The 288,154-nt window shown below is 39.5% G+C and overlaps 2 protein-coding genes across 6 annotated transcripts; both read left to right on the plus strand.

Moving 5' to 3' along the window:
* The first annotated feature begins 32,287 nt into the window (after positions 1-32,287).
* LOC131664003 (trypsin iota-like) lies at positions 32,288-35,963 on the plus strand. Its single transcript, XM_058934816.1, has 4 exons — positions 32,288-32,538; positions 35,233-35,404; positions 35,467-35,574; positions 35,655-35,963. The coding sequence occupies exons 1-4, from the start codon at positions 32,288-32,290 to the stop codon at positions 35,961-35,963; spliced, it is 840 nt and encodes a 279-aa protein (XP_058790799.1).
* Positions 35,964-93,693: 57,730 nt separating this feature from the next.
* On the plus strand, positions 93,694-222,537 carry LOC131663837 (discoidin domain-containing receptor 2-like). Of its 5 annotated transcripts, XM_058934532.1 has the most exons (11): positions 94,185-94,200; positions 111,566-111,647; positions 167,286-167,327; positions 188,874-189,002; positions 203,397-203,502; positions 207,327-207,561; positions 213,693-214,148; positions 216,640-216,847; positions 217,127-217,687; positions 218,115-218,209; positions 218,394-222,537. In XM_058934532.1, exons 4-11 carry the CDS (start codon positions 188,936-188,938, stop codon positions 218,562-218,564), a joined length of 1,899 nt encoding a protein of 632 aa, XP_058790515.1. In that variant the 5' UTR covers positions 94,185-94,200; positions 111,566-111,647; positions 167,286-167,327; positions 188,874-188,935; the 3' UTR covers positions 218,565-222,537. The 5 variants fall into 5 exon arrangements, with proteins under 5 accessions (XP_058790513.1, XP_058790514.1, XP_058790515.1 ...); XM_058934530.1 differs by lacking the exons at positions 94,185-94,200; positions 111,566-111,647 and adding an exon at positions 93,694-94,010; XM_058934533.1 differs by lacking the exons at positions 94,185-94,200; positions 111,566-111,647; positions 167,286-167,327 and adding exons at positions 172,273-172,573; positions 180,500-180,569.
* The last annotated feature ends 65,617 nt before the right edge of the window (positions 222,538-288,154 follow it).

The raw sequence follows: 288,154 nt of genomic DNA on the forward strand, positions 1-288,154 counted from the left end.
AGCTAATTAAGAAAAATCTAATATCCATACAATCCTGTTATATAGAGTATACAGGGAATTAGTCACGAACAAGTTTTAATGTAAAACTAAAGTATCGGAAAACTATAGCTGGGATTGAATAATATCAAATGAATTATGCGCCTCATAAATCAGGAAGCTATCCCTGTATTAAGATAATACTGTCTTCCATATACAGCTGTATCTTTGTATTGGGAACCGAAGATAGAATATATACAAGTCGAAGGATCGAAATGGCTGAATTGCAAATTGCAAATCCGGCTATGTATTCATCGCTCCGGAATGCCATTCAGTAAGCGCGAGCGTGCGCATGGCCCAACGCTTGAGACTCGATGCGCAAGCGGCCAGTCTAATAAGCAGCGCGGCTCGAGGTAAATAAGCCAAGGATATCGATTTCATGTCGATGAATATTGCCCAGCTAACTTGTACTCCATTCACGGATGACTTACTTTATTATGAAGAAAGTTCGAGCTGAACATAAAGATGTAGATTGATTGTCGTGAATAGCAGCAGAGACAAACGATATTTTCGAATGAATAAATTATCTAAGCAGCGCCATCGTAATATCGTTGATGGTAACGGCATCGACAACAAAATAGAAAATCAATAAGAAAAAAATTTTTTTTTTCACGCGATGCTTTCCTCGCATAATCATTACACATAAAATATCACATGATTGTCATAGTAGAGCTTAATTACAAGTTCTACTGTTTGTGGAGTTGGAATCATGCAAAATCGATGATACATAAATAATCAGTTATCTCAATCAACGTTACGGTTAAGAAATTCTATTAACGCGTGCCGCGAAGATCTACCTCGATTTCTTAACATTTGAAATGCTATTTTTTGAAAATGTGCAGTAAGTTGCGATCCACAAAAAGTGCAAAAATCAATAGCTTAGGCAGATATCGCACACGTAAATAGCCAATTCCAATTTAGCCTTGGAAAGAGAGTACAAATTCGCAGGGCTACGTTTGCGAGCGGCGTGCTATTTATCTTTCTCCGGGTGTAGCAGCAGTAGCAGCAGCAGGGGCCCAACGCTCGCTCGCTTACACGGGCTATCGGCGTTCGCGCGTTCGCGCGTTCGCGTAATAAATTATCATTTTACCTGGGCTGGCGCGTATCAAAGTATCGCGCGTCTGTACGAGCGTGAAATATGTTATGCATTTACGTTTCCAGAGTAAGGGTCGCACGCGCGAGCGATCCCTTTGATTAACGGGCGCGTCCAATCAATAGTCAATAGTTTGCGTTTTGACGTTTGCGTGCTGTTCGCACGATTCTAGAAAGAGCTTATAGGGCGCGCTTGGGACGCTTTGCGAACCTTGATGAAGCGTCGGACAGCCAAAGGCCTACTTTTGTAACTGATGATCGTGCAAACGTATTCGTTGCCGAAAAGTACTCGACGTCGTTTATGGAGAATTCCGGCGATTCTTCATTGCAAAAAAACAAAGCGAATTCATCGTTCAGCCGATAAACATTATTTTTAAATTCATTTTACAAACGCACCATCATTCGAGATATCGCAAATAACCTGGATTCGATTACAAGTATCCATCATACAAGTGGACTACGAAAATGTATTACTTTATTGAAATATTGAAGATATATACTCACGCGATACATTATTCTACATGAAATACGTTTTAGATATTATATAAAAAAGAATTATTCTCGTCATTTCAAAATTCCAAAGTGATGAACGACACGCGACAATGACAATGATGCAATAATGCAGATTTACGTGTAGCAGCTGCATACAAATAGAAGGTGCAGAAAAAAAAAGAAAGAATAAATGCTCGCAGCCAATTAAACACAAAAGTATTAAGCTTCCACAGGGAGTAGCTCTCGTGGCGGCAGAAGCTTTTGAAACATTAAACAAGAAGTTTTTGTGGCAGCTTGACATTTAGAGTCGAGTTTGTCTTGTTGTTTTTATATCTCTAATAGCTCCGTCGGTATACTACTCGGCCACATTGGCATTATCAAAGGTAAATTTAATATCGTTCTAGCCGGGAAAAGAAGGTGCAAGTGAGATAGAGGATCAAGTTGACGTCCAAGAAAGAAGTTACGCGGGGAAAACTAGGCGTATCTGCCGCGCTCGCGCGAAACCCTGGGGATTTATGTCGAGCAAAAGAAAACGACGGACTGGTTCGTTTTTCTTATTCGCTTTCTTTCGTTTCCTCGCAACTCCGCATATTGCACGGCGCGTACGTTGTACACTCCACTTTAATACCGAAACTGCAGACTACACTGACAGTCTACCAAAACGACTCTTGAGATTTTTATTGCGGGGTTATTCTTGTGTCGTGGCCCATCCTTTTTCAAATCAATTGCAAACTGATATGACTATAATATTGATTGGGCATTAGTTAATCGCGGTTACATGGATTGTTTATGCACGTACAGCCAACGCTGCTTATATTGGAAACGTTTCAGTTTTCACGTATCTCGTGTGTTAATAGATTATACATAAACCACCGTGAAAGTTCACGGCCAACTTGATTAATGTAACACTTGTAAGTTGCCTCATGGTTATATAATCCTAATAATAATCCTACTGTGGTGACAGCCTTTCTTGCTATCACTCATGTCTTTCTCTTCTGTCAACATTGACAGCGAAAAAGAGCGTGACTTTGTAAGATTATTGATAAAAGTTTCGTCAAAGTTAAATGGATACTTATTCGTAGAAAATCGTATGGAGCGCTGATGTCTTGCAAACTTGTTATCGTGGTATCAAGGGTGCGGCACGTTTTACATCTAGATATCGGACAGACAGTCAACAAACTTACGATTAGATTTCGCTGGTCGTATAGAAAGAAAAATATAATAGAAGATTATCTATCTCAACGTTCCATTATTCTTTTATCGATGTAGAGCTCCCTTTCTCACAAAGCTCGCGAAATTTAGACGGCATTAAATTTGCGGACGATTCGTGAGAAGATGGCTATGCCCTTTGTGCAGGAACAAACTAACTTTTCATTCAATAAGGGAAACAAATTAAAAGGCATAGAGTCTTGTTGGCAAATGCAGAACCTCGATAAATTGCAAAGAATAAGACATTCCTTTCATAACTCGCAGCTAGCTCTCCATATTAAAAAGCCCGGGCTTTAGAGAAGAGAAGGAAAGGGCAAAAGAAAAATGTCTACCATTCGCAAAAGCGCGCGCGAGAGACGTTGCGCAGAAACTCGCGCAGGTGACGCAATAAACAGTCAGCCAGCCGCGCTAGCTGAACTTTGCTTCGCTCTCACTGAAACGAATCTTCCAGCAAACTCATATCTTAGCTTGCATATAATCCAGAGATCGCGAAAGAAAAAGAATTCAATGTTTCAGGTGTGGTGTGGAGAAACCTATTTTCTTAGTTTCCGGCTTTTATCCGTGTATGCACAGCACGCACATATTCAGCAGCCCTTTTGCTATATATATATGAGCAAGTCTTACTCTTCCTATCCAAGCAAGGTTCTCAGCCTCCCCCTTAAAGTCCAGCAACGCCGCCACCCAACCGATGCAAAGTCCCATGAAATATTTCCTCCACCCAAACCCGAATTCAACCAGGGAAAGTGTACACTACTGCTCACAAAGCTTTTGATTTTACTTACTGATTATTGTTTATTTTTTATCGATAAAAATATACTTTCAATTAAATAGTTCTAAATGAAAATGAGAAATTAGATTATGTTTTGGAAATTTTAAATAACAGAACAATATAAAACCTTTTGACTCAGCTTATTCTTGTTTGGTTTGTAGAGTTTGCAATATTTTTTCACTTAAATATTACTAATTAGAAATAAGGTATTCAAGCTTGGCTTAATTTTAATAAAATTGCAATTGCATTTCATGAAAATATCGTGGATTTAATCTATCTACATAAAAAGTCTGGAGGGAGAAGCAAGACTGATGATAAAAGTAAGAAAATCCAAGCTTACAGAAATTGAATCTAAATTGACTAAAAAATCAGTCCATGCAGAGAGAGAAGACAATTGTAATGGAATGAATAGAAATCAAGGACCAGTGAAAGAGAGACAAAAATAGAAAGCACGTCGTTGGGAGGAGAGTGGAGAAAAAGGAAAGTAAAGAGGAGAGAACGGGAGGAGGGTAGTGTCGGCTCGATTGTTGAGCTTACCCGGTTGCACGCTGTTTTCAATTCCACGACGTTCATTCCACTTTCGGACGATTCTTTCGATTCTCAAATGGGTATTACGCGTTAAATTTAAATGTGGAAATAAATTAAAGAGGACATCCGTTCCTTTTTTAACCTTTAACTTTGTTCGTTTAAAAAAATATTGGAAAATTGATTTTCATTGGTTTAAATCGAGTGATTAGTTGATTTGCACGTGGCATAACTAATATATTTAAAATCAGATAAATGGTTATTTTAAAAGTAGATGTTCTCTACTAGAAAATATACTGTAATTTGGTACTATTCTGTTACGTTTTGTTTAATAAGATTTTATGAAAAATAACATTTTAACACAAGTATCCAAAAGAAAGGATAAGAAATCAACATTAAACTATTGGTTATTTAACATTATTAATAAATAAATAATTAATAATAATGCTATACTAGGAAAACATTGACCTCATATATTTGACTTATTGTTCCATTAACTTTAGACATGCCTCTCTTAGTTACTGCATGGATGTCTTTGCTCATGCTTCCAACGGGCTTATAATATGAGGATTAGCATGCGCAATGAAGTCACAATGTATGCTAGAAACTTCTAATGAGAAACCTTATTTCGCTGGAGGATTAGTGAAAATCGGTTAACTCGTAAATATTGCATGAAAATGTAGGTTAGTAGAAAGATATTATGGTTGTGTAAAAATAGACTGATATGAAACTCATTTTTCAAAATAAAACTTTTAATCGTTATCGACTATTACAAAATATTCTATTTAGTTATAGCATCACAACTCTATCGGAGAATTTCATATATGCATATCTGCTCTCTACAGTTATTTGTTTTAAATACTTGAACAGCTATCTAATTCCGCTTTTCTATTTTGTATCTATTTCGTTCAATATGCGGATACAATCTAAATGTAGAATAAACAAGGAATGGAAATAAGTCTCAAGCGATGGGCAACGCAGGGCCAATGTTTTGCTCCCGGTTACAGCCCGTACCACCATTACCCTTGAATAAACGAGATGGGCTTTGGACAGGAATGTCCTGAGTCGAAGACACCTCAGAGGGTACCGCGTGCACTCCTAGCTAGGCCAGTACAACGTCATAGCCCTTATTGCAGCTCCGCTGACCCTCGAAGTTACACACGCAAATAGACACGATTGATGTTTCATAAGAACGTGGGGCCGGAAGCGTGCAGCGAACAGCGATGAACAACTCGATGCTAACAAGCGAAACGCACATAATAAGCGGAAAAAACGGGAGTAGGAGAGAGAGAGAGATCCGTGCGTCGCGTTCATCCCCCGAGGAACTGCATTTCCTGCTCGTACAGAAGGAGTGGATGGAGAAGCGGCCTCACCCCTTGGAACCTGCCTCGGGTCTGATCCATGCACACCCTCGAGATAGGCTCATGTGGGCTAACGGCTGTCCGCGCGCGGTCAATGATGCGCCTTTCCTTTTATTTTTTTCAACCGTCGCGCTAGCGTCGCCCGAGACGGTACACGTGTTGGATTTACCCCAGAACTATCGGCAATAAATCAAACCGTCGCGGGGCGCACGGTCTCTCTTTTTACGACGTGTGTGTGTGTGTGTGTGTATGTGTGCACGTCGTCACAGACACGACACGTGTCGGGTTTTCACCAGACTTGTCTAGAACCCTCTCACCATCGTCAACAGTTTTGTTTTATTTTTCGTTCCTGGGGCGCTGGCCACGAACATATATCTAATAAAATGTTTTAAGGCCCATCTCTAAATACCTCTAAATAAAAAGAAAAAACTTGTAATCATAAAAGCCATCTACAACTTAAAGTATTTTACAAATAAATGATATAGTCTTGCCTCAACTAAAAGACGTTCAGTGTTCATAAGACTTCAGCAAAGTTCATAAGATGTCGCTACTTGCTTGATAAAAACTAATCCAAGACTGTGGCCTCATACCTATACAAATCCTAGCATTAATGAACTCTGCCATAGCAGAGTTGAGAATTTTATTCTAATTTACGTATTTCTGATGGCAAATGAAGAGATTTTAATTTTATATAAGAAATTTTATCCAATTTTATCTAAACAAAAAGCTATTTTTTCTCCCTATACTATGTTAATAGTAGTTTCATAGAGTTGAACATAATCCTCATAACTTAATAGTTCTTTGAAAAAGAAAAACTGCTGCATTTATAGTATTAGAGTAATAGCATTACTATGAAATGAACTCGTTTATAATGACCGAACGCTTCAGAAAATTCGAATCCCCTCTATGAAGATTAATATCTGTCCCATAATAATTGGCGATGAGTATGGCCTTTAAATTGTTTACTTCTTGTTTGTCTATTTCAAAATAATAATGAGGATTTCGGTAAGAAAAAAAATCGTCCTTTGAAATATAACAGTAACATTATCCAAAATTATAAGAATGTCATATATATATTAGATTCCATTAAGAGGATTAAGCGTTATAACATATAACAACTATACTGTTTTACGGATATTTTCTCCTCGCACCTGCGTTTGACATGTTTCCGCTATGTTTAACCAGCAATTAATGTTGATCGAGTAAATAATAACTTGGCTTTATAAATCATTTGCGCGATGTACGAAAAGTATATTCTCGATTAATCTCAGCTCCGCGCAAATTTTATGTTGGCTGTAAGTTTTGCTCCGAAACTTCATGCACAGGAAAAAAATATCCGATCTTACCATTTGTAACGGAAAAAGAAAAGCTATGAGAAATTGAATTGAGTTTCTTAGTTATTAAATAAAAATGTAATGATTGAGTATGGTAAACAAAAAATAATTAAAGTAGAACAATACGTGCACTGAAAATTTCTAGTTAATTTACTTCTTAGACTGAGATCCAAGATTAATAATATTTAACAATATCTTTATGGTCTTGAAGTCTCCTGATAATAAGTCTATATCAAATTAATAATGGCAAAATACAATATCTCGAATTAAGATCCCAATATATTTAGTATAATCCTAATAGCTCTGAAGTTATTTGGAAAACTACTGCGTCAGTGGTATCAGAGTAATAACATTAGCATAAGAATGATTTGTCTGCAACGACCAAACGCTTCGATAAATTCAAATGCACGCTATAGAGATTAATGTCTGCCTAACAATAACAACTCGCGATGTATTTAACAGCAAAGCACTCGAGAGAAAGGAACGATAAACATCGAGTGGACGAGCGCTTACCATTTAGAAGTAGACGAACCTGTGAGTAATCAACCGTCAAATGGAAGCCACGGTATTTCGTTATTGTTATTACCGTTTCACTGCGTTTCATACGCATGTATGTATGAATGTGTGTGTGTGTGTGTGCGCGTGCGTGTGTGTGTGTGTGTGAGAGAGAGAGAGAAAGAAGCGTGATATTCAATCATGAAACTTGTTTAAAAAACGCAAAAATCTAGTGCGCTCGGTTAGTTTCAAAATCATTAAGCGTTCGTGCTCGTGCGCGTCGATAATGGCTCTCGATAGGATACTATAAAGTGAACGAGAAAGAAAAGATAACAATGACTATTTTTTCTCACTCTCGTTGACGCTGAATACCACAACTCTTTGGATTCCATGGGGAATTGATAAAAACGAGTGGATGAATAAGAAATGTGAGATCAGAATAACCCCATCGTTTATATAATCTGCTGGTTCCTATTAACATTTGTACTATGTATTATATTTTGCAGTATTTTACTGGTCGTATGTTTTCGCTTGTTGTTTAGTGTAGCAAACAAACCAATTAAATAGATTGCTATCGTTAAAACTTATGTTTGACAATGAACTCGGATAAACAAAAACAAATTTTTAGTTTCATACATGTTGCACGAATGAAATAATAAAGTTACATAAAAATTCCATTGATACTAACTCTTTCTAAAAGTCTAATTTATTGAGTGATGATCAGCATTATACTTTTATCATCTATAGATTTCATTATCTGTTGCGATAAACTCTTCAACGCATGGCAAGTGTCACTTTATCCACTAGTTTTTACCATATGGTGTGACGATAGCCACTAAGCTACCAAGTTTCTCTGACTGAGCGTACGATGGCGCCACGGGTATATACTTTATCGAATTGAAACTCGTGTACTTTGGCGTTGTGGCCCTATACTTTAAAAGCTTTTACCAATAAAAATCATACTATACTATGAATATAAAAATGTATAATAGAAACTTAGTATAATATTGCGTATGTTTCATTGTACAAAGTTTATAAATAATTTCAAATTCTTACGCTAAATCAGTCCATCATATCAACAATGAAGCCAAGTACATGCTATAACGTCTACCTCCAACTGACCAATCACTATCAATAGAAGCTTTATTTTACATCATTCTAATTTTTAATAAAGAAGGAAGGAGAAGAAAGAAAAAAATATTGTTCAGAAAACATATTATATATTTTTCAATACTCCGTGCGCAAAGTGCGTCTTTCCCGCAAGCTCGACAGAAAACGTGCGTTGAAAATCACACTTTCTACACGTTGTATAAAAAAATACGGTACGCCACACGAGACAAGAATCTACTTTCCCGCACTTGTATCGTAATGTACTATTTTTGTATTTTGAAAAAGCCGTGTTAAGAAATCATTGTACAACGTTCATGTAGTATACGTTTAAAGAACACTTAATAAAAATGGTAAAACTAACATCACTTGTAATAATTCTAAACTGATTTACTTGTAATAAGAGTTATTGCAACATTTGACTAGCGTTAAAAAATATCAATTTCAAGGATTTGTGTCACTAATCAAATGTATATTTCTTATTTTTTCATAATAAATTCAAGTTACAATTACTTTTTCACGTTCTATTCCGTAAAGTTGAATGTCACCCCGTTCTGGAGACTCGCAAGTTGAATATTCAGAACTCTATCGGGGCTGAGGAGAGGCAAGAGCCGATAGTACAGCCATAGTTTGCGGTGAAATATGCCGGAGTAAGTAACGTAGCTTCTTTCTTTTTTTCTTTTTCTTTTTTCCAGAGCCGCTGTAACAGTGGCTTCTGCTATCCATTTATCAAAGACTAGACGATACTTATTCTCTCACTGCAAACTCATTCAATCCTGTGAAATGGCGGCACACCGTGTCTGGATAATAGATCTTAGTATCGCTAAAGCTTCGAGTTCGTTAGTAATTGGAAGTGGACGAAGTCCGCGTGTGTATCATTTAGAGTGGAGCCGCGTCTGTTCGCTTTTTCTGTGTTAATTATTTTGAAATAAAACCTGATTAGCTCAAGAAATTACTTTGCTTTCAAATGCATGGAGCGCCGCAAGAGGCCGGTTGCACAAATTGCTATTATTTTTAAATTACTTCTGAAAGACTGTGAATGCTCTAGAATACCTCTGACATATTTTTTTCTTCATCCTACAATAAGGAAAATTTGTAATGATAAATAAAATTATAAACAGCGCTGGCAACTGCATTACAAAAAAACTAAAGGAACAAGTTCTGTAAAAATAGTGTAGTTCCGATTTACAACATAATGTGGATGACAAATCTTTAAAAACAAGATATTATTAGAAAATTGCTATGAAAAGAATAACTATTCCACCAGTGGTAAGACAAAAATATGGTTTTGTTTTTGCAAACATAAGTATTTTGATCTCGTTTGTCATCAAATTTATTAACGAAAAATCTTGAAATAAAATTTTAATAGTAGTTAAGTTTTCTTGTCATTTGACTTATTTTTCATATTATTATTTATTGACTGATTTATTTTTCAAATTATTTTGGTTAAAAAAACTATTCTGATTTCTATAATAATTGTTTTAAAATCTACTATAAGCAAAAAAATAAAGAACAAACACAGATATTTTTTTCATTAGGATTATTTTTCTAGAGTCCAATTGAAAGTGATTTTCTTAAAGTTCGATGTTTATTAACTTCCGATTAAAAATTTCGGTACTTCAGTATTTTAAATATCCTACGATCGAAACAGCTGCAGTTGAAAAACTACGGTTATAAAGACTGACAGTTGAAAAGCAGAGCGATAACGAAGCGTCGAAAATGAAGGCTATAGAAATCGTTCGCTAATTAACGCTGGATAAAAGTGCACGTAACAAAAGCATCTGAGAGTAACAGCAGCGGCGGTAGCAGCAGCAGCGATGGGCAGTATATAGCGAACGAGAGAAAGAGGATCAGATAACGATTTGTAGAATAGCGGATTTTCAAGACACAGGATTTTGCTCGTGTAAGCCCTCGCTCGGATATTATCGCCAACAGTAATTATTTCTCTTACGAGAGTGGCTCCGAGGTTGCCGAAGCGCGCGCGAAGCTGATCGAATCAATTCGTGGAAAACAATTGTCGGATTACATCTGTTGCGAGTGCACTCCTACAATGCACTGATCAACTGTCTATAATTCTCGACTCCTTTTCACGTGTTACTGCTTTTTCTCGTGTGACGATGGAATTGTATCAATCAAATTTGGAATGTTCATTCAGTGAAATCAAACATAATGAAGTTACATTATGTTAACGTTTTTTATAAAAAAATGTGTAAAATTATTTCAATAAATTACAAATTAGTACATGAAATATAGATGATGATTTGTAAATTAGCTTTAGACAATTGCTATGCTGAAACACTGCATACATAGCTCGAGAATTGATAAATATTTTATAGTGTTATGCTAACTAGGCGCTATATATGTCAAGTTTAATTTTCATTTGAAACCATCAACTCTATACACGAAACTGTAAAGTGGAAGCATGCAAATTCACGTTATTACACGATGCTGCATATAAATTCGACAAGTGCAAACGTGGATTTGGAAACAATTTAATTGCTAGTGACATTAAAATGTTGTTGGAGTGGGTTGTGAAATTCGTGTGAAACGAAGAAGACAACCATTTTAAAATAGTTAGAAGTTTGTTTCAATTTTTAAGTTGTAAAATACGTCAGCTTTTTTCATAAATAAATTATCCTTCAAACTTTTTGAAGCTATGTCGGCGTTTTTTGAACGTTACCATAATGCAAACGACGAAATACTTTAGAGAGAATGTAATTTTGAATAAAAAATTCTTTGAAAATCAAAGTTTATAAAAGCATATATAGTTTAAAAATTTCGAATATCTTATTATGCGCTTCAGAACGAAGCAAATCTTGTCATTTTGTCCATCCTTTGCACTCTGTGGTTCCCTCATTAACGGATCTGCATGTCTCGGCCCCAATTATCTCGTCTCTGTCTCTCATGCATTCCTCTCTCTGTCTCTCTCTCTCTCTCTCTCACTCGCTTTCTCGCTCCCCGTTATTCTGTTTTCCCTTCGAAATTCCCTGCTAGGTGCCTAATATAATATAACAGAGTTCATTTCGTGCCAATTTGCATGTACCACGGGCTAATTCGACAGAATTGAATTTGTCGTCGCCTTTCCGGCCGCACGTGGTGTGTAGGTGCCGCAGAAACGCCACCTCTCTTACTCGTTCTCACTCCAGACGTCAGACTCACGGTATAACTTTTCAATCGTGAGATATAGGAATAACTAACAAATTACTATCTCTTACTATCCTTGTAGTCTTTGACGATTTGTCCAACTTTTACAATTATTTGTTGTATCGAATCATAGGTCACATTAGCGAGCCAAAATGATCGTTCCGATATTCAACTATCTTAACAGATCCTTTTTTATTTCTTTAACGTTTCAACGTTTTATTAAAGCTGATGGAAAACTTACCAGTTCAAGTAAAAAGGAAGCGAACTCTCTTGAAACCATTTCTTTTCATTTATTATTTTAATAATATTTCGAATATTTTATTGAGAAATCTTATAACTAGAGTAAATAAAGATTACTTCTGGTAAATCTTACGAATCAAGTAGATCTATGAATAGGATTCGAAAACAATAATGTTATGAGTTCCATATAAGTTTATATAGAAATCATTTTTTCTAGGCTTATAATTTTTAAATATATTACTATAACATGACATTGATGGAACATTTAATGACGAACGTAAATTTAACGTTTTAGAATACATACAGAGAGTAGTGCAGCCTTCAATATTTGTTTAATATGGCCTTCAAATCTGATTACTCATTTGTATAATAATTGGAGTTTATTTTTTAATTAACTGTATACCGTGATCCAATAAATTATTTTGTAATCACAAATAAAGAACACAGTTGGAATTGAAATAGAATTAAAATCTAAATGGCTTAAATAGCGTCTCTTAAGATAAAAACATTGACAAAAGTACGATTTGCGTTCACCGTTCTGCAAAAAATAATAATCGGTAAATCTTCCAGACGAAAATTCAATTTCCTGCAAGGACGTAATATACAGGGGAAAGCATAAAAAAGCTTAAGGTTTCTTAATTAAGTGAAAATAACAGCTGGCCGCAGTTTATCTTGAGCAGCACGACGTTGTTGTATACACTCTCGCGCGACTCGCTCGCTGCCGCCTGAGTAAACTCGCTTATATACAACTCTTGGGTAGAAGGGGTAGCACATAGCTTATATAAGCGGGCACCACTTTCAAAGTCGTGGTTGGAATCGAGAAGCGATTAAAGAGCTGGAAAAGAGCCGTCGGCACCTGCGGAACTTACCAAGCTGACGCGCGTTCTCTTGCGATATACACCGGAGGCGCGCGCCAGTGCAAATGGCTCCTTGCGAGCAAGCCTAGGCGGAATACAATAATTACTTTACCTCAGATTTACGAGCTACGGCAAATTGAAATTTCTCTGTGACGCTCTTGCGCTCCTTATTCGTTAATCACTTGTTCTCGCTATCACCCTCGCTCCTCAGACTATTGTTTTTCTATTTTTTATTTTTTAATTATCCCTCTTGCCATTTCTTTTTCCTTTACGTGCGTTCGAAATTTGACGGCCTGACTCATTGATTCGATTAGTCGCCAAAAAACTAGCGATGACTTTTTCAATGTTAACTTTATAGTTAACTTTATAGTTTTAATGTTAACTTTCTAGTGCAGAGAAATTTTATTTAAACGGTACTGTAAATTGTGACACTCTGAAAGTTCTTTAAATGTTAGAATTTATTTTTAATGTGTGTATCTTTGATTTTGTTTAAATATATAAATGAAATATTGAAAATACGCTTTCGAATTTTACAGACGATACTGCTTAAATTTCTTGAAAACTTTTTACCAACAGATGACATTTAAATAATAGAAATTAAAATACAAAAATAAGTAAACGGTATTTATAGTTCTAATATTACCTTGAAACAGCTCAATCATATTAATTTAAAGTCCTGTAACGTGGGTTAGAGAAATAAAAGAACGTTGCACCTTCACCAGAAATTGACAGAAACCCATGAAACTCATTTTGGTAGGAATTAATTACCGTACCCGCATCAGCTAGCTAACTCTTTAAAACGACTTCTTGTTAAGAGAGATTTATGATTTTTTAAACTGAATTGGTATTATCAGTTTCAATATAAAAAATCGTGAATTCTTTTAGTTAAAAAGTTATATTAGTTAAGATTTAAGCAATTATTCGCGCTTTTCCAGAAAGATCATCAATTATACGTTGAATAAAAATACGTGTATTATCTTGCATTAAAAATTTATGAATTTTAATCACGTCAATATTGTATTGAATTTTCCATCGTCTTTGTTTTGCTGTTCAAAACAGATTAAGCCGATATTATCTGTATCTGCAAGCCAGAAGCAGCAGAGAATGGACGCGAGATAAAAGGTGCAACAACAGCCTCCTCGAAATTAATTTTCTGCATATTGCATAAATGTGTGTTTGCACGACGCTGGGGCGCTTGCGCCTGGACAAAAAATAAAAGACAAAAAAAGGAAAGCTTCCACGTGCGTCAAATGAAAGGGCCGGATGTTGCGAGAGCAAAGAGGAACCAGGAATTTCAAGAGATGAAATGAGTGGCCAGTGTCAACACTCGCTCACTTTGTGAACCGGCGATATTAACGTCCTCCCTTTTCGCCGCCATGTCCTTCGCTAGCTCGAGCTTTCTCTGTTTCGTTCGTTCGCTCGCTGTCTTTCTCTCTTTCTCTCTCTCCCTTTCCCCCAATCCTCTGTTTTATGCTTTATATTTTTCCAGTCAGATGGAATTTTATTTGGCACTTTTACACCGGTTTTTTTTTACGTATGCGGGTCCTTGTTCATGAGCGATAAAATTTTGATTTGATTTTCATGTGTATAAGACAGCAATACTGGTATAAGCGTCAGAAAGTAGACTAACAGACTTACTCTTGAATTATTTATGTTTTTCTTTGAAATATTTCGCGTTTTTTATTAATATAACTTACACGAATTTATATTATTTAGTCAATTGGGTTTAATTTTAGATCCACGCATCCAAACTTTTCAACATATTTTAAGCGATGCAATCTTTGGTTGATTCACAGTTATTCGCTTTCGCTATAAATTATACAACTGGATTTCTTGAATGAGCAATGTTCACTTGCGAAAAAAGTAAAGAGATTGTTCAAAAACCCGCATTCGTCCGAGCGATTCGGCCAAAAGTGTAATCCATATAGTTTTATACTTCTATCATGCTAATCTGTGCAGGGTAACTAAAAATTCTGAAGCATGTATATACTATGCAATACAATACCGTTCCACATCTGTTCGACCAAGTGTCCATCGGATTATTCGAAGAGAAGTCTACTATCTCTACAGCTGCGGCAGTAGCAGCAGATTTCCGTACATAATTTATCACTTTCCTGCACGAGCTCCACTCGTCATCATCACTGAACGGCACGCACGGCTAATCTCGACTTATTAATATCGTATCAAGCGGGCGATAGACGAAATCCGAACCCTTCTTGGGTGCTGCGCGAGCATTGATTACGTTGGATTTGAAATTCAATTTTGAATCGTCAGCGATGAAATCAATAGTCTGGATTATATGACGCTTTGAAAAAATCCACGGGTGGTACTTTTTAAAAAGCCCCTTTGTTATGTCAGAGCTGTGCAACTAGAGGTCCGTATTTGAATTATTCGATGTCATTTTATGGGCTTTTGTAATCATTAATCTTACGCCTGTCTTAGCTTTCATGTAGATCTATCTTCATATCAATTGCTGTAACAAATACGATTCTTACGACAACACGGTGTAAATATTTTGATAATTCGTGACACTACTAATTACGACAATGCAGAACACAGTTAGCAAGATCAGTAAGTGCGAGTAACGAGTAGCAGTCGATCACTATACCGCAAGAAGCACAGTTGTGAAGCAACGACGCTAATTTAGAAATACAGTTGATTGCGTGGGAAAACGAGCCAACGTCAAATAGCTCATCATTGGCATGTCTCTAATAAAGAATCTTTCTCGGCACGCGCGGAGATTGAATCGGGCTGCATATACGTATAGACGCCCACGCGCTCAATACAAATTCAAACATATCCCCTGGCGCGAAGGCCGCCGGCTTTAATCTCGTCTCTATTTAAGCAGTACGTGTAAATTCGTCGTGCTTTGCTCGCTATACGTGCGCGTGCATTTCGCTTTAAAGAGAGGGAGAGATATAGAGAAACAGTCCGCAATACTATGAGCGCGCGTGATTAATTGACTTTATGCCGGGCCTAGAAATCGCCCTCAACGACATCTGCGCTACGTCCAAATAAATCCTTCGATCTCATGCGTGCGACTTTACCTTCGTTATGCAAGAGCGCCACGATATTGTTCTGGCTGAGGAGGGAATATTTTGCGGACTTTTATGCAAATATTTCGTGATTTCAGGACACGTCATAATTCATTATGTTACGTAATGTTTAATGGAAGTTTACTTTAATATTTGTACTAATCCGATTAATAGCAAAGTGCGCGGATTACCTTATGCTTTGCGAGGAATTGAACCACTATTGCTTTCAATAAATAAGAAAGATACAAACAATTAAATAATTAACATTATTTATACTTAAACTTTCATTTAATTTAGCAAGAATTTTAAATAAATTGATATTTTCAGACAGTAACTTGTTAAAAAAATCTTGAATAAAGAATCATCTTTGAAATGGAGTTGACTAAAAATATATTAATTATCGTCATAACCGCAAATTGCATTATTAATTTCATAATTAAAGTAATCAACTCATTATTTGAATAGCTAAATTGATTTTTGTGCAATGAAAAAATGGTCTTTCATAATTGCATAATTAAGTTGGACATATACTATTTTCCACGTACGTTCTTATATCTGGCCGAACAAATTGTCGCATTAATTGATAGCATATCAATTTTTGTTTATACTTTAGTTAATAAAAAGTTCGTGTTTAAGCGCAAACAAGCATCTTTTCATCTGCTCTTATCTAGCTACGTATCTATCTTTCTCAAGAGGAAATCCGCGAGCGCTCGACGTGTCAAGCCTCCGTGACAGGCTAAGACGCCATCTGACATGCAATTAATTGGCTGATGAATCGTTTGACTTGCCTGCTAGATTTTGAACTACATAGAAGCTCTTTGTTATTTGCCGTAGGTCAATTAAAATATGTCATCTCTATTGTTTATCAATCGATTGCTCCAATACGTTCTTCATACATTTTGTCTAGGTACGAAAGAGAAAAGGTAAATTTTTCTATGAGATGCTTGGATTCTTATCTTGCTAATTGATTATCAAACTATTTTATCGAGCTACTATACCGTTATAAAATGTAAAATAACGCTGGAAATTAATTGGCCCCTCTCTCTCTCTCTCTCTCTCTCTTTCTCTCTCTCTTTCTCTCTCTCTCTCTCTTTCGATGCATATCGGCTTTTGTCGACGACGAGCACCAAAAGCATTCAGCAAACAAGCGCGGATGTAAATTTAAATGAACTACGCGTACCCCGAAAAAATACGAGATGCTATATTGTTTGAAAACGTTAACGAAGTTGAGAGCACGAAGCAACGTCGTTTACCGAAAAATAAATCGCTACTTTACGACTCGCTTGCGCACATAGCACACTACATTTGCCTGGAATTAGATACTCGTTTAGAAAAAAAGAGTAGCGATTTTCCTACACGCTGCAGAAAGAGACTGAGAGAGGGGTCAGGGAAATGAAAGGGTCGGAAAAACGTGTCCTATCTCGAGGAGCGCGCGAATGCAAAGGCTGCTCGCAAACAGATGTAAAGAAAGCTCGCGGTTGCGAAAAGCTGTGTGCTGCTATCTACGCTCGTCAGCTACGCCCGTCGCCATAATCAATTTCGTCCACGATCCCTCTCCTATCGCGAATCTCTCGCTCATTTTTCCTTCTTCTTTCAGCGTCACATACTTTTGTGCGAGCTACGCGCGCTTCACGCGTAATACAAATATAGCTGGCACGACGCGAGGGAGCGCGCGCTTTTTTCTTTTCTTTTCTTTTTTCATTGTGCTTTTCTTATCTTCTAATTAGATCCTGCATTTACTTGTTTTCAAGAGAAAAATATTTCAATTGCGAGCTTTCGAAAAGGGGGCTCTTGCATTTTTTTAAAAAATACTGTTGCGAGAATTATTTAAGTTTGCTCGAAATAATATTTACCAACAGTTTGGTAAATAACTTACAATAATAACAGTTTTTTTATTACAATATTAATCTCAATGACTTTACAACTCGTACATCTATATTTCAAGTTATTGATGACAATTTGAGAGTTCGCAAAGAGTAAGTTAGAAAGTAGATTTTTATTTCAGATTGGATTAAAAATGCTCAATCTATATTCATTTTCAAGGAAATGATTTCATGATATTCTAAACTCAACCTTGAATAAATCATAAGTACTGTTATATTGTTCGCAAACATCATTGTCGCAAAACGAGGCATGCCGAATAAACATACATCCACACACATGTGAAAACTTTCGAAATTAGTCAGAGCACAACGTACCGACAAATTGTTTCGTATCTGAAGTAAATAGAGCATCGAGACCGTCAAAACAGTGCTCGACAGAAGCCGAAAGCATATGTATACATATAAAGCACCGCCTTGCTCGCGAGAAATTACATATCGCCCGCGGGGAAAAACCAAATATATACATAATAGGGAGAGATGGCTAGCCTGGCGTTCGCTGTGTGCATATATAGTACAACTGCGGGGGAGGAACGTGAGCTCGCGTCGGGTTGATTAATAGGGGATACATCTGTTAACGCTCGAGCCGATAGACTGAATGCCGAGAAGAGATGTGTGGCCAGCGGCAGGCAGTTAGCATTAATCAGCCGAGCAGTCCGCGACAATGACCGACAATTTCTGCGGGCCGGCGCGCGATTGCGAATCAATAACGCCCGATTGAATCGTAATCGGGCTGCTGATTTAAACGCCGAGCGAGTTATGCAGCTAGCTCCTCGCCGACGTTATTATCATTCTCCGAGAAAATGGAAATCCGCGAGGAGTGTATTTACTCACCGGCCAAGCATAGTCATGTTTAACGAACCTTACGTGCAAAGATTATGGCTTTAGTCTTTTCGTATCTCTGATTTGCGCGAAAGTCGAGAGACATATGTTCTTCTTATTGGAGGGACATAGTAGTAATTGATTAACTCATGAATACAGTCTGGTTCGTTTGGAAATTTTATCGAATTGATTTTGCTCATAAAATGATTGACACTAAGTCTGATCAATTAGTGCGATGAGCTTCAAGCGTAATAGTCGCTATTGCAAACGAAGATTAAAGTCCAGTGTGTAACAAAATTTATCTACTTATTTATATAATGCATTATACGTATTCCGTACTTTTGTAATTAAACGAACACTGTTTGTAATCTGTTATTTATGGACTACACGTATAAGTATTGATTTAGTAAGAGAGCTAGTTATGGAAATTAGAAGAATGGAAGAAAATGGATAATAAAATTGCTCGACAATATGCTCAAACAACATCACATACAAATAAAATCTATAATACTGATCGTTGCTACGTCATAGAATTATGAGATAGTCCGGAGGAAGTAGAAAAATTCGTGGCACTTCTGAACATCTCGATATTGATCGCCTTGCGGCCGGGGATACGACACATTGGCCCAATTTTTCCGAAATGGAGTCTTTCGATTCCGCTGACCGGAAACTCGTTTGGCACGCTGACGGAATAAAGTCGCCTCCCGGGACGTAAACACGCGCGCGCGCAGCATGGCCATTAAATTGATCATAAATTTCCGATTTTATTTGAACGTCCGAAACTTTTCAAGTCTGTGCAAACACACGCGCGTGCGCGCGCGCACACACACACACACACATACACAGTTCGTTTGCTCTCCGTTTCAGTGGCTTCAAAATAGACACGTGACCAGACCAGTAAGTAGCACAAAGAGCTGATTTGCGCGCACACACGCATGGGAGAAGGGTAATGCATTGTGTCCCGCGGCGCGATGGATGAGATCAATGTCAAGAAGCATTAAAACGTGTCCTATGCATGTGCGCAGCCTAATCCCTCGTTGATTCTTTCTTTTCTTTTGTTCTGACTTTCTTTCCGTGACACCAGCGACAACGAGATGCTACACTCGCTTATTTTACTTTGCATGATTGATTCCCGCTATGTTTAATTAATGGATGTGTCATTTGCATGTCTTTGTCAGGCTATGTTTAATCTAATTTAGATTGTATCCATTCAGTATCGTTCCTGACTTTCTGTAGCGGACTTTTAAATAACCTTTATTAATGTTTTTGTTCAAGTTAGAAGATAAGATTTTATTAGCGATTAAAGTTTCGAGTAATTATTATCGAGTACACTCCAGTTATTGTTTTCGCAAATTGGACCTAAATGAAGACACGTTGGCTTTGGATACATGTTATTTACAACCCGTGAATAAACCCCTACACTAATTTAACGTATCGACGACTTGGCGCTCAAGTAAATATTTTGAAGAGCTAAAATTTAGAACATAATTAACAGAAACGATTTCTATGCACTTGCAGCTACATAAATGCATACGTATACATACGATACTAACATTCAGGTAAAAGCCCTGCGAAACGGTGCGTAACTAATGCCATTATAATTCACACATACATAATCCCGCAGCAATTTTCTAGGTGAATACATTAACAATGTAACACGTTCATCAGTTTTGTCTCTTGAATAAATTAAAACCGAAATGCTATTTTTATATGAGATCAACCTAATTTTCATAACTATTTTATAAAAAATTATTTTCTATATAAAATAATTTTGTATTAAATAATCTGGCCTTGGATTTTTTAAAATACTTAACAATTAGGTTACTGTCAGAGTATTTACGTACTGCATTGCAACTCGTCACAATGAAATACAGATATAATAAAAAAAAATTTTAATGGAAACCTATAAGGAGAACACTAGACCTATAGAAAAACTAGTTGAAAGTACGTCATGAAAATATTCTTAATGAAAAATTAACATATACATATATTTCAATTTCATCTCACAAGCCCTTGGAGGACTTGAAAGAATAATTTGTTGAAAAATATTAAACCATTCAAATGGTAGACTGAAACAAAATTTTATACAATATTTTCTGATGATGGAAATTTACTTGAGATTTTATTAATAAAGTTCCAAATATCAAAAGGGTTGAAAGATTCACAATTTTAATTTTTTTTTTTTGGTGACGAAAGAATTCGATCTAAACTTTCTATAACCTCACTTTAACAAGAGTTATGTCAATTAAAGAAAAACTCGATTTTTGAGTATTATGGTTGTAAAGCTTTATAAGCAATTAAAACGACCCAAGAGCTTAAATTAAAAGATACGTGGTTTTTTTGAATGTTCTACGAGGAATATTTTGCTAAATTTTCATGAAATTTACTGTGGAAACACTGATGGTCTCCTTGTTATTTGCTTTGACAAAGGTTCAAAGTCAGAACTCATTTGCAAGAAATGCCCGACTCGAGCTGCGCTCGGCCATTTCTTTTTCATTAATCGTCCGAGGGCGAGCTCTCTTTTCCGCCTTGCCGACAGAACACACTGTGTACCTGACTCGGCAAGGAGAGCGTCTTAAGAGGGTCATTATAACTGGCCTCGCGTAATAAATTCAGCGCTCAGGGCTACTGCATGCGCAGCTACATACATTCTCGTGCGCGCAGCACAAGCCTCAGGCCTATGCACACAACAGCAATGTAAGCTTGCCAGCGCAAGCTATGATTGTGAAAGGGTCTTTAGAGCGTAGTCGTAAGCACGTTTGCTCGTAAAGTCGTCGTTGTCGTCGCACAATGGGGCGCAACGGCATTGTGCCCACACCTGCGCGCCCATCGCCACCGCCAACCGAGAGGGAGGCCGTAATACGTCAGGAGCTTTAGTCACGCGGAGCGCGCGCGACGACGACGTCGCGCGTTTATATCAGTCCTCGAGAAATTACACCAATTATCCTCGCGCGCGCGCGCGCGCGCACACACACAAAGCCACGAGCCCACGCTTTTGATAGCCGAGCGCCCTCTCTCCGCCTCAACGAGATGCTGAGCTAGTAGATGTCACTTCTGTGATGAGCCAGAGACGACTTTTTAATTGTTTTGGGCTTTCTAGCTTAGCTCTGTGCAAATAAATTAGCGAGAAGAAGAATGACTTCGCTTTATTGCCAGATTAAACTTAGATTTAGGGAGTAGACTATATTTTATTTTATTGTTTGTTTTTTACTGCTTGAAAATAAAAATAAGGGAAACAGGTTGAACACTATTGTTTATTGATGATTTATATCGACATTGATTACACACAAATCGACTTATTTACAGCTCTTTTAAGGACGACGCGAAACTTTTTAGATTAAAAATGTTATCGTGCTAGTAAGTTTCGTCCTTGTGATAAGTCACGGAATTGAAATAGCGAGAAAGCTCTGAAGGTAAAAGAAGGGAGGACGCAGGAAGTGGATATAAAACTGGGTCACGAATCGTCTCTCGAGAGAGTAACTACGAGTATTGAACTGGGCGCAGCCGAATGGATGAATTTTTAACGAATTCTAGCTTTTATTCGAAAGTGCAGGAAAGCTTGCAAAGTACGAGTGGCCTCTTCGAGGCAAATTTTTAACTTTTAAGTGGTCAAACAAATATATTGATGGTTGCGCGATTCGATCGCTCTGACACAGCGTTAGTGATCATTGTGTTCGTACACGTACACCTTAAAATACATATTCACTTTTCAAAGTTTTCCTTGAGAAATTTTAGATTTTATAAATATCTTACGTAGGATTTGCGGGATTACGTCAAACAAACTGGATAGACTCCGTCACCGGAAGTTAGCCACAAGAAAGTATTTTACTTTGCAAGTTGTCAAAGTAATACTTTGATTTTGTCCGCACATTTAATCTGCTTAAAAGATTTATACTTACTTTGGAGTGCAGTGTGTACGCTCTATACAGGTTGGGTCAAAGTATACTTGCGAGTTCTCTTTGATCAACGACGCATGTTCACGAGCAAAATTTATACCCTGCTAATTACCGGCTCCCTATGATCTTTATGAAAGATATCTGCTTTACGTCTATCCAGTATCCTATCTTATTTTGCTGAAATTCCGAAGAATGTATCAAAACAAACTTTTTGAATTTGTTGAATATTGTGTTTTTAAACTTTTGTAATAACAAAGTATGTTATAATAACATCTAATATTTCAAGAATAAATGTCACATAAATAAAACTAAGTACGGAAATTCGTATTGTTGAAGTAGAATAAAATAATCTATATAATTTTGCACTCAGATGCTGAATTTTAAACTGAAAAAGACAAACATTGGAACCGTAATCTTTCTTGGCTTATCTTCAATTACTACAAGCTAAAAACACGAGTCAGGCACACTGTTTTCGTTGGATGAGAACAATTTTTTTTCTTCCACGTAGCTGCTACGCGCGTCCCTCGGGGAATGCAACCCGCGCACCAGTACTTCCTCTGTTTACGCTACTGTCTTGCCGCGCTCGTGTCAAGCCGCAGACGTCAGGCGTTGACAACCCGTCAAAGACCATCTACCAAACGCCGCTCTCACGTTCGAGGAAATTGAACGTCTGTGGGCATAAAAAAATAACTTTACGTATAACTATTTTATCGAGAAAGGGTCTTTGAGGTATCGGGTGAAAAGCATACTTTTTTAAATGATGGATTTCAATTCGTGAAAAAAATATTGCGATCTAAAAATATAATAAGAACTTTCTTATTTGTTAGTAAGATAAAAGGTATAATTTTAAGTTTACTTATCAATAATTTATCTACCACAAAAAATGTAAACATTAGTAATAGTGTATTGCCGTCTTCTTAGGCATACGAAAATTTCTTCACAAGTATGTTTCGATAATGAATTCTTTATTCCAACATAGAACCAGATATTCAGATGGATGGCAATCACTCCAGGATATATTTAAGTCATAATAAGTACGCACATGTGTAAGAAGGATCGGTTATTTCATATTAACTTACACTTTTTTATCTTATTTTCACACTTCCTTTCTCGGTTTTTTTCTTTTCTGTCTGAGAATACATAAAGCTTTTTTAGAATGTCAACGATGAAATTCAATACTTTTGACACGCCATGAAAACTCGGGAAATTGAAGAAGCGAAGGAAAAATACGAACGGGAATTTTATACTGTCCCTCTTTTATTTTAAGCTAGAATAGAATAAAAAAGATCATGTTATACTTTAACCTACAGCTTTTTTGTATTATGAAGTTTTTTCATGTAGTGACAAAATTTCCATCCATTTAAAAAGTTAGAAAATTACGACAGTTATAACAAACTTTTCTGTTTATGTAATAGAAATTAATGAGGAAATCTGTAACAATGTAATTTTTCGAATTAAATCATATTTATCGAGAGAAAATTCATTCTTCGTTTTATAACAGGTTTTAATGGAAAAAATAGATAGATAGATTAATAGATTACAAGAGGATCTCATTTGCTAAAAATCGACATCATTTATGAATGCAGCCTCTCGTAACATTATAACGATCCCTTAGGCGTCGTTAAGGTATTCATTTCTTTTATGGTGCATTTTTATAGCATTTTAAAGGCTTTTATAATGCTGCGACGATCAATCCTTTTAGAATGATAGGATTTTTTGTATTAATAAAAAAAAATATTTATTATACACAGAGTTTTTATATTTAAAAATAAGAAAATGTACGATACTTGTACATTAATTGCTTATGGTTTCGTAAAATTCATTTGCGACTTCTCATTAATATCAATTACTGTGAAACAAAATTCCTAATCGATGTCAATTCGTACGTTAATTAATTAAAATACTAGGCAACCAAACTCCTGATGAAGTACGCGTATCCCTCAAATTGACCGCTAATTTAAAATTCCTGAAACATTCAATCAATACTTTCTCCGATAATTATAGACGTCGGTTCACAAAAAAGAGGCAATAAGTCTCGTATAGCGGAAATACCTGATATCGCGAGCTTACTTCTAAAAAAGAATAATTAACATGCAAAAAACTACATGTCCCTATCAATGTGAAAGAGATTTGTTGACAAGCAATGTTGGGGCTATTGGTTAAACGGCAAGTTCATATCGATGCAGCATAATTCTTACGCGTAGTTCACTTTCTCATTGTCCTGCGCTTCGCCCTCTTGCGCGCAAGTATGGTCAAAAGGGAGCCAACTACGAGATCGAGCCAGACCTCACAATCAATATAGTATTCGATACTCATCTAAACCGATTTTTTTACCTCGTCTCCGAGCAACACTTAAACTCGCCTCATCGATCCTTCTAAAAACTTACTTTGCTCGATATACAAACTTTCATCATTTGTCTAGTTTTATTGTACAATATACAATGTACCGATCATTATAAATAGGCACATAGGTTACACAAGTTCTAATATATTATACACTAATTTAAAAAAATTTCGTTGTGTACAAGCACTAAATCATTATCGCAATAAACTATAGAATACGAAATTAGTCTGTCAATTAAAATGTCAAATTTATATTACGAACCAAACCTAGTATTACATAACAAGATACAATTTGATCTCACGCACTACATATCAAAATAATGAAAATATTAGAATTGATTATTCAATCTATCCAATATACCTACATGTTATGAATATGCTTTATTCAATTATTTTGATAAAGCCATCAAAATTCAGCGCGCATATTTTGAAAATGTAATTAATAAACAGAAATGGCGCAGGATTTCTGCCGCTGGCGTGATAACGTCTATCTGTCATTACCAAATCCCTTGCGGTTTGATACAAGTCAAGCTCCCTAATGCATAAATTCAATTATGAAACGTATGCAAGTATTCGTTAAATAGGTCACTTGCGCTGATGTTTTGTAATTAAGAAAATAATTAAAATGCATTTGATAGTGTATGGTTTTTATTTAATTGAACTTTATAGGTATGTAAGAGCGGATGAACTCTGAGCTTATTATAATAAGTGTCAAAATCTAAATGATGGATTGAAAGGTGCAAATAACGAATTGTTTATTTAATTGCGAGTGATGATCGTCATATGTAGAGTCAAAGTCATGAAAACAAGCAAGTTAATTTTAAATTAAAACAAACTCAAGATCTTTATTTAAATAGTCGTTATCACTAGACTGATTCCTACTAATGATCCCGATCGACCAGTCGCGAGGGCTACAAGCGCCACTTGACAGCCCTTACCCGATTTTAAACATTGATTGAGCAATCAATGAAGATGAACGTGCTACCGTTCAAACTCACACGTTACGAGTGTAATAAACATTCAAACTTTATAGTTTAATCATTTCTAACTTATATTATTTAACTATTAACGTAATGGCATTAGGAAAAAGCTCGTATTTGGATTAAATTCATTGCGAATGCTAATATAATTGCAATATAAGTACTTAAGATACTTACGTGGTGAGCTTTCGATTGCGGCCTATTCACGTATTAAATGATAAACCGAACACATTGAAAAATCCATATAAAAGACCTAAAACACTGCATGCAATCACACAAAACGCCGAAGGTATACCTTAATAAAAACTTTAGTTCGGTACTTATCTGGGGAAGCAGCTTACATGTTCTGGTCTGTTGGTAACAAAAACGTTTATCTAGAGCTTTAGAACTCATCCAAGTAATACCAATCAGTACTTGGCCGAAGTTGAGCGTTATATTGTGCGTTGGCATATTCATGAAGGAACCTTCACTATAAATGTTATGAAAATTGAATAGCTGTCATTAGGTCTCCTTGTCATAAACAAACAAGTCAAAATGGTTCATCATCCTGACTTAGGGCGAACGAATATATGCTTTGAAGAAAGAAGTGCCGTAAAAAAGTACGTTACATAAACACAGTCCACTTTCCAGCATAACTTTCTTCGACCCCTACTCTTATTCGTACAAGCAAAGACATTTTTTATTTTTTTCGTCCTGCTCTATTCCTCACGTGGTATACGTGTAGCCTCTACTATTTTATTTGCCGTCACGCACGCGCATTAACGCGCGATTTCCATAAATTTTCGGAAATACGGGGGTTCGGGGCAAAGTCTCAGGGTGTGCGAGCAAATGAATCGTTTGTTGCGCGAGAGATAGCGAGGAGACCCCGGCTCTTAACGATCCGTCTTCTCTCTTTCTCTGCGTGCCCGCTTGGTTGCTCGGCAAATGATAGTTGCAGAAATTGCACTAGCCGCCGTAGGCCTCTCTCCCTTAGCCCCGCCACCGAACGCTCAAGAGGGCCTTCCTCGTAAATCACCTGGGAAAATTGCAATTGAGACACGATTTTATCACTGGCTGATAAATAAATTGCTCAGATTTTATTAATGAGATTGGTCACCATGGTTTTGCAAACATTTTCATCGTTGAAATTTGGTTGATCAACTTACCTTTATATTATCTTTTCTTATTGCAAATGGTCAACTTCGTTTTTTCTTGCGATTCTTTTTAATATGCAACAAGAGGAATCGCAATGTGAACGGAAACTATTTTAGTTCTCCAAACTGAATGTCGCAGCTTTGCCTCTTGTTTTTAGATCTTGGGCTGAACAATATAGCCCTTGTCTTTTACGAGAAGGCCTATTTAAAAAAAAAAAAATTTATTTATGAAATAAAGTTTTGTAATTATGATCTTTTTGTATCTGATAGCAAGCATAACTTTAGAAAAATAATAATTTTATTATTATATTTAGGGAATGATCCAATGTTAAATCAATGCATGATTTGGCTGTTAGGTATTTAGGATATAATCCTTTAATGATTGCAAAATCTATCAGGTCCGATAGTTTATTTAGGCGGAGGACCAGTAGGTAAGTTCGCCTGTTGATGTTGGTATTAAGTTTTCTGTTTTCATTACTGCATATAAAATTGCTCCTTTTAGATTTGGTGTTAAAAACTTTGTTTCCTACCATGGATTTTTACTTCTCTCTCTCTCTCTCTCTCTCTTTTTCTCTCTCTCTCTTTCTCTCTCTCTCTCTCTCTTAATCTTTCTCTATTTTACTCTCTTTGTCTCTCTTTACATCTCAGTCTCTCTCCCGCTCTCTTTTACTGTGGCTTTTTCTCTCTCCCTTCCTCTCCTTTTCCTATATCTGCGAGGAAGCGATTTCTCACACTATCAAAATATTTTTTGTTTTGTTCCTTTTTTATTGTGCGTCTTGGAGGGCAGTTTAAAGTCGACAATATAATTTGACCGTTATTATCTATAATCGCAGTATTTGTTGTTTGTAGGTATTCATATTTGTATGCTTCAATTTTGTGATATTTAATATTGTTTTTAATTAATGTAACTGATCCTTAGTATGTCTTACCGTCAGGATAGTTTGTATTGACAGTATGTATTGTGAAATTTTTAAAAAGTTTTTATATGTGAAATATGTTTCAAATATTAACATGATATCTATATTATTTTCTGTGAGAAAAGCTTTTAATTCTATGCTTCTTTGCGCTAAACTGTTAGCGTTCCAAATTGTTATTTTTATTTTCTGTGCTCATTTAATCTTGTTTATGAGTATAGTAAGCAGATTCAGCCTCGCATCCATTCTGTTCATCGGTTAAGTTATCATGTTTACTAATTAGCTCTTGTTGTTATTGGTTATTATTGATTGAGGTATCTGAATTTGTTTTGATTCTTCTATTGTTGCGTTGAGATTTTCGCTTGCAGCCTACGCATATGAGACGTTTGATCTAGCGATGTTTCTTGTATTTATTATTTGTTTTAGACTTAATGCTGGGAATAATTTTTGCAGAGAGATAGTCAGCGTACATTGTGGAATTTCTCTTTTTTGTACAGAGGTTGAAAACTTCTAACTAATTGTTGCATTCATTTATCAATTTAATAAATTTTTTTGTTATATTCTATTATTTTTATTTTAACGAAAAATATTGGTAACGGTTATTTAAAAATTTTATGTTTGATATTTGTTATTCTTATTATTTCGTTGTTGAACGTTTTAATTGCGTTTTTGAATTCATCGAGATTCACCAATAGATACATATTTTTTTAAAACCGCTTTATAAGGTTTTTTTTCCTTTTGTTGGAAAGTATCAAAATCAGTATTTATTTTTGCTAATACTATTATAGTTGGGGTAAAAGGTTCCGATATTTATTTGAATTTCTATTTCGTTATTTTTCATTTTTAGTATGTATTCATTTTTTGCAACTTGATTGAGTAAAAACGGGCTGATATTCAAAACACCATTGACAAAAATCAGTTGTGATTCCGCGGCGGCTTTAATTATTACAGATGTTAGAAGGAAATGTGCTTAATTTATTTTTGTTATAGCTGTTATCGCTATTTTTTTTTCTTTTAAAACTTAAAACTACTCTGCCTTATCATTATTTCCATGCCAGTAGTCTCTGATGTGCGTTTGTTTTCGCATTATTATTTTGTTTTCTTCTGGATTATATCTCAGCCTTTTATTTTAAACGGTTTTCCATACTGTTGATTCGTTATTTTTTTCTTCAAAATTTTTTAGATAGCTGTTAACTACACTGCTACAGTCATATTAGCTGAGTTTAATATAAATGTTTAACTATGTATAATTTTGTTTACTTTTGATTAACGCTAATGATATTTTTACTTATTGAAATCACTGTTTAACGATACTGGAATTTCGGAGAACGATTTACGCACGTCTGACCAGGCCGAGCGTAAAGAGTGAAGTGATATATGAAAATGACGAAAGATTTCTGTATCTTACTTCAAAATTTCATACAACTTATTTAATATCATAAAGAAGATTGAATATAATAGGCAATATAATCGGCAGTAAGTGCACATCATTGTGAAAAGCTCAATATTCGTAAATACCCTCGATAAGCCGCAAACGATGCTTGCTTCGGCGGGAAAAGAAGTAAATCGCCCATCCGAGCTGGAAGAGAAAGGAAAGAGTGACGGGAGCGCTTGTGTAAACAGCAATGCTATCGCATTATTCAATAAAAGCGAAGCTCTAATAATCCATCGCTCGATGGATTCCTATTCTTCAAACATTTCGCACTGTGGAGGGAAATCCTTCTCGCCGCGAGCGAAGTTATATAGAATCGTGAAATCCCTCATCGCATACAAATGCACTCGGTTTATCGCCTCATCCTTGTTCTATCTGGACGAACAGCCGCTAGTGCGCGTTCGTTCGTTCTCTCGCTTCATATTCATAAACGTCCGATGGCGACCGATACTTGACCTCATTGGGAAAAGTTGTTCAAACATGCGAGCTCTTTCAGCTTTTTCAAATTTTTTACTTCAAACACAGTTCAGTAGAAACGATTTATTAACCTGTCTCATACTCTATTCGATAAAGGTTTATATCGTCACTTTTATTGAACGCAAAGATTATTTTTCGAAATTAATAGAACTATTAAAATAGATTGAATAAGTCATTGTATTTTTTAAACGCTTTATAGATTTCATGCATTTATAGTACAGTTACGTTCGAAAAGGAAATTTAATTTTTAACTATAATCGATTTGAAGCCTCTTTTTCTTCTACCTCTCCTGCAGCCAACCAATTTTTCTTTGGAGGTTAGTACACCACTTTGTGTAGGCTGCTCTTTCCTCGCTTCTTCACTGTCTCCTTCTCGATTTTTTAACCGTACCCTTAGTATTCCATCATTGCCTTCAGCTTTCGGCCCTTGGCGATTGGCATCGACATCTCTCCGACGATCGAACGACAAAGCGAACCTCATTTCTCTCTCATCGGACTGGACTTTGCGACTCCAACAAGTGTTTGAAACTTCCGCGGGAAGAAGATGAACGTTCGCTGCATTCATCTACGGCTTGGCTAAGACAAATACTGACAAGGGCTTGCTATACGCTTGAGTTCGCTGAAAGAAGATGAGCTGGTCATTACTTTTCAAGCTTTATTTCTTTTCGCTAAGGAAGCCAGAGATACGCTAACTAGAAAGAGAAAAGTTCGAATTTGAATTTCATACTACGGTTCTTTTGTTCAAATTCGTTATAACTTTAGATTTTGTAATCAGACTCATTTATCAATGGTTTATTAAAAAGTTGTACATAATTTAATTGAGTTATCGATATTAGAACTGAATTCTCGTTTAGAACGTCAATAAATTTACTCACGAACTTATCAAATTACACTTATCCAATAACAGATATAAACAATGTAAATAAAATTACTTAATTAAAATGTAGATAATGGATTCACCAAAATATATGTATACGTGCTTCGTGTCTCAAGCAATAAGAAAACTGTATTAATTTATTCAATAACAATCAAGTAGTCGTACACATACAAGCGAATTTAGCTCCAGCAAATAATCCAAATTCAATCGATAATAACTAGTAATCTGATTCACTGCTAACGTCAATAGAGGGTAAACCTTAGTATAGTCGAATAACCTTTACAGAATATAATTCATGAAAAAATATAAGAAAAATAAAACTCTATAAAATTACCAGCAATAAAGTGTACGATCGAAATCATTTTTAACAGTGATCAGAGTAGTATGCATTAAAATAATGCCATATTTAGGTAAACCACAAATATTTAAATACTATTGATATTTTTGAAAGTTAATTGAAGTTGCGCTCGATCGATGGAGATAATATGGAAAGAAAACAACTTTTAACATTTTCTTAACAGAATGATAAAAAAACAGTAGAAAAAAACTAGAACACGACAATACAAATCAATAAAAGAACTTATAAAATCACAACCCTCAAGTGATGTGGTCAGAACAAATTCACATAGTTGACTGATTAACGAATCTTTTAACGTCAAAAGTTGTTTTCTTTCAATATTATCAAAACAAATATCTTCGCTTCATCGCACGTTTATTCAGTCAATGATACCATTACACATCTATAATCGCACGTCATACAGTCGTTATTTAGTGTCTGCAAGTTCCAAATCGTTATAGAGTTAGCCACGAAACACAGAGTAACTCATGTCTAATTGGTACACATAAGTACGGCACGTGCGACTTCCCTTACATTTGTGCAACATGACTTTCGTGATTGGTGCATGTACGTATATATACTGTTCAAAAAACTACACAATATAATAAACGGTCTTCTGCATACGCACATGACGGAATAGAAGTAGCTGTGTTCAAAATACACTAGTCGTCGTTCAAATTCCAATTGCATTTGGTCTCTAAAGAGAGGTATCAAAATGGTAGGTGGTAGATGGTGAGGGGGAGAGGGAGAGTCGATTGCGATGCAGTCGCGGTAGACCAGCCGAGAACAGATGCGCTGCACGATCTCCAGTCCGACGTATTGCGTTTGCTAATCCCCCGACATGCCTGACAGTATAATACACCGCTTTGCAAACACACTCGCGCACTGTTCTCTCCTTCTCTCTCTCTCTCTCACCCTACTATATGTGCAACGCTGTTTTACCACTCTACCCCTCCCCCCTTCACGATTAAATTCCAACTCTTTTGCCTCTATTGTGAAATACTGCGTACGCGGATACGTCGGTAAGTATAATTTTCCGTTATGCGCCTCGACCATTTGTTTTGCTTTTCTTGCTTACGTCTGATTATTGAAAAAGCTCATTTTATGTTATTACAAAACTGGTTATAAGACTGTGTTTTCATCATGCCGAAGGCTATATATAGATCGACTTATATTATAGATATATTCTGAATTCAGTATGATAACCATCTACGCTATTCTATATACTTACATCATAATTTTACTATTCAAGAATATTTTGAAAAAGACATCACTACGTTGCCAGAAGTTAATAGAAGTTATTATTTTCAACTATCATCTTGATTTGTCGTAGTTCGGGCGATCACCTGATCAGTTTATTGATTCCGTCACCTTCTCTACCTTAATCTTTGTCGTAACTCTCCGAAAGCACGCTTGTGAACTGTACTGTCGGTAGATACATAATTGCTGAGAGAGAGAGAGAGAGGGAGAGAGAGAGAGAGAGATGAACGGGTGGACCCGTATGACCCTTGCCAGCACCCTCGTGGCCAGTCGAAGCTCGTGTTTGACTTCCCAATCATCGGCCCCCGAGGCCCTTCACTATCCGTTTATGCGTAACCAGGGAAATATCAGGGGAATATCGAAATTCTACGGCGTAATCAATTCCAATCGCATCGAGTGTCTTTTGGCGATGCACGCGCACGATGCGTATGTGGAAGAGGCTTTTGGATTGACGTTGAGGAGAATTTTTGATGGAGTAGCTGTCATTGCACGGTAATCGTAGGGCAGTAAATAACACGTGATATTTGTAAGTATCTTGCATGAAGCGATTGGCAAGAGATTATTGACAATTGTATCGGCAGGAATTAGAGGTATCAAAAAATAATACTCTTATTTCTACTCATATTTCAGAATATAATTATTATAATATTATTAAATATTATTATTATTATTAATTATTAATTATTATTATTTCAGAATGTGCAAAGATAATAGAAAAATAAGTATTCTTTCAGAAAAACAATATTATAATAATTATTTTTCATAGAAATTTCATTTTCAATCTTCCTACTTATTTATTACATTTCTTGCAGGGCATATTTCATGATATGAATCGAAAAAAAATAGATATTTTTATTATTAAATTATTACTTTGTGTTTCGCGAATACGTTAAAACATAGAAAAGCTTAACAGACATTGAAAGAGAAAATATATTTCTTATATATCATTTAGACTTTTTTTAGATAGTACTCATTATAAAATCTATAATGTGTATATATATTTTATTTCATATTGTTTTTTACTTAACTATTTATTTCTAGATTTTACTGAACTTATATTATCTTATAAGTACTATTTCCTAAATTTTTTACCAAATATGTATATTTAAGTAAAATTTTCATTGCTCAAATTTCCGTTTACTTATTCACTTTACGGTTATCATTGATCATTCTTAGTCCTAGACGAGTAAGATTTCTGCGGAGAGTAAAAGATTACTCTAATTATGATAATAAACTTAATTTATACATTAATCTTTAAATAAATTAAAATTATAAATGTACGATCTTTTGAAAGATTGCAATATTCACCCATAGTAATTATGATAGTCTTATCAAATTTTTGGAAATTCGTTCAAATATAAGCGTACAGTATGCTTAGCATGGAAACTTGCACTTAAAAGAAATAATCAATATTTGAAAACATTGGTACAAGAGTTCAAGATTATGCCTTCTTATATAGCGATAAAATGAAATGTCTTGATGATAAATCAGTCTACAAATACATCTGTTTCTGAGATGATACTATATAAAGCACACAAGTTCTTATATTTATTGAAATAAAAATTGCTTTGGTATTTCTCATAACCATGACTATATCTTGCATTCAAATTGGCAAGTTTCAAAATCCTTAAAAGATTCATACAATAAAGTACATAAATTGCTATCTACTTTATTCAACATTTCAATTTCTTGTAGATTCAGTTTCATATGGAAATTTTGTATCAATAGAAGAAATACCTTACATAGTAAGTACCTTATAAATCAACTATTATCTTTTTTATAAAACGCCTTGCCCGCTCTTATTATTTTTTTTATTTATTACATTATTGGAATCTTTTACATGATAATTTTAAGATTATACTGGTATATATGCATAAACAAGTCACGATGTTTTAAAGACTACATACATAGATTTTCATTGACGAATAAAAATAAAATTGACACCGATTTTTTCACAATAATCGATTAACTTTTACTCCTTTCGAGATGTATAAGAAAAGTTGTTCAAATGATTAATTAAACCTATAATTGATAAAATGTACTATGTAATTATACTATTATACGATCCTGAACCTTACATAATCATCAGTAGTGTCTCATTCTTATATTGGTATGAGTAATATATTTATTATTCTGTATTTCTTTATTACCTTGTTGAAAACATCCGTGAAAATTTTTCAATTTTAACGGGTTCAATATTCTTATAATTAGTTTCCGTTGTCCGCTAACCGCTAAATTTCCAGTATAAAACAGATAAAAATATATTTTACTTCATTTGATTCTATTTATTTCTCTTTCTTTCAATCAAATTTTAAAACAAATATTAATTTTAATATCACATATTGTTCTAAAATAATTTATTTATACTGATAATTTCAAAATATAACGTCATATTTTCTTAAAAAGATTTATTAATGGTATACTTCCATTTTTGCAGATTATTTTCTATTTTGATTATTCATAAAGCGAATTTACTGCTGAAATATAAGTCATATACTTCTAGATTTATGATGTAATTATTTCAAAGTATACGGAAATTCAAAATTTCGCGCTCTTTTTTCTAATGAACCAATCACATCGCAGCATGTGCAACGATTCTTTTTTTTTTAACAGGATTATATACAACACCATATCGGTAATGACTAGTAACGTTTACACGTATTGCAATCTACTTCCACTCATATACTAACTAAAATTAACATATGTACGTGGTGTCTTCAATCATTGCCTGGAGAACTAACTAAGAGATCCTTCTTTTAACCAATATATTTTATATAGTATTGCATTCTACACGTATAAATAATATAATGAACAATGCTAATGTTCTTTTAGGTCTCGTTGTCGTTTTACGAAGAACATGCCTGTGGCGGAGCTATTATTTCAGAATTTTACGTAATCACTGCAGCCCATTGTATAGAGTAAGATTCTTTTATAAGTCTTAATTATATGTTAAGTATATAAAATAACAAATGAACTAATTTTTCATAATAATTTTATTAATGAATTTAGTCATATTTCTACCTGCGCTATCAACAATTTTGTAATAAATGAATATTTCATTTTATTCATCAACTTGACGAAATGTACGATTAAACTTTTCTTAATAATTAAAATCTTGATATTGTAATTTATCAATACTACTCAAATAAATAGATGTCATATGACTAATTTTAATATATTTTACAGTGATTATTATAAGAGAAGTTGGGATAAAATAATTGCGGGAAAGAGTGTATCAATTGGAAGGGGCGGATCACAATTCGATATCGAAAAAATCTACATACCAGAGCAGCATGAAGACGGAGAATGGGATAATATCCATAAAGAATATACAGACTATGACATAGCCTTAATTAAAGTGAATATAGTTTGATAATAATATGATGTTATATCGTATACATTCATTTTTATTATTTACAGCTGAGATATCCAATTAAATTCGATAAATATCAAAGACCAATTAAAATTAGCTCGAAGTCTCCCAAAGGTGGTGATAATGTAACAATATGCGGATATGGCAGCATGGGAGTAAGTTGATAATAATGATTTCATGATATTTAATATTCAAAGTAAAATAGTTAATAATACTATTTAATTTATTAAATTAGGTTATCAGAGGTAATTCGCCAGGTTTGAGAAAAAGTGAAGTAACAGTGATAGATCGTAAAGAGTGCAAACCGTACTCAAAACCAGTATATGTCTCAAACAGTCTATTTTGTGCCGGTAATGGCACCACTGACGCATGCGCAGGAGATTCTGGTAGTCCAGTAGTTATCAATAGAGAATTGGTTGGTATTGTATCATCTGGTCCAGACTGCGATTATTATCCGATTCACAATCGTTCGCCTGGGCTGTATGCCAGAGTTGACTTAGTCTATGACTGGATAATGAAAATTACTGGAATCAAATATTTATAAATATAATGTTCTCTGCATAAATCAAAACTAATATATATACAGATATCTAGTGTAGTTTTGCAGCATCCATAATGAATGTAGCTCTTGCAGTAACAGTAACTTAATAATGTAACATAATAAATAATTTATAATAATATTTGTACAGAACCAATACGTTTAAAGTAAGAAAGTTGCATCAATGTAATGAATTTATATAGACATTTACTTGAACAAGAAGGCTGGTAATTGTTTTTCGATCTATTGGCACTGTAGAAATTCTTGTTAAAATACTCCGCAATATTCTTCCACTGTTTGAACTACCTGAGAACAGTACTCAGGAAGCTTTGATTAAATTATAAGTCTTTTCAAAGTTAATAGATGTGTGGTTTGATAGTTTATCAATGAAAATATTTTCGGAGTTTGTTATGAGAAACTAATCTGTAATCTGTATCTACATTAGTTTTGATAACTCACTACAATTAGAATAGCATTGAAACAATCAATGGTATGAATGAATTCTTACAGTAATTTTCAGAATTTGCATTTTTACTTAAATTATTCTTTCATTTTTAATACGGGTTATCCAAAGAGCACTGCCATCTGATGGCTAAAACATTGAAAGAGTATTATTGACTTTTTACTTCAATTTTTTTAGTTCGAAGCAAATGACTATTATAATTTTTAACACTTCATCTGGTGTAATCCATATATGCTACCTGTTTTCAGTTGTTTTTAAAAATTCAAGCTCGAAAAGTAATAATAAAGAAACTATAGATAATAGGTATCATATAATGCTAATTTCTAAGGTCACCAGTATTATTATTATGTTTTCGTTATCATTTCTATCCGTCATTACTCATTTCTATTAAAACCTTTAGTATCGATTTTTTATAGTTGACTTGCTTTTTCACAAGCACTCGCACAGTCCTAACCCTCCCTCGTCTTTTTCCAACTTCCGTGCTAGACGCGCGCGTGCCCTCGGCGTTTCTAAATCGAACGATGCGTATTGTGCGATGGCGATGCTCCCAAAGCACAGATCAGAATATCGTGGGCACAAAAGAGCACGGGAACAATGACACGAGCCAAGCTAAACTCAAACGAGGGTCGGAGACTTTGCTGTCTTTTTTTATCACATTGTCTTTCAGTTTCATTATCAACATCTTTTTAGAAATATTCAGACTCCAAACAATTGTTGTTCTGGATAAATCTCAGCTTTTCCTTCGCTTTCAAATGTATTTCAGTTTGCTTAATTAGTACTTTTGTATAAGTTTGTAAAGATATAGTTCTGTAAACGTCTATGACAGAATTCATTTTTTTATCCAATACAGTTTAAAACTAATACATTACATTGAAATTGTGACATTGAAGGAGAATTTTCTTTGATTATAAAATATTTAATTATTTTTACCCTGAATATAAAGACAAATGCCCGTATTTACAATTAAGTAAGTAAACAAACTATGTAATCTGTCACAACAAAAGAGATCTACTTTCACTATACACTTAAGAGTTCCAGCATTGCCTTGGGGAAAAACTCTACCATAACAGAAAAAAGATCGTAAGCAATAGAAACAAGTGGTTCCAGGTATACGGGAATTGCCGACATACACAGACACAAGATCTTTATTTCATTTATAGAACAGACCAATCGCACATGGATTCTATTCCATGTCTTATTTTCCATCTTACTATGCGATTTCGTTGAATATTGAATGACTTTGGCACGAAGCCCGTGTGGTTTTCTTTAATGAATTATTGAGACCCTTCGCGCTCAGCTTCCATTTTCGGGGGCTAGTAGACCGCGCACCGGGCATTCTTTCTTCACAGACGTTAAAGATTCAATGCCCAACGTTGGGCGCGTAAAGAGCAAACGTGTGTTGGAGCTATTACTATGCCAAGGCATTCCAAAGGAGAAAATAAATGATAAATTAGTTCCTTGTATAAAATTCTTGAAGATGTTTGCCCTCCGCGTGTTTTCTTTAATATTGCAATATCAATTTCTTTCGGATTCATCAGCTAGAAACTTGACTATCACTTTTACTGTTTGAGTGTAACATTTCTGTATTCGTAACAGTGCAATACATTGAATGTTGAATGAACTGTTTGTACTTTCTTTTTATTTCTTTTTCATAATTACACGTCTTGGTATAGTCATCAATTCTTATAATCATAAAGAGTCGACGGTATTTCACACTAATAACAAAAACAGTTAGCTTCATCAATTCTCTAGTACGGAGCTATCGACATCCGAAGTCGGATCTTACAGCTGTAATTATTGGTTGATCAAGAAAGTTGATAGCACGCCTATAAGATAATGGGTTTCTTTTCTTCTCCACTTCATTTCCATCTTTAGAATCATTAAACATTCATAAAATTGATAATGATCGGCATTGATCATTCGAAAATTCAAAGAAAATAAAAAAATGTTAATGTACTTCAGCTAACGGCAAGTCGCTTCAATAAATTAGTTTGAAACAGCAATCAATTGATTTAATCAATTTGTAGAGTTACGAAAGTTTGGATCATAAGATCGCTAGCGAGAGAAGAAAAGATAGCTGATTGTAAAAAAATTGTTAATCGAAATTCCATCGGGCACTCTCTGCCTCTCTGGTTACAGGCATATGGATGTATTCGTGTGGCAGCGGATATTGCGGGTGGGGCGTGCATGCAGGTGTATAGGAGAGAGAATTTGTGTTTGTGTGTGTGCGCGCGCGTGTCTCACTTAACAAACAAGGATCGGGGGATTAATAGCCAGTAGACTCGATCGTCCGTACGGTCCGTGTCATCATCCCCCATGTGTGCGCACGTGAAAACGGCCAATCGGCCGAATCGGAGATAGAGGTGCCCCTCGTCCGATAGAGGAAGCACACTCAAAGGTACGCGAGGATATGAGAGTGCAGGCGCTTGGAATGCACCTTCATTTCAATGCTGTATATTCGCTGCGATGTTGCTTAAAAACGTGCTTGCAGTGAACTTTTTAGTATCTATTGAGTATTGAGATTTTAGGTTTTAGGAAGAAAATTCTCAATAAATTTATCTACATAAAAGAATCGTACTTTCCATACTCGTTATTAGTTTGTCATTATTATTAACAGATTTAGACGCTTGTAAAGAGGTTAACACGAGAGAACGATTTATTTCAGCACTTAAGTTAAGGTTTAACGTTTGCAATGAAAAACATTAAAAATTAATAAATCATTTTTTTCATGATAAACTTTGTAAATGCAATTATTTAGAAAACGACTAAACACGCGCGGCACATCAAAGTCACGTTGATACTCGCAGAAAGCCGAAAAGTGACAGGCTACAGCGAGAGACAAAGTGAAGGGCTAGCGAGAGAGTTGGGGCCAACAACGAGAGAGAAGCATCCGGAAATTACATTTCGCCGTGGTGTAGTAATAACGTGGTTGAGTCTAACGCGAACGAGATGACATCGCTGATCAGCAACCCCTTTGCGCATACAGACGAGGGCTTGCATTTGCGACGAGTAGCGCACACACGCACATACAGCCGAGGCATAGCGGGCATAAAGATTTATTTGTAAACTCGCGAGAGAGCGGATTCTCCGCGTTTATATGACGCTAATAAGGCGCATCGCTAATTCGTGCGCATGATACCGCCTGTGCAAAGTAAATAAAACTGGCCATTTGGTCGCGCTAGCGCATGCGATATTACTGGGTAAATACGCGCAAGGATATTTATATACTGCAGATCAAATATTCCACTGTTTACACTGAATTCGGCTTTGCTGTTTATGTGGCTGCTCGCCTATAACCAACTCTTTGATTAAAAAAGTGAACGACACGCCGGCATGGTTTTTTGTTATCGAGAATTACTTTTTTCGCTTATTTCAATAGGTGATGCAAAACATCGATGAAAAAAATATGACGAAGAGACATTTTCAATTTTCGATTCAACTTCAGTTCCATCAGCTGATGAAAAAGAAAGATTGAATATCGTGTTTGATTTTGAGTCTAGGTTCCGATATATCAATCAGACCTTTTATCGAGCGAAAGCATTAAAAAGAAGTATGTTGCTGATTGCGTGAATGGGAATATTTGATCACGATCGAAAGTTTTTTGGCTATTCAAATACATCTGAAGAATATCGACTCCCGAGTGCAGCCGTATAGTATCTTATCTTTAAATTACTTTTTTTGGCCTCGAACCCAATACGGTATGTGTAGGAAAATGAAAAGAAATATATTTTGAGGGGTGAAAAACTGTGAGCTCGAGAAATTTTGGGGAGAAGGGCGAACGAGTCATGTATACAAAAAAGGACTGCTGCTGGTCTAAGCTTTTCAAAGGCATATTCATGCCGAGCACGAACGCAAAACATCTTTCGCAAGGGTTGCTCTATAACTTTTATCTTTCATGCAAATAAGACATAAGCCTTGAGCAGTAAAAATTGATTTTTATACTGAGCTGCGTAATCAATAATATAACACGAACATCTCTTTCCATATAATTTTCCAATTGAAACTCTTTCAGCAAACGATCAACAAGTATATTCAATCGATCTTTATGAATTCACTTTCTGCAAAAAGCTTTCCACGTAAAAGCAATGACTAAAACTTGAAAATTTCGGAAAACACTTATGAACTCAGTTTAATTTTTCAAGTCAAAGCCGACGGTGGGAGCATCGTACGCACAAGTGGCTAAAAAGAAGGGACTTCGCGAACGAGCGATCTTCGCATCCTCTCTCGCGACGACGTCGGTAGATTGCGGCGGCGAGCCAAGTGGCGAAGATAAAGCGCGCTGGGGAAAGTTTAAGGAGCATCCGCGCGCCGCGCCGGGACTACCGCAGATCGTTAGACTTTGCCCTCTTCTCGACCCCCACGCGCGTACCATGGAAATTAAATTTTCATCTTGCTAATGCCATACTCGCCCGTCTCTCTCCTCGTTTCTCTTCTTCCATCGGTCTTCTCTTACTGTAGTATCTCCCTTATTTTTCGTTTGCGGCTCTGATCTCGTGTCTTTCGCTCATTTGTCAGTATTATTTGTCACAGTCGATATTCTTCCTGATGCTAACTTGATGTATCTTGGAATTAAAAATAAATTTAGACGTACAAAGTGAAGTGAAGAAAGTGAAACATTATTGTAATTCTCTTTTGTTTTTATTAGCATACTCTAGTACATAGAATATTCATCATGAATGGCCCTTCGATGAATTATTACAAAACTCTGTCGCTTGAATTTTAATTTTCACAGAAAAGAAAGAGAGAGATAGAGAGAACCGCGTTCAAATGAAAAAATCGCGTTTTGTTCAAATTTACTTCCGGTGGAAGTTTGCGATGCCATTAGTAGATTGTATTGTAACTGTACGAGTATGCTCCAAGCTCATTCCGATAAATTCAAAAGTTCTAGTGACCTTATTCAAGTGCTCCGTCAATTACGCGGAAAAACTCTCCGGAGAGTACACTCGAATTCCTTTTTACTTTTTGCTTGCCGATGGAAAAAATTTGTGTTCTACCGCCAATGGCTACTTTCAATACTACACGCAAATAGAATTAGCTCTCTCATTGTGTGAAACTTTTAATTTTATTACTACGCTTTTACAAATGTACAATTGTTATTCAAAAGCATTATTAAAGTAATAGTTTCCGCTCAAGTTGATCATTTTTACGTGAATAACGTAGATGTGAAATAAATGAATCTCTGAGTTTAGGTGCCTACGTGACTACATAAAAAAAAGCGATTTTCGCAATCTCATCCAGTCTGAAAAGCTGTCTAATTTTCCCCACCGAGGAGAAAAGAAACTATGAGAGCGAAAAGTATAGGTGGGTGCAAGTGAGAGCAGGAGGCACATTGAAAGCCCAAGAAGCTTTCCGGTACATTTCTTAAGTCCGTATCAGGATGAGTAATTTTTTTAGCCTCCAAGTCCGATGGTTCTAGCTTTCTTTCTCTCTCTCTCTAGCCTTCTGAAAAATGAAAAAAAAACGTGCGTAGATCCGACGTCTTGACGATTTTTCACGAGATGAATAAGTACTATCCGCGCGCGCTTTTGCTATCGGACGCTCAATTTCCGCTTGTGCCAGCGCACACATCCTTCGTAGTGCAAAAATCGCCCTTAAATCTGTATATGTGTATGTAAGAGAGAGAGAGAGAGAGAGAGAGAGAGAGTGTATACGTGACATGAAAGAGCATGGATCGATTATAAAAGGGCCGACCGAGGGGTTGGGGGAAGGAGAGAGAGTAGACATAAATCACTGTCAAATCCAAACGCTGCAATCGAGTGGCACATCGCGGGCTTGGCCACACGATGTTAATTTCTTATGCGCAACGCTGTGAAATGTTACTACTCTCTCGTCTGTGAGAAATGTCAGCTCCACGAATACTCGCGCCTTTTATTTTTTCTTAAGGAAAGAAAATTGATTAAGATTGATGATTTTTGAATAAATTTAAAGAGAGTGGGGTGACTTTGAGTAGCGACAGTTTCAAGATGGGGGATGAATATTAGAATTTAACCCTTTTTGATTTCGATCAGTTTCAGAGTGCTATGAGAAGAAAAAGCGGACGTGGTTCGCTCGTTATTGATCATGAATCTGATGGCTGACCACTTAAAGACTTTTCTACTGAATCCTGCTACCCTACGCAAGAAACTTTTCGTCTTTCGTTCGTGTAATATTCAAGTGACTATAAACTTACTCCAAGCTTACTTCACAAATTTCATCCAGATATTTTTCAGCTAAAACTTGATTGACTTTGTCGTCTCTTTAAAAAAGAATGACTAATGTTACGTAAATGTTAATGGAGCGCTTCAAGAACGCTAATTAACAGGAGTACTTTTTTTTAAAAGTTCTCCGAAGTTTCGACGAAATAAGTAATTTCACGGCCTGTTCACTTTAAGAAGCCTGTAATCAAATTGGATTTAATTAAATTTTCATTAACAACCGCTGATTTTATTAGCGAATTTAAAGTTTTAGAAATTACCCGAACCCTTTCTCGCGTGCGAGAGAGACTCGTTGCCCAACTTCGCACCTCTCACCCTCGGCTACTTCTAATGTCTTCTTCCTCTTTCAATTCTGTCCCCTCGAACAAAGACAAATATTCAACTTTGAACATGAAAAGTTTTTCGTTGCTGCACCATTATCCTTATTTCTGATGAGCAATGCAAACTTCATCATATATCAATCATTGCAATTATGAATTTTTTAACATACAGCAAATATCAAAATCGAAAAAGTGAAAATATTAACGTAATATTTACAAGAAAGCTTATTCAATACCATAACATTGCATTAGTATCTTATCACGGTATATTTATTAACGTTTCTTTTCTTACTTGGTCTAAAAAAAATTCCCAACTACTTACATAGTAACAGATGATACTGCGAAAGCATAGTTAGTATTAGAAAACTGCACGTACATCTAAAATTATGTAGACTTAACATCGTATACTTCTGTGAACATAAGATAAAATCGCAACCCCTATAGTATTCGCTCACCCTTAATTATGTAAATGCAAATCACAATAAGCTTTCTACATGATCATACAATGTAACTATGCTATTAGTATTAAAATCATTACTAGAAATAATAGTTAACATAATACTCGAAAAAAGAATTCAGGACTAAGGTCTTTCATTTTCATTTTTTACGAAGATGCATTTTCGCTTACAACTAAAATCGCCACCCTTGAAAATTCGCATGTCTGAAGCCATTCGGAGAATGAGCCCTCCGAATATATCCCTCTACTTCCGTTCACAAGTTCCCTCCCTTCATAGCTACGCGGCAATCGGAACAAAGCTAAGTGCAGCACCCTCGCACGTTGCGCGCGTTGATGAGAAATTCTTTGGGCGGGTGCGAACGACTACGACGACGACGAAGCAAGTCAATCAGAGAGAGAGAGAGAGAGAGAGAGAGAGAGAGAGAGAGAGAGAGAGAGAGAGAGAGAGAGAGAGAGAGAGAGAGAGAGAGAGAGAGAGAAAGAGCGTTTATACGGTGTAATTTCTTTCGGGCTTATATAGGAGAAAAGAAAAAAGATCGAGGAGTCACTGGGGGCCACTTACTACCGCGTTGGACGGCGTTTTGTCGTTTTACGTGCAGCCTCACCATGACGCTTATCGGACTTTGCCGTACATACGCGCAAGCTTGAGAGATGGATGAGGGCTATTTATACGAACCAAGGCAAGGAAGGCAAAAAAAAGGGGAACTTAAACTGCGCGTGTCTGTGTTTAATCAGGCGACCCTTCGGCTTTGTAGTAAACGCGAAAAAAATGTATTTTTTGACTAGAAGAGTTGGAAATCAATATCGTACTACTGAATAACTCATTGTTTTTCGCAAGGATTTAACATGCTTATTACAAAGAGGTATTGCGTACTTATAAAGAGGTATTGAGTATTACATACTGCGCTGTACATAACTGCATCTGTTAGCGCAATGAAAAGAGAATTACTAGACGTTTTCATAGTTAGAAAGAATTTTTTTTTTCGAAATCAGGTTGTTAGGTACTCTAACGCAAAATTCGTTTTTTTCTCTAATTAATAATTAGAAAGTACGTCAAATTGGAATGAGCAAGTAAACCACATCATCTCATAATTTCGCGTAGACGCTATACGAGAAAAAAGCCCTCATTGCTACATAGCGCTGAATTTATAATTAGTCGGAAAAACGAAATTAAGTCTATCATAACCCCGCGAGTCGCAGGAAAGTTAAAAAAGTACAATAACCTCATCTGACGCATGTACAACCTCGTTTACTCTCTGTGAAGTACTCCACTAATTTACTTTTCAACGTCTCTTCACTTCTCGCTCCTTCATAAAATTTCACCCTGACGCTCGGCGCATCTCTAATCCCGTATGTAGCAATGGTATCTCATTTAGACTGTTGGGACGCGAACGCACGCTAAAGTTTTTATATTTTTTATCGTCAAATATACCTTATGTGTCAGAAAGCGCTTGGAAAAGTTCCAAGTTGAACGCGACGTGAGCAACATCACATAAAACGACGCGTATTAATCGCTCCCTTTGCGAGTTTAGTGCAGTTTCTTTCTTTTCTTTCTTTGCTTTTTATACATTTGTTTCGCGTAATTTTGTGCCTACCAGTGCCGTTTTATCTTTTTTTTTCTTGCCTTTCGTTGCGCGAGTCGTGAACTTGAAATGGGTCTTTTGTGCCCGATGTGTCCTTTCTTTCACTTTTACGCGGCGTGGAATGTTGTGTCTTTGAAAAGGAGGGTGGAAATTCCATTGGTAGATGTTTGAGGGATGTGCGAGGGCTGAGTGGGATAATGTAAATGTGAGCAAAGCCAACGCTTTTACGATTCAAAGGCTCGGCATATATACACATTTTAACATATCAAAAGTCGACGGCGTAATACCTCTTATTTCATGGCTGGTCAAGTCCAAACGGCAAGAAAGATTTTTATCTGATACAAATCTTTCATTACTCAAACACTATAAGTTTGTGATTTCATAACAATGTTGAAATAAATAAAAATATAAGCAATTTTCATAATCGCATTGTGATACTTTTGAAATCTACCAGAAATATCAAATTAAAAATTGGTCGCAAAACCTATTAAAAGAAATCAATCAAACAAGTATCCTTCTCCTTGACTATCGGATTGATCGCCGTGAACAGGATTAAAGCGCGCGCGAGCATCCATGAGCGTAAAGAATCGATTTCCACATTGCGTCGCAGGCGCGATCAAAAGGCAATTCCTTGAGTGCCTCAACTCTCGGCGCGACATCAATCGCTCGCGCAAAGCTCTGACACTCTGCTTCTCTCCTTGTGGTATATATACAGCAGTTAAACTCCCGAAGGTGATAAGCTCAAGCGATTACGTCATTGGACAGCCGAAAAAAGTAGAAGAAGAAGCGTTTCTCCTTTGTCGCGAGATCAAAGTCGATGACCAGGCCAAAGACTAGATTCAATTTGCCGCCACGCGACTGCGCTATCTCGCGTCTGATAAATCGTCGGGGTAACGAAAAATAGAAAAAAATCTCAGTCGTATCACTGTCTCGTCTATTTCTCTCTCTCTCTCTCTATCTCTCCTTTTCCCTACTCTCTCTAGTTGAGCTAACAGCGTGTTTGCAGTTACCAATAAAAGAAAAAGAAATCTCATGTCCCTCACCCGCAACGTCTGCTTCGCATGACAGACCGCCCGAAACAATTTTTCCGTGTAATCGTTCGGAAAACACTCGCGCGCCCTAACCACACTAGCGTTTGTTCGCGTTCGCTCGTTTTAGCCGTTCGCGTTTGGGGGTGTGAATAAAAAACGTTTCGACGATTTGAATTTCGGGGAGTGAGGTACTTTACGGGACCCAGGCAGATTCTTCCAAATAAGCTTTATAGCTGTGTGCTTTTCCGCGAAGATTTGCAGCCTAACTTTTTTTATCCAAGAAGCAGCAAACGCATCGTTAAAAACGGTTAGAAATATTTATTGAAGATATATCCCACGGCCATCTCTTAATTCAGACGTACGTATTTCACTCTATATCATTCACTATTTCGTCTATTGCCATTTTTACCGCGATCATCTCAAATACGACGATATCAAAGTGAATGTATTAAATCTAAATGAGAATATAATTAACAAGATTTTGGGCGCTGCTGTTAGAGATTTTATACTGAAAAAATAAATTTTCGGAGTTGTCGTAGAAATAGAAAAGTTATAACAAAACATAATACAGAAGTTTTTCTTAATTAGAATGAAACTTTTGGGAATTTATTTCAGAAATACAAAATTAAAGCTTCATATAATTTTAATTTTTTTCACGACTAACAAAAAAAAGGAAACACATTATCTTAAATCAACAAAAATATCTGTGATTAATGTTCAGTATAACTTATGCAGAGAATCCTATTTAATTCAGACTGTTCAACTTTCACAATATAATCTAGGCAATTAATTTCGTCGAACAATCGAGGGAAAAAAATCCAGTGCCCCATTTCACAGTTACTCAACTAGTGTCTTTAACGACCGCAATAAAATAAGTCGAGTTCACGTACAAAGAGCTAAGATTTTCGGGGGCTTATGAACTCCCAAAGTGGAAAATTGGAATGTTACTCCCTCTTTCACTTTGCGCTAAAAGCGATCGTTAAAGATTCGACGAAAGGAGAAGTGAAAAAAAAAATCCGCCCCCATCATATTTACGCTATAACTTTTGAGTCTCATTCTTAGCTGAGAATTGGCATGCGTTATGCACTATGCCACCGTTAAACGGATCTTACTTCACCTGTTCACCATCTACTTACATCTCTTCATATAAACTAGCTTTACCCTTTCGATTTTATTTTCCTTTATCGGCTCTTTTAGTTTTGCAATTATTATTTGTACCGTTTGATCTTAAAATTCACTTTTTCTTTTTTTTACAAACATTATTTCCACGTTATGCTAACGGAAATACATATATTAATTATTTCTCTGACCTGATTGGCTCTGACCGGATTAAATACATAGTATATTATCTTTTTCCCTGATTGGCAATCTGTCCGCAATAAATTCAAGTAAATTATCAAATGTGAAATATAATCGCGATATATAAAATTGCAATCTATTTTACTCCGACTATCATGAAAATATATTTCAATTAATCAAATTTCATTGTTTAATCGTGAGGAACAATGTATCATTAAAATTTTGCTCGCATGCATCTTTGTAACACGTTATCAGTATAGAATCCGACTGGCTTCCGTCCATCACGCGGCATCGCGCAAATCCAGCGATGACATAAACCTCGTCGGATGCAGAGGTGGATTTTGATTACGACATTGTGCGTCACACAGCCAGAAGGGGTCTCCCATCGCAACACTGTTTTCGGGGAATGGGCCAAGCTGCGATTTTACGAGCGTTCAACGCCGCTCGAAGGGTGGTGGTAGGTCGACAGAAGTCTCTCAGACCAACGACAAATCTTGAGACGAGTGCGAAGGAGAAGTGAAGACAACGGCAAAAGCATCGGCCGCGAGGTTTTAATGAAAGGCTGCTGTTGATACGCGCAGGCGGCGCATCTAATTAATTCGAGGCTTTAATTAATATCTCGTTCATTCTGTGCAGTTATGACATTGTTGATGATGATGTTGTCTCGAGGAGAGACATTTGCCAACGGCAGACAAGTACCGTCTTTTCTTGTTATGTTTTGTGCATTCAGAGATGCTGCTGCTACGCCAAATGCTTCTACCGAGGTTGTATTGTTTGATGGCACTGAGATTTCTCTCTGCTTTGAAATTCATAACTATTTATGAGGCTTACTATTATCTTGGAAGTTTGTGATCGTTCATTTCGCGCGGTACGCAAATGTTAACTTACTTTTCAGTTTTTAATAGTAACAATATTGGTTCATAAAATCATTTCCTCTATAAGAATCTATTACTATCTCAACAATACTTTTATTTTAACATTGTTAAGACATAGTTCTGAACCAAGTGAGATGATCTATTGATAAATTAATCTATTGATGCTCTTTAAAATTGAAACGAAGAGTTATTGTATAGACCATCTTGGGTTACTTTTCTTCTGAGTTTGGTCTTGAGAAGAGCACGTAATTAGTGAATTCTGTCGATAGAAGTCGAGTACTCTTGACTTCTTAGTTATACCCCTTTAAATATCGGTCTTGTTAAATACATCTCTACAAATAACATTGGAACAAGAACAATTGATTGTCATATTATACATTACAAATGCCTGAAATAAAATACAAAAATTTACATTGACGAAAAACGCAATCAAATTATTTTAAAATCTTATAACTTGCATAACTTACTTAAAACTATCGATCGAATGATATCTGGGTGATAGATGATCATATAAACTTTCTATTTTGCTTATATAAACATCATAAAGTTATGTTTAAAAATGAAAAAAAAATTAATAATGTTAGGAGGAGCCCAAAATCGTCATTTTCTGTATATGCTGCCCCATCGCTTCATAGCTACTTCATGCTTACGCGTATTTGACTCACTACACCGCGGCTAGTGATCACATCTCATTACTAATCAATTAAACTTTATGATGAAGACAAAGTGAAGATGAGGTTTGCTCTTATAATTAAAAAAATAAGTACTAATTGACAAATAACAACCTTAACGAAAGTTCTTTTAAAAAGTACACAAGCAATTCAGATTTAATTCGGTTTCATATTTCAGAGCAACTACAATTTATAAAAGATAAAGTATCTACAAAATATCTATAAAAAATATCTACTACTACTTAAAAAAATATCAAAGTGATATTTGGAGATCCAACATAAATAGATAGAAATACTAATATGAACTCAGATTGATAGGAACAAAAATAATCTATTATGACCTCATCACAAATCATCGCTTCAAGATCGACAAATACGTTGATTCACTTCCATCAAAAAGTGTTTTTCCTCGACTGCATTGTAACCCTAGTATAATGAAATTTCCAAAGTCATTCGTCAGAATAAACGTTCAAGTCCGGGTGGAGAAAAAACAAGATAAATGAAAATAACCGAGCATTAAGCGCCAGATCATGATCATACACGTCAAATCGAGAAACTAAGTAGACAAAAGCGTCAGCTGAAAATACAAAATAGCCTTGCGCGCACGAACGCCGGACCTTTGTAGCTGCAACGATGGCAACGCCGATCAGAAAATCCGATACCCTACCTGTTTGGAGAAAGGCGAAGGCGGACACCGATGGCTAATCGCGCAACAGCGGAGCGCTTTCTTCTTCTTCAAAGGTATACCTGCGCACAAGTAGGAATTAAGCGACGGCAATATGTCTTTAAAGCGTGCATGGATATCTCGGCTCAGCATCATCGCAACACCTGCTACCTGCTAGAAACCCTATTCCACTTATCTCGAGTCCTTTTCACCTTTGACGTAACTTGCGTATATGTATTATGTATCTTCGGTATAAGTACGGAAACTTATACACGACCTCAACGAAGCGCGAGAACGAAGTTTCGTAGGAAGAAATGGAGCGATTCTTGAATTGACAGGAGATGTATTTTCCCTTCGGTTTGGGATAAGTGCGTTCTGAATATTTTTTCTTTGGTTTGTAATGAATAGGTTCTTCTATATATCTTTCGAAGAAAAATAGATTGTACATAAGTGTTTCATCGATATGCATTTTTATTTTGTTATAGAGAGATTAGATTTATTATTGGGATAGTATGATTATAATTAGCTTTGAAAATTTCATTCTGCTTAGAATATTGAAATTAATGATTATAATAGAAAAACTAGATTTAATTTAAACTTAGGTATGTAATGTTCGTCTGTTTTTTATATATGGTGTGAGTAGATTTTCTCACATTAGAACGATCTGAAGGGTGCATTTTTTTAAACCGACAGATGTTTCTTCACCCGATGACTATTCGAAATTCTTGCTTTGATGATTGTCTAGTCCTCAAGAATATTTATTGAATTACATAGTGTTAAGTATTACTATGCATTTTTCTGACGTGAGATGCTTTAATCAATGTTTTTGAAAAGTCCAACTGTCACAAATAAGCTGCATTATTATTGTGATAAATTTAGGTTTTAAAAATACATTTTATCTTTGTTCAATTGTAAAAAAGTCTCCTATACTTTTCTTTTACTGTATCTTACTTTACTTTTCAATTTTAACTATATACATAAACAGTCATATTACTTGAAAAGGGCTTTTTAAAAGTCTCTAAGAAGACGAAATGTCAGACAATCACCTAGATGCTTTGATTTAGAAAAAAGGGCATATGTATAACATCGCCAACAAACAATGTCAGTTGACAAGTCTTGGCAGTTCTCTTTCTGTACACTGCAAGACGTTAATCCGAGTACGTTAAAAGAATGTCGAAAGAATGGAAAGAATGCGGAAAACAAAATAAGCCGGAAAGACCCTTTTGACGTGTCGAAACGAGCCTATGCCGTTCAAAATTCGTTTTACAAATAAATGCCTACCTCTGACGTTTCAGACTGCGGAGTTGAAGTCGAGACCTTTTCAGAATTGAGCCAGCGCACTTCTCTGTGTAGAAACATTAAATCGTAAGATGTTTTAAAAGATTGGCATTGTTTTGACGTTGAATATGTTTAAAATATAATATAGCCAAAGTATTTGTTGATAACTGTTACTGTTTAAAACTGTAAAAATTAAACTCTTGTCATAAATAATTTTCTTATCAAGAAATTATTGTTAAAAAATATTCTAAGCAGAATGAAATTTTCAAAGCTAATTATAATCATACTATCCCAATAATAAATCTAATCTCTCTATAACAAAATAAAAATGCATCTTTGTAATTAATAAAACAAACCATGAAGACGCGTTCATTTTTTCGACCGCTGAGGGAATCCATGGTTTCAAACGAACAAAGTGTAATGATCCGAGTAGTAACTACACAAAAAAGAAGATCGTCGACGTGTTATTTCCTGCTATTGATAAAATAATAACCTCGTTATTAAGGTAAAGGCTCTCTCGGGTGGGTGGAGGGCGAGAACAACGTTGCGTGTTGGTGGGGACGGGTGGCTTATACGAGACGGCGGCGGCCCAAGCGATGTCGATAATGTAATGCGTGTCGGCATGCGAGCTCGCAATCGTCTGCATATATCCTTAACACGCACCAGCTTTTTCTCATACACCTCTATAACGATTGTCTCTTTTTCTTCGTTTTTCTCTGCTAAGATATTGCCGACAAAGATAGAAATAAGAAACTACAATTCTCATCGATATGCCTCATTAATATTAAAATTTATGTTAATTACTAAATACCAATTTAAAAACAAACCTCTTTAATATGAAATATTTTACTGTTTTATTCGTAATACTCGCTATCAAATGAACTGACAGCTGTAAAGGTATCTATTACGATAATCAATGTAACTTGACATTTTTGTTCTATGTATACCAACAAGTCTGGACATCATTCAATAATTTATTATCATTACTCTATATTTCCCTTCTGTGCTGTTCACGTATAAACGTTTTTTCTTTTGTTCCTCTTTTCCTTCAACTCTAGCTACACGCAATTTATTTGTATAGGCTGTATTATTAATCCCGACATCGCTGCGCGGAATGGAAAAATTACGTTCCCCAGTGGTGCGATAAACGCAACGCTGTTATACGATAGCGACGATGTCGTGTAGATTTCCAAGTCATTATACGTAGGCATGACGTTTACTTGGTTTTTTTCGTGTTGACGTTAATACCAGAACGTATACTTTTTATTTTGTATAAGCATTTCTTTTTCCTTTAAAGGTACTTCATGTGATTGAAAATATGATGAAGTTTTTTTTGTGAGCGTAACGTGGTTACGTTCATCAATCATCGTCAACATGAAATATTCAAATTATTTACATATTAGTACTGCTAGTATGATAGGAAAACAAATGCACACGCTATAAAATGATTAATTTCTGTATTATCTGGATCCATTAACAAATATTTTTAATTACTATTATATTAATATAGACAAAGCGTCTTTTTAAAATGATCGATTGTGTAGCGGTTGTCAAACAACCAAGGTCATATTGTATATGAATAAACATACGAAGTAGCTGCGTATATACAACATGAGAAGTTGAAAAATCTTTAATGCTTATAAAAAATGAAATTTTAAGTTTGTAAAATTATCAATGGTAATTTATTTCGATTCTCCTACAATGTCGACAATACATTGAAAGTAAACAGTTCAAAGAACTATACAACTTCTAACGAAGTCAGTATCGAAAAAGCACTCCGACAAATTATCAATAACGGCTTTTTGAAAGGAAGCAACGGAGAACACTTTTCATTAAGAAGAGAAAAAGTGCGAAAAAGAAAGAAGAGGAGACGGCGGGCTTCATATCGCTGCGTCAGCGGCTTTTAAAAGCCGATGATGGATAACGCGCAGGCAAGAGAAGACGAAACCTCTGCGTGCACGCATCATATTGATCTTGAACGCACGTGCAATGTGCGTGTCGACGCGACCAACCCTTCTCTCTCTTCTCTCCTCCTTCCTGCTGCTATTTTTTTTTGCTTCCTTATTTTTTTGCAACGCCTCCCTTTCTCTCAGCGGGATTTCTATTAAATCACCATTTAGCGGCTGGCTTATGATGATGTATACGTGCAATATTCGTTTTTAAGGTGAGCGTTAAAATTAATTAGGGTCGTGTTGCCTTATATATGCCGCAAATGGAAAATAATTAAATAGGAATATTTTTAGAAGATTAAATGATTTCATTTGAAATTGATATTTAAAATTTTATATTTTGAATATTTATCTAAAGAATCTCTTGTAACTATCGTTAAAGGGATACCCAAACAATATTTTTCATGGATAGAATTATTTTTGATAAGATTTAAAGTGAAATTTGAACAGTATTGAGTTAACGTTTATCTTTAGTATTTTTAAAGCATATAATTATAAGAATACCGTTAATTTTTGCAAGAACGAGTTGAGGACATATTTAAAACGGAAAATTCAACGTTTCGATTAAATTTGAAGAAAAATAATTTACAATTTTAAATATCTTTTGCATATAAATTTATTATTTATTGAAGTATTTTTATATTCGTTTGTGCAAATGTAAATTAAAAAAAGTTTTATTTATTCGAATTTGTAAAGTCTCATCATAAATGATGTATAGACATAAGTTATGATATACTAAATCTGTAAAAAAACTGCTACACTAAATAAAATATATTTTAATGAATAGTTCAGGCGCTTCTTTTACTTATAGATATAATTAGATGTATGGTTACGAAGACATATTGTTCCAAGAGAGCACCATCAAATTTATGCATGGCGTATTAAAAAAAATATGAAGAAGCGTATCCACCTATCATTAAGTCGCTCTAACAAATATCCCACCGATCGGAACATCATCTCTTATTGTCGAGGTTGCGCACATCGGTCAAGCACCCACGCTAACATGCACACACGATCGCTCGTAAAACAAAGCCAAAGCATCGTTCGATTGGATCTCATTGTTCCGGTGAAAAAGCGGAAGGAACTTTTTTCTAGAGGCGCCGCTGACTCTCCACGTATGTTCGTGCGCACAGATCGACTCGATAGTGCGTGTCTGGGATAACGATCTGGCGATAGAGCTTGAATAGAATTTACCACGTAATTGGCAGTTCCTCGCTGCTTCTTTTTTTCATCTATCACCCCGATTCGTCCTTTTACATCCGTCCGGGAGCTGGCCAAGATTTTTATCACCTAACAACGGTGGCATATCCTCTAACCGGATAGAATTTAATTGTTCAGTTTAGTTGGTAACAAAGGTAAAATGTACCAAAATGAAAAACCACAGCTTTACCGTTTATAGAAGTGTTATCTTTCCAGTTAATCTTCCTTTGGCGTCTGCTATAAAATCGAACGAGGCCATGTACTCTCATCGATAAACAACGAGATCCAATACGTGGAATCACTTGTTAATCCTCTTCTTTGCTCAATGGTAAAATAAACAGACCAATCAGTCGACATCTTTGAAAGCCAGTGCAAGCTCAGTCATCACCTCTCCTTCGTTCGATTGGTCACGCATGCGCCAGTAAAGAACAGTGTGTGTGCCGGGCGTGAATTCCGTGAAATGTACGGAGTTCTACGCGATATCTATATAATAACTCGACGAAGTATTGCTCCAGACGATAGTGGAATGGCGGAATTCCGCGAGCGCGATCAGATATGAAAGAAACACGAAGTATAGAAGAGAGAAAAATGGTAGATATGAAAGCGAGAAAAGTTCCCCCAAGATATCCGTTAATTAGGTATCGACTGGATGGCGGAAACTTGTAGACACTTATATCGATACGAGCGCAAAAGTCGGCTAGTGGGAAGACGCTGAAAAATCGGAAATGAAATTTTCTTCAGAGAAGAGTGAGGTCGAGACATCGCGGTGCTAAAGACCAATGAAAACCTTTCCCCTCCTCCAAAAAGATAAGTTTGACGCAGAAAAACTGTTCGTGCTGCAGTTTCAGATTTTACTCACCCGATCTATGGCAAAAGTTTCGTCGTAATTAGATGGGAATTGATAGATTAACAAGGTATCGCGCTCCTTTGGAAAGAAAAAGTTTACTTTTCTGCTTATGGAAGAAAAAAGTTTTCAATAATTTGTCTTGGTGACAAACAAATGAAGATTTATTTTTTAATATTCCAGAAATATACGTGCGAAAAACCACAATTTTTTATCTGAAAATTATCCACGTTGCTCTGAGTTCTGTCACTAAGTGAGCGCATTTAAATTTGCAGTTAAATGAAATATCTTTTGGTAAAGAATAATGTTTTGGTAAATTGCACATATATTTTGTGAATACGTCAATCGTGACTTCGATTTTTGTGACCCTGCAGAGTATGTTTACATTTTTAAAAATAAAGAAAAAAATAACTCGAAATAATCCAATCCAATAAATGCAACTTGCTTTATTATGCTTTGTTATTCTTGTTGCAAGGACTACGTTTATTTTAAACGCTATAAAATTAAACTAGATATTGTAGAAATAATATTAAAACTATGAATAACTCATAATAAATCATTCGAGCTTACAATAATTATTAGTGTATTAGAATTGTATATATTTTATGAAAATTAGTAACTCTTATGCAAATCTAATACCAAATCCAAAAAAAAATCAAGTAGAATTTAAGCCGTTAATAAGAAGCAAGGACTTGTATATATTTCATAAAGATCGAATATCTGAATTAATTAAACTTCTAACAAATTGCTTTCAGTATACAGCATTTCACTCATTTCCATTTTAAGACTTACAAAAGAAATTTATTGTACACTTGCAACAAAGAAGCACAAAGCTTCCAACATTGCATACGCGTACCTGGAGAGGAGTAGCCATGCTAATTTTTGCCTTGCTGAGCTTCGTCGTTTCCCTACTTCCTCGAGATTTGTGATTTGCTTGTTTTTATGCTGCTTTTCACCGAGCTCCTGCTGCCTAATTACTGATTTCTTTGCTCAAGCCACGTACGAGCAACGAGTGGAATTAAAATAGGGCTTTGCTGCAGAAAAAAAGTAGCCTCAGCTTTTTTCAGACTTACTTTTTCAGATCAAATAAAATCGTATTTATTACTTCGGCATTTCTCAAAAGAATTATTGCATAAGTTGCGTGCATAGAAAGAAATATTTTTCTCATTTCTTCAAGGAAGCATTTGTTATTTATATCCTTGTAAAAATATTTAAAAAAATATCTGCACATGAAAATATTATAAAACTCTTCATTAGAGTGAAAAAGACAAAGACGTTTCAAAGACATTATGTATTTTCAATTATAGAAGTCAGAAGCAGATGTAAAGAATTCAAAAAATGAAAACGACATTATTAGACATCTTAACTCGACAACTGATCTAAAATCAAGTTTGGTTCGTTATCTCGCATGCATCAAGGGAATCTCGCTAGAAGTACATTTAGCAAGTCCATAAAATTATCGGACACTTCGATGTCCACTTAGCAAGGTGCGATGGTTGGTATATAGCATCAAAGGGTTTATAATTGGAGGTCAGGTTTGCGGGGATCTATATTTAAGGAGAAAGAGGAGTAGACGACGCGGCGCGAGGAAAGTAGTATAGTACGGCGAGTAGTGCGTGTGGTTTTCGGGAGAATGTACGTTTAAAGGGACCGGTGTGTGCGTGTGCGTGTGTGTGTAGGGAGCTGTATAGCAGGCCTCTTAAACGTCACGAAACCCGCGAATTATTGCACCATTCCGGTCACTTATGGGGCTGCCTTCGTCTCCGGTACGCACTCCTTATTATCGAATCTCCGTGTACCTTCTTCTCTCGTTCTCTCCCTTGATCTATTTTCCCACTCGCTTTTGCTGCCCCTCTTATTTTGTAAAGAATGTGCGGCCAACGTATGTTCGTGCATAATGGTTCTTTTCTACTGCCGGCTCTATTTTGTGTATTATTACTTCAGTGAAATTGCATATGACATTGAGTTGAATTTGCGAAGAATATTTATCGTTACGGTATAATATTAATTATAGATGATTAGAAGATAAATTTTTAATCAGTAAGTAATCGGTCACTAGGTTGTCATAAAAAATATACGTCTCTAGCTTGTTTTGCCGTCCATAAACAAACTGATATGGATTATTTAATTGATCAACGTACCAAAATGCATTCATGTCAATCGTGATAAAAGATCCCTACCAATATTCTCCAGCTCGCTGGCCGTTCTTCTCGTTCGCGCGTAGAGCTCAGTTGATCTTTTAAAACAATGAAAACAATTTTACAAGCCCAAGAACAAGCGACACGTTCATAACGACCTGCACGTAGGCGCAGGTATGGGCCTTTAGCAGCAGGTATCGACCTCTGCTCTTAAGGGGGCAGAAAGAGAGGAACAAGGCGATATAAGAAACGAGCCCCCTCGTCGTCGCTCGACATTGTCGCGGGAGCGCTGGCGCTGCACACAAGTCCCACGTGGACGCGCGCGCACGCGCTATTATTACCCGTCCAATTATCGGCAAGTCTCTTGTTCGCCTTTCGTCGTCGATCGCTGAAACCGATAGTCCGCGAGAAAAATTCCGTGGCGAAAGAAAAGAATGAACAAAAACAGCTGGAAAGTCGATCGCGAAAAATCACGCGAACAAAAGGATGCACGCGCGTGCAGCCTCGGTGAATCGATGGCTACTCCAAAAACCAGGCTAAGGGGGGACTTACAGGGCTCGGCTACTTTGCTGCTTACGTTCAAGTGCACGCCCGGAGACTGCTCGGAGAAGAATGGATCAGTCGAGTCGATAGACGCATACGTGCACATATCGTTCTTTTTTGCCCTCCGTATTCCATTTCTTCTCTCGAAAGCTCAGCGATATTGGTCATATGGAAATGCGTACGAGGATTTGGATTTCATTGTGTGAATCGAAATATCGTATCCCACGATTTGTCAAAATGAAAGAACAACTAAACCGTTAAAAACTATTTTTTTTCATTTTGGCGTGAGTCAATAAATTGAAAAATCTCTGTACACAGTGCTACGCGAAGTAAACCGAGTTCCGCGCTCAACGTTTACATTTCTCACATTTTTTTGTCATTGTCGCACCACAGGGATCTTTTAAAAAATCATTGATCACACATACCGTCGTTACCTTCAAATTGTCCAGCACCACCAACCGTACACGGATAAAAAGTACACACGAAGCCCCAGCGACATAAATTATGAATGCAACGTCAATATCGAGCCAGACGAATCTTGTGAAAATAAAAAGGTGTCCCTCCGCAGTCGCGCGCTCCGAAATCAGCCCTCGAAAAATCAGTATACAGTATGTTAAATCGCCAGTAGCTTCCCTCTGTAGTGGACGCGTGCGCGTGAAAATCAGAAATAATCTCACTTTCGAAAATCCACCAGTGCCTCGCCGTCTCTCCCGACGTCAAATGAAAATAAAACAGAGCGCGCATCAACAGGGTGGCCAGCATTTCCATGTCAAATTGCCGTGGTGCCGGCAGCAGTGGCGAATATGCATGACGAAACTACCGCCTGTGTGAATGAATGTATACGCACGTGATATATATATATATATATACATACATACACGAAAGGCGCATGCATAAAGGAGAAAGGGCGAAAATCGCACAGTCACCTCGCTGCGCACTCTGCGCCAAAGCAATACTAAGAACGTTTTTTTCTGCCGGGGGGGGGGGGGAGATACAAGTTAGAGGGAAGGGAGAATTTGTATACGTGCGTGTAGGGTGTAAGAAGTAAACACAGCTTGCACTGCTGACAGCTCTTTTCTGACGAGCTCTTCCTCTCTCTCTCTCTCTCTCTCTGTGACTTGCTTTTGCTGGAGACTGCGTGAGAAGGGATAGAATTTCCTATTTATAAGAGGAGAGGTGATTTGTAAAAAACATACAAAATATATACGAAGGTGATATACAATGAGTTTTTGATAGATTGTGGACTGCGCTGTTGACTTTTCCATGGATACCTTTACAAATAATAACAAAACTGAGCCTGTAGATGACTCGTTGTAAAGGTATGGCGGAAAAATATTTCAAAGCAAATATAAAAATAAAATATGAAAATGCATAAAAGAATCTGGATGAACAAATATTTCAAACTCTAAACTAGTATGTCAATTTCCAGCATTGCAAAAGAAGGCATGCAGCTAGACTGTGAAACGAATAAGAAAAAGAAAGTTGAGCGAAGAGAAAAATGCAGAGTGTGGTGGACAAAAAAAGCCTAATGATGTAAAAGAGAAAGAAGAGGGCAAGAACACTACGAGAGGATTAGGTACGCCGCCGCTATGCGGACTTGACAACCTAATGCCAATCAAAATCCGAAACGGCCATTTAGAGACCCGTTCACACGGGCTACTCTTATTCTCGCAGCTGCAACATTTTCAAACGACGTATCCGAAATGAAAAGCGTTTCCGATGTATATTCTTTGCGCTGCTGCTACGAATACCTTCCGCGTGGTGCTTTACATTTTTCTCTCCTCAATCCTTGCTCGCGGCGTCTATGGGCGGCTTAGGTGACTTTTCTCAGCTGCTGCGAATGCGAAGAATGGATGTAAATATTTACAGGATCGAGAAAGAGTTTCAGTCTGGTCACTGGGTTATTGTATACACGCTCTCCTGCATCTGCAGCTTTGAATAACAGTTTCGGAAGGCTGCTTTTTCGAAGAAAAAGTCGATACGTTAAAGTCTATTTTTTATAAACTACTCAATATTTAATAATTCTAATGAAATACTAAAGTTCTTGTTTTTTCGATTGTTTTAAAATGATATTGATTCAAAAATAGACTGTTCATTTGAGATACCCAAGGGTTATTCGACTTCAGCTGCATAAAAAAAACACCGAACGAGTCATTAATTTGCTTTGAATCTTATCTGAAACGTCTAGCTCAGAAGGTGCACGTTTTATTAACACATTTGTTATTATAAAGCCTATCAAATATCTAATTATCTCTTATCCCAACAAACATTGCGTGCTCACAGCCGCATGGAAGTAGCATTATATCGGCCTGAAAGAAATAAAAAATCAACGTCGTAAAAAGTTGGCGTCTTTGTGTGAGCGTGCAGTCGAGTAGGTAGGCGACATATGAAAAGCAACGTAGCAGCAGCAGCGTGATCGTACACGCGCGTTTTCAAACAAGGCGCATTGTTTGTGCGTTCACTCGCACGCGGCCAGATAATGCGTGGCTTATCGTCATCGCGAGCCACGGAAACGTCGCCTGTACGCGGTTCGATATATCCAGAAGCTGCTGCTGCTGCTATGTGTTACTCCGATAAAAAACCTGCACACACACAAAAAATGTCCTCGTTTGTTTTTCTTTTTTACCTGTGAGATTTATAGATACCGATAAGCCACCTGAGGTTTGTTCAGCGGCTTCAGTTTCCAGCAGATGTGGTTCGAAGTACATATCTGTAACACGTATACTCGTGAAATCGATGATAAAAGATAATTTACGTAAAATATGCATTTAATGAAATTTACCAAGCTCTACAATTGAAGATATCCACTTTGTTTTATTGTTCAAGCATTCAAGTATACACAATGTATTTGAGCAAAGCTCTCGTGTCATCTGAGCTTAGTAACGGACTTACACCCGTTGGTTGCACCTGCGTAAAAGCACTTTACATCAGAAATGCACTCCAAGCAAAATTGAGTTGCCTAAATTTGCAATTTATATCCGCAGTTTTGCCTACATCATACCTTAAAGTTGATAGCTTTCGGTCTTGGAAGCAAAACTAACATACATTGTAACGATTTAGGCCAACCTATCATTTAGTCTAACGTTATTTTCAAATAGTTCCTATAACTTTTTTTGAAAATTCAAAAATAAACCTTTCACATGTGTAGTCTATCTAAGATTAGCGGATTAGAGCAATTCTAACGTTATACTTACAACTCACATAAACTCTGACCAGAGCGCGTATTATCTGTATACGCTTGACAGACTGTCTGCGCTTTACCAAAGAAAAGCTATATATGTATATGTGCATATAAGTGTATAGAAAATATATAGCTAAGAAGAGAAAGTCGATCTCCCAACGGAGTAAAGCCGCAAGCTTACTGATGTAAGCTTCTCTGAACGCCTCTCTCTCTCTCTCTCTCTCTCTCTCTCTCTCTCGTCTACTGCATGTTGCTGCTAGAAGCTCTTATATTTCTTTGCACATAGACGCAATTCATGGATGCATCGTATCAGTAAATATGTATGGAATATTTTCATGTCAACTGCTACAAATCTAATAAAATATATCGTATTAAAATGTAGTTAATGCAATGGTATTGTTACATGAATAATGTGTCAAAAATCCTGTGGTTCAATGAGCAAACATCTAAATTCATCGATGTTATCGTTATCATATAGATTATTTTTTGTTGTTATTTATCATCAAAGTTATTAAGCTTTGGTGCATTATTAAGTGAAACTTTAGCTATAATAAAAAAACTGAAACTATCTTTGGTTGTTCAGATAAAATATACTTTGTGAATAAAAGTACTGGACTTGATGTAAACTGTCATTTAGAACTACGACCGACTGCTATGTCGGCTAGTCGTGGACTGGCTTCGGTCGCTCATCCTTCGGGACTACTTGAAAGCAAAAAGGAAGCAATAAAATTCGGGACTCGCGGAATAAATCCTAAGTCCAGCTCTATCTCCTGGGCACAGATGCTAAGACTGTTTGTGGGCATGTCGTTCGGTACTCCAACATTTTTTTATCGTACGCTGCAGTGATTGCTTCTATTTTTCTTAGTCAATAAAATAGTACGAAGGCAATCAGTCGTTATTTGAGCAGGGCGGACAAAGTTTGAAACCCATTTAGCAGCTGCAATTTTCATAAGAGACTGCACATAGAACGAGATATATGGGGGACTAGACTGAAAGTCAAGTTATAGACTGAAAGAGTTGCGGTGCGGTGCTGCAGTAAGTTGGAGCGGAGAGAAAACGATGATTGATTGATTTTTCCTTCGATAGAGCCTTGGCTGCGTACGAGCTAGAGCCAGCGTATACGCTTGGATTGATGGAAATGGAATCAAATTTACGCGGTTCAACCCACCCATGCTACAACGCTTGTTCAGAGAGAACGATAGAATTTTTCAGAAGGTATACAGCGGCGAAAAGATATTCATACAGATCTATATAGGCTATGGCTACTTGAGAATTTCATATCGGAAAGTTTTAGGACCGATACTAAAGTCTTATATTTTTTTTCAATCCCCTTTGTTTTATTTTCATGCTATGTTGCAAACAATAAAATACTAAACGAACATTTGTAGTAAGGGCCATTGATCGATAATATTTACTCGATGACAACACACACATACTCTTATCACCAAAATTCAAGAATAGCATAAAAAGGAAAGCGTCATCTATAAAATTCAAGCTCGATCGAGGCTTTATTCATTGTCTTCTATCGATTTTATCGCGCGCGCGCACACTGTCGACATGAATCATACTCGTACAAACAGACACACGCGAGCCCTGCGCTCACAGAAAAAACGCAAACGAACTTTGTTTTTCTCTTTCTTCGTCTCTTCGCCTTACTGGAACTTCGCGATAAGGCAATTCAAATATTGACAACACGTCTTTTGCTCTCTTTCCCCCTCGAAGCATTTACTGCATATTTAGAGCAAACGAAACTCTGGCCAGATGAAAAGTCTAACAGAACATACAGGATATATATTTGTGCTCTTTTTCACAAGTTGTATGTATGGAGAGATGATTGCTCACATGTCCCCACATGAGCGAGAGAGGAAATGCTATGCGATAAAGATTTCCTTTTGAATAGTATTGGTTTTATTTGATTGACAAACTAAATAGTTAACAAAGTTTCACGAAATGTGTTTGAGGCAAGAAGCTACTTACTCGTCACAGTGCCTAACTATTAAATATGTTAGCTAATAGCAATTACTCAAGGACCAGCGTGATAGCGCACAATCCACTTGTTTATCAATCGCCACTTTTAATATTTACAACCAAGGGAGGCACTTAACTCGCCTGAATCGAGAATATTATGATTACAGATCTACATAAATTATGTTTATATAAAACTTTTAATGAAATTTCAGCAGCCTAAAAATGACGTTCAGAAATCGAGAATCCATTGCTAACATCGCTCCAACTATTTGGTACGTAATAGATGTTTTGAAGAAGTCTTCACTAAAGTACATCACACATAATTGAAACAGGCATTAAAGAAATTTGTTAGACTATAAATAGTAATTTAAAAAATCAATTTTGTTAGATTACTCAAGCTTACGTTCTTTTGAAAATTATATTATTGATTATTTACTCTGTAATAATCTTGAAAAGAAGATTAAAAATGGAATATCTCTGATCCAAATTGACGGCGTTGTTCACTTACCTCCCGGACATATACTCACTGGTTTATGATATATAATCACTTGCCTTCCAACATCTCTTTCCCGCTTCTCGACTTATTATCGATCTACCTAAGTTGATACTATATTAAAAAACGGACTAACTAGTCTCTGAATTGCTCGAAAGTCTTCACTTTGATATTTAATTTTATCAATTCCGTTATGCAATTCTTTCCAATTATAAAAATTAGTTACGTGTATTTAATATTTTTTCTACATCTCATACTTCAATTCACTCATAAAAAGAAAGCGACAGAAAGCAATAAACAGGTATTTCATATACTATATTTATGTAAAATAGCATCCTTCAAATAGCATACATTTTAGTAATAAAGTATGTAATTATCATATTGGTACAAACACGCATCATGTCGATGTCTTTTAGAATTACTGAAAACTTTTATCTAGGTCTCGAAGAAAGAATGTAAAAAGAACTCTATAGACGCTTGCTCAATTTATAATAATGCTAACAGCAAGTCTCAAGCGGAGTGTAGCGTGTATCTTAATTTGACGACATAAAGCCAACAACTTCATATAAAGCATCGTGTGAGTTAGGCAGGTTATACGAGATTTTCTGTGTGCAGGGGGACTCGTCAATATTTTATACATCGAACGCTAAAGCCTCGTCGCTAGTACACCTGAGCTCTGAAGCTCGCGAGAGAGAACTGCAATATTCATCGGCTAGTGCAACGTTGGCACACGCAACGTTTCATTCGTGAGCACTGCTACGTCTGTACAATGCATTTCTCTATTATTTAATCGTTGCAAAGGCTAAATTAATTCTAGCGGCATTGTGTTTGCTTTCAAATGTATGTTCATTTTCGAAGCTTTTAAATTATGTTTCTCTTCCTCTTTTGTCGATCAATTATTATTTATATCTAGATTGTACTTTTATTTCTAACGATTCTATTTTCCATCAATAACGTTAGACAATTTTATTCTGCATGATGCAAATGCAATTTTATTTGGCAACGTTTGTTTTCTTGTCGTGACATCCAAATTACGTTGATCGAGCGGGGATATTAATAATACTATTGAGACTCGTCAAATTGATTCGATTACTGTACTGTGTTTAACTGTCCGTTAATCAAATAATTTTTATTACGAATTATCTATCATTCATATAAAATGAAAATAAAGTTTTAGTTTACTTGTTTTAATAATTTCCTCAAAATATCAGTATGCGAAAGAGATACAAATAAACTAGTAATTAGGTGTTGTAGAAAATAGTCTGCAATATGATCATCAACTGTTGATTTTATTAAAAATAAAACGCTCAACTTCTTTTTTAGATATATTACTTTAGATTCATTAGACATATACGTTCTCAAACATTTAAAGGTCTTACACCTGAATGAAGAAATTATTGACTTGTATGTTATGTATTAATTAACCTGAGTTTGAAAATTTTCATTTTGTAATTATTAATGCTGAAATAATATCTCGAAAGGACCCATGGGAAAAAGGTAATGTTAATTAATTCCAAACCAGTCATTCAAATCTTCAACTGTTCAAGCTGCTCGAAAGAACAGTAATTTATGTATATAAGTTCTTATTATTTTTTCAAGTAAGCATGCATAAATTACTTGTATTATTGAATTGCCAACGCTTACTAATTAGTTTACCTTTGGTTTTCTAAATTCAAAAAATTACCTGATATATGCCAACCTTTCAAAATGCATTTATTTCATTCTATTCACACGTTACATACTATTCATACATGAGAATCACTGAACGTGAGTAATATGGACGTGGCTTAAAAATGCCGATACAAGCAGAGAGCAAGAATAAGAAAGTAATAGTATATCGTGAAAAACTCGGCAATCTCATAATCCGCTGTTAATCTTCTTATTAAAAAAGAAAAAAAAACGATAAGTCGAGTGAAAGTTTTGCGAAGGAAAGCCATAAAGCAATAAAGCGTATGTTCGGAAAACACCTGTCAACCCTTTTCAACGCTCATCCCCGTTGTCGTAAGGTTGGTACTTGTCATCGCTTTTGCTGTCCGCAATCTCGTTACTGCTCGCCGCCGCCCTACGGCTCTTCTTATCTTAATTGACTCGCTGGGCTCGCGTTCGCTCGCTCGCTCGGACGCTTGCTGCACAAGGCTTGAATTTGGCAGTCCAAGCACGGAGCGTCGACTTTTTGCTCAATTGCTGCAATGCAAGAGCGCGAGCGAGAATGTAAATTTTCTCGGAGCCAACGGTATATAGAGAGCGTCATATTCGCGCGATGCCTTGCGTGCCTATTTTGCATTAGGCGCCCCCGGAGAGGCAAATTTTCGATAAAAGCTCGCAGCTGTCTGAATACCGATGCGGGCTTCTCGTTTTTTTTTTTTTTTTTTTTTTATATATATACCGTTGTAGATATGTACTAGCTGTGGTATGCACCGTTTATAGGTATTCAATTTTATTCGCTTCGAGGTTTTTGTAGTGCTGAGCTGAATTAGCCTATATATCGGATTTCACGCGAAAAAAAATGTTTCCCCTTTAATAGCCCGTTAGACGATGTTTGCGTTATATAAAATTTCTCTTTTATAGATGGACATATATATCTCGTTACAATTAATTGATAATCATTCTGATGTTAAATTCATCAATTGATCAAGTACTTTGCGAACTCGAAAATCAATATGTTTATTGAATACATAGCTACTGCCCCCTCTTTTTATTTAGTTTGAAGCGGAATGACTTATAAAAAGTTCTGAAACATTGATTTTCATTCATATAATTATTCAGAACCATTTGCATAAAAATCCTCAACAATCGCCCAAAGCACTCTCGAAGACAAGAAGCCGCATTACGATGGTAGGATAAAAAAAGTAAAGAGCTCCGACGATGATAATAATACTCATCAAAATATGAAAAAATACTTGAAGGATATATTCCGAGTACAGGAGACGAGAGATACTCTCAAAGCTTGCCTCACAGCTCAGGCTAATGGAGCTTCACGCAGCGACGCGGACGGTGCAAGAGATGCGAGATAAGGGCCGGTCTCCAAGGTTTACGTTCATTTTCACAGCCTGCCTCGCCTGCGGGACGGACACGTCGCAAAAATTACGCGTTGTCGTCGCTTGTGCGTTCAGCCGATAAGATCGCTTTTGGTATCTGTGTGTGTGTGCGTGTATAATTCCCGGGAGCGAATGATTGATAGAACGTTTTAGAGAGCCACGTGATGCTGTAATTATTCCTCGAGTTTTGAGGCTTAATGGAAATTGTTAATGTTGAGGGCGTGTGTACGAGGGATGAAAGGCTAATGAGGCTTGGGGAATTACGCGAAGAAAACAAAGTGAATTAATGCCTTTGAAATATTACTTTAATGATGCTCTGTGGTTGGAATGAAGTTTCGTTCGTAATAATTATTCTAGAATAAATATTGTATCATCATATGTTTACTATAACTTATAATAAGTATTTTTATAAATATGAGCTAATAATAAATCGTATTTACATTTTGGTCAACATGATTGTAAATATGTACAACCATTTGAGTTCTGTATATCTACGACAACATATAAAATGTGTATATCTTTTAAATATAAGCAACATCTTTTTTGAAAACTAAAATATTGTTTCAAGTTAATTTTGTTTTCAATTAATTCAGAAGAATCTTTTAGTTTCGTTGAAAAATTATAGGCAGAGTCATCAGTTGGTGACATTTATATGTAACTAATTTATATCGTAAGGTTTATAAGCTGCCTGTTTGAGCATTAGCGTAATACTTATTTTTGCAGTTATGGCTGATTCTATAAGGCTAAGAGTACCCCATTCGATACTGAGAATGTCATGTAAACTGGTAAACCGACAAAGATATTTTTTTGCATTTCATATAATTTAAATTTATAGTAGGATACTTGAAATTGCATTTTACAATTTCCTTTTTAAATGTCTACATGAAAATATTATTCTGTATTTGTTGGTGAATAAACACGTTGAAAATGTCAAAAATCTACAAATAAATATAGCGAATCTAATAATAATTCAATTTGGCGATGTGTGACTTAAAAATTATGAGATTGGTATTGCCATGCGCTTTTGATGTTTGTCTGGCATATAAAAAGAAAACTTGCATTTCGGACCGAACACCTAACGAGGATGCGTGCATTATCACGCTGACGTGCTGAAGAGGCCCAGCCATTTAAGCAGCTCTCTTATACGCGCAAATAAGAGACAGGAGGCAAAGTGCACTCAAGTCCCAAGTAGTGTGATGTCTCTTCTCTTTTTTTTCGCCAGCGAACCGATGCTGCTCTCGAAAATGCGTTTACCATTAAATAAACAAGCCCGACGTGTACGTGACGAGATCGACCTGTAGACAAGTACTGCAACGTTGTCTTTTTTCTGTCACGGTTATGTTCGTTTAGTTGAGTGTCATCAACATTAATATAAGAAATGATAGAAGTAATTATTGATTTTGCTAATTCAATGGAAAAAAATAACAAAGCTTATTCTTTATGTTGATAATGATAGATAAATGTTTGGATTTACTTAGGATAAAAGAAATTTATCTCAATAAGATAAATATTGAGTCAGTGCAAAAAGATATTTGCATAATTCATAATTTTTTCAGAACCTCAGTTAAAATCATGTCTCATTTTGAAACGGATGCGTTAATTTACGTAAATTGTGCATCGCATGCTCCGTTTTTTTTCAGTTTAAGTAGTACCTAGCGGTTCGAAACAAGCTTCATTAACCGCATTCAAATCCACTTTTTACGAAATATCATCCAATACAACCGACATAACGCCAAGTGGCAAAAACATACAACGTGAGTATAAAAGCTACAACCAGCGGCCAACTAACAAACCGCTCTCTTCTTTTTTTTTGAGTGAAATCCATATAGCCTCAAATGTAAAAGCTCTTTTTTCAACCTGTGAGTAAAAGGCAAAGAGAGCAAGGCTCGCCTCCTAATTACGACATTTGCCACTGGTTTCATTCTACTTAGCTCTGCGGCGCGCAGTCTCACATAATAAACCATCTCCGAGGTGTACTGTGCACTACTTTACTCCCTTTCATCCTTACGCTGCAGTAGCAATTTCTTCCTGCCTTTCTTCCCTAATAACACTCGCACACATATACATATTCACTGACTCACACATATACATACACGGCCGAGAGCTTGCAGCCTCTCATTTGCATTCATTATTCTTTATGCGTCTTTCTCGGCAACCTCTCAAGCATTTCCTCCTCTTTAATCCTCTGTCTTTTTCTAATTCTCTTCCATTCTTGCTGCATCTCGCTAAAAATCTTTGCTATATAATTTCTGTTTGAGGTCATGGAAGTTGTCTTGTATATTTTCTCATTTAAACTTCTGTTAACCTTGTTAACTGCTAAACTTTCGTTGTAAATTTTTGTCATACGGTAAACATTTCATTCCAACATTATTATACTATAGGATATCAAGGAGAACAACACAATTGAAATGAAGGTAAATGACAAAGCATATGATCAACACACATATCTCGAATCGGGTCATTTACATAGAAATTCCTTACTTATATGCTCTGCATCCTTTTAAAAATGTGACCGGATGATGTAAAGTATTTAATGCGCGCGCAATCTGTTGATGTTTTTTTGTTAATATTCATGTGTTTAAAATTTTAAATGAAGAGAGGTTGTGTTTAGTACTACACAGGTAAAAGTATACGAAGAGCTTGAAAAGAGATTCAAAGCTAATACAGCTTGGTAAAAAACACTATCCTATTAAAAAAGATAAAATACAAAAAACAGGAGAAATTAGGATTTATATGATTAGTGCTAGTAACTTTCTTAGTGTGCCTCGTAAGTTATCATTAATTTGAGATTATTGTAAAAAAATGTTTACAAAGAATTTTACAACTAAAAAACTCATAATTATTTTAATAATTAATTTGTACATAACAATGACAATAGAATATTTAAATAAAGATATTCTATTAAGATATTCTATTAGCAAAAACCCTTTTCATCTCTTCTTTATATTTATATACATACCTTCTGCGTCTTAACCTATTAAAACTTTAAAAATGTTTTTCGACCCTTAGTAAATTGTTATTGTTATTATGGCTTCAAGAACTACGTTCACGTGGAACGTTGCAGAGGTACACTAAATACACGTACGCATTAGTTTTAGCGCCCTATAGTTATGAGTATATAGACCTACTTCCCTCACCATTTTTTAATAATGGTGTAGGAGAAAATGTTACACGCATATTAACTAGACCTAAAGTTTAAAGTGGAATCCGAACCACCGGAATCCTGGTAACAATCATATGAAAATTTCATTTCTGAAAATCTTCACAAAGAAATTTAAAGCATATATTTTTTTAATAATACTTTCATTAAAAGAAACGGTATAATAATTAAATCAAAATAAATATTTATTTTTAAATAATTAAATAAATCAACTGAAGTTGTAAATAATACACTACGGTCAACGCGGATGAATCGGGCTAACTTTAGTAAACTTTAGAAAATTCATAAGCCTTTAACTAAAGAGTACCTAGGCATAGCATTACATATCTACGAATTTGACTAAAAGGAATTTTGAGATTTTCCGTGTAGCTCTAGGTCAATGCCTATAAAATAATATCCTAAATAAAAGTATCGATTTTTGTTTATTATTGAAATACTTTTTCTACGTGCAGATATTAATGTACTTCAGAAATCGGTACAATTGACATAATTCGTGATCTCAATGATCTGCTTTATCAAACCAAACATTAAACCGCCAAGGCAGCAAATTCCCGGCATATATACATATGGAGAGATAGAGACAACAAAGACAAGTGCAGGTGCGAGTTCCAAACTAGTCCAATCGTCCTAGGAAACTAACTTATATAGGAAGGCGCGCGCGGGCGTGCCCAGTTGTACATATGTTCTTGTGTCGCCGCATTGACCCTCCTCGCGCTCACTGCCTATCTCTTCAAAAGGCAAACGGACCTGGACTTTGATGCGGTTGCAACGTGCTTTTCACGAGAGCTAGTGCTGCGAAAACATCCGGCAATCGTCTTCGAGTCGTCACCGTCGTTCGCGCAGTATTTGCTCACGTAATTCTGGCCTTTGAATGTTAGGTACCCTTTGTTCTACACGTGTATGTGTACGTGTATGTGGAAACGCTTGTCTTTGTTCAACTGAATTTTAGAGTATGTATTTAATCATCGATTGAGAGAATTTCTTTTTAGTCTGCTGTGATTGGCCAATACGCGTTTCATAATTTTACAAAAGTGTTAAAAAAATTATTCTTTTGGTCAACAAACCGTTTCATAAATTCAATTTCACCGAATAAATACGAGAAAACTTGGTAGAATGGACTGACTACACGTTACTTGTGTGTAACTTCATGCATTTTGACGACTATTAGAATATTCAAGGAGAAATCGCTAACAAAAGTTTTTGAGGCTTACCTGTAAATTCAAAAATTCAATCTTTATTCCCCAACTGTTATTTGCCCGTCGCTTTTACCACGTCCCATTCACCCCAGCAGCAGCAGCGGCGGCGGCACAAAGCGCATAAATAGGAATCAACAGAAAAGGGAGGCAAACATAACGACGCAACGGTGGATGCGAGCGCGCCAGTATAGAAAAGTTAAATAAGAAAGTACAAGAAAACGGTACGTTTGCTGACGAGAAGAAAAAGAATTCAATTCTTCGTGTGTATAATATAAATGCTTGTGTTTAATATGTTTAAGGAATGATGAGATTTACTGTTTTTAATACCCTAATTGTCCGACAACGTTGAACTCTATCAATTTCATCTTTTATTTCTAATTACATCTTACAGAATTTTGAAATTACTGTCATTGAAAATATTAGTGTGAACAATTTTCCGATGCATTCACAATTCTGACGGTCAGATACAAAGTGGCTAATAATCCGTCAAAAAATCAACAGGCTTTCTGGCACTCACACTCATTTTGACGTTTAAATCCGATAATTTTTCTCTGACTACAAAGGAAAGAGAGAAGATCCTCGTCACATGCTTTATTCAAAGGCAAATTCTAAAAATCTCAGGCTTTCCCCACAGAAAAGGGAGAGCATAGTCACCGTTCGTTGAACGCCTCTCAACGCATTGTGATCGTAAGAACGCAGGAAAATGAGCTTAAAAATGAGAATAACGAAGGATAGCATAATGGAAAGAATACACGAAGAGATTTACTTTGTTAGTCTGCGTATCATAATAAAGTAATAGACTTATTATTTTTGTCACAGCTGTTCATATTTTACTAATCGAGTGAACGTTAGATTATTAAATGTTGTTGTAAAAGCGATCCGCTGATGGCTTAACATTATTTATAATTTAAAACGTCGGAATCGGCTCCTGTAAATTGGAAGCCCACGAAGTTACCCTAAACAGGTGTTATTTTTTCCATAACTACAGGTCTGAATAAGAGCAAATTAATTCAAATATATGCAAGAACTTTAATGAAAAAAAATCTAAAGTTTAAACTAAAGAAGTTCAATGACTTATCAAAATTGGTGTTTGACGTACGGTAAATATTTACCCTTCCAAAAGTGACCGTAAAGTTCAATGACAATTGATTCCATTGAAATAAGTTGGCTGAATAAGTCATTAAGAGCGACTCGCTCCATATACCGAGCTAAGCAATAAATTGCAATCCAAATAACATTAAACTCTCGAAAACTACGGACACAACAAAAGTACGATCAGCACAAAAGAGACGCGCGCGCGTGCCGTGCCGTGGTAGGGACAATAGAGTTCGGGATCTCTGGGTATTTGAGTGAAAAGTGAAAAGCGCTAACTGCAGCTTGCCGATGTCTCCCACGCGCGCGCGCGAGTCTTAAATCCCCGGGAAAACTTTTCGGTGCACGCTGCGACGACAACGGGTGTGAATGCATCGCGTGTACAACATACGTCCGATAAACGCATGCAGCACATAAAGGGCGCGAACGGAAAAGGCAAGCGGATATTTGACCGTTTCTCATGAGTATAATGGGAAACCCCGTATGGACCTTGCGGGTCAATATACTGCTGCAATGCGGAAAGTCAAAATTAGATGCCATACAAACTTCCCTACAGCTGTGCGTGAGACAAAAACGTCACGATTAAATACTCGACCGGAAAGACTAATGTTGTAGGAATGATCGGTAGATTTTAAATTATTCTAATTGAGACGGAAACTATTTCATTTGTATCCTGTGCGTGCGCAATGTACATTATTTTACGAATCACAAAAATTATTCGGTTTTACGAGCTTATCCCAAGTTTTTCAATATACATTGAAATAAATTAGACACTCGGCTTGTTCGCTTCATTTGCATAAATTGCTTTAACTGTTAAAGTTTTTACACGAGATGTAACGTTTTCCAATTCAATTTTCCTATGTTAACTATTAACGTTAACTGGCAAATAAAAATATATGAGAAATTCTCTTCAACTTTCCTTTTACCTATATTCACATATCGCAAAAATTGCATTAATCATCCGTAGCTTAAAAGCAATATCCAAGCGTACAGTGGCGCGAAGCAAAGAAATATTCAATAAGTCAAAGTATAACAATGGCAAGATGAATAATAGCTAAAACCCTTGAAATTCCTCAAATGCAATCTATATCTATCTTGAGCTGACACACACGTGTGTGCAGCAGCAAGACTTTAACAATGTTGTATAGTAGGGTAACGCAAATCCTCAAATGCATAGTCGGTCACTCATAACTTGTGCGCGTGGGGGTCACTGCCACCGCAAATGTAATAGACCTGAAATTGAAGAGGGATGAATAAAGGAAGGGGGCGGTAATCAAAAATTTCACGGAGAATAATATCCTTCATCATTCGACCAGTCGACGACGAAAAAAAAAACAACCGTGTAAGATGCATTACGCAACGAAGTTTGTGGGGATGGGCGAGAAATTGCACGTGCGCGAGGAATATAGAAATTTTGGGTGTTACGGGGAGAAGCGCCCACCGCACCCCCCGCCTAGATATATATACGCGTTGGCACAATGGCAATTGTGCGAAGGCTGCAGCCATGGTGGTAACATAATGGCACCGGCATTATAAATGAGAAAACGTCTGCAACTAATTTGGACCAAGGCGTGTAACGAGCTATAACTCTCGCTTCGAGATCTCTGGTCTTAGTCGTTTCTCTCTCTCTCTCTCTCTCTCTCTCGCTCTACATAATAGATCTACTATTGTCGAACGTATTGGTGCACCTATATACACGTGCAAGCATAACGAATAGTGCTGATTTAGGCTGTTTGATATTAAACAGGAGGAATGGTCTTTTCTTGTATAAACGTTTTATTATATTATAGAAAGAAAATGAAATGTTTCTCCCGTTTTTATCCACTGTTCTAACAATATAAATAAATAACGTTAGCAAAAATAAAAAAGTTATAAGGGCTTAGAAAAGTGATAAATTTATCTGGTCATTAAGGATTTGTAATTAAGTAAGCCACAAATTCAGTCTCTGTGACACGCTCGATTCGCAAGTCGTATAGTAGTAAAGAAAGGAGACGAAAAAAGAAATAACCGTGGAAGCTGAGCGAAAAAAGATCGAGCAGAAGCAGAGAGACGGAGTCCAGCTTCCGCGACTTCTAAGAGTTGGAGTGGCCAACGCCGCCGCCACGTTAGTATCATCCTCGTTTAAGAAGCGAAAACAAGAGCCGGCTCGTCTTCTCGTTTTTCCCTTACGGAGGGCCCGCGCTCGCACTACGTCCACCCTCCTTTTCTCCTTGCCTCTTCGTTCTTTTTTTTCAAACACACGACTTTGCTATTTCTTCTTTCGCATTTTTTCTCGTACTTGCTGTACGTCCGAGCCAAGAATCAGTGCGCGATCTAGTACTCTGCTACGACAGAAGTGCCGGACTTACGCTTCTGTAGATGAAGAAAAACAGCCGCAGATAAGACGTCGGACGATAGTAAGGAAGGAGTTGATACACGTATTGTATTTTTGCTGTGGTATGTATTTGAGCTTAAACCTTTGCTTTTGTTTTCATACTTTAATTTTTATTTCTTTTTTATAAATTTTTTCTTTATTGTAAAGAACTATATACGAGTACAGCTCGGAATATACTTTACACTTGTCACTCACATTATCTAGTTTTCATGGAAAATTCTCTAAAGGACAAGGAGATCAAATGTAAACGTATTCATTCAGATTTCCATCAGTCAGATTTATACACTTTCCACTATAGGAGTTATTTTATATAAATATTCTATAAATAGAATTAATGCATGATCCCAACAATAAATACAGCTACAATGATAAGAAAACTACCAAACTGTATGATAATTGAACATTTTTGTAAAATACAAGATTACATAACATTCTAATAAACACTGTAAATTAAAGCTCAAGTAAAAAGATCCCGTTGACCAATAAATCGCAATTCCAAACATTTACCCAATAGACTCGCACCAAGACAGCGTACGTTCGAACTGCAGTGACACAAATCCAATGAAGACGCTGCAGCTGTAAAGCCCGGAAAGCCTCTTCGTGGTTGCCGAAGAGAAAAGCAAGTAAGAGAACGAAAAAGAAGCTGCAGCACGCCATGGTATTTTTTCCCGTCAACGGCTAACAAGATCCGCCCCATACAAAGATTTTTGGTGTTATAACCACCACCTACTGCGTATGAGGCTCTCTTCGTAAGTATTAAGTATAGCCACTGATCAAATAACCTGCAGAGGGAGAACGAAAAAAAAACAACTCTTTGTAGGAGTGTCAGCAGCTTACTTCTTTGCATGCTGGCTGAAATAATATTTTTCTTTTGTTTTTCGCGCATGCGAGGGTGCTGAGTTATACGTGGCCTATTTACGGAAAAGCGCAGCTGCGGTACCTCGGTGTTTTTCCTTCGAAGGGCTGTATGGATGGATTTTTCGGACTATACGACTTCCGCAAGCCTCTGTACTTACTATGCAGATTGCAGAATAAAGATATTCGACGATTTATTCTGTATCGGGAAAGAATGCGGTTCTACTGCATTCTATAGAGCAGCCCGGTACGAGAAATTCAAAATTCAATCAGCTCAAGAAAATACAATTTTAAAATGTATTTTGGTTTGGAAATTATTTTTTCGGGGAAAGATATACAATGCAGTATTAAAAGCTTAGTGTATTTTTTCAGTAAATATTTGTCTTCTATTGTATAGAAAAATATCATTCAGTTTCTGTCGCAAACAGAATAAAATTGAGCTTATGTAATGAGCACATCAAAATCTGTTAAAATCCCTTATAAAGAGAAGTATACTATATTTTCCCATTCTTTTATGAAAATTGTGTATCCGCAGATAGACCGAAAGCTATTCGAGAAGCTCAATACCAAACAAAAGCTAAGAAGAAGAAATGAGCCCTAGATATTTAAGAGTCAGCCGTATAGTCGGTCGTGTTAACGCCAGTCTTGGCTCAGCTCTTTATCCTGCAGGGACTACCATCAGCACCATCATCCCCGCAGCCTCGCATATTTTTCCTTAGTGTGGCGAGCCTCAAAGGGAAAAGCCGCTATACATATACCAAGATCTCACTCGACAGAGAGTGAGAGAGAGAAAGAGAGAGAGAGAGTAGGACAGAGAACGTCTCGCAACAGTTTTTGGATTCACGCCAGACACGTATTCGGGATTCTTTTGGGGGATGTGTGCTTCCGATGGAGAGAAGGACAAAGTATGTGAAGTGTTGGAGAAGCTAGTGAAATAAACGAGTGGTTTGAATACGTGAAAGTGAAATCAAGTGTGCATATACCTGTTGTTTTAGTTTTTAATTTTGAAAAGATATGCACGTATTTTTAATTGATTATTTCGATATTTTCTGATCACTTTTCTAAGATGTATATCATGTTAATTAATGAAAAACTCATACATAATCTAAAAAAATTATTATATTGTGAAGACATTTCTTTAATAAAATTGATATTTGACACATCTTCTATTAGTCTTCAAGGAATCAGAGAGTTGCTCTAAAAAATCTAATAACAATTATTTTTATAATGTCAACTTTCACCACTAGAGCATTATGAAATAAGCAAAAAAAAAAACAACCTTCTTTTCGGACGTATATATCGCTTCAAGAATGTTCAAATGGTATTCTTTACGTTCATGACTACTGAACTATCTATTTTGCACAAGTGCAATGATAAAGAATGTGTGTGCGTGTATGTTGAAAATATAGATGTGTCAACTTGACGCGGTTTTTGATTTATTATAAAATATAATAAGCATATCTGTATTCCTCTTAAATGAGTACTTTTTAACATACAAGGCATTGTTTCTCATATTGTAACAAAGCCTGGTAGATATCTGGTTTAAATAACGTAGTAGGTACCATTTTAATTGTCTTCAGTAATATTTTGTAATAAATATATACTATTTTTTAAAATAGACAGTGGTTTTAAAAAGTTGTCTTCTTCTTACTTTACAACTCCAGAATAACATTTTTATGACTTTCTCGTCATGATAGCTAATTAGCTATTTTTCCGGAATTATAGAAGTCACAGCGAAAACCTCTCGTAAATTCATCTAATGAGAAGAGGTCAGCGCGATGACAGAAGCAGACGCACAGTCAGATAGCCACAACCGTTGGAGGAAACAGAGAAAAAGCCGAATAACAGGGATGAAACGTGCGTGGAGGAGGAGGGTAAAAAGCCAAGGATGGAATATAAGCAGGTTCAGTGTGGACGAGCCAACGCTGGGGAAAAGAAACGGAAGTTCAGTCTGGTAAGCCGGCGGAACGCGCAGACAGGACTATATAGTGGGTAGGAGCAAGATAGTGCTGCTGCCGCTGGTCGCTTTTGACAACGTGAAAAAGGACTCATGCGTTGCACGAAAAAAAATCCATTTCCTAATCGTTTGTCACTCTCTCGCTCTCTCTCTCTCTCTCCCCCTGTGTCTCCCCCACTCTACGTCGAGGTGACCATTTGAAAACTACGTTTTTTCCAGCGCCAAAAAGATGGATCATTTTTTTTGCAGCTTGTCCGTAAAACGCATTCGAGTATAGCAAAGTACTTGACCAAAATAATTCAGAATCCACTGTTTTGTTAGAATTTCGTAAGTTTTAATATTATGCTTCTCTCGCTAGTGCAGTCAAAGAAAGGTAATTGGCGTTACAACTAAACATAATAACTCACAGCTTGAGCCTTGGCAAAAGTCTCGGATATTTTTTCCACTTTACTGCAAGACCCTTTATCAAACCATAATTTCTCCAATACTTTCCAGCCGGAGCATAAAGCAGCGTAAAATAGCACCAGTATAAGCCTACAACCTCCTCTGCCGAGGGCTCGAACTATGAGCAGCCGGCAGAACTTTGGAAAGTCGAGAAACTCCTGAGAGAAGACGAAGAAAGCAGGACAAACTGCTTCAGCAAAAACTCAACCTCTCGCTATCTCTCCTCTTTCCTCCCTCGAGCGGATATATACTTAACGCATCGCACCTCTCACTCCTCTTTTCATCCAATCACGCTGCTGTTACTGCTGAAGACAATGGCGTTGCAAACAATTCTGAAGCTACGCTGTTTACTGCCTCGCGCGGTGCGGAATTGTTCAGCCGTAAAAAAGAGGAATCATCCCTAGTAATTAACGCTCGCGCCATATTTTCGTTGTCGCCGTTCCTCTGCGAACATTGATAGTTGACTATGGCGTCATGTTCAGGCGTGGTGCGAGTATCGAAGACGGCGAGACGAACTATACCCTCTTGAGAGTTCGAGCATGGCTGAAAGGGAGAGGTGTGAAAAGGATTTATTCGTTTCAAGCTTTTGTGAGGCAGCTTAGTAACTGCATTGTGAAATTTTATAATGGTAAATCTACCGTGACACAACACTTCATGCCGCAACCGAGAATAAATAAGTAGAATATAGCAAACTAATTGAGGTTATCAGAACAATGAATTGGAGTTTTGTCAACTCAGTAATGCAAAAATTATATGGATTTTGTGTAAACAATGGTATACCATAATTTAGCTTCGTGATCTCTTCATCTAAATTAGCTATTAACGTATTTCGCACTAAAGTAAATAAAATAATAGCTTTTCATTATTTTCGACATAAGACCATTTCTGACCACCACAAAATTCTATAAAGCTTTCAATACATACGGTAAGTCCCAGGCGTCTGATAGATTTAATAAAAAATTATAGTCATATTTAATCATGAAATATTATGTTTAATATATATTATCTTCAGTTGATTTCCAATCATTAAAATATATTTGAATAACTTAACCTAGTGCATAGATAGCAGCACAGAATATACCTTAATCTTTAAAATAATACAATATTGTGTAAAAATGATTACTGTACTTAACATAAGAAAGCTAGTGCTGAAGTTAGTTCGAAGAAGTAGTCGTCAAAAGAAAATGTTGAAATAAAAGAAAAATAAATAAATAAATAAATCTCGAGTGAACGAACTAATGAGCTTGTAAAAGTAGTTTCACAAAAGCCTTCAAGTGGTAACTGTTTTAAAAGCTTGTACGTGAAGTAGAATAGTAATTTCAAAACCTGAATATCCAGAGACAGAATGATACATAGTATCGATCCCTTTACGAAAATAGAACTCGAATAGCAGAAAGAGAAAGAGCGATGTATGTACAAAATGCGCCCGTAGCATATTTATCAGTTTTAAGCTTGCCATCAAATCAGGACACGAAATATTCGGAAAATCACATTACGGCAAAGAGCTGCGCACAGGCTACTGGCCATATAGCTGGTCCAAGTCGCGCGAATTCCTCTGTCCGCGGCTTCGGAAAGAGGAATCTTTCTACGGGCGCGCGTTACGTGCATTACATGCGTGACAGAGAAAGAGCCATCATGCACAGCGCAAAATTGAGCATCGCTTGAGAAAAGGTCTTTCGGTCGCAAATGCACGCGCACTTATGAAATACGTTGAGATCTTTGAATTCCCGTGACGGTTTTGAGTTAGGCGAGCGAGAGTCGCGCGTCGTGCATTAAATTTGGCGTTGCTGGTATTTGTGTAGGAACCCGCAGGAAGATTGTGCTGCTGTTGCTGGTCGTTTCTCAAATATATAAATGGTCATGGACGAAGGTTTGCTCGCTTTAGCGCTTTTTGGCATCGGTGTTGTTTCGTTTATTTTACCTCCGGTTACATGCTTGTCATAATTAAAATGAAATTCCAGAGAAGCACGCTGAAGATCGATGAAATTCTTTCGGTCTGGCACGCACGTTTTGTTAAAAAAAAAATCTTTCCTGGTGGAAATTCCAGGCATTTCATAATAATTAACTTGAACAATTTTTCCGACAGCTATTTATTGGAGTTTTATCGGCATACGTGCTAGCGCGAGGGCAAAATACGTCAAGCACGTAATAGCAGCCGATTAAATCGTTAATCGTTATTTTTCCAGCGCGCGAGCGTGTAAAACAATTGAACAGTGCTTAAGCGGAGAGGCGCGCACAATAACGCATCAAACTGCAGGTTGTAAAATGGCCATTCCGCTGTCAAACCTCCATGGACGCACACATGCACGCGTAAGGGTACGCAAGTGGCATGCGGGATCCGTCAGGGCGCATTCAAATATACCGAGAGCTGGTATTATTTATGGGCGCGCGGATTCAAGCCCGCCGAGAAAAATGAGCGGCGTGCCGCGTTTGCGCCCGTGGAAGACGAGAAAAAGCCCGAGAGAAAGATATGCGTGCGTGTGTGCGAGAGAGCGACGAAGAGAGAGGAGTTTAGAAAAAAAAAAATTCACGCTTGGCATGCGAGCGCGACTGTGCCGCGTATATACGACGAGTGCGCGCGAGTTATGTCTATCTTGTATGTAAATGTATTGGCCCGGTGGCTGTGAAAGAAAAGTTTGAGTGGATAAATTCGGCGCAAAGGAAATTGTAACAACTGTACGCTGCAAGAATATATATAAAAAGATATATAGGACCTGTTCAATATGTAATTCATCTTATTGAAGGTGATTTGGAGCTTTGTTTACTTGCTTGCTTCTTGAACTTGAGTAGAACGGATGGCAAAATTATCACTCGTGTCGATTTACCGCTCTCGCTTTCACAATGATGATTTGGATATTTGGAACATTCTACCGAATAAGCTTCACGCCAATTAGCTGTGCCGAACTGCACGACATCTAATAGCTGAAAGGCGAAAGGCCAAAAGGAAAAATGTTGAAGGTACTTTATGAGCAAAGAGCAAGCAAGCTTGCGTTTAAAATAATAATTGACTATCCCGGCGCGCATAAAAATAAGCCTAATTACGAGGAGGCGAAAACGCAAATGGAAGATTGCGAAGGGAGAATATTGAATCAGCGAGCGAAGGAAGAAGCATATGCGAGCGCACGAGAGGGCAGTCTTGAAAAGAGAGAAAAACAGACAATGCACGCGCACAGAGACGCGGGGAGCGAAAGCCTTGGCAGCGTTGCTGCGGCGCTTAGCGAACCTGCAAATAAATATGGTCACGCAGAGCGAGAGGGGCCGATTTCGCTGAGAAGGTCGAGCGGCTCGCGCGCGCGCGCCTTTTGGCATATCCGCTCACCTTTTTGTTTTCTCGCAGCGGGCCCGCCGCCTCGTGTCTGTTTATCCCCGGCTTTTCTTCTTTTTTTTTTCGTGCGTATCCTTTGTTTCATTCGCACGTGCGTATATTCGCTCGCGCATCGCTGCGATTAATTTCAGTGTTTGATGATTTTTGCAGGCTCATTATTTAGCGACTACGCGATGATATTTCATTCCGACACTGCGCCACTGCTGCAGCTTTCGGAGAATCTCATACGGCACGGCGATATAAAGTCGCTTTCATGGCGAATATTTCTGATCAAATTTTTTAACGCGATTTCCGTCGGGATATTATGGAAAAATGTAAAGATAAAAGTGAAACTGCACACCCGCATATTTGCTAAGCTGTTCCGTAAAATTCTCGTGAGAAAGGTGACGCTTATAGCGGCGTTTAATTCATCGAGATAAAAGTCTCCTCTTTTACATTTTTCGCATTACTTGCAAAAATGACTATCGATTTAAATTGCTAGTTTACCTACCACTATTACTAATTTTTACTAAATTTTCTTTCATAACCATACACGATTCATACATGCGATTGAACTCTCATGCGCGCTCAAAAATGCATACGCAATATGCAAGAAGTGCATAATATCTCGAGACAAGAGCCTATAAAAAAAGTTAGACAGCGAATACAGCAATTTTCAAAACAATTTTTCCCTGCTAAAATCTACACAGGGCATACAGAAGTGCGAAGCCCGAGGCTCGCGCGCGCATAGCACACGAGAGCAAATTTCGCAAGTGTTTTCCGGTGTTTGCACGGTTTGCGCGCTCCAGCCAGCGTTTCATTTCGAGAGCTTGCTGTGCGGCGCATACAGACGCGAGTCAAGCGGTTCTCTTGCGGTCTGCATAAGTCTGTGCAGAGATGCGTACGCGCCGACACGATGAATGCTAAAGTGTCGTTTGAATTTATTAGACTCTTCTGGACTGATTAGTCTGCCACGTAAGCCTTTATTTTTTATACACGAAAGAAGATTATTCCATTTTGCGATTTTTCCTTCTGCGAAGAGAACACTATTATATGAATATATAAATAATTTTTCTATTTTGTTTATTTATATATTTAGAGCAGCAGCTTTTCTAATTGTTGTACTTGAACACATTGCATCTATTTAGAAGAATTATTTTCATGTATTACTTCATTTGAAGTAATAAATTTTAAAACAGTTGCTTTTAATTCTTTCTCAAGTTTTGGTAAATTTATATTATGTGTACGTGCACATGTGGCGTTTCTATTTTATTTTTGTTATTATAGGATTTATAGTGGAAAATTTTTTTAAAAGAAGAGACAAATACGGTTTTTTTTATATGTATGATTATTTTACTTTATATTCAAGTATTCAGTGTGTACGACTATTCGTGTAATAGAATTATAGCTTTACATTTGTATTTGTATACTGCAGATTACGTAAATAAAAATGTATATAAAAATAATAAAAATTTTTTTGGTTTATGTGAATTACGTGCTCGTGTTCTTTAAAAATATACCAATGCAATGTAATCAGCTTACTAATTATCAAGTTCCTACAGCTGAATGTTTTTCTTTAAAAAATTTGAGAAAAATAAGTTATATCAAAAGATCGGATGTTTTCTATTCATGCAATTATTACATTTAAAGAGCCAGAAATCAAATTCTGACAAAGTAATCATTTCAAATAATAGCTTTGATTGGAATTCTTTTATTTTTATTATTCATATATAGTAGAATGAATTAATAATTTTCATGCATTCACGTGCCAAGCCTTCCATATAATAATTCCAATGAATATAATATTTGATACATAAATGGAGAAAATGCACGCTTTTCTTCTCCATCGGAACGAAAAAGTTTTGATGAAGCATTGTTAAAATAGTACCCTTCAACCATTTTTTTTTGCCTGTTCGCTCGCGCATATAGGTGCAATAACAGAGAAGGCACATCTGCAAGTGTGGTCGAACGAATGAATCTCCATCCATTGGGCTGTCAGGCCGAGGAAATTTCAATAAGCCAATTCGGATAATGGATTGGCACGCGCGCTCTCTCGCAGAGAGCTACACATGTACACACGCGCGCGTCGCGCAGTGTGTAGAGTAGTTGGGGATCGACGAGCGCCACTTATTCGCGAGAATCCTTCGCCACTCTATATGGGGTATACCCATTGTGCGCCTGAGAGTCATTGTCGATCCCAATGAGAGAGATGGAGACAGATCGCTCGGTTCAACGAAAGAGATGGACGAGAATGCGTTGCGAAGTAGAGAATACGGGCTACTGCTGCTGCCGTCTTACTGGAAGAGTTAGCGCTTTGAATTTGTTTACGCGAACTTGAACTTGCAAACTTTACAGCTCCGGCGAGAGTTTGTTGTCAGATAATCTTTTATATACCAACGTTTTTCTAGAAAGGTGAACATGTTTTTTGCTGGTGTTCAGTCTGGTCAAAGCTGAACAAACCTTTGATGAACTAAAAAAGTGCCTGCATGTAGCGTTCACGCACTAAGCTAGGGGTTCTTTTGAATGGGATACTGACCCTATAATATTCTGCTGGTTTTACCCGAAAAGTATGTTCCAGTTTCTGGCTCAATTTGGAATTTGATTGATTGCTTAAGATACCAACGAGTGACGTTGTTTTTATAACAATTTATCATTTCATCAATAGAAAAAGCGAAGGTGATAAATTTTTTATATTGACATTGTGATTCGTTACGATAAGCAGAAATAATTTGAGGGATTCACGGCAATTTGATGGATCACTAAAAAAATAATAAAAAAATTCATACATTAATTTTTTTTACTTCCCGTTCTAACATTTACATCTTTTTTACAGTTTATTTCCGTGTATTTGAAAATCATAGTATTCATATTGTTAATGTAATCGTAATAACTTTCCATTGAAATGGCAAACAATGCCGTCACGGAAATGAGGCAAAAGGCAAGTTCTCCACAATGATGTGTGGAGCGAGGTATATATTATCTTTCTTTGGCATTCGAGGCAAAAATGGCGTTTAAAGCCTGTATCAAAATGAAAAAGGAGAAAACGCGAGCACGCAAACAGAAACAGAGAGAGAGAGACACTTTTTTACACAACAGAATAGTGGATTTGCTCTCTGTCGGCGACATTTTCAAAGGCAAAAAAATCACGCTTGCGGGGTAATTAAAAAGCCTATCGGTGCGCGATGAGGTCCCCATTCAGCGTCGCGGCAAATTAGCTTGTGAGCGTTCACTCTCTTACTTTTCTTTCTCGTACGGAAATGGAGAATGATTATATTTGCAAATTACGAGTGTCACTTGGACTCTTTGAAGAAGTCGCGCGCGCCTTCCGGATGAGAAAGCGAGCGTCGTCGTCGTCGCCGTTGGTATACTTCCTCCGAAAATCTAATTAGACCCTGTCAACGAGCCGCCGACGTGATAATGATTCATGGGCCAATGATAAATGTCGAGTTAAGTATAGAGCTCCCGCTTGCGAGGGCAATTTACTTGTGATTAAAGTGCAAGATGTTTTTCTGTTAAATTAACGTTTTGCGCGCCCTTCCTCTAATCGTCAGACTACTTCCTTAGAGTAGTTTGTAGTCTTCAATATTAGGAGGTTTCGAAATACTTTTTGTTTGGATACACACGATAAAATATAACTACTTCACCACACTTATGATCAAATTTCGAAAAAAGACAGATATTATCGTGCTTAAAGTGGGTGACTTTGCAGCTCCGGAAAAAATGTATTCACTTATCAAATAGCGTGAACCTGCATGTTTTTTCAATACTGCAAAAGAAATCCAATAAATGAATGAATGAAGAAATAAAGGAAAGGAAACTGTAAGTAAGAGTGTCGGACAAAGCCAAGCTACGAGTATAACGTAAATTAAAAGAAGACGCCGGAAACCAATCGACCAACTGTTTTTTCACCATGTGCTAGCTTCGCGCGACCAACTGTTGACAACAGTCACACTGTGCATGTGTCCAGCGTCAAATGCTAATCGTTTTCATTTTATCTCATTGACGTAATCTACCATCATCGCTGCGCGTCCCATTTATTGTGCAAGTTGCAGCTTTTCTCCACCATCGAGTGTCCTAGAAAATAAAAAAGTTCAATGTCTATGACATTATATGCATTCTTACTTCTTGTTGTACAGGAGTATATAGTGTACAATAAATACAACTACAAGTCACAGGTACATTTGATTTATTAAAAGATACAACATACATAAAGATACAATTAATTTTAGTACCAAGTCTTTCAAAACGATGCTATCATGTATCAAATTTTCAATAAAGCATATTAAATCATATTACTATGAAACGGTGTCGATGAAAAGTAATAATAAAATATCACATTTTCAATCATATTTCTTAGAACCGCAGAGCTTTATCTTAAGTGCATATTGAAATATTTTACTGGCATGCTCAGATAATAACCATGAATTACCATCTAGACGTAAAGTGCAAACATGACCCATAAAGCCCTGTGACATTATATAGAAAAAAATATTTACGATAGTCTGCATGCAAAACACCCTTAAACCCAAATAGCATATTGATTCCCCACACAGCTCGACGACGTCGTGTCGTCGCGTCGCACACACACGTATGTATATATGTACACACACACACGCACACACACACACACGCGCGGGTATCTACTGCGATCGAGCAGCACTTAAAATTGAAAATTGCCGTTTCATAGAAACATATATATAAGCCGTGGTCATTGTCCGGTCTTGATCCTTGAAAAACGTCATCCTGCGCGAAGATTCGTTTTCCGATATCCGGTAAACGTCGTAGACAGCGTGCATACATGCATAAAAAATAAATTACATGTCTCTTGGATGAAATTTTTCAAGGAAAAATCGCATAGAGCTTGCCACCGTGGCGACGGCGGCACCCCGTACCAGGAGACTCGATTATACTTTTGCCAAGACGCTGCTCCGTGTCTTCTTCCCTTATTTACCGTGGCTAACTTTCCTCGTGTATGCGCGCGTGTGTGTGTGCTTCACAGCGAATTTGGCCTGTATACATGCAGCCTTTTCGTTGCCTATGCAAATTGCTGACGCGCCGGTCGTCGCCTGGCACCGACTTCGTCTTTGGTCTTTTCTCTCTAGTCTATACCGGCGCGACCGAGCTTTGTCGAGAAATGGTCGCAACGTTGTTACGTTTCTAGAGATTGACTTTTAATGTTACAACGTTTTAGAAATATATTTCACAGTAGAAAAGCAAAATATAACTTGAATATTTACAAGTATTTGATAAACCGAAGGTGCGAGAGAAAAAAAAATGCAGTATTTAAACTAAAAATTAAGGCGACTATATGAGAAATTCTTTAAAGAGACTTTTATATATGACATTAAGATTTTGAACATGTCTTTCGTTTAGACATCTTTTGGTAGAAATTATATGTAGCATTTTTAAGAATGGCTCTTTGTCTAAAATTGACATATATATTTTCAAAATCGCAATGAAAGTGCTTTTATTTTTCTTATTTCCGAAATTATTGTTGCATCGTTTATTTATACACGAGTAGTATAAATAAACTAGTTGTATAAATAACTAGATAGTTCTCAAATTACTACTTTAAAGTAATTTCCAATGTATGTATGACACGTTATACTTCGTGAAACCTGCGAGCGAAAAAAAGAACTCATACAAGAGCGAGTAACGAAATGATACTACAATCAATTTAGAGATTCCGTTGATAACCTCGTGCCGTATTGTCCAGTATAACGACAAAATTAACATACGGATGCATCAAGCGAGTTACATATCTGCTGGTAGCGTGATCGTCGAAGTTCCTCATATATCCCGATGCGCATCAGTGTCCGTATACTTTTGCAGCTCATTCGATCCAATTTCTCTCACTCTCGCGCGCTCGCGACGCGTAGTAAGAGAGATTCAAGCTTTGCTCTTAAGAAACCGTGAATTTACGAGCTAGCCGTAAAGAACCGCGACGTTATGCGGTGACTTTGAACGCGACGCGCGTGTGCCGCCGGTTTTATTTCCGTGTGCGAAAAGCATTGCCGCATTTGTGATCGTAGACTCGCGGTTTTTCGCGAGAGAATCGTTATACGTTTTTTCCCCCGGGGTGCGGACATGCTTGATCGTAAAAGACTGTTTTCGCTACCCCCTCGCTACGAGCTGGCGAAAGAGCTCGTACGAAAAAGAAAAACATTCGACAGTATGCGTAATTATATTTAAAATAGTTGTTCTTAATTTTTTATTCTGGTATTTGGTTGGTATAACAACTTTCTGTTGCTAATTTTTCCACTTTTAGGCTTTGGATTGTTCACAATAGATGGAGTATTCTTTCTAGACCAAAAATTATAATTTTCAATTATCTTATACATTATTATATTATATATAATGTGTATTGTTACTGACACTTGCTTTTCTTATCGATGGGTTGTACTTGTTTCATGATGAAAAGTATAATTCAGTTTTACTCATCAAATTATTACTAATAACGCTTAAATTGCAATACGAAATACAAGATTGGCTCATTGATCTATTTGCAATGGTACATTTCGTTTTAATGAAGCTAATAGATTCGAAATTTTTTACCTTACTTTTCTGTGTTCAGTTAAAAGCCAACTCAACATTATTTAATATCTATGTAATCGATTTGGCTGGTTGCAGTAAAGATTTGATAAAAAAATACAAAAGAATCCTTTCTCTTAAACAAAATAAAATCAGATCCTTTTCTCACGTCAGTCCTAGCATTCCACAACGTTCTCTCGCAACATCGCAATTCCTCGACAAAATCTCAACCTCAGCGAGCAGTCGATGATTACGATCTCAGGCGCGGTGGTGAACCCGTGATTATCCTCTCGCACGTCAAGAGCTATAGGCAGGTATCGCGATGTCAAGTTGTGCTCTATACTCGCGCTTCCACTGCACGCGCTGATAATCACGGCAGCGGTCAGGCGAGGAGTCATAACTTGCACGGGGGGGTTCCCCGACGTTGCTGCCGATACTTCCGGGGCTTCTCTCGCGCTCTGAAACTCCCTTGGGGCCTGTGCTACTCTCTCTCCCTCTCTCTCTGAGTTCATCAATAATCTGTGCGCTGTGCACCGACTAGCTAGCTGCTACCTGCCAAAGGTGCAACGTAAGCTCATTGAATGCATGTTTATCTGCGTGTGCGTGAGCTGCTGGCTTGTTGGGAACAATTAACTGATGATTCTTATTTTGTTCATTATTTTTAATATTAGAGGCGATGATCACGTTGTTTCAGCTGTACGATGACTATCAGAATTTTTCTTCTTCGTAAAAGCCCGAGGATATTTTCAATTAGTATATCACCGACGTGAGTAACCTCGAAATAGATTTCTCAATGTTTTCGTATTTGCTTCTTGTTTGTAATAAATATTTTTATACGTAAAAGTTTTACAATTAAAAAAAAGAACTATTCGCTTAAATATCTAAAAATTAGTTCTCAACAGTAATTTGGTATTTTTCACTGTTCCATCGCTCAGTCGAATTATTTAAGACACCATCGCGGTAAATTGAATTTCATCCGCGGGAAAAGGATACAAACCGACAAACATTGCCGATACCAGCAGCAATAAAAGAAAGAAAAATGGAAATTCCGTACAAATTGTTTAATTTTACATGTCATGCATACGTAAGAGAGATCGTATGAAACCGATCAAGTAGTTCGCGAAAGGCTACGCAGCTTGTTAGCGCTAGCAGCAACTAGTCGAGACGCACACGCAGATCGTGATTTCCAATTAAATAAATGATAATTCGGCTCTCTTGGTTTTCGATTTTTCGCTGGCAAGTTGCACGGTATACTAATTGTATGCGATCGGTCGTGCGAAAATCGGTTGCTTTATTTAACGTTTTTTCATTTATACGGAGTGCAAGCAGCGGAGAGTCTTTAGGCCTAGACCATTTAATGAAGCTGTCCGGCTTGGCGAGAGCGAGCAGAACGCGCGCAACGACCGCTCTTGCATTATTAGAGTAGCAACGGCGGCAGCGGCGGCGTTCCTCGCGCGCGCGCGACAGTGCAATTACAATAAAGTGGCCCGGCGCCCAGAAGCCCATGCTGCTGTTTACCTGCACTAGTTAAACATTCCCTCGCTTTCTCTGAGTCTCCAGGACTTGTACACTACCAGTTGACTTTGTTATTGCCTATTAAGTATTCTTGCTCGCTCGTCGGAAGGCTTTTGTTTTTTGTTCTCTTTCGCTGCGGCGAGTGATAGCCTTATTAACAAATCGTTATGACTTTGCTCCGAGACTGCCAACGAGAAAGAAGTTCGCTTGCCGTTAGTAAATCGGTTGCAGTATTTTAGTTGGCGACAACGAAACGACGCGCTTTCGAGTTGGAAATCCAAACAGGAAGGAGGCTGGAACGACGGGTAGTAGTACCATAATACACACGCGCGCACAAGCCGAGGGAATGCGTTACGCATGCATTCATTAGTGTTCCTAAGTGATTTCCTTATCTCTGACAATTAATTTGAAAGTTTATTCGTCGCCCTCGTGTGCAAATAAATTATATTATTATTGCATTCGGGTTTTACTTGATTGCGAAAACGCATTAGCGCTTTAGTGCATGTCAATGAGCAGTCCACCTTGTCAATATTTTTTTCGGATCAATGGAAATACTCTGAAAGGTAAATGTCATACCGTATACCAGAAGGTCGTTAGTCGTCCTGATTTTTAGTATTTTGATATTTTAGTGAGATATTTGTCGGAAAGAAAAGTTGAAAATAGAATTAAGCTAATTCACAAAAACTATTTCATTCCGCAAGTTTGCGCTCACGACGTTCACTGAATTCTCTGCTTTGATAATGCAAGTAAGTAGATGTCACAAGCAAACCCAAGATTTCTACTTTCAATTAACAGTATATCTCCCCCGCAGAACCGCACGCGCATGTATAAATCATGCCACCGCAAAAATTTAAATTTCGCGGAGGACGTATAAGCCTGCTTAGACGATGAGCACGAGAGAGTTCAAATCCGTAGAGATGTGTTTTTCTTTGCCCACGCGCGCGTATATCCCTGACGATTCTCTCTTTTGCCTCAATCTCTCGTCACACGAGACAACGAATTTATATTTACGAGGCTAAAGGCTCGGATCCTTAAGGCTTTTGAACAATCTGCAAAAGCCGCACGTATAGTTGAATGCGTTCTACTCTCTCGCAGAGGGCTCTGCGGTTTAAATTAAATCCAGCTAATGTAACCGAGGGGATAAATTAGATCTCCGACTCTGCTAGCTGCTGCTGCGTGCGTTCACTCTCTCGTGGCTCTCGTGCAAGATGAGCTTTCTTCTCCCTCTGTCTCTCTCTCTCTCTGTCTCTCTCTCTCTCTCTCTCTCTCTCTCTCTCTCTCTCTCTACATACGCACACGCAAGAAGATACATACACCTAACTTCCTTAATCGCTCGCTAATTTCTAAACGATGCAGCAGGCACACGCTGTCGTGTATGGCTTGCATGAAGGTATGAGCACTTGCCTTTTAACATAAACGAATTCGATGATTTGATTATCTTCAGCGAGACTTTGCGCCATAAACAGTGACGCGTGCAAGATGAGATCTAGTAGCATATTTTCTATTATCTGTTTTCGAATGCTTTGGTACATGAAAGGTTTGAAAAAAGTATTGCTGATTCTTAATAATTAATTTAAACTAAGATTATTGTTTATAAATGTTAATAATCGTTTCTAAATGTTTTTGATTAATCGCTAATTATATTCACCCTTTACTATTCGAGTTCCTCATTTAACGTTCAGATTAAAATATCTCCAGCTTAAATTCAATGAATGGTAATGACCCAAAGAGAATAGCTTATTTAAGCCGATGAAAGCTCTCGTTTCCATCCAGGCTTACGAAATAGATTATGCGTTTGATTTGGAATGCGGCTTGTAGTAGCCGTTGAGCCGATCCGTTTAGTGTATGGGCCTCAATCCACATATACGACTAAAACGCTATACCTCTTTATATCGAAAAATATTCATTTTATAATTTGGCAAATATTCTCACTTTATTCAAAATATAAATGACTGCAGAATCAAATCTTTTTGCATATAATCCATTGAGTTTTATATTTATAATTATTATAGAAAATAGAAGTATCAAAGCGATCTGTTTAAGCGAATTAGAGTTTGTCTTCCTCAGATGTATCCAAATTGTTTGTTAATAGGAAATTTTTGCCCGACTATAATTATCCTAGTTTTAAAAGTATCAACAAGTACACTTTTAAGACTCTGCACCATCTTTTACTATTAAACTCTAGAAATTAAGCTATTAAAACAAAAACTCTATCATTTCCATGGCTAAAAATGATTTTTCTATACAATATATTTATTATTTTTTAATTAAAGCGTGACAATAGTTTTACATGGCTGCACATAAATAAGCAAAAAAACCATACATTAACTTTTAAAAATTAACATATTGAGTATCTTTAATATATTTATTTTGTAATAATAATAATAATATTATACTAATATTGTACTAAAAATACATTTTTATTAATGGAAAAGATATTGTGACCCTTCATGTGTTGAAGCATCATACTCGATTGAAATAATAAATACTCCAGATATTATCAATGTATTTAAAACCTACCAACACAATCTGTTCCTTCGATTTGTCATCGTCAAAAATGTACACATTTTCATAAGCATATATAAAAAGTACACATATGCTTTACGTAATGAAGATAGCGATACAGTTAATTCGTACGTGATTACCATTTAGGATACTGAGAAGTCTCTCTCATGAGAGAAAAAGTGAGTTACTCTGGGCGGTGTAGAGGATATAGAGAGAGAGAGAGAAAGATCAAGTAAAAAAATGAGCGAGGAAAAATGTGAACGCGAGGCTCAACTTTGATCATTAAGGATTCTCTTTGAACGGTGAATTCCAGCGCGGAAATCGTGGAGCGCCGATTAAATGAAGTTACCGGTGCAGTCAAAGAAATGTTAAAGATAGTCGAGAGCGAGCAGTAGAAAAAAAAAACTTCTAAAGAAGATGAAGGGAAACAATGGTTCTTCCTGCTTTTCACGTATCTTCTTTTTGTTCGGCTTCTATGTGGATCTTGAGCGAGAATAGATACGCGATCGTCCTTGATATTAAAACACACTCGGTAATACACAAAAGAGAATACTCTAGTTGTTAGATTATACGAGTCGAACGTCCCGACGATCCATTTAGGGATTACATTAAGTATTCTCTTTTGATAGAGATACAATACTCGAAAGCTAATAATGCCTTATTTTTTTTCAGATGTACTTAATAGTTTGCTTCGTTATAAAAAAATCTTGCAGGAAAATCTTAAGATCCTATTGCAAAGAAATTATTGATGTTTCTTTTTCATCTATCTGGTATAATTACAATATAAAACGAAATATAACCTAGAATACTTCTATTCAAATATCTCAAGTGATACATTTAGGTCATCGAACCACGAATCATGCGACAAATTATTATTTGATTATTCCATCGATTATCTGGAAATGGTGAATAACGCAGAGAAATAAAAACTAAGCATTCTGCAATTTTTCACTAGAAAAAGCCGATCATCGTGTCTTTCTTTAAATTGAACGCTCACTACGTTTGCAACAGTTGCAATTCTTCCACATTAAAAGAAAATAGTGCAGAGACCGAGCATCACTATTTATCTCTCTCTTTCTCTCTCTCTCTCTCTCTCTCTCTCTCTTCCCGCGCACGAGCAGCAGCAACAAACGCATCTGACACTGTCGGTGCAGACAAGCCGTAAATTGGATTTAGTAATTTTTTACACTGCTGTTAGAAGAAAAGCTTTGGAGTCGAAAAAAGTCGATGCCGCACATAGCGGCTAACGGAGAAAAACAAGGATAAAGCAAAGAGGCAGGGTTGTTTCGTTGCAGCCGTACTCGTTGGTGATAATTAACTGTTCTCTTTGGTTATATACTGGTGCCTTAAAGCAACAGAGGAGGGAGGCCAAGTATGCGATGTATAGTCAAGTGAAAGAGAGGGCTGAAATCAATAAAATCCCTTAGCCGACGGACGACCGCATTCATCGCCGCCCGTGAGAAAGAGAGAGAGAGAGAGAGAGAGAAAGAGAGAACCCGACCCCTACAACATATTTTGCAAAGCGAGTTTTCTAACCCACCCTCCATTTGTATATAGCATCTCTTGCCTCGTCTCTCATCTTTTTTTGTATATATAGATGCGCGTCTTTTCGCTGCCACCGCGCATCTACTCTCTGTGAAATCGCGCAACGTGGTGTCGTTACCTGATTTTACTTTTATCATTTTCTCCTCTTTGTCGCTTCATCTAATCTTTACTCTTTTCTGCAATCTTCACTTCTGCCGCGTTGAGTTCACGATTGCATTCTAGACAATACAAATCTAGAATTTCACTTGTTGCAGAGTGAGTTTGTTACGCGAAAAAAACGCTTGATTGTTGGATTTGTATTGTCCACATTCCACATAATTTTAGTGTTCAAATTTTATATAATATGGATTTTAAATGAATGTAGATCTTTGAAAATTAGTACTAAAAGAAATATCTCTAATTATAAGCTTTTAGGTATACAGTTTTTATCTCTTAAAATATTTAATAATCGATGATATTAGAAGGAACTTATTCCAGTAGATTATTTTGAAATAAATTCTTTTACTACAGCTGCTGAGCATAACTATAACAGTCAAACAAAAATTTCTTCAAATAATTAACAATCAGTTACAAAATTTTGACAATTGCTCCATTCCATAATTGCATTTTTAAAAGATAAAAATGAGCTTCCGTGTAAAGTTTTACATCTTAAAAGTCCATCTACTGTGCATTGTTATAAATAAAATTTAATATTTGTATTAATCTAGTAATAAATGATATCTCCAAAGCTGTCCAATAGGCTGCGACACTTTACAACATCTTTGATTACGAACAGATTGCGTAGTAACACGTTGATCAAGATATTTGAAGGGTAGTAAATACAGTGCTTAATCCTTGATCCACGCAAAACGGTGCCGGCCGCTAGATGCCGCTTGAGCATCTGCGCGCGCGAGAGCGAGCAAGCCCTTGCGGCGCGCGCCGCCGACTATAATGTCAGACCGGACGTCCACCGTTTCATTCGTTCTGCTTCAGTCAGTGCCGCGGCGCCGCGCGAGACGAGCAGCGTGCAACGAGTTTTTATTATCACTGCCGTTCCGAATTATCATCATCCATTCGAGGAAGTGCTTTTTTCTGCAGAGATTGAGTGCACGACACTCTTCAGTGTTCTTATTGGGTTATTGCAAAACGATTCGGAGTGCCGATGAGCTTGCGATTGTCGTTCAGTGTGTTATTTCTGTGCGTCCACTGAAGGAGAAATAAAAAACAAAGTTCTTGTATAGATAGAGTTGATCGCGTAAAGAGCTGGCATACATCCAATAGCCGAGGGCCTTTATCGTTTGAGCGCACGCGAGAAGAGTTGGGGCCCCCATGATATCTTATCTATAGTGCAGCTCACCGCGTTATTGTTGCCCGCTGTCGAGTAATCATTGCCGTCTGCTAGCCAAGGTGAGGAAAGGAACTCTAAAAAAATCTTTACTTTTTTGCGCGAGCATGTCCGTCATGCACTTCGAGCTCGCCTGACTGCTAGATTTATGTGATTTACTATGCGACACAACTTTTATGACTATTGATTGTGCGAGTGTCGGTCGGTCGTATACAAGTCTTACGCTATTATGTCTACACAATACTTGCAGAAGTAAGTTAAGCTCGACTGTGAATTATTTAATTGCAACCACTTGCGAAAATCTTAACTCTGCTTATTTATTGGCTTACAAGTTTTTTTTACAAAACAATGGTCTCTATTTGTTTCCGCGCTTCATACTCTACAATTTGCAAAAACAATAGGCTCAAAGTAATTGTTCTGCTTCTCAAGATAAAATAGTTGAATTATATACTAGTAAAACAGACAAAGTTAGTCCGGTGTAATTTCGAAAGTCACGTTTACCAACACATGCAAAACAGACAGGGTGCGCGCGCCCAGCACGAAAAGTAATAAGTCAAAAAACTTCTCTCCTACGAGAAAATGCAAATGCAGTCGTTTTTCATTCGCATTACGAGCTAGGCCCCGTTCCTCCCCCCCCCCCCCCCCCCCCGTGATGAAATTCGCAGTCGTAACATTACGGCTATGCTAGCTACTCCCGAGAACGGCATTTCTTCGCTTTTTTCCTTTCACGTGTAAATCACTCGTTCATCTCAATTTACGAGGCAAAGTTAGGAGAAAAATTATTCGCGACTGCTATGTGTAAAAGTTTACCGGCCTAAAACAACAATAGTTTTCGTTCTGTCTTACAAATGAGATTCATCGTGTAGTCCATGATAAATCAAAAGTTCGCTCGGTTGCTCGCGCGAGTACATGTGCAATATAAAGATCCAAAAGCTGGTTGGCGTTTCCGCTCGAGTTCCCCTGGTTTCATACGCGTCTTTCAATCGATCGCGCTCGTCTGCGTTGTAGGGGAGAACTGCTCTATACGCGTGTTATGTTGGAAGTGCCAGCATAGCACCAGGGGCCCCAGGTGAAAATCCTCCCTTTCTTTTTTGCGCTCGCTGGCGAGGGACGACGGACGTACGCGTGTTAGCTGCGCGCAAGAGACGATTAATCCCGTAAGTCCTTGCCCCAAGCACGTTCGTAACTGTATTGTTAAGAGACACGTGGAAAATTTTCGGACTATCATCATGATTATTAATATTATTCCTTTCATTCTGTCCTTTTCTTTTTCGCGAGAGAGAGTGAGAAAGTTTTCACGATTTTCCGTATGCGCGTGAGATCTCTGAATTTGAGTTACATTTGCATTACAACGGACATTTTTAGCGCATGAATATATTAGCTGTATATTTCGTGCAATTCTCTCGAGTTTAGCCATCAAACTTTCGTAGCAAGTGTAATTCACCGAGGCGAAAATTGTGAACTCTTTTAAAATCGAAGTTATAGTAGAGACAGAGAGCGAGAGAAACACGAGCAGATGTGATCTTTTCATCGTGCCAGATCTATTAATCCCATAAATCCTGTCTATAGAAACACCTTTCCTTTCTCGTGCTGACTCCATGATACACCAACGTCTTCGCGCTCTGTTAACTTCGCGCGCACGACGGCTTCACTGGGATTAGCCCTGCAGCAGCAGACTCTCGCTCTCATTTTTTTTCTCTCACTCGCGTGTGTATGTAACTTTTAAAGAATCCGGGGCAGAGCGAAGAACAAAAATTGTTCTTTCTAGTCGACGAGTTTCACGAAACTCCAGTTAAATAGAAGATTACCGAAGATTAGCAGGTGTCACGCGACATGGAAAAATTCATGAAAAGAGCACCCTGAGTCTTATTTAAGCGCATTAAGCACACTTGAACATCTTATTTTCACAAATTTGACGATCACTAGCGCTTCGCCGGTGAGGAAAAATCAAGACTGTCAACGAAAAAATTATTCCACGTAGCAAACGTTTGTTTTCTGGTCACTCTTTGCACGCTTTACTTTTCTGCTAAATATAAAAAGCGTAAACACAATTTGAAAATGAAACTTACAAGAGGTTGAGAAAAGCGTGCACGCGATCAACTTTCTTTTTTGACGTCCGAAAATTTATAATCAATTAGAAAAAAAAGCTCGGACCATTGACAAGAATTTGACACCATAAACCCGTTGAGAAACGTGGAATTTTTCGGATAAAAAAAAAGAGAAGAGAAGGAAGCAAACGGGTAAGGTGCTTTGCCAGAGGGCTTCTCGCGGGCGTACACTTAAATTCAATGAGGCCGAAAATACGAAAATCCCCAGGATGCTCTCTCTCTTTCTCTCTCTCTCTCCCTCTCTCGCTCCCACTCTCTTTTGCGCGCGCGAGTTGCGCTATCTTCTCTCATGCAGTGGTACTAGTCCAAGAAAGCCCGCAAGCAGCTCGAACAAGAAAACTAAGGCGTTATACGCGCGCGAGCTTGCGAATTAGAGAGAGGGGCCGAAATTCCTCTCTCTCTTTCTCTCTCTCTCTCACGGTGGAAATGATCCGCGGCTGTGCGCGCGCCTCTTTGCTCGCTCGATTAAACGGAGGCTCCATCTCGAAGACTCGCTAATTTTCCTCTCACTCTTCCCCTCGTCTCTATAAGCTGTATAATGCTGATGCTGCTGTGCCGTACAGCACCCGACCACCTACGTATTATTAACGCCAACCAACGTATATACGCTAAGGGAAAACTCGTCACCCCTGCGCGTCATTAGTCATGGCCCCATGTTGAATGCTGCTGCCACAGCGGGTGGAGTATGTGAGCGCGCGCGCGTGTATGTGCTTCTTTCTCTCTCTCTCTTTTTTAAGGAAAAAAGTGGTTATTCATGGTTTCTACCGAGCAACTCGGGTGTGAGATTTGATAAGTTCAATTATCGATTTTCTTGTTAATGTTATCCGTGTCGGTATAATGGAGAAATAGAAACAATAATGAAGAAATACTTTCGAGGTTTTAAAATAAAATTTGTAAAACGGACGTATATAAATTTTTTATCATCGATTGTGTTTGTGTTTGCTGTATCCATCTATATTTACTATATAATTCATTAGTTACACGGCCGTTAGCTTCAATAGGTAAAAAATATTATTCTTGATAAAAGTAGATCAATACCAGATATCTATACCTTCTGAAAATTCTAATATCAAATTGAATATGTAACCTACATATATGATATTTGTGATTCCGTTAATCTTGCACATTATAATGCCAAAAAGTAAAATGATGTAAAATCAATAAATTAGCGCTTCAAAAATTTTTAACAATGAAATAGAGTTTATTACTCGAATTATGTTTATGATAAACAAGCTTATTTTTCTTTGAATTGAATATTAAAATTAATGCATTATTAATTGTGCATCCAGTAAACAACACAGTATATAAAATTTATTAAACTAGACGCGCCTGCAAAAAGCGACAAATACACAATTAAAATAAAAAAAAACCCGAAAAACTTAATTGAAAATCGTTGTTGGAACTAGTTTCCCTACCATAATAGCAACTCATTTTGTTGCTAGTAGCATTGCAAGCCATTGGTCGAGAGAGAAGCAAACGTAGTGCAGTGCTCGAATTTTCAAATCTCCGTAAATCCGCCGTCGAGTGATTGACTCAATTCGCGTGTCGGCTGTGTGTACACGCAGAAAGGAAATCAATTAAGCGTGATAGTACAGCAACAGCTGCTGCTGTTGCGTTGCTCGCTCTTTTTCCCACACGGCTATAGCTATCTGCATAGATTTTTTTTTTTTGGCGCTGGATATTTCGTGCGATTGATGAAAATCGTTCGTGGGATGAGGTTTTGAAAGAGCCGCCAGAAAATTTGTCAATTTTTTGCGCCACTGCAGCGGCTGTGTGATTGATTCGGAGCTGATTCATTTTGTAATGATTTTCAAATTGGCTGTCTGCATTTTATGCCGCAGCGGCATTGTTGTGTATTTGCTTCTTCCAACCTCATTGTCTCATCGGTGAAATTTCATATTTCCGCAAATTGGTTCACTATCTGCCAGCATAACAATTTCGCATAGAGAGGTAAGCGAATGAAATTCACTTAATAAATTGTACGACATATACGCGCGCGTATGTACATTCTGTCGATATAACAATAGAAGTATCGAAAATTCACAATTTAACCATCTATTAAAATCGTTCTTTTACCGTAATTACGCCATTTGACAGAGACATCACTTTTCGACATCGCTTGTATCTTTCTATTTCTTTTCCTTTTATTCCGAACGCTAATCACCGTCACATTTATAATTGAATGCCATGCATCGACGATTTGACATGCCGCCACGGAAATTATTTCAATTCTGCTTCTGTCACATTATTCAAACTCTGTGTTATCGCGCGTTCTTCGACGAGCGAATAAAAGAGAAAGAAAAAAGTCAATCTCTTCAGCCCAGCACGAAATTAATTTGCGAAATTCACTCCGTGCTGTTTTCGCGGCGGAGTAGGGGTTGTTCACTCATTATAACTAAATTACGTTTTCTCCAAGATGAAGACATCATCATCAAGAAACATTACCATCTGGAAAATGAAAGTCATTATTCGTGGACAGGAAAAGAATTAAGAGATGTAGTTAAGGTATATAAATCAAAGCACGCACGAGAATATAATAATGAATCTCAAGTCTCGAATTATACTGCAATCACATTGAATAAACACGATCGTTACGAAGCACAAACGCACGATTGTGTTCTACTTACACGTGAATATCAAAAATCCATTAAGCTTTATAATATTTCAAGACGGTGTACTCCACTTTTGCGTCATACAATTACTATTTCAAAAAAAGAAAAGCTCATCTCTGTGTATGAAAATCGTCTCGATAATACTGTCAGCACTACGCGACCACAAAGATTCTCTCTCTCTCTCTCTCTCGTATGCAACAAGGCGAACGTTGTTTCGTCGTCGCAATCATTCATAAATTAGAACCACGGAAAGAGGAGTATAAAGACGTCTTCGGGCGCGATAAAGACGAAACATTAAGCCTTGATCTTTATGAGTCTGTCTGAGAGACAGAGAGGGAGAAAGAGAGGCTCGTTAGTACAACCCGCGAGATATGAATTATAAAGCGACGCGGGACATCGGCAAAATTAAGAATATCCAGTGCGCATACATTAAAGCCCCCCCCCCCTTTTCTCTCTCTCTCTCTCGCTCACTCTTTCTCTCTCGGTGAAAAGGCCAATGTTTGCTGTCTCTTGTGTTTGCCTTTTGAAATTCATTGGACGATTGGCTATTTTTATTTTTGGTTTAATTAGCCGCGTGCGATTGAAGGCGCGGCTGTATGTTCACTAATAAATAATACCTTTAATAAGCTCTATTCTCAGAAGTAAACTATAAACGTGCATATTACGTTTTTCACCAAGACGTGGTTACTTGTTTTTCTTCTTGTATATAATATATCACTAAAACTACGTTCTCGCATGGTACTCGCCAGATTTTTAGCATACTATTTATTATCGTTACGTACAGGCAGCTTTCGTCATAAAACAATCGTATAGTAGTAAACGACGTAATAGCTAATTGTAAACAAACTGTAGTATGCATTATTATGACCTTTTTGGTGTAGTCATCTTTATATGCTGTTAAAACATCAATAAAACGAATTCGAATGATGAGTTTTACAGCTAAATTTTCGAGATTTAAGCACGTACTTATACAAAATGAAAGGCTGTGGGTGCATCGCAATTTAAAATTTAAATATTTTCTTCGATCTTCGGTAAATCAATAATAAAGCGAACGTCGCGCGTCTATCTTAATTTGACTTTCATATTGAGTTGAAAAACGAACGGCGCTCCAACAATGAAACTTCATCATCGCTGCATTCGTTGTTCTATGCGAGAGGTGATGTATACAGCTTAATTATGAGCCCAGCCATCACATGCAACGAGATAAAGAAAAAGAAATTGCACCAGCCAGCTAATCGCCGAGTCGCACAAGAGGCGCCTTGTGTTATTGCCTGCAGCACGATAGCTTGGACGTTGTTTTTTAATCCTTCTGAGCATTCAATTTGTCTTTCGTGATAAACTGTACTTAATGCTACACTCTTAATTAGATAAACAGATATAGTCAAATCAATCGATATAAGATTTTCGCAGCACACATAGGGTAGAGGTCGCTTTGTTCATGAAACGATAACATTTTTACATTTTTTCCGGCATAATGCTAAAGTCTGCTCGCTCCGTCTCTCATTGAATTTAATGTGTCCCGCAACGAAGTGTAAAGTAGTATATGATAATAAGCGAGCGGTAGCGCACTTAATAAGGTCGAAAAAAAAGAAGCGTAAGCAGGACAATGAATTCATACGGCACTCGTCTTTTCTCTCCGGTGAGCGCGCGCGGCTCGTTGAAATAATCGAAATGCTAATTATTCATTTGCATAATTAACACATGCATGCCAGAAGTACCAGCAGCTCATCCCGTAGAAAGGCAGCGGCGGCACTATCTCGGCTGGATCTTGCTTTTCGCTCAAGCTGAGGATACCGACGATTAACAAACGATAAGAATTCAAAGTAAATTGAACTTTCGCCTGGGCATGATTGCGAAAGGACAAGTTTAATTAGCAGTTTGGCGAATGTTTACGCTGCGGCGGTGACGCGTCGCTTAATTAAATCCATCGCTGCACGTGCGTGCAGCCGCCTGCCGCTGAAAAGTCAATTATAAATGTGTATTTTTCCGTGCTACGAGTGGCGCTTGCTTCTGTTGTTTGAAAATCCATTTGAATATCATTGCGTCAGAAGCAACAAAAATAATTGATTTGCATAATAAAATTGCACCCGACACATTGTCCTCTGCTATTTTTCAACGCTCGCACTTGCCAATGGCGCAAATATCAAATGCAAACAGAGTTGGCGTGAAAATAATGACGCATCTGGCGGCGCAAACGAGAATGTTGAATGAGCGAGAGTCGACGGTAAAAGTACTGTTAATGCTCACGCTTACTCTTTCGCACGAATTCAATCGCGAATGAGACGTAATGAAGATATTAAGCTTAATAAATATCTCGCTAAATTTAAAAGCCCGCGTGAGCGTGTAAAAAGAGAGAAAGGGAAGACGACATTTCTTTCGAATAAAATGACAGCTGGAAGGCTTTTAGCTTGAGGCTGAGAAAAAAAACCAACACGACGGGAGTTTTAATCACATTAAAACCGTGACATTAATCCACAGATGCGCGTCAGAAAATCCATAATCAGCAAGACCCAAACGGCTTTGCGCCTCGATCGACGTACGCGTGCTGCAGACTAAAATCAATTTGACTCGCAATCGTTGTTTGCCCTGCTTATACGAAAAATTCTTTGTTCACGAGCCAAACTTGGCTCAGTGATTATTAAAATACTCGCCGAAAGTTTCTTCGGTTTTATTAAAACCTCGCGCGGCTTTTCTTGATAAACGCGCGCGAAGAAAAAGAAGCACGAGGCGGAAAACAACGGCTCTTTTGAAACAAACACGCGCCTCTCTGCGATCCGACCGAAAAGTTCAGCGATGCATCGCGCACTACAATTCTTACCGAGCTAGCTTTCTTCCTAGTTCTTTCCTCTCTTTCTTTCCTGCTCTTTTCCTTCTTTACAGACTCTGTGCCTTGTTTAACGAGTGAAATTGCTTTCAATCTTTTCTAATTCTATCGGGGCTCGTATAGACAGGCTTAAATTTAAATGGATGATGACAGCGTGAAATCAAGATGATTGGACCGTTTTAAAATGTCGAGCTTAGCTTCATTCGGTTGCATTTGATTTGGTACCTTTGATTTGGTACATTGAATTAAACAAAGTTCAGTGAAGATATAGAACGCCTAAGGATTCTTGAAAGCTCAGGTGTTCATTTTGACTTACAACACAGAGCCCAAAGGTATGCACTGGTATTTGCAATCACAGGCGTCTCTAATAACTTCCAAGTCGCGCAATCCATCTCCCAGTGTATACTACCAAAAAGTTTTTCAATGAACGTCGAAGCAGTACTCGCCCGGAGCAGCGCAGTGAGCATGAAGAATTATAGGATTGGCGTTAATTGCCCGTTATACTTCGGCTGGGCGGAAGTGACGCAGTGCACTACAGTGATTTACGAAGTCGATTTGGCTTGGGCTTTTATTTAACGCACGCCGCCACCGCCACCGCGTTAATGGTCGCAACACGCCTCAAAGGGCTCCACAGTTTTTGGATGGGTATAGAAGTTACGGGCGCGTTTTTCTCGAGTATCGTTTTGAAAAAGCCGTCGGAGGGCAGTGCAAGAGTTGCATCGAGCACGGTAATTGGGTTGGCCTTCATTTGGGAAAGGTGAAGAACCGTAGCGTACGTCGCTCTTAACGATGATTACGATTACGACATCATCTCGCGAGAAAAGAGATAAACGTTAGGACAACGAGATCACAGTGTGGCGGCCTTTATTCGCATCGCACTTGTAATACCTGTTAGATGCGCCTTTAGCTTTAGCTGTAAATCACTTGTGTAAACGCGCGAGCTTTCTTTTTTCTCATCTGTTAAGCGAGTAAGTAGTCTTTTGTGCGCGCAGAATGGCTATAAAAACAGGAGTGTAGTCCACTCGGAAAAATGAAAAAAGCGTATTTTTCTAGATGATACTAAAAGAGAATCTCATAAGCCGCGAGTGCTTTCTATAAAAAATAATTACTTTTCCAACTACCTCAAAGCGGAGTTATATACTTGATTGAAAAGTACGATCTTAAGTTTCTTTTTAATCGAGAGGTGGAGTTTTTACGTGTTGAACGGCTTATCGGACGACGTTTAACTTTTATTGATATTTTATCTCGTTTATTACCAGAGAGACATTTCGTCGACAGGTTTATGTCTTGTTTTGACTAATCTTTTCAGCGAAACTTTTAATGCACACGACATCACGAGGTTGTAAAATCTTCAGACAGATATTGCATAGCTTTATTATTTCTTTTTTAATTCTATAATAAAAGTTTTATCTCAGCATAGCACATTTAAACATTCTCAAATGAACATTGGCTGTTAAATCTCGAAGAAATTTATCCGCGCTGGAATAGAATTAACACGTAATTTCCAGGCACTACTGTTTTTTATTCTAAAGTAAATTGACAGACAGATATGTAACAAAATTTTATTAGAATAAAAAACAGTTTCAATCTCACATTATAAAAATCCCACAGAAAAGCCTATCTAGCTCGTATCAAATGGGAAGAAAAAAATTAGCACAACATGATCCCCTATGGTAAAACCGTATCGTTCATTTTCTTTTTTTACCAAGACAATAAGCGTTTTCTGTTGGCCAGCCTTGTGAGAAGGAGAGGGGGGAGAGTGAACTTAAACCCAGGTAAGCTCGGCTACAGACCTCCTCTGCTGTCTCGCGGTTCGAAGCTAACCCGACGACTCGCCTCTCCCTTGCGGCGTTTGGTCAGCAGGGGGAGAAAACCACAAGCATTCCTCCTCCCTCTGTGTCCCTCTCTATTTCTCTCTGGTTCTCCAAGGACTTCCCTCTTATTTATAGCCAAACGATGACGTGTCACTCCGCAATGACGTCGTATATGCATCTCCGTTATTGATGATCGCAGCATAAAGTCTTTAGTGTATGGGGTTAATTGATCGTCCCTTCAAGTTTTCACGGAGAAATGTTGGATGTTCGATTGATGAAGGTGCAATATGTGCGATTGTGGTTAAGAGTTTATTAAAGGCTTTTCATACGTTCGTTTATCATTTGAGAATCCATTTATCATTGTCCGAAGATTGAAAAGTCAAAATTGATAGATTTTTCAGGCGAAGTCTAATCTTCAAAAATATAGAACACCGTGACGTAGCCGACATTTTCTGGAAAAGTGCGCACGTTCGCATATAAAAATGACTGGACACCAAAGGAACAGTTCCAGAATATCGAACGAGCTTCTCGCAAACTATCAAAATTTATGCGACTACATTAAGGAATCGCCTATCTCATCGATTTTCGCTACTTGAAGCCCCTCATTTCTAAAAAATCAATCGAGCGATCACTACTGCTTGCGAATCGCTTGCACTTATACTTTCGAAGATAACGGCTTTTAGTATAGTTCAGTCTTGAGTAGGGTATACGCCTTTCGTTGTACATCATCGTTAATACGTGGCTCGGCTATCGAATAATAAATTTCTTCCGTTGACAATTAGCACACATATACATATTTCTCTTTCCGTAGCCTGATGGATACGTCAGAGCATTATTCGCGAGCTCATACTGATTTCCCATATATTTTCCAAGGTGGAAAAATGCCGCACGTAGCATTCATAACTCAGACGAGAGCGTTCCTGACAGTGTTCCTCGTGAAATGGGGCCAAATCGATAAGTTATTCCGTGGGACACAGCCGGCACATCACTTGTATGTGATTATCGAATTAGTTTCTAGGGATGACAAGGAAGAGCAAATAAGTTACTCGCTGCAGATATATATCTAACATGTATAAAACTCTGAAGCACAAAAGGCACATGGCGCGCATTTTCATGAATAGACTTGCGCGTGGACAGACCTATATCCGATGCAATATAATGATAATAAACTCTTTACGTCCGCGCGGGTATCATCGCCGCTGCCGATGTGATTTCATTCCACGCAAGAGCGAAACTACAACTCGGCGTTTTATGCCTGCATTTGATGGATCCGGATTGCGCGCAACGTTTATAGCTGTATGGATCCGACTCTCTCTCTCTCTCTCTCTCTTTCACTCGTCAGTATCGGCATGGGTAAAGTTTATGTTCAATAGCAGAATTATTAGAGCGTAAAAACTGAAAATCTCACGCTCCCCGGCCTCTTGTCGAAAAGCTTTCGTGAAAGAACAAGAAGAAATTGCAACGAAAGTTTTCGAAGGCAGATTGAAAGGACCGAACTCGAACAAATACAACGTTAACTTTACAACCTTGGGCTTTTATCTAATTCTGTGCGATGCAAGAAAGGCGTATATATAGTACAGAATCGATAGCGAACGTATGGGGCGGGGGGCGGGGGGGGTAGAGCGCTTTAACCGATCGTAAATCGCGTACGCGGCTTATATGTGTACCTGGGTTGCGTGTAATAGCCGGCAAGCGCGTTCGCGCACCCGCAACCGGTGGCTTGCTTGCGGGAGCCCTTTTTTGTTCCACCTCTTTTATTCCACCTCGCTCTCCTGCAGATGTGTGCCATAAAGGAAGAAAACAGAAGAACGTGATTTTGAATGTGAATTAGACGCGCGCGCACTCTCAAGTGGGGACGAATTAAACAATAAACTGGGCTGTGAATGCGCGCACGCGTCGCTGGCTTTTTTATGGCGATTTAGAATATAAAAGGTTTTTTTTATTACTTGAGTGATCGATGAATGCGTTCATTTCATTTTCAGCGTTATAGTTTTCTTTTATTATTTGCGAGATTCTACAGTCGCGAAAATATCGGCACATAACTCGAATTTGAAATGAAAATGTGAGGCTTTCGAACAACTGAAAAAGATAAAAAAAAAGGAAATTCCAATACAAGTGTGATTTCATGGCTCGATATTGAATTACTTCAAATCCCCCACACCTTCATGCTTTCGAATGCCATAAAGTCTTTATTTTAAGCGCGTATAGAACGTGCAACGCGCCCCTTCCTGCAGATTTCTACGAAATCTCGAAGCTGCGAGAATGCAAACTCATGCAGGAAAGGGATTTTGGAAGAGAGAGGATATCGAACGTGCTGCACCTGAAATTCGCGACGGCATCGATTGTGTATTTTTCGTTCGTTCCTTTTTCAGCAGCAGGAAATTGGAGGCAGGCAGCTCTCTCTCTCTCTCTCTGTCTCTCTCTCTCTCTCTCTCTCTCTCTCTCTTTCTCTTTGCAAAATGATATTATGCTAAGTAGAATCTAGATACGCGCTATTTGAATATATCCCTTTGTCTAGCTAGCGAGACAATCGCTTTGATTTTACAGCCGCGCGGACTACGACTTTCGAATGCCAAATGCTGAAGGTATAAAAATATTAAAGAATTAAAACTTTCCAAAGAGTTAGTTTCTCTGTTATAAAGATTTGCATGCATTGAGAATGAAAGACACCATTGCAAAAGACGATTTTACCAAGTCAAACCAGGCCATCAACTTGAATTAAAACATTGAAGAGAAAAACTGAGAGACAGTGGCTAATTCTCGACGGCTACGGGGTTAAAAGAAGTCGTAAAGTGCGTTCGACGGTCATACAAATTCATACGAAAAGGAAAATCAAAGCGACATGCATTATTCATAGTCGAGTGACTAAAAAAAAAAGGACTCGAGGTGAAATTTTGGGCTTATGGAATCAGTAAGCGAACATTTACATCAATTAGCCTGACAATAAACGAAGCCATTTTCCAGCAGACGACGAATTTCATACACGTCGCGGAGCAATTCAATTCGCTCTGACCATGCGACGACAATTGCCTTTTTCTCTCTTTCTCTATTTTCCCTTTTCTCTTTCTCTTCTTCCATGCGTGCAGCATCTCTTTTACCCTTTTACAATTAAAATCCCGTATTATTCGCTCTGTGTACTAGATCATGAAATTTGAAAAGCAGCCTTTTGCTTTTCTAGATTGTTACATTCCTGTTGCTTGTTGTTCAAAGTTGAACTGCGATCGCCCGTTTCAATATTTTAGAATGTATATGCTACTGGGCTATTTATTATTTAGCTGTACGGAGAAATGCGAAAGTTACTTTCACAAAGATTCGCATTATCTGTTATTTTTAATGAAACTTCAACATTCGTAATGAGTTTGGTGTATTCCATCTGTATGAATAAGAGCTAACCTTCGTACGTTTCGGTCATTGTCAGTGCAGTAATTTTCAGCACTTTTTAAAAAACAAATCAACGTGTGTAAGCTTTCAAAGGAAACTTTACAATTTCGAACGCTTTCACGCATCCCATTAGTAAGAGTCACAGAACCAAAAAGATGCACTTGCACACACATACGCGAAAAATTATTTAGCGCACTAATAGCAAAGTTCATTTTCTAAAAAACAAAAAGCAGTGAGCGGCAAAGGCTCGCGCATGTTCTTGTCGTCGCAGGGTATAAAAGGCATGAAACATTCAAAGCCCGAGCGGTAATGGGAAAATCCTCTTGTGGTCGCGTGGCTGGAGACTTTCGCCCGTGTGTGTGTGCTCTAAACCGAAGCGCGCGGCACGCCGCCTGACTCGTCTTCGCCCGAATCACCATGCTGCGTCGCGCGCTACAGAGACCCGCCCTTTTACATACATGCGGCTGTCCTTTGTAATATACAAGCGCGTGGCTGAAACGGCTCGCATACAAAAACGCAAGACGCACGTCGATGTGAGGGACAGTATCTTCGAGTGGTGGGATGAAAACGACAAAAAATGTTTGTCTTCTACGCATAGAGGGACTCTGGGGTACATTTGATGTAGTTTGCTCGATGGATTTTGCGATATGGCAAGATGTTACAGCTTTTATTGCTTTTGCGGGGGGATAGTCAATCATGTTTTTGGCATTATCGTGAATGTTATACGACAATCGTAATTTATTTAGGCTATTAACCCATTTTATAAAGTTTCCGAGGCCGATTCGACAAATCTCTCTGAAGCAGAAACGAGAAAAGCGTTGAAGCATCAAACAATCAAGGTACTTGGCAATTTAAAAGTTGCTAACGTTGCTGCACGAGTTTTCCTACTGAACGACTTAATGAATTGACTCGGAAAATTGCGTCGTTTATTACTTGAGCAGGCCACTTGGACGCTACGAAATTAAGTTTCTGACAACGAGGAGCTTATAGCTAAAGAAAAAAGCTATAGATGAAAAGAACAAGTATAGTCGTCTAGTAGGCTGCAATCACGCGTACAAAAGTCTATTGCAGGCGAGCAAATAACAGACACCAACTTGTACGTACATATAGCTTCACCCTCGGTACAATTTTTTTTGCCTCGGGAGTAGCGTTCGATGGTGGAAGAAGGAAAGACTCGACTCATTGCGTATTCCATTTCGCTAGGGCATTCTCTTTCTCTTTTTTACACGCTGCATTGTCCCAGGCTAGGCCTAATTATCCAGAGGCCGCCTTGCTAATTGAACGTGCACACACTTGGACTCGTTGTGGCATTCTTTTCCTTTCTCCTTCTCTTCCTTTTCTGTGCTGACGTTGAAGCTCGTAATTTGCATTGCCGAGTTTATTTTAGCAAAGAACATCGAGCGCTTTTAAATATAATTCACGGATTCCCAACGACGGCTACTCCTCTATGAATATTCCAGTGGTTGCACAAGGATAAACCGTTTTACCGCGATTTCATCTGCACGAGATATGTGATTTTTCATCTCGGTTTGACAAACGTATAAATATTGGTTATTCTCAAAAGTTAGCTTCTTGCGATTCTTTTTCTTACTTTTTTGGCCATGAAAAGCGGATTTCGTTGTGATTTGCTGTGGATGCACACATATTCAGCTTTTATCATTTGTCTGACAAAGAAGCTTTCCTTTTTTTACTTTGGTCAAAAGTAATAATTTGTACTTTATATTGCACCGTAAATCCCCGAGCCGTAATATCCACTAAAATTATTATTTAGTACGGGAACTCGATTGCGAATGAATAATTCAGCATGCATCGAGTATATAAGCTTATTAAATTGTAATTTTCAATTTATCGTATGCCTAAAGTGTACCATACGCCTATATGAATTTGCTACTCACCTGAAAATACATTAATCAATACGTGACTAATATCATCGAGTTTACAAAACCAATATCATTCTCACGATACGTTAACAGTTCGCTTACTTTAGTTAGAATTAATTTCAATACAAGTTTTATAAATTTGTTCAACAAAAAGCGAAAAAATACTATGTAAGAAAGAAAGAAATCGAGGGATTAGTATAAAATAAAACGGCACGTTCGTTTGCGCAGGCACGAGTAATTTTTTTTTTTTTTATTTATTTTTTTTATTTTCTCAAGCCGAAATAAAGCAGCCCCGCGTAATAAAAAGAAATCCTAGCCGCCGACAAAGTACAATTACAATTTTACCTACAACACAAAAAACACCTCTCCCTCAAATGTATCCACCCTCGCACACCAATGCTATTCGCTGTGTCTCTATTATTTTTTAAGCAACTCCCTAGCTTCCCTACTTTTTTTTTCTCTTCCAACTGACGCATACAAAGGATTTTATACTTGCTCCTAACGAAAGGAAAGAAGAAAAATGCCAAGGAATCCACTTAAAGGCGCCATCCTCGAAGAGAAGACGACAGAGGGGAAAAGTGGAAGTGGGGAGTGGATTATCCGCGCTCTATTCAAGGATTTACGTGACGTTTGGCCTCGATTCGCTTATACTGCTGCTGCTAATACGTTCGGAACTTGAAAATACCAACAAGGTAGATTGACGTGCTTCAGTGCTCTTCTTGCGTATGGTTAAGAGATATGTTATTTCCCTGAATTATACCTAATCATTTAGTTTTTATCTGAACATTTAGGCTTTATATGTTTTTCCTTTGATTAATGAAATAATGTTATATGTGGTATTGCAAAATTCGTTAATTTACAAATGCATGTAAGTGGTTAGACGAAATATTCAATAAAATGATATTATGGTGCATCATGTTTAACTTTGCTTAATTTATATATTTAAATAACGGTATTATATATAGACATTGCGTTAATAATTCTTTGAACGAATCCATATCCAAATCAATAACAATAGCGCCTCATGATATTAGATAAGATAATCTTCGAAGTCGTTGAATGTTAAATTAACACAGCGGATTTCCTTATGAATGGAAATGAATTTCACTTATTTACGAGCGACGACATATCTCGCAAACAAATTTTATACTCTCGAACAAAATAAATATTCTCGATGCGCGCACAGGTTGACAGTAGCCGGCTAATCGCAATAAATCTGGAATAGTAAACAGCAATAAATTCAAATTCGAGATCCCTCCTTAAATTACGTGCGGCGACGTCTGCCTCAGTCGCGCGTGTCGGTTCCCCTTTTGTATAAGGAGAAGGAAAAAAGGGCTGCTGGCCTTAAGGTCCCTGGTGACCTTAGTTGCTATATACCTTGAATCCGGGTAGCAGCAGCGCCGCCGATGAATTATTCCGTTCGCCGAGACGTTTTCATTTGCGTGCTTTCCTTCCTTTGAGTTGGTGCCGCGTGTCGAGTGACGCGCGCGCGCATAGCCCCTGTTTTTCTACCACCTTGTGCAACGGCACTCTCTCGCTCGCGCTTTCTTCGTTTCCTTTTTTCCCTTGTCACGCGCTCTGTACGTTTTGCTTGCCGCGCCTGCCAGTCTTCTTATTTCTTTTATTCAACGTGTTATACACTCTGGCATGCGCGACAGATTTTAACGAAACGGAGGCTCTTGTTTGATATTGTTTATCTTTGTAACCATGCAGTTGATTTACGCGTTCGCATTTATTTGTCAATTCTGGTATTGAACATACAACGTTGTAAATATTGATAAATTATATTTACAAATTCACTCGTATTTATTTCAACACTTATTGAACAAACTCATAGATCTCAGTTGTATTAATTGAACGTCCAACCTCTATCAGTACTTGAAGCAATGTTGTACCGTATCAAATTCAGTCAGAGTAGAGCCAAATGACGAATTACTAAATCATCTTATAACAAAAACAAACAAATAAATAAATTCAATAATTGCAACGAGAATTCGTCACTTAACCACTGAACTAAATAAATCCAAACTATCGCGGCCTGTCAATCCCCGTCGGCGCACACAGGCGGTTAAACGCTTCACTCACAGGCGTACGAGCAACAGCAGCAGCGGCAGTGACAAGCACGACGCGACGCATCATGCGTTAATATCTGTAAGTCGCCCTTTGTTCAGTGTAAGATGTTATCAAGCACGATTGAAGTCGACGACTAGCGGGAAATTCAATTACGGAAAAAAAAGGAAGGGGGAAGGGCGTCGTCGAAAAAGCGATTATCTAATCTACTCTATATGCTGCATTGGCTCGTCGAGAGGCAAAAGGGGTTTCTTCTCTCTCTCTCTCTCTCTCTCTCTCTCTTTGTGCACGACGATGCGTAACGCGATACGCGCTTTCGGAGCTGTCGTCTCTATTGTAACTTCCTATTGTGTGTATGTCTATCCGTAGGCGCGTCTATGGTTTTTATGTCCATGACACATTTCCATTAGCTTGACAGTAGTGTAAGAACAGTAGCTTTTCACTTTATACCAAAATTCCACATGTGCATTTGAAAATTCAAAGAATTCATTTCTTTGAAAAATGTTGATTGACTTTCACAGCGTTGCATAAAAATTTTTCAAGCCATTCGTAGCCGCGTGCTGGAGACTTCTTTTTTCCCCTTCATTGGGATTAAACGCGGATCGAGCTTTATTAATTCCATTACGATCATCTGCAAGAAGGTTGAAGGAGAGCAGCACTTTTAAAAGGGGGACCCCCCTCTCACTATCACTCTCTTTCTCCATGCAGAGATTCGGTAAAAAGACAAGTGAAAGAGCTGCGCTACAGTAGATGCTGTGTCGCAGTAAAATCAGAAATGAAACGAGGGAGGAGTTGTAAAACGACAGTCAAATTATTAATGGCTGACTTCGATTATATATTTTTCCTTTATTCCGGCGATTCATCGTCGTAAAAAAATAGCGAATAAATGTGATAGTTGTAATCAACATTGTTTTCTCATTTGTTTCAGGTGAGTTTTCACTTTCGATCCACTCATGCTGTCAACATTCAAAATCGAGAGTGAGTATACAAAGTGTATGGTTAATGACAAGGTAACTCCTTAATAATAGAAACTCATCTATTCGTAAACGAATCACAAGCGATAAATAGTAAACAGAGTGTGTGTGCACAAGCGGTAGCTATTCATTACCGATACGTATAGCAATTAATTGAAAATCCGAGACTATTGATCTCGCTATTGATCGCAGTGCACACACAAGCGAAACGAGCAAATAATTAACTAGTAGCTCTAACTACATGATTGGATATAATTAATCACGAAAGGCCGCGAGTTGCGAGCTAAAACAAACAGACACGCGGGCATAATTGAATCTTTCATGAAGCTAATCTTAACGATAATCGACGCAGTATAACTGATATTATTCGTATAGATAGCCACTTAGCGCCTTGCCAGTCTTTAATCCTGTTACAAGCGAGAGCGTCGCAGCGAGAGAAGAGAAAGCCGTGAACTAATCGGTAGTAATTGCACTTCGTAAGTCTACCACTCAGCTAGCTAAGTCGCGATGTGCTCGCTTTCGCTCGCTCGTCGCAATCGTACGACGCCTGCTATTCGTGCCCAATATACCGGGAGAGAAAAATTCGTACAGGATGTGCATCGAATTGGCGCTGATCCTCGGCATAGCGAATGACAAAACGCACTGACAAGTCGATCCGTAATCTTGACAGTATACAAAGGTACGCGTAAACCACGATGCACGTATCGCATACATAGCCGAAGCAGCTCACGTACGAGCGAATTAGCCACGGGCTAATAAAGCCACGACGCCAGAAAGCGAGAGCAATCTGGACGTCGATGTATCGAGGGGCGGAGAGAGTAGAGTTTGCTCGCCTGGAGGACATAAATAAAGGACAGGGCGAGAGAGGGATTTTCTTCGGGAGCAAGAGAGAGAGAGAGAGAGAGAGAGAGAGAGCACTACTACTGAGATACTACTTGCGCGTTGTGCGCAAAGGGTCGTAATTCTTGCGTGCAAGCAACACGAAGGGAGCGCCGAATAATAAGTCCGAATGCAAGGAGAGCGGAGTCAGTCACCCCGACACTGAGAGCTTCACTTCGATCGCCCTCGAGATATTTTCCGCCGAGACTTTTGGTCGTTCTCGTTACGAGCTGGGGGTTACACTCCGCTGGCGTTACTGCCACTATAGGGCGGTCTACCAATTTTTTTTAAGCTAGTGGGCTAGTGAGAATGGCTGTCCTGGTGAGATGTTCAAGTTGAAGGGCTGACGTTTTTTGCTGATGAAATTGAACAAGAATGCGGTGTAACTTTTGAATGCATTGCTGTTGGCAAAAATGGAAGAATACTTGAAGCTCACGAAGGCGTCACATCACCTCTGAAAGACACATCAAGAATGCGACTAACAAAACTAATCCATTTTTCTAGGCAACGACAGACACATCTTAATACGTTTCTCTGGAGAAAGAAAGAAAAAATGACGCTTCCAAACGTATCAAATCCAACTACACTTGACTAAACAGTCTTATATGGCGGCGGGTCGCGTGCTCGCGCTTCGTCCGTCGACCATTTTTCCTCCTGTTGTATCGTGCCGAATGAAAAAAGAAACATTTCTCGTAAAGAGTTAGTGACTCGTGATCCCTAATCGCTTCTCTCTCCTTCTGACCTCTACTGTTGTGCTGCTGCTGCTGCTGCTGCTGCTGCTGCCAACACATACGCTCGCTCTGGCACAATAGCTGTTTTTCGACGACGACGACGACGACGCTCATGGGGATTGCGTGCAGCAGGACTAGCGGCTGGTTATCGATCTCTTGTACTGTATTCCGGGGGGTTATACCTTTTTTTGCCTTTTGTGGCGCGCGCGCGAACGAAAGAGAGTGAGAGAGAGAGAGAGAGAGCGAGAGAGATACTGTAGCAGATCTGTCGCGCGCGAAAGCTAAGGCTTATTGTCAGCTACTCACTGTCGCCTAGATGAATGGCCAGCCTGACTGACTTCTTATTACTCGATTGAGAGCCATGTAGCCAACCACCCCATGCACTTTCTTGTAATTCTATTGTATTTGTCAAGACGTTGAAATAAAAATTAAGATTTGGAGTGTCCTCGAGTCATAGAAATGAAAAGAATATCTTTCTGGTCCATTGATAAATGGATAATATCCGTCGAATATATTATGCAACGCTTAGATTTCAGCATACAATTAGGAATGTTCATGGTCCATTGCATCATCGACATTGCTAACTGTATAATTGACAATTTTTAGTATGCAAATCGTCATAAAAGGCGAATAAAAAAATGCCTGCGAAGGGGCGCAATAAATAAAGCAACGGCCTAACGAGAGGACAGCGTCACAAATTACAGCAAAAGGCGGTCTTGGAGAAAAACGCGCCTAGCTCGCGCAGTTTGCTTCTTATTTTCCCCTCCCCCTCCGAGCCGGCGATGGCGCGTGTAAGTAAAATTTTATTACCGTCTCTACGGTTGAGTTCAAATGGAAACGAACTGTCTATCCAGCTGTATAAATCAAGGAAAGCGCGCGCGCGCGCGCGCCCGAGATTATTGTGCCGCACGGCTCTATCGATCGCTCATAAAATATTTTTTCCTCCCCTTCGAGCATCTTTTACGAGTGAAGAGAGCCTAAAGAAGAAAAAGTAGGAGAAGAAGAAGAAAAAATAAAGGAGTGCTTACCTTTTTGGATTACTAACAATCGAAAGCCAACGACTGTCGTTGGCGTGCGCGGACGATCCGTCATCGTCTGTCGATAGATTATCATGACTTACCGTTTCGCTTCCTAAGCGCGAGGTTATAAGAAAATTGTACGTGCGAGATTCATGAAGGGGGTTGCCAATCGATATCGTATGCTTTATGCACACGCTGTGATCACGGCGAATATTATATATCTGGCACAAGTTTTATGCATCGGAAAACGTTATGTAAAATTGATATTTTTTTTTTTTTCACATTTTCTGAATCGTAAAGCTGGCCTCCTTGCGTGCGCATGGCGCCGTGAAAAGTATTTTCCAAATCAGCGACAAGAGTTTACGAAGAAGAATAAGCGATCTCCGATTTGGTGCTGCCAAGAATTGAGGGCTGCTGGTGGCTCCGATCGTGTGCGAGTAAGCGTAAATGCATTACACCGAACTTCTTCTCGATCGAGCGCGCACGCGCTCTTTCATACTCCAACGCCTCGATTTATCTTTTGCTTTTGTGCTACTGTTACTATAGTCTGCTTCATCTCAAGAGACAGCCAATGGACACAAAGGACTCTTGACACCTGTTCAACGCATTTTTCTTTCTTTTTTTTTCAATGGCTAATTCACTTAGCTCTCCTTTCTCTTTGGTCTTTACGCTTCATTAATCCGCTTTTATATCCAGTACATTCCGTTTGGATTACTATAGCCGTTTCTTTGTCTCTTCTATGTTGGTGCAGCATATTATTACAGGTTTTTTTACGTAAATAATTGTTACCTCGTGTAAAAAATCACCTGGGACAACTCGCAATGGCACTGAAGGTAAAAGAATGACACAAGTGTATTAGCGTAACGCTGAAAGGATACTCGTGAAAAAAAAGAAACAAGCATGCGATCCTGTGGAGTTGCTCGTAGGGTTGGTCGTCAAACCCAATTTAATCCCTATTTCTTACAAAGTGTAAATTTAGCTTATAGTTGCACGCCTGCCGACAGCGCGCAAAAAGCTAAAACGATTACAAAAGGCCCCGAGGCGTCACAGTCATTCAGAATTTTCGTATCCGATTAGCACGCACGGTGGGGTTATATATATGAATTATCGCATTATCATAATCCGCTGAAAAAATCGAATACTCGCTCAGCAAGGGGTTACGCACAATTGAAAAGAGATGCGGCTGGACGTGCTAACTGTTTCGAGAAAAAAAGGAAGCTCGCCCGTGGCGCAGCCCGAGCCAGCTATACAGCTAATAAGCCCCCGGATAACGCCGCGTTGTCGCGCTTATATATAGATATATATACTGAACAGGGTCCCATTCAGAAGTTAATTTCATGTTTTTCTTGCTTTTCACTTCCTCTCTTTGTCGATGCAAGACTACGCATGAGCTGCAGGGATTCTGCAAAGTATACTTATACGCTGCGTGATTTATTATTCGGTGAATATTCAAGAGGCATTAACGTTATGCTTATAAATTTATGCTCGCGAATCAACCACGACTCGCCAATCTATATCTGCTCAAGTATCTGAAATATATGCCATTTTTAATGCTGTTGAAATTAAGAACATGCTATGACAGTATATTTGAGTGTAACAATTTTCTATACTTTATACTATATTTCATTTACATTTTTACATTGAATCAAATTTTCGTTAAAACTATATCTATACTCAATGAATCTCAGCGATATGGCAACGTATTCAATTTCAGAACATAGTACCAAATTACAATAACTTAAACTATTGTAGCTTCTAAGAAATCATTGACTATATTAGTTATCTCACTTGAGATATTACATGCCATCTATATTCACAATTGATAACATTTTATTTCTGTTCGTTTATAATAGTGATTCGAAATCGAAATCAAAACCAAAATACGGAATGAGCATCTGTTTGAGCTTTATGGGAATGACCATATATTGATTGCAAAAATATCTAAATATCTCTCACCATTCCAATTGCAACTTGAGTAAACTGAAAAAGTGACGATATAACTACTTTTTTTATATAAATGCAAAAACAACAGAAAAAATGAAAAATCTAGGACCACGCCAATCGGTCGAAAAGTCAGTCTGAATAATACCACGGTGGAAGGCCTGAAACCCCAGCCATCCAGTCTAAATATAACAAAGCCAACGGTCCGATAAGCAGGGTGAGAGAGAGAGAGAGAGTAGAAAGAGAGCGGCATAGCCAAACGAAATCTAGTCCAGCTTGTATAAGGGCGTATGGCTGCGCCAAGTCATTCTCTCGGTTTGAACAATACACGACCTCCTCGAACTATGGGCAGAGGGGCTGGCTCGTTTTCGACCGGCCGAGCTATGGGTAGAGGGGCCGGCTGTTTTTCAACTGCGCACTACACTCAGCTGGCCCGCTGCCGCACACGCGTTATACACGCTCGCTGAGCGGGCTTATTAATTCACAGCGTGCGATCCATTCGCAACGCTCGTCCGGGCTTTGTTTTTCTTTTTTTTGGGTGGTCGAGGCGACGAAAGCTGCATCTCGAGGAACAAGATGTTCTCAGAAAATGCAGTGTCGACAGGAGGATGACCAGTCTCGAGTGAGTGCTCAGGTGCGGCTGGGAACATTTTCTTTCTCAGACCGAAGACAATTGTGCGACAGTCGTCTTCGGCCTACTTCTTCATTATTTTTTCAATCGCGTGCCTGATAACTATAATTCATAAGCGGCCTCTTCGTAGCAAGCGTGCTTGTTGCGCTTGGCTGTACGTATTCTTATTTCGTTTCCTCGTTCGCATATAATGTACGTTACCAGTTACACGAGTGAACTATGATAGGTCGGCACAGCGAGGCCTGGAACAAAATTAATATAAATCGAAAGCTAAATGGAAATTCCAGATAAAGATGAAGCGTATATTCCCCAAACGATCATCCAAACTTGAACGAATACAATAAATTCGTGGATAATCAGCACCACGTAGCGAAGCTGGGAAAAATCTTTAATAACTCTATACCGCGTGCTCGCTCGTAAACATTAGGAAGACGGTCAGGAGCGCGTGGCTGGCTACCTCGGCAGCGGTAGCTCCTGATTTAGAAGCGGTCACTATAACTTTACGCATGTGTGTGTTATACGATCGAGATTAGCGAACTGATTCACACAGATAAAGGACGATGTATGCCGATAGCCTCAGCTGACTCTCGTATTTTTTTCTCTCTCTCTCTCTTTCGAGAGGGTGCGATCGAGCGGATAAGGCGTTTAACAGGAGTCAAGTGGGATGAAGAATATTTATTGGCGGATTCCGGGGCTTTCGCGATGATAGGAATGACCGCCTGATCCTGGCAAACTTTGTAATTTTTATCTTCACAATCGGGAACACGTTTCTTAATGATTCTGTTTTTCACCATCGATAGCTATCATCGTGTAAATTTATCGAAAAATATGCCTTTTAATACACAAAATAATCAATATCGAAAGCGAGAATATGGCAACGTATTTTTTTTTTTTTTTTTTCGACGAGTGGCAATGAACAAATAGCTAAGCGGCACGAAATCGCAAATATTATTCGAAAACCAACTGAACTCGCGCGCGAAAATTGCGATCGAATGGAAATCGCGGTCATCAATGGTTAGCGAAAAAAGCTCTTTTATTACAATCATCGTCTCTCCAACGTACATATCCAGAGACTGAATTTACGAGGGCCAAAAATGCACGCTGCCAGCTTTTCCAAAGTCGCGCGAGCGCCCCGATTGAAAAACGCCAATTGCGATTTCACGCTGATGACGTTGGGGGGTCGAGAGGTAGCTAGCAACGCGGCATACATTCTCCTAACGATGCATCTGTTCCGGCCTATCGGTCACGCACTGATCGACTTGACGTTACAAGCACGGCAGGGGCTTTTTAGGTGTCAGCCGCTCTTCGTGCGGCAGCTACGTGTGCGGGATTTTTCGTCAGATGCTGCCAAGGAAATTAGCTGCATTGTTGACTTGTGTGAGCTCACGAGGAAATTTTTATAAATGAGTTTGTCTTTTGTCGGAATTTGGAGTTTTATAAAACGGGCTTGCCTATCGTCGGTGGATTTTTCATGTGAACAAATATTTTCTTATTCTTTGGTTTCTTTGATTTTAACCGGCGCTTTTCAAAGTTTGCGGTAAATTTTACGACTTGTAGAAACTGAATAAGAAAATGAAATTAACGAAAGCATAGGAAAAAACAATTCACATACGTTAACTAACAAAGGTTTAGCCAAACAACTAAACAGTTTCAATTCATTTGTTCATTTGAAAATGACTATTCAATTATTATGGTCGTAAAAAGCACACATAGTTTAAATTGCTCATCATTTACATAATAGAGCTGAATTTAGATAATAGATCTCGTTTTTTACTCTGCAGTTGAATTAAATGACTCTATACCATTTCTGCAATAAGACGTTTAATTTCACAGTAAAATATCAGATGTTTATAATGTAATGATTTTTAATTAAATTATATTATACATAACCAATAAAATCAAGAAGAAAACTTTCAAATTTTATTGAAGCAACAAATATATTCTTTGAAATGTACCATTGTCTATGGATATCCAGTGCCCTTGCAATTCTTGATAAATCAATAGGCCGACTTCACTCGTGACACATTAATAATAAACTGATTAAAAGAGGAGTAAAAAATACGTCACAACCCTGTCCTGGCATTGAACATAAATAACTCAAAGAAAACCGGTGCATCGATTTTCCTCTGATATGAGAAAAACGATGAAAAGAATAAAAAAAGTCAGGCCCACTCCTCAGCTCCTCGCCAGTAGTAGCAGAAGCGCCACGCCATACACCTGGCGAGAAAGGAAAGAGTTGAATTGACGTGTATCGATCGCGCTGTAAAGTCGTTCATTTATTAAAGCGACGGTGGCGCGGTGGCGGACGGACGGACGGGGTTCTGCTGCTGCCTGGTGAATGCATATGCATGGGAGTTGTGCGGAGTGTATAGCTCGGCTGGCTTTTCCCTTGGCGAATTCGCGCTCGCGCGTGCCTTCGCACAGCTGCGGGTTCAGCGAAATAAATATTCCATGGGCGGAAGGTAGCTAGTGTATGTGTGTGTGCTATATGCCCGACGTTTTCTCGCTTTAATAACAATCTCCGCCGCTCGCTCGCGAGAACTCCTATGAATTAAGTAGCAGGGTGCTTGAACCTTTGATTAGCTTTGCAGGCACCACCAGTGCAATATTCTCTCTCACCTTAAATATAACTGAGCTTTCACTATTTTTAGACTTATTGGCTATTTGATTGTCTTGCCTGTTTCCGTTTCTCGACTAACTTTCCGCGTTCACTCTGTGATTGACAAATTATGCTTATGGCAATTTTCCGTGAACAGATTATCAATTATATTCATTTAGAATTTATAAGAGGATAGGGTATTGGTATGCCACTGAAAATGTAGATGGCTTGGATGTAATTTTTAAAATCGTAATTCAAATTTTTCTTATTCATTCTACATGTTATGATATATTTTTATTTTCAGACGTACAAATATAACATAAATTTGACATGACACAATACATACCATTAAAGGCTAAACTACGAATACTTCTTTAAAAATACCATGAAAAACAGTTATTTGCAGTCTGAAAATACTCACATAACATTTCACAAACTTAGCCTGCAGCGAGCTAATCCCGAAAAACTATCCAGCCAGCGCAAACATTGCATTCACAAGAGTCAATTCTCTCTCTTTCTCTCTCTCTCTCTCTCTCTCTCTCTCTCTCTCTCTCTCTCTCTCTCTCTCTCTCTCTCTCTCGGAAACCTTGGAACAGGTCGCTAGAATCAACATCCGCTTGCTGTAGCTCTGCGAGCTGTGCGTCTAGTGAAAAAAGTAAAAAAAACTCGTAATAATCTCATGAGTTAACAGCATTATCTCGAAATACGGCGACGACTATAGAAAAGTAATTGCAGCGACTGTTTGCGCCTCAAGTTTCTAATGAAAAAAAAAGATATCGATTGTAAATTCCTTTGCAGTTTCACAACGGCGAGCAATAAAGACGGCGAATGCAGTTCATGATTTACGCAAGGTGCGTATATAACCGTAATACAAAACACAATACGCGTACTTGATTTATCGCGGCATATCAAAACATTTACTCTAAAATCGCGTAATTGGGAAAAGATCAAAAAGAAAATCTCATTGCAACTCTTTTCTGCCTAACCATGTCTCTAGATGTATACGAATCACTTTCTTCCGAAGATGCACGCGTTGGCGAATGTATGTTGAGCGTAAGTCTATGATGGGCACACTCATGTACCAATTGATCAAGAATGCATTTATTTTTCAAGTGACGTATTCAAATATTTATGGAAGTAACGTCAGACACTGCGCAAGGAAAAATCTGTTATAAAACAATTATATTTCTAAAAGAGGCTTGTGAGAAAAGTAGATAATTGAGTCTGTTTGATGTCTGCCAAGTCGAAAGAAGAAGAAAAATGAGATCTCTATGTTGTTAACAAATGGCCTGACTTTACTTGTTCATCATCAGTTATATCAATTGAAAGCTTCACTAATTCTAATTTCTCAGATCAATTGTATCGCTTCATTAATTAACATCACATAAAAGCGGACGCACAACAGATGTCAATCAATATTTTGAAAATGTAAGTAACGAAAATACATACGACGAGATGAGCAAGGCAGCAGCACGACTGGCACGCGTCAAAATCTGACTCTCTCTCCTCTTGTCAGTCAGCTCTCGGTTTAGTATGTGCACTGCCACGTCATGATGTTTGACCTTAAACAGAGGGTCAACTCCCCCAATTAAAGGGCAAATATACACACATACACACTCACATATACATAGTGCATCACGCGCACATTCGCTCGAATCACTCGTATGTGGCTTGTCGTTAACGCAGTCAAGTGAGGAAAACAAAGCTCTTTCGCTGTACACGCGCTTCATTGCTCCCTCCCACATTATTACCTTCGATCTGCAAAAATAAGAATGTTTTTGCTTATTGCGCCGTTTTGCTGGCTATTTGTGCGCCAAATGCGGAGTGATTGCGTTTTTTTCTGAGCGGATCATACAAATTGCAAGGGGTCAGTTATTTTTTCCGCTATTTTAGCGGAAAATCTTTTTTGGTCATGCTAGAGGTAATTGCTCGTTTGTTGAGGGAAACAGTGATTAATCTCGTGGCGTATGTGAATTTTTTTCGTTTCGCCTTTGCGAGTTTACAAATTTTTTACGTTACGTGGACTCGACACATTTCAGACATAAACCAGTATTTATTCACTTGTTAAAATTTATAAATGCAAAGCAGATATAGATTTTATTTTCATAAAATTCTTTAATTACTAGTTGAATATGAATAAACACTCACAAGCATACAATTGATTTGGATGTATATATTTCATATGAGGGATTTTAAATAAGAATTCGTTTATAAATCTACAAATTAATATGTCCATATTGAAAAATAACCATCCGTACATAGAACTTCACTCTATGATTCATTAAAAATAAATATGGCATGCACTTGCGAGCAAACAGAACAAAAAAACTACTCTAAAATATACAATAGAGAGTTGAGCAAACAGATCTAGTTTAGCGTTAATTTCGAGTATCTGTGCTGGGACAACAAAATATGAGTCGCTTGAAAAGGGCACATAGAGTGCATGTATGCGTGGATAGTGGTGGTTTACCGAGGCAGTTATTAACAACGCTTAAATGTATAATGGCCCATTAATTCGTAGCTTTCTCTCATTTGCTCAGCTGCCATAGATTATGCATGCGTTCTATTTCAAAACTACTACAGCATATTTTTGTACGTTCGAACATATTTCTTATTTCATTGATTATAAATCTCAGGTTGGATTGAGTCAAGTGAAGCGGTACGCGAGGGTTCGTTTGGCTTAACAATTTAATTAACGCAAAAATTTTATTAACTTCTTATCGGTTTTTCCATTCATTAATTAGCTTCGTATATTCATCGGAAATCTATAACCGAAATATGTAAATAGCAGGAAAATTCACGATGAATAAATTTTTGTCGTCTATAAGAAAAATTGAATTTCATCCCGGCTGCAGAAAATAGTCGACCGTATCATCAACGTGAAGTAAAAAAAGCTTAAAAAGCAGAGCAGAAAAATGTAGAAATGGTATAGCTGTTTAGCGGAAAAGCGTGCTGGGAATCGAGAATTTGTCCAATGATGGAACGACGCTTCGGTAGTTAATTTAAAAAACAGTCTCCCTCGAATGGAAACTCGTCCCTCAGAAAATAAATAAAGGAAGGAAAAATGCCAGCATCCGTTTAGCTGGAAGATAATTTTTAGATAAATTCTAATCTAAAGATCTGATCGCTCCACGTGCCTTTGATCTCGCGATGCATATAATTTTCAGGTAAACAAGGAACTGGAAGACACTACCGCTACACGCCTGCATATATTGTATCTAAAACGATCAGTGCAGCAACTGGCCCCCCATAGCCAAAAACCACCGATTTTCCAACTGACGTAGCAAACCAGCAGCGGCTCCCTCTCTTGCCACATCTTTATAATTAGAGGCTGGATACTTTCTTCCCTTTTGGAGTTTGCGCTGCCAAGTCACGTAGAGCAGGCCGCTATAACGTTGTAACTCGGTTTTCCAGCGAGCATATTGTATATACCACCACGCGACCAAACTCGATTTACGCCCTCCCCTCCCGCTAACATAATGTGCGAGCATACCTAATTCCCCTACCGTTACTTCTCTCTCTTTCTCTCTCTCTCGTGGATAATGCTTCTATTTTCGAGCCCACCCACCACATTGCCTGTTTGCATTCTCTCTCGCGGCTGAGTTTGATAAATTTCGCTGGATAATAAAGCAGCCAGTACGCGGACGCGTGCACGGTATTTTGGCTGAAGGATTGTTCGTGGGATTCTGGCTGTCACGCGTACGTATGCGGCATTTGCAATAAACTCATACGAGAGCACTGCCTTCTACGTGTATACTATAAACTTAAAAAAATTAAAGTTATTTTGTCACAATGCAAGCGACTTTGTATCATTTGTACGTATTTCGATTCTTCTGATTAAGCAACACTATTTATTGCACGACTACCGGCTCTTACCTTTAACCGAGTTGACGGCGTTCTTCGGACCAGTCAATTTCATTTGTTTACTTGGTTAATAGATGTATAATTGAGCTTACAGTCATACTAGTTATATCGGAGCAATAATATTTCGGTGATTCATTTCACACGTTTAGCTTATCGAGAAAAAGGGAAATGATTTAATTATTTAAGTGATTGTTTTTCTCTGGTTTATATGTTCGAATCGAAACTTTCACTTTCCTCAGCTGCAATATTCTATCGAGTCTACAGATAATAAATATTGACCATATAGCAAAATGGCGATAATACGCATAAAATTACAAGCAAGCACAAAATTTGAAAGTCATCGAGAAATCAAGCCTAACGAAAAATAAAACAGTGAAATGCGAGCTCGAAACAACAGTATATAAGAAACACAGCCGAAACTGACAATATAATTCGTCGCGCGCGAGCGACGTGTGAAAAATTAATGCAATACACAATTTACACTGACACGAAATATATGTAGGAGTAGCAGAGGAAAGGAGGTGGCAGAGCGGTATACGCTAAGGAGATAAATCTTGAGGGCGATCCTCTTTGTCTGGCGGCTTCCGAATCGCTGCTACGCGTTCCGTCTTTCTCACGCGGAGCTGCAAGCATTGCCAAGAATAGCGAAGCTTAAACGCGCTTCTCACATGCACTGGAGGGAGAGACACAGCAAACGTTTATAAGTGGCGATGTTTTACGAGGCGCAGACCAAGCGAATAATTATAGCGAGTATAGGGGTCCAAGTGCGCGCGTGCGCGTCTTTCGCGAGTTGTCTGTGTTTATAAAAGACCAAACGAGAGAGAGGCCGATGATACTTTCCGCCCCGTTTATTGATTCGGATGTTTCACTTTTGCCAGAATTTCTTTTCGCGCCATGAGAAAGCAAGTGAGGCGTTGAGATATTGCCGCGATATTCGTAGCGATTTTAGGAATTGATTGCTCATACTTTTATCACCGAACTACTCGGAATAGGCTTTATCGGATTTTCCGTTCTGAGACTTCACAACAGTAATAAAATAATTAAATAACTTTGAGAAAAGAAATCATAGAGTAGCTAATGTGTGTGTGGCTGGCGCCTGAAGTTTGATATTTACGAGGGAATAAGCTGTTAAATGTTTAGGAATAGGGCGCGTTTAAATTGCCTTCGAAACGTCAACGTGTATTCGATTTTACATTGAAGCCCGCCCGAGGCGTCGTCGTCGTCGGTAAATCAGTCTAAATGCTCCAGCAGCAACAGCAACAGTAGCGGCAACCGTCCCTTGCTCTTTTCACAACAAAGACCAAACGCTGAATCGTAGAAAATGTCGTTCAACCGTCTCTCTCTCTCTCTCTCTCTCTCTCTCTCTCTCGTCCCAACTGCACACGAGCGCCTTTTCATCGCTCCGTTCTCCCCGAGGGCGTTTTAAAAAAAAGAAAAAGTTTTTTCGGTGACACAAAAATCCAGCGATAATTTGTCGCAACTCGAAACCCATGATTTATATTGATATTTGCTTGGTGGACAATACGCGATGCCGGCTGTTGCGATCGAGGGGCGTAAATCGGAGACTTTCTTTTTATGTGGGGTAGCGCACGGTATCTACAGAAATTTCTGAAAAAAGAACGAAGGGAAGCGAAGAAACAAAGTTGTAATAAAATTTAGATAATCGATATTAGCCACAGTATATTACACGGTTTATTAGATTAAATGCTGAACCTTTCTGGAAATATTTTGCGAGAATCGTATTTTTCGCCTTGAACACTGTGAGATCAAAAGGGAAAAAAATACTCTCCCGAAAAAATGAGAATGGAGGGAAGTGACGTTACCAGATATATTTCTGTGCTACGAAAGAATTCTAAATATTCAGAGTGGCGAAAATCAAATATAAAATAGTCGTCTCTTTTTCTGAACTCAAAGTGAAATTCACAGCGGCGCGTGGTAGCTGCCGAATTCTAAAACAAGTCGCGAGAAAGAAAGAAATAGTAGAGAAAATAGATATAGGTATAGGATAATAAGAGAAGAAGAAAGGAAAAAAAGTGATAGAGGCCGAGTGGGAAGCTCAAAGATCGAAAGGGCCTCAGCTTTAAGGCTTGGCGCTGCTGCTATTCAGGCGGCAGTACCGCGCGCATCGATATTATATCGAGGAGGGCTTTTGGGTTTGCGCTCGAGGCAACCGAGGGAGTCTAGTGATATTTAAATGCGAAGGGGAATATAGCAGCACCCGGACGCGGAGAATCCTCGTATATAACGTGCCCGGGCCAATCGCGCAGCATCTATACTCGCACGTACTTGGATCTCCTCCTGTACTCTCTGGGTGTCTCGTTTCAAGTGGATACACTTGTATCTGCCAAGAGGATTTTCCTTTAAGCTTTGCACTAAATTTTTTCTTCTTTCTAATCCACTGAAATATATTTGAAAATAACTTCTTCTTTTTTCTCCTTAAACGTATCGGATTGCGATGCCTTTAGTTGAATTTCGCGAGTACAAATTCAAAGTATGGAGTTTATGATAGAAACTTGACGTAACAGTCCGAAGGAGCTGACCTAATTCGGTGGGCCGCAGATAATAACACTCCCCAAAAACTAACCCAAGATATCCAATCTAAACTGCTGATACGATATAGGAGGAGGAAACGATATACCAAGTCTGTGCGCCTTCGTCCCTTAATGTCGACCGGATAACTTTCCGAGTTAGATGCAGCAGCGGCAGTAATAGTAGAGTAGCTCTGAGAGTAGCGTATACTGGATCGGTTTCCGATATCGTCCCAGAAATCGAATGTACATCTCCTGTCGCGTGGCGAAAGTAGGCGGGAATTAGTTTGCTTCGCACGCTACATTATTTGCATGGCAAGCTGTTGTCGAAAATTGACTATCGTAGCAATTCAATCGAGCTTGTAAGCTTTGGCTATAAAAACGATTGGTAAACTCTGTTGCCTAATTCTGTTGTATTGAAAAAAATGATTGCCTCGATGTATCAGAAAATGCCGTACATAAAAAAATCCACTTTCAGCATCTCTTTTTATCATAATCTGTCAATACTCAATAATCCAAAATATTACTTCGCAAAATAGCATTGAAATTCAACAAATAACTGCGAAAAAAGCATCTAATTCAAATTAAACTAAATAACGGCTTATTTAGTTAATGGTGTCGGTACACAATTACCTGTTGTGTGGCAATAAACCGTGAAAACAATGGAGCATCGCAATAATGTTAGGCAGTGGATACACATTACCATAATTATGTCACAACCGGAAACAAAACATATTCTTGGAGAAGCTATCGCAATTAAAAAGAAAATTGCTGCATGTCACGGTTATTTCATTCTTGAATATACCGAGTTTCTCATCATAACTCATCTTATCTCTTTAACTGTCTGTAATGAACAAGCCCGTGTGAATGAAAAGATCTATATGCGAACGTAAAAAGTACAGCTGATGTACGTTCACGCGATTTTCAGTTATCTAATCGGAAACTTTTATTATTTAGCTCTCAACAAAAACAATATACGAAGGTGAGAGCATATCCACCAGGCCGGCACTAAGTAGAACAAAAGTCAGATGTCTGTCGTGCGTTAGAGTCGATTCTAGCAAAGTTTTCCGATTAGCAATACGTGTGGCGGAACTGCTGCTGCTGTGTTCCTCGTGCGGCGACGAGCGCACGTATCGTCTTCGACAACGACGGGCTGCTTGCCGATTCCTTCGTTGTATCTCCTTCCTCCTGCCTTTTTCTTCCTCTTCCAACCGACAATGACAATCCTCCTCCCTTTGTACACGTAATAATATCCGCGCGGTTATTAGCTTCACTCTCTTTTTCTCTCTTCTTCTTCTTCTTCTTCTTCTTCTACAACGTCCTGTGATTAATGCTCGGGTGCTCTTCGGGAAAATTGCTTCTCTCTCGCAAGCGCGATTCTTCCTTATTTTCTCATTTTCCACCGACTTCGCGTGTGCTCCGTTCGCCTTAGCTCTCAATTACCGTCTGTTTATCAACTTTTTTTTTATATATCTCGCAACCAAAGCTATTAAAATGTTACTCGTTGAAATTATCCAGTTGACGGTTTCGTATCTTATTAAATTCTTTTACCCAACTTATTTAGTAATATTGTCTTTCAAATAATTACCTATGGGATATTTCATTTCATTTCTAACCGAGTGTAATCGAGCAGACCGTGTTGTAAGTGAAACTGTTAGATAAGAATATCATCTTGATACGTGCAAATGATGAAACGCTAGTCGATGACGCTTTCTCAAGACTAAATAATTTGATGAATAGATCTTTCCAGGTATATGTTTCAACTACTCATATGACATTTGAAATTTATTACTCATTATTCTATAAAAATATATTTTTATATCATTTGGAATCGCAATTTTACTTATTAAAAACATCATAATGACAACGCTCCAAGGGATGACGAAAGAAGTGTCAATTTGAAAAGCCGAAAGCAATGTCACTTCACCCCAGCTGGCTCGTCCGTTCGTCGTCGGATGTATATGTAGTATGTACCTGCTACTGCTGAGACCTTTGCCGGCGCGGGATGAATGCGCATCACGTGCTCCGTCGGCGACGTGCGTAAGACGGTTGATGAAACTTCGGGGAGTTTCGACGCGCCAAGCCAGTTGCTTCTCTCTTATACTCGACAGCAGAAGCAGCAGGAAAAGTTCGTTCGCGAACATCCGGTCAGCGAGTTATACGCCGATGAGAGAAGTCGTAATTAGCGCTCTGAAAAGCGTAACGCCTATGAAGCCATTTATACGTTCGGTGTCATTTCATTTCATCTATCTGTTTATTTTTTTGCGTGTAAAATTGTGGACAGTTTTTAAAGCCTGCGAGTGACATTTGGAAAAATCCACTGTCACGATATTAACGAAAGCTTTTTTGTGTATACTTGGGAAATATATAGATTGAAGGCACAAAAGGGAAAAAAGCAGAAAAGAGAGGTGCATGCTCTCGAAGAGCTATTCATCCAGTCTCGCTCGCACGTCTCTCGTTCGATTGTTAGCGGTTCGAGTATAGATTTTTTTCTCTTTGCCTGCCTTGTTTCGCCGACGAGAAGAGAGAGAGAGCTTGCATCGCATGCTGTGTGTCGTGTTGCTGGCCACGAAAAGTTGCCTATTTTTCGCTCGCTGTTTGCTTTACATTCAACAGCAACGACGACCCGAGACTCGATGAAAGTTTCGCGAATAAACCTGTTAGACTAGTATTGCGCGCTACAATGTTCATGGTTATTGTTTGAAGTGGCCTTGTCCGCGCACACGTGTTTGTCAAATTCGTATGTTCCGTCGTTTTTTTATTACGAATTTGTGAAATAATTTTTATGATATCTATTATTAAATTACGCATTTTATTATTTTTTGATCATTGAGTGATATCCATAAAACAATATAGTTAATTTATTATTGCTCATGAAAAAAGAACAAAATTAACTTTTTTAAAAGAAAAGTTACTTAAAGACGTTACCAATAAATTGCATAACATTTTATCAGTCCGATATGCTCATACTCTTATATAATGAAAACGATTTTCAAAGTCTGTACAATTCGTAGAATGCGTTCTTCTCCGCCAGTAAGTGATGATACGAGTAAAGCATAGCTTCTCTATATTTCATTTAAAAAACAGATGATGTAGAAATTTTTGAAAAATATCGACGAAGAATTCCCTTTCCAAAACGTAATGCGTGGTTTTATTGCTTAGTTTTATTACTAGTAAATTCAAAGAACGAAGTTGATAAAAAAATGAAAAATATAGATGAAAGAATGGAAGATAACGGCAAGTGCGACAATTGCTGCGGGCGGAAGTATTTTTATAGTGTGCACGGGAGAAATAAGCTCGCAGCATGTCGCAAAAGTATCGAGCTTCGCGTGATAAGCGCTTACAAAGATAAATCGCCAGATAAATATTCAGGTGTGTAAGGTTTTTTTCCTCTTGAACCGTATATACAGTTATGTAGTATACGTTGCACGTACGTACGGTGGCAAAAGTATTTCGGCGAAGTTATAAATCATTCTCTCTCTCTCTCTTTCGCGTGCAAGCGTACAGCGTATGAACTGCTATTTTTCCAGTCGCTGATTTTCCAGGCGCCGCAGAATTCCTGTTCGCGGTGCCCCACACGCGCGCGCGCGCACGCATATACATATATACGCACGAGAAAGCTAAGTTTTGTAAACTCGCGCGCAAGCACAATGGAAACCTTCCGCGAAGGGTGTAGAACAGTGAGACGTGCTCCAATACGGAAATACGTATTCTGTGGATTGATGAATAGAATACGTTTCGTTCTGGTATTTTCGTTCGCGTTTCCAAATTTTTTATTAATTTGTCTTTAGGGAAAGTTTGAGTTTCCGAACGATTTTGTCAATACATAAATATTTATTTATATCACTATTGGTTTATTACATTAATTAGAATTATCTTTTATATTTCTTTTTATCAATAACTTTTGACAAAGCTAATATACTTGAACGCTTTATTTCGTATATGCAACAAAGACATATATATAACAGTACGCCGTACTGAACTTGAAATACACACGGCTAAAAAAATCTGCAATTTTTCAATCATTCAAAAACTAGTCCACATTTAAAAAAACCATTCATTCCAAAGTTACACATATCTAGTGATACAAAATCTCAAAATCTCTCCACACGTACATACACACGGTCGCGTACTCACAAAGCGCATCTCGCGTAAACTTTCTCATGTGGAAAGTCAAGAGGGGAGGAACACGCACACGCACATGTGCATAAAAGCGAAGTTCAACAATCGCACGAGCTCAGGAGAGAAGCACTGCTGCGCGATATAAAAGTCAAGGAGAGTGCAGGGGGCGTCTGCCGCCGTCATGTGGAAAAGCGCGCCGCCGAAGAGAGAGATAGGAAGTAGGAAGGGAAAGGTATGAATGAATGGTTACGTGACCGTAATACTGCATCCGAATGGCGTAATACGAGGTGCGTGCTGCATATATACTTTCAGTGCGGGAAAAAATTTTTTTTTCTTTACCTCTGCTTTTCACGCTGTTTTGCTCCGTTAATGAATTATTATTCAATGGAATTGTATACATTGAATGGTAATTTTGAATACATTTGATGTGGTGGAAATTCAACAAAACAATGTATTCACGTAGCTGAGTACAATCTGACCTGCTATCCTTTCGACGCTGACGTCTTTTACGAGAATTTGAATTTGAAATCCACCATTGTTCTCTTTCGACGACTCTAACGAGCAATCTATGGTTACGGTGATGTTTATAAATCGTAAAACGATTTTTTTTTTCGTTTATCCGATACGCCGCAGAATTCGGAAAGTATCGCGTGATACAAAGTCGTTGGTGCGTGTCACGCGCGTTGCTATTCACATTTTTTTGCGCGCGTTTTCAACCTGTGGCACGCGGCCGCGGCTGTATGTGGCTCTCTTATTTCTCACCCTGCCGCTGTTTTATCGTCGCACACGCTTTTCTCGCTTTCGACTTTTCATGCGTACATGAGTTTGAGCGAAAATACGGTTGAGCTCTGGTGTTATTGAGAAAGTTGAAAGCGCGCTGCCAGGTGTAAATTGTAACGAGGAGTTTCTGTGCCTCGGCGACAGTTTATTCGGGTCCTTGGTTTTTGTGTATTCGCGTGTAGAAATTGGAATAAAAGCAGAAGCATTGAAATCATTAACAACGTATCTGATTGTGTAAATGAAAATATTAAACGTCACGTAGGTCGATCGTAGTAACATTGTTAAACAGGGTCATTGAAAGATTCCTAAGTTTACTTAATAAATGATTATTGTTTAATATTAAGTTATAAAAACTTTGATAAAAAACTATCAATTCGGTTTGAAAAATTGACACGTGAACTATCAAATGTATTCTTCAAATGAAAACTAAGTGGTTTTTAGTTTTGTTTTACTACTTGTAATCTTGATTAAGAATGATTGACTAAAAGGGAATTGATACTTGAACAATGAAAACCTCTAGGGCATTTCAGACAAATAAAAAGTATGAACTAACGCAAATATCACAAAACATCGTTCTTCTTTGGGCTTGGATCATTGACAGACACAAGTCATCATCAATTAAATAAGTCATGGTCATACACAGAGTAACTATTTATGTGTCCCCGTAGCCACATGAAGTAAACGATCTGAAGTAAACGATCGACCGCCAAAAACTCTGTTTAAACGATCGTCGAGTAGCGGAAGCCGAGATCATAATAGTCCCTATCCTCTGTCGCGTATGCGTACGTAGAAGAGTAGAGGGTCTTTAGGTGTGGGCGTTTATCTCAGCAGCGACGGCGGCGCTCATAAGCCATTATGGCCATCTGCGCTTACGCGCGCGCGCCCTCCCGTAACAAGCCACAATTGAAATAGCCGCACGCGGCAGCTTAGCCGCTTTCTCACAGGCCGCGGACACAATTGGCTTTATTATGCGCGCCGAAGCGCTACGCGCTTGGCCGATTGCATTTCGACCTTGAATCACAACGGAAGAGCCGATGATAAGAAATAATCACTCAGATTGTACACGTACAGCGACTTTCGTCGTGTCTTACGCAAATATGTACTTGTCTATTGGGAGTCTGTCGAAAATATACGTTCGATGTCTTTCGAAGAAAAGTAGACTTGCCTGTTGACTCGGCGCAAACACGTCCTTGCTCAATCATGAGCAGTCCCTCGTCGACTGCGAATGTTAATAGTTTAAAGGCCTCTTCATTTGACAAATGTTAATTCTTACCTGTGACTCTGGTGAGAAGTATCGCTTTAAAGAGGCGGTTCATTTTTGTGGGCGCCATTGCTTTTTTTTACTGGGTCAACACGAATTTCGAGTAACGTGACGTACGGTACGTTGGAAAACCGACGCTCAAGCCTCTTAGGTCGTACGTGGACTCGATTTTTTGGCAATGCAAATAAGATTAGCTATCGCATCGCGTGTAATACCCCAATACCCCCATCGCCAGTTTCATGAATAACAGCTATTCAAGGCTGAGTCAATAATATTTCAATGGACATATCTCTGTTTGCGCTTTCGTTAACACGCGTGCAAAGAGCACACTCGAGTGTCATTGACTCGATCGAAAGTTTCTTCTCCGAAAAGTACACGCGCTCAGATCTGAATGCAAACGTAAACATTGATTTGGAAAAAAATGAGCGCCTCTGGAATCGATAAATCAGCCGTTGGATAAATAGTCGAAGGAAAATAGCTGAATGGACATTAATCAGAGCAGCATCGTCTGTCGATGCTCGGAGAACGAATCATCTGTTGATAATCGAAAAGGAATATCTCCGTCTGATCAGCGGAGAGAAGTAGCAGACGCGCTCTCGAGAAACAAAAAGAGGAAGATTGCGAAGCGAGGGAGAGAAAGCGGCAAGCAGAGATTCACGAGCACAGGCAGCAGCAGCAGCAGCACCAGCAGCAGCAGCAGCAGCAGCAGCAGCAGCAGCCGTGGATTAAAGATTCGTTGAGCGCATATACAGGTATACGCGGATGGAGCAGCCGTTGGGCTTAAATTTAGTGGACGCGGTCGTTGTAGAGAGAGAGAGAGAGGAATTGAAGAGAGCCTTGGGACTGCTCGAAATGTTTAGATCGGGCGCGATAGAAAGCCTCGCTCGCTCGCTGAAACTTTGACCCAAGGAGGCGCGCCGCTCTACTACTCTCTTTATTCGCCTCTCGCCCTCTTCCCTGCCAAGACTTAACTTTTGGCTGCAAGAAATTGTTTTAAAGCTTCGGAGGCCCTGAGTTACCACGGCTGATTGGTATCGAGCGACTTCTTGCGCACGCACAAGCAGAGCACTTTTAGAGCGCGCGCCCAACTGCCTGCATTTGCATTTTTATGCTTCCATTCAACTTTCAAAGTATCCACGCTTAATCTGCCGTTGTAAATATGTCGCGCATCTCGCTCCCCTTTGCCGCTATCGGTAAGCTGTTTCAATTTCACGACAGCGCATCCGATAAAACAAAGCTATACGACGAATTAATCGATCATTATCTGCTACATTCGCGCGAAAGAAGATGAAACGAGACCTGCTAATATTTTAATCCAGAGTGCAAATTCATTAATCAAAAAGCCCCGATTCTCATCAAGCTCCCCACGCATATTTTAAAACTGCCATCCGGCGCGCCTCGTCCCCGAGAGCAATCAACTCGCCGAAGATTTCGAATCCAATCAACCCTTTCGCTTCCACGTACTTTTCCATCGCCCGCACTAATGATTTCGTCGATGCAGAAACTAAGCCTACTACGACTATATATGTGTGCCGCCTTCCTCCTCTCAGCGTCGCGCTGGTTGGCCGCATAGTTGGCCCGCATATTTCGCGTGCCACCCGAAAATCGATCGTTACGAGGGATGACTATTTTCTCTCTCGGCTGAACGTTCCGTTTCCAGCTGGATTTTTATCGCTTCCGATAGTTCACTGCTTCTCTTTTTTCCTTGCTTGAACACTTTGTATATTTGTGAGACTATACGTGTATATGGAAAGATGCGTATATTTGTTTGTAACAATAGGAAAGCAGTTGGTTGTGTTATCGATAGATGCCTTCAAAAACACATATCAACATTTACTAAAGCAAATCGATTAATAAACTGTAGTTTCGTTTTTTTAATTAAAAGTGAATTCGTTTGAAAAAAACATTCAGTTTTTTTATGCTTTATTTGCGCTTCGTTAAGTCAAACGTCGCTCTTTCAGATTTTCGATTTCTAGAAGTTACTTAAATGAGTTTCAAGTACTACTTTTTTTAAATTTATTAATGGCATAAAATTTTATCAGATATCAAGAAATTCTCAATCTCCCAGTCACTTACAGAATTAAAACCTCGTGAAACGTGGAAAATTTTATCATCGTATAATTAAGTTCTGTTCCCAAGAAATCTATAAACCAAGTCGTTAATGAAATTTCCAAGACAGCTATGCAATTCTTATCTCTGATATGATTATTAAAATGACGAAGAGTCGGTGTTGGATTTCCGCGTGAATTACACGACTGCCGCGAGAAATAAGCAAGCTGATGTTTTATATTTAGATACTTGACGTGGTAACTTTCCGCATTCATCGATTTTACATGAAAAGGGCAGATACCCATTGATGCAGCTTTCTCTTTGCTGGCTGTAAATACTGGAATACGACTTATTAGCAAGTAAAACTGCAATGATCACTGTCCGTGCGTAGCCTTGCAATTAAATCTGTTTCCTCCAGAGTTTATTATTACTTCGCGTTTTTTTCTCTCTCAAAAACCCTCATCCAATTAATCTTCATTTGATTAATAAATTTATCTCTTTTTTATGCCGCAGGTAAGAAAACAATCATTTGGTCAACCGATTCTTAACATTGGTCGCTTACCATCCACGTAAGTTCAACAAGTCAATTGCGATTTTCAAACTGTCATCTTTTGTGCTAACAAAAATCTTTGCAAGCATGAAAAATCATGACCGATACGGGGGCATCGTCAGCAGCGGTGGCTGTCGATAAATCGACGAAGCTGCATCGTTCTTTTTCCTTCTCGGCGGTAAAGGTAAATGCCGGTAAATAGGCAATCCGCGCAGTCGAGCAGGAAATCCCTATAGCAGCTTGCGCGCGAGAGAAGCTCATCCATCAATCTCTGTTGTACGCAGGCAAGGATGATATCGAGCTTCCCACCTGCTCGACGACGACGCCGACCAAAGGAAGAGGGACGGAGTGAAGCTTGATTAATGATAAAGCTTCGGTGCTGGCAATAAAGCCGATCGATTCCGATGCCGTTGTTCTTGTTGTTGCTATTGTGACGCGCATAGCCGTGTACTGCACACGTCGGATGTGAGCTAGCGGAAAAGTGTGGATATGGAACGCGCGCGAGAATGCCGAGGAAATCGATGCAAAGAGTAACGAGAAAGAGAGGTAGTTCTGAGCGGGACGTGAACGCCAGTAATTACAAATCCACCTTCTCTTCCAATGGTCATTTACGAGTGCATTTATCAAATCGTCGTTTGCGACAGTCTAAGCTTTTCTTGAAAAATTTGCAATCATGATCTTCCGAATAGTCAAACGTTAGCTGGAAACCAAATGATAATAAACATTTAACGCTCGCGTAACAGCTCATTATCCTTATCTGGACTGCAACGGAAGAGGCTCGCAAAACGTTATCAGCGAAAGATTATTTCAGTAGTAGCGCTCGCACATACTTAGGGGGTTGCAGTCGGGTCGAGCTATCGTTTTAGTAAAGCTACTTTATCTTGGCCGGGGCGCACCGCTACTGATTAAGCAAGGGACTGCAAGGAAGGAAGCAACGGCAATTTCGCGCGGCGCTAGCAGTGCCACGCAGACACGGAGCGAGAGACCAACGCTAGGACGAGAGTGAGGTTACATGGGGGTGTTTCTAGCGCGCGGGCGCGCGTAATTACGTCCAAGTTTGAGGAGTTCGCCACCAGCAGGCTTCCGTTCGATTAGCCAACGCGGCGGCTCCTTTATGCCTACAGATCTCTAGAAGCTGTCGCAGACACGTTGCATGAGCGACGACCTTCAATTGTACGTATACGCACCAGCCATTCAGGCTCCTATGTTATTGAGATGCAATTTCGATTAATTATGTGCGGCTGCACGTGGGATGTAATGGCAACGGCGATGCCCTTATGGCAGATATACTTGTGTCTACGTACGAATGTATACATGACGGATTGATCAACTCGCTCTGCTCGTGATCGCTTTGGCTTTAGGTCACTTCGTCAATTTCAGATGGCTAATTGAATGTTTGATTGCACTTGTCGTATTTGTCTATATCTATATAAAGACGTCGTTCCCAAGGATTTGGAATAATTTTATAGGCAAGTGAATGATCTTGTAAAAAAAGAACTATTTGTAGTTATTGCTGCTACTGTTTCACGTACATTTTGATAGAATCGACTAATCGCTACAAGCATATCATGTAAAAGTGTGTTATGGAGAAGAGCCTCGAAACGATTTGGCAAAAAAGTGACATCGAATTAAAGGGGATATGAACAAAAAGGAATGAGAAATGGCAAAGCGAGAGAGTGATCAATATACCAATGAGCGACGTTCGCGAGGGCATCGAGGCGCGAAGAAGCCATTGTTTTTGCATGAGCGCTCGGGCCATCAGTGTCCCTCTCGGCCTCCGATAGCCCGTGAAAGTTAATAAAAGCAATCAATCAATGAAGCTATCAATCAATCAGTGCATGGCACTATATCGATGGCAATCAGCCAATTAATATCTCTCGCCTGAGCTACGAGTTCGTCGTTCGCCCTCAGCAGCACCCATCTGTTCTCGATCTTTCGTCGTCGTCGTCGTCGTCGTCGTCGTTTCCACTCTTCTTTAATTCTGCCAATGGCTTTTATGCAGTCCAGTGTCGCCGTCACCATCGACATTGCTCGAGTCCAGCCGTTACACGCTCTACTCGTGCGTATTGTACGGACGTTTACTCGCGACGATTGCCAATTTGCATACGGAATTCTCCTGCACGCTGTGTAGCTACGCTGCTGGCTTTTGTACGTGAGTTTAGCTCTTGTCATTCGATCGAAGGCCTTTACGCAGGGATCGTTTCAAATTGCACGTTTCTTTTCGCTTTTGAATTTAAGATTTTGGATTTAACGGTAAACTTGAGCAACAATCGTTTTTCACTGACCTCTCGAAAATTCGTTTAGTTATTTGATTGCGATGTTGCAATTGTTGCTAATCATTGACCAATGTAAATAAATGATCCTTGGTGCAGCAGCAACGTTACACCACTGTAAAAGACCGCTTGCTAATTACAGGCTATCGAAACGGAATCACTAACTCGTGATTACGGAATAAAACCCCTATAAAAAAACGAAGGTAAACGTATAACGATATACATATGAAGAGGGGCGACCTAATTACCTTCCGGTCGAGAGAGGGCTTGGTTTTCTCGATCGCTATTTCGCGATTGTGCGGTGGCGCGCGGCTGTTAATCTTTACGAGTTAAACCTCGGAGAGCTCCCGCGTGGAGCATTTTTCCCCATTTGCGCGCTAACGGACTTAATGGAGGTGACACGCGCCCAAGAGAGAGAGAGAGAGAGAGAGAACAAAGAATCGTAAAATCTCGCGTCAGGACATGCACGCACACATACTCGAATGAAAATAGAGCGCAGCTATGGGAATCGTAAAAGGGCTATACGAAAAAAAAAGGAGCACACGGCAAAGGAACTAGCCGGCTAGCTGCGTTAGAGTGAGGGTAAATACGTTCGTTTACGAGCTCGTTAAAAGTAGCTGCGGGCCAGAGGAGAAGGTGGAGGCTAACTCGCAAGCCTTTTTCCGCGTTGATCTTTGGTAATTTCATTAATGTTATCTGCTTTTCCACTCTCGTTTGCTTCTTTCGCTCTTCCGTATATTTTCGCGTTAGGGTAAATTTTTATCTTGTTCACAACCCACGCGGATTTTCATTATTGTCATTATCACACTATGCTCACGCGAACACATTCTTTTCTCTATTCAGAGTCATTCCTTAGGTATCAATTTTCTCGAATACTCGATACAATCAATCAGTTAATAACAAGTTTCTTACGCTAATTAACGAAAAGTCGGAGCACGTAACGGTGCGCGCCTTTTATCGGCTCTCAGCGTTTAATCTTATGAAACTTTTAATTTGTGTACACGTCAACGGGCAGCAGGTCCAAACACCTTAGTCCTTGAGCATTCATGCGGGTAGTGTATGCAGTATCGGAGACCTTGGTTAGCGAAATTAAAGGCGTTCCCATGCAGATTAATCGCGCGCTCTCTCTCTCTCTCTCTCTCTCTCCCTTTTGCCTCTCCTTTCGCTCGCTCGCGCTGTAGACGCAAGCAGGATCCATACAGACACAATGAAGAAGAAGAAGAACAAGGCGATTATCACGGCAATCCGACACCAAAACGCATTTAACAGACAATTAAACGGCAGCGGTGCGAATGTAAATCGCGTTTTGCGCACGGATCCTATCGCTATCCACCATCAGCGCCGGAGTTGCGCGAGTATATAGTTCGACGGTGGTAGCGGGGGTCAACATTAATTACTTACCCCGAGGAACGCGGGGGTGCGAGTTGTGCACACGATTATCGCATGACGCACGCACCGTCCACTTCCGGCCCAGCTGATCCCTACTCCTCTCTTATCGCAATTCCGACTCTCTCTCTCTCTCTCTCTCTCTCTCTCTCTCTCTCTCTCTCTCTCTCTCAAGTGAGCATGTTATAGTTTTGCCGAAAGGGGACGAAATTAGTTTTCAATGCGAGTCAAATTGATTTTTTTCAGTTATGAGTATTATTCTTGTTTCGCAAAACACAATTACGTCGCACGTTTAATTTATGTATCGAAACGTCAAGTGCAACAGCTGACGGAATACGTTATATGGCTACGCCTATCAGCTCTTCATAATTAAGTTTCGGACGCGGCCTTTAAAATTAAATTGAAAAATATATTTCTTATTGAAGAAAAATGCAGGTGTGCCGATGCAGGTGTTTGAATTACTCGTAGTTGCACAATGAGCTGTAATTACGCCTTAGTCTAGAAAGTCAAGCATATATGGGTGCTCCCCCCATGAAACCTCAACGTCCTCGTCGTCGAGGCGCAATTTCCTTGCCGCGCGTGCGTTCATACTATTCTCTCTCTCTCTCTCTCTCTCTCTCTCTCTCTTTCGCAACAGACAGCCCTAAGGTCTTAAGATGATTACACTCTCTCGCACATGTGCGTGTATACGCTGAGAGCACAAGCTAAGACGGTTAAGAAATTGTACGCATGTTCTCCCGTGCTGCGTATGCCTTTCACGCACACGACAAATCACCGTTTAATGAAAATTTTGGCTGGAATGTGATTCATGGAAACTATTCGAATTTCTTGATTCGGATAAACAAACAAAAAATAATAAAAGAGAACTCGATCTCCAACTCCGTCTTCTACCTCTATTACTATAGAGGTATAGTAATCGTTCGCGTACTATCTTTTTCAAGGCAAAATACAGCAGCAGCAGCAGCAGTAGCATCTCCTATCTCACAGCCTTTCTCTTCGCATTACCTCGCGCGTTCGCAGACACGGCGCTGGTATTCCGCGACACGTTCCTCTATCTATCCCCTTGCGCTGCGTCGACAATACACCTTCCTTTTTTTTCGACTCACGCGCGCGCGCGTCTCTGTCGATTTCTCCTACTGCTGCGGCGGATCGACACCCGAAGCCGCACGCGAACGAGAGAAGGTGTCGTACTGAAACTTTTCAAGACTTCTCTCTCTCTCTCTCACTCTCGCTCTCTCGCTCTCTTTTAGCCTGGGATAATGAGATTTCTTCGAGGCTGCGCACTTGTAATAAGAATTCTTCGCTCAACTCCGAAGTGCACAATAAAGCGCTCCCAGTCTCTTCGGTGAAAGAGAGAGCAAAAGGGAGAGAGGAAAAAAGGAAGGAAAAGACATCGGAACGCGCGATAGGAAAACTGAATTATTTCGTTCCCAGGATCGATCCATTTAATTTGCGCTCTCTCAGCTGATACTACGTCCCCGTTTTCCTTCTCTCTTTCTCTCTTTCTCTCTCGCGCGAGCGCGCGCGCTTCTTTTTAATAACGATTGCTAGAAATAGGATCAAGATAGGAAAGAGAGATTGGATCGTATTATGCAGGAAGGCAAAAAAAGAACGAAGATTTTGAATTGAGAAATTGTACACACGGGGATATAAAAATGAACGACACCGCCTTCGCCGTCGACGACGTAAGACGAGGCGGTAGCGGCAGCGCAGCTCGTTCTGGACATCTGTTGCACGGCTGGAAAGCTTACGTATACGGGTACATACACAGAAGACATTTGCATAATTATTATCCCAACGGCGTGGCGTATAGCAACAGCAATCTCTCGATATTCTGCCGAGCTACTGTGCACTGCCGACTCATAAATAGTTGATATTAAATTACAAGCCGAGGCATTCTCTATTGCACGGAGGTTGTGATTGAAATCCGTTTGCGGTATTGCTTCGCTACGCGTTTCGCAACATATTGTGCGCTGTGGATGTAGAGCTCCAGCTTTTTGGTTGCGTTTGAAAAAGCGTAATTTTATTCTCAGATGGGTATCTCTTTAATCGAAAACAATATTTCACGCGAGTGTAAAAACGAGAACGTGTTCGACAATTTACGCTTGTAATTTCAAAAGGCATGGCATGTGAATTGGGTCGATCGGTAATTTCTATCACTTTTGCCATATCGAAAATGTACGTCTCAATATATAGCGTCAACCTATATTATTTAGATGTATAATGATTGCTTCCGTAATACATTTTTTCCATCTCTCCTTTATTAGAAATAGGGAGGAGAGGAAAAAAAAACGGATGGAGTTCTCAGGTTCACACAAGGAAAAAGACGTAAGGAGGGGAGAAAGATGTTTGCGCCAAAGGCAGTAGCTAAAGGAAGAGATAGGTAGGAGGGGTTGGAGAATGAGAGAGAGAGAAAGCATCCAAGGATATCCGGGTGTCTCGTACTTTATGAGTCCTAAGTGCTAACAGAAAGCGGGAATTTTCCGATGCCGATGGGAATTTCTTATTTTAGATGAGAAACCACGTGATTTGTCGCAGCTCTACCCGCCCTATTTTTTCCTTCTGGGCTAGTTATAAGGGTTTCTAACGAGGCTCTTAACTTGCGCTTAGCACATTTTCGATGACTTCATAAATTATCCAAGTGTTGGCTTCTACGATGATCTCGTTATATGTTTATTTATTGCTCTCGTAGATGGTATTCCAATCAGTTGAAAATTATTTGCTGAGAGAATGTTGTCGCGTTATCGTGGGGAAAATTACCACAAAATTGCTTTGCTAATCGAATCTGTTCGCCGATAGAACAAAAAAAATTTGGCCGCACCTGCGCGTCAGTGAGATCTGCATAATTTAAAGTAAAAACTCGCAATAAGTCCATTACATCACTGCCGGTTTAATTCAATTGGCACCTTCTTTTATTCAATTCCATCAAAAAAAGAAGAGGATTCTCCAATAATGTAATTGCATTTTATTTAAACTAGATGCCATTTGTTTAACGATAGGTAGAAAACATATTATGGTGAATTCATTTTCTGAAAAGAAAAAAAGAAATTGGTGGTGAATATAATGTCAGACGCGACAAGAAAGAAAGAAAAAGAGAGGAGAACCTCAGGGATTCCCAAGTCTTATACACTTTCGTCACGTTTACGGTCCCTTGTCGCTAACCCCGTACGACTATAAGGGGGGGATACGTCACTGGTGATAGGCAAAAAATAAAAGTTTTTTCGTTTTGGTCGATAAATAAGACCTCTTTCGCGTCGCGTTATGACTTGTTTCCGAAAAAATAAAACTCTACAAAACTGAGCTTATTTCAAAAGGAAAAATCGAAAGCATCGTGTAAAAACTTCATAGCAATTCGAAAAATATTAAAATATTTATATTCGAAAAACTTTGTTGAAGCTATCTAATAATTAACGTGATTTATTTAAATCTATTACTATTAAGAAGTTTTAATCACAATAAACTATATTTTCCAACAACGAAGATATGAAACAAATTCATCTTCTATTTCATGCAACTAATAATCGTTGTCCAATCAACAGGTCACTGTTTACGCGGTCCAATCACGCGGTTTATTGTTTTATAGCCACGAGCAAGTCAGTCTCAAAGTCACAACAAGAAAGGAAAAGGGCAAGGCAAAGAAATAATAAGAAAGCGTGAAAGGTAGGTGCAAGAACTCGCCTCGAAGCGTCCTCGTCGACTCAAGAGGGAGAAAATGAGCGGCAAGCAGTAGAACGATCGCATACAGTCACACCAAAGCCAAAGTGTGGATAAATAGTCCTCTTAATATTTTGCACCTATTACACACTCTAACATGTTTTTCCTTCACCTCGTCTTCTATGTAATAAAAATGTTGTCTGTTGCGGTTAGGTGATTCGTCCTGGAAAGCCTATAGCGGAGACCCGTAGATCAAATAGGGAAAACACATCCATCACCATTTTGATCCGGTATATTTATTTATCTAACCTCAATTACGACACTTCGTCGCAAGACTGATCATCTTGAAATTGCAGAATCCCTCTCTATTTGCACAATCTTTCTCTTTCCATGGTGAGAAAAAAATACTTATGTCGCTTGTCCATACGAGAGACCAAAGTGTGCGAGGCTTAAGGAAATAAGTCCATGGGATGATGCTCTTCTGTGATATAATTTTTCTTCTTCTGTTCGCACCCATGGACTCGTTTTTCTTTGATCCATCGTCGTCCACATCACAATGGCCCTTCTAGTGATTTTTACGTCTATTCAATTTTTTCCCGCGCGAGCCACTCACCTTATAGCTTTATCTCGTTCTTCGTTTTCTTTCTCTTCCCCCCCCCCCCCCCCCCCTCTTTTACTCTGATTTCTTTTTCTACGCGTCGACCATTTTCTGAGTCGTATTTCCCGTTTGTGCTAGAAATTTGATAGTATTTTAGAGTCAAAATCAGTGCATCTGCGTCTCGCAAATACAATAGGTAATTTTTTTCTAACAAGTCACGATGAGTCACGATGACATATCTTTTATCAAATTTTTCACGCAAGCTGCAATGAAAATACCTCTATAGTAAAACTTTGCTGACATCTTGTTAGTTTGCTCTCGGTAGATAAATACCGCGCACTAAAAACTTCTACCGGTGTAAAAGCGAACCGGCGTCAAACGTAGCGCTACGTACGACGACTGGCAAGCTGCGCGAACCCTGCCCACTAGATTGATTCACTTTGGGTATCACTAGTGACAAGCAAGGCGAACGAATGCCACGCCTGCAGAAATATAGATACAAAGAGAAAGGAATAAACCATCCCTGAAATAAGGGGTGCACGGGAGCTGAAAAAAAGCTCGCGTGTGCGCTAACCATTACGAATCGTATATAAAGGCCGGCTTGCTTCTTTTTCACGCGGTCTCAATTGCCACGCACGCTGCATTTTTTCAAATGTGCCTCGCCGTCTTTTGTTGGCGAGTCAGTTACGCAGCGATGATAAATTGGTTTCTCTTTTAGATCATATTTCTAACTTTCCATTGTGCCTTTTGATTGGTTCACCTGACGACTTCATTGGATGAACGAAAGAGAAACAAATTAACGTTCAATATACGATTGCAATTGAGTCTCCGCCGGTGTCGCAGCCGTGGCCGACGCCGCAAACGGCGCCGATTTCCGTGGAATACAATAGCTGCGCGGTAACGCCGAGCGAGCGCGATGAAAACGATTTTATTTAAGCGCGGCTGATGGTCGAAACGAATTTGAGCGCTTGCCGCGTATAGCTTTCAATTAGAGCTCGATCGGTGCCAGTGCCAAACAGCGGGGGCTTCCTTTTCCTCGTTTTAGCCGATAAAAGCCCCGAGAATCGACCGAACCTCGCCTTATTTGGAGCCTCGCAACAAAATCTTATAAGGGATTTCACTACTGTATATCTGTTGCGGAGCGGGCAAAAAATCGAATAATTACTTTTACTCTGAAGAAAACAATGCGAGCCCCGATTAGCATCATTATGGAAACGAGGCGCACTGTAGACCTTCCCTAAAACTTTAGAATTTTCAATAGTCTTTATCTCGTCGAAACAATGGCTGGGCGACAGAAATCTTTCGAAAAGAACTTTTTCGGGAGAGAGAGAAAAGTTGCATACGAGCATATCTACATAATCCGATGTGCGTATGCTCGATCGTTTGTCGGGCCATTTCTATGCTAACCCGGCGTCTCTTTTCCTTTTTCCTTTTTTTTTTTACGATTCGCCTGCGGGGAAATCTAACTCGAAGCCCCCGACATCTGGCGAGCAGCAAAAGTCCCCCATCCCCGCGGTAAACATGCTAACTGAGAAGAGAGCTCCCCAATTAAGCCTTATTTACTTCGCTTTTTCAGCTTTTATGTCGCTCTTCTCTGTCTCTCTTGCTCGATGAGCAGAGCTTACTTGTCTTGTTTCGCGGTTCGGAGATTAGAAGGGATGATTTTTCGTTAATCATCTGTCTAAATAGTGCCCTTCTGTCAATTCACAGACAGCTTTTTGATTAATCTGACTTTATTTTAAATTTTTTGTAATGAAAATTTTCTGGTTTTAAGTTTAAGATGAACAATCGAAGCGTCTGTCTTTATCGATTGCAATTGTAACATTTTCACTGCATCTTTCAATCTCGGCATTAAGTTGTCTTTGGATCGACGCCATTTCTTAATTCATTTGTATGATTTGAACTCAATTTTTTCTAGAATTGCCTCCACTGCGCTAGAGTATCGAGTCAATCCATCTATATAGTGCAATATTCGATTCTACGCGCCTTTGACAAACTATAAACGCACCCCACGAGGTTTTCCGAAAAAAGAGGACGCTGCACCCCCCCCCCCCCATGAAAAGTTCATCGAACCCACAATTTTCAAAAGAAAACCACACTGCACGATCATTTGGTGGTGTAGGTATTCAGTAGATCTGTGCGATTCCCCGTAGGCGATTCATCCTATGCCAACCACCAGCAGGCGACCTCGTGACTTTGGCTCGGCTGATGAATGCCATGCAGCAGACACATACGCACGCGTGTATCCATTTATTTGAGTGTGTCGGTGTGAATTTAAATGTCTGCGCATAATTCATGCGTGATTTCGCGGCTAGCCAGTGCCGATGACGCCTCTTTAAGGCCGATGAGTTACGGGACCACCATCACCATGAGGATTATTCACCAAGTACGCTTGATGCACACACTGTGCTAGGGATCATTGGCTTTGCGGGATACAACTCGCTCTCCCCTCGCGTATACCTGTACTATACATGTGTGCGGAGGCAATGACTTTCTTCATGACGAGTGCATTCTCTCTCTCTCTCTCTCTTAGGCCCCGATTGATGGCACACATAACGCTACGAGCGGCTGCGCTTTTGGGCTTCGTAGCTGACGTTGAAGCTGTATTGCATGATGTTGCACTAAACGAATGATGATGCTCCTACTGCACTCGTTATGGAGAATGAACGCTTCGTTTTACCAATATGCACCGTAGCTAGTTATTTTTTCTCTGATCTTGATTTCCGTTTTAAAGAGAATCAAAGTGAAATATGAATCAAAGTAAAATAACGTACGTGAAAACTTTTTTCAGACATGATTGATATTCGATGTCGTTAACTCAATTTGAATCGAAAATATTTTTTGCTACCTCAAGGTAATCTCTGGAAATATTTACCATGTCATAACGAATGATATTTTCACATATCATAGATTGATATATATATATATATATATATAAATATATATACACCTCAATTATTGATCATTAATTCCTGCAATTAATTAGCCGTGTTGGCGAATATTCCGCTTATATAATCCCCCAGCCATTCAAACTTATGTAGTAGTAGCAGCAGTAACTCGACTAATTACTCACACGATAAAATAATAAAAAAAGAAAAACGTGGAGGAAAAAAATTGCGAGGTTGCGATCGCGTAAAGTTGGTACAATAACCACTCGATCCCTAATTTCCAGCTGCTTCGTGCAGTACAGTCCAGGGCCCGGGCTATTGTCTGAAACTCAAGCGAGAGCGAGAACTGGCTTTCTTGCTCGGGGGCTCGTTAGCGAAGTATGCGAGAGCAGCGCGATATCAGTGCGTGTATAGTTTTGCCTGCCGTTAATTACCGTTTGACGCTCACAGTAGCAGTAGTTGCAAAGAGAGGCGCGATTAAAAGCCGGTATATAGAAGCTACCGAGAGAGAGAGAGAGAGAGAGAGAGAGAGAGAGAGAGCCGCTTGGAAAATTGCGGATATCGATCGTATCGGTCATAGCCAGTCTCAGAGTGTGCAAGTGTCGCTTTGATCCTTCGATGCCGATGATTTTATTGCGCCTCTAGGCTGATTAGTTTTCGCTCATTTGCATTTTTCCTGTTTGACTGTTCGATCAAGATCCCAGTAAAGTAGTGTAAGACAATTTTTTACGTAATTATATATTTTCAATGTGAGAGCTTAATGCTTTTCTAATCGCGGCTCTACATCTCTCTCGATAAATGCAGCATATAAGACATAGGTAATGAAAAATAGTTCTCGCTTAACACCTTTCGCACTCAGTTTAAAAACGATCAGTAACCATCATCGACAAAGCGCATTCATCATTGTCGATGGCAATCTCTAACGAGAATAGCGCGTAAGGTGTGCGCGAAGAAGAGCTTACGGTGTCGATGATGATGCGGCCCCGCGGCGGCGGCGACGACGCGTCCACAGCCTTGAAATTACTTCTCTCTCTCCTCCTTCTCTCTCTCTCTCTCTCTCTCTCTCTCTCTCTCTCTCTCTCGCAGGAGCAGCCTCGTAAGTCATTTCGTGCATGCTCACTCGCATATTAAAAGGCCTTTTAAACCACCAACGAAAAAGAAGAAGGCGCCAACGTATATCGGTTAGAGCAAGAATGAATTTCCTTAATGAAAACATCGCGAGATTTATGTAGAATAATACGGTGTAGAGAAGAGAAGGAAATGGAATCTGTTTATTTTTTCACGAGGACGCAGATGCATCTCGTTCGCGAATAATATTGTGAAAGGATTGTTTTCGCAGCAGCTTCTTCTTTGCGGGGAAAAGCTCTACTCGCTGACGGCGCAGGATAGCCAGCACTACGTCGGTCGGCTTGTGTCACTCGAGAGGATTAGTGGGCTGTTTGGACAGAGAAAATTAACTACGAGTGTAGCAGCCCCCGTAGCCTGCGTAGGTTAAACTCGTCATTCCTCCTGTGCTGCCGCATGCTTCCGATGCGCCTCTTCTCTTCCCTCTAACCATCTGCGCGTAGACCAGTAGTAGACCAGTGTTTTCGATACGCTATAACGCCACCACGAACCAGCCAGATTTTCCGGGTTTCGAGTTATCACATTGCCTCGTGAGTTTTCAGTATGATTGTTTTTACTTAACAATATGATTTAGATTGACATTGATATTTACTTTTTTCAGCATGTAAATATCAATTGCATTTTGAACACGATGTGAAGCAGCTTGCGTTCACAGAAATAAACTTGGATTCGCGATAAATACACTCTAAGATGTAATCCACGAGTCTTCGATTTGATCGACCTGCAGAGCACTCCATCTGTTAGTAATGGCTAAAGTTTTCTTCTCGTTTGTCGGCCACTCTTTTACAGATGCTTAAAGGCGATATTTGTTGCGTCAAGTGCAGTCAACGCGCGCAATTAGAAAAAGGCACCAATCTCTGAATCAACTACTCGGAAGAGAACTTTTTTGATACGTAATCAGTTGATTAAAAGTCGATTAACCGGAATCATTTGCAGATCGACCCTCGTTTGGACACTTCAAACGAAAACAAAATCCAATTAATCGTAGGCTCCTCTGCACCGACGTATATAGCAAAGTCTGCCTTACTCTGGAGGAAAGGATTGTGCGGTCGAGACTGTGCGCGCGTGAGTTCTGGCGCTGACAGCTCGCTCAGCGTGATTTTCGAAAAGTCCCGCTGGGGCTCACTGCAGCTATGTCCGTGGTCAGCGTCGTCGTCGTAGCTTTTCCTTGTAATTTCTGATCCACTTGGGAAATGCGGACGCGCGCAAGGTGTGCTACACTCGCAAATGGGAAAGTGGAGCAGAGCTCTCGTACACGTGTCTCGTTAATTTCATCTCACTGCTGACTGCTATCGTCTAGCGCTCGAGGCACGTGTAATATACACACAAGTCAATTAGAGAGGCAGTCGATAAGCTTTCTCGAGGTTTGTCGTCCGCGAGCGAACGTCAAATGAAAGTTTTATAGTTAGAAGCTTTAAAATGTTCAAATCCATTGACCGCTTTACCGCTACGAACATGTCAGCACCGGAACAGAACGAACAAAGCGAACAATTTGTCGCAATCGAACGGCAAAACAAGAAAATCAATATAATAAATGTCGAACCCTCGAGCCAACTATCGATCAGACAGGCAGAACTGCGGAGAGCCAGAGATCAGTAATGGGGTCGACATTCGAGATGCGCTTCATACTCCAGGTTTGCTCTCTCTCTCTCTCTCTCTCTCTCTCTCTCTCTCTCTCTCTCTCTCTCTCTCTCTCTCTCTCTCTCTCTCCTATTTGCTTAGGATCGCGTGTCCCGAAAACTGCACACGTCCTCTAATTGTCAGGGCTTGCTCACTCGGTGCATATCGACAGTTGGCTGTTGCCTGCGCGCGTCGAGCACAAGAGAGCCATTGTTACGCGCTAACAGGCGGACAGAAAAGTGTTTGCTCATAGCTAACAAAACGAAAGAGAGGGAGAGAGAGAGAGAGGGATAGTGACATTGTCAAAATTTTTTTCCACAGCTGCCAATATTATCTATGGACTATCAACAGATTTTCAGATCAGCGTAAAACTTGTAATTAAGAAATGGTTTTTTCTTTTTTTCCCGTTGTCAACGAGGTTTCTGTATCGACTTTATTCGAAATGTATTGTAGAATGGAGGAAGAAAAAGTAATTGCTTAACATTCCAACGGGTAGCGTCCATTCCACATTCTCGGATCGCGCTCGCAAAGTCGATCAGTAGCGGCGCACGATGTACAAACGATTCACCACGGGTAGACGAAGATGAACAGCCTTCAGTAACCGGGAGACAGAAGCGAAAATTGCACTGCGGAACGGGCTTGGCTACGGTGTGTTTCTGAATATATATACATGTGTGCGCGTGGAGCGACGGGAATCGAGGAAAAAATAACTGCGCGCGCGATCGAGATGCGGGCGCGCACCTGTAAAGCGTTCATTGATAGGCTTGGCATGCGAGGTCGACAGATTTTTTTGTCTGTTGTCTGATTCTTTTCGTTCCTCCTCGTTGTACATTTGTACCGTTTTATATATGATTTCTGTGTTTTCCTCGTATTACTTTGAAGTTACGTGTGCATGCGAGAATGGTAATTTTTGTAAATATACGTATTACCAACGAGAAGCATCGTGGATGAAAGGTTTCAAAGATTGTAAGTTATGTTTTCGAATAAATCCGTTATTCTTTTGTAACAGTGTATAATTTAGCCACTACTCGGTAATGTCATTAATTTACTCAACAGACTGCTACAAAACGTTGAAAAGGGAAATTATCGTACAAGATTTATGTATAAAAGCATTATCCTTAAACTCATTTAGCTGTATTTTAAGCGCGCTCGCAGAAAAAAATCAATCAATTTACATGCAATATCTCTTTCTCTCGCTCATCCTGCGTCGTTTCCGTGGCATCTTTTTTTTCGCTCACCCCTCGATCTCCCTCTAGTCCGATTGTCTGTCTCGTTCCCTCTTTCTCTCTTTGACATTCGAATGATAAACGAACCTCCCGTTGGAAATTATCCGACTCTCTCTCTCTCTGTCTCTTTCATTTTTTTTCGAAACGCTGTCACTTCGCGCTGATAAATCTGTCGTTCACTTTTGGAATCTAATTAGTGGTTATATACCCCTGACGATGAAGGGGACGAATGAGTCGCACGCGGGAGCCACCAGATAATATTTAAATTTATATAGAAATGTACGTTTGCCTATATATATATATTTTTTTTTATTTAATTAACGAGATAAACTCTCCGTGCGAGCTCAAGCAGTCTTATCCATCGAAAGTGCGTTTATTAAATCGGTGGTAGCGTTGTGCACAGGATATAAACGTGAAATATTATGGATTCGATATCGTTTTCGTTGTCTTTTTAAAATCGCGTTTCAACTTGTTTCGCCGCAATTATCGCGAGTTTGCACTTGATAAACTTCCTCTTTTAATCCACATGCGCGCAATTTTTACTCCAAAGCTATTTATAAAGCCGTGTTTCATTCGGTCAACGCGCGCCGCGGCTAAAAAACTTTCACAATCATACGCGAAAATATAAATATAACGCGAGGACGAAAGAGAGAAAAAAAATCATCAAAGTTTTCCACTCCCAGGCTAAAAGTAACTTTTAATCTCGGTGCTCGAGCCAAATACATAAGAATGAGTCTACGGATCGATGCGCCACACCAAAATGAGCCAGAAAGTAAAAGATACACACTCAACGAGGAAGCAGAAGGAGAGGGAGGAACCGGCGCTACTGCGTAATGAGAAAAAGACGGAGAGAATGACGATGGAACTTCGTCCTCGTGAGCGGCGATGCGCGCACTGGCATAACTTTAAATGCGAACTTCGGAGGTCTCTCTTTCTGAACGTAAATATAACGAAAATACGCGGGATTCCATCGAAGCACTGTTCCTTGAGAAGAGAGACTAACTTCGCAGTCTCTTTCGATGCGGTTATCATTTGCCTTAGTGACAACTGTTGGTTTTCTTCGATTGTGTCGTCGCGCGCTGAGATGACAAAGTTTCTCAGCTTAGACGGAAAATTCATAATTATACTTTTGTATTTACTCACATTAAGAGCGAAACTCTGATGGCTGTATTGACTGTTCACTCGACTATTACTTCTTGTCTTCTTATTGCAACTTTGCCAAATTATCGCTTTTCCTTTTCAAAGGCAACCATTATATAAGTAAAATTGTACTTTCAGGAGGAAAGTTTGATAATACGTAAGTTTTGAACGAACGTTAACTAAGTATAAATCCAATGCTGAAATATCCTAAAGTATTCAAATAAAATTTTTTTAAGCCAACTCTCTAAATATGAATCAGCGATAATCCACTGAATATCAGTGAACAGTCACTGTTTCAGTAAGTCACTACTAATAAATGATTGTTCTCTGATTGTATCAATGAAGTTTGTTTCACTGAATGCTGTTTAACCAAACAAAGCAATTGTGATTGTACTTGCAATCACACATCTGACAAACAGTCAGAAAAACGTACCAACCGCATTACAAATTTACAGTATTTGTCTTTCAATCCGCAGCTCCTTACTTTCGTATATATAAATAATCCGCGAGGCGCATTGCTTCGCGTCGGTTGAACCGCAACTCACTTCGCCTTTTGGGATAGTCAGATCATCCTCGGCTATAGTGGCGCCTCTACGAAATCGCGAGATTTCCCCGAGGCATCTGTGTAATTCGAAATACTCTTGGAGCTCAATAGCTCGCACCCCAATTTTCGACCGCGTGAAAAACGAGAGAGAGAGAGAGAGAGAGGGTTTGCTTGCGCAGGTAACAACTGGGCGCAAAGTGGATTTTACTTATTGACGTAGTTGTTTCTACGGGTGTGAGATTAAAGTGGCCGAATTGGCTTCATTTCGTAGTATCCATTCATTTTATATCCACCTGCAAATGTTTTTGATATGTGTTGTAAATTTCGAATCTCTTATTTTTTTTTTTGTTAAAAACAAATTGTATTTGTAAATTAAAATTAAACCCTTTATAAATGTAGAAATAAAACTTTTAGGCCGCACGATAATACAAAGTTTCCTTTGAGCAGAAAACTCGCTTCGGAGCCCGCAGAAAATCATGAAAAGAAAAGAAGCTCTAGAAACTCAGACAGCCGAGAGAAAAGAGAGAGAGAGAGAGAGAGAAAGAGAGAGCTTCTGTCCTCGCTTAATTAATCCCCTAATCATAAAACTTTCAACCCCACTTTCTATATTTAAATTTGAGGCTCTGCTGCTATATCACCCTTTGACTGCCAGCGGTACTGGGAAAGCATAGCCTAGTCTTTTTGGCACATTTAATTCGTTTTACAAGCCAAAAAAAAAGAATTGCGAAAAATAGAATTTTTACTATTGATTTTATTTGAATCTTAATAATACCGATCGGTGAATTTATTGATTAAGTTGTCGATTACATGAATGCCAACAGATAGGTTCATCTCTTCGTTAAAGGCTTTCGGTTAACTGTAATATTGTAGCAATCCAATATTTATACGTTGATATCTGAAATATCTCAGAAGGTGGCTTATTGCTCGTTAACTATATAGATAATAAATTTATTGACATCGAATAAGTGTATCGATATTAATTCATCCAATTATTGTCATTTTGATCACTGTCCATTTTAGTGGGACAATTATTGCTTTCAAACTAAATTCCTTCCAATGATCGATTACTTTACAAAAAATGCTGATAAAAGTCGATATTATTACTCTTAATAGACAACTAAATCAAACTAGCAATCAATATAGCAACTGTAGGGAACAAACTCAATCACAAAAGTAAAATAATAAAACAAACGTTGCACTCTCACGGGAAGTAGGTCTACAGAGCAACAGCAGGCAGTGGCAGTAGTAGCATTGCAGGCGCAATACAACTGAGAGAGCGAGAGTCGAGACGAGTTGGCAAAGTGAGTTAGTAAATTCGGCCGGATGTCCCTCGCGTTTACACGCTCCGCGGCCCCAAAGATCAAGATAACAAGAGAGCTTTGTTGGATTAGCGACGCGCTGCCGGAGCTCCATCGGCTCTCATAGCGCCCAACCAAAGCCACTCTATATACCTACACAACCTAATTGCAATCAGCGGCGGGACACACCTAATTGTGACGCCGACGATGCTTTGCCGCAACTGCTGCTGCTACTCGCATCTTTTTGATGGATTTCTTTTCTTACCATAAATTGAAATAGTATATTCATTGCGATTTAATCGGCCCGTCTCTTCAAATGTAGTGTGTATTTATATTTTTGTGCGAAATTTAAAGTAATTTAATTTAAAGTATATCTTACTAAACAATGAAATCATAAATCTTTGACAACAATAAATTACATTTCAATAATTATTATATCCATAAGGAATTTCGTCTTATGTAGGTATCATTTGCATCTTAATGAAAATTAAAAAATTAATTTTCATCGGCTTACTATAACTTTCTTTCGGCTTTATCGCTAATAATACGATTTCGACAAAACATTCTATGAAGGGATATGAAAATTCAATCAAACTGTCGGCAACTATTACAGTATTTCAATCTCGGCTCGTCGCAGCATAGCAACAACTTTATCCAAGCTTGGGCTTCAATAACGGGGAGCGTGTCGAAAATCGCACGGTCGATGCATCCTCAAACGGCGCGTGACTAGCGCCAGGTGTGGCAGCGCAACGGCGGCGACTTCATACTTTCCCGGCGTCACTCGAGCGCGAAATCCGATCGAGCGTGTGGCCCCCTTCCTATCTCTCTCTCTCTCTCTCTCTCTATCTTTCTCTCTCTCTCTTTCTCTCCATCTCTCTCGACTTGTGAAAAAAAGAGACGCGCTCTTTCGACGGGAAAATGGAAAAATCAAAATTCACGGTTGGCTGTGAAGGCACGAAACAATAAAACGTCCGGTAGCGCCTTAGGCTTTTCATTTATTTCTTGACAGCCAGCGACCGACTTGGCCGCGCACAGCGAGGCAAACGTTTTATGACGCTGAATTGGATTGTAGGATAGTGCACACGTGCTGATTTGCTGAGATGCTAGCGCACATTTTGCTACTGGAATTTATCTGTATACTTCCGTCGTGATATTTTGTTGTAGGATTCGAGAACTGCAAGTTTCCAAAATCTTTGCTATGGCTAAACGAAAATTACTTTTATTTTTTCAAATTATAATTATTATATAAACTATTAAGCGACTTAGACTGCAGTTGAATAAGATTTTCTTTTATTACATTTTAGTCACTGAATAGATCATTGAATTGATTTGTTTAAAAAGTAGACTTGTTTCAACAGTATTTAGCGTTGAAAATGTTACACGCAATAAGTAATAAATATACTATGAACAGGCAAGAAGATATTTATGAAGTAACGTAAAGAAAACAATTAAATTTTTCCTCTAGGATCTTTTTAAGCTAGATAATATATTTCAAATATAAAACTTACCCTTTCCAAAGCTGAAATTATAATATTATTAACGCCACAATTTCGCTACTTTCATGTTGCTAATTTGTAAAACTGCTAATGATACTTTTGTCTCGTTGTTGTACTTCGTAGTTTGGACGAACATTGAAAAATATCGGTTAAGGAATTCAATATTTATATGAAAGCAATAAGAAAATAGAAAGAGAAAAAATAGGAAGAAAGAACATAGTAGGTTAATTTAGTGTACTCCAATTATTAGAGTTATTATATTGCTAGAGCTAATCCAAGGATGTGTTCTACTTCAAAAGGATGAACAATTTAATAGTTTCTCCAACTATTACTGGCAACATAGTTTCTATAACAATTTGTTGACATGACAATCTAATTATAAAATGTAAAATGAAAATTGCATCATTTACTTTAATGTTTGATGTGTATTTAAAAACTTGTGAACTATCTTTTCGAATAAACAGACTTCCTGAAGAGACTGAGAAACCATTAACAGAACGTTGGGAAGAGGATGCGATGTTTAATTTAAGGGTGGACGTTCCATATCATTGATTTCTTTTAAATTTATTGATAATTATGAAGGGTAAATATAATAAACATAAAATCAATATATGGTTAATTAGTTAATAATAGTCGTTGAAGGCTTACATTATTTTGGAAAATCATGCAAATCTTAGCACGAATCACAAACTATCCCAAATAAGATTTCAACGTATAAGCAGCACATTCCAATACTAAAAAGCCTCTTCACGCTAGCGTGAATGCAAGCACATATATAAAGCTGCAAATCGATAGCCATTGATCACGCAGTTAAGAAAGAAAAAAAAACGAGCAACGCAATCTCAAGTGGGCTGATGCAAAAACCAAAGAGCGAGGAAAAAAGAGAACAAGGAAGAGATTCGCCGCCTACGCCGTGCGCCACGATATAATTCGCCGGGCGTATCAGCGGCTTTTAATTCCACGAGCGGGCGCGAGAGGCAGATGCCACAGGAAGCCGGATGAGTGAACGTCCGAGAGATTGCGCCTATCTCTTGCCAACCTCTCTCCGTTTTGTTTCTGACTAGATCCATTATTCTCTTCTTTCTTTTATTTTTTTTAATTTCCTTCGTCCCCCAGCCCTTTTTTTACTTTCCGTGCCTCGCGTTCGAGATTTCGGCTGGCTGCTCTCTGGCTCATACTTTTTTCTGCCTCTACTACAATGTTCACGGTGTTGCCGCGGATGGGTTTACTCGGGCTTTCATTGTTTTCGTCGACTGGTTTACAAATTTTATTCACGCTACAGCGTTTGTTTTTTCTGTTTTACCTTTTTTTTGCGTTTGTTTCGGTGGTTTCAGAGTATCCTGAAAAATCTGGGTTTCGTTTGTATCGCTGTAACGAAAAAAAGAAGAATTTCGTTGGTCGTGAGAGTCGTTGTGGCATTATTCCAATTGAAATTTCTGTAGTTAGAGCCTATTTAATTAAAAAAATGTGGCTAGGTGCAATTTGTTAAAAAAAATTATTCGTACAAATAAGCAAGAAACTGCGTACTCATTCATAGTTCCGATTACAAATATCTGTTGACATTCACTCTTCTGAGTATCACATAACCCAGTCCGGATAGGTTGATCTATTGCTATTCGAATAATTTAAACTTGCACATTTGTTTGATAAAAAATAAACCAATCCGAATCGGCAAATATCAAATATATTAATAGACAAAGAAGCCTCACCAAGCTGATTTTTTTCGTCGACCGTAAGCTTCCGTAGGAATAATCAACGCGAAACTCAATCAGCCGTGAGTACAAGCAATAAGTCTCAGCTTTCTCAGTAGTGCATCCTAATCCGCAGCTCAGCGAAAATCGGGCAGGCAGGTGCGGCGACTCTGAAAATCTTATTTATCCTCGATTGTTTTGACGGGAATTGCAGTGGAATTGGAGAGAAAGAGGGTCACGTAGCACTAGATCGAGCGGATAAAATGAGCGGAAGAGCGACTTTGTAAAAAAGAAGACGAGAAAAAAAGAAAAAAGAAGGGAGAAAGAGGTAATAGAGTGTCGGTAAATCCTCGTCGAGTCGATCGCGGATTAACCTCGCCTCTTAGCCCGACAATTCGCGTCGGGCGAATCTACCTTTTTATCTGCGCTCTACCACCGTCCTCCTCCTCCTTCTATCTCTCTCTCTCGCTCTCACACCTACTTGCCTCTTTTATAAGTCCTCGTCGTTCGGGCGTTCGGGGTCATTTTATTGTCGCCAACGCTCGCTCCTCTGCGACTCATTTTCATTCGTTTTCCTCGTTGTGCTCTTCTTTTCTATCTACCTCCCTCGCTCTTCTCTATCTTCCTGCTCTTTACGCTCTTTTCATGCCACCTTGATTTCGCTTTATTACCGCTAGTTATTCATCATCTCTTTATTAATTTCAAGTCTGCCTGAATTTTTGGCATTCGTCGTGTTGTTCGTCTTTTTGTTTTTTTGCATTCAGAGAGAAGTCATTATACTACGATGAATTCCACGACTTTTTCATTTTTTTATCTTTGCAAATATTTCGCGTGGCTCACGAAATATCCCCTCGGATGTGATACATTAATGTAAATATTTATAATCGTAGATGTTCATACGAGCTTTACGGTGGAACTATCGAACTGACTACTTGATCGTTGATAATGTTAAAGCGTTGGAAGAATAGATAAATCAGTGATTGATTCGATAGTTATCGTTAATGGCTTTTTTCTCATTGCCGCGTTACACCCGATATATACGATTTTGTTGACAAGCCAATGAGTGCACATCTAGATCGATGTCAAGTATGGTGTAACTGTGTCAATCGTTAAAACGAAAGCATCATAGCAATCGGTTTTCCTCCATACTATCTCAGCGCCCAGGCACGCTCCATTTTAATTCCTCTTCTAACCTTTCCCTCTGTCGCTCCCCTTGCTTCCCGTTAATTGCATAGCCTCGATTCTTTCTTCTGGCGTGCACTCGAGTCCGTCTGCTCACGCGAAACTCTTTCGCTCCCCTTTCACGTAATGCTGCTCCATCCGGCGTCGGATCGGATTATCGCACATTTCCTCGTTCACCGAGAAAATAACGAAGGACACTACTTTCTCGGTCTCTTGCTCCCTCGCCAAGCTTTCATCTTCCCTTTACTCTCACATGCGCGTGTGCGCGAACGAGAGACTCCCATGCGTTTTTCTTCGAACGGACGCCAACCGTACATATAAATCTACGGATCTCGAGTTACGGCACTTGACGACTACGACGCCTTTTTTACAAATATTTATTGCATCCGCAGTCGCGCATCTGTGCTATCTGTACTATCTGCTGTTCCTCGCTCTTTCGTAAATATATATTTCGATGTTGCTGCTACTCTTCGATCGTAAAGTTCTTCAGATTATCCGATGCTTTGTGTGTTTATGCCTTACGGTAGCTCCACTGCACGAACAAATATACGTGTCTATATCTACATACATATAACGTAACAGCGGCAATTTTATAGCGGAACTAAAGTTTTTAGTGGCCGTTAATTAAACTAAAAAATATGATATTTCTCTTACGAGGGAACCATACATTGATTCGTTCAACACTTTATATCCTATCGTTTGCTGCTGTGCAACCGCCTATCCGTCTTTATCCTTTTCATGCTGACTTTGCGTGCTATCAAATCTAACTAGGCTTTATTTTAAAAAAAATATTCGCATAGAAATTAGAGGCCGTAAAGCGTCTTGTTTATGGATATAAAATTTTTACGAGTATCTTGTTAGAATAAACGACGAAAGCTTTTTTTCAAGTAGCCTTTCTTCTTTGACTGATATTGTTATGCCAAAGTCCTTTGTCGAAAGAGAATAGAAACTTATAAATAGCCATTAACGCGTGTCAATGCGAGGCAACGCGAGCAATACGAAGCTATGTAGAGGGGTTGGTTCACTTTACTGGACAAACGAGGCCAGGCGCTCACGTCAATGGCAATTCATCGTTTGACAACTAGGTGTCGATCGTTCTCTCATTCGGCAATGCACGAACTTTGTCTAGCCTCTCTCCCTGCAGTGTTTGTAGAAGAAAAACTTATGTTTTACGGAAATCCAATACTTTCTTTCCCCATCCCCTAATTTTCGCCTCGATAAATAACACACGCTACTCTCGGGTTTTATGAGCATATCGAGATACGTGATATTCTCGCTAACCCAGTGTTTGGCTTTTATTAGTAAAGCTCGTACCCGTCGATATATATGGCCATTTGTCCGCCGGTGTGATCGATGTTTTCATGGACGGCATAGCTTTCTTTATTTTTGGAATTGCCAAAGCGATATGTTTATTCAGCGGCCAGAGTACTCGGAGAAAAATGTACATGTCTAAGCGCCACAACTGGCGGATATTTACTTTCAAAGCCCCCGCGTAAGTGTGTAACGTGCGTTGTTCGATACTTCTCTCTTGATGTTTCCTTTTTTGATTGTCGGTCGCACTTAATTTCCAACTGTACTTTATAGGCTTTGCGAATTATTTCAGAAAGCTAGTTGTTGCCTTGCTACACAAAATTGACTAAGGCACGCAGCGTCTACTGTTAAAATTAATCAAATCATACATCGAAATATTATCCTACCATTTATACAACAATCTTAGATAGAAGAATTTATTGAAACATACATATTCCAAAAGACATCTGTCTTGAAAAAGAAAACTTGAGAAGCCTCTAAAGCAGTACAACTACTCCAAAAGATTATTATTCCAAGCGTCTTATTGCAGGGTGCGTGAATTGTGACAGAGGATAGTGGCGCCGTACTTCCAAAACATTCGAAAAGCAGAGTATTATGCATTCGTAATTGGATACCGGAAGCTAGGCGCCTTATTCTCTCTCCCTCTCTTTTCTCTTGAAGAAAAAGTCCGAGGAAGGCCGGCATAGCAAATCAGATTCTTTATTTCGTTTTATGATAATTCCCTCCCGAGACTTTTCAACTCGCAATTATAGTCCGTGCGCCACTTCGTTCCTGTATTTTTTTTCTTAGCGCCCAGAGTAAGAAACTACCTGGCTAGCCAAGCTCTCTCTTTCTCATTTTCTGTTTTTAATTTTTTCTGTCTCTTCTGCGTGGCGGATGTTATTTGCAGAGATGCTAGAAAGCAAAGGAAGAACGTGTAATTAAAATTTTCTTGCGCAATGAGTTGATTGTTATTAATATTATTCATAAGTATTGTTTCATATTATTTCTTTATTCCATCTCTGTCTTGTTTGCTGCATTATCATTTTGATAATTATTTCAATCAATAGACGGATGAACGACGTCTTTTTCCTTAAAACAAAAGTAATTTCAATTTTATTTATTCGTACTATTTCTACTCTACATTATGACGTATTATTTGGACGATTTACAAAGAATGGGTTTCTGTGAACCTTGTGAGTTCATAGTTGAGTGTTACTTTAAGCTAAGGCTCGTATAAATCCAGAATAATAGTAATTGCACTGTCGAAAAACTGCACTGTTATACGAAATTATAAAATAGAATTACACAAAAAACATCTTATTTGATTAGTAACCAGTTAATGCCTTTTAATTGGAATAATATTTTCATAAGAATATTTCAATAGGAATCAATGGTTATGATTTTTACAATTTAATTATAGACAGTCAAATTTTAATGGTGTCAAACAAAAATAAAAATCATACAATAGTTTCAATGAGCCTCTCTGGTGGTCTGGTGCACGCACAGGAGCGTAATATTCCTGACCGGGAGGGGAGGGGGAGCGGAGATTCGTCCTTCTACACAAAAAAAGAACAAAGTACAAAAAATACTGTCGTAGTAACTGAGAGTTTTGTCAGCGTCCGTGTACACACGCACATGTACACGCAGAGGCGAGAAAAATGCAATCGTCCCCGCGCGGCAACGCAATTACGCCAAGAATTCCAAGCACGCGGCAGTTTGATATACCCCCTCGTCGTTATCGTCCCTTGCCTAGAGCTTCTGTACGCACGCGACGCTTTCGTTCCATTTTCTTCCCTTTTTCGTTGGAAGCCGCAGTCGACTTTACTCGCTGACAATCGAGAATCAACGTTGTGTCGCGTCTCTTCTGAGCGAGAGAGACTGGCTAATGGTCTGTTTCATGGACTTGAAATCTGTAGTCTGTCCCATAACCATTACCTGTAAAAGTTTCTAGAAAATCTCGATAAAATTATACATTCTTGTTAAAAGAAATTCCGTACTTTATCTTAATCAATTTTCTCATCCTTAGCAAAAAAAATCTCCGTTCTATCCACTTCAGTTCTCCTCATGAAACGCTTCAACACACAGTTGGAAATCGCTTTAAAACTGTCTAGCAAGTTGCTAACCACCTATCAAACTCTCCTCTCGAGAGAAAAAAGTCTGTAGCGTCGCAATATAAAACTGATAAAAAACTGTTGAAACAAAGTAAAGTTGGTGGTGGTAAATTAGCGTAGCGACTTTCGCACTCTCGCGCGCACAACTTTATAAGTCGGCAGCAGCTATATAGTAGCTAGACTAAGGGAGCGGCGGCGGCTGATTGGTTGACGCGGCTAATCGAGTTAGCCGCTTGATTGCGAGAGCCCTGGCAATAATAACGAGAGGCTGCTACCGGCTGCTCTCGGGATTTTCGGTTGACACGCCGGAATCCGCCATAGCAACATGATGAGATCAAGAGAACAATGGGACGGGGATACGCAGGTATGTATATTGAGAGGGAGGCCGTTGCGCGTAGGCGCGTTGAAGAGACTCTGTAATAAGCCCAGCGATGTAGCGTGTACCTGTGTGTGCGTCTGGAAAGTTTGCTGACTTGTGCTTTATGCTTCTAACGTCTCTTTGAGATTAGACGTCTCTTGCTTGCCTGCGCCTTTTAAATTAGGACCTCATCCGCTGACATTTGCATCGCTCATGACGCGCCTCTTCGTTTCTATTCTGATGCCTTGTGTGTGTGGGGTATACATGTGGATGCACAACTTTTCATATTCTATTGTTACTTTGTTTTAGATTATTACCATGCGGTTTTCTGCGCATACACAATTATCTTTCGAGTTTGAATTTCAAGATAAAACCATTGCGAGCGAATGTGCAATGAAAATTAATTTCTCTGATGAAACGACGGGACCAAAGAAACTTCCACTCTAATTTCCTCAGTTTGCGCATATAGCACTCGTAACCCAAAAATAAAGTTGCAGAGAAATTTAATTTTCTCTCTCCGTCGTTGGTAGGCGAAAAGAGGAAGAAAAAAAGTCAGAGAGAAGAGCGGCACACAACAAACAGGGCGACGCAGCAGGAAGCAAACGCGCGACCCATTCCGCAAATCCTCTTATGCGCCTCATCTGCGCGCACGGCAAGCGACAGAACGGAAGCGAGCCTAATAAGAATTCCAATCGCAATAAACTAGGATTTGCATTTGACAAGCAAGAGTCGTTAAAAAAAAAGAAGAAGAAAAGACGCGGAGTAAGGTCGTTTTACGCGTGGCTTCGATTGCATTTCTTTTCTCGTGCCTCGTACTCGAGGGAGAGTTGGGACTCTACTCTCGTGAGAGAGTCGCCGTGACGGGAAACAGATGTTGCAGTGAGCCGCGGCCTCTCTTTCTCTCGCACGTGTCGAGTGTTTTAGCACTTGACCCAGCGTTCGTTTCGTCGTTGCCTAGCGTTATCTCCGTATTTTCGGTGCACCTCTCGACAACAAGTAGACAAGACTTATGTATGCGTAATTAACGCCATTACCCCACTCTTACTCTTCTTTTTCAAATATTTTTTCGAATAAGCCTCGTAAAGATGTCAGATTTGATTATCGCGTACTGCGAGGTGCCTGCGAGAGCTTAAACGTCAGGTTGCATTTTCAGAGACTTCAAAGCTTCGTGTATTTTTAGATATCAACGGAATTTTCGTGTGTTTCGTGTCTGCTGACACATGTTACGAGGCTAGTTATAGACAAATTTGTCTAATCTTGTGTAATTTTACGTTTCAGTCTATTTGTCAGCTCGCCAGGCTGTGTGAGTAGTTTGACAATACGTCAGTGCAGAAAATCATTTCTAGACGTTCGAAACTCGCGAACATGCCTATTCCATATACAGTCGTACAAGCAGCTCCGATAATTATACAAAACTAACATAGACAAGAAAAAGAGGGAAACAAGCCAGACGTATTTACAATGTACCTACGTGTCGGCAAAATTACGTGATTGCCTCCTCTTCACGACTTAGCAAGTCAAATGAAGCTTATTTAATATAATTTACTTCTCTCTTCTCCCGCACGCATGTGTGCCAGACAAGACGCGCCAAAACAATTTGCGCGCGCGTGGCCATTCAACTGCCGATGGTTGACGAACGCGCGAATTGAATATTGCGCTCGCACTGCGCACACACGCGTAAACCACTTAAAATTACACCTCGAGGCTAAATTACCTCAAGAATATCTGTGGAATAAGGATATAATCAAGTTTCGCCGTCAATCATCGTTTAAGCTTTTTCGTTGACGAATGATTTAAAAACTCTCCGTTCTTTTTTTACGACTCGCAACGAAGGGCAGTATAAATTCCGCGCGAAATTGGCAAACCCTTTGTCGGTACCTGCTCGCCATTGTATTCGCGCGGGCACCTTTTCAATAACTCCTTTCAATCCTTGCACGCGTGAGAAAGTTGTTTCGATATATCACCTCGCAGTCGAAAGCGACTCGTTATAGTAAATGTTGCTGTCTTTTTTTCTTCGACTTCCTCCTCATTCGAAACATCAAAGATAAACTTGCAGCCAGTACATATCGGAAGAAAGTCTCGACGCGGCGCGCGAAATCGAAAAAGAATCGCTTTCACCCGCGCGTTGCAATCCTGAGTTTTTTTTTTTTGTTGCCTTTTGCAGCAGCGTGTAGAAAATAAATCAAACGGCGCATCGTAAAACTTGGAAAACTGCCACATCACGCTTAATCGTTACTCCCTCCCTCTACACGCGTCTATATGAGCACACACCTCTCTCACTCTCGCTTTGATCTTACAGCTTTTTTCGCCTCGCTCGCTCTCATTTTCATTTGTCTTTCACAGTTTCTCTCTCTCTCTCTCTCTCTCTCTCTCTCTCTCTCTCTCTCTCTCTCGCGTTTGGTTTTAAAAGTGAGTTTGCTACTGCAGGGGGGCATGATTAATTTTTCGCTGATGGATGGCTACGCAAATCTTAACTAAATATTCTCGTCATGCAGACGCGTATGCAACGTTTTAAACAAATTTCTATCGTGATGTATTGTTTCGGCTGATTAATTGTTATATGTCATGAGAAGAAAAGCGAATTCATTACTTGTCGTTGGGTTTTGAAGCGAAAAATCTCAAGTAATCGTATGAAAAATCGTTCATCGTTCTGACGTTACAGTGATAGATTGTATGATGTTTTTAGGCTCATTGTAAATCATGAAAAATGATACTATTAAATTAAGATGTGCGATATGCAATATGACCACGAGATGAATCGATGAACCCCCTTTCTGTTTACCACAATAGAAGTTGCTTTAGTGTAATTTATTCATATGAATTTGCATTGCGATCAATTATAACAACTACTCTTCGATAACTAGACATTTTACAGCTTCAGTCGCGAATAAATGCCCGATCAGCAGTCGATAATGAAATACTAAGTCTCGTTATTCAATAAAGTTGTATAATCAAGTTGAATAAAATCTAATATCTAACATTCCATAAAAATCATGAGTTTATCGATTTTATCAAAATTTTAATCGTAAAAACGATCATTGATTGAATTGATCTCGCACGGTACTTTAACATACTTCGGCCATGTCATTTCCATTTAGTTAGCCGTAGCTTTGTATGCTCACGAAGAACGTTTGCGCCCTTTCACCCGACGTGACTTTCCCTTATCCTCGATTGCCGATAAAGAGTCAAAACTCCGCGAGTATATACGCACACAGAAACTACAGAAAGGTTGACACCAGCTTCAAAGTGCGACGGCAACGGTGGACGCCCTGCGGCGATGGAATATTCGAACGAGGGCTTTGTGCGTTTGCAAGTCGTGTGTACACACACGTGCACGTGCCTCTTTATTTTGCAGGCCAAGCACACCAGAGAAAGTAATTATTGAAGCTTTCTGGCCGTTCGCCTTTTTTTCTTCGTTCTTTGGTAGATAGATGAACCACCCACACTCGAAAAGAGAGAATATGCGATAAGCGTGAAGTGCTGCATACCCGTAAAGTTGCGCGCGTACGTTCAATGACATAGCCGGGGGATTCAATACCGGAAGCCTATGTATAGGCTGCTGCTGTGCTTTTAGCACAAGCTCAAGGAAGAAAAATGTCGTTTCTTATCGTGCATATACCTGCGTCTCTTTTCCCTTCCCTCTGTACATCATCGATCCTTTCGCGCGTAAACACTTGCAACGCAGAGGGACCAAAAGTTGGCGGCGACTGCTATACTGCAGGAGAGAGGTTCAGGCAGTAGGCGATCGCGGCTTCCGATATCGACTGACCATTCTTTTACTGTCTTTTTTGTCCCGCGGTCGACGGAGAAGTTTCTTCCTGGAAGCCAACGGACTTTTTTACTTTAAACAAATTATCGACGTACCGTTTTTTAATTAGCTCTCGCGAGGTGTTTTTTCCAAGGACCCGCGATATATATCGCGATTTTGCATTTGCCGAAACAAGGAACGAGTTCCGTTTTTGGCTTGTAGCGTGTGGTTGAACGGATAAACGTCGCCTCATTAAAGCTCTCAAAGTATCATTAAGAAAGCCCAGTGAAAACACGCCTCGTAAAGAGCGACGCGTCAATCAGGGAAGTCAAAGAAACGCGCGACTCTATGCGCGAGTGTGCACCGGAAGTGAACCAGGCGGCAGCGGCGGCAAACCCCGTTTATTTTCGCGTTTCCGAGTATACGAACGGGCAATTTCTTTCTTTTTTCTTTACTTTTACGCGAGATATAACGTCGCTAGCTTCATAGTGATCATGGGCGTGAGGCTTTGTCGTTTTTCGCCCTGTTAACTTCTTTTTTTTTTCATGATTAAAACGAGAAATTGAAGGAAAACAAATTTTTTAAGATTACCAATAAACTCAATCTTTGCTGTCATTTCAAGGATTAAAATTGATTTTCATACTTCGATTGTTTTTAAATTAGACATTGAATTGCCCTTTTGACCACAAGATGGAAATCATCTTAATTTGTACAACTAAAAAGAGAATATTTAATTGTCGATGATAAAATAATTTGTAAAAAACAGAATATTTAATACAAATGTTATGGTCTGTTAAATTTGTTAATTTTTTGAAGTGAGTCTATTATTAGTAAATTAGTAAATTAGTAAATTCTTTATTTAAATAACTTATACTCGTCAGTAATACACGTGTACTATTCAATCTGGCGTAAATTAACCAAAATAATATCCAGGAATAAATGGAAATAAATGACACATAACACCAAACAGAACTACGATAACAATTCAATGGGGAAGAAAATAGAAAAAAAAATCGTTTCGAATCTCTCGCAATTAAGTGGCCAGAGAGAAGGTTGGCCAAATATGAAGCTCGGAGTCATGGCGTCCCCAGCAATTACAGCATTTTTCGGTCAGCGATCTTTCCCCTCTTTTTGGCTTCCTTCGACTTTTCGCTAATAACCCGAAAAGAGAAGAAGAGACTTTGGTGCACGCACGCGACTGCTGCTGCACGTGTGCGATAATGGCTGATCGTGTACGTGTACGCCCTCGCGCTCCATCTGCTCCTTGTTACGCTGGCTTATTAATTAGCTGGACCGCTTCGACCTCTCTCCTTTCGCTCTGCGTCGCTTCGCTTTTTTCCCAGAAAGTTTATTAATACTCCGCGCACGCGACGTTTTTTTTACCCGTGGTCGTCGAGGGCAAGTCAGACAACGCGATCTGTCGATCTGTCGCTCTCTCGAGTGGCCCTTGACCACGTGCCTAATGAATCCTTTTAGCGTTCTAAGGGGCAGTCGATCGCTTATCTGTCGCCGAATTCGTAACTCAATACGATCGAGCTTAATGAAAACGGGCCTTGTTACCCCCGACCATTTACTCGTTTTCTCTTGATCCCATTTTTTTTTCAATAGCCCAGCTAGACCGTGATGCAGATGCCATTTGCGTCGGCAGTAAATTCCACTTTGTCTGTTTGAAAGAGACGTGTAGATAATCGATCGCTTGGATGATCTACCCGATGCTTGAGTCTACGTTAGTTTATTTCCTTTTCCAAAAATGTCGTTGCGATGCTCTAATTCACTATCGGTCTTATGTGCTAATTAAACAATTATTTTCTTTTTTGCGATCGGATGCTATTTTCTGATGTGATAGAAAACGCCATTGTCGGTTTCATCGTTTCGATTACGTACTTGATAAAGAGAGAGCTTTGTTCCGACAGCCAACTCTTTTTTAGTGAATGCCCGTTAGGAATTTCAATGGTGCAATAAATTTATATAGCCTTTAAAAAAGTTTTCTATGCGATAACACGATTCTGGTTTTGTGAAAGGTTCAAGCGCTTCAATTCTATTTCGTGATTATTGATGTCATTTTGAAAGCGTTCTGGATCTATTCATGTAACAAATTCAGAAAATGCTTGTACACATCGCTCACGGGCAAATGATTAATCACTGCCCCGTTCAACTAGCGAAAAAGTAATCCTTCACAAACGAAAAACAAAAGGAACTCATTAAAGGCGAAACTCAAAAACCCCTAAAAAAAAACAAAAGCTTACTGGCCGCTCATCTCAAGCAACGCCTTCGGTCCCTTCTATACAGTCTAAGGCTGCTTAAAAAGCCAAGCTCTGAGAGAGAGAGAGAGAGAGAGAGAGAGAGAGAGAGAGAGAATTGAAAAAAAGGTGAGCGATCGGAAGCGACGGGGCGGAGTGCGCGCGAGATAAAAGTACAATTAACCCCCTCGAAGCGTCAACAGGATCAGGCGGCAGAGTAGCAGCAGAAGCCTAAACGTGTGCAGACTTTTCTTTCTTGTTTTTTTCGGAGTTGGCGTGCGCAACGCTGGGTGGTCTCCGGTCCGGGAGAGCTGATTTATCCCGACTCGTCGCGCTCTTTTAGGCCCTTGGCTTTCTCTTTGTGATCCTCTCTCTCTCTCTCTCTCTCTCACCGTAGTTTTTGGCTATACTCGTTATCACCCTCCAAGCATCTGCCTTTTTCCGTGCTAATTTGCCGTTACGAGCTGACGAAAATGGGGACCTTTTCTCTTTCTCTTTTTTTTCGGTAGAGAGGTAATGGATCTATTCGGCATCGTGATGTGTGTGACTACAATTCACTGAAGTTGAACTAGTCGGCACTTAATTTACGTATGCAAATAGTCGCCGGTGAGGAGTCCTCGCTTTAACTCGACAGTGCTCGGGGCCACGCGCCCGCCGAGCTGATGCAACGTTATTATGAGCGAGCGATTAGTTCCTTAAGTGCTGCCTCTCAAGCTCCCTTATAACAATCAGAGCATCGTGCTCTCTCGCCTGCAGTTTCGTAATGGCACGTCGATTTTGTTAATGCTGATTTGTTACCCCGATTCAGTTACCATGTGAATTAATTACGATTATATTTTTGTATTACAGGTCAGCTATCCAGTTTCTTTTACTTCTCCATTGTTTTAATCGGTGAGTGCTTCAATCTACGCTAAATCTTTTGTTATGCTTCTCAGTTTGAAACAGATCATATGCTGAATTTAACATTTTTATCAAGGCTCGAGTTCCGATTCTAGATGGAGCTCTGGTTCTCTTGTCCCGAGTAATATAGTCAATGTCATAATAAAACTGAAAATTTCTGTCTCCCGTTAGACAAGCTAATAGTGAAATACGAATCATCCATTTGTATTGCAAGAACAAATCACTCAACCACGACAGAAAACTACAGCACGTAAGAAAAAAGATCGTGTAATGCTACAGACAACTGAGGAAAATTGGTGTCTAGGCCTCGGTTTCGGTAAACACTAATTATGTTGAGCAAATACAGTAAAGTACAATTCCTCGCGGGGATACATACCCATCTTTGGCAGCTAAGGTAACGCGTCACCGCGCTCTACATCCATCAATGCTTCTCTGCACAAAGCCGCGAGAGCTAACAAGCCGTTTAAACTTAAAATCCCGCGCGCGCAGTAGGAACCCCGAGCGAGCGAGCGAAACGCGACGATCCATAAATTATGATTCGACGTCGCCGAATTGCCTTCGGGCATTCGCTCTGAAAATTGATTCCTTCGCTCGCGCGCTCGCGCGAGCAGCTATGCGCATTATTTTTCCGCGCACACGCGAAGATGAGCTCCCGGGCAAAGTGATTTTCATCGTCGCGTCAAAGAAAGTTCAAGCGCGATAAATGTCAAGACTATAAGAATGAACGATGTCGGAAAGTGTACATTTTGATTGTTGCATAACAAAGTACACAAGTTTTTTTTTCTTTTTATCCGTTGGATTTAATACTCTGTCACTGGAAAAAAGGAAAAGTTGGCAGCAAAGTAGCGGTAAATACGCGGGCCGGCAGTAGCAGCTGGAAAACTTTAAATTTTATCGCAGCTAGCTAAAGTAAATAATTGGACAGCATTAAATCGTGCAAAAGTTAGCGTAGTTGCGCGCACGACGACCTCCTCATCCCAACATCTCTACTCACGTATATAATACGGTTTGAGCTGTGCACGAATTGTGCAAGACACTCGTACTCTCGTGGAAATCTAACATTTATCTTTTAGTTCACCGAACTTGGGAGATGGATTCCTTTGCTTTTTTCATCTTTAATGGCCGCGCGTCTCGCCGTCTTCTTTAATTACTAGGCGCCAGAGAAACTTTTTGGACTCCTTTTAAGAAAACTTTGTTTCTTCTTATCAGTGCGCACTCCTTGACTTAGTTTCTCTTTTGGCGAGTGGACTAGGCGCTCTCGTACGAAATAATACAAGGCACGTACGGGAAAATTCCTCAACAAGCCTCATCGGCGCTTTTGTGAGTAGACATCAATCGGTTGATCGAGCCGGGCGACTCTCTGTAGCTCATTGTCTCGCTGGAATTCGCGGAGCACGGCACAAGTGCGTTCCTCCTCTGTAGAAATGTAAATACCAGTGGGCCAATCAACCTGATTGGTCGGCGCCCGCTCGAATGCCCTCATTCGCGCGTGTGTGTGCGAGTGCCTCTCTCACTCCCTCCCTCCCTCCCTCCCTCGTCACTTTCTTGCTGCTGCTGCTGGTGCTGCTGCTGCTGCGCGGAGCATGCACGGCACGTTTGGAGCGAAAGACACGCGTTTACTTCACTACTTACTCTCTGTGTGTTAGCTCGGTAAAGAAGCAGAAGAGAAGAGTGATGAGAAAAAGAAGCAAGAAAACAACGAGATCGAGCAGCTCACGAGCGGGATGAGAAAGGCCAGACGCTGAGATTTTTCGCGTGAAAGACAAGTGGAAGGAAAAAATCCGTGAAACTCGTATCGGAAGAAAATTAAATTTGTCGTAATTTGCGCACGAGAGCGATAAATTTAGATAAGCCTAAATAGGTGCAATAGCAAAGCCGCACATAAGCATCGTTCCACTATAAATTCTCGCAAGTATCGATAATCAATAAAGACCGCGCGCGTGCAGCAGTTGGACGAGACATTGCTGGAAAGTTGGCATAATGGCAGCACACAACGAGCCATTATCTCGTCGCAGACATGCAGGCACTTTATGCATTAAGGACCCTGCTATACTGCTGCACGTTCGCGCGCCGAGTCGCGGCGCTCAATTATTCCGCGGATAGTGCAGCGAGAGCGATTCAACGTCGTCTTCGGATCGACGACAATGCACTGCATTTACGTATATATATATATATATATACACACACACATATAACGCGGGCTCGGGGCTTCCCGGGAATATCGGAGATATGCTATACGTGTGTACATCGTCTGCAGTCTCGTGCGAGGAAACGAGGCAGGAATGTTCCGCAACGTGCCGCGCGTATTGTCGACGTGGATTAAGGATATATGTGTACAGATCTGCATAATTATTACTATTAGCTCTTCACACTACTTCTAGCTCATCATGATCTTGGGATTTTTCGGAATTAGGAAGTTTCGGGTGTCGGTTCTGTATCAGAGCTTACGTTCCCATTCGTGGCTTTCAAGGCAATTTGATACATTATCAATGCCAACGGCACACAATCAAACCTAATTCCATTAAACTGCTCGGTTCACTCAAAATTGAGAAGCTCCAATTACTAATTGTATACTCTCGTGCGTATGTATATTTAATTCGTCATCGCATAAAAGAAGAAAACTTGGCCGACTTTGACTTGAAATATAATCCCATAAAAGCAAAAATTTGTGGAAGCTACTCGTCAAGTCTGTAAAAAAAATTTTAAATAATAAAAGACCGCAAGTTTACTCACTACATATGCTGCGGAATAAATAACGACAGTATAGCAATAGAAACAGCCACAGCGCGAGAGAGGAAGAGAGAGATAGAAATCTCTCGGATTACTGGATGGGCACGTACGATGATGCCTATCAAGAGTGCACCGCCTGATATTTCAAACATGTCGATATCAGAGAGACGAACAAAAAAAAAGAATTTAGCCAATCGAATTGACCCTACACCTAAATTGACAGCTCGAAATGCACATACGCAAGCTCTCGGTTTTTTCACCGTGAGCGCTTGCCGATGACACTTTAGCAGAGCACGGAGAGAACGGGTTGAAACAATATAGAATAGCATTGTTATTTCGCCACTCCAGTCGCTCGCGTTTTTCTATGTGCGTACATGTTTTACTTTGAAATTCCGTTGTGACTTTTGAGTGATGTTTGGCCAGCTAAATATTTTGCCAAGAGAACTTGGCTATTTTTCAATTTTACCGAGTAATTTTCAATGTTATCGAATATCCAATGTTACCGTTTGGTTGAAATGGAAATCGTTAAAACATGACTGCAATGTATTTATGAATTTGTTAACGAAAGGAAATTTTGAACATTTATATTAAAGCATTAAATTACAACAGTGAATGTATCATTCAGATTGTTTGAATGAAACCTTCGAGCAGAACCTTTTGAAATAACACGGTTTATAATAAAACGGGCCTGTAAACATGACAAGTTGGAAAACAGCACTAAAAACAAGAAGGGCTCTCGGAAAATTCGGGCAAATGTAAGAAAACAATCAATGCTCTCTCTTTTCTCTCTCTCTCTCTCTCTCTCTCTCTCTCTATCGCAATTGAAAAACGCACGGTAATATCTCGGAGGAAGATAACGTCGACCAAATAGAGGGGGAATGTTTACAAGAGAAGCGCTTTCCGTGCAACGCGGCGTCGGCGGCGCCGGCCAAAAGAAAGTAATGACTCCACTCGAGAAGATGAAGCGCAATGGCAGAATTTCCTTTTTTTCGGCCTCTCCGACTGTCCCTCCTTTTCATTTGCCTTGGCAAACCCTTCGGAAATCTTTATTTTTCCTCGCGCGTCGACCTTTTTTATCCTCCGACGATGCAGCAGCAGCAGCAGGCTCCTCTTTCTCATCACAAATCGTTTTTTCTCGATAATCCGCATTTTTTTCTCCCGACACCTAATCCTCCTTCGAAATCGTGAGAGAAGGGAGAAGACAGCAGCCGCCGAATCTAATCTGGTTAAACTTGTTTGCTACGTGGCCCTCGATAAAAGGAAGCAATGCAATCCGGCGGCGGTGCGGGCGAACTTTACACGCTCCCGTAACTGAAATTTATCGTCGCGCAGTAAATATAGCCTTACCCTGCTAGCGGCCGAGAGATCGGCAAGCCTTTTCTTTGCGCATTTTTACGAGCGACATGAAAGTTTTCGAATTTGAGTTTCGAACTTTATTTCTGGCACAGCGATCCTGTTCGACATGTTAATTCAAAAACATGCATTCGAGCTAAAGACTATAGGTGTATTGGTGAATTCTATTGAGATTGGTATTCTATCTACACCTAGTGTGAATATTAGTAACGATGAACTCGCAGCAGAACAGTGGATCGATCATTTACATTTTTTTTCGTCTATAAGCTGTATAAAAGAGACCAAACACGAAATCTAACGAATGAAGAACACCTGGAGTCTTAACGATCTCCGCGCTGCATTCTTGACGAACGCAATCAAAGCATGCAAGCATTTATGACAGCAAGGCACGGGCGCGCGTGCGGAGAAAGCAGCGACAGTAGGCAGTCGAAACGGTGGAATGGCGAAAAAAAAGTAATAGGAGAGAAATTCTTTCTCCGTCGACGGGCATAGAGAACGAGAGAAGTCACGGAAGGAATGAATGAAGCGCGAGAGATAAAGAGGAAAACGAGGGGGCGGCATGGTTCGCCAGAGAGCCAAGTCTCGTAATGTGGCCAATGTCATCCCTCGTGCCCCTACCACAGCTCGCGTGCGGAGCGCTGCGTGCGTTTTGCGGCGACGGCGACGGCGGCGGCGGCGGCGGCGGCGACTCGAAGAGTTGAAGCATCGCTGCGCAGCGTAGCCAGGCGTAGCTAGTCGAGCGGCAGCAGCTGGCGCTAGCGCACACGTATTTTTCCCGTTGCTTGCTCTCGCGCTGCGACTCTTGCTGCGTTTATCCATCGTTACGTAGCGCGGGGAACGATGACCTGCTCTAACGAGCTTCATCTGCGCCACAGGACGCCCCACACGTGACACAATCTCGGACAAAAGCATGTGCTAAGCAGCTCGCTTTCCGCTTGCTCGTCTGCACGCGACCTCACGATGTGATGATGCTGTGTCTCCGTCGTCTTACGTGATTGCCAGTGCTAAAACTTGTGATTTTTATTGTTTGCTTCTCGGTTATTCACGAGTTGCTTCGTCTATTTGTTGGTGCGTGATTGTTCTTTGTGTTTTTTCCATGTATTGAGTCTGTTGGACCTCGAAGAGATACAATTTCATTTGGTGCACTTTCACAGGTAAAATATTCAAATGTCGTGCAACACGTTGATTGATTTGCCAGTTGCAAATATTATCTTATTGGCTAATCGTCTTCTTGTGATTTACAAAAGCTTCAGTATACTAGTCGAATAGTCAAATTTATCGAACAACGAATTTGCTCGCGTCAAAATTTGTAAGGAAGTCATATGCGGCAGTCATTTGAGACGCAACACGTTACGTCCGCGTGATTTACTGTTTACTTTATGACTCTCATACTGAGTGCAACTTAAAAGTCAATCAACTGTTACTAAACAATCGTCAGTGCATTGGTTTTTACGAAACCAAGAAAGTCTTTTAAAACATCAGATTTTGAAAAAAAATGTCTTTTTCTCGTAAATAGGAGGACCGAGCGCACTCTACGTTCGAAACCGAAAAAAAGAGTCGGTTTTTCTCCGCCCCGAAAGTGTGAGAAAAAGAGAGTACGGCTGCCGTCTCTCAAAGGAAAGCGAATCATTGAAGGTTCCTTCTGGATATACACGCATGCGTTTGCCACTGCCGCAGCGCGATAAATAAACGCAAAACGCTTTGATTTATTTTGCCTCCTGTCGCTCGTTTCGTTTACGCGCTGTGCGCGCGAGAAAGAGAAAGTGAAACCGAAGTGAATTTATTGTTTTCTCTCTCTCTCTCTCTCTCTCTCTCCCTCTTGTTTCGGATTATTTGCTATTGCTGCGGTTGCGCCTTCCCGAATGATTTATTTCGTGATACACTCGTCGGCGATTATTATGCATCTCGTTGCCAAGTCTTCGATACACATAGATTCGTTCGGGCTGAAATTCAAATTTGCCAACCATCGCGTGCCACGCGAATTTTTCACCTGCGAACGAGTTTCGCTGCGCTCGTACAGGACTTGGCACGATTAAGCGCTTATGCTTTTATCGGTTTTTTTTGCTTTATAATTTTCGTTTTGTTGGTTGTGCCGAGTACACTCGTGTATTGCTGTACGCGCGCGCTCCAGTGAGCTGCTGTTAATATTTCGAAGAGAATATCGAGTAACAACAGATTAAATATTGGACAAATGCATTGGGCGAATTTCCTACTGCATGCGTTTGTTCGATTGCTCTTTATGGTAAATTTCTGCAAAATACGTGCGGAGATAAATATATTGACCAGTCTATTATTTCCAGCGTTCGATGAAATTTAACGATTTGGAAATATTCGAGAGCGAATTCCGTGGAAAAATTATTCGCGCACGAATGGTTTGTTCAATATGGATTTAAAGTACGCGTGTAAAGTAGATATAAAAGACGGTAAAATGACTAGTGCGAAATTTGTGGGATTGTTTTCGAGAACTACTGAAAAAAGAATTTATCAAATTCGATAAAACAAGAACGAGCGAAACAACGAGTCCAATATTACAGAGCCCAATCACGATCGAAACGAACGGAAAGTTCAGGACTAGTTCAGTAAACTTCCGAAAATATATAGAGCAAATGATTTCCGCTGAGCATCCCTCTTTCTCTGGCAAAATATTTCGCGCGGGCGGCGAAAGACAAATCGAAGAGGCCGCGGGCGCGCAAACATCCGCGTCGCGTCGAGAGAGAGAGGACGTGTACGCGATGAATGAGGGATCAAGATTCGCCTGCGGCAGCAGCTGCGGGAGCTTAATGAGCTTTCGCGGCTGTAAAGCAACCTCTGCCCTTCTTCACTTTTTTGCTCGCCTCTCTTTTCAGTAGCTCGGGTGGCGCTAACAAACTTTAAAAATTACGAGGACGATCCGTCAGGGAATTAGCCCTCGCTTTTTTCCGAACGCTGCTAATCAGCTTAGCCATTCCATCTCGGAAGAGAGAGCAAAGTCTTGTGTCGAGTGATCGCTCTGAGATTCGTGATTTATTGCGCGCGAGGCTTATTCTTATTTCTTTTTGTTTTTTTTTTAATGAAGTCGATCCGCTTTATAAAGAACTCCCCTTCTTAGTTTTCTCTTTTGTTTTGGGGTATGATTGATAAATTTCTCAAAAAAAATTTGGATTTGGGGGTTACTAATGAATGTAGGCCATTAATTAGATCTCGATTTTTCTTATATTCAAACTTTTGGTTCATAGGATTATACGATCACTAAATGAGTACTCAATAAAGAAAATTAATAGCGTAACCTGAATAATAACCGTACTTTAAACGAATATGTTTTATTTTCGATGTAGTGCAAACGTGATATTCCATCGATACCATCCCCTCCCCCCGTGATATTAAAAATGCACAAATTTAGCATCTACTGTGTCAATAACTTATCGCAGCTCGAAATACACACATTATGTTATCACTCTACTAGGAATTCCGAGGCGTCGACTTCTCGAGAGCGCAAGAGCTATATCATTTATCGAAAGCAATCAAATCGTAATTCACTTCTGCGCCACGGAGCAGAGATAACACACCCGCGTCGTAAAGCTGAAGCAGGCCGGATAGAAAGAATGCGATGTATATCGTCACTCTTATTTGATCAAACTTATCCTGTCTGCGGAGTAGCGCACCAAAGAGACGACGATAAAAACTCTTCGGCGCCTCTTGTTATGAGTAATGCGAGATGCGCGATTTACATGAGAATGTGCGCGATAATAAAAAAGACGATTATCCTTAGTTCGCGAGAGCAAGAAAGAAGAAGGTACCCCCCTCGCATTTTTCGGCTAATAAATTTTCACGGGAGCACGAGGCGTTTGTGTTTTGTAAATTACCTAGTACGCGACGGGGCATACAAATAAAGGATTTTCTCGTGCTTTCAAAGTCTGTGTGTATGAGCTTCGGCTCGCGGGATTATTAAAAGCGCGAGTTCCCTGTGTATACGGCGATCAAAAAGGAATAGCTCATTGATTTTGCGAAGATTAGGCAGGCCAAGCCGTTGTTATTTTATAAGCTCTTAATTATTGTAAATTCAATTTTAATATACGACGATAATTGGCAATTCAATTTGGCGGCGAATGCTGCAGATACTTTTGTTTATTGCGCTTACTCCTGTCGAGGGAATTATCCCGTACAATTTCGCAATATTATCGTTCATTCTAATTAACTGGATGGTTGAAAGATGAAATAATTGGAGCGCTATATACCAATTCGATGTGGTTTCGTATCCTATAACTGTATTCAATTTAACGCAGCCAAATGTTGTATTGAACCGAAAATTGCCTCGCTCGGTAAAAGTCAATTAATTGCACCGACTCGGGAAAAGAAGCGCTATCTCCGATCATTACTCACTATCCCAAGCCGAAGAAGCTACAGAAAAAAGGAGCCGTCGCATAATGGACATCGGATGGTGGAACGTGCGTGCGCTGCCAAAAAGCATCTCAGGATGTTTGAGAGTTGGGTGCACGGCCAGAGATGGTTCCGAGAACGAAAACCGTACAAGTCGCAGGCGTTCGGCTCGTGGGTGGAGTGTGCGCCACGTGAGAAAGGAGGGATGGAAAGTAGGAAGAAGAAAGTCAAATAGACAACGTTCAGGATTTTTGTGTTTGACTATTCTTTTTTATTTCTTCGCGTTCCGACTTTGTGCCTGTATAACGATATGTTTTCCAAGCTCCGACGACACGTGTCTCTGCGTTTAATAGGTTTTCAGCTTTTTTTGTTCCTCGCGGCGCGTTTGTCCGTACACGACCAATCCAAGCGTACGTCTGCGAAATGCCAAATGAAAAATCCAAAGAAAAGCGCATCGTTACTTGCGCCCATCGGCCTAGTAAAATCGAAAAAAAAACTAGAGAGAGAGAGAGAGAGTGAAAAGTAAAGTCGGCGAAAGACGAGAAGCCAGAGGCGAGGGTGAGCGTGGAAAGCGCTGGAGCAGTATCGAAGGAAAGAGCGAGTGACTGGGCACGCTTGCAGAGCTCTCGCGTGCACAAGCTGTAAACTGTTTTCTTAGGCACTTGGGCCTCTTCAAAAATTCCTAAATATTTACTCTCGCTCTCAAGCGGCGTCTTCCCGCGAGGCTGCGCACGTAGTCGGAGATTATAGACGTGCGCACATGTGCAGGCTTTCTTTGCTCTTTTGTCTCGACTTTCCCGATCTGTTTCTCTCTTGCGACGCCTCGACGATTTTTTGCCTGAAAAGAGATAGATAGAGGCGCTGAAAGTGGCCTTTAATTCCCCCATAGTTATATGGAAGGGTCGTGTGTACGACTGTGAATCTCGCCTTTTTTTGCTCGACGAAGCTTTGTGCCGTCGGAGGAGGGACGACGAGCAGCGGTGTGATTGAATTTTAAAACGTGCGTCTGCTGCTGGCCGTACAACGACTTCGTTACGCAACCTTTTCTTTCCCATTGGACTTTTCGACGTGGGCACACTCACGATAATTAATCCATCGGCAATTTCGTATTTAAAGAAAATTTAGTCGGTGAAATGGTGCAATTAATATCTCATGAAAAATGTCACTTGACGCGCGGACGATCCGCTGTCATCAATTCCGTTGGAATGTTATGCATCTCGCGCGTGGGATGAAGGCAATACGGTTGATGAAATAATAATGATAAGCACCTGGACGCTTTCAAAAGATCATTCATGAATTAGTGATCATCAGCGCTCATAAATTTATTATCCGCATTGACGCTCGCACTGTGATTCAACGCGATGAAGAAATAAAATTGACTTTATAGCCCGCAATGACTAACGAAAGATAACAAAACTTTCAACAGTTATCGCAAATATCTTGTTCGGTATATATTGCACTTTCGGCGCTCACGTCAAAGAGAACGAAAGAAAGATTCTTATCTTACTGATAAGGCAGGTATGCCCACTGGGACTCAGCGTCCTTGTGCTTTAGTAACAAGTTTTTGGAGTTTCAAAATTAGATGTAAAAACATCCTCCCATGCTGGGAGATCCTTTTTCTCTAATCACTCTTCAAATATAGAAGTATTTCCTTAAGAGCAATAATACATTCCTCCTTGTGTACTTGTTTAGTTTGGGGTGAGATATAACTGCGCCTATCTCTTCAGAAGCGCATGAGTCTCCAAAACAGTTTTCTTCTCGAATGTGATACATTCAGAAACTATATTTATTCTATATCGCGACTATCTTTCAGACTATTTTTTCGAGCTCGGCTTTTCGGCTTTCCATTTTCCCAGCGGTCTCATTCATTTTTTCGCCGGGTAAACGGACATTAAAAAAACAAAACCCTTTACTAACCAAATATAAAAATCAGAGAATTGGCGAACCATTCGGTCGCGACACAAACAAAGCTGAAAACTCAATTATTCATCGCGAGCACGAGAATATAACTGATATTTGCTGGGCACCTCGTCGATAAATTACTATTGGCATATATGTACATGCTATACGTCGAATATTAATCGAGAGCGAGCCAACGAACAGTAGAGTTGAAAAAGAGCGGGACCAGACTACTTTGAGGCCCGTGGTGGAACGCGGAAATCAAAGCCGCGCCGCCGTCACACCCACGTATACGTAGTTTTCCCTGGAAGAGCTGCTGTAATGAAGGATTTCGCAATTTTGCCATGCCAAAGTTGCGCCGTCGCTTTGATGTGCCTCGCCGACTTTTCTGGCCGATTTGTCATTATTGGAACCTTGTGCTCGCACACGCGTTGATCGACTCCTTTTATTTTACCTTGATCGGCCTGTGTGTGCCGCTGTCATATAGAGCGTTTGCTCTTTGATAGCTTCCTTTTTTCTCCGATAGCTTTGATCAGAATGCTGTGTTCGAGAGGAAAATAGTTTCAATAACGTGGATATTCAGTTTTTCTGTTTTCTTTTTTTAATTCCACTAGCATATGAATTTTAATAAGATTTAATAATCTTTCGCCGCTTGGATGTTATGCTATAACGAATATTCCGTCATCGCATTATGCACGAGAGAAAGCACAGTAGCAGCCAGTGCCATTAATATCATCGGAATGGCATATATCAGCCAGTCGTGTGTATAGAAAAAAATCGCATATCCTCGTACAATACTCCACCACCTCCTTTTGTTTCGTATGCGTGCGTGTGTGCAAAATTCCCGTTCTCATCGAAAAAATACACCTATATACCATCTGGTATGCGTGCACACGCATACACGTGCCCTCGTTTTTTCCATCTTCTGCTTCCTTCTTTTTGGTTTTATCATCGGTCGCCGATGTTCCGCCTTACTTTTTGGCTCGTTTCACACGGCCCGATGCAAAAGCATTCCCTTGTTCCAAGTTCCCGCACCACTACGCGCACTTTTCGTCTGAAAGGTCTCCGACGGCAAAGTTTCCTTTTGCATTCTCTCTCTCTCTCTCTCTCTCTCTCTCTCTCTCTCTCTCTCTCTCTCGAATGCTGCTGCCTGCTTCTGGACTTTCCTCGCGCCTCTGTTTTAGTTTGTTCCTTCTACTTTGTTTTTGCTCTTTTTTCGCGCGAGCTCTGTGTGTGTCTTTGCTGTCGTTTTTTTCGTAACACGCGCATAATCTCCGAGTTGGCCGGTTACTTTCTTTTCTATTTCTACCAGCTGATTTTCCGATTCTTCGTTTTCACGGCTAACTTTTCACTATAAATCTACGTAAACTCGAGGGTATTTCGTAGTATGCACTTTATAAAATTTAGAGATAATGGGATTTTCAGTATTTCTCTCAATTTGAATGTATTGATAAAGCTATCATTTCAACAGCTTCACGTCTATACAAAGAAGTCAGTACAAAAGGAGCAAATTCAATTAATCATCTCATAGCTAATTGCAAAATAAATTCAATTATACTTTAAAACAGCAAGAGGATTCGCTGAGTGAGAACAAGAAATAAGCCTTATCGTTTCCTGACACCAAACTTGGAGAAATACTCGTTTCGCAAAAATCATTTGATCACGCTTCGATCATCGTGTTTTTTTTTGCTCTCTGGAAAATGGAATTGCAAAAATGCTTCTTGTTTTTTGCAGAATCCCCTTGCAGCGCGCAAAATATTGATAAACGATTTGATAAAAGAAGGAAAGAAGAAGGCCATCCTTTAAAGAGATCGACAACGAAGAAGAGGTAAACGGGTAGATCGAAAGGGCGGACTTTTCTCTGTCATCCGGTCTTTACCCCTTTTGTTGGTATACATCTCTCCTTTCTTTTCGATACTCTCTGCAAATCGAGGGGATGGAAACTGCTCTTAAGAGAAGGACGGAGGGAGGAGAAAGAGGCTGGTTCTCTCTGGCAATCCTTTTTTCGCATCGCGTTGAAATACATTTTTAATCTGCTTGTGTGCTGCTGCTGCTGCTTCAAATAAAAATGTTATATACCAGAGACCTACGTTTCTTTTACTCTTTTTCGCTAATGATTTCCTCGAACGTGAACGCGCTTTCTAACGATCTGTTCAAAGAACCTTTTCATATGATTTTTTAGTACAACTAAGTATATACTACGAAATTATAGAGCAATTGGAAAAGTGACAAACAAAAAAACAAGAAACTCGTTTCGGAAAAAAACAACAGGTACACTAAAAATTTTAATTTGTAAATGCAAAATCCTTCGAAAAATGAACTTAGGGGAGAAGGTAACCAGGCTACGAAGGGAAAAATGCGAGGGCACTTAATTAAGCATCATTAACTTCTTTCGCCCTCTTGGAAGCGAGAAAATAACCGAACTCGCAGCAACACCCAACATTTGTTCAGAGTCACGATATATCTAATATCCCTTAACTCTTGAAAGTCGCCGCCTACCAACTGTGGCTGAAAAAACCCTTTTGTTCGGCGCACTCGAACTCACAAAACCGCACGGCTCGTAAAACCGTGAAAAGAAAAGAAATGCAGACTTTGTCGATGTAATTAATCGGTTTCCAGCAGCAGCCGGGTTTCGTCTATCTGCCGTGTCATCGAACCTGCTGCAGCTCGAAAAAACGGCTGAATTATTACATTTTTGAAGAGGCAGCGTAGTTGATTCATCTGTCTAATTTATTCCGTACATCCGCTTCCAATAATTATCTTTCTCTAGACAACATCTCAATAACGCACAAGTCTAATTATACTTTAAACATTTTCTGTTACAGGTGAGTTTTCTAGAATCTTCCCCACGATCCAATAGTAGCAGCTAGCCGTCTTCCACGTAGTCACATAAAGGTATATGAACGTCAGTAAGAAAAGCGAGCAAATTTTTCCGCTTCACCTTCGTTCGCAGCTCACGAAAAAACAATGAAATAAACTTGAGCTCACTCTCGTGAAACACGACTCGTGTGCGGCTTTCGTAACGCCCCTTCGGAGAGAGAAACTGAAATCCCCGCTCGCGAAACGGTCACGAAGCATTATCTCGATCCACGCTAAGAGAGAGTGAGAGAGAGAGAGAGAGAGAGAGAGCAAGAAAAAGCAATCTAATCGGAAGTAGAGCTAAAGACAACATCCCCTTTCAAACATATAAAATACCATCCTATATATGGTTTTTGGTCTTGCTGTCATCCCTGCAAGTTCTGCTCGTCCAAATTAACACTTTGGACTCTACAGAACTTCTCAAGGTTCGCTCGTTAATAAACTCGAGCGCGAGCGTTGTTCAATTGTCTCTTATGCTCGAAGGCCTACTCTTCGTTTTACTCGTACTTCGAAGGTAAAGTCACGTCCGGTGCGCCAATGAAATTGCGAATCGTAAAAGCTGCCGCCAGCGACCAAGAAGTTGAGAATGCAGATGGGCCGCCGCCACTGCCGTCGCGTATGTAACTATAAGTCAATACGCTGTAATGACCGACTCGAGGTGTGTGCGAGAAAGACGCCGGTTCGGCCTAACTTATAATTATGGACGCAATGCCATGAGAATGATGCATAATCTTCAGGGAGGCAGATGCGCCTTGTGCTTTTTATGCTTGGGAATTACGTAAGATTTTTTTATCGTCTCGTGTTAACGATATTGATTTCCAACCCTTTCATTATGTTTTTTTTCAACAAATGCTTCACATTTCGTGATCGTAATCAATTGAATACATCGATGAGGAGAGTACGAAAAAATGATAGGTAATATGAACGACAGCGATTCACTGGAAAAAAAAGAAGTTAGTTATAAAATCAAATCATGCTGTGATGTATATTACGTAGAAGCAGTGAAATTCCGTGTGACGAGAGAAACGCATGCATTTGATGCTGGCACGCGGATGGTAATGAATGAGCGGGTTAAATCGACTTTATTAAACAGGGCGTCAGAGCAGAAAAAAAGCATTGATATTGATAGATAGATTCTTTATCAAAGGCGGCACGAATGGTGAGGGAGAGAGAGAGAGAGAGAGAGAGAGAGCGAGAGGCAGACGGTCGGTAGAGAGGTGCGCATTCAATGACGCTAATTAACCCAAGATTCGATCTTCCGCTCGTCCGAGCGAACGGATTGGGAAGCGTTATGATATTCGACTGGACTTTTGATTAATTCGCTCTGACGGAATCATAGAGCTTCCCTTCCCGTGCGTACATGTATATGATTACCCGCTCTCTGCTCGATCTAATTCAACGGATTATTCTTTATCTGTCACATTCATTGACGGATATATGTGTGTGTACGAGCGTTGTGTCTTCGCAACAATGCTCGCGCGATTGCTGGCGCTGAATTTCACATTAATCGTGTTATCATTGCCACTGTCTGATTCACGATTCACTGAAATACACTGTCTGTCTCTGTTCGACCAATCGACTGTATTTTTTTTATTATTTCAAATAAAAATTTGAGAAAACCCTTTTCTCAGCACTTACTTCTTACGGCCTAAGGGAAGAGATGAATTTGGAATGACCAGCTTTTCTCTCGCGCGTGCTTCCTTTCGCTGATTGAAAAGGGCCGTTTGTAATTTCAACGTCGTCGGCCCTTGAGACGATATCACGGCTCTATGGAAATCCAAGTTTTTTCTCTTTCGGACGACGCGCTCCACTTGCTTGCTTCTTCTTCTTCTTGATTCATCTCTATATAGTAGCCGTGAATTTTGCCTCTCTTGCTCTCTCTCGGTTCGTGACTTTTTCATTTGACTGTGATTCAGTTGCCACGGAAATGATGAGGGCGTCGGACGACAAATAGCGATGAATTTTTAATTTTCCGAGGCGTGCGAGAGTCGCAGCACAACTTTTGCCAGTAGAAGTTATACAATGTTGTCTGCTCAGCGAGAAGTAGTTTTCAAGTTGGACATTTGAATGTAAGATGCAGCGAGCGGCGTGGAAATGCACGTCGTGAATAGGGTTGGACGACGCAACTCGCTATATTGCGTCGTCGAGAAAATCAATTCACTCTCTTGATTGGACGATCAAAGTCGGGGAGAGATTTCGGGCGAGGCGAGAAAACGTTTTGTTCAGTGGCACACGTGTGAGTTTTAACGCGTGGCGCACTTGTACTATACGGCGGAGCAGAGTGTGCAACTACTCACTCCTACTACTGGAAACCTCCTTCTCTCTGTCTTCTTGGGTTTCTCGCTCACTCACTTGTCTCGCTCGTTCCTACCGGTATAAGTCCTAGCCCCAAGCCAACTGCATAATTCATGACTCGACTCTCTCTCTCTCTCTCTCTCTGTCTACTGCTCGCGAGGTCTTCTTTTTCTTTCTCTCTGCGCCTTCGATATCTCGCACGCAAGCCTATAATTTGAAGCCACCGACTATACGAATTGTGTTTTGATTTGCCCTCCTCGCAAACTCACGCGCGCGCTGACTGATTGGTTTTATAATTTTCCACAACTGAAATACGCTGCATTTTTTCTTTCATACCGCGGCTTTTGCGATATTATCCGCGACGGATACTGCAACACCGTTAGATTACACTTTATGAACAGTTAGTTCAGCGAGCAAATCAAGTTTATTCTTGTTATGATTTTCTGTTCAGTTATTATCTGATGCTTGAAACTTCTTTTTCTCTCTCGATTCATTACTTGCCGAGGTACTTGCGAGAAATTCGTAATTTCATCCAGATCATCAAGCTGCATTAGGGAGGAACTCGGTAAACAGTAATTATTTATTAAAAGAGCTTCAACTTGTCTTTTTTCCGTGGTAAAAAAATTCTTTGATGAGAAAAACTCGACTAACTAGCGTATTGCTACTACGAAGCCTATCTTGACTTGATGCAAATGAATAAAACGTGACTCATAGGCCTATCACGGCAATGGAATATTAAAAAAGAAAAGAAAATATTTTTATAAACACCGTGCACTCGCTTCAATATCAGATAGCAACTTTATGCAACGGTAGTTTGTGAAACTTACTTCGGCGATGAAATCTCGGAAGAAAAGTTTATCGATGCCTTTCGCATCGGCGCTCAAGATATTTCCATTGTTCTGCGCCAAGATTTAGCATTGCACGCGCAACTCTCTTGTGCAATAAAAAAGAACCATTGCGCATCTCTTCAGAAATTTTGTTGAAAAAAAAGTTATCGTACAACAGCTTCATATGCCCAACATGTAAATCAGCGCTTTCTGTGTATCCTTAGGCAAAGGCCGCAATGATCGTCGCTGCATTATAAATAAGCACCAACTATTTTGCATGACGTACCAGCAGGTACTAAAACTTCAACCCGGGCTATCAATTCAGATCTCCGCAATGAAAAGGGAGAAAAAATCGATCGCGCGCGGACAAGACACGTATATCGCGTGCGGACTGTGCTGAATAAAGTTGGCCCCCTTTTCGAGAATCTAGGCGAATATTTGGACGTGAGTTACGGATCGTTAAAACGCTGCCTCTTCGCATGTCGAGGCCCGTTTGCACCATACACGATGCCGTGAATTTTCAAAATCTTTATCATCCAGCCGGTTCTTACTTATTGCTCCGCGTAATTCAGGACATGAAGTCTGCGCGCGCCTTGATCGTCGCATTCCGTTCGTAGACTTCAAAGAGAGACGTAGAGTGCTTCTCGCCAAAACGAATTCGAACATTTTAAATCAGTCAAGCAGATTAATTAAGCTCCCGCCCAACAAAAAAAAAACAAGCAGCCTGGGCGTTTTATCTCGAATAAATTATACAAGTGGGAGTCGTAATATAATTATATTCCGCATATTAACGTGCATTCCTTTGAAATCCCATATTCGACGCGCTGTGAAATTGCAGCCAGCAGTCAAACAATTTTTGGGATGAGAAATGTAAAGTAACCCGTTTAAATTTCCAAAATAAATTACGAGCGTTATGTCCGCTAAAAGTGCGCGGCTCTCTCGTTTAGAAAGCGAACTTAATTTATAACCAGCGTGGCGCGCGGGAATCGCGTGCCATCTCGCCGCGTGTTCCATCATGTCGAGTTTTAAAGTTATTCTACGCCGCTGCTGCTGAGTGAGAGAGCTGCATTAATTTTCTGCAGCCAAGAGCAAAGTTTACGCGCGAACACCGCCAACAATTGCTCGTTAAAAACGATGATAGACGAGATCGACACGATGAGTTATTATTTTTTTTATCCCTCTTTATATCGCGGACAATTATTTTACATCGCGAGTGCACGATTTTCTCATTTTCACGCGTCCCAGAATGAGCGTTGAGCTTAAAATCGCTCCGCTTTATTGCTATGCTTCATTATGTGCGTCTTTTTGTGGGATAGCTACTTGCGTTTTCAATTATAACTGTTTGCAAATGAGTTTTTCTTCGATCAATCGCTTGCACTTTTAATATTGTTAACTGCTAATTATTTGGAAATAATTATAATTAAATGCATTGTTCGGCAGAGTTTATAGTGAAACTGACAAGCGTGAAGATGTAAAAAGGTTGTTTGAATTGTTTATTTACTGGTCAACTAATTAACATCATTCGCGCCATTATCGCACATGATTGAGCATTGGCTGATGAAAATTTGGTATACTTGCAATTACAACGAGAACGTATATTTTACTCTCTCTCTCAAACTAATGAATCCGTTCTACTTTTACTCTTCAAACAGTTTTAAAATACACAGTCAGCTTAATGCTTACGTATACTTCATTTTTCGCACTCATACGTACGCACATACATTCACTCGTCACACGATAAGTATCTAAGACTCGTCTTTCTCCGCGGGGTGCTAAAGGCGGTCGCTCACGCGCCGCCAGTAGTCTTGGTAATTAGTCTCGCAGTGCGAGCGCGCAAGCTTGTCTCTTCTTTTTCTCACGCGCTTATATACGTGTGCGTATATTCCGATAATATCAGCAAATTAGTCGTTTGAAAGTTTATTCCACCTACTGACGTGTCAAAGAGCAAACTGATTTTCGACAAGATTGATTTATCGCTTCTTTCTTTGACGTCAATGTAACTTGCATCCTTTTTCTGCCAGAATGCAGAAATAGAAGTGTGCAAATCGCGATCGCTGTCTTTTCTTAAATACCACGTTGCAGGGCTTACACGTGAAATGCGACTCCAAGAAAACGGCAGATAAATGACGTTGAGACTGAAGGCGTTGAGTATAACGATAAATATAAACGCGCGGTACGAGGGACGAGTTAATTAATCGATTAAAGGAAAAAAAAAACAAAGAAATTCGGCGCGAAAAACTTTGCAATCACCTATATTTACGATATATATATATATATATATATATATATATATATATATATATATATATATACACGCATATAAGCAATCTGCATGCGAATAATTACCTGCTTATTTATTATATCAACGCGAGAAAGAGGAAGCTAAAGCTCTCATATACTCTGGTGCTTTTTAATACACAATTTCTTTTAATTAAGACCAAAATACTAAATATCAGCACTTTCTTCTCTTGACTTTTAAGGAGAAGTATGGCGCCGTTTTATTCAAACATATCGAGCGGAATGATACACTTTTTTCAATCCTGTTTGATGAAAAAAAAATACGATTAATTACATTACGATCAGACTCGTGTGCGCACAATATTGAAGATTATCGCGACTGATAAAACTCTGCGTGGATTTGCATGCGATGTCATGTATGAACACCGAGTAATATCAATTTGATTAATCGCAACTTTCTCATCGCGAGCTTTTGACTAACTGAAAATAATAGTAGAAAGCAGGCTGATTTATACTGTTTAACCTCATTTTTCCAGGACGGCAAATATAAAGTAAAAATTCAGCGAGCAGACGTTTTACTGCTAGAGAGCATATCTTCTTTCAGACTTGGGTTTTCGCCGTCGCGTGCAAGCTCTAACGAGCCGGAAACTCGGTTGAGGACAATTTCCACCTCGAGGATCTCTGATATCAGAGTTACGAGAGAGAGATGCGACTTGATTAATTATGATGTTCCATATAGTTCCGAGAGCTCGCGAAAGTTGAGCAACAACAAATGATTTATTTTTAACTTGTTTTTTCTCGGGGTGAATTTCTTATTTTACTGCACTATTTATGAAGAATTTGAAATGAATTTTTTACTATAAGAGAATTTGACGGCAAGCTGTGCGGTATTCATTGCTCTTGTTTGCTATCGTACACATTGCACTCTAATAATGTAATTAATAAACTTTAAATTAATATCAAGTGGACTGATGAATCGAAAGTACCCAGAGCTACAGCAATAAATTTATATACTTGTATTTAAAGCTACTCTTGTCACCAAATGAACAATTCAATTGAGAATAAGGCGGAAAAATATTGAAGAGCGTCATCTCTCGACAACTTAACTTCTTTTTTTCTTTCTCTCTGCCCATAATGAACTAATAAACAAAGTGATTAATAGCAGTGAGGAACGCGACTCAAGCATTCTCTCGATTAAGTGGACGTTGTTCGATTCTTATCTTATAAATCAGCCGAAAGCCATAAAGCAGCTAACAAGCGCACAAGGCAAAAATTCAGAAGCAGCCTCCTCTCCTTATCGTCGCGTGCGCAAGCGACGATTGCTTTACGATCGCGACGACAAGTCCCTCTTTCTCTCTCGCGGAAGAGAGGAGCGAGCCTCGTTGTGCGCACGGTGCTCTTTTTTCTTTCGTTTTCATACTGCAATTTGCTGAGTTGTATATGGTGTCTGGGCGAGCTCAGCCAGAAAAATCCCCGACCGCAAATACTAAGATACGTTACCTAATATCTATGCATATCTATGCTATTCTCGAAATAGAGTGATGTTTACAAGCGATTATCTTCTGCGTCTGCAATCGTGCAACATGGAAATAGTTGTTTATGTAAGTAACACGAGTGAAAGCCCGCAGATTAATTTATGCAAGTCTGTGTTATTCGTCTAGTCAACTGTTTCTAAATGAACATGTGAAAGAGTTTGTTGTTTTGAAAATAGCGACCGAACGTAACTCCGGAGTTGAACGATCACATATCGTTGACGAATACGCATATTCATACGAGCTTGAAGTTCCAAATTAGAAAAAGCGCCAAAGAAACTTTGGGAAAGCATACGCGACGCATACATACGCAAAGACAGAAAAAGAGAAGCAGCTTGGTGAAATAACGAGAAGGAATATAGCATAGGCTCGACTCTCTGGAGTCAGCGTTGCGTACAGTTCCCACCGAGTCAGCGGATAAGCATCGGCCAAAGACCTTCTCCTCTTTGCAGCGACGAGGAGGCTTCCGTTAATTAGCCGAAAACTGTACCACTACCAGCAACAACTGTCCTTTTTCTCTTCCAAGCCGATCGTTTCAACTTTTCCCGTTGCCCGCAGAGATGGACGAATATAAAGAGAGACACGACTCGCGTACGCTGCTTATTTTCCTACCAACCGCTGCGGGCGGCGCGCATCTAGATGCTCGATCTTAAAAACAGAGGAAGACGAGCTTCCGTCGGTCTTATAAGACTTGCGGTAATTTTCCGAGCATTAAACTTCAGATGGGATTGCCAATTTTAGACAAATAATTGAACATTCGTGGAAAAAGAAATTGTTTTCTGAAAAAATACTCGATTTTTGTCAAGAAATGCACAAGGGTCGAGAGCGAGTCGATATACTAAAAAAGTAGTCGTTTACCTCCTCCCCTTGTGCGTTCTTTCGAATACTGACGCGCGTAGGATCCGATCTTAATCTCGATAATGACGCGTAATGGCTGAGAGAGAGAGAGAGAGAGAGAGAGAGAGAGAGAGAGAGCTGCAGGGCTTAAAGCCGTGAATGTAGCCCTTTGTCCATTCCCAACAAACATGCGCAGCAGACCCATTGGACGAGCTCTAAAAGTGCTTTCCGCGCGCCATTTAATCTCGCGCGCAATCTCATATACGAAATAAAATACACTGTGTGTGCGTCTCTGTGTACGTGTGTGTGGCTACTTTTGCTGAAATTTCAAGAACGATGTATTCGTTATCTCGAGAAGCATTCCCATTTCGCGCAATCTCGCAGAGGGAAATAACTATGAATGTGCACGCGGGTGTATGTTATAAAGGAGAGGCAAGTAGTTAATTAAAAAAAGAGGGCGCAGCTGAAATAACTTTCAGTCTTGGAAATCAATTTGATCGAATTAATCGTGCCGCGTGCGCGACTGTCTAACTGCAAAGAACTGGATTCAAGAAGATACATAGCCACGGCACAACACTTAACTCGATCTGGTTTTTTGGTTGTTGTTGCAGGAACGGTTATGAGAGTTGGATGATTACCGGCTACCGTACAAGAAAGTAGCAGAAGCAGTACGATGGACTACCCAAGGTTACTTCTGCTGTGTGCTCTTCAACTGCGCTTGGCCCTCGCCATTGATCTATGTGAGTATCCATGTAATTCTTCCTCTGCTTTCTTTCCTTCTTTTTTTTACCTGTCGTGCACGACACCCAATTACGTGCGATTCCTCCCGCTGCTGCTCGTGATTCATCCGAAAATGGCTCTCGCGTGCGCGCGTGCCTTCTCAGACACATTGCCAATGGGCAAAAGTTTTCGGGGGATAGGAATACACGCTTGGGAGTCACTCGTCTTCTTCTTCCGCGCCGTTTCCGAATGTTATATCTAGATGGAAAAAGTTTGCACGTACTCCTTGATTATTATTTTCCAAGAGCTCGGCAGCCAGCTGCATACCTACTGCCGGTGAGCGAACTTTCGATCGTATATTTATACCTCTCGTGCCTGCCACCATCGTGTCAAATAATTAACGGCTGTGTGCGATCGCTGCGCGCATCAAAAAGATCAATTATACGTAGGCTCTTGCGATTTCTGTTACCATCTTTGCAATCCTAATCTTATTCGCGCACAGTCCTTTGTTCGCTTAATTTGGCTCGCGTGCTGATCAATTATAACCAGCCTAGACACACAACACACATAAGACACGAGATCTTTCGCGCGATTGTCGGCATCACTTTTCTCGGAAATGACAGACAGGCGCCTCTTCGCCTCACGTCAAGCCCGATTTCGAATGATCTAAGTGGCTCTAGCGATCGACTTTAGCCGCCGCCTGCGGTTCACTTCATTTTTACAGCATGTTAGCGGATTTTACTAGCGCAAAATTTTCAACTAATTTGCTCAAGTAAACGGCGCGTCCTCTTGTTGTTGTTTTCTTTTTACCGCCAACAACCAAAATAAAAACGTTCGACTCCTTTAATTGCCGTGAGTCACGCCATAACTTTTACCGACGGCTCGAGAGATAATCTCGAAAAAAAGAGCGAACAGACGCTGAGAAGCGCTCATAGCCCATTGATTCTTGAAAGAGAGGGAGGGGGGGGGGGGGTGGAAGCAGAAGAGAGCAAAAAGAAAGAACGAACGCAGGTAAACACGGGAGGAAAAGACTTGCGGCGAATGCTTACAAAGTAGACGGTGCGAAATGCTATGAAGTTTACTTTGGGGATATGCGGTCGATAGCGAAGGTGTTTTTCGTGGATTAATATTTAATCATTGCAGGGATAAACAAAGTCGGATAGTTGAACAAACATGAAACAGATAATTTACTTTCGACAACAAAAAATAGATTTTGTACCTTGTGCAGTTCAAATCTGGAAACGCATTGGTAATCCAGTTCCCAACTCGAAGCGTTAAAGTAAACAATGTTTTTCACGTATCGCAGGATGCAGTTTTTATTCATTTACTACAGCACCAATAGCGGTAAAGCTAGTAAACTACGCGATAACCGATTTTAATTCTCGCAATCACAGGCCAATCAGCGTATTTTTATTTATTTTTTTTTCCTTTAGTCGCCCCAAACAAACTAGGCAGAGAAAAAAAAGTCCAAAGAATGATATTGTAGCTCGCCGCTTGCTCGCTGCTCTATAAATCTTTGCTGGTGTTTCTCCTCGTTTTCCAGCATATTTTATGACGCTGTGTGCGTATGTGCATTACCTACCGCGCTTTTCTCATCCCTCGCGTATTTTTTTCATCCAGTCGTTCAACGTTCTTTCTCGAAAGAGTAATGAGTTTGCTCGCGGTTATAATAAATGTCCAAAAATATTTGAATCACGAAAAAAACTCGCTCGTCAGTTTTCAAGTACATGGCGCGCATAACTTTCATTTCCAATAAGTTAAAGTGCAAAAAATGTGCAAATGCCCATTCTTTCAATTACACCTTATTCTACCACTCGTGACTCTGCCCGAAGATCGCTTACACAGGCAAAAGCACATTTAATCTCTTAGTCAGCCTCGATCACGAAACAAACAAAGCCGCGCCGCTCGCTCGTTTACCCAAATTAATCCAAAAAGCGAGCGAGAGAGAGAGAGGCACGTTCGTTGGTGACGTTAAAACACATCAAATAGGTCAACCGCATGGCAGTATAGTTTCCAGGAAGCTTTAAAAAAAAGCTCGAGGCGCCATATGAATTAATTCAAACAACGCATCAACCTCGTTTCCTTGATGTGTTCGCCGCCCGTTCGCGTCTAATCCAGGCGTGCGAAAGTCGTTGACCGCGGACCCTCTCTGGCTTTTTCATGTGTGACGCGCTTGATACCCACCTCCTTCCTCACCGAATGCAAGTCCAATAACGCGACAATGGCTGCGCACACGTGCGAGAGAGAGCTTACAACTAAAGTGCGGATTTCCACGTCAAAAACAGCTGAGAGGCTTAACAATGCTCTCGCACTCAAAGGTTGACCTACATGATATTCATCTAGACGTCATTCACGTCAGCTTTATAAAGCACTTCTAATCGAGAGCAATTCCTCGATCGAGAATAAAGGAAAATAAGAGTTAGCGACTCGTTCGCAATCGCACATTTTCGAAACTAGCGGGATTGTATTTTTTTGTTGTTGCATCTCTGCCATGCCTCGACAACGACAACGTCAAGCGGTGGCGTTTCGAAATCTCTCCCTCGAGCTTGTCGCTCATCGCCGTGAGAGTAAATCCTTCTCTCGTCGGCGTTACTCAACGAGATAATCGTCCCCCGGAATATTCAGCGCCAAGGCAGCGCAGGCCGACAAGTGCACCACAGCGCGCCGCTGCTGTCTGCGCTAGCTCTGTCAACGAGAACTCTCTCTCTCTCTCTTAGTCGTCGTGATGTCACGTATATAGGAGTGCAAGCGCCGCAGCCTTCTCTTGCATATACCGTTCGCGACCGTTTCTTTCCGTGGATCTGACACCGTTTATTTTATTTTTTTTTTTATTTTTCGTGGATTCACTTAAAAATAGACTTTTATGTGTGTTCATTAATGAATTTCTAACTGTCTTTTATTGCTAGCGCGACATGACATGGAAGGCTTAACTTCAGTGTCAAACTAGCAAGGAATGAAATTTTTTGCATCCACGTAGGGTTACGAGAAAAAGATTGACAAACGATATTGCAGACTCGTATCATCGCTGTTGTCCACATAATAATGTTTGAGCATGACAGTCTAAAAATTTGTCACAAACAACTTTTCCAAGCATTCTGTAGTTACTTGATCGATTCGCTTTCTCACCATAAATCATCCCGCAAAAAAAAACTCTCGTCATTCAATGTGTATGTAATCTAGTGTCATGCGAGGAAGCTTTGCGTCACCCATATACCCACACCGCACGTCGTTTATCGTCTTAAACGAGTTTTCTAATTCCCGCACACGCAAGGCAAAACCACGAGAGTAAGGCCAAACCGCGAAAAGATACCAAAGCTTACGGGTTGAGATCGTGTGCAGCGAGCCGAGGGAAGTCGAGAACTTGCGTAGCAAACTCGATAGCACTGTTGTATGATAAAGCTGCGCTAGCACTAGAGCACAAGCTCAAAGCTACAATTGAATAGTTTCTCGAGGATCACAACTACTAATTATTGCGTCTCTCACGCGAGGCTTAATTGTTTTTGTTACGTAGCCAGCTCGTCAATTCTACGCCATCTTTATCCGGCGACATTGGTCGTAACTACTACACATGTGGACACGCGCACTATGAACTTGACTTTTTTTGTTTTGCTTGATCCTAATGATTTTGAAAGCTTGACAGCTTGAGAAGCTTTTGTGTGGTCTGGCTGACATCGTACCCTACGGACAGCACTCGTCATATATCTTCTACTCGCGTGTGTCATCTACGTCAATCAACGAGTTGTTAAATCACCAAAAGTCGCAGATGAATTTCACGAGTGTTTGGTTTTCTCTCTGCCTGGAAAATTAGCAAAGCTACGGCAAACGGGACAATAACTGGGAAACAATCCGCGTTGTAGCAAGCGTAAAGAGAGAGAGAGAGAGAGAGAGAGAGAGAGAGAGAGAGAGAGAGAGAGAGAGAGAGAGAGAGAGAGAGAGAGAGAGAGAGAGAGAGAGAGAGAGAGAGAGAATCACTAGAGACAGCGGCCGCGGCGTGGCTGAGTGAGGGAGAGAGAATCGCAGTGCAGTTAAAGCCTGCATAAATAGCGATGTTAATGCCGGCGACGATACATAAACATGTTGTAGCTCGGCCGCGGATTGCGGTATACGTCTCTCTGCACGCACATACACACCCACACTCACACACATACATGCAGCACTTCAACTCGTTCTCGCGCCACCACCATCCCGCGAGCGCATTTTGCAAACCCCGCCGGAAAACGGTGCGAGCGCGCGGGGGCAGAGAACGCAACTATTGTCGATGTGCTGCTGTGCTGTGTATGTTGCCACGGAATCACGTTGTAAACGACTTTTTGCGAGTTTTCGGGATTATGCGCTTCGAAATTGTTTTGCCTTTGCACGAGGGGGATGTCACGTTTTTTTGGTCGGTTGGACAAGCATGAAAAATGTGCTGAGTAAATGGCGATTCTGTTTCTGAGTTATAAGTTTTTTTCTGTAATTACATTGAAAATTCAATCTCGACAAGTTTTGAAGATAATAATATATTAGTAGACTCTTTACAATAATAATACTAAGTCATGTTGATAGATCTGCTGTTTGTATAATTAGAATTTGCAACTAAAATGATTTTCTTCAAAGCATAAATTCTTTCACAATCATAATGGTTTGGCAAAGTTCATTCGACTAATAAATTAATTATAACTGATCGCTAAATTGTATATAAAACTTCGACTATTTTCTTAATTTGTGATTTTTTCTACTATCGTCATTTACGATTCTATGGTAAATTCAAGACAAAAAAATTTATCACTCTCATATTATTACCAACGGTCCTCGAACTGATCATACCATTCCAAAACAACGATTCGAACATCATAGCAGACCTTTCAGATCGCAAGTCAAGCAAAGCAGCAAAAAAGAATCATCAACAAACAATAGCGAGTAACAACGTATACGTATATAATACGAGGAGAATCGTGCATGCAGCGGAGTACCAAGCCAACTCGTATAACGACCCTCCATTTGTCTATTTCCAAGCGAATCGTCCCGAGACTGCATGACACGCGCACACACCGAGCCAGAGAGAAACGCCGCCCAAATTGTAATCGGCTGTTCCTCGCTCGGTACAGCCCGTATACAGAGACACGATGCGTCAGCGCTTCCGTGGTTCTCGCTGCTATGTAGGCGAAAGCCCTCTCTCTCTCTCTCTCTCTCTCTCTCTCTCTCGCTCTCCTCATCCCATTATAATTAATTAGTGGGCGATTGCGCCAAGCTCTCTTTTCTAGCCATTGGCGAATTGTTTTTCGATTAATTAACGCGACTATCGTAAACTCACACTTTTAGCGTGAACGAAAAATATATAAAACGATTTTTACGAACTCCGATACAACGTTGTTTATTTATACGGAATGCGCTATTCCCATTTGGAACCGACTAGTAAAAACTTATCAATTCTATCAACACTTCGAGTGTGTAAAATTTAAAAGAACACGGTGGGTACCTACCTAGTCAGTTGAAAGTCAGTTGTCGGCTTAACCTCTCATTGAGTCATATAGTAGAGCAAGCATGAGTTTGGCAACCCCGCTCTTCTACCCCGCTCACCGCCATTCACCGAATCGTGGTATTTATTTCTTTTGTTATCCTTCGTACCTCACCTACATTAACCTACAAGATAATCAATAACCGCTGTTAGGTATAATAAATATTGAGTATGAGTTACTGTAATAACAAATGGTTTTTGGGAAGGCAAGAGTATAACGTAAGATATTTATGGGCAATAGTGCAAGTAAATACAGGTCGATAAAATAAATAAAAATTCTATACAAAATTTGAGTCATAAAATATGGCATGCCCCGTGTAATTTTTAATCCCAAAAAGCGACAGGAACGATTACGTTCATTAATAACGTACGTGTCATTCGAAACTTCACACCTGATATAGGACCCGCGAATAGATGCGACATTGCCCCATCATCCACTTGCTTTCGTCATGTATCAATTTGCGGTGGAAACTATTTAATATCTGTTTATACAGTCACTAAATGATAAATTTACAAAGACAAATGAGCTCAAAATTTTTTTACATATTTTAGAATTTTTTCAGAATTTTTTTCTGTTAGAATGTCTGTGTAAACTAAAAAAAATTGCATTTTCTCCATAAGAGTACGTGTTAATTTCAATAATTAATTTCTCTGGCATGAGGCTCAGAAGGATCACCACATGTGAACCATAGCTTGAGTGAACTGTAATATGTCTTTCATAAAATTACAATACTGCTATCCACCGTACTCCCTTAAGTGCTGTTCGTTTTTCGAATTCATCGTATCACAGTGTTGCACGATGTGACGACTGTTCTAATTTTTATCACATATGTGTTCCGGATACATGTTTAAGAAGAAGCTGTTCGTCATGCATGTAATTTAATTAAAATAACCCAGCGCGACGACAACGACGAGACAGAAATCATTTTGTTCAACAAGGGTCAAACAAAATATATATACACGCGCTTCCCGTCGGCGAAAACCCACTCGCGATTTTATCGTCTAAAAAATAAGGCCAGTCACGCGATATCCCCATCAACTTCCAAAATAATTAGAAAGCTCTCTCTGGGCAACGTTGCGAATTTCCTGCGCGTGGCGTCCAAATTTTTCGCTATACCGCGGCTTGATTCGTATCTGTTCGACGAAAATTGCCTGTAATTATATACCGACGAGAGGAAAAAAGGCACTTTATCTTGGTGTCTAACGTGTTACGCATCTGCGCGATAAAAGCAAGACCGCTCATCAAGTGACGAGGCATTGTGCACGAACTAGCACAGTGCAATTGCATAATTAATTCAGTTTAAAAGTAAAAACTAGATTAAGCGTGCATGCCATTGATATGTTAACGTGGTCCACTTTTTACGTATTAAAATGAAATGCAGTCGCGTGCTCACGCGAGTAGGTATCTAAGAATAAAACGTCTACGTTATCGATTAATTGAGTTTATGTAAATGCCTAAAGATATGATCGATTCAGCTCTGTATGCCAAATCACATTATAATTTGGGAATAGGACTGTTCAAAGTTCAAGCTGCTTTCGCATTTTGTAGAGCTGCAAACGATTCTCGCGAAAACAGACGGACACAACACAACAGGTCGCGCGCGGAAACAACCTGTTAATCGCGTCGATGTCGTTATGTTAATACGCGCGTGCAGCAGTAGCGTCGAATGAAACGATAATTTCGAGGATGGGACGAGAGATAGGGTGGCGCGGTGTGGGCCCTTAATGAGCCAAGCGCGGCGTAATTGGAAAAGCAGCAGAGGCGTGCGTGTATGCATAGTTGTGGAGAGGGAGAACGAAGCTTTAATGGGCCGCGACCAAGCCAAATAAAGGAGGATTCGATGTTATTGTATTGGATGGCTATATACTCGCGTCCAACCATTTCAGTGTAATTCATTCGAGTTGAGTTTAATTATTAGGCGATGGGCTTTGAGTGCACGAACCAGGCTTTTTATCGATCGCGGAGAAGGCACGGGGGTCAGGTGCTAGTACCTATCTGTAGGTGTGTATACGGGGGAGTGGAACTGAGTGAATTAAATTTGTTTTCGAAAATTGGCTGTCGTTACTCGGAAATATTGGAACGCTCAGTAGAGGATGACGATACTTGAGATACGCCTTGCGCTTGAGTTTATCAAGCAACGGAGCGCTTTCGTGACATAACTTTTTTTCTTGGACACGAAATCGAAATCCATAAATTCTGCTTGCTTCGAACTCGTTAGCATAACACGTTCCGCCATTTTCTCACAGCGTCGCGCATAGAGTACCTTGCGAATTATCATTTCCCATCCCATTGCTTACAAAGCAAGGAAGGTACAGCCTCATTAGGTACTTCCTCGCCTGCACTTTGCCTCTTACGTTCGTCTTCCTCCTACTCATCGTCGTCGTCGCTCTCAATAACGCTCGCTTCTCGTCTTTTCTTTATTCGCGACTCGCGTGCGAAGGCAGGAAGCAAAGTGCCCTGAGCCCTCCCCCAACATCCGTCAATTCATACGCACGTCAAGGTTATCCCAGGGCCGTTATGGAAAAAGTGCAATAATCCCCCTTTTCTAAGAGACATTTCGGTGCCTGTCACTTTCGTTTGTTTTCATAAATCCGATTTCCTCGGCAAAGGGACGACGGCGGTAATGCTCGAGCGTCGGAACGATCTTCAGGCAAACATACTTGGAAGCAAAAAGTTTGTCGAGCTCCCATCAACGGCGAAAATTGTCCTCGTGTCTAAAATTTGCACGTACAATCGAACTTGTCGAAACAATACTGAATGGGCCCATTAACCCTTCGGTTAATCGACGAGCCGGTGTAGCATTGAAAACGGAAACAAAGAGGAGGCTAGGCGATTATGAGAGAGCCTGAGAAGCAAGACACGTGTCGAAGAAGGGGCTTGCGTTGCCAGCAAAACCCCCGAAGAGCGGTAGAGGAGAGCACAAACGTACAACTTCCGTTGTAGCAGTCGTCCTGGCGCCTTCAACTCAGACGAGCTTGTTTGCGTGAGACGCGGACTTTCTCCCTTCTGACGCGTATACTATCCGACTACACTGTGTTTTCCCTGCAGATGCAAGTCCATTAGGGGTTCGCTTCCTCTTTCTCGTTAATTTCAACTTTCTACTTAAAAGCTTTTGTTATTCTTTGCATGGAATTAGAAGCGCTACTTCTTCGCCCATACAATAGCCGAGTGTCGAATAACAATTAAGTCAATGGAACGGCCTGAGCTATCCGGGCGAGTCGTCGCTGTGTAATCCTTTAAAAATGCGCGCAACGTCGCAAATTCCCGGCTCTGTCCCGAAGGCTTGCGCGCGCTGCCGCCGCGCATCGCCGCGTGTTTATCCCGCCTTTAAAGAGGCGAAAATGCTTCCGGCCACACGACGCGCACACGTAACAATGCCGAGCGAGGGCGCGGCGTCGTTTGAGCTTTTGGCCCTCGGCCCAAACAGTTGCCAAGCCAGAAGGGTGGATGGCAAAAATTTTTGCGTGCGTACACGTGCAACTTTCCGAACAATTCTTCGCCCATGTGCCAGGCACTTTTCAGATGGAAAAAGTTTATTGTGAAAACGTTGAAAAGGAGGAATATCGATTTCATTTTCTCGACTGATTAGCGCTAATTGAAGAACAAGAAAAGTCGCCGGGCACGAAGAAAAATAAAGTCTAGACGGTAGCGAGAGAGCGAGAAGCCGATTCGGCGCAACTCGAGCTAAATAGATTGGAATGTCTAAATTCGCTTGGCAAAGAGGGCTGGTAGAAAAATAACGAGGCTCTCTCTTGCTCTCTCTTGCTCTCTTACACCCTAATCAACTGGCTCGCAAAGAAAACTTTTTCTTTGCCCTCGCGCCCGTCGGAGGAGGAAAAATCACTTTATCAATAAAGAACTTGGGCGCGCGTCACTTTAAACTTTTCGGATGCGCGCGCCTGTAACACACTTTCTTCGCGCAAGTGTTTTACGAGGTAGGAAGACCGCATACATATTTTATATTTCGCCGCCACCGCGGCGCAACGCCCGGAGAATTTACTTGTTTCGCGCGTCAAGTTTTCTCGTTAAAAAAGACCAACCCGATTTTTCGTAGTTTGTCCGATGGGCTGCTGCGTCGCGCGCGAAATTCGATAATTTCGAGCAAACTGCAATTCCAAACTTTAGCGCGCGCGCGCACGCGCGTCTTTGGTGAACACTGACGTTGTAGTGGGGAAATCTTGTAAGCACGACGATTATGTACCACGGAGAGCGCCAGAAAAAGTTGAACGTCGGAGAATAAGAGAAACGTCATTTGTCAAAAGTAGAGGGAAAGGCGAACTTTAAGCTCTCTCCGGGCTTGTTTTTGCTTGCGTTCTTCCTCGTGGCGGCAGCGGCTAAGTAATTTCTCGCGCGTAATTACGCGAAAGCGGAAATGATTTTGCCTAAGAGGAAATTATGTTCGACCCTTAGCCACGAGCGCATGCCCAGAACGAAAACCGGCTTAATCCTTAAGTGAGTTGCGATTTATGCTTTAATATCGCACGTTAATAAGGCTCCGCTTACTTGCCTCCTGCCTTTTTTGTGTGTTCGGTCGAGACCGACGCTGCAAAAAAATTACAGACAAGTACGACCTACAACAAAAAGCAAATTGTACAGCCGGATTCATTTTCAAGCTGAATGCCGATCCACCCCTTCGCATCAATTTATAATATTCTTAGGAAAATTATCCCACGTTAATAAAGGGTTTTCTCTTGAATGGAAAACGCAGCGATTTCAAGAAATTGCTCTTGCTGCGTTGCGTGCCAATAATAAGGCAACTGTGGATCAGCTGATAATTGAATTACCAACCATCTCGGCAAAGGTGATGATAACTGATTGATCCATAGCCCCGCTCCGAGATAATTAACGAAGCGTCAATAGTAGTTAGAAACATGCTCGCAGCCGGCTCGGCAGCGCGAAGAACATCAGCTGCGCGCGCAGGCCGCTAATTAATTAGCATCTCTCTCGTGGCGGTGCGCGGGCTGCTCGACCGCTCGTTAATAATAATCAGAACTCCAGCTTGCCTGCCCACAACACAAAGAATGGGGTCGAAATCAGACTCTCGTAGGAAAATCTAGGAGCGCAATGAGAATTTACAGCTCTCGTGCGAGAGAGCGTTGATTACGTTTCGCGCCTGATTTATTCGCCAAGCCCATCTGATCGATAAGGTATACCCGCGCGGAAAAGTCGATGGATGATTCACAATCTCGGAGGCCTCTATCGCGATTCTTATTTTTCGTCCGACAAATGGGTTTTGCAATAATTAATCGACGGAGTTGAAAAGCCGATAACAAGGATTGCAAACTCGAAAGTAATCCTCTCTGGAGGAGCAGCGGTCGAAGAAAAGAGCTTCTAATCGCGGCGGCCAACCGAGTTGAAAGAAAAAAACCGGAAAGTTTTAAATCTCCGGTAACTGCGCGCGCGAGAAACTCGCTCTGCCTCGTTACCGCAGAAATCGCTGAAGACTGAAGGGAATGAAACCATAAAAGCAGCAGCCCCGGCGAAGCACACACGTGTGCCGTAGAGCTGCACGCAAAATCGGCCGACACAGCGCGAGCGTATAGCTATACCAAATTTAGATGAGCTTTTGCTTTGAATTAACTTTCGTTCTTCCCTCCCTATTTAGTTTGTCTTCTCTCTTTGCAGTGCTTTGATATTCGCTTTAAAAAATGGCAGGCTCCGTTCGGTCAGTATTGATTTAACGGCAGTCACTTTGGAAAACAATTACTGCAGTACCCACTCGTATTGAACGAGAAATTGTTTGGCTGCGACGGAAAAAAGAACTCCATTAGTTTCCACAGAGTGCTTTCGGCAGATTCTACTCTGGCAGGACAATCAGTCACGTGGGAAATTAATACACCGTAGGCAATAATTTTGGTCGCGCGCGATACAATATCATCGTCTCTCACTCTCTGGATGTACGACTCCGTCTCGCCATCTATTTTCATTCGCGCGGAGTCCGCTCACGTACGTCGTCGACGCGAGATCTCTTTGTTAGTTTGTCTGGTGTGTCTCGCACTTGTCGCTTAATTCTCACGTATCGCGCGTGCGCCAACTGTTAGATGCAAAAACGAGGTAGCGCGCGGCCAAAAGAGCCCGCCACGCTCCCGTTCGATCCCGTATTTATAGACATCCTGGAAAAGAAGAAGTAGAAGAAGGCGAGCGGGAGAGCGTAGAAGACGGTAAGTTATGCGATGTTTGCCCGCCCTCCTCGTCCATAACTCTCGCTGCAGTGACAGTCCACGAACGGAAGGGTGGCGCGCGAGCGAACGGCCCCGGGAAATTGAATGCTCTTCACTGTCAAATTGATAACCGCCTCGTTTTCCCGTTTTTCTCTCCTCTCTGCCCTGCATAACCTGTAAAAAACTTGCTTCTCCCAACGGCCAGTGCAAGAGACCATCGCATACGCTAATTCCAAGCCGCGTACGTCTTTCGGATAAAACACTATCTTCGCGTCTCCCCGTGGCAGTTGGATCTTCAATCCTTACATCGGATGGGGCGGCAAAGTTTGCTACTTTGCTGACTTTGCGCGCGAAAATGGGATAAATTGATTTTCAGGGGAGAAAAAAAGTTTAGCGGCCGCGCACGAAATCGGCAGCCTCTGTCCCCTGCTAAAAGCAACTACTGCTGGCAGTCTATATAGAAAGTTCTCGCGCGCAAAGCGAGAAGGTATGTAACGAACGTGCATCTCTTGCAAATGCGGCTCTGCGCGGAGAGTGAACGGAAGCGAACAGCGCCAATCGATTGCACACGTAGGCTAATGCGAAAATGCTTTGTTGTATGCGCGCGCAAGTCTTTTTTACATAACAACGCCCGCCCAGGAGCCTTCTTTATTTATCTTTTCTTCCATCCATATGCTGGACTGAATTATTCAACAGCTGGCGTAGCCGCGGCTACCGGGAAAACAGCCAGAAATTTACTTAAATACTGCCCTCTCGCCCCTATTTAGACCTTTATGAACGAGCTTCCGAACTTCCTTTTCTCTTTTTATTATTTTATTATTGAATTTTCTCGGTTGAGAGTATTTATCGCTAGAGACGACGCTATTATTCTCATTATTCTCGACATTATACGGACGGAATTTGAATAAGCGATATCGTAGAGTGGGGACTTTTACGTTCTTTTCATACTTAATTTCTTCATTTCCCTTCGTTTGCGTCGCCGTCGCCGCTGTATTTGAAATACAAATAGCCGTGCTACCTTTATCCATCGGTATGAATTTTGAAAAATGAATTTTGAAAAATGAATTTCAAACGACAAACTCAATTAATCGTTGGGTAAGAGTTTGCCGGCCTAGAAAATACAGTACCATTGCCTCGTGGCAAATTGAAACCGCAAACTCAGCGAACCTCGCGGAGCATGTACGAAAGCTCAAGAATTTGCTCTCGTCTGCATGCGCATACCGCGGATACTTTTTTTACAAGTGTGCCCAGCGAGCGTAATATCGGTTTCGCATATAATTTCGCCAAGTCAAAAACAAAGGCTTCGGTTTTATCCGCACAATTTTTTTTTTTTTTTTTTTTTTCAACCTCCCCCACATCAACGTATAAGGTTTCACCTTGCTCGCAGCGCAGGGATGCGTGAAACAAGTTTTGACGCCGCAAAAAAGAAAAAGGGAACGCCTCACAGGGAGAAAAATATGAGAAACTCGGTAGAGAGTGAGAGCACGCGTGCCATTAATCAGAGCCAAGTAATTTTCTTGATATGGCCGCGCACCTTCTGAAAAATTGCCCCACGAAAAACGCGCGGAATCAACCCCACCTTCATTATTTCCAGTCGGATTATATACGCAAGAGTTCACCAAAACGGATTATCGTGGCGCAACCGTGTATCACCATCGCTCGCTTTGGGAAAGATTAGAGGCTCGCATTTAAAAGTGATTCTTGGAGCAGAGCTGCAAATTTGTCTCTGGCGCTGACTCCCATTTCCCTAAGTAGATATTATAATGCCGCGTGCGCGGGCCAAGTGAATGTTCTGCCACCACTGCGACAAACTGCCTTGGGTGCACAAGGTGATTCATCAAATTTTATCAAGATCTCTCTCGCGCGTCCGTCCAAAAAAATTCATCTCGCGCCGGCTAATAAAGTAATTAAAATTAAAAAAAAAACAATTTTTCCGTGCAACGATCAATCTCTCGCTCGAGCTTTATTTTTAAGTTAATTGACGGTTCGGAGCCAGTTATAGATTTAGTATCCGTTTACCAAGTTCCTGCCTCATTTTCGTGTGTTGCTTTAGTTAAAAGTTTTAGGAAGTCCAAGTGTGCGCAGTTAAGCTATTTTCAGCGTGGGTGCCACGTCAACCGAGTTGTCATGCATTGTGTCTAAGTAAATGACAAAACACGCCAACCTTCGAAATAAATCGACTACCTAATCACTTTGCGGAAGCTTCTATTCTGCATATTTAACGAGCGAGCTATATTGATAACCTTTTATTCCGGCTTTTTCGGGTTGCTTTGGAATAATCATTTTGAGTTTGTACATTGGAAACCTGTCAATTGTGAGTAATGGTACGCCATCTGTTGTTTCTGACAGTTTACTCTACTCTGGCGTTAGTTTACTGAAAATAATGGATGCTCAAATATTCAAATTGCAGTTAATAGAATAGTTTTTGCCATGTATATGCCTCGTTTGAAATATCGAGTTTTTCACTAACAGTGATATTTAGCATTGAGATTTAATTACAAGTTAGGAAGATCTAATAAAACTATTTTTTACAGACGAAAATTATGATTGCTGCGTAACATTTCATTATACGCAGATCCAAATGAAAAAGAAACGTAGAACAAGGCACATGAAAAAATTATTAATTCGATACCCATAGTAGTATACGAAAACGAAAAAGAGAAGAGTACAATGAAGGAGAAGGAGATAAAAAATCATCCATACTAATTAACAGTACACGTGTTTTTCAACTGAATATTTTTTTCTTCTGTTTTAGCACAATGCATCGGCCCTCTGGGAATGGGCTCGGGAGCGATTCCTGACACTGACATCACTGCCAGTTCCAGTTTCGATAGCGGTAACGTCGGCCCTCATCACGGACGGTATGTACATGCATCTCATTCTATGGTATGCATATACTCATCTTGGTAGGTGTTTTTTTTTTTCATTTGGCATTTTTATCGGGCAGTCCGTGCGCTAGTTTCTTTTTCGTTTTCGTTCTCTCGCTGTTGTGTGTCTTTCATCAGCGCCGCAAGTGAAAATTTTCCGCGCGAGAGATAAATTTTTTTATTCTTCATGAGGGAATACTCGCAATATCAACAAACGAGAATAATTTTTTTTTTTTTGGTGTTGTATCTACAATACACAATAATATGAAAATGAGATGTGCCATTAACAATTTCAAAAAGCCTATATGTTTTTGCAATAAGCTCGTAAAAATTGTTGAATTAATATGTATCATGACTTCTGCAAAATTACGATTATCGATAAACACATATCCACGATCACCATAAACCAACCGTGAGCAGCTGTACGAAATTCTACATACGCGAACAAAAATATAATTTTGATCCACGAATAATGAGACGTAGGAGTGTTATTGAAAATGAATGACGAAAAAGAGTAGAAAGCTATTCAGAGCGGGGGGGGGGGGGGGGCTGCGCAAACCGCGTGGGCCGTAGATTTGCTTTCAAAAAGCAGCATGCAGAGTCGGCAACGATAAAACAGGCAGCCACACGGCGATGCTATTTATTACGCCTATACCTAATGCGAGACGCGCGCGGTCTTTATGGAAATTCCTCGTCGCGCTTGCGACCATTATTTTGTCTCGCGTTTAGCGAAATTTCATCGTAAAGTATTTTGTACGATGACCGAATGTAAACGTTTTCCTTAATTTGCATATATAGGTCTCCATAAAGGTGAGCTTTCTATCGCGATAAAGTTGATATTATTGTTGATTACGAATACAAATAACGCATGTCAGTTACACGCTTTCACATTCGTCTAATTGGCAAAAATGCTTAGTTTTTGGTGTGCGTGTAAAAATTCAAGATTCGTCGATGAAACTTTGCAACGTAATATCGTTAAAGCAACAACCTGCGCCAGCTACGTCCGGCAATGAGGATTAATGATGTGCAGACGCGTAGGCTTCATCCTTATTCCACTTGCTTGCGTGCAAGTCCGTCCGTTCTCGATAAAAAATGACTGTCTGTCAAATGCCGTCATACATACATTGAGACTGATAATCGTCCACTTGTGGTTTTTTAAATTCTTTCATGCATCGTCGGTGTAGAAAGTTTTATTGAGCTTGATAGTGTGGCAATCGCTTTGCGATTTATTTAGAAAAGTCTACGACTATGCACTATATATCTTTGATTTTAATAAATAACAATAATGTTGAGGAGTATATATCTCTGGTATTATTTTTCGAGCTTAGTGCCAAAGCTTTGACAAAATATACGCGTTCTATCTTTCATCTGTTAAAGTTGCAGAGAGACTACGAAGACGCCTTTGCTCGTGCAAAGCAAAAGCGTTTGCTCTAATTACGGCTGCAGCATAATTATCTCGATCTAGCGAGCGCAAGCGGGAAATTCCGATGACGTATTGTGCGACTGGCTGGCGCTCATTTGCTCCTCTACCTCTCTTCAGACAGATGCAACGTATACGTGATTATCGAATTAAACCTGGGGGATTTCGAGGCAACATTGCGCGCGTGTGCGTGAGTGTCACAGTGTGCAAGTCATTTCAGCTCTTGCGCGTGTGTGATCGTCATTTATCGAATATGATTACGAGCGTTTTCAAAGTAACTCTAAGCTGAGTTCATCGCGTTGAATTAATGAATGAAGCTGCAATGTCTAAAGCCCGACATTGCGCTACATAGAGGTACTTGCAAGCTCCACTAATATTATCTTCTACGAAGTTGAATTACATAGCAAATATCGATGTATTAATTGAGCATCTCAAGTAATTTCCATTACTGTTTGAGCGCATGTAAACTTATCCATCCTCAAGCTAGCAAGCAGCGTCGGTCATTAACAGTCGCTTACAGCGTTGGCCACGAAAAGAAAATATCTGGACAGCAAAGCGGCTTTCACGACAAGTTGAACGGTGCCACTCGTGCAACTCTTACACACACGTGCACACATGTGGAGCGTGGGGGTCGAAATTAGGCTTGCCAAGCGTTTAGAATTAGGCGGCCAATGTCCATGCATGGAAGCCTTTGAAGCACTCGCGCGCCATAACTCATAGCCCATTACGGTATAAGGGCGGTTTGTACCGCTAGACGCGAGCTGCAGCTCACTTTGATACGCGCTTCAAAGACATTCCTCGCCTCGCGGACCGATAAATCTTCGCGACACTTGCGCGCGCCCCCAGATCGCGGAGGAGGTGCGCGAGGCTTTATGCGAAGTCACGCGCTTTCTCTCTCTCTCTCTCTCTCTCTCTCGAGTGTCAATAAAGGTTAGAGCGCGCCGCGAGCGCTACAGATCCAAGTGGACTTTTCGACGACTGTCTGCGGGAGACAAAAGGAGCTGCAGTCGTAAAATGCGCGAGAGCAGTGGTCAAAATACGGGCGAGACAGAGAAGAAGAAAGCTCGGCGTGAGCTGACAAAGAAGGCGTGAACGAGCAATAATTGAGGGCAATTAGGGTTGAAGGTTGTGAAAAAAACAACGTCTCATTAGTACGCATACGCGATTGTTATGCGCTATGGTAACGGTGTAAAAATTAGGCGCGCGCGCGCTAATGTTGTTGCGGGATCCTGTAAAATAAATATTTTAGTGCCGAGTTATAGCAGTGTTTGATGTGTATACGTCAAACTAATTCGACTCTCGACTCGTCACTCGCGCGTGTTTCCTGCTATGCTGTGCTTGTTGCTCGGTTGCGCCTATCTTACCTCCCCATCAACTGTCTGTCTCCGGCAGAGTTCTCTCTCTCGGCTTTGTTTCTCTCCCGCGGCGAATTCTCCAATTCTCGCGCGCACGCGTTAGGAAGCTACACAATTAGCAATCGAAGTGGCCCTCTCTACTACTACTATCACCTTTCTCTCCTCCCCTCGCGCCTCATCTTTTATTCATAGCTGCGCTAGCGCTTCCGCGAATTCCCAATCGATAAATTATTATTTCATCGCGTATTCTGGCTTTTTGCCTACTTTTCGATTGACAGATGTGTGTGTGTGTGTGTGTGTGTGTGTGTGTGTGCGTGTGTGTGTGTGTGTGTGTGTGTGTGTGTGTGTGTGTGTGTGTGTGTGTGTGTGTGTGTGTGTGTGTGTGTGTGTGTGTGTGTGATGTATGATTTTCTACCACTGCTACTGGGCTTGGCTCGTATTGATATCTACTTCGTAGGATAGATTTCTAGCTTTTTTGGGTGAGTTTTTTCCGGAAACCTCTTTTCGTTTCTTTTTTCTTTTCCACGTAGGAGAATACGTTTAACTTTTGCTTTTGATATTTTCAGAATTTTCGGAACCTAATGTTTCTTTTGAATAACTCTGTAATTGATTACTGCTTTTTGATCCTCGTTAGCGTCAAGCTGTCAAATAATGTGAACCCAATTGCAATAATCATAATCAACAAAACGATAACCTTGGTTCAGCAGATATTATTCTAGAATATTGTTCTCCATTCAGTGTTAGCGATCATCGTTGTTGAAAAAACAGCCTCTTATTTTTTACATACTACAAATTCCATGTACAAAAGCACTACATCGTATAGCATTCCGAACTTGCAACGACGCAATAAATGTCCACCTTTGCTCTTGCACATACTTACAGTGTAATGAAAACCACGAACTGGTATAAACAAGCCGGCAGAGCTGGCGCCAACTCTCTCTTTTTCTGCCTCTGAAATTAGCGGTCGCTTATCTCAAATAAATAGGTCTCTTGTGCAAGAGCCTTTATCTAATCGTAGCAATCTGACTTGACGTGTGTTACAGACTGGGTCAGGATATCAACGGCGGTGCATGGTGTCCAAAGTCGCAGATCACTACCGAGACGACCGAATGGATCGAGATCGATTTGCGCAGAGTTCACGTCATCACGGCAACTGGCTCTCAAGGACGTTTCGGCAATGGTCAGGGTGTTGAGTTTGCTGAAGCTTATTTGCTTGAGTACTGGAGACCAGCGCTAGGTGGCAAGTGGGTTCGCTACAGAGATGTCCAAGGAGAGGAGGTAAATAGCGAGCTTGCAAAATTTTACTATTCGAACGTTTTAATACGATAAATTTTAGTTATTGGAACAATTTTCTTTTTCACCATATATATCTCTCGGTCTCTTAATACATGATACTTGGGTTATGACACTTTCTTAGTAATGTTGAAAATAAGTTTATTCCGATACTAATTAATAACTTTTCATTCAATATTATTAACAAGAAATCACTCTTATGTCAAACTGGAATCTCCAATGCTGAATTCTTTTCTGTGTTATAACATATCAGATTTAATTAATGCTAGAGTAAGTTTTAGAAGAAATGTGCAGACAGAACGCGGTTATGAAGTTACGTATCCACGAGATATTTTTTTCTCAATGAATTTCACACAGCTTGCGAAAAGAACAGTGGCGAGTACGTTACCCCTTGAAAGAGTGTCTCTTACTCTTTCAAACTGAGAAAACGACCATTCATCTAAAAAAAAAAAAGAAGAAAGGAGGCTTCCCACATGGTAATGGCCTGTATACTCGCGATAAAAAAATCATCCGTATGAAAATGAACTCTTATGTCACTCGAGCGATATTTCTTCTTGATGGGCAAGAGGAAACAAATATTTTTTCCGCCGATTCCTTGAGAGGGGAGTCTCTCAAAAACTTCGAGCAATTTGGGGGATATGAGAAGCGAGCAGGCGACGTAAAAAGTGACCGTGAAGAATTCCAGCTTTTCTGGAAGATAAACAGAGCTTTTTTTAGGTCGGATAAACAAACTTACCATAGACAGGCTACGTAAGGAAAGAAAAAAAGGAACTTACCACGCGTTATAGTTGCACAGTCGGCGATCGATAAAATAAGGGAAGGGTCTGACTGAAAGGGTCGCGTGTGCTTTTGCCCTACCTGTCTGAGCGGGGGGGGGGGGGGGGGGGGATAGGTGAGGTCAAACTAAACTCCCTTGGCTTCGGTTATAATTACTTTCGCCGCTGCTGCGAGCGCGAATTTAATTGTAACTTGGCGATTAACGACCGAGCGTTCTATTTAATGGATTTTTTAGTTTTTGGCGAGAGAGAACGCCCAGCAAAATTAAATTGAGCCCGCGAGACTTTTCATACGACGCTCTCTGCTATATAGCTACTCAGTAAAGTGATTTCTCTAATCAGAGAGCACAGGCGTTGAAAAATAATGCGCTTTAATTTATTAATCAGCGCTCGTCGGCGTTAAATAACTGGCGACAGAATACACGAAGACAAAGTGAGTTTTTTCGGTTATTTTTCGCTGTGAAAATTTGCGCTACCTCTATCAATTGGTGGCACGTCGAATTGTTAGTAAACATCGAGTATATTTATGGCGTGGTGCGTGATAATCTGTTAGAAGCTTTCGGAATCCACCCACAGCGAACAAAAAGCATCGATATTTAAGTATCAAGTGGCAGAAAGTAGAGCATCATTATATACTCTCCCTTATTCGCCGCTAATGACATTCTTGTCGCGCAATTAAACAAAGGCGCTTTGCGCACCAGTGCGGGAGCTTATCGCAAGCTTAATCTGCAACTAACGACTGAACTTGTCCGAAAGGAACAGGCCGGGCAAGCAAGAACGTTGGTTATCGCGCGTGAGAGTATTTATTATTTATGATTTAAGAGCTCATGCCGCAGGCGACGATTGTGCTGTGTGTATATGTGTTTGGTCTTTATTAATTATTCATGCATGAACATTGCGCTCAGCACGGAAAGTATATAACAGGCTACGCGCACGAAATCCAATCACGCGGTCTGTTTCCTCTTTTGGTTTCATATTCTATGTTTTTTTATTTATTTTTTTTTTTTATTTTCAATGAATCCATCATCATTCGTGAGTGACACGGTTGACACAACGAGATTAATTTCTCAATCGATTCTAGGGATAACTTGGATTCTCGATTTGGTAAAGGACGATATCTGTGGAATATGAACATAACGTAGGCGTTAGTCGATATAGATGGCCACACCCGCAGGTTACCCTGAATTTGTCAACGTCCGAAAACCACGATGGTCCAAGTCTCTCGGTTGACTTGATAAAATTTCGAATAACGCATGCGATTGATTGCTGTGAGGAATATAACTCATTTAGGTTTCGGATATTTGTGTAGTAATTGGTGAGATTTGATAAGAATATATTGATCGAAGTAAAACAATAACGTTATAGAAGAATATATTTATGCTTCATTTTGCAAAATTATAATTGTAGTCAGGAACATAAAATTTCTTGTTTAAACACGAGAAACTATGCCTAATGAAGTACACTCGACATCTACAAATATAGTCTTTATAATTTGTACTGCTTTGCATTTAGTATGAAACTTTTATGCTCATAAACATATATAATTTATGAATCTTCAGTTCAGTATGATGCAAATAGTTTAGCAAAGTGGTATTGAACGTATTTTGAAACTCTGATTAGAAAGTTAATGCTAATGCTCAATATTATTGAAATGCAGGGAAATTTTATGAAAAAAATATTTCGAGATCACTTATGTGACGGACTGAATTTTAATGTTCGTCCAAAGTAAATGAAAATTTAATAATTCTTACGTAAGAGTATATATTGATCCGTCATAAAAACGAAGACAGATGTAGATATCTCTCGGCATTTAATTTGTGCGGATATGCGTAATAATTTCACAATCGACACTTGTACGTCGGACTGTATGGGCCGTTGAAACGTCAAACAACCTGGTTATATTTGTATATCACCGGCCGACTTATTAAATGAAATTTCCTCTCTAAAGAGAAAATCGATCTGTAACTCCGGTACTCGGTTGGTCGCGTAGTATCGTATCTTTTACGGACAATCGTTAATATCGGCACTTAACGGCACAATCCCGAGAATAATGCTAATTAGACTTGCTTGTTGGCGACTCGTACTGCTGTTCGTTGTTTTTAACCCTGGGTTTATTAAGTTTATATTTACGCTAAATGCTTGCATGCTTTCGAACCTCATTAGCATACGTTATCAACTGTTGAACGTTACACTTGATAATGGGCAGCGAGTTTTAATTAGTTTCACGTTCTTTTCACGCAAAATGTTACGAACTAAGCTTTTTCTCGGGATCGCACGGTTTTAATCCTCGTTTGTAAAAATATTTATCGTGCAGTCGAATGTTTTATCGGGGAGCGAGCGTTATATGTGCTAAATGGCTCCATATATACCATCAATAATTCATACGGCGCGCTCGTGCTCTCGAAAACCTAACATCGGCTGCGGGAATATTAATGAATCTCCGTAAATAACAATGTCTAAGCCTCTTTCGCGACGATTTTTCACTCACCCACCCATATAGTAGACACGACTACACGACGACGACGACGACGAAAAAAAGCAACAACGCGCAAGCTGAAAAGGGGAAGAAATAAAAACAAGCAAGTTGCTGCCGACCGCACGCCATAAATAAGATGCCCGTCATTCTTACTTCCGTCTTACGTATCATTATCGCTTCGTTCTTCTTTTCTTTCGCGCTACTCGCAACTTTTTGTCCTCTTCTTTTTGCGCCTCCGTGATTGCCGTGCACAATGCTGGCTACATGCGCGATTGTTTTCCTGTTTTTTTTGTTTTTTTTTTTGCACTTTTTGTTTCTGCGCACTTTGTCTGATTAATTTTACCTTCATTGTACCATCAAATTATCTTTTTCTTTTGCTGTGTTCTACGGCGAAATTCATTCGATAATCTATAATTCTTAAATATCTCGAATGATCGTAAAAATGCCTCTTTGAGGCGAGTCTGAAAATTTTTCATCAGTTTACAGTTGACATTCGAGATAAATTAAGAAACGACAATCTCATTTCCTGGGTAGATTTCATTCAACCACCCGAAATTGCATAAAACGTCAAATTACCACTATAAAACTGGAGAGAACGAAATCGAGCGGCAAAGAGTCGTAAGTCACTTCCTTCGCTGGTGATATTGTCATCGCTACTGCCAAGTGAACGACCTCTGCAGTAGCTCTTGCGTTAAATTACTCGCTTCTATGATAATTGACGTTTTTGGGCAACTTCGACATTTTCCAACAGTTGAGAATTGCTAATAGAGCAAGACGCGCGCGAGCGAAGTGCTCGCCTCGTTTTTTTTTTCTCCTGTCTTGCGATTGCCTTTTACATTTAGTGTGTGTGTGTGTGTGTGCAATGTCGGTGGCGTTGCGGAAGCACTTCTCCTGATGACGCCGCATTTTTCTGATGCTCCGTACTTTTACTTGGCCGGGCGCGCTCTCTCGCTCGCTCTTTTCGCGTATTGTCAAGTCGTGACTTTTTTCTGGATTGTCGGCTGAGTGAATGGAACCTATTGATGAGCTAGCTGGCTGCTTTCTCTCTTTCTCTCCTTGTCAAAGGGTTTGCTGCTGTTGCGCTCGAAATAATATTCTTTTGCCTGTCGAGTTGGTTGGCATTTTAAATAAAGTATATCGAGTGTCGAATAGAATCGTAAGAGGATTGAAATAATGAGTCGAATTCTTTGCCCTCGATAAGTTCACTTGTATCAACCGCACAACCAACGGTCACTTAATAAAAGAAATTTTTTTTTATAAATCAAAACGCCATTTTGATTAGCACATCCTGCGTCTACTTTAAAACACTCCGTCAATTAGATCGAACTAAAAAGAATTGAACGCCCACATTCTTTGAATCGCCCATTAAACATCATACGAAACGTGCAGTGCACGGCGAGAGATCAAGAGCAAGAAAAGTGTGCATCCCACGAGTTCTAAGAGTCGAAAGGAAAAGAAACAGCAGCAACGGCAGCAGAGGTCCCCTATCGCTCGGTAGCATCAGAGATCCTCGAACGAACGAACAAACGACAAGGAGGACTCAGAGAGAGAGAGAGAGAGAGTTTGTTTGCTCGAGAGGAACAAAGGCTCTCCTTATTTTCCACTTATGAGCCCGCTGGAGACCTCAGCAACGATGACTACGACCAGCAGCAGCGGCAGCGGCAGCTCGTTCTCACGTGTGCTCGAACGACGTGACTCCGGGCTTAAAACTCTCGCGAGAGCACAGGTGCAAACTCGTGCAACTACACCGCAGATGAGCCGCTGCTGCGCTTGCTTCAACGAGACAATTCCTTCTTTTTATTTCTTTTCTTATTTCGGAAAGTCAAATACCCGTCGTGAACTCCAGTTCCTCGGTGACGTTATACTTTTTACCAAACTTCGCCTCGCAGGCATTGATAAGCGCCTTAGTCAGCTGTTAAAACTAGGTCTCTCAAGTATCTTAAAAAATACGTCAAGAGCCACTTGTAATTTATCTGACGAGCAGCGCTTTTATTTCTCTTTATTCGCTCTCGTTATTACCTTTCTTTTTTTTTTTTGTTCTTTGCTTGTATTTCTGTTTGAAGTGATGCACGTTAAAAACAAGAAAAACTTATTGAATTCGTAAAAAATCACTCCTATACTCGACAAAATGATATTCGCAACGAAAAACACGCGTCGTTCGCACACCTCACAAATCATTCAGCGGATAATATAATATATAAATGTGCGCGGCCACACTAATAACGGTGCCGCACGTTCTGAAATAACTAGGCGCCGTAAAGTCCATTGTCGCGTTGCCACTGCTACGGCGGCTTGTCAAGATGCGCCACTGCGATAAGCAAGCATGCCACTACTGTTGCATGTAGCGGCGGGAGGTTCCGGTTTTCCACCTGCAAAATAAAGTGCCGCTCTCACTCGAATCCAATGGAGATTCAAATACGTATACGGGAAAGTTGGCGCACGTACGTGTGCTTTTTCTGCGATATCTAATCGCTGTACGCAGACTTTTTCCCTCTCTTGATTTCCAGTTTAATTATGGCTGGGAGTTTGTTGAATTAGACAGCGAAGGGAGGCTGTAATTGAATCTAGTGAATTATAGGAGAGTTGTAATTACGGTATTGCCATTGATATTAGTTCTCACTGCTGCTGCTGTTGCTCAATCGTAGCCATATATACGCACGTAAATAACCGAATCCGAATCGAGGAATAAAACATTTATTTGTTGGACGTATCTATGACGAACGTATCATTGCTTGCAATTTTTCATTGGTAGTATAGGCTTTTCTGTGCACTCGCGTGTCTGTCTGACCGGCCCATCCAATAAAATAACATCTCATCGAAAGAGAAGATCATCTAATGAGTCGCAAATCAATCTCTGCTTCCAGGTAATTCAAGGCAACAAGAACACGTACCTCGAGTCAAAGCACAGCCTGGAACCGCCTATCTGGGCGCAAAAAATCCGTTTTCTACCGTACAGCTTTCATCGTCGGACGGTGTGCATGCGAGTGGAAGTATACGGTTGCCCATGGAACGACGGTATCGTGTATTACTCGATGCCCCAGGGTGACAAGCGTGGCAACTGGGAGTTCTATGACGCCGCGTACGACGGTTACTGGGACCATGAATTACGCCATGGTCTTGGCCAACTCACCGACGGTCGTGTTGGGCCTGATAATTTCAAACTCAGCCATTACGACTCGACCAAGGAGCAAGGATGGGTTGGCTGGAGAAATGACACCAGAGAGAGACAACCGCTTGAGATTAAATTCGAATTCGATCACGTCAGAGAATTCTCGGCTGTGCATATATTCTGCAATAATCAGTTTACCAAGGATGTTCAGGTGAGCGTGAAGAGACTCTTTCCTAAATTACATTGTTCTTGAGAGTAATAATTCACCATTCGTTACATTATCGCACATAGTCTTCTTCCCCTTGAAATACACGGATAATAGAGAGGTTAAGTACGTCGCCGCGAGGCACCTTCGACATTTGTCAGCCATAATATTCAGCGATTAAACAGCGGAGATTCTCACGCGAGCATTATATCATAATTCATTGCATTTCAATGCCGAAGCGTAAAGATAATAGTCGACCTATTTGCGTTTACCGCGCACAAAAGCACACATAGTAGTAATAGCCGACAGTCTGCCGAACGGCGAACACAATGCGTATACCATAAACTCGATACATTTCTTCAAACTTGCGAAACGACAATATTTTCGCAAACTCGGCAACGGAGAAATGGAATTTCGCGCAGCAAAGAAGAAAAAAACTTTAATACCGCGCGCAAGTTGAAGGAATAAATCGCTGGAGGCACATGCGAAGGAAAAGATGATAGTTAGACGGCAGCGGCGGCGGTGGAAGTAGACGGAAGAGGAAATTGGAAAGGCCCGCAGCAAGTCCGCTGGTGTATATGAAAATCCAGTTTTCTCTCGCACCAGTGCAGACAGTTGCACACACAAAAACGCACAAAAATTGCCTCGAGCCCCGAGTGAGAGCTTCAACGCAGCAAGTAAGAGAGAGAGAGTAGGATTTTTATAATGGCACCGTAACAGTAGCGCGAGAACACTTCGCGAGAATCCCTTACGTACTACATTTGAATGGAACGCCTCATTACGCGAGAGGAAAGCAGACAAACTCCCTTTCTCCCTCTCTCATGTATAATATAAAATCAAGCAGAAACGTACCAATGCCTTTTTTTCTTCAGTTTTAAGCTGAAGCTCAAGCCAATTGTAAAGTCCACATATTTAATGAGATAAATAAACTTGTACGCTCAACTTCTTCAATATCGAAGAACAGATAAAAGTCAAGAGAGGTAAATAAAAAAAAACAATGCAATAAAGGCATAAAGAATGCACGTAAAACGCACAACGCAAGTTGCTGCCTACACCGCGAGAAGAAAACAAGCCGAAAAGAAAAGGAGATTCTGTATACCACGAGAGAGAGAAAGAGAAGTAAGGGGTTAAGCCGCGTGTGTATGCGCGAGGACGACAAAGCCCCTGCGACAGAGTGAGAGATACGCCACGTACATTCAAATACAATGCGGGCATACAGAACCCCTCCGCTTTTCTATTAACAAGCGCGCGAGGACGCATGCCGTCATGCCGCGTTGAAAGACAAGCACTTCAAAGCCAAAACCTGTGCTCTACCTATACATGCCCCGTGTGCGGAGTTTGGATAATCTGAGCGAGCTTTGTTATCTCTCTCTCTCTCACTCTCTCTCTCTCTCTCTCTCTCTCTCTCTCTTTCGTGAGGTCTATGCTACTCGAATACAATATTCGCGCTCAAGGGTGTGGGAAAAGTTTTGGGGTCAATGGTGTTGTTGCTGCGGGTCGACGACGACGAACGAAGAATAAGTAATGCTTCAAGGAGGGTGACGTCGCGAAGAGCTTTTAATTTGTTCGACGGATTTGGTTTTAGCCGGCTGCTAAATCCGGCGTCAATGAAATATAGAATAGAAAAGCTGCGTTCTCAAAAAAACCGAGGACACGTAAGTTACGTAGAATTGACCTCCCACACCAACACAAATGACAGGGCTCGTCAGAAAGCATCGTCGATCTGATCGCGCAGCGCGCGTCTTACAACACTGCGCCCCGGGTACTCTAACCCGAGGCAACACCCACACATACACGTAGGTAAAATGCATTCCTCGTATCGTCTATCTTCATCCGTGTAAGCAGACGTGCGGCGGCAAGAGGTCGTGCGGTGCATTCGCGACAATGACGACGCCTAGGCGATTTAGCATTCCATTACTATCGCGGCTTGGCTTCCTCCTCCTTCGCCGTCGCTTCGCCGTCGCTTCGCCGTCGCTTCGCCGTCGCTTCGCCGTTGCCATTATCGAAGCAACTGTCAGGGGCATTGTAGTCGTGGCAAAGGCTCTCTTAATCAGCCTCTCGAAATCGGGCCCGAAACGACTTGAGCGCTTACTGCTGATAAAGCCTATAGTTTTTCTACCTCTTGAATCGTGATTCGAGCGAATTCAACCCTCGCGAGTAGTTTGAATTGTAGCCATTGATTTCCATAAAACAAGTGTGAATTCATTTTATGGAGTTGTTATTCGTCTGCGCATGATGTTACTCAACTTTACTGTATATATAACTACGGTTCGATAAGTTTCGACACGAAACAGCTATTTGACCAGATAACTCGGAAATAATCGAACTGTGATAAGATCGCAAACAAACCTTCCCGTTGATTAAAATCTCTCTGTCTCGATTACGTTCTCGAGATTTCACTCTCCCGAGATCCTATTTCCAAATCTCCGAAATCTCTCTCTCAAGAACAATGTGGCAAAATGTGTCGAGATTTCTATTGTTTCCAATTGTTTTACAGGTGTTCTCGGACGTGAGTATACTATTCAGCATCGGCGGTAAGCATTACACTGGAGACCCAATAGTTTACAATACCATCGAGGACAAGATTTTCGAATACTCGCGCAACGTCACGATCAAGCTTCACCATCGTATTGGCAAATTTGTAAAGTTACGATTTGGTTTTGCCGCTCGATGGATCATGATCAGCGAGATTACCTTCGACTCTGGTAAGTTTTACGTAACTTCAGTTAACTATATACATGCGTTCGTGCTCTTGAACCTATGGCAAAACTTTCATATGCAAGCGCCAAGAGGGAATGACACTTAGTAATGGATTTGTCTTTTTTTAACAGTGGGAACATCGAGCGGGCACTTGTGTCAAATTAATGTTGAACTTTTCATTTGTTTATTGTTTTTTTTTTTTTTAAGGGAAGGGGCGAATTAAAAAATTTACGCATCGTGAAAAACACTGCTAAGATACGTTGTCTTTCTTTCTGTATTTACAGACATGGCACACGGTAACTTTACGCCCGAATCGACGCCAACAACCGAAGCATCACGCCCACGTGAGCGAGGCTCTCTGCGTGAATCGCCGCACCATCACCCCGAAATTCCAGTATCCACTGCTAAGCAAGACGACCCGACGTACATGGCTGTGATAATCGGCGTGCTAACCGCAGTAATTCTCCTACTGGCAGTAGCAATCTTCTTCATAGTATCACGTCACCGCCAACGCAAGAATTTCGCTAGTCCGTTGGGTACGAAATCAGCCTTGCCGCCAGGTGCTTTAGCGAACGAAGCTGCTTACGGAACCGCGGAGAAGGATCCGTCGTTGATGGCGTACAGAGTGGAGGATTTAGACGACAGGTATGCCGGTGCAAAACTGACGACTTTGCCGCGAGAGCTGAACGACAGGCTTCTTGGAGACGTGAGACTCGACGATTATCAGGAGCCATTCCACGAGTCTGGTAGCGCCAAATACAGGGAGCCTGCGCACGCTGCCTATTACGGATACAGCACCGTGGTTATCGACAACAAGGATCTTCACGACAGCGTCGAGCAGTCCGGTGAGTGACGCTGCCGCCTTAGGGGCTTTTGTGTTTGGAAATTATGCCCGAATAGAGGCGCGGCTCTGTTCTCTGCTATAGATTATTCATGACTATGATGATGATGACAATGATGATGATGATGATGATGATGATGATGATGATGATGATGATGATGATGATGATGATGATGATGATGATGATGATGATGATGATGATGATGATGATCACGATGATGATGGTCTTACTTGCTCTATTAATTTTTTTTTGGAGGAAGGGAATTTCAATTATTAAATGATTATTAAGGAAGCTATAGCTGATAGAGATAAAGTTGGAATTAGATAAGAAACAATAATTTAAAGGGAGTCGATCACATCAAAGATCGTTACTTGAATTATTGAGTTGAAAATTAATGAAGAAAATTTTTTCCGTTTGCTTTGAATTTCAGATGCGACTTACGATTATGCAGTGCCGATGCCAGTGCCTAGCGGAAGTAGTGATCAGGACAGCATATTTTCTAAGTCATCCAGGGGCAGCGCGAAGGTGGGTACACTTGCAGGCTCAAATAATTTTGTTCATTTAGCTTTTCATTAGCGACTTCATCGGTTCTCTTGAAGGACATTTAAAAAGTGTCAATAGAAAAGCTTAGAATAATACTTTTTATCTTACAGTCTGAGAACACAAAATAATCTCAAGCTCTCGTTGCTTTCCTTATGCTTGTTCTCAGGCATGTCTGCAGAGTTTCTTCCCACCACCTCCACCGCCAATGAGCGCGCCTCCGTCACGTGGTGCGAGCAATCTCACATATTCAAGTCCACCAAGTCCGGACCTGATGTGCGATCGCAACGGGCGAGCGGGTAGCAAGCGACGCGATCACTCTCTGCATCGATACGCATGAGACGAAGGCCCAGCGAGTGCGCAACAGTCGCCGCTCGCCCAACAACGTCGTAATAATCGCTGGCCGAGACGAACCATGACCAGCTCGTCCGCATCCACGCTACTCTATACCAGAGCCTACGTGAGTAATTCATACGGCGACATGCTGTAGAGCCAGATGATATTGATGGGAGAAGGTGCGCGCAAGAATGCGGAGTGCATAGGTAGAGTTTCGAATTAATTTTGAGATTCATTTCGAGGCCAGTCGATAAGTGCGATCACACCTCGCCCATCTACTTAACGACGTGATGCTCTCTCTGGCGGCGCCTGCGCAACAATCTGGCATAAAACCTAGCGTTCAATTGTGGATAATCGCTATCGATGATAGTTTAGACGATTGGCATATCATGATCTTCTTGGCTGCTTTCGCCACGCCAACCATGTGCGCTGTTCCTTTATTTTCAGATCAAATATAAAACACCTTCACGCTGCGCTCGTATCTGCTTTAAGCGACTTACGATTATGTTCGCTCCCTTCTTCTATGGGTTTCATATTGTCGATATGTATATATTTCAAAGCGTTTTTCTAAGTCACAAATGCGACGACGTGCTGTCTCTGGCATTGTACAGTTGCGCGATGCGTATCTGTTTGGGTGGTATGTATACATTTTCTTTCTTTCGCACGCGCGCAAATAAGACTGACTCGTCGAATAAACAAATGTAAGTAAAAAATGATGCGAGGATACAATTTCAGCGTTCCACCCGATCTGTATATTTTTTATTTATTGCCCGCGTAGCGTCATTCATATGACGGATTTCGTTATACCTTTTTAAATTTTTGATTTTGTCTGTAGTATAACCGCTATGTATAATCGATAGATTATAGAGAACTCGCGTGCGTGTGCGTAATACATTCTGTTTTCGGGAGCGCGATCGTTTCCAATCTACTATATTCTGAATGTAATTGCTTTTCTTTCCAAGTATTATGAGCTCAACGACCGTCGGAAAATCTAGTATTTCGTCTGATTTAATTTGAAGCTTCTTTCTAATTCGCGTTGTTCCATCTGTTGACGCGCGTCATCGTGTATAAAACGACTAAGCATAAAGTGGAGAAGGCGATTGTCGTTCGTCAAATAACGTTTAACGCATTTTATACGTTTGCTAGTAGTCCTAGGCTACGAAAATAATATTGTAAATACGGGGAGAAAAAAAAGTATTTTCATGACTTTGAGATAACGACGATTGCCTTCTTCCTCGCACCGCATAGACAATTCTATTTCTGTAAAATGCAAGAAAACTCTACCGATGTCGCCTTCACGCAACGATAAAACAAACAAAAAATCTTTCTTATTGTAACGAAAAAAGGGGTATATTAGATGTACGAAACAAAAATCGACAATACAGGGATGAGGCAACAATAATGGCTGACAGCGTTAGCGCAGGAAACCCTAATACTATTGTGATATGTATCGCGAATCACATTCTGTCGTTGCTCGGAATTTTTCGCGGATTCTTCTTGTTTCGTTCGTTATCGGATATAGGTTTTAGCTAGGATCATCAAAGAAAAGGAAACGACATCGATTACTTTGAAAACTCTAGCATTCAGTTATCAGCTATTGGCACTGCAAAGTTTGCGCTTGGAATACATATATTTTTAAAGTAATTGATGATTCGTGTTACCTACTTGCGAGCGATGGTAAAAATCGTTAGCTTCTTATAGAGAAAACAATCATCAATCTTCTACAACGACCGGAAAATTAAATATATATATATATATATATATATATATATATAAAGTATATTATATACGATAGACACTATTGACTAGATTTTTAATAATCCTGAAATCAATATCGCGTATATAAAGAACGAGACTTGTACACAACAAATAAAAAGAAAAAAAACATGATGTATAACGATGTAACTGTCGGACTTTTGTATAACTATTAGAATGTTGTGTATGATTGGCACCACGACCAACTCGAGCGATCGCGTTGCTTGTTTTAAACGTTGTCCAACGAAAAAAAATTTTCCTGAAACAATTTTCCTTGGTTCATTACGGCGTAACGTAATAAAAATTTCATGCCTTTGATCTGTGCACGCGAAAAAGAGGTAAACGAGCGTAAAAGAGATGTCTACGGGAACGCCCGCACTGTAAATACTCCAGCACCGATAACCAATTCTACTATCTGCCTTTGTCGAGTCTAACCACAATAATTCCGCAATGAGCAAGAGACGCATCAGCCGTAGCAGCGCATCGTTATTTTTGTCCTATTTCTTTTTTCGTCAGCATTATCGACGAGCCATTGCACTCGCTGACAAGACTCCTCTTTTTTATCCGTCGCTGAACAATAAGCGTTATTTGTTACTGCGGCAAGCGCCATTTGATCGGCAGAGGCGGTTCAAAGCACTGCCGGAGCGAACGGCTCTACGCTGTTCGATGCGCAGTCGATCAGTCGCTAGGCATGTACTAAACACCCGATAATAAATAGCCGAAAATTGTAGCGGCTATGTAGCAAAACAATGGCGTTGCAGGCTAGCTCGTGCGATTGTTCGTCTTCATTAAAAGTCTTGTCGGGATGCGAACGCGAGCGCCTCTTTCATATTTAACGCGCGGATGCTTTGTTAGCTCCTTTTGTTCGGCCAAATCACGCGCCCGCGCTGCAGAGCAATCCTCGCGCTTTTAACCCACGATAATGGGGCTCGCTACAACAACAGCGTTGATGCTACGGCCGACATGCCTCGATAAGATTTCGCACTGCCTATGCGTCTGCCGGCAATCCGTTTTTTCTTTCTATTTTATCGTTGCTTCCATCCTTTCTTAGATTTGCTTTTTCTCTTCGTGATGTGGTAGAGACGTCTGGAACAGTTAAGCACGTGATTACTTTCGTGCTCGTCATCTTTTTTTATGGAATATTCTTCGTGGATATAGGTGGAACTTTTCAAAACTGAACAAATCTCTGATATTTAGGAAAATATTTGTTAAGTATTACTAAATTCTATGAGTGGGCACAAATGAAAGCATGTTTCAAAAAAGGAACTTGTTTATAAAGCGACACTGCCTGTGCGTTTCTTTAGCCTTCTTTTCAGATATAAAAAAATACGATTCCATATATAATAAGTATACTCAATGTTGAGTATGAGTTTTCATACATGCTATCAATCTTGTTAGTAAGTACACGTTCTATCCGAAAGAATGGACTGAGCGTTTACAAAAGACTGAAAAAGTATGTATCAGAGTCTATTTCGACCCGAACCAGAAAAATCCAATTGTTCACTTTTTTACGTTCGCAAATATTTCTAAAAGACATTAACTAATAAAACGTTGGGCCAAGAGCGACGCAATGTTTTCACGGCTTCGTAGACAACGCACAGACGTATAAAAGTTAAGAAAAGAGAAAAAAAAATACAGCGAGAAGCGCCACTCGGTAAATTCCTCTAGGCATCTCGTAGCGATTAGAGAAACTGCTCTTTCTCCGTTCCGCGAGCGCGCATACGTCCGCGATTTATCGCAGCGGATTATCGCTTGCGCGCTTTTACATATGCGCACACACGGCACACATCTACCCGAGCTTGCGCATTAATTCTCTTGGATGTACATAGGACACTTGTAATTTATAAATAGGAGCGAAAGAGACAGAGGAAGCGCGCGCAATTATAAATAGAATGTAAAACGGAGCCGGGAATGGAGCTTTTTTTCATTCATTTTTCAATTTTTTCCTGTAAATAACTGTATCATAATTTATACATAAGCGCATATTACATATTCTATTATACTTGTACATGTAAACTTCTGCGGGTACGTGTCTGAATATGCGAGTAAGAGCGAGAGAAAGTGTAAAGCGACGTCACGAACAATTGAGTGTAATTATTAAGTGTATGCATTTGATATATTCACGTATGCGACGCGCCCCTGTGTATTTCAATTTCTGTATATGCTCGACGCGTACGAGTGTGACGAATTGTAACGACGATCATATATATATATATATGAGTTCCGAGCGAGATATATATATATATATATATATATATATATATATATATACAGAATATACGACGATATAGATAAAAATGTAAACACTCACGAAGAAAAAAAATCAACCGACAACAACAACACACATTTCATGTCCAATGGACGAAATAAACTTTTAGTGAATCCATAAATTAGCATTATTATATAATCACGTCTTTCCTACATTTCCTTGAAACTTCCTCCGTATCTTTGTATTTTTTGCTTTTTTTCGACTGTTTTTCAGGAGGTTAAAATGTCAACGGATAAAGCTGTGTGGATTATTCCGAGCTATTTGCCCGATGTTATCGGCGAGCAACACTCGCGGAAAAGCTTTTAACTGATTAAACTGAATTTCCGTGACATTTATTCAATATTTAGAGTGGATTTTTCTTTTCATGTCAAGTTTTAATATAGTTATTGTTTTCACTTGCGCCACTCTCGGACAGTAACGTCAAAATTTATTTTTTATTCATCTTTGCTATTTGGAGATTAAAGGATATTGATTATTTAAATTGGTACGATCGATTGCTTTTTCTTTTGAGTATCCAGACACGAGAGCCTGATAGAATAAATTTCAAGTGATGTATTGAGTATCGGTTTGATTACTTTCGTTTTGCTACATAAGTATGCATTTCAATTGAAACTAAATACGACCGATTAATTTCAAACTAAGGAAAATGAAAGCGTAAAGTAAGGTAAGTACATGCGTTTTCCATACGTTTTTGTGAGGCGTGAACAAAGTTGAACGACAATCTTTCAATATTTTTATTCGGAAACAGAAAGAAACTATATTGAGCAAAATTGAAATCAGATTGCTAAGTAAACTCAACGACGTTTATTACGATATCGGAAATTCTTCCAGCGAACGAATGTGAAAGATATAAAAGGGCCAGTGAAAAAAGTGTCTGGGGATATGGAAATCACATCCTGACCAAATCCAGGAAGATCGGTCTTTTTCAAATCATGTAGCCGTGTGTGGGTATATAGAGAATGCATTTAAAAAGCCATAGATCAAAACGATAGATAGAGAGAGAGAGAGAGAGAGAGAGAGAGAGAGCGAGACAGAGAGACTCGACGTCCAGCCGCCGAATCATTTAAATTTCAATTCTGTCCTGCTGCACGTAGTATAGAGAGGAAGAGAGAAAAAGGGAAAGAGAGGAAGCAGTGGCAATTCTGTAGTTCCTGTATATGTATTTTGCCTGGCATACAGTGCCCTCGTATGCTTTTTTGCGAAAATACGCTTTTTTTTGCAGCCAGCAGTTTTTCATTTCCCGACTGAGTATTTCGACACATTTTTTTTTTCGTTGACAGTTATTTTTCACGAACAATTAGTTCATTTTGAGATTGAGTAACTTTTACAATATAGCTATTGTTAGTTTTTATATTTTGGTTAAAGAGAAACAATAATTTTCACGTTTTGCTTGGATAAAATTTCCTCAAACGCAGAAATAGCGAACAGAAAAAGTAGTCAGTCATATGACATCGTATAATTTATATTTTTTAAAAACTGTCCTAAAAATGTAAGTTTGCGACATACGTATAGCTGTGTTTTCATTGCCTCAATCATTGTCGTCGAGAAACGTTCAAAAGCTCGCAATTTTTTTTCTCTTCTGACTCAATAGCACGCGAGCAGGCAACGTAGCATTTCAATGCACTCGCCCACGCGCGTGCGGTAGTGGTAGTATGCGCATCGCGCACATGGAGCGGAGCGCGCTTCCTGCGCGACTTTCACGCTTGGCTAAGCCCTTTTCGCCGCAGACTAAAAGTGACGAAAAGAAAACAAGAAAGATATAAAAAAAAATGAACGAGTGTAAGAAGAAAGAAAAGACGCCACAGACGATAAAACCCAAAGGAGAAAGAGAGAGAGAGAGAGAGAGAGGAGAGAGAGAGAGAGAGAGAGAGAGAGAGAGAGAGAGAGAGAGAGAGAGAGAGAGAGAGCACGAGTCCCATGGGAGTTTAAAGAGGGCGAGCCATTAAAATCTGCGATGGAATGACAAGTGGCATCGCTGACAGCGCCAAATTAGTGAAAAGAAGCCGCCACTGCACGCTCTTGACGCTTGTTAGGATTCATACGATGGTTTTATGCTTCCAATGCTTTTCTGCCAACCGGCTGATTGCTCGCATTATAGGCCAAAACGCTGTTGTGTTTTTACCGCCACGCGGAGCTTGTCATATCTTATCTTTCATCTTATGTACTTCCTTTTGGCTTTCTCTTGTCTTTGCCGGAGTGTGTTCTAACTCAAATTAACTCGGATGAATTTTTGAACAAGTGCTTCTTGACTGATGTTTACACAGCTTATTATTTCGGCTTGACAATGATTTATCGACTTTTTGATAATCAAAATAGCATAGTCCTCATTATTTTTGATGTCAACCGAATCACCATTCGGCCGAGCAGCTGCGTTTAATGAGCCTACAAGCTGAAAAAGCTTCCGAGTTTGTGAAATGAACTGAGCAATCCATCATACACTGCATTAAAATTAAGCGGCTGAAAAGAATACTCCATCGCAAATTCAGTATACAGTGGAAGAAGAAAAGCTGTATAATTTACCTGCAACGCTAAGGTGAGAAAAGAGGTCCATTAAGCTTGAGTTTTCTAACATTTTCTCATCCATCACCGCGCACTTTAATCTTCGTATATGCGTATAAAAGTTTTGCTAGTGCGATATAATCAAGTCTACAATGGCACTAACCGGCTTCGTTGTCGCGATGCTTAAAGTTAAACCTTGCATCGCTGCCGTCGAGGTGGCGATTACCATGTAGCCTCGAGCTAAATCGCGTTAGGAGCACTATCCTTGTTGTATCGGCTAACTTTTGCGGTCGACGTAGCCGAAGTTATCGATGCGATGAGAGAGAGAGAGAGAGAGAGAAAGGGAAAAAAGAAAATTCGTTTCAAGTTACTTGCAAACTTGCTCTCTGTCTCTCTCTTTTCTGCTTAAACTTTTGCGACATCGATATCGTACAAATTTCTTAGGAGAATACTTTGTATATAGGCAAAGTCAGTAAAATTGGATACTGCACTTTTTTTTACAAATTGGTTTAATGCATTGGACGACGATTATTCTTCAAAATCGTTACATGGTTAAATTTCATTTCTTTACACATTATTAATCGACGTTTTTCCAAAGGAGTTTGAAAAAAATAATTACGGAAAACTGTTCGTTGTCAAAGTCACAGTCCCTGCTTTATAAAACATCGGTATAACGTTTGTATGTTTGCAACTTCACATTTGCAAGCACATAATTTTAGCCGACTGCTACGCGTAAAAATAAATTTTCGTCTAAGAAATCGTATGGCAAGTCAAAGAACTAATAAACACTTTAAAATGTTGAGTTGAGAACGCGTCGGAAATGTCTCAACTTTGAAGTTGGTTTTACTCAGGCAGTGGAAAATATTCTAAAGCGTCGACAAAAAATAAAAAAAAAACAGCAGGTAAGCGAGAAACGGCTTGTATCAGGTAGAGCAACAAAAAATGCAGGAGGAAAAAAGTCGCACGAGCTGCCGCTGCTGCCTCGCCGCGCATGAAAATTAATTAAAGCCAAGCTCTCTTGCGACCGAGCGGCGTTAAATGAAGAGGCGCGTACGACGACTTTAAAAGGAGGCCGACCTCTTCCCTCCTACTCCGTTCGTTCTCGCTTGCAAATGCTCGGTAATTAAAATAATAATTCTTTAAGTCTCGCTCGGGATCTTTGTGTGTACTTGTGTACGATAGAGATGAAAGTAAGTCAAGAATGAAAAACACCGCAATGACTTTTGTCAAGCGTATTTTCTTCCTCTGGGAATGTCCATTTTGCTGACATTTAGTTTTTCGAAATTTGCTCGTTTCGCGATAGCTAATGCTTAACGACTGAGTACAATTTCAAAAATAAGTTTCACTTTAAATTAATGTTGTCATTAGCATAGCCAAAACTTCCTCCGTATATTTATTTTCTTACAATTTTCAAAAATGTCACGAAAAATTCCCATAAATTTTGCCCATCTCTCACAGAAATATTTATTTCCGACGTGACTCACTGCTGGCAAAACTTGGCGACATATGTTTTCCATGAATGTCGAAAAAGAGGAAGCGTAGATGCACACCGGATGACGGATAAAAATCACATTAAAATGCAGTTCCTTGTAAACATAAAAAAAATAACTGAAACTACGGAATGAACCAATAATTCTGTCACGCGATGTGATGACGTATGTACGCGTTATTAAAAAAAATCAGAAAGATGAAAAGAAAAGAAGGAAGCAATTTATGCAGACTTCAGACACCTACGTGCCGAATTCCAGAGCCCATCGTTTCCCCATTATACTCTCGTAATCCTCGTCGAAAAAAAAGAAAATTATACATTCCAACCCCAACGGATTTTGAAACGGGTAGCATGTGTTCGTGCATTTATATGATAATTTAAATAATCTCTGTAGGGCGATAGAAATGTAAAATTTGGAGCGATGGTATATAAAAAATAAATTACGTAGCAGTGAAGTTATTAAACCTTTCTGTTGAAATGAATAAAAGATTATGAAACATTGACTGTAAGAATAGAGTGTAAAAAAGGACAGTTTTCAGTATCTTACCATCTATTTAGACTCTCGTCTCAGCCATCAGACAAAAGTTATGTAAGCTTCTATTCCGAAAAAGACGAAACGAAAAAAGAAAATTTTCTAAATGAACGTGCGTCTGACTGTGTGAAAGAGAGAGAGAGAGAGAGAGAGAGACAGACAGAGAGAGAGCCTCCCTAATGACATCATTATACCGCTGCAACAAAAATGTCCGTGTGCAATGTACACAAAAAAAAGGAGTCACCGGCGTCATCATCAGTGCACACATCGAATGTCAAATGGCGGCAGACATGGAAAAGAGACGAATTCTCCCTGTAGGGCAGCAGCAGTCGTTAGGGCGTTTCGCGCTTTATTTTTACGCTGGCGGGCCGCAGAGAGTTGTATAATTACCGTGGCAGGAAGTTATAGTTCATATATAAATGATTCAAAAGGCGACACAAGACTGACGTGCATGGCAATTAAAGCTTCTCTCTTTTCCGTAAATACACCGTACGCGCAGATCGTATCTCGCGTGTGACTGATTTCATATATTTTACCGATTTCCCAAGGACCTTAATTAGTTTTTGTATAGAGATAAATACGAGTTGACGGGGAGTTTCGCAATGCGAGAATTCGAGGCATGCGGCGTAAAGGCGGGATTTTTAGTCGAATTTCATAGCGTATCTTTTCTGAATGTGCCGATAAAAATTGGATGGTGAATGTTCGCAGGGAAGATGAGTATTGTCATCTGCAAATTACAGCTTCACTGGCATAACTTAAAGAGAAATCGCGCGCTACCTGTTTTCTCAAGTCATGATATTTAATGTTGTAATGAGCCGTAAATGCTCGTTTATAGAAAAATAATATTCTTCGCGATGTCAAGGCTAATTTATTTGAGAAGCCAACTAGTTTTAATGCTACTTATGCGATGGTTAAAGTTTATCACTCATGGCAGCTGAGTAATAAGTATACTCAATGTCACAGGAAACTCTGCAATGAGCAAAGGCAATTTTAATAAATAAGGGAACTTTATGTATTCATAGAAACATGAGAGTAAGTGAAAAAGGCAAGAAAATCAATATTTAGAATATAATAGGTAAAGCATAGTCGTTTATAAAAGTCACAAGCAATTCCCACAAGCGAACGAATGTCGCGAGTCAAGCTGGTCACATAAAAATCTTCGACAATTAGCCGATTCAAAGACTCTGTCGCCCGTGTTTAGACTGGCTTGTCCAATGACAAATACTCTCTCTCAAGCTGAACTCACTACGCCACACATCTCCCGTCACGTTTGAAAGCGCGCGAGAAAGAAAAAGAACAACAGCAACAACAGTAGTCTCAAGGATGCGCGTGCACGCGCGCACAACGAACGTCCATTGAGACTAATTGAAAATGAAGAGTGCAGCGAACAATGAAGTGGCGAACAGTTGAGAAAGGAGCAACGTCCGTAATTTGCAATTTCGATAAGTAGCCACATAGGCGCGGCAATCGACGAAAAACGACAGACCGGATGGGGGTCTCGAGTGCCAATGTTGAGACCGACCGCTGCGCGTTCTCATCCGATTTCCTCGCTTGCCGCGCGCACTTTTAAATCGAGACATGTGACTCACCTTCAAACCATATGGCCGCACCACCGACTCGTCGTCGTCGCCACGATGATTGGCTCACGCTGAGAGATCATCATCGCTGACATTGCAGTTATACGCTACTCTTGATGGCAATCTGTGCGATTCTTTTTTTTTTTCATCTTCTTCTTTTCATCATTGGATTAGCTGTCATCAATGGGTCTTGGTGGTCGCATCAATGCTACATGACTGAAGTTGAGATTTTATGCGGCTTATCTCGTGGGTGGCATGCCAATCTTTTATTTGCTGATATTTGTATAACGAATAAAATTCAATATACACTTGTATAATAATGAGGAGTTTTTTAAGATTAATCATTATTTTAGTAGAATAGGAAATCACGTTATTAACTCGTAAATAGTTAATGATCAGCATACGCATAGATATTTCAAGAGAAGTATTATCAATTTCTTGATGGTTTACGCCAAGTTTCATAAAATACGGTCAATCTCTTTTTTACCTGCGTTTAAAACTTACCATGCTCTAAACGCATGGAAAATATTAAATCTTGTTATAGAATTACAAAGCCATTTTGAAAGTGGTATTCTCGAAAAACACACGGATGTCTTTAATTAAAATATTTCAAAGGTATTCCATGTATAGAGCTTCCGTTGGAAAATTTAGATTTAAAGTTTGTAATTTCAGTCTATATTAATATAATGCTATCTTTTAAAAATTACTATTACGTTTCGTATGAATGTAATTAAAAATCAAATAAAAGGCCATTGGTATAGACGAAAATATATGAATAAACTTCGTGTAGCTAATTACCGATACCGATAAAAAAATGGACAGCGACGATTAATTACAAAAATTACGGCTTATTATGAATTCAATATGAATTATTTTCAGAAATTACAAGCCGCAATGATGTCTGAATCTAAATGTCATTACTCACTATATCCATAATCTAAATGCAAATATACCTATCATGTTTAGTTATACACTGATGAAGTTTTATATTTCGTTTTTCGGATGATACTTATCGTGGCCTAGATTATTTAATCTTTAAAAATATTATTCAAATTACTGACAATTATCGATTTTGTGTTTTAGGAAATTTAATACTGCTATTAAAAGTATTTTTATTTTGCAGAAGGCTCTTTTATAGCAAGGAATTAAAATTGTAGGATTTTGAGATTTAAAAAATCAAATAGTGTCAGGAATTCAAGGTTTGATAACGTGACGACTTTCGAAGTTGGTTCAATAAAAGTTGTTGCTCGTTACTTAAATTTATGGAATTCTGAACAAATCCTAAAATTCTAAGAAATAGTTGATGTTAAAAGATTACTAGAAGCTATCTCGTAGGATGCAATGCTTGTAGACCTCATGTTATTAGTATAGATATGACGAATCTATTTAAAATGTTTATGTTTAATGCGATTAAAATTTTTTTTTATTAGTAAACGTAATTTATTTAGTTTTAAAATTATTCTGCTTTAAATTAAACTTACATATAATTTATTTTAAATTTTTACCATATTATTGTTTGTATCGTAAGGCAACTACGTCTTCGTTTATTTACATTTTGTGAGAAATCTTTTCTAACCGGCGAGCTTTAATAGTTCAACAGTGACGCAGCCTTTGCCGAAAGGGTTAACCTTTCGGTCTCTCGGAATGCCTTGAGTCATCTTTGCAAATTCCTTGTGGTCGTGGTAAAATGGAGATAGTATAGTGACTAGATGGTCACATAGCGGGAAAACAGTTTCAGACTAAACGATATGTCTGGAAACTGCTGCAAACGCCTCTGACATTTGTGAGTGTGTTTAAAACTCATATTTTTCTGAATAGTTTTCAAACTTTTCAAAGTAATAAATTCTATTTAAAAATAGCATGTATACTATTCATTAGTTTCAGTTTTACATGTTTTATGAATCTATATTCAATATTATTTTCCTAATTGTTTTTTAATTTTTGTATGTATCTTTTTTGTTGTGTTTAAAATGTATTTATCGAGTATTTTGTAAATGTAAAAATCAATTAGTAAAATGTTTATAATATTGGTATATATCTCATTGAGAACTTACAATACATCAGACTTTGTAACTCTGTAACGTATCTTTAAAATTATCCGAAAACAAACTTCATACAAGACATATGTGTCAGTTATATGATTATCGGAAATACTCGGGCTATTGTACTCCTAGAAGAATTCTCTTTTTCTTTTCAAAAAATACGTCTTTCCTACATCAGGAAAGTTTCATACTTTCAGCGTGGGTTGTCCGATACAATTTGCGCGTTAACCTGCAAAATGAATCTATCAAACTCGCGACATTTCCGCGCAGAGCAGAAACCCCCATTCTCGTGAGGTGGCGTCGAGTAGAATACTCGTTGTGGGAAACGCGTCAGACTTTTACTTTGGTCTTATCCAGTCGTCTGGCAAAAATTCGTCGCCCTGAAAGTGTTAAAAAAACTTTATCGGAACAAGAGCGGCGCGCGCATTGTCGAACTCTCCCTCACTCGCGCGTGTGACGGCCTGCTATCTTGGAAACACAACGATAGACATTATTCTTTCCTTCTGCTTGATTAGCTTTATATGACATTGATGGCCAAATAATGCTTGTACTGTTGAACTTACGTTTTATTAACTGATATTTAATGCATAAATGAACATAAGTTGATTGGCGGAATGAGCTCCGCCAATACCAAAAGGAAATTATTGCTTAGAATTGCACTCATTCATTATATTTTCATGCAGTAACAAATCAGTGTTTTGTTTATGATGTCATAATATAGCTCTTCAGTGAAACAAAATGATTTGGTAACATGAAAGATTTTATGGTTTATTTCCTTTTCCATTTTAAATAAAAATCGGCAACAATGTAACCACGGGTACTCGCGAATTCTCAGCTCACACGTTACAGTATCGCTAATCCATCCTGTCTAGCCTCAAAACATACCGTCGCAATCAATGCACTAAACAAGCCGATAGGAGAGCAACGTCCCGATAAGTATAGAGCACGTCAAGCACGACTCTTAACGAGAGAGAGAGGGAGAAAGAGAGTTAAACATTTTTCAGTGTTGGTCTTGTCAGCGACATAGCCAGCAAAAGCTCGAGCACACGCCCTCAACCGCGTGAATTATGGATTCGCGAATTATGAAATTGGTAAGCGACACTTTATCGACCCGCGGCGTCGAGTGCCTTTTATGCTGATGCCACTGTGCGCGGTCGCACTGATGCGACAAGAGGGAGGAAGGGGAAACAACGATGCATGCATGTATTAACTCAAAAGTGGAGGATTCTTGCCGTTTTGCACGTGCATGTTCCCAACATTGCGCGACGGTATTATAATTCATCGCACGAATGTGCTATAGGAATGAAGGTGAGACAGGATTGGTAAATGGAAATTCATTGTCACTTGGGCTAATGATTCTGATCGTTCAACGATTTTCATATTCAAGTGTCCCTGCAAATCATACAAAAGATTTCTTGATGTTATTATTATGCTAACGAATAATCATAAAACTATGTTTTATTGTTCTTTCGAGTATTCCCGGTTTTAAAATTCATGAGCGTGTTACTTGATAAGTGATTATGAAGAATTGAATTAGAATTTCACGTAAAAAAATATTAATTGTCACGATAACGACTGCATTATAAAGTCCATGTTACCGTTCAATTTACAATACGAGTGCTACTTTTTGATTTACCAATATTAAGAAATGGAGATCATCAGCTGAAATATCGAAGTTACTTCTTGTACACTGAGATTAATTTTGAATATTAAACAAAAATTTGCATTCAGAAAAAGTAAACAGTTTTAATGAAGCAATCGTCATAGGTTTGCATCAGTGTTATATTCGCCTTTGAATGAAGAAAAAATTGTGAACTGCTACAGAAAGAATAAATTACATGTTACGATTTTATCGCATTGTAAAGAAAATAGATGAAAAAATTACATCTTAAAGTTATATCAAGTCCTTGAAGGATAATTTTGTACCCTTATCTTTTGGTCGCGCCACCAGCCGAAATATATGCGATAGCTCGCGCAAATAATACATAAAGAACACAAGGAGAGAGAGGTAGCTATTTGCAGGTAATACGTAATAGCGACATAATATCATTGTGAAGGGCGAGCCAGAGTTTTTTTTCACCCTCGCGGCTTTTGTAAGCCGATGCGAAACTCTCGTGACGTATAGCCATACGGACTAGCCCGCTGCCGCCACCGTCGCCGCCGCCGCGCCGCCGGCGTCCTCAGCAATGGCTTCAAACGCTCAAATTACGCTCGCACAAGCGGTTCATGTGTGCCGAGAGAGACAGAGAGAACACCTAATGGATACCCCAAAGGAAATTAGAATAAGAAATAAAAGGCTGCACGCACATGTGCAATCTTGGTATATACCACAATCTTCTGGAAATTACATCGCGGGGTAGTTCGTTTCTTCAATCTCACGCTGCATGATTAAGTGATAACTGCTATAACTCACTTTCTTACTTTATTTGCTACCTAAGACTATTTTTAATAAACTGCTTTTCTGTTTCAATCAAATAATTTTACAGTTGCCAAGAGGAATTTTGAATTTTTCTATACTTTGAAATATTATTATTATTATATATTAAAGAGTGTAAGATTTCTATTTTAGCGATAAATTCAATTTATGAATAATTAACATGGATAATAAACTGCAAGAATGGAAATATGTTAGTAAATTGGTTTAAGAACATAATACGTTATGTTTTGAAATTATTTGTAGAAATTGTTAATTTTATAACCATCTCCAATACTACAATCAACATCATTGTGTTAAAATTTGGTAGAAAGAAAAAGAGAATGAATAAAAATAAAATAGAGACTACATATTTATCTTTTGTATATTTTAAATTAAAACGTATGCGAACAAAGGAAATTAATTATCAAAATATTAAACCTGTTAAATTAGAAGAATATTCACGGATGTTTTCATAGTGGCAGCAAAAAGTACACGATGTTAAATGTATTACTCATACTAATATAAGATTGGAGCCATAATCACTACTGTTGAATATGTAAGTTTAGTGTTGTATAATAGTATAACAGTATAATAGCATTATTGATCTTAGGTCGAATTAATCTTTTGAATAATTTTTCGGATATATCTTGAAATGAGTAAAAGTTCATCGATTTTTGAGAAAAAATGGGTGCATGTTCTATTTTTATTCATCAATAAATATTGACGTAAGTAGTCTATTTTAATCAGCATGACTTATTCGTGTCCATTGAAATCTTGAAGTTGACATGTAAAAGGTTCAAATAATGTAATAAATAATAGTAAAACAGTAAAACAAGCGCGCTAAATAACACTAGTATAACAAAAATGAAATGACTTTTTTCTACTGAATGATTATTATGAAATCACCATTTCGGTAATACCTGTCTCATAGATTATTGATGAACTTTAGGAATATTTTTAATACTAGAGGTTTCCATTCAGTGACCAGTTTATAAGTCAAAGAAGACTGTAATAGTCAGACTTTTTAAGATTATTTTCATGACAGAACGTGATTTACTAATATGATTAAATAAAACAAAATATTAGAAAGCATTAAAACTTTATCAAATACTGCAGAAATGCCATTAAATTTTCTGTGATCCACTTCCAAGAAATTAATTCCCGTCTAGCCAAGTATTCCAATAGCCATCGAAAGTATATCTATATGTCTGAGCAATTACAGAAAACTTCGGGTAAAACGCAATGTCAACACAATATTCTTGGCGTTATCATTATTTACAGAGCAACTGGCTAGTCTAAAAGGTTACTAGTCGAGGCTGAACGTTAATGACCCTTGCGAGAGTTAACGTCTCTCTCTCTCTCTACTTACGTATCACGTTCAAGCAATATTTCATTGGGGTCACCTTTTCGTCAATAATCCCGAAAGTCATGGCATGCTCCAAACGAAAGTCAAACATTAAAAAAAAACACGTGTTCGATCGAGCTTACGATAATGCGTCACTTCACAAGGTTCTTTGAAGAATTTATGTCGGGCGGAATAAAAAGAAAAGTGCATTACTGTATAAGGGATATTCAAACATACACGTTGATTGGAATTTGATTTTTTGAATTTCCATGAATGTCTTTTAAATGTTTTAAATGTTTAAATACTAAATAAAAATTCATGGATTCGTAAGCAAATATCAAACATTATATGGGATACCAGATACAGTTGAAATGTGATTAAATCAATTTCATTTAAACGAATTTTTCTGAATTCTACACTATCCATCTTGATTGTAAATTCTCTTCTCTAGTCAATAGTTTAGATTAGAATACCGAAATATTGTAAACTCTCGTTAACGAAGAAAAACTAGAAACATCATCTAACTTGACAAGCCAACAGACCACCTATCAGATTAGAGTTCCTCTTTTTCAAGGACGAGAAACGACAAGCCTATTGATCCGTCCGAAATGCAAATGTACAGACTTCAGCTTGATGCCCGTAAAAATTTAATTACACCGAGTTCTCATTCCTCCATACTACTGCGCGTCCCTACGTAACAATCGTTGAAACGCACGGAACGGAGAAGAAGATGTGTACGCCATTGTCTTTCAAGTAGGTCGCGATCTCTCCCTCAAAGAGTTCGTGAAACGCACCTCCGGGCTTTCGGCTTCAGTCGAGGGATAGACTACGAAAGAGGACAAAAGCCTGCACGTCAGAGGAAGAGAGAGAGAAAGAGAGAGAAGCACGAACGTCGACCCGGTGAGGTCAAGTTCCCGTACGCTTGCTAAGGTTCCACCTGACGAATGTCTCGGGCGAGTTTTATCGATTACTCTGACGAGTCTGTAGGAGTTCTTTATTTTTTGCGAGATAATTTTTAACCGGTTTACAAGATTTTTTCTCTGCGATTAGACAACTTTTCGCGTAACACATATTGTCTCTTTTCTTCTTTTTCTTATTTGTCGGATTGAGTTATTTTAAGAAAATAATAATAGTGATAGATTATTGATAATATAAACGATGAAAACCCTACTTGACTTTCTTATAATAATTATTCAAGATCTATCACAATTTCACGGAAAAAAATATAAAAGCTTCTATGATTTGTAACATGTTAACCAAGCGATAAGATAATCGAGCTGATTGCCCAGTATAATTCAATTTTTCATTCCATAACTCATGAAAACAAATTGACAGACACAGTGGAAACAAGAAAATGCTCTTACTTGGCGTATGTCTTTGAACTTCGCTCGAATGAGCTAATGCAGTGTAGTCTATATACGCAGCCATATTTACAGCCTCGCATCAAGGGAGAGAGTCGCACGTCGAACTAAAAGGGAAAAAACAATATCCGAAGGCGGCTGATCAACGAGGCGGTGCGATACGTAAGCTAGAGAGAGAGAGAGAGAGGAAGAGAGGGGGGGGGGGGGAAGCGAAACTCGATAAAAAGGATGTATGTGCGGCTTGCGGTCGGCATAAATTTTTGTTTCTTCGCTCGGTCGCGCGCGGGCGGTATATGTGCTTTTAAGTAAATATTGAAATATTCGCCTCATAGGAATCAGTGGGCGGCCCCGCGGGGATTCCCCAGAGAGTACAGCCTGGATCTTGGTGTGTGCACAGCCAAGATAGAAATGCGCCTGATGACGCCAAGGAAGCTGTAATACAGCTGGCTAACTTTTCCAGAGAGTTGCCGTTGCAACCCTGCGGCTACATACACGATCCAAACGCCTAATCGAATTTGCACTTTGCCTGTCTCTACCGCCACACACCCTTCTCCCATGTCAGGCCTCTATACAGCTTATATGCGTGTACCCGTGTGTATGTCTATTCTTTTTTTGCTATATTACGTGTTTTCTTTTCCGTAGTATTGATATGACGTCTCGCATTGTCTGTATTCTTAACTGGAAGTTTAATGCTCACGATGAGGCGAAGTTTCATGCTTGAGTAACAAGCGGCGAATGTTAATCTCAATTACACGTGACACATCAGCCAGATAACTTATAAGCGTTGTACGTTATCTTTGTGTCGAGAAAGTTGCGGATCCACCAGGGATCTAACGAGTTAAGATGTACACGTAAACTTTGGCGCATAAGAGAATGGGTTACTTTCGGTTAATTTTGAGTTATGCGTCATTAATTAAATGAATAATTTTTCAAGTGTATCTGAATGTTTAGTATTATGTGACAGTGTTAAATTTATGAATAAATATTAATTTTGCAAGAGAAAAAAAATCACAACTTTTATAGTGTATTTCTGTATTTCATTCTCTACAAGTTGAAAACTATTCATGCATACTGTAAAATAATATTCAATTATTTTTTATGTATTATTATATCCCACTTACGAGTTTCTTAACAAATCAGTGAAAATAAATCATCATTCAAGAAATAGTATTCTATTCAATTGTAACAAACTCTCACTAATAACGTAATTTATGTGCAGCGAGTCAAACCGTTGTTTTTTTTCCGTCTCGTTTCCCAAGAGACCCACAACCAAAGCTTAATTCTAATAAAAGTCGACTTATTTACGATTCAAAGACACACACGAAATGCCTTTTCAGAAAATGAGGGTAAGTCGATGTCGTACCAAGCAGCTGTATATTCGTATACAAAATAGTGCTTATTTCAACGCCAATATATCGAATAGAGGCTATAGGGGCTTACCGGTCCTATTTATATGTACGTTGAAGGCAATGATGCTGGTGTAAAATCAAGCGACCAGACTACTTTTACAACCGATATCCTAGTGTAATCATTTTTCTGAACAAATCGGAATATAACAAGTGATAACAAGAACATAGTAGTTTTAATATGTCATGTAGCTTTATCATTTCCATTTTCTTTGAAGTAACGAAAAGTGCTTGTATCGACGGATTCTTCTAATTCTCTTTTAACTGAAAAAAAAGTTTTGTTATAAATGTATTGCTTATAAACTTTGAGTTTCTAATTTAGAAATTTTTAAAATTGAAAGCTTCTCATCTAGACTTTACGTTACTATAGTAATAAAAATTTAATCTAACCCCGGCTGATCTCGAGGCATAAAACGAGTTTGAGACACTCTGCCGTCGTACGGGCAAATCCTATCCATAGCGCGGCGTCTTCTTCGGTTTGAGACGGCAGTGCGCTATGGATTTACCATCCTTCGTAGTGTATATCGTGAAAATGTGTTTTCTCCCCGTCGGAGCGATGAATCGCACCTCAAATAGGATTAGCCAAGGTCTCGTCATAATCGACTGAGGTTCCACGATAGGCAGCAGCGAGCGAGCGCGAGAACGAGTAATTAACTCCGTTTCATTGGATTTCCGCGAGGGAGGAGAATCCTAACCTCGGGGCGGCTTTCTCCCCGATCGGGAAAAGACCATTTCCGAAATCGGAACTTGCCAACGGAGAGCGAAGCGTGCAGACGAGCTAACAGAGCGCAAGCAGCTTGATGGAATTGATCCAAGTGGCAAGAAACGACGAAAATTAACTGCGCGCATCGGATGAGCTTGCGGGCGTACCGCTGCTTCGTAATAAATTAAGAAAACTCGTGGATCATTTCTCTTGACAATACAAGCTACCAGATCTATAAAACAAATAAGAGTAGCTGTACATGTTGGATTTTCGTTTAAACACTGTTCAATAGTAGACGATTGAACTATTTCTTGTAAGACGTAGATCTTCGGTTAGCTGTTCTAATCGATTCAAAGCAATTTCTCAAACTAAATCACTTCATTCATTGAAGGCATTAAACATCACTTTAGTGCGATTAAAACGACACCATTTACCATGGGACTGTAGAACAATCGTATTTTTCAGCGTAATGAGAATGAATTGACGGAGGCTGAAAATTAAAAAAAAACAGCGAGCCGAAGTGCTAGACCAAGTTACTTTAGAAAAAAAATATAAAACTTCGAACGGTTCTCCTGGAAATTGCACGTAACCCGAGAGAAAGATAAGAGACTCGAGAGTTCAAACTTAGTCGCGAACTGCGGAAGTCAGCGCACGCCTCTTGCGTCTTGCAAATCGAGTGTAGAAACGGTAGCCGAATCGGCGAGGCGTAGGAGAGCGATCGCGTGAGCGCGCGCACGACGCGAATCTCCTTTCGAATCAATTATTCAGTCCGCGACGAAGATCGCGGGGTCGCGCAATAAAAATATTTTATAAAGATAGTAACGTACGGAATCGCCGAGCTCTCGTTTTATGGCCGCTGCACCGCGTGTCTCTTTTTTTTTTACTTGAAACACGGCCAAGCTTTAAAAGTGCAGCTGCTATATAGTTAAAATTTTATTTCTGAGGCATAAGAATCTTGCAATTTAAATAACAAATTCGACTATGACGGTGTATTGAGGAAAAAGATCCATTGAAGTGAATAGAATAATAATTATAGTTAACTGTTGGCGAAATCCTAGAGTACTGAGATCGCTTTGGAGATTTAGCAACAAGAATCCTAAACGAGCTTAGCACTGTGGTCATTTGGCTTTCTACCTACGCACTTTTGTCTAGGCAGTTTCATTCCAAAAGCTCCTGCAACTCGACTATTTTTCATCTTTTGTTATTTTTCCTCCTTCTTCACCACCGCACTCACGGTGCGCATCCTCCCCTTGTTTTATAACCCGACGAGTTTAATGCTCGCGCATCAAACTTTTAATTGCTCGACTCGCCTTACAAATTACTAACAATCTGGGCCCTGCTTATAACTCCCAGCTTTTTGCTGTAAAAATCGTCCACGGGAAAGCTCTCGACTACCACCTCGTATTTTGTTGCTTTGTTCATAACAGCTGCACATAACGGCGTTTTTCCACATATCGTATTCGAAAAGACGTTTTAACTGGAACGCACGATTACAAATTTCATTTTACGATATAAAAACAGAGTATGCGTGCTTAATGCAATATGAAATAAGCTTGACCGTTGTAAAGTGAATGAGGGCTATATATCTGTGATCGTGCAGAAAATAACTCGGACGCACGATTAAAAGGTGCATATAGCCGAACTAAAATTAAAAAACTTGTACGAATAGCTGAACAAATCTCGCTTTTGCTGATCTGGCAACGAGCAGAAAGTTTTAATATTTACAGTGGCGCGAGCGAAAAACTGTTAGCCCGCTGACACTGACATTTTTATATCGGCAGGCCGCTACGCGCCATTCGTACAAAACAAAAGAAAGCGAAACGTTAACTCGTTTTTCGAGGGAAGATCCCGCGTTGGGTTTGCCGCGGCTCGCGTGCGTCGTCATAAATTCCGTTTCATACGCCCACGCGCCAAATGATATGCGAGTAGGAGTTATGACGGGGACCGATTGACGCCCAGCCAAGCCTCGAATGATGGATAGACCTTGCCACGTAGCTCGTGCATTAGGCTAATTTTTCGAGGAAAACATACTGTTTGTTAGAAAAATTCCGATGAAAAGCGCTAAAGGGATAGATTGTCGTCTTAATGGACATCTTACTTTGCTGATAATTTTATTGTTCTGTCAATTGGCATTCGTGGATTCTTCATGAAGAAGGTTTCACTGGTCAAGTGCAAATATTTAGTCAAGTTGAGCTCGATAAATTCACCAACTGCAATCACATTCGTTCCGATTATCGATCTAATAAAATGCAACAGATGAAAGCATGCCTTCCAGCACTATTTAAATATTCATTTTCAATTATAGAATTTCAAAGCTTTCGTCTCAATATGGAATTCTATAGAAATGAAATTGAAAATTCATAAATTAATTTCAACGGCACACGACATTCACCTTTTATTCTATCGTGCTAGCGCGGAACAATGCTGCGAAGAAGAAAGCCAGAAAGAGACGGACAGATAGACAAACAGAGAGAAAGAGAGACAGAGAAAGAGAGAGAGAGAGATGCACTACGCCAAGCCGTTTGTCGAGACAGAACTACGGCACGCGAAACCATAAATTCCAACGCGCATAAGTTACCTGCACTTTAAATACATACACATGCAGGTACGCGAAAGCTACAGTTAAGTGCGTACACGTAAACGTATCTGTTAGGGTGCCTCTGCGATTAACTATGCAAACTTTGCTCTCGATCTCTTTCGGATGCTCATCTGTTAACGCACGTGCACCAAAATTTAAGCTTGTATATAGTGATAATAAAGAACAATTCGATTGCGCATAGGCAAATACGAGCTTGCAACCGTAAACTGAGTGACATACATTTTTTATTTAATTACATATGGGTGCACTTCATGCTTATGCTAAAATACATCGATATATGGTACACAAATATATTGTTACACCTTGAGACATTATCATTTTTCTTTTCTTTAATAACTTTACGATTTTACAATTGATCGAACTCAACGTGAATTTAGTAGACCGAAAAATCAAGAATGACACCTCGACTTTTCAGCAGTTGATTCGCGACGCGCTACAGCTGAACAAGCTTATCGGAATTCATATACAGTCTTGATATTTTACTTTTGTTATTGAATTTATACAATAAATGATTTTTTGAGAATTGGTTTGTAAATTATTACTTTGGAATTAAATATATATACTATTAATTATTTAATATCGAGTATGCGCGTAAGTTGACTACCGATCTCGTGAACAATATTAAACAGCCAAACAGTGTTTAATACGTGGCTGAATAAGCAGAGCAGTACGGTATAGTCGCCAAGCAGCGTATTTATAAAAACTCAACGAACCAGATCAGTACTGCTACTAAATCATTCTTGTCGGATAAATTATATGAATAACGGAAGGATAATTAAATACTTAGAATAAGAAAATATTATTCGTTAAATAATTAGAATACAAGTTTTGATCACCAGGACGTGGACTTAATAATATGATTATAGTTACTGAGTAGAATACTTACAGATATCCCAGAATGGTTAACAAAACAATTACATAGTTATTATTAATAATCACTTGCGTGAAATTTTCAGTAAAGTATCGCGAACCAAATCCGCCATTGATCCTAATCGGGTCAGTGAAGGTTTGCAGCATACTTCATAAATTGATTATATTGTCCAATTCTTCGGTTACGGTAGAAAAATATTTGAAATTGATTGTGTTTTTTCATAAACAATATTTCTTTTTCTTAAATTCAATAATAAATGTCATCCAGTATAAATTGATAGTATAAACATGCAAAAAGCTGTACAAAATGATCAACGCCTTGATCTTTCATGCCTACGGTAAATTAGCTACCACAAATTTTTACAAGGTGCATGAATGAACTCCGCAAATGGTACGACAACGCATTAGAAATCATCGCGTTGGCCAATAAATCGAACATCACACGCAAGTCATTGTCTCTTACGGGCGAAAGCGAAAGAGCTCTCTCGTCGTCACGTAGTGGTGTCATGGCGAGCGCGCAATCCTAAAGGCGTAGGTGTGTTCAGCATCCCGCGGCGGCATGATAAAGAGCGAAGCGTCGTAGGAGGATTTGACAGGCGACATTGCGATGACAGCAGCGCAAGGAGAGGAGTGAGGGAGCGATTTACGAGTGAGCAATCGAAAATGCCCGCGGGAGGCCAAGTGGAGTATTCCGTCTAGGTCCTCCCCTTTTTTCCGTAGCGCGCGGTCCCGCAGGACCGAGCCACCAGCATACCGCAAGGGGATATGTGGGCGCTGGTTCTTTTGCGCTTTTGGTTCGCGAGCGCGTGTGTGCATGATTTATATGCCGAGGACACGGCAAATTGTTGCCCGAGTGTCTTAGGAATGGCATTGTATGGAAAGCAAATTAGTTGATTCGCGAGGTTGAGCACTTGTAATTCAATTATACTTGTCTAAATTTTGAATTCCGTCGGAAAATCTCCTTTATATAAAAGGTAATTAAAGGGACCTGTAGATAAATAAGTGAAATTTACGTTGCTTTGCCAATTTGCACTAAGTTAATTTAGTCGATTACGAGCTGTAATACAAGACTCACCGTACTCTTTACCTTTGAGTATAAGTTGTATTCTTTCCTTTTGACTAGGGATGATAATAAATTTACTAAACAGCAAGAAAGATACTATACGAAGCTACCTAATATTAACGTACACAGTCAAATACATTCAGAATCACCAGTCTTGTATAAAAGAAAGAACGTCTTATAGATGTGAACCAAGATTATTTTCATACAAAAATATCAGAATAATTAACAGTTGGAATATCAAAAAATACAATAATAATATCTTGGAGACAGTCTTCCCAAACGTCAGTCTCCTTTTGAGAGAGAATACAGCACACAATACAGGCTTTTGGCAAACCGCTAAAAGGAATTCTAATGCAGGTGAAATAACAGAGCTCTTCTTTCTCTCTTTCGTCTCGCGGCCAGTGTTGCGGTGCAAAATGAGCACGAGGCTGCCGCAATAAATAATTCGCCGGCAATTAAACGGCCCAGCTCAGCGTGAATCGCGCACCACGGCAGTGCTCCTTTGTGACGCTAATTGCGTCTTGCTGAAATGCTTTTAATTTCAGCTGTCCTTTCCCGCCTCAATCAAGACGACCGCCGCCTGAAGACGTCTTCAGTCGGCTTCTCTCTCTCTCACTCTCTCTTTCTGTTTGCTCGCAAAACTTCTCTTTTTCCAGTAGCGTGGAAAGGATATTATTCACGCTCTATTCCTCTTTGTATATCATCTAGTATAATTTGTTATATGTTCTAATTATTTACAGTTTGATCCCGCGATCTAAGGGAAAAACTAAATGAGTTCAAACAAGTGCAAATTTTCCGTACTTTTCGTGTTTTTTATTCCAAGGATTTCGGTTTTAATAAAATAAATAATATACGTTACAGATGATAGTAGCGTGTCTTTGCAAGTTTCGAAATTCACTTAGCAAAAATATCCCTACACCTGAAAATAATTTGATTTTTTTGGCGTTATATCAACTCATTTTTAGATTTCCGTAACTCACTACTAATCATTCAAATACTTTACCATAGAACAGTCCATCTTCGACCGATCCTTTGAAAAAATGATAAAATATGTATTGAGCGTTGAGCTCTAAAACAGCTATTCGATTTATGCATTAAAAGGAATGTTAGCCTCCCAATGAAATCATTCTTCGAAACAAATGTTGAATATAATCATCCCGAAGAAAGTCCATTAATCAGGCCTAATTAAAAGGGCTTTTTCGGTCGACTGTGAAAAGTTAAAAACCGTTGAGCGATTCTTATCACGTACGGCAATATAGAACTCGCAGCAGTGGCAGCGGAGCGCATTCATTACAATTTAATTTTAATCAATCTCGAATGAAACACAAGCATCCAGGTTACGCGCGAGCGTACGCGCCAAGGCATACAATGGATTACCATTAATTCGAATTACCTGGTGTTGGTGGTGGTGCGCGAGGGAGAAAGAAGAAAAGCCGGGCCGCAAGATTTTCGTAGCCGCGCGCGGGAAAAAGACGCCAGTCACGGCGCCAGCGGCAGCTTTCTTCCCTCTCGTCTCCTTCCTTATTTAAGGTCCTGGGTTGGGTTTTGCCTCTCTTGCTCGGTTCGAGGCCCACCACCGCGCGGAGGTAAATTGCATCCTCAATTTTTAATAAAGCACACCCCTCGCTCGCGCGCGCTTTCGGGGCTTTGTCAAATGGCCGTGTTTTGTATGTATATAACGACTCTGAGGTAAGTTTGACTGGCGGTCGACCTGAAGTCTTGAAGAAGAGAGGCCGCTACGAAAGGGAGCGAAAGAGATCCGTATCGCGGGAAAGAAATTTCTCTCCTTTTACTCTTCTTTTTCTTCTGGGAATATTCGCTCGGCTCTCTTGTAAGCGTATCGAGCGGAATATACTTACCGGGATGCTGGATTTTCATTGGTGATATTCGTGCTCAAATTAGTCCATCAAAAGAAATTTCATCCTCGTCTTTTATTCTTAAGCATTTGCTAGCCATATAGACTGTAGTAGTTGAATATTATGTAGGTATTATGAGCATGTATCTTCCAAACTTTATCAACAAATACTTCAGTCTCATTGCAACTAACAAGTAAAATTCTAACAATACTAAAAACGTACCAGTTAATGGATCCCTTCGAATGCTTTTGAAAAACACGCTACCCTTTTACTGTAAAAGCATTTCAATTTCTTAGTAGAGGACTCTCATAAAGAAAACAAAAAAAGGAAGAAGAAGAGTAGAGAAACGAGGTTGCAACGCCGGTCCCATTCTAAATATTGAGTCGCGAGCTTCCTTACAGGACTACGCACTCTTCCTCGGCCACTTTGTCCGTACAATGGCCTCTCTGCGTCCAAGGCTTTCCTCTCTCTGCAATATCGACTGCCAAGGCCGCTGTACACATATAACGATAGACTCGTCTGCAACTAGACGTTGATCTTGAGGTAAATCATTCATTTGCCTTGCGCGCACGTCGAGACTGAAAAAAAGCACAACTTTTACTTGTAGCCATGAGGCTTGGTGGCGGCGGCGACGGCAAGTCCGAAAAGGGGACCGCGTTTGTTATGCAGGTGATTTCCTCTCGAGAAGATTGACAATACGTATTGACGGCCATTATCGAGACGAGTTCGAGCGCGTGTTCAGCGTGCAATTCCTCGTAGATGCCAGAGCGAAAGAGAGAGCAACAAGACATTGCTGTGATCAGATTTTCTCTTGTGCTCGGTTATTCGTTTTGTCTTTCCACTCGAATAAATGACTCTTTCATTGATTTTATTACTTGAAATTGGATATCATCGATATAAATATACTGAAGATTACTTTACTGTTACAATTTTTTTAAATATTTTTCAACAACATTCATTCATCAAAATAACATACTTTACATGTATCCTCGTATGCTCGTATAATTATTCACAAATAACTTTTGCAAAAACAGAAATGTACATGTTATACCTTACGATAAATTTTCATTAAACTGCGACAAGCTGAAAATATACTTTAATAAAGATATTTGTCTTAGTAATAGCCATGACTACACGGAGCATTTATAATGCGTCTTCGCAATTGACAGCTCATTTAAAAAAACTTTCAAAAAGGGGAACCCGAGATGTTTGCACATTGGAAATTGCGCATGCAAATGAAAAAGTTGATATATAATTAGCTTGGTACTTTATATGATATGCATTAATAATAAGCTTAGTAATTAAACAACGAAAGTAATTATTAGGTTTCAAAACTTTTTCTTCATAGTAACATAGCCGAGACTTTCCATTGAGTTCAATTCAGATTTTGAAGCGTGCGTATAATCATTTGAGAAAATTGCATAAATTGCAAATATCCGTCGGGAAATTCAAGTAATGATGTACAAAATAATGGTTTGAAAAGGCCACATTATGTTAGATAGATTATATAGGCAACATGTAAGGTCAAAAATTTATAACGTATGAGTTGGCAACTGATGTTCATAGTATAAATGTCAATTCTTGAAACCTCTACGTAGATTAACATATTTTCATATTGCTAGATCGGATCTTGTCTTTTTTCACACGAGAGATGTATCGCATACTTTGTCAGCGGCATAATAAAATTCAAGGGATTGAATTTGATATACCGTAGCTTTCTTTTTTCTTTTTTTTCAGCGCGCCATAGCGTCACTATAAAGCTAATAAAAGTAGGGTGGTCGTATGTGCTTTGGCACTCGTAAATCCCTCGCGAGCCCCTCGTAATATATCCGACTGTCTATAACTTTCTCGTTTCGTTTACGATCATTCACTCTTGCCCCATAACTTACAGCCTTTTTCTATTTCATTATTAGAGTCCTGGCTAAAATTTCACATATTATCATCGAATAACGTCGTCATTGCAAATACGAGCAGAAGAATCCTTCTATTTCCAAACTGTCAAACGGAACTTCATCTTCATCACAAACAGCGTCCATTGCACGTGACCTCACAACTGCATTCCCTTTGCAACTCTTACATAGCTAAAGTTCCCTATATTAATTACGGTCATAAGTATGCGCCATAAATATACATACACGCGATCTATTCCCGTGTTTACTTTCTATCCTTTTGCAGCGTCGTCTCTGCGCTACTCGTTATCGGATGCGGAAAATGAACGTGAATTAATCGAATTTCGCAGGCAGCATATCGGGCAAACGGAAACCGGCTGCTGCTATTGCTGCTGCTGCGTACGGCTGTAGCTCAGGAGATGCGTGTTAACGACAGCCGGCTACAAGCCGCGTACACAACCGTCCCTGACAGAGACAGACAGAGTTTGTTGTTTGGCCTAACTTCAAACATCTCGCCACTTGCATCCACCCGTAACGCGCCCGCTTGTTTGTCCGAGCGTTCTGAGTTGACGGTGCATGATTCTAACTTTATCATAGTCGTGCTATCATTTTCAATACAATGTGGTTAATGACTTCTAGGCGACAATTGTATTTTCAAAACACTGTTCTTCGATTTAAATAGTCTTACAGTTTTATTGATTTTTTTATGCGATTTGTTAAGTCTAGCTATTTATTCAATGAAAAAACAAAGTTTCCCAATCTTCAAATCTCTCTAAAATCTTACAATAATGTTGGTTTTTTCATTACAGAAAACTCAAGGAACTTGCAACTTTCTAGTAAATTAAGTGATCTGTTTGAAAGAGATCCGCATTAATTCATCTTGTTAACTTAAATACTTGAAAGATTGCTTACAACATTTTTAGATAACTGCTTAACAAATACTTTTAGTTTCTCTACTATTTTAGCGGATACAAAATCTTGTACATAAAAAAATATTTTCATCAACTTCTATCAGCGTAAAACAAACAATTCTATTCAAGATATCCTATACTTCGAGAAACTTGATAGTACAAATAATCTTTGCTTGTGAATTTATAAAAAAGCATTCAAAGAATATATGATTAATTTAATGACATTAGTCAACAATGTAAAAGTCTTTGACAAGAAAAGATGCGAGGCGAAACGTGGTTAAAAATATAATGGCAGAAGAGAGGGAGCAGCGCAGAGCGCGGTTCTCGTATGGCTTGTTTACGGGTCTCGCATCATTGCTCTGCACAGAGAGAGAGAGAGAGAGAGAGGCTCACGCAAGCGACGAATAAAATTCCAATAAAACTGCCATTACGTCAATGTTTATTCGGCAACTTTCCCTCTCAACCGACGAATTTAAAATACGCTCTTTCTCGGTGTAGGTTTTCTTGCCCTCCTTCTTTTTTTTACACTCACGAATATATTGTTCTTCAGCGAGTCGCCGCTTCAGCACCAAAGCAGTAAATATCTGCCTCGGCTATCTTTTATCGCGGCGTGCAGAAGGATTGAGGAAGCGAGCGAGGGCTCCCGACGCAGTCTTTAGCGGGGTTGCGCGTACACATGCGATGCATATAGCTTTCCAAGATTTTATCCAGGGAGAGAGAGAGAGAGAGAGAGAGAGGAGCTTACGCTGCTTGCGCGCACTTGTGCTAAATAAAATCCTCACTCTTCTTCTTACCACTGCTATTGCTGCTGTTGCTACTGGATGGACAACGTACGATGTTTTTCCGTGCACCGACAGACGAGGAAATGCAGATGCACGTATACACTGAAATCTTTCAAGTGCTGCATAAACATTGTTTACTTTGCATAAAGTTATGCGCACTTGGTTTCCATTACAACAGAATTTTCTTATACTATACATGAAAAGGATTTTCTGTTTGTATAAAGTTCGCTATAGTAATATGGAATAAAATATAATAAGTCATTCTATATAATAATTTAGGTATTAAATTTTCAAACTTATCAGATGCAATAACTTTTTTGTAATTTCACTTGAATTCATAATTATCAATTGAGTCACGGTACTAATTTTATTATAAAAAGTACGTTTCCGTGAACTTTCTTGAATTGATGTAGTAAACATCATTTTATCTCGTCTAACAATAATAATAAATTTCACTATTAATAAACATTATTTAGGCGGTTAAACGTTACTATTTTTCCTTATACCTTCAAGGCAAGAAAGTCTCCTGGAGTCTTATGTTTTCAGTGAGCAAAAAGAATGATTTTTTTCGAAGGACCAGGAACATGAAGATGCTAAGATAAGAATCTAATTTACCGGCGAATATCACGCGAAGCCACTCGAAGAAAATGAGGGAAGCGAATCAAGCTGTGCCGCGACATTTGAGGGAAAGCTAAAACGGATCTTTCTCCTCTCTTTTTTTCGTTAGTCGTGGTCTTACGGCTTTTGTACACGCACCTGCGATATTTTCAATTACAGTCACTAAGTCCAATGGTCCATGACATTCTCGTTTTATCAGCGTGTAACTTAAGAGATTATTGAGAAAGGTAACAAGTGAAAGAAATATAATGAAGTGAAAACTTACATGCTTATGCTGAGAGAGGTTTTCATAATTTAATACTTACAATATTCGTGTGGAGATCGAATATGAAAAATAGGTACGTAAATTTAAGAACGATTCCGCATAAATATAAAATAATATTAAATACATTTGATTTTGTATCTAAGACTATAATACTTAATTCTTTCAAAGTTTTCGGCATCGAAAAACAATAATATTTATGAATATTTACAGTCATTTGCAATCGAAAGTAATTGCTGCCTCTATTTTGACCAAAAAATTTCATTTACATTTTTTTTCTCATCGACAGAAGAAAAATTATTCAGTTTACTATACCGAAGGTCGGCGTAAAAAAGTCATATCCGATATTCCGAATGGAAATTCCCAGCGAGGACCAGCTATAATGCATTCCTTGTATAATTTGGGTAATAAACTTAAGACGGATATAAAAGGGGGTTGAAGGTGTTTTTTTCCTTCGCGAATTCTAGCATGCGTAATTTGCAATGCAAAATCTTACCACCCGAAAGAAAAAATCTTCTTTTCTGATTTTCGTAACTTGTGTGTACGCAGTGTACGCGAGGTTATCAATTCAACAATTCCAAACATTTTAAATGTAAGTATAAAATATGACAAAACGTAAGTTTTTGTCCGAGTAACCCGTTTTTGTGTTTTACATATCATGGAACTCCAGTGATTTTGTTGACTTTGAATAATCATTGAATATCAATAAAAACTCGTTAAAGCTCAACTTGAAATTTCTTCAAAAAAATACACGCACAAATAAACATCTCGATCGATGGAGTTGTGAAAGTACGCGAAAGTCAGCAATCACAAAGAAAGTAGAAAATCCATCGTCGAATGATTTTCACTTGTCGTGCAAAAAAGTCTCGCAACACAAGCGATAACAGGTGGGTCGAACAAGTTCGCGTCGTGCTAACTGTATTCAAATACAAGCACATTAGCATAATGTATGCGCTCTCGCGTCTCGTGCTTTATTATAAATCCAAATCGAGCTCATAATTCTCAGATATAAACATCAGCTTTGCGCGACTTCGCCGCCTTATGCGGCGCGCTGCCAGTGTCGGAATGCGCGCGATGATTGGATCGGGCATTCTTGAATTCGTTTCGTTCGTCACCGAACCATTTTAGGAATCTTCCTGTCGCGATCATCTTTATGAGATATCTTTTTCTTCGCTATACCGACGACGCAGTTTAACTTCGTTATAGGTTTTGTCGGTTATTTGCTTGCTTGTATTTATTGATTTATTTTTTTTTGTTTAAGGAAAAAGTCGAGTTTATTTTTTTTATATCGACTGAAGGTTTTCCGGCTTTTGAAATCGTGCTTATAAAAGTAAATTATTAGTGGCTATTCATGTAATCTGTAATATTTTATAACGGTAGTGAAAATAAAAAATCCTATATAAATCATCGTGATATAGCTACCTATAATCAAATTTACAAAAATGCTATTCAAACAAGTATTGCTTTACGACTTATTTCATTGAGCCAAAACCACTTTCGTTTTACACCGATTACCATTGGTCAAGGCACGTTGTTTGGGAGAAAAAGGTAGGATCCACCCATCGGGCATTTCTCACTCGAGTCGAAATCATACTGTTTTCGTGCTCATGAAGAGCAACACCTGCAGTAACCAATCGTCTGTGGTAAGATGATACCGTCTCGCGTTATTATTGCCGAATGAACGAAGGGAATGCGTTTATGTATATATACTGGAGGCCGCTGACTGAATCAATTATTCAAATCTCTCATCACCTCGCGCCGCAGAGCCGAAGCTCACTCGCCTATAATCATCAACGTTATTATCTCGTAACGAGATCGAACGCGGATGCACTCAAGTTTATCGTCTTGGGCGAAATTACTCGTGTTGATTGATAGACGTTATGTCGTTATATTGCGCCAGTCTATATATAGGCCTATTTATGTTTGAAAATTGGGCTTGTCGATGTGCGTACCGTTACTTTGGAAATGCTGCGGCAGAATACACAATTGAATAATATGCTTTCATGTAAGATTTTATCATCGATGAATGACTGCAATATATACGTGCATGAGTGCAAAATTCATTGTTCGAGTTTATGTGAGCTTCTATCAATATGTATTCAAGTGAAAGTGAATTAACAAACTACAAGTGAAATATGAGAACAATTAAATTTCAAGTTAACGGCGAGACTTATTCATTTGTCAAAACATTAATTTTAATTTAATTCCATGGAAAGTAAATGATATTTATAAATTTGTAAATGATAAAAATGAAAATTTACGAAATACAGAATTCCTTCGTTGTAAATTTCATTGTTGGCTTCTTCTATATATATTAATTACGTCAATTTATTAATACTCAGTTTTTGTACTGTACTTTTGCCTGTAAGTTAACAATAACCAGTTACCGACAAAAAATTTGATACAATTCTTTGAAACATAAAAACTTTGTTTATTCGTCGCGTTACGATATTATTTTTCTATTACACTAGCAAAGCTACAATAAGAGAAACAAGTTTAATTTTCTAGTCATAGCAATTTTTGCAGTAGTAGCTGCAAGATAAGATTACCTAAACAATCTCGACCTAATCGGCTGATTCAGTCTCCAAGTACAAAGTCAACGTCGGTAATTCTCGTTGCTTAGGCATACGCGAGGTGTCGACAAAAGTGTGCGAAGGCGAAGAAAGGGCAACAAAGTAGCTTAATAATGAGGCAGCTTCTCTCTCTCTCTCTCTCTCTCTCGTTCTCTAATAGCACGCAACCCTGGCAGACACGATTACGCGCTAGCGTACATAGTCGGGAGACGGTGGCGGCAAATAGCCAACAACAACGGCGACGGCGTGATGCTCTCGTGCGCCACTTGATTTAATTAACGGATTCAACTGGGATGCTCCCTCTCGTATCCTCTGACTGTCTCCTCGCTGTGTTTTTAAGAGCTGATTTCAATGGTATTACGCGCTCGAGGTTATTCTAATTTCGTTTGATTGCGAGATTTTCACACGCGCGATATTTCATTATTCTTGCCGACTATATGTCATTTTATTGCTTTGTGACGAGAAGAAAATGTTTATTCGATCGGCTCTAATACAAATAGGCTCTGCAAGGCAATTTTTGCATCTGTATCCCGATGGTGAATAGACAACGTTTTCTGAATTGATGAAGATCTACGTTAGAATATTTAAATTGAGATGTTTTGAATTTTGTTCGATCAGTAATTTACATAGGTATACACCTGCTACATATGACAAAAAAAGATATTTTCCATAATAGTATCTTTACCTGACAGTTGTACTTTGTCCGTACAAACCAGGTCATTGTGATACAATCAAACTAATTATTTTGTAAAAAATAATTGTGACGAGCATATACAACCATTTCAGTTATTTGAAAATATTTAAATTAGTTAGTAACCTTTTATCGATTTGAAAAATTTCGAGGAATGCATGAGAAAAAGAATTACTTTCGTAGACTATTTCCAGAATGTAGAGCTATATTTGCATGGTACTGTGGCCATTATCGAAATGTTCGGACGGTCGAGAGTATAATGAAGTAGTCAGCGTCCGGGTCGGACCAACACTCATAATTTATAAGTGATAAAAATCTTCTCAGTGGTTGAGAGCTATTTATCTTATTGATGTTTTTATCTAAAAAACTAGTATTTTATTGTTTATATTAGTTTTTATAAGTTACATTTTTGTAATCTACATTATTAAAAACAACTTGATCATGCCGAAAATATTCATTGGCTGTCATATGAAATATTTAATGTGATCTCCGAAATCCACAATCGTGATCAAGCTAGCCAATGATTGAACCGTTGAAACCGGTTCCAAGAATATAAATGCGGCTTATTCATGTCAATTGAATTTTTTTCAGCCTCGTCAACACAGTCACATAATATTCCTCAGAAACATCTCGTGTGCTGCACAGCTGGGAGTACTCATCGATGAATCGCTGCATCAGCATTATCGACGGCTTTGCATACGACGAGAATTTGTGAGCGCCCAACACATGGGGATCGATATTATGGTGAGTCGACTTGGCGCTCGTTGATGAATTATAACGATAAAAAGAAAAAATTACTTATACAAGATTCACTGTCTAATTTTTCAAGTTATTTGAAGGCCAATGTATTACATATTTAACTACGATATATTGGCCGTTGGTATTATATTTGAATATGCACTTTGAAAATTTCGACTCTAAAAACTACCTAAAATAATTAAGGAAAAAGAGAAATAATGTACCAATATGGAATCATTCATTTTACGGGAGACGAGATACAGCAGATTTTTCATAATAGCTGGGTAGGTCGTCATCGTCGTCAAGCGCTTGCAAGGCCGCTTTACGGGCTTCGAAACGAGGCTACAGAGCTCAACGACAACAACACAATGAAGCCAGGTTGCTTTCACCCACGCAAGCGTAGTCTTCCGCGATTTTCCGTGAAGCTTATAAAGCTCCTTCGAGTTTTTACAGAGCTTTCGACTCCTTAGGACGAAGAATGACTGGCTGTTGGTAAAGAGCTCGAATCAGGAACTCTTTTTTTATTACTTTTGGACCTTTAAGTCTCAAGCTTCCAGAGAAAGACTTGTACATCCGAGAGTCTCTTACATTTGGTGATGTTACGATATTCAAGGGCGTCTATTAATTCTTTAAATTAATAGGATGCTGACCGTTTCGTTTACTTTTCTTTACTTTGTTTTCATGTTTTTTTTCATCAATATTTGCCTGATTAAATCTGTGCGAATCTCTGTAAATGGAAGATTCTATTTATTGAATAAATTTTATTTTTCGGTAAGAGAGATCATCATTGCTTTGAATCATTATACAATTAAACAAATAAATAATTTACATCTCGGAAACAAGATATTTAATACATGTACATTAATTTGCTGTGATGAATTGATTTGAGCAGTTTTATTCTTTATCGCAAATTGATAAATACACAGAATAAAACGTGTATGAAATTTTCAAAAAAAACAGTACGATGATTCACACATATGTTTGAAACAAAGAGAGATCCACAAATAAAAAAAAAGGTAATAATCCTTGTACAGTTGAACGAAAAAAAAGCCCATTAAAGTGTGCGACCAAACTCGTAAAAAAGAGAGAACGAGAGGAGAGAATTCGGACCCGTATGTCTAAGCAAGCGTTTTACAGTGCGATCAAACTCTCGTCCATATTATACGCTGCACGACACGACGCGCCGCCGTAAATCAATTTGGATACCCCGAAAAATCGGTACTCTAAAACGCGCTCGCTTGGAAGTCGATAAATTGATTCGCTTTTTACGAGCTGCTCTCTCTCTCTCTCTCTCTCTCTCTCTCTCTCTCTCTCTCTCTCACTCCTACTCTGCTGTTTCTTCGGCTTTCAATTAAATAAGCTCGCGTGCGCGGATGCATAATAAATTTCCGCTCGCTCTGACGCGCGGCTGCATTCTGTTTTCTTTTTCTCCGTGAGCGAGCCGGTTAAACGAGCGTCGAAAGCGCAAAGGGAAAAAGAACAAATAAAAGGACGAAGAAAGAGTCCCTTTGGCCAATTCGCAATCGGGACACGGGCGGGATTAGTCAATTGAATAATTCATTGTCGTCGGCCTTGTCAAAGAACAACGCCGATCTTTATACCTGCAAATGTATGGCTACACGTGTGCGTTCTTCCTGCCGCGAAATTCTTTCATTCTATTCCTTCTTTGTGCGCTTTCTTGTAACATTTGTCTGATTTCGTTGGCTATTGTTTGTAAATAACGAGAAACTGGAACGAGGAAGATGCTACCACGCATGCTGCAAATAGCCCGCAGATTGGTGAATAATTATCTCTAGAAATCTACTGAGAAGCGCGATCGAAAGCGCCGAGATACAAAGAAACGGAAAGTAATTACAGCGAACCAATCCCTTTCTCATTGTCCGGTTCACCTGAGGCGATAATTAACAAACGAAGAGCGCCGCTCTATACGCACTTACGTCTCTCACTAATCCGCATATATTCCGGCGCACGCTCTATGCTCCTTTTTTCTCCCTTCTCGCAAAGAAAATCAAGGAAAAAGAACGCCGCGCGCTACACTGTCCCCCAGGACTTTATCTGGTGCGAGCCAGCGGCGCATCTGCAATATTGGCCGGGTAATGGGAGAAACGGAGTCGAGCGCAGCTGAGACCGTAGCACGCAGTAGGTAGGTAGCCAGCAGTTGAGATGAGTCATTGGTCGCACAGGGCCACGCGGCTCTGTGTATAATAATAAATAGCCGCAGGATTAGGTGCAGCTCGCGCTCTGCTGTCTCTCGTTAATCCAAAGATCCGCGCGTATATTTCAAGACGAGAAATTCAAACGAACGCTCACGCGCGCGATTTATGCTTTTCCTATGCAGAATCGACGTGAATTATTGCGCGATTAGAGCGCACCATGCCTTGATTTTAACGAATCGATTTTAACCACCTCGCGCGCGCTCGCGCAAGAGAGAGAGAGAGAGAGAGAGAGAGAGAGAGGGAGCTGGTGTTCATTGGAATTGATTAGAAAGGAGGGTGTTCTATATGCGGCGGACGGCGGGAGGTATGTGCGTATTTATGAATAATTATGGACGTCTCGCACCTTATAATTGTGATACATTGTGGTTCTGGAGCGAGCGCTATTGTTTTTCGCTAGCGAGCCTTATGGCTTCGCGCTCCTGCGTTCGTTTGTCAAATGTATTAAGCGGGTAAATTAGTTTTGCGGCCATTAATAATCGCATGTATACACATACACACACACACACACAGATATATATGTATATAGCCAATGAATCGGCGCCGCTGCTTGGTGGTAGCTTTTATTGAAATGATAAACCACTGGATTTGCCTCTCTCGTCGTTAGAAAATTACGCGCTGCACGAGATTATTGAAGATTCATTAGCGAGTTTTCCTGAAATTGAATAAATTTTCCGCTAAATATAACGATCGCGCGATAAAATAAAAAAAAAATAAAGCACGCCATTGAATGCATCTCGCAAATAGCAATCTACGAAAGACGATACGCGCGCCGGCAGCAGCTGATTTAGGGATGCAAGAAACAGGTGATGGAACAAGGCGATAAAGTGATTAAATTTCCAAGCACTGGCATCTTATGGTATGGAAAGCATCGCCAGCAGAGCAGGAGAAGCATCCCACATGTAGGGGCATAAAACGCGATCATATCAGATGATGCAGCGGCGGCGAGATAGCGCTTCGCGCGTCGTCAAGCTCAAGGCGGCCGGCGCTCGAGCCTATTTAGCATATCAGCGTCAAGCCATGTGCCGAAGCCATGAATATTGACGCGCTTCTATCATTACCAAAGGGGTTGCTACTGCTGCTGCTCCAACGACTGTCGGAGCTGCGTCGTCGCCGTCTGCTCGCGACGTTAGAATGCCATTGCCGAATATAGTGTGTACGTCCAAGAGGTTCCGTGAAAGTTTTACGTCCCGACAAATGTACACACGTACGGGATATATCGGAGACCGATAGAAAATTAATTACCTCGGACTTTTCAATGCATTTTATCGCAGCTCGACGCGTACGTAAAGCTAATTTAATTTATCTCGCTCAGCGAATGTGTTGAAAAATCATTTCGCACTTACTATATCCGCGGCATAAATCGTCATATCCTCGCGAGCGATTACGATATCACCGCGAGCGCGTCATTAAATTTTCGATACACGCACCTTGTCTCTTGCTTACACGCATGCAGCTGTTACGAGGGCCCTTCAATTATATACCTACGCGCCGTGATAAATACATTAATTAAGCGCGAGAAGCGAAGAAATAAAACGAGCGCGGTCGTTTATCGAGAGCTAAATTGGAGAAATTCCAAATGAGAAACTCGTTAAACGCTGCGAGATTCCAATGCAAGAACTATTATTATGCGCTTTATCGCGCATGTACAAATAAATAAACAAATGGTGTAGACACGCTATAGCACCGTAAACTTCTTATCCGTAGTCCACCGTGCGCTGCTTTTTTTTCGGCCTATCTCATTTGCGCCTGCCCATCGCGCGCGCTAACCAAATAACCGGTAGCACGTTGATGCGCCTGGGAAATGATAAATATTCATCTTTTTTTCCTTGTCTTATTTACTGATGATGCTTCTTTCATTTTCACTGGCAAAAGAAATACCTGTAACGATTTCTCTCTTCGCGAAAAAAACCTAATATTTATTTGACAACGCTATACCATCATAAATTTCATTTTTACGTTAGAGTCTGACACATAAAGGCTCTACACCTCCCTTTGTATAAAGATCATTAATTTTGTAAAAGAAGAATTGGCATCTTATCAATTACTTTTAATATTCGCTTATTCAAATGAAGTGTCGAGAGGCAAAGAAAATGGTGTTTAATTAGAGATACGGTAGAATGCCAAATAACAAAACTAGTCATATCATTAAACTTGATTATAAAAAATAAACAATAAGCCAAATCTCCAGCTTAACGAGACGCAACTGCCGTACCTTTGAGAATGTATTCGTACAGAAAGTTATTCTTGGCTGCATAAATAATAATCATAAGCCACAATGCCAATAGAGTCAGAATTCGGAATTAGTATGATAACCAAGAAGGGCGAGCGTGTCATCTCTCGCACATGACAATGAAGCTTATAGAGATGCATCGATCGAAACTTTGTTATTTCAAAGTCTCGCGCGCGCTACAGTGACAAAGGCCACCCCGTAGACAGAGCGGGAATTTGTAAGGAATTTCGTTAGAGGATCTAAACAATATCCCCGTCGTATCTCCATGGCAGAGGCGTTATTGGGATTAGGGTAGCGTATACATACATACACTACTACTTGTGCGCTTGAAGTCTTACGTAAGAGAAAAGTGAAGAGGAAAATATAGAAGGGAGGCATCTGTTGCGCTTCCATAAGCAACATTTACATAATCGCCGAGCCCGAGTTTCTCCTGGTGCCTTTTCTTTTCCTTCCCGTGCTCGTGGATGAGTGACAGCCTTTTCACGATTTCAGAGGGGCTATATGGCATTCTTTCTTTCGTATTCCGCTCGTAGCAGCCATCCCTCGCTATCGCCAACAAAAAACTCGTTAAAATGTTTCTTTGGCATGTGTCTACGCTCGACGGCTAATTGTATTTTGTCAGACTTATCATTTATACATTGAGAACATTAGGCTTTTCATTTTTAATAACCAGGCTCACGAATCTTAGCAAAACACGAAGAAAGATAGAATTTCTTTTATTGTGATATTTTTAAAATGGTTTATTTCAGAGCTTTTAGGCTGTTTATATTTAAATTGAAACAAAAATCTGTATATCCATCTTACACACACATCGGTCCGGTCAGTACAGCAGCTAACACTTTTTATACATATGGAGCTGCATCGGAGAATGTTAAAAAATACATTTAGAGCATCTTCTTCTCGATGACCAAACCAGAAATTCTTGATTTATAACAGACTAGTCACAGTTCTAAAAACTCAACCGAGCTAACGTGATCGATCAGTTTTAAAAGGCTTATCACTGCGAGGCGATAGACGGACGGACGGACGCGAGTTGAATTAAAAGAATGAAATCGTACATCTCGTAAAACGTCTTAATCGACGATATTTTTGACACGTTTTAGATGGATTGCTTTAATTTACAAATATCGCTCAACTCTCCTCTTCCAAGATAGCATACGTGATAATAAGGAGACTCGATATATTTTCAAAAAGAAAATAAATGAGGTATCGTGCATCCTATAAAAATACTCCTTTGTCGCGCGCAAGTAGTGACCAAACAACATAAATCCGCGCGCGCGCAATTTGTTATTTCCAAGTTAAATCACTCGCGAGGAAAGCTGATAGAAAAACTTTTAATAAAAGGGAAAAACCGATTGCGTCGCACAATACTTAAAATATCGTCTTGCCGAGACAATCTTCCTTGCACGCACAAGGAAAGGAAAAAAGAGAAAAACTCGAATAAGTCAGAATCCTCGACAGAAGAAAAAGCGTGGATTATTAAAGTAAGCGAGGGGGAAGGAGAATCAGAGTTGAATTGAGTCGCTACAAAATATTCGCGTGTATATATATAGATAAACATTGCTCTCGGAAGCGAACTCCGTATGCATAACAATGAATCCCCGATGCGACTTACAAGCTCTCGTATATACACGCTCATCCAAGAGAGAGATGAGTCGTGGGAGGAAGAAGGAAGGACTTGCTGTCGGCGCAAAATGCGTGGGAGGCGCCCCACAGCATCGCCGCTGCTACGTGATGAAGCCTCATGGAGGAGCGTTATAATTTGCATGTAGCGCCAGAGACTTAGAACCTGCTGCTGCTCTCGACATCCGCACGTCTTTGGCCCCCATCATTTTGGATTGACTGTGTGCGCACGTTTGATTTTACGCTCGTATTTGGTATATGGTATGTGGTGTTTCTGAGAAAAGAACATTGACTAGTGAACATTGTAATCGACATTGGCTTTAACAAATTCAAGATTAATACTTATAGGTAACGCTCAATTGAAATATCAATACTTTTCAAGTTATCGAAAAGTTCTACTGAGTACATTACTACAATAGGTAACATAGAGCAACAATGATATTATTTAGAATAACCGTGTGGATGTATGTGATTAAAGTTCCTCGAGACATTCCATATCTAGCTCACGTCAGAAAGCATTTCTTGGAAATATGTCAGCTTCAATAATTCATTCGACTTTATTCTATTGTATAGCAGCGGTAGCAGCTCTTAAACTCGTCGTTGTAAGGCGTCTCTCGCGTGTCTCCTGTACTTGTTGGATTGAGCGTAGTGCGCAGAGAAGAGAGAGAGGCCCCCTCCGACTGTTCATCCTACACGGCCAATCTATGCGAGTAGAAGGCGGAGTGACGCGCGCGACGCCGCATACGTAATCACTATCAACTAGGTGGCGCGGCACGGTGTCTTTCGCGCGTCGCGCTACTTTAAGGCGCGGAAGGGCGTCGCTACGCATTGCACACCCCTACCCGTCCCACTTTGCCAGAGCGAAACAATTTCCCGTTCAAGGCTTTGCATCGATCGTTGTTTATAAATCGCATCGATTATTAGGTATTTTCAACTGGTTGCCAGCTGAGCCGGATGCCCAAAAGAACGTCTAGTTATATATGCTGTGTGTTAAAATTCGATGAAGTTTAAGCACGCAGCAGCCGACACAACGATAAGCAGCTTGGAGCGAAATTTGCAACTCTGCAGTTCTTTCGTTCCCCTTGTATGCTAGCTGGATGTTTATCGGCTTACTGCCGGCGAACTTTTCTTCTCCGCATTTTCTACTTGCTGCAACTGCATCGGCAAATTTTATTCGAATTATAGCTGAATGGCCACGATTTTTCAGAAATTATAATTCAAGATCTACACCAAGTATTATCGAGTCAAGTACTGTTGCATGCTACATTTCATTTTGATCTTGCAAATAAATTCTAGAGATTTATACGAACTAATTAACGAATATTCCAATAAAGACACTGTAACTTCACATATTTTCATTCGATCATTCGTTCTGTTGAATACATTAGTGAGAGCTTCTGGCTAACTTGGTTTACTCGTACATTCTAAGAAAAAATAATTAACAGTTATTTACAAATAACTCTTAGTTCGTGATGATTGATAATAAAAAAATTATTGCACATAAACAAAGGACAAAATATACATGCACGCTGTCGGTCGTAATTGGTGAAATGGAATGGATTTTGAACTTCAAAGCAACCCCTTTAGCTCAACACCGAAATACGGTATCTATCCCGCAAAGCCCAAAGAGTCATCCCGCAAATCTCCAAATCGGTCGAATCAATTTACTAATGCATAAAACGCGCAGACCGCTAACCCTAATTGATTAGTCCGAGGACATAGGCAGCTTCAAGTGTGCAAAGAAGCCTATGACAGAGACGCGGAGCGAGAGAGAGAGAGAGAGAGCCTGTCCGAATATCACACCGCAGAGAGATACACAAATAATAATCAAGCTCTGTCCGGTTTATCTCTCGCTGAAGTACGATTCCCAGCTACAAAAGAGCCGCTCTACTCCTACATCTATAGTACTATTCCCATACTCTCGCAAAAACAGAATCTAAACAAGTCAACCCCTCGTACTATATAGTGCATTTACCAGGATGTGGATTGAAAATCATATGATAACTGTGAAATGGATTTGAATGCAATGTTACAAATCACAATTTTAGATCGTGATACTCGTTTGCTAGTGTGGATCTTATCGATGTTCTGTATTTTATGCACCAATAGTTGATATTAGTACTTTGACATACGCATTTTGAATAACATCAATAAACAGGTGTAATGTCCTGAGCATTGTTTGTTCTTTATGTTGAATTGAGCAGATCGAAAACTAAATTAAAGATATCAAATCAATCGTTTGATTAACGTGTAACACGTTCAATTAACGTGTAATCATGTCGTAACAGTCCGAAAAATGTGTCAATGAACGTATAATTAGTTATTATTATAGATGCGAATATAATTATATTGGCCAATCAATTAGTGAGAATGAATGTTTATTCTTAATAATACATGCATTAACCAGAGAGCCAAACATCAATTTCGTGATTGTCTGGTCACGAGCAAAGACAGGTTTATTTGACAATTAATGAAAATAATAACTCGTTCATATAATCCAAAATAATAATTGCCATTCGAACTGAAAAAAACGCCAACAAAAGATCAGCGCTGAAAAAGTAAGTAGAAAGAGGACGTACAGCGAGAGAGCGGAGACGAGGCAAAGAGCGTAATAGCTGGTGCCCATTTGCTTAATGATCACTGAAGCGCGTATCGCGCGCACAAACCTTGTCTTTACCCGCCTTCTCGTGCCCATGTCTTATCGCACTTCCTCTTGGCTACACACGCAGAGGCATCTTTCTAAACGTGTAAAGCATCTTGTTGGCGAGCTGTGTACGTGTACGTGTGTTAGTTCGCAAGCTATTTGGCAAATAAGATTATTACCGCGTAAACAACTTTCTTGCTCGTGCGGTACACAACCCGACTTATCACCCAGAAAGGATGTTGCTTTTTAGATGCCTGAAAACGGCTATTCTCATGGCTAATCATCTGTAAAGAGAGTAACGAGTTGTTGTTTAATGGACAATACGGATAAGGGATGTGCAGCCGTCGTGTAATATAAGATTCACGGTAATACAAAGATTCGCAATTTAAAATCAATATTGTCACAATTACAAATGGACTGATATTGCAGCAGCTGTATCCTTCATAGATATATGAAGAACTCTTTAATTAGTAAACAATGAGCATCATGGACGTGACTGTGAATTTCAATTCCATCAAAGTGTCAGAATGGGTGGTGTAGCCTAATAAAAATGTACGATTGTAATCTCGGCTAGCGATCGGGCCACTAGTAAGCCTCGATCGTATATATAACTACCACTGTAGCACAAGAATGAATTTGACAAAGCAAACAATAGAATTCCCCAAGCGAGATAGAGAGCAGACACCTCCATCATAACCGCAAGATTACTCAAAATATCATGTTTTAGCCCTTAGCAAAGGTCCTGCGTATAGAGGCTACTCGCTGTCTCACTCGCACTCTCGCTCACTCTTAGTATGCAATTGCCCGTGCGAGCATTAAGCTTACCTACTATCCTCTCGAAGGTTGCACCAGCAGGAGCAGCAGCAGCGGCGGTGGCGGCGGCAGCAGCTAGAACAGTAGCGCTTGCGTGTGCGCGCACTTAAAGCTCTGTAGCGGATTTCGTGCGGTCGTGTTGCGGTCACATTATGCGAGAGCGAACGAGCAAGCTGTGAGCGCACAGACGTAGTGCGAGAGGAGAGAGTATATAAGTCCGCCTATTGCGCCTATATATATATATATATATATATGTAAACGACCGTCATGGAGACGAACCGCGAGCAAAGTGTCTACCGTGCGCCCGCGAGTTCTATGGGTATTTGCTTAGCCCCCACACGTGTACGATCCTTACAGAGGCTCTCTTGGATGAGATGTGTGCTGTACGAGCAGTACTGTACTGCCGCGCGATCTCTCAGCTCGATTGAGACTTGCCAGAGTTAGACTTTGCGTGGATATGCTTCAAAGGCTGCACGTAGACGGCTATTATGATTTTAATTTATTAGCTGGATTTTCTGGGGTTGAAATTTATAGGTAGAAGCAAGAGATTTCTGCGATGAAATTTTTGGAAATTCGATGTCCTCTTATTGTTTTATAATCTAAGATAGCGTAATAAAAATTTTTTCAGAAATCTTTAAGCTATGCATAGAAATAATGGTATTACAAGTTTTTGAATGAGGTGAAGAATAAAAGTGCATCGTATTAAAAGCTTACCTTTGAGAATAATAACCTAGCGGTGTGCGAGGTGTTAATCTTGTTATTGTTATGTATCGTTGATTAAAAACCAATTTTGCCTGTCGAGGTAGCTGTACGGTATCGACACTCCATCTTTCTCTCTCTCTCTCTCTCACACACTTCGGTTAACTAGCAAAGGAGTCTTTTATGATTGAGTCGTACTTTTTCAACGGTGCATTTGGTGTCAAAGCGCATAACGAGTCTTGCAAAATATCACGCAATTATATTGCTTTCTCTCTCTCTCTCGCTCTCTCGCCAATTCCCAAAACAAATTGACGTATCTGTGAGTACATCAGCGCACTTGACGGAATCAAGTAAGTAGGCTAGGCAGCAGAAATAAAATAGAGTGAAGCTGGAACAGTTCTGTTAGCGACAGACCTACACGTTTTTCTATTCAATCAAATTAATCGAAAACGTGATATTTGTCTCTCTTTTCTTGGATTCGGATTTATTTTCAGTATAACTATACGATTAATTAAGCTTTTGTTCGCTCGAACTTTTTCATCGTACAAATGTACACTCACTATTTTCTAACTGTAATGGAACATCTATCCAAAAATGTCATCTACATTTTTTTAATAAAATAGCTGCAATTGAAAGTAATAATTAAGAGATTAAATACTGAAAGCTTAAATTTAAGAATTTTAAATTTAAGTACGAATAAAAAATTAGAACGAGCGTTTCCCAGAAGACCCTAGAAGAAAAAAGAGACAAGCTAAGAGTGACAAATATAAGAATCGAGGTGAAAGCACAGAGAAGAGCCTCATGCAGGTTGACGAGGTGTCATAATCCGTCGTGGCGCGTTATCGTTCACACATATGCTTCAGTATTACCCGGAAGTCAGTAGAGCCCTATATCGCGAGTATAACACTTGCGGGTCATTGTCCGAACCCTTAATCGTCTCATTGTCCCGTGAGCTTTCTTTCGCGCGTGCGTATACTTAGTTGCTTGGTGAAACGTGCATACTTTATGCGCGCACTTAAGTAATCTATGGATTAAGTAACACTCCCTTTTTCCTTTTCCTTTGTGCATAATTGCGCCTTTTCAGCACACATTACGCGATTACAGAGTATACGGCAGCACTTACTCGCATGAAATTAAATAGAATAATTTTGGATCCGTTGGTTCTGTTGGAAAAAGTGGAGTAATCGCAATGGAATGATATTTCTGAGTGTTGATCGATCGCACTCGGCGTGTTAACAATATCGAAACGAACTCACGAATGAATCGCATTAAAATTGTTCGAACGTCAATGTCGCCTAATGCGATCAACTGCTGCTCTGATAATGGATATTCAAACGAATCGGCTGCTGCTGCGTAGAAAATAAAAATAATTGCCAACATTAACAGTTGGCCGAGAGAACTTTTGCCAGTGGAGAGCAAGCGTAGTGTTGTGTCGCTTTGATGGAAGAACGAATTCATTAGACGGATTATTCGTATAATGACGTGCGAATTAACGTGCTTTCACGCTCTGATTTCGGCAATACTGAGTCCCTGACCAGGCTATTCCATTAGCGACTCGCTATATGGACGACTGAGCATCGTCCGTTGCCTCTTGCTTCAATTGCGTAAGCTTCGCAGACTAGAGAGCCTTTTTCATTGCAACCTATATTTGCTTAAAAAAGCTTCATTCTAAGTGTAATATATAATATATAGTTAAGCTGTCAATAGCTCTAAATATTTTAATTCTCTTATTTCACAGTTATAATTAGTTTTTATTCAAATCTAATGTGAATTCCTTCAATTAAAGCTTTCGTAATATTTAATTGATTATTGCCAGTGCTCTGTGCATATATATCATTATTAATTTATTTTATATAGGTACTAATAAAAATATAGTACATTGTTCCGAAGGTTCTCGTTGCTATTAACTTGGCTATAATTATAAGATTGACATAAATTAGCGTGGGAGAGTAATATAATATTTATTATAATAATTCTTTTTTATTTATAAATAAATCTAATACAATTATTCCCATAAATCTAGAACGTAACTACATTACGTAATAAGTTAGCGAATCCAAATTTTATAGTATTGATGTAACTTTATACTGCAAAATTATCATATGGTCAGTTGGTTTTATTTATTAAAAACATGATAATAAGTTTTGGAGTGATTGAAAGTGCAAAGCAAATCGATTGGCACTTTAGCCAAACAATTCTGCCAATCAACAGTGGCTCAAACACACACGCGTCACGATCTCGAAAATCTAAACGACTATAGCACATCATTCGGCAAGTTAATCCATGCGGTAGACCGGATCATCTCTACAGCTAGAGTGAGATAGAGAGAGAGAGAGAGAGAGAGAGAGAGAGGGTGTGTGTGTGTGTGTTTGTGTGTGTGTGTATTTGCCAGAGATACGGAGGCTTGGGTACTCACTCGCACAACGATAGTTCGCTCGCTCGACTTGCTACGAGTTCATCGCAATTCGCACACGATCCCGCAGCACGCGAACCGAGAGAATAATGCTTTGGCGAACAAACATTCGAGCCTATATGTGTGCTATGAGAAAATCGATAATGCAAGAAGAAGTATAGGAGTAGTTGGCCCAGCGCCGCCAACCGTCGAAAGCTCGTATATAACCAGCCGAACAATTAGGAATAAGTAATCGACGGGACATTCCGACTATGTCGCGATCCCGTGGTATAATTGTAGCTCGCGCGCGACCAAGCCTTTGGCTCTAAGAGGAATTCGTGGAGGGCGCGCATTCACACGCGAACCTCTTCAAGTTAGAAGGCAAACGGCCAAAAGTGCCGACTCTCGTGGGTCAGCCGTAATATCGGCTACCGTCGTTGCTTGAATTCCTTCGAAAGTCCCTGAATTGTGCCGTTGGCGCCGTTGCTTGTGCGAGGGGATGGGAATGAAACGACTGAGTCATTACGTGTTTGCTGAATGCGACTCACTGTAAAAATATGAAATTTATTAATAAAATATTTTTGCGATTGCACTGTATAGTTCACTGGATGAAAACAAACAAGAATAGCATCTTTTAACAAAGTGGATGATTGATCTATATATTTTTTTCAGAAAAGTATCTTATGCCGACATAAGTGACATATTTCCAAAATTTATTAATTAAGTTATCAACAACTTTATAATTGTAATGCTAAAAAATAGTCTAGACACATATGTCGAAACTGCAAACGAGTACCGATGAAATATCATTCAAAGCGTCGTTAAAAATTACATGAATCTTCAAAGTCAATTCTAGAGGCTCTATGAATGATTGAAAAAAAACTCACTTCGCTGGAAAAATCTAAAAAATTTATGCCACTGCCCGAATGTTCAATTTATCGGTAAAAAATTGCAATTCCAAAATTGAACAAGTGCACGCTAACTCGAGTGTTAATAATTGATTTCACTCTGGCCATTGGAAAATGTGACAGGAGAGCGTGAAATGTGACAGCCGAGAATATGAAATGTCACATATCGGTCGGATTTAGTCATTTTGAAAGTAAACTCTGATTCACTGAAATATTTTTTATTATTATCCGTAATTCTACGTAGATTGATTGGAAGCGAATTGCATCGAGTCTCTGAATATTTGAATCGATTAAACATGTATATCCACAGTATAATTTCACGATGTCCCTTTGACGTTAACGAATATTTCGTCGTCGTCAAAATGTAAAGGGACAAAGGAACAGACATTATAGTTTTATCATATTTGAAGGTATACCAAAATAATGCTGCATTTGTATCGTTAAACTCTAATAATCCTATGAGCGTAATAATCCATTCACATTATACGCAAAATGGCAAGTGCATTTTCATCAAGCCAGGCACATATAACAGTTTTTGCGAGACATTAAAGTAAAACAAGTTCCTTGACGGAGTAGAGATTAAATGCATCGACCACACATTAAGCTCACACATGGCTAAGCTCGAGCGCGAGAGTGCAAACACAAAGTCGCATCGCGTTATTACTGCTATCCGAACGATAAGACATGCCACACTGATATTTAAATCGTAATGCGGTTCTCTGCATTTTCCGATGAAAACAATGTAGATAAATAGTCCGCTGGCGCTTGCATATTTGTTTCTGTGTATCGCTACGGAAGTTGAGCCTATATTGCCGAAGTATCCTGGCCGAACGCCAGAGGCAAACTATTGTCCTGCACGAAGACGACGCCGACGGAGTACGACCGAGTTTACTGTTGAATTCGGAGCTGCGGAAATAATGGCTTCCTCCAGTGCCCGCTGCCACATTACAAAGACGCTAGCCTGTGCATGCGTGTGTGCCACTGAGATGCGACCAGTAGATAACGTGCGTTTTTTGTACCAATTGCCATATGATTGTAACGCCATTGTGCTACTGCTAATTTCAACAACACTCTTAATTGATCTGCTTAATGCTCTATTTTTTATTGACTTTTTAATCTACTTATTGTTTCGCGAACAATAGTCGTTGTTTTGCCCGTGGCTGTGTGGATTATTTTATTGATCTTTTTTTAAATCCCTAACTTTTACGACTATTTTGATGAAAATTAGAATTGCACATATCTGCATACCCATTCTATATTTGAATAAGAAAATGTGAATAAAATTGGATTATCCCTGTTTTTCTTTATAATGTCTACATATACATACTTTCTGTAGAGTCAAAATCAACCTACGAAAAGGCAAAGTATTGAGGCGAAATTGAGCTGTCGTCTCTTAGGGACACCTTTATCTCCTTATACGCATGCCACGTGAAGGACGATGCATGGACGAAGAGAGGAAAAAAGTTCCATTTGGCCCTCGTCTATAGGAGTCCTAAGCCACATATTGACTACTGTCCCAGGCACTAAAGGCGTCAATCTATCACACCTCTCGTTCCCGCCAACTATATAGCGAACGACGACAGCTGCTGCGACCTGCTAAATAAGATACTTGCTAAGATCTTCGTCTCAGGATTACACTTACCGAGAGAAATCACTTTTTACTTATTTCTTTATTAGAACTTTATGAATTTTACCAATAATGTTCAATATGTACATTTTTTTTTTTCACTAGATTTTTAACAAGTGAAGGAGTAATTTTTCAATATCCAATTACAACAGCGAAGCTTTTAATTTTCGTTAACTTATTTGCTTGCTACACCTCGAACCTTTAATGTTAAGTAGATTCAATTATTGCATGAATGGTAGTATGAAAGTTCGAGAGAAAACCACGTTTGCATCGCAAGATCGACAAAGAAAAGAAAACATTCGGTGCAACCCCTTTTTTCAACTCCATGCCCCCTTATTTGACACTGGCCTTTAGCGCCCTCGTTTTTCAGCGACACACGCGCAGACTGTCCTTCTCCCTTTGACTCTCATCTTTCTCATCGTGTGTTAAGCCTGCCTTGCCACGACGTGGTGGCGGTCGAGCATAATCCAATTTGCGTCCCCTGCTCGGTAGATAGGACGACAGAGAGAGAGAGAGAGAGAGAGAGAGAGAAGCCCGAGAGCCGCGTCACTTTCGTCGACGTGCCAGGACTTACTGATGAAACAACAATATTGTTTTTCCGTCTTAGCAGCTCATGCGTTTATCGCGATCCATTTTCTCGTCTTCAGCAGGACTTATTAAATTGTATCACTCAGGATTTCAGGGGTTATACCATTTTTCTCTTTGTTCTCGCGCGGAATACGCATTTTTCTAATTAATTGCTCGTGGCTGCGCGTATGTTTACGAACGTCGTTTACACTTTGGCTGAAGTCAATTAGCACAGGACGGGGGATTAAACTTTTATTCACTTTTCTGGTACAGAGGGAATCGATGATTTTTTTTTCCTTTCTCCGTGGCTAGAAGATTAGCGGTGAGAAATCGTCAGTTGTTACCTTTTCATCCACTTCGTTTCGTACAGGATATCTTTGACGTTACCCGCAGTGTTTTGATAGTTTGTGTTACGAACGACTAATTGGTGTTAACACTTAATTCGTCCCATAAAACTTAACACTTGAGCGCTTGTTTTCGACTGAACGAAGCAAAGCAAGAACCCAAGCTAATTTTGCCACTGAAGAGCTCGAAAAATGACCCAGTAAAGCAGCAATTCTATGGGGCGTGACGCAATCGCATGTAAGACATAGCCGCACAAGTTACGCAGAATCGTTGTCGTTCGACAGTAAACGAATCGTAAGGGAAATATACAGCCAGTTACCGAATGGAGTAAAGACTACCATGGAAGACATCTCGCTGTGCTGTTTCCCCTTGTTTTTCGTGCACTTGCTCTGCGCTTCGAGTCGCTCCCCTTATTGGCTCGACATATCGAATCTGCCTCACTCTTTGTCCTATCTTTATTATCATCATTATTCTTGATTTAACTAATCTGCTTGAAGCTTTTTCTTCTTTAATTAACGAATCCATTGCCGTTTCAGCTTATTTTTTTGAACATCAACTTTAATATTATTTTTCAAATTCATTTTTTGTTTTCAGCTAATAAAAGAGATACAAGACTTACTTAACTAAAATTACTTTTTATCAATTAGCATATTGAAAACATGAAAGTAATTTCCACAACTCGCCGTCATTCCCAATCGAACATTGCTCATGTGCGTAGAAATTTTAAGAGGAAACAAAATGCTGCTATTAAGAGGACGTTTGCTCTCCGTCGCATACGTGCAGCTTTATCCGAAAGGAAGATCTCACTATAAGCTTCCCTCTCCCACTCTAGCCTATCGATCCATTTCAAATTTGTACCTCATTCATGTGACTCGTATGGGTCACATAAGACATTCCAGCAGCAATGGCAGTAACAAGAACGAGCATAACTAGTCGGGCGTGAGCTGAGAAAGCTGGAAAACCACCCAGGATTATCCGCGACGTGAAGCGCGAATAAAGTCGTCTAGTCTTGGCCAGTATAACGAGGGGCGCTTCATCCCGCTAATGGTCGTGCCGCATAGGGGCCGAGCTTGTCGATCGAGCAGAGCAAGAGAGAGGCTTTACGTCGTGGGATGCACTCCAAGTCTTGACTAAGCCAGATTTGCCTTGTAGAGTGTCAAGAGAGAAACTAGGAGATAGAACATAGAACTCTTTTATTCATAATTGATGCTGTATATTTTTCCTTTACTGGTTTTGTAGAGATATTGATTTTTGCCTTTAGAAAAATGATTTCAAATATGCTTTTGGTCAAAATCATCATCTTTAAAAACTCCCTACCAATCGACTTTTTTTCTTATATTGTTCAACCCCCTCGAAACCAACTACCTTTCAAGTTTACGTACTCATAAACCAACTTCGTATTCCTTTCTCCCCTTGTCTCTCCCCTCCCTTTCTCCCGCAAGCTCGAAGCAACGACATTTGCCGCAATTCGTTGAATTTTCGTGGTTGAATGCACAAGAAAGGTAGTCGATTAGCAGTTTCTTAGAGCGCCATTTCGAATAGCAAGCTTCCATTGATGCGGCAAGCCCGAGTGGGCAAGTGCCTTAATGCCCTTTAAGTAGTCCCTCTGCTGCTGCTGCTCGCGTACGCGTGCAATGGCCAGCGCTACTTTGCTCACGGGCAGAATGGGCCCTCGGCGTTAAGCTTCTTGGGCGACGAGGAAGTTGAAATGTTACAATGAGTGACGGAATTGAGTGGAATTTTTTTCTCTCTCCCTTTTCACTTCGTTCTCAGTTATATAACTTTGTTTTTACAAAACAATATTATATTATTCAAACTTTTAACGTTCTTCACTATATTTATATTTTCTACGAGAGTTATATTAAGTGTATGAAATTTAAAACAACAGAACCATTTTTTTCTGTTTTTAAAGTAAATTTTTTTTTCAGTAAATATTTTAAATTTAGATTAAATGCTTTCAATTTCTTTTCTATTAATCAATAAAATGTTCGTGAGGTAAACCTTTTATGGACGGAAAAAAGAACCCACTAATCGCGATTAATGTTTATCAAGTATAATATTTTATTTATTATATAACTTTCCGATAAACTTTATTATAAAAGTTAAGTATTTATATTAAAAATTATTATTCTTTACTTATTATTTATATTTATTATTATTAAAAATATAAAATTATTCGCGACAATTAAAGCTGGTATAATACAGAATACAGCAAAGTGTATTAAACAATTTCTTTTAAAGTGAAATATATAATTACAGAATTCACTATGTATAATTAATTTATCTTGTAATACAATAGAACCTTCTCTATTTGGTTTATAAAATAATTATGTGAATTTTTATCAAAATTGTAATTATTTGTAGGAATTCTTATAGATTTTAAAACTACGATAAAAAATTAATTCTCATTCCAAAATATTTACTAAAAGAAAACAACTTTTTTCAATAATTATTTATTACTTCAATACAACTAACAGAACACACGAATATATCATCGAAAGCACGAATTTTATCAATTATAGTGTTTTTTACAGTGAGGAGCCACATGAGAAAGCTGAATTCCTATTATATTTTTATTAGCATAAACGTTTACAGTATAAAGCCACATCATCACCAAGGCATGATTATTAGATAGTAATTTTGTTGTCTTATACAAAAAGGCATGATTTTTCGATTGAAACAGTAAGTGGCGCCATCTATATAAGGGTGCGTGAACCCTGTTGGAGCTTGCATCCTCCGAACTCTTCTCATTGCAGTCTCATCCGCGTTCATTGCATGATAGTGCAGCTGCACCTGTGATCGGCTAGCTAGCTGTAAACACGAAAATCTTGTCTAAAGTTTGCTAATGAGCCTTTTAGAGGATAAGACGTTTAAAACTTGAATTGCTTGCGAGACGATGATGGGCTTGTAATTACACAACTGGAAGGACTTTTAAGGGAGTCGATGCTCCAAGCTGTACACCGATGAGGGCTTAGTGTCTTTGATGTACGACCAAGTATATAAATGAACTTGCCCACCTGAGTCTAGCAGTCAAGATACGTGAACCGTATGCTGCTATACAAGGATATTTTTGTAGCCGCATTTTCTTTTATTATTTTCTCAAAGAGGAAGTTTGTGAAATAAAATTAATAAAAATTCAGAAATAAACCAGAATAATATTTTTAACCAATAAACAAAAAATATTTTAAACTTTTAAAATGAGTAAGTTGTATTCCTTCAATGAACTTCATATTTGCAATTTATAAAAAGTGTATTGCAAATGTCCATAGCCAAGTCCTTTGTTTATTATTTCATTACAATCTAGTTATATTTACAAAATTCTGAATTGTTGAAAAAAGGATGTCGGGCACATAATACGTGCATGCTTAACGGCGCATTATAACAGAAAAGGGTAAGCGCATGCTCTTTGAAAGATAAATGTAGAGAAGCAAAAAAAGCCAAAAAGCTGATGCTGCTCGTATTTGCATTCCGGAAGATACGGCATTGGAGTGGAGTTTTTCGCTGAAGTGGGCAGTCACATCGTACCAAGAGTTCCTTTTTTAAACGTCCATCCGTGCATAATTCAATCGTACGTAGACTTTCGGTCACACGATAAACATCAAGTGGCAAAGTCACCACAGCGAAATCGCTTGCTAAACGTCGGAGGGCGGAAACTTCAAGACGAGCGTAGCTCAAAGACAGAGAGAGAGAGAGAGAGAGAGAGAGAGAGAGATGAGTCGACTCCTGCTAAATACCAATTAGGCTCCGGAAACTTCCCCTTTCAGAGTTATCTTTGAGTTGGCATTGTTCGATCTGTGCTGCTTCTCTCTCTCTCTCTCTTTCAGCGATATATTCGCGGGAATGTTCGAGTTGCGCTCGACTGACAAGTGCTCGCCGATATGGCATTAGGGCTGGCAAATATTGTGCCAAGCAGTTTAGCGTTTGCGCGCGCACGTCCTCGTGCCAAGGAAGGAAGGAACACTTGCGTTTGCCTCGAGGGGGATTAAAAATTATAACCCCAATTATTTCGTGCTGCTCCGATGAGCAGACGCTATTGCTCTCGGCTCAGTTGACTTTTGTGCTGGACCTTTCACTCCAATGAATTTTAATGCGTTTTCTTTTTTTGCGTAGTTTCGCTCCTCCTCACTGGAGCACCTCGACGTTATTTGCATGAACTTTTTCAATATTCATGTATTGCTTGAATACTAATTACGAGTCACATCGATTAGATTTCTAGCTTGCTTAAAATAAATGTTATTTTCAAATATTTCATGGATCTTGTTATTCGTTTTAAATTATTTAATATTTTGCATTGTAATGTATAAATATAAGTTTGAGCACTGCACGAAACAAAAATAATTTTTAGTGTTCGCGTTCGAGTAGTGACAAACTTTGATAAAAATAGATAAATATTCATCTGTGGTCAATCGTGTTGAACCACAAGACTTTTAATAATAAATCAATTCATTATTTAATTAGCGTTAATAATTTTTTAATATTTTTTAAGATCATTTCTCATAGTTCTAACGTGGGATAGCAAATTTTGCAGAAGAAGATAATTGAAAAGGATGTTTAAGTCAGCCCACTCGACAAGGACATTTTTCAATCTCGTGTCTTATTAAATGTTTCAGATGTATCTGCCTTCCCTCGATCTTTCTTGTCGGAAGATTTGTCATTGTTTGCTTGTCATAGACGCGTGATGCGACTACGTAAAAGTCGATCTAGCTCCAAAAATTGCTGGCATTCCTCGGTGCCTTGCCAGCTGGTAATTGAAATTCTTAAACAAAAATTTTGACTGACAGCCCTAATGGATACTGCTCACATAGTGCGTTTATCACTGCGGCGACGAAGAGTAGTAGCAGTAATATGTGCGCCTGTGCGCTCGAAGGGTTCGACCCCTTTTGCAAGCCCGCGTGAAACATAAGTCCGTTAAACGATTTAATTCAATTCCCTGTTGCGATAGGGTGTACGCGAGTAGCGCTACGCCGTCGAGGCAGTGGACGCTGTGCGTGCGAATTTAACGCTTCCGTCGAGTTTTGTTTCTATTGCTCTCTGTTCGTGCTGCCACGCCGATTTCATGACAATTGCTAGTGCACTCTTTTAGAGGCTTTCGATTGAATACTTTTGATACTTCTTTGTTACATTACCTTTATATTGAGCAGCAGATAATCTTATCAATCATTAGTTGTTTATTAAATGGAACAAATGTCACTGACCAAAGATCAAATTTAAGCTGCTCGTTTAGTGTAACAAAATGATTATATGTATTACCGAAATTGATCAAATTTGAATAAAGCACTGCTTACAACAAAATAATTGATATATGTTGCGATTAGTATAGTTGATAAATTAAAATATTAAAAAGTATCCATTTGCACATGTCAACGAAACGAGTTTGCTAGATTTTCAGAAAAAGTTTGTTTATGTTTACAAGCTTAAAGTAATGCCACATAATATGGGACAGATTAGATTTATAAATAACAAAAAATATACCTATATTAAACAGATTTTCCTCCTTTTGTTCAATGTGGCTTAGCAAATATTCAGAATCTTCAAAGTTATAAAAAGTACCACTCTGAAACCCGTAAATTATCAATGGATATAGGCAACAATATTAGACTTATCCTAAAAATCTATTGGATTTATGATAAAATAAAAATTACAGCTTATACAACAGAATCAAGACTAAAAGATTAATAAATTTTCAGCTAAAAGCCAAGGTAGAAAAGAAACAACATTAAAGAGAATTCTGGAATGTAAAATACGCCAGAAATGTCGTTGGCTGCAGGTAGGTGTGGGAGCTTGTCGTTCATTTTTTTACCGACACATTCATACACGCCTCGTTGTCTTTATGGGGCTTTCGCGTAGAGCTCTGAGACAGTAGATGCGGCCAGCCGATAATAAAAATTCATGCAAAAATCAATATAGGCGGTCGCGCGCTCACTGTACCCCCGCGCATGACGCCGTGTACGTCGCGCAAATAATATAAACGTGTCTAAAGTGCAATAAGCCCCTTTTTACGGCTGATCTTTTTCTTTTTGCGTACTACTACAACTACACAAGTTCAGGGACAGAAAAAAAGTATTATTATGGTAAAACAAGGAAAACAGAGACAGTGCATGCTTTCTACAAATGGATTTTACTTTTTCTTTCAGCGGAAGTGTTGCTCGCGCTAATAAGGCAGCCTACGCGTTCTGTGTAAGCGTGTGTGTATTTTTACGAGTCTCACCAGTATGTTATTGCGTTGGAGTATTATTGAAAGAGTTGGATTCTGTATGGTTCAACGGGAATAACTAGTGTCTTGTGCACTTTGTTGTGAGCTTACTAATTTACAACTTCTTCATGTTTTCTAAATTAAACAGATATTTTTCTTTAGACAATCGTCTTTTCCTTTTTTGCAAAATTACACAACTAAAATGATTGATGAACTTTCATTTAAAAAAAAGTTTCGATCAATACGAATGTAATTAATTTTGGCCTGCAGCAATATTTTACCACAGGCGAGCTTCGTAGGGTACTCTAAGTATCTTTTTTTTTCTCGTCCTCCTCAATTCTTATACCATCCAACGCACAGTATCTCTATACACACATGGAAGCGCGCTCGCGTACCCCCTCATAGCGCGTTCCTCCCTTTATGTATACAGAGCGAGCGAGGGAGAGAGAGAGAGAAAGAGGCGCGAAACAGGGAATCCTGTATGCTTGCTCCCTAAAACCGCATATTTCATTCGGTGCGGGCGCTTTCTTTAATGGGCGCCTCTTAATAATATATCAATCTCACGTTTGCGTATATAGAGTCGGGACACGCGCGCGCGCCGGTTATTGAATCCACGGCGGGTTAATGATATCCCACAGCGACTAAAAATTTCTTCTTTTCTCTTTTGAGGAGGCAGACGGTGAGTGGAAGTTTCGCTTTACCGTTGCTGCCTGCGCGGCGCACAGTTGTTTCCCTTGTCGGATGAGAATTGCTGCATCATCATGATGGTATATTTTTCAAAAGCAGAGGAAAGGTCTCGTCGAAATTATGATTGCGCTGGAATTATAATCAACTTGTACGTTGTCGGCTGAGATGAGGTAGAAAAATTAATAATGTCACGCGCTGACGTGCACGAAGAAGACGCTTGGGTGTTTAAGCTTTGTGCATTTTTATTGTAATTTAGTTTACTGTTACACCATGGCGCGTGAACAACTTAGCATGTATTTTTACGAAATTCCCTAATGTTAATACCCGGATAAATCAGACTTTTTTTTCAGTAGCTCATCTCATAATCCGCCAATAGTCAAACTTATGAGTACGATCTATAAAAGAAATCGCTAAATAAACATATAGTAGAAAATATGCAAACGATGGAAATTATTCAAATTTTGAACGCTAAGTATGATTCCGTGGAGCTTATTTAATGTAGCGGCGTTACAGATTCAAAATGATCCTCGTAACAGCGAGCTGATGCAAATTCAGCACGGGTAGAAAGTGAAAAAATGAAGGGGGAGCAAAATTAAATAAATTCGTTTTGGCATTCTTCGCGCGTCACGTGCTACCTTCGTAAAAATAAGTAACAGCGAGAATCCTAGCGTGCCAGACAAATTTTTTTTCAAGCGCAAGGTTAGAAGAAACGTCAGGGGATCGTGCGACTGAGGCTAACAGAGGCGCCAACAAAGGCCAAGCGCGAACGCTACGCCGAGAATGAAATACAGGGATTAGGTGCTATTAAGTATCCGAGGGCGTATTGATTTCTTTTCTTTAGCAATTTATTTACATTGAAATCGTAACATTTATCAAGTTATTTCGAATAGTCGCAGTCTCCACGTGTCATTCTCAAAAACATGGCTCTGCTAAGAAAATTTATATAATTTTTTGCATCACAAAATTTCACGCATTTAGATACGGTCATGTTTTTGTTCTTGTGAAAGATCTTTTAGCACGAAAAAACATTCAAGTAAGCTCCATTTACAGCCGACCGTGTAGCATTTAATTAGATTTCAAGTCTTACACCCTCAAACTCAAACTTCAAAATGATTTTTGAATGATAGTTTTTATAAGTGCAAACATTAATTGATTAATTAAAAAAATATTGAAAGAGTCGATGCATGGATAAGTAAACTACCGCTATTACTAATTGTAATAAAAGAAATCTACTTGAAATAAAAACTTGAGGGCTAAGAGCTAAGGATGAGACAACGTGAAATAGCATCAATCTTTAAAATTAAAAAAAGTAGAGGGAGAATTGAACAAAACAATAACTTCCACTCAAGGCAAAGTTATGATAAGCCGATAAAAACACTTTATCCGCAGGGAGCGCGGCGGATTTTAGGATCAAACTTTTTGACACCAGAGCTCCGGGAGGAAGTACGAAAAAAAGTCGGCAAGCGACTGATGAGTTCACCCCAGCGCATTACCATTTCAAGTGCTCGCGAATATTAAATTACCGTGAAACTGTAATAAAGTTTGCTTTCGGCTGATTCGAAAAAAGTGAGTGTCCATGGTGTAAAAAGCAAAAAATAAGAAAGTTCGCGCGATAGCAGGTATAGTAAAGGTGGTGTGCAACGTGGTTGGACGTTAGCCAGGTGCTTGGTGGCACGATACACTGACCTCGAGTTCTTTTGGCACAACCCCCAGAAGGTGAATACGTGCGCGATCTTGACTGCATGCGAAAGCTGAACTGCTTGTAAAGAAACTTGTAAGGTAGTAATTTGATTTGAAAGCCCGATTGGCTATGTGTATCGAACTCGTGAATCTTTTGATCTTGAACTATAGTCTTGAATTGAAGTTATATTACCGTGAAATGAAATTCGCTCACGTTTTAACGAAAAATTTTATAAGAACGAAGTTAATAATTTCTATACTCATTTTCTTTGTTTTGAAAAATATGTACCCAAGGCAGCTATCATTTTAAAGCAGAATAAATATCTTGATTCAAAGTCATAAGAAATATTAAAGCAAGTATAATGATATAACTATATTATACATTAATATATTACACGTATATATGTTATACGTTCTGTTTCCACCTTACATAGTATACGTCACATACGACTCCACCACTAGGTCCACCTGCACCATTAAATCTGCTGTCGTACCGCGTAGGGTATTTTTCGAGTTTTAATTAACGACTGAAAAGCACACCACGCAGAAAGTCTATCACATACAGTCGAGTACGTATACGGGGCAGTCCTACGAGAGATAGTCCAGGGTGACTTGTTTCCGCTTGTTTTCGGCTGACAGTAGCAGCTGCCGTCGCGCGATTATCTTTCGCGAAAAGCGATACGTTGCAGGTCTCCCTAGCTCTTTCTCTGTCGCTCTCGCTCTGTCTCGGCAGCTTCTCTCTGTCTCTCTGTGCTGCTTGCCCCGTTTCGCTTAGCTCAGCTTTATCAGACTGCTAAGCTCGCGAGTGTGTCGGGATGCTCGTTTGTGGCTATGATATATCCTTTACCTAGACGCTTACGTTTCAGACAAAAAAAATCTCGCGTTGCGTCTTATCAAAATTTTTTGGCTGCTGTGTGGCTGTATGCACCACCCTTATATCAAGGGTTATATGGAAAATCTAGAGTTGACAACGAAATGAAAATTTTAACATTCTAAAATATTTTAGCGTTTGCAATTTGGAATATGAAGTTTCTGGATCAACGTAGGAAAAATAACTTTATGAGTATCTCGGTCTTTGCCTTAACATTTTATTATTTGCAATGTTTTATTTCCTGCGCAACCCTTTTCAGGCTTAAGTCCGACAAAAATTTAGACAATTGATATAAAATTTGTTACTGTTCTTACTTCTACAATCAAAGTCGTTGTTACGAAATGGCTGTAAAAATCGTAAGATTGTCTTGTTGCTATGAAATTAATCACTGAATGTTTATGAAAAGCACCTGTATTTATGTTAAAAAAGTACGTACATCTTATAAGTGCAAATCATTCGAGTATCAATAGTCGTTTTCCTATTGCCTGCTTCTCTGACACTCTACTGAGAATAAATATCCATAATGAGCTAACTTACCATTTGTTCCGACTTGCCTATCATCGAAGACGACCGCCCCCTGCGGAGAAACAAATTTCCCGCGTTTAGGAAGAAAAAATAAACGACTTCAATGTGACTACCTACGTGCCATTCATCAGTCATTTGTGCACGAGACCAGTATACCCATTAGGCCGCGTGCCACCGGCACGCACCAACCATTATTTATCGAACCATTCGTTCGTCAGGGCGTTAATAATGCATCGCCTTGAAAAAAAATATAAAATGCGGCTTTAGACGGTGTACTGACCCTTGACCCCTCATCTTGTATGTTAACGACTTTTCAACTGCCGTTGATTGCAGATATTGAGTTTGCCGATCGATGACGTTGCTCTTATTTGTACAAGTAAAATGCACGCGAGAACCACACATTTATTGCCGATATAAATCTCTGTTGGGATTCCAGTAGCCATAAGATTATTGTTGATTACTTGCGTTACACGTTGATTGTTTATTCTAAAATCATTTGCCAACAGTCTGCATTATTGCTTGAATTATCTTTAATGTCAAATACAATAGAGAAAACAATACAACAAAGCTATAGGAATCAAGTTTCGAGCAACAACGGAGTCAATAAACCTCACAAATTAGCTTCATCGATCAGGCTATTCCATCAGCGGACCAGTTAATCGCGAAAAGGCAAAAAGAAAGTAAGCAACTGATCGCACTGAAACGATTAACAGCATATAAATCAACATATTAATTCGACTAATAAATTCACGACGGGAGTCCGCACTCGACTGGCAGAAGGAAAGTGGAAAGGAACGATTGTCGATGGGGCATTTTCACTATGCAAATATTATGTGCACGGCGCGCCAACTTAACGGAGGTTATTAAGATTTCCATTGAGATATCCTAAACGGGGAAGCTTTCGCACTCCGTATTCGCTCTGTCTCCGACGCTTTCCGCGCGGTGACTGTTCTACGCGAGGCGCTGAAAGCGAAGACAAAATAGAGAGAAATGGGAGCTTCGGTACGAGCGCGTGAAGAAATTTACGTTTTACTTGAAGACCATCGTAAAGCGTTTATAACAGACGTTTAGTGTTTCAGGAGTGAAATCGTGAAACTAATTGATTTATCGCCAATTTTGGATACATGGCTTTGAGTAATGTAAATTCAAATTGCTTGATAAAATTTATCTTAAAAAATCATTGGAATATGAATTGCTTGCCGATTTAATGTTAGCGATCCCAAACTGTTTCAAAAACTAAAAGAAGACTTTCATTAATGTCGACTAGACCATAAAAAGCGTTTGCAATATGAGGAATTATTTCGTTCTCTGTAAAGCAACGCACAATAAAGTCAATTCAATTTTCTCGCCAGTAGAATTTTCAAAAATTGTCCTCGTAAACCACTTTACGACGACTCGTCCATAAACCCATTCCATCCTCGACCACTACGACTTTTTTTACTACTAGCCCGCGCTCTTTCCTTCTTCGTCATACATTTTCCACTGGAAAGCATCATCGAATCGTTGCCATCCATTAGTGTTTTCACTGCACTCTCCGTCGGTAGTACACCTAAATCTATAGCGACGTGGCTTTTGGCTTGGTTAAGCGTGTCTTGCAGAAAATGGGGTTGCTCAAAGTCCCTTCTCGAGACGGACGCGCACGTATTAGAGCAATTGGCGCCAGGACAGATAAACCGGTTACTGATGCCGTCGATATTTTAGAGTCTGCTTCTGTAAAATGGATGACATCGCGCACCCGACGACCGCATCCACTCGTGAGTGACGACACAGAGAGCGATAGCGAGCCACTTTCATTTCGGCGACGAAATGCCGTACGTGAGGCACTTGCTTGTGGTTCGTCTGGCAACTTAGAATGTATGACGCGGCAAGCTTTTCATCTCGCGGCCACGCTCTATATATGGAAAATTTAACTCGAAATTCCATGTTTTTCAAAAAGTTTATTCTGCGGATAATGCGGGTTAGTCATGAATGAGCCGATAATGAAAACAATTTGTTTCTCGAAATGAGATGAGAAATCTTGGTAACGAGACAGATCGTAATTACGTATTCCACTCTGGCGAGCTCCTTTTTTTCGAACGAGCTCGAAATCATTGAACGGCAAATCGTATGAATTCCGCAGCGCAATTCACGTAACAGCCTCAAAGTTCCGCGCCTTAAACACTCGAAAGCAACAGCCAAGCCGCAAAACACATTACATCGCGGGCATATAAAGCGAACACGCGGACGCGAGTCTTTTATGGAACTCTCGTGAACGCATTTTCCTTCCGGGCGCGAAGTGCGAATGTGGACCGATCGCGAAGCTGCTGCTACTCTACTACTGCTGCTGTTGTGGGGTATCAGAGATAACGCAGAAACGGCTGTGACCGTAAACATTCTACGAACGAGACAACCTCGTAAATCGTCACAGTACGACGCGCGTGGCCCTCTTGGAAGATACGCGCCACTCGATACAATGTACGGGCTTGGTGCCATTCTTTTTTTTTTTTGTTATTTTCAAAACCCGGATGTACCCGCAGAGAGCCGCGATGCGGATATGAGAAGCGTATTCAGGATGAAGATTGAAAATCAATGTTGTTGCAGATTTATTCGAACGATACGCTTGAAAATCGAGTCTGTCTAGTAAAAATGACTTGTTTATGGGGTCTGACCGTACCGTATGCTATTACTACTGATTGCTTATCGCACCCGTAGAGACCCGTATTCGAATACGTGGTTGTTTATGTTCAAAAAAACGCACGTTTTTGTTAAGTTTAATACCGGTGCCTCATAAACCTTTGTTTTTTATTTAGTATCTTATAAAAAGACTCGATTGTTTTTTTATTATAGTCGCGAGATGAAAAGGTTCAAAATTCATGCTAATCAATGATTTTCTAATGATCGGTATGTTGACGTGACTTTCTATATCACAAATTATTTTAAATAATTGCCAAACAGTTATACCCAAAAATAAAAATAATATTGTTTAAAATCAACTTTAATTGAAACTTTCGAAAGGGAGTTTCAAATATTGAATTATACGAACAAATGCAGTCGTTATTCGCATACGTCATAACAAGACAATAAAAAAAGTCGCAACCCTCGCAACTCACAGCAGTCTCGTGTAACCAATTATCGTTTTCACCCTCCGATGCAAACTCGCGGAGTCGCATCGATATAAACGAGCGTTGTTTTCGCGCATAATAGAGCTGTGCGCACCCCATTGGTCGGTAATCAAATAAAAGTCCTCGTCTGGAAAATCTATCCTCCTTCATACATGGTTCAACCCTTTTACGTCGGGTGGCAGCACTGGACACACGGTCCTCCCTCTCGCGGAGGTACGAAGCGTTCGCTACTACAACCCCTCGTCGATAAGATAAAGCTCAGCAGCGCGCGCGGCTTTTTCGCTTTTACGATTGATACGTCTGCCCTCGGCTCTTTTTGATTTACGCTGGCTTTTATGGTTATGCGCGCACGTGCACGGTGGTATACTTTTTAGAACGAGGAAATTAAAATCTTTTAGGCTCGTAATGATAAGCTTGCTGGTTTTATGCTGTTGCACAATTATTTTTCTAATAAAGGATGTTTTTTTTTTCATCGTCAATTACGCTCATGATAATTCAAAAAATAAATATCGCTGACTGGAAAGAATTTGAGTTCAAGCCATAAGTAGGTGCATTTTCTTTGTTCGTACTGTTGTGAAAATTGATAAAATTTTAGTCTCGGATGAAGCCACTGCCACTATCGATCTTATCGCAGTTTCTTCACAAATTAAAATATAATAAATCAGCATTATTCAAAAGTATTTACACGTAAATATAACTTATTCTGATTTTTTTGTTGAAGCAAAATGTTGGAAGGTTTACTGGTTACATTGAACCAGATAAGAGAAAAAAGGTATACGCATGAATTGGCTGATGTTCGAAGACGACAACCTAAAGTGCCGCCTGCCGCCGAACATTTAGTTTGCGGTGGTATCGGTTTACTCCCCGGAATTTTTAACGTGGAAATAAAAACGAGCGCCGGTACTCCCAAGGGACGTAGAGGGTTTTGTTGCGAGAGAGAACGCGGGGGGGGGGGGGGATTGTAACGCAACGCCAAGGCAAGAGCATTAGCGCCTTGACTCGCCCTTAATCTTAACGCTTTCTCTCTCGATGTCTTGTGAGTCGTGAAGGATGATGGGCCGTCATGCTTTACAAGGGTAATAAAACATTTGCCGAGTCACTTGTATTATCTTCGGCATTTTTATACGATACGAGGATATAAGTGCTTAGAAGTGATGCGACATTCTGTTTGAAATATTAAATTATAGCCTTTCTCTAAAACATAAAGTATTTCATTTTTCTTATAATACAGCTATGAAACAACTTCATTATTACAAACAGAACCATCCATAGACATTTTAATAAGCATAAGTTTGTTCGTTGAAATTTAGCCATGGTCAAGTTAACGCGTTGTGTACAAACAATGATCTATTGTTAGATTTCTGATCATGTTTTTTACGTAAATGTCTTATAGTATAAATATAAAAATACATAGATTTTCTAAATCAGCATCATTAAAATCCAAATCTTACGAATTTCGTTGCAAAGTGAAATAAAGCAAATCTTTGATTATATAGTTATAAATGTGTTATAACTTGAATAAAATAAAGAGCAACACGAATGAATTATAATTTAGCTTTCATGGTCTGATTGGTGTGAATGAAACCACACAGTGACCGTAGAAGTCGATGAGAGTCCTGGCTATAAGATTCTGGCTATAAGTATGAGAGTACCGGACTAAAGTGGCAGTATTACTCAGAGGTGACCTCAAAGTTCTCTTGATTAAGACTCGCCGTGCTTTCACGGGGTCGTGGTTTTGAATAAGCGTACGTTTTGAATATGCGATTATTTGAATAAATTAGGGCCGAGCACAGGGCATCTATTTAATTAAATATAATATAATAAATAAATTAATAAGCAGACCTTAACACTTATTTATTTCATCAGAAAATGAGATTGCCGGAAAAATTTTAGATGAGAGAAAAATTATCAATAATTTGCCATAAATATCGGAAACCATTTGGTAAGAAAAGAAACGACGAAAGCGATCCGCGAAGCGTGGAGAAGGGAAAAAGAAAGCTGAGGGATAGTATATAGTCAAGGCGAGAGCGAGCGATATGTACCTTGTGGCGTTTTCCCAGGATTTGTTTTGGGGTGGTTTTCGGGGAACAGCCTGACAAAGAAAGAAATATTCTATCTTCAGTCTACCGTGGAGATCGAAGAAATATTATTTATTGAAGCATTAATGAAAGGCGCATTAGTCGCTTTTACCCCTCGAGTTTTCTCTCGCTCTGCAGCAAAGAGCTTGAGTGGTACGTATAGGGCCGAGTGTGAATATCACGCGAACATTAATCTTCAATCTTTCAATCGTTTATAAATGATATTTCTCTCGAAGCTGTCATTCAGTTGGTGATATAAATCATTCTGGCACGAGCTGATCTGCGGCAAGAAATTTCTTTTCTAAGTCTATCAATGAAAATTAAGAAAAGTGAATTCATATTTCAATTGTCATTCCATTATCGTCACCTAGAGCATTTATCGTAATTTACTTTGAAAACGTTATTCTTCGATAAATTATAACTAAAACAATTTTCGATAAGCTTCAGTTAAAATGTTTTTTGAATATTCGTTCAAAAAAATATTTTAATATTTGTTCAGAACAGTTTCTTTTTCGTTTTATTTTGAATTTTTTATAAAATAAAAAAAAACTAATAAATGAAAATATCATTCATCTCTATACATTACAGCGACGCCTTCTCGTATAAAAATTTTGAATTAAAAAGTAATCATGAAACACCATAATGGCATTTAATTACAAACTAGAAGAGGAAATGTTTCGATGTTGCATGAGATTGGCTATGTATTATCCAATTTCAATGTTAAAACTGTAGCTCCACGTTGATATTGATGAAAGGATTTAAGCTAATTAGAACGTTCAAATTACCAATAACGTCAAGAAGCAGAGGCCAACAACAATAGTTGGCTGAAGAACATTTTCCATCAATACAGTAAGGATATCGAATATTACTTCAGCAAACTAAATGAACAAGTATCGAATGAAGGTGTCAGAAGGCAACTCATTCAAGAGATGGTATCGCAGCAATCTACGAGCAAGAGATCATCGTCGGAAGGAAAAACGAAAAATCGAGATAACGAGCAAGACGCTAATGAACGTTTTCTCTCTCTTCCTCTCCTTGTCTCTCTTTAGCCAATGCGCCCGCGCATGCCAAATATGCCAGAGAGAGAGAGAGAGAGAGAGAGAGAGAGAGAGAGAGAGAGAGACGGAGAGAGAGAGAGAGGAGCAGCTCAAGCAAGGCAATATAACCCGCACGGGAGTGTAATAAAAGCTACTGAGCTTGATTGGCAATATAATAGCCCCGCGCTCGAAACAATTAAGTGTTGCGCACTTCTCGTGTTACTCCGGCAATGCAAAACAAGCTACGCCGCTACCGCCGTCGGCGAATTGGCGAGCTGCGAAGGATGCTGCGCGTCCATAACGACGAACAATAGAGGAGGGGGAGAGAACCTTCGATATATGCCAACGCAGAGAGATAGAGCGAGAGGAAGAAGCTCGTGATGGACGGGATGAGGTGCTTTATTAAGCAATTCATTCGAGCTAGCGTTTTGTTATGCCCTTCGCGGTTTTTGCGTATCTCTTGTTTTGGAAAATCCAGGCCATTTTAAAAAGCATAGCTAGGGAGATCATCATATTTCTACTGAATCCCGAAAGCTTGCTAATGAAGAGATCAAGTGGTTTAGCGGTCTCAATACAATTTTTATGCGAGGAATGCGAGCGTATACACGCAGCTGACGGTAGTAACTTGCGGGCATGCTGGCGCTGCACGAGCTATACACGAGAGATGCAATGTTAATTAAAAGCGGAAAATGCGGTGAATCCTCATAATAAATGCTAGGGTCAGTCTGCTGCGGTCGACTGCTTAACTCCAACTGAAATGCAAGCTTTGCCGGGGCGGTTGGCAGGTCATAACTATACACCTTTATGCTATGCCTTATACACGCTCCGCTTGCAAAATATAAACGATTGATTAAAATACGAACGCCCGGAGCACGTTGAAAAAAAAACTTACAATGCCGCATCAATCATCTCTCGCCGTGGGTACAAGCTACATATACATTTTAGATACACGATAACGAAACGACTGACACGCATTTCAGCCCATAGCTGGCGACCTACTATCAACAAATCTATCCACACACGAGCGAAAAAAAGACACGTGAAAGAAAAACCTATGTCCGCTGATAAGTGAAAAAGCGCAGAGTCGAGTGCATTGGGGGGAGAGGACTGTGATGCATCACGCGTCCAGTAAACATACATCTTCGCTAAAGTGCAGCGTCGGCTTCGACCCTCGCTCTGTCGCATTGAGAATGCATTTATGCAAGCCGGAGATCGAAAATTTATAAAGTCGACATTTGCCGCTGTGTGTGTGTGTGTGTATGTGCGTATGCATGTGTATCACCTATAAATTTGTACAAATAGAGAAAGAGAATGACGACGTTTCAGATAAATGAGTGCGTAAGCATCGATAAGACAACAAGCGTGTTTAACTTTCGATGATTGATGTTATGTTTACTAAAGCCATCTGTTGTGCGATGCCGCGCCGTTGTTGACAAATTAATTATATGATCTGTGCAATGTGTGCGGGTCGGTACGTTTTGACGCAAGATATGAGAAAATTTACTAATTATAAAAGTACAATGGGAATGTTGGTTCATCTCGTGTCAATCATGAATATTCTTCATGCTTATATATCTTTACTTTAAAGTCTTTCTAGAAAATCTATTATAATTTTTAATATTGATTTTTATTGCCAAACGCATCATTCAATATCAAGTAAACTTTATTAATCGAAATATAAATATTAGTTTTGTAGTGAGCGAAAAAAAATTCAATCAATGAGGTTTAAATTCATCTTATGTACAGTCTAACAAGCAGAATATCAAAGCAGACAACTGTGGCACTGCAAACATGAAATGACGTATCATAAAAGTGACGTTAGTGCTAATTGATATCTCACATTTCATTACTCCCGTTCAACTTGAGACATTCCCAATTACAGCTCATGAGAAAACCATTCGAGCAACCCAAACGTATACAATTAAAATCAAGCGCACATGCAGCGTCGCTGCTGGCCTTTTGTTCAAACGTCAAGGGTCGCGGCTGAATATTCATGAGTCCGCGCGTTCGATCCTCGGGGGCGTGACACTCTCAAAAGTACACCTAAAAAGAGCCTAATTGGCTGTGCCGTGTCTTTCTAAAGTCGCGTCATAAACACTCAGGGCCACCGTGATCGCGCGCGTCCTCTTGTTTCTCTCTCTCTCTCTTTCTCTGCCGCGTCGTCTCCTCTTTCGCCGCGATAAGTAGCCTCGCTGAACGAAGATCAGCCGTAAAAGTTGCCTCGTTATGCCGTTGTTATTTATGTTACAACCCTTCGGGCTTTGATGCGCGCCGAGTTATGAACAGTCTTTCAGAGCTCGAGGGATGTTGGAGCCGCCTAAACTTCGAACGCGAGACATTTGTCGGTTTCTTTCGCGGTTGACTTTTATATAGCTGTTTGACTTTTATTGAGAGCTCAAAAAAACCGTCGTGCTTATTTTTTGAATGTTAGTTTCAGTCGCTCTCATGAAGTTGCTCGAAAATATAACGATGATCATTGATGCTTGACGATAAAATTTATGGGTGCTAGAAAAATTTGTGTGTATATATATACTGTGCGTCACTTACTAAACTCTTCGAAAACTGCTGTATAAGTTTTTATTTTCCATCATATTTCATCAGAGTGGCTTTTGAGTTTGACGCGTACACGTGAAATTACTTATTTTATGATCAAGGAAATTCTGTTTGATCAAGATATTTCAAATGATCATATTTTACAATTAAAAATAAAATTTTAAATGACCTACTTTATTTGTTAGTTTCAATTTTATTAACAAGAAAAATATATGAATTTATTTTTTCATATATTTGTGATTCTGAATCGTTTGCTCGACTCACAAAGCGAAAAAAATGTAGTGTGCAAAAGACAAAGAAGAAAGCACATGGTATGAAAAAAATTGATTGGTCGACAAACAGATGCAAAGATTAAGCACAGCGCGAATAATAAAAAGTAAAATAGGTAATCACGAAATGCGAACTGAAGCTTTTGTCGCATTGAAAAAAGCCACGAGAGGAAGAGGCAGAAAAAAAAATCTGTCGATCTCGGTGCGCAGTGGCAGCTAGCATCCAGACACTACACAATGCACTCGTCAATGAAACTGCACTGTTCGCGTTGACGTGCGCAATTGAGGGG

The sequence above is a fragment of the Phymastichus coffea genome, unplaced genomic scaffold (genome assembly GCF_024137745.1).
Source record: "Phymastichus coffea isolate CEN01 unplaced genomic scaffold, Cenicafe_Pcof_1.1 PCOF00039, whole genome shotgun sequence".
In the NCBI taxonomy this organism is placed as follows: Eukaryota; Metazoa; Arthropoda; class Insecta; order Hymenoptera; family Eulophidae; genus Phymastichus; species Phymastichus coffea.

What these genes read in the sequence shown, in the direction of transcription:
- LOC131664003 (XM_058934816.1), top strand. Translation starts at nt 32,288, where the DNA reads ATGACCCTTGCCAGCACCCTCGTGGCCAGTCGAAGCTCGTGTTTGACT. An exon ending in GGAGTAGCTGTCATTGCACG is followed by an intron (nt 32,539 to 35,232) that starts GTAATCGTAGGG and finishes TATATTTTACAG; the next exon opens with TGATTATTATAAGAGAAGTT. An exon ending in ATGACATAGCCTTAATTAAA is followed by an intron (nt 35,405 to 35,466) that starts GTGAATATAGTT and finishes TATTATTTACAG; the next exon opens with CTGAGATATCCAATTAAATT.
- LOC131663837 (XM_058934530.1), top strand. Translation starts at nt 188,936, where the DNA reads ATGGACTACCCAAGGTTACTTCTGCTGTGTGCTCTTCAACTGCGCTTG. An exon ending in GGCCCTCGCCATTGATCTAT is followed by an intron (nt 189,003 to 203,396) that starts GTGAGTATCCAT and finishes CTTCTGTTTTAG; the next exon opens with CACAATGCATCGGCCCTCTG. An exon ending in AGTTTACCAAGGATGTTCAG is followed by an intron (nt 214,149 to 216,639) that starts GTGAGCGTGAAG and finishes ATTGTTTTACAG; the next exon opens with GTGTTCTCGGACGTGAGTAT.